Genomic DNA, 267,387 nt, shown 5'->3' on the forward strand with positions numbered 1-267,387 from the left:
ATATATATATATATATATATATATATATATATATACACACACACACACACACACAGTGGAATATTACTCAGCCATAAAAAGGAACGAAATTGAGTCATTTGTAGAGATGTGGATGCATCTAGAGACCGTCATACGGAGTGAAGTAAGTCAGAAAGAGAAAAACAAATACCGCACATTAACACATATATGTGGAATCTAGAAAAATGCTACTGATGAACCGGTTTGCAGGGCAGAAATTGAGACACAGATGTAGAGAATAAACGTTTGGACACCTGCGGGGGGGAAACGGCGGGGGGTGGGGGTGGGGGTGGGATGAATTGGGCGCTTGGGATTGACATGTATACACTGATGTGTATAAAACTGATGACTAATAAGAACCTGCTGTATAGAAAAAATAAATAAAATTAAAAAGAAAAAAGAATACCAGACGGTGATGAAGTACCAGAGAGCAGGGAGGTGACACGATCTGATTTTCATTTCAGAAAAAGCACTCAAAAGCTGGGTGGAGGTGGTGTGGTGGTTGTTGATGCAATTAGAAGTGGAAGGACCAGTGTGGCTGCCGTTAGAGTAACCCAAGTGAGAAGGTCTTGGTGAAAAAGTCATTATGGCTATTATAGTAGTAGTAGTAGTAGTAAGTACATCATCCTTCTAAAACAGTGGGTTTTGCCTCTATAAAGCCCAACACCTTCATTAATATTAAGTATTTTGTAAAACCCATTTTAAGACAAAACTTAACAATGATATAACCTACCTACACCTTCAGGAGAAAAGAAATTTGAAAGTAAACTTTGAGTAAGATCACATGTCTTTCAAAATGCCACTGCTCAGACACAGCTAGATTAGAAGACGTAATGTAGTCAGCACCAGAACCAGAACTGACAGCTCTCAATGCTGACTGATATAAATGCGCTAAGTTAGCAACTTAAATTCCTCTACGACCTTTGCCACTGTAATGTGAGTTTCCCAAAACACTGAACCAGTCAAATTCCAAAGCAAGACAAAATGCAGTCTTTTGTCCATTTTCCCAGCAGTTATATTCCTGAAAAAGTCAGTGTCTATTAAAACCATACAGAAGTATTTGGTGTTCACAAGCATAATGAAGTTAAGTTCCAAGTTCTGGTCACTATAATCAGATTTTTCATCTATGTGAATGACTGGTGTGGCATCTTGAAAGACTCCTAGGTTGGGAACCAACTTACTGAGATGCTTCACTGCCCCATGCATTGCTGGATGTCTGACCTCTCTGGACCTAGTCCATTTTCATTGTGAAGTCCAAAAATATTCCCCAATAAAGTCATGAAATACTGTATTAGACAATACCATTTTTGTCGACAATCATTAGTGTAAAGTAGGCAGAATCTAAAAAAAAAAAAAAAGTAATGCTTCAGATGAAGGAAAGACTATGAAACCATAAAAGAGACAAAGTCTCTGGGTGTCACAGGAGATTTGAAATAACGCAAATGCCAACTAAAAAAATTCAGACTAATATTTGAATTAATGAAGCCAGGACACAGCTATGTATTTTGTGGCAATCTTTGCAATACTTCTTTTCCACTAACTGAAAGCAAGGATCAAAATCTTGAGTACAGATTTCCAGGAAAACTATGTGTAGAGTAAATCTATAGCCTCATTCAACATGGCTAATTTCAAAAATTAAATCTGGCTGAGCATACATACGAATCATCAAGGTTTATATGTTTTTCTAGATGAATCTCAAATTATGTCAATATAACATTTCTACATTATGAATTTAAAAATAATTCATAACAGTTCTACAGACCATATGCAAGTTTATTTAAATAATTTAACACTGCACAGAGAGCTAATTTATAAGTATAAAAATAGGTGGTTTAGCAACCAAATACAAGCACCACACAGAAGCAGATTACACATACACCATTAGCCCTTTAGAAGACTAAGGCAACCTTAGTATCTCAAGTAATTTTATGAGAATACTTTACTCATATGATAGTCAGACGTCATTAAAACATCTCAAAATATGCAGAACCCACAAATATTTTTCAGTATGAAGTCTTCTCTTCCAGTTTTCTTATCAATATATTAATGATTCTTCTTAAATACTGTATAACAGTTAGTCTAGATTGACAAATGGGCTATCAAAGCCACTATCTTGTTGGTTAGACAGAGGAGCAATTAATTTTCTTGAAGACTGTGGACACACTGCAGATGGTACTGTACTGCTCAGCTTTTTGAAATCTGACTTTAATATATCAGCCTTATGATGAGGTGGGTGTCCAAGAGTCATGCTGATCTTCCCTGGCGGGGAATACGTGGTTTCTTCTGACAGGTCTGGAGCATGACCACTTTGACATTTCATAGGTTGATGAATCATACTGTTTTTCTCTGAATCTAAAGGAAAACTCGCTGCTGAAAACTGTTTGAAATTAACAGATTCGTCCAGCATATCCAGAGTTTCTTGTGGCCTATCATGCAAAAATGACACTTCATAATTGTTGCAGGGTAGAGCGGCACTGTTGGAATGCCAGCTTACAGAGTCACTGAGGTCCCCTCCATCCTTTACCGGAGTTTCCTTAACACCCAAACTTTGACTTTTCTCAGATGCAGCATTTTCACTTGCCATCAGTGGATTACACTTGTATACTTTTAAACCAAGTCTTTCATTAGGACTTCGAAAAGTTATATGCGTGGACTCGGATTCAGAAAGACTAGGGGTATATCTAGGTGAGGGTTTATTTCCGAAGGATCCGAGAAAGGGGTGTGCAGTTGAGTGCTGGAGTGATTCAGAGACAGTATCACCGAGGAGGTCTATCTTCTTGTGCAAACCAAAGCCTCTTTCACCTTTGCAAGGAACAAACTCAGGAGAAACATTCCTTGGCAAAGTGTCTAGGTGTTTGTGACTGTTATCCCCGAACTGAAAGCGTGGATGTGACTCTTTGGAATGCTCATGCTTTCTGTCCCCGTGCTCTGCGTCCTCTAATCGCCTTTGTAAGTTACAGGCAGCCCTCCTCTTAGGAGCTTGGTCACACATACTTCTAGGGATAGTTTTTATACTGTTTGATTTGCTTTCACTGTGACACGATATATTCTGATTCACATCATTTCTTTTTGATTTTTCAACTCCAGTCAGCATCTCTGAAGTCAGAGGCAATACTATTGTATACAAGGGAACACAAAATTAGGGGAAAACAAAATTAGGAGAAAATTAACACTGAAAGAGGAGAAAAAATATATGTTTTTATGTATTTCCAAGGGATGCATATATATTTTAATCATTCTCAAAGAAAATACATCAATGCTGGACATTTAAAAATATTCTTTTACGTATATCTATTAGATAAAGCTGAGTAATTCTGTTAATGAAATCTGTTATTATTGCTATCCACCTGCTGTATTATTTTCTGTAATAGTTGGTACAGCATTTCAAGAGCCAACTGCAACATTTCCAGTCTTGCTGCTCTGATGTCAAATATGGAGTTTCTGATGGAGAAAGTTTGGTGGAAGAACCCACCCAACCCAAGACAGACAGACACAGACACACAGACACACAGACACACACACACACACACACACACACACACACATCCCTCTCACACACTTTCTCTCTTTTTCTCAAAGCTAAAGTAGTTTCTGATTTAATTAGCTAAGACACTAAATCTGATCAGAAGCAGAACAGCCACACAGCATAGAATCAGAGGCATCATATCTCAAAGTAGGGTACCCTGGTCCTTAAAGTCTCTGAAAAGGGTTTGTTTCTGCTGGGGACATTATTCATTATTTGCAGTTGCCCCAAATCTAGAAAACTCTTTTCTTGTTATATGCCAGTGCCCTTCTATAGCCAAGGTTCACATCGCCATTCCAAAATTTACACAAATAATCTCTGTGCTTTTATTTGAAGAACGTTTACCAACATCAATCTTGGGAATTCCTGAACAGTCTTTGCTTCAAGCTTTCCAGAAGTGCAAAAACCCCATTTCCTCACAGATATGTTCAAATCCTCCCAGTGTGACTGGGAATTTACTAATTTTTTTCATGTTTTTCCATCAGCTTTTGATTCATATATTCTTAAGTTATTTTATTTTGAACAGAAAGAATTCATTTATAGCTTCTTGGGAGGTTGCTCCTTTATCATTATGAACTATCATTTTGGTCAGTTTAATGCTAACTCTAATTTACCTAATATTGTATTTAACTCTATAATTTATCTAATATCAACATTGCATTGCTTGGTATATCACTTTCCAGCCCTTTATTTTGAATTTTTGACAATGTTCTTATCTGGAATAACATATGTCTAGAATATTTAAAACTGTTTGAAAATTGTGGTCTTTTAATAAGTGAGTTTAACCAATTCACATTTAGTGTGACTGCTGATGTTTCAACCTACTATTATTTTCTATTTACCCATGCTTTCTACATGTATTTTTCCTCTTTCTAGATTATTAGATTGAAACGTTTTCTTCCAAGTTTTACCCCTAGTACTTTGAAAATTATGTATTCTATTTCTCTATTAGTTAGCCTTAAATTTTTATACACATACTTAAACTTGTATTTTTCTAGCAATCTCTAGAGTTATCAGTATCTACATCTTCTCCTTGAAAATAGGTATAAATCTTAGCATATTGTTAGTTTCCTCTATAATATCCTCCTACATCTTTCTGAGAATACTGTATTTTTCTAACATTCTCAGGTCCTGTTGTTTGTTCTATTAATTCTATCTTTTTAGGTATAAGTTCTGTTGTGGATTTTTTTTTTTTTTTTTTTTTGCTTTGTCTTATTTTGAGTTTGGTATCTTTCTTCATGGTGCTGGCTTTCTATAAATATGTGGTAATTCTTGGTTGAATGCTTATCTTTCAGATGTCCTGAGCACAGTATCTGCTGCTTGTTTAAAGGAGTTGGAAGTGGAGTGGGAAGGAATGAGCAGCAGGGTAGAAAGACCTGATACCTGGTACTCTGGGATTTGGGCTCTCAGTTCCTCCTTGGTGTGGCTAGCCACCCAGAGCACTGCCCAGTTCCCAGACGCTTTGTTCCTGTTGCTCTTACCTAGCCCAATCTGAGGTTCAGGAAGAAAGGTAAGTCGAAATAAAGAGGGCAATCCCACCTGGTTTCAGCTGCTCTGGAACACCAGCTAATTACCGCATTGGTATCCCCTAGGCTTACTACTTCTCCTGGAACATACCACCTTCACACATAGAACAGTTTCAATATTGCTCCCACTTGTAACTATCATCTTCTGGGAGTTTTGAACTGAGGTTTCCATCTTCAGTTTTTTGCCTTCTTTCAGGGATTTCTCACAGCCTCTGATTTATCAGTTGTAACTTTTAAAAGCTCAGTTATAATTTCTTCTTTTTCTCCTTCTATACTGTCGTTTAAAATCTTTTCTATCATTTCTAGGGATGGAAGCAGCAGGAGGAAGCTGGTGGGTAAGCTCAGTCTGCCTACTTGAACTGGAAACTCTACACTGTTTTTTGGTAAGTTTCTAGTTCAAGTAAAACATGCACACAATAGGATAACTCAGTTCTCACTCCTTACATTCCCTACTCTCATACTAAAGATATTACATATCTAAAAAAGAGGGAGAGAAAAATCCTTCAAGTAACTCATTTTGACATACCTGACTGTGTCGTTTTGCTCTGGGATCTATTAGAAATAGGTGTTTCCAGCAATTTTGCCATCGTAACAAGTTTGCTAGCAGCATTCATAATCTTTTTCTCAGCCCTGTGGGGAATTCCAGAATATGAAATTAATACAGTTTAAAGGAAAAAAGAAGTTTCCTTAGCCCCAGGATTTCTGTTTTCCTATATGCTCTGCCACCACTTAGGGCAGCACAGACATTAAGCCTCTCTTAATCCCTAATGGCTCATCATGTAGACACAGTTAATTCTGTGGCTAAGGAAAATGCTTAGAAAATGACAACATGCTGTCCTGGTACTCTCAGGACACACTGTTCAGACAGAACTTACCCTTCCTCTTTTCCATCATCCTGCAAAATCTGCTGGAGGCAAATCAAATAATATTTGCGCATCTTTCGGGAGGTTTCTTGACGTTCTCGCAATACCTCTGCTTTTACCATTTCTGCAGCTCTTTCCTTACTCTCCTGAATATAACGAAGCATATCACCTGGGGGCGGGGGGAATCCCCACAAAATGCACGTTTATTAGCAGTTTTTCCAAAACAGGAGAGGCAGACTTCAGACCAATTTTCTGGGAGATGAAGTGACTGGATGCATAGTTTAAACATTATAGTTTTCTACAATCATTAAAATGGAATATTTCCGGTCACCATTTTGGTAGACTCAAAGCAGGAGTAATCCAGAAGTCCTTTTACAATGATGACAGACATATATGGTAACATGGCATATCCCCCAGGGAAACTGTCATATTTTGAAACACTGAAGCAAGCAGTTATCATTAATATGAGGCACAGATATTTATACATTCCAATTACATATTACGTCTAGTTAAGACAAGAGAAAAAAGAAATATACAGAAAGGGTAAGGCAGAAAGGAAGAGAGAAGCAGACAAAGAAAGAGAGAAATGAGGTAATATGAGCTGGATTCATATTCTTCTGTTTACTTGTGCTCTGAAAATCCATGTTTCATTATTTATTCAATTTTCTGGCAGCACTTTTGAGTATCCAACTAAATATAATACTACAATCCATGAGAGATACGTACAAAATGCTATTGCAGGGAGAGAGATGAGACTTATGATGCCTCCTGAAATTTGCATTTAAAAATAGTTCACAGCTTTCAAGTCTTCCTTTTATGTTTAACTCAGTGTGCTTTGATTGGAACTTCCACTATTTAAGGTTAACATTTTGTCCTAAATCCAGGACTACATCCTACCTCTAGAATATTATCAACCCTATTATATTAAGGATTCCAACTCATAATGGAATCTCCCTCAATATCAGTAAGCTCTTCCTGAAAATTACACATTCTATGCAAAAATGCTAAGTGGAAGACTATTTTTCATTACTTCAAGTGGGAAAAATTTTGATGGAGTACATGTCAAAACAAAACTTCCAACCAACTTCTAAAATGTAAAACAATACACATAAATACACAACAAGTTATCATGTTAGGATGAAAAAGAAAAGCTTAAAATTTCACTTTCCAATCACTATAATTGTTAACAAAAAGTAAATTTCTTTCTAGTAATATGTACTCTGTTAGTACTGGCAACAGCTAAGAAGCACATTCTCTATACTGATACTGAGTGGGCTTTTCAAAACATCCCCACCATGATTCTGATGATCTACCAATTATATTTGGAACTTGAGACCTTTCCCACTCATTCTGTTTAAAATGAATGCAATTTTAGTAGGTAAATATACATTTCTTGTACATAAACACTGGTATTGTTCTGGGACATACATACCAACTATGCAATATTGCAATTAAAAACCAGGAGGTATTCTACTGGGAAAACATAAACCACAGAAATGTTCTGCAGGATATGCGGCACCACCCAGTACTACAGGACTTGATAAATTTACATCTATGACATAATCCATTATGAAAATAATAGAGACAACAGAACAATTCCTAATTACATCCATTTTTCATGGTCCTTAAAAGTTTATGGAAGAAAGTAGTAATTGCTCATTTAAACTCATATGACATTTTCTTTGGTAGTAGTTATTTAAGTTGTAAGATTATGAAATTTTTAGTTTAATGTTAGTGTCCAAGAAGAAAAATCTTGGAAGCAGTTCAAGACAGCGGTACAGGAAATCCTGAACTCACATCCTCCCACGGACACACCAAATCTACAGCTACATATGGAACAACTGTCTCTGAAAAAGACCTGAGAACTAGCCCAAGAGCCACCCCACACAAAGGACAAAGGGGACACATCAAGGTGAGTAGGAGATGCAGAGACACAATCTTGCCAAAACCTTCACCCTTGGCATGACATCCCACAATCAGGAGGAATATCACAAAAACAAAGCTTCTCCCTGAGGAGCAAGGGGTTTGAGCCCCACATCAGGTGCCCCAACCCTTAGGACCTGCTCCAGAGAGAGGAGCCCCCAAAACACCTGGCTTTGAAAACTAATGGGGCTTACGTCCAGAAGACACAAAGTGCTGTAGGAACCTGAGATTCCACTCCTACAGGACTCACGCACAGACTCACTCAACTCAGGAACCCAGTGCAAAAAGAGCAGCATTAAAAATGCCTAGACCTTATGTTAAGGGAGATGTACTTGCTGATCTTAAAGCATCTGCCAGAAGGGCAGGATCTGTTAGAACTCTCCCAGGGAACAGAGGTGCTGGCGGGAACCATTTTTGTACTCTTCTACCTTACTAGTATTGGCCCTGGCAGGCACCATTTTTACACTCTCCCTCTACCTTGCTAGAGCCACTTGCCCCACCCTTGGACTCCATGGTGGCCCCACCATGCCAAACCCAGCCTGGTGTTCCACTGAAGCCCCACCACACCAAACCCAGCAGGTGTGCACAGTTCACACAGGGGACACCCCTTGAACACCTGGCTCTGGTGGCTAGAGGGCTTGCATTTCTGGACCCCACAGGACTGAAACAACTGGAGAGATAATTCTTGGCAAGCTACAACCCCCAGGACACTGCACAGACAGCAGCCTGAAACACACCCCAGTCTTCCTGTGGCCACTCCTTCAAGACTGGGAGAGGTAGCTGTTACATAGAAATAAACACATAGAGAGTCAAGCATAATGAAGAAACAGAGAAATATGTTCCAAATGAAAGAACCAGACAAAACCCCAGAAAAAACCCTTAATGAAAGGGATGTAACTTACCTGATAAAGAGTTCAAAGTAATGGTCATAAAGACGCTCACCAATAAGAATGAACACAGAGAGAACTTCAACAGAAAAATAGGAAATACAAGAAATTTTAAAGAGACTCACTTCAGATGTAAGGACATATACAGGCTAAAAGGGAAGGGATGGAAAAATGTTTCATGCAAATGGAAACCAAAAGAAAGCTGGAGTAGCTTAGCAAATTCCTAAAATTTGTGTGGAACCACAAAAGATCCCAAATAGCCAAAACAATCAAAAAGAACAACAAAGGCTGGAGGCATCATGCTTCCTGGTTTCAAACTACAATACAAACCTATAGTAATTAAAACAGTTTGGTATTGACATCACAGACAAACAGATCAATGAAACAATATACGGAGCCCAGAAATAAACCCCCTCACACATGGTCAATTAATTTACAACAAAGGAGGCAAGAATATACAATGGGGAAAGGACAATCTCTTCAAAAAATTGTGATGGGAAAACTGGGTAGCCACATGCAAAAGAATCAGACTGGACTACTTTCTTTATACCATAAACAAAATCAACTCAAAATGGATTAAGGACTTGATTGTAAGACCAGAAACTATAAAACTCCTAGAAGAAAACACTGGCAGTAAGCTCACTGACATTGGTCTTAGTGATATTTTTTTGGATCTAACTCCAAAAGCAGTGGCAATATATACAAAAATAAACAAGTGGGACTACACCAAACTGAAATGCTCTGCAGAGCAAAGGAAACCATCAACAAAATAAAAAAGGCAACCTATTGAATGGGAGAAGATATTTGCAAATTATATATCCAATAAGGATTAATTTCCAAAATATACAAAGAACTCATACAACTCAATAACAACAAAAAACAATCAATCTGATTAAAAATGGGCAGAAGATCTGAATAGACAGGTTTCCAAAGAAAACACAGATATGGACAACAAATATATGAAAAGATGCTCAACATCACTAATCATCAGGGAAATGCAAATCAAAATCACAATAAGATATCACCTCATACCTGTTAGAATGGCTACCATCAAAAAGACCAAGAAGTGTTAGTGAGCATGTGGAGAAAAGGGAAACCCTATGCATTGTTGATGGGAATGCAAACTGGTACAGCCACTATGGGAAACAATATGGAGATTCCTCAAAAAAAGAAAAATAGTACTACTATATGATCCAGCAATTTCACTTCTGGGTATTTACCAAAAGAAAATGAAAACACTAATTCGAAAAGATACACGTGTGCCTATGTTCATTGCAGCATCATTTACAATAGCCAAGATAGCCAAACAACTTAAGCGTCCATCAATGGATGAATGGATAAAGAAGATGTGGTACATACATACAATGATACTACTTGGCCATAAAATAGAATGAAATTGCTTGCTTGTGACAACCTGGATGGATCTTGAGGGCATTATGCTAAGTGAACTGTCAGACAGAGAAAGACAAATATTGTATGATTTCACTTATATGTGGAATCTAAAAAAACAAAGCAAATACAGAATAGACTGGTGGTTGCCAGAGGGGAGAGGGTTGGAGGGTGGGAAAAATGGGAGAAGAGGGTCAATAGGTACAAATTTCCAATCATAAATAAGTCATGGGGATGTAATGTACAGCACGGTGACTATAGTGAATAATATTGTACAGTAGTCCCCCCTTTTCCACAGGAGATACATTCCAAGACCCCTAATGGATGCCTGAAACCAAGTACTGAACCCTAAATACACTACATTTTTTCCTATACATACATACATGTCATAACATTTATTTTATAAATTAAGCACAGTACGAGATTAACAATAATTAATAATAAAATAGAGCAATTTTAACAATATATTTTATTTTATTTATTTATTTATTTATTTTTTGTGGTATGCGGCCCTCTCACTGTTGTGGCCTCTCCTGTTGCGGAGCACAGGCTCCGGACGCACAGGCTCAGCGGCCATGACTCACGGGCCCAGCCGCTCTGCGGCATGTGGGATCTTCCCGTACCGGGGCACAAACCCGTGTCCCCTGCATCGGCAGGCGAACTCTCAACGACTGCGCCACCAGGGAAGCCCTTAACAATATATTTTAACTAAGTTATTTGAATGTGATCGCTCTCAAAATATCTTATTGTACATATTTAATGTCTTTTCCATTTTAACTAAGCACTAATCATTCACTGTGCCCATAACTTTTGCAGTTTGACGTGTGACAGCAAAACTAGCATACACTTTTATTTTCTTTCTTCACAATTTCTCAGATAGAAGATTTGTTCTTACTGTAGATCAGCAACCTCACCATATGATTCTTTTTTTCTTTCCTTATTAAGTCAAGAACTTTCACCTTTTCACTTAAAGGAAGCACTTTACGGCTTCTTTTTGGCATAGATGAACTGTCAGCATCACTACTCTTGTACTTTGAGGGCTTTATTAAGTAAAAGGAGGGTGACGAACACAAGCACTGTGATACAGTGGATCTGGTAATCAAGGTGGCTATCCTGACTAACAGGCAGGATATGCTGGGCAAAGAGATGATTCATATCTGGAGGCAGATGTAGCAGGATGGCATGAGATTTCATCATGCTACTCAGAATGGCCCACAGTTTAACACTTATTAACTATTTATTTCTGGAATTTTCCACTTAATGTTTTCTGACTGCAGTTGACCACAGATAACCGAAACCACAAAAGCAAATCCTCAGATAAGGGGGAACTACTACTGTGTTGTATAGTTTGTAACTTTGTATGGTGATGGGGAAACTAGACATTGTGGTGATCACATACAAATATCAAACCATTATGTTATACACCTGAAACTAATATAGTGGTATATGTCAATTATACTTTAAAAATATATATATTAGTGTCCAAAAAAAAACCCCAGGATAATTAATATAAAAATAGCTCTATCCTTGTGCCACTTCCAAAATTTGGGGGGCAAACTCCAAATTTACTTGGGTAAAATCATCTACATAACTTAGAAAAGCTGTCAGTGATCTCTTCTAAAAGCAGGTAAGAACAAGGTAGTTCAGAAAATTCCCCAAAATTACTACTGCTAGTTACAAAAAAGACCCAAACCACCTTAAAATCTTGGGAATCTCTTTAGGGACTTACGCTTAATTTTTTTTACAGCTTTAATGTACTGCCCACGAAGTTCTTCCAAGGCCACTGCATTGCATGGCAGGCAAGAATGTTCAATGGTCCCTTCTGACAGTGACCTAAAAACAAACCAAAGATTGCAAAAACAGAGATTTTAAGTGAAAAATGTAACTTGAAAAAAATATACATATATATATATTCCAATAAAATAAGCTAAGATGTGCTAAAAAATTCACATACGAGGATCTTTATTATAATTATTTAGGAGAAAAATGCCAACAACTTGTGTTACAGTTACTTAAATAAATCATGATAAATCCCCATGATGAAAATCTATGCAGCTATTGAAAAGCACATTATAGGAGTATATCCAATGACACGGAGGAAGTGTTTATCTTATAATACTAACAAAAGGTTACAAAATAGCTTATATGATAATCTCAATTTTTAAAACATGTGCACATGTTGTGTGTGTATAAAAGGGCTTAAATAAAGGGTAAAGTGCTCGCTTTGGCAGCACATATACTAAATAAAGGATATCTTCTGGGGACAGGGTTTTAGAAGATTTTCTTCTTTTTTATACTTTTTGCTATGTAACAATAAAAGTAACTGATATTCTTGGTATGATATTATTGGTACGACTGATATTTTTTAAAAAAAGCAAAGATACTCAGAAATAAACGATTTCTTTGTAATAGTAAAAGCCTACCTTGGTGGTAGTGTTTTACAAAGTGTTCTCAGTTCTTCCAATTTATTCTTCACGTCACTGTTTTCTTCTAATAATTCTTCAACAACTTTACTGTTCTCTTCTAAAAAAGAAAGTTTATAGTATATTGGTCAATTAATCTCTTTTTCTCTCAGTCTTTCCCTTAAATTACCAGCGCAAATTTCTATAAAGGAGACTGAAAAATTTCCATTTGCTCCCTGTGTCATTCATTCCCTGATAAACCCTAATCTGACCACTCCCTGTTCTATTTTCTCAGCACTTTAAATCTATATTCCATTTTCATCTTGTTCTGGGTTACACACTGTCCTGGAATAAATTTCCAATTGTTTTATATGCACGTGTTTTGTTTTCCGGTTAGACTAAAGGCTTTATTTAGAAACACAGTAGGTTTCCTAATTCCATGTCCCTCATGGACCCTGGTATACAGTCTATGCTCATATAAATGATCACTGAACAAGTATCTCAATACAAAATTAAAAAAATATTAAGCTTAAGTAGGTGCCATTTTCAGAAATAATGTAAGATGTTCAATTCTTTGAACTTTTAAAAGAAGATGAGGAGATTGATGGAGTCCATGTGGTACAGAGAACAAAGCATGAATTTCAGAGCCAGAGAGACACGGGTTTAAATCCTAGCTTTTCTTCTAACCAGCTGGATGAGCTTAGGCAAATTACTTAATCTTTCTGAACCTGAGTTTTTTCATACGTAAAGTGGGGATAGTATCACCTACCTTGAAGATTATAATGGAAATAATATAGTAAGTGAACAGCACCTTATACAAGGCCTGGCAATATCAACATTTAATACCTATGAACATGGCACCCCATATTTCCTGCTACGCCACCCTTTCAACACACCCTATAAGTTGGGGAATGAATCAATCTGTTCCCCCAGTGATGGATATAGCTTGTATATTTCTAAACCACTCACTCTTACTCCATCACTTTTCAATAAATGCTCCCATGACAGTGGAAAATGGAATTTAAGAAACAAAAAACAACCACAATAACAAAAATATTATCAACTAATAGATTTCCATTAAGACAAACACTGAACTCAAACTATCAAATGACTTAAATTCTGACCCTGACTCCTTTTATCAGCCTGCTGTTTTGAGCTAACTATCAACTTTGTTGGATTATTTCTAAGTCCACGAATTATAGAAGTTATCAGCCTCAAAAAGCACTATGTAGAATAACTACTGTATGATCACAATGTATGGTGCTAAATATTATTATTTATAAAGATAATCACATCCAACTGCCCTTGTCATTTTATTATGTAAAACAGATTTTCATCCAATTTACAGTAGCCACACATCCACAGTTGGACAAATTTACTCTCTGGCCTCTATTAAAGACCTAAGCAATCACCACGGGAACTGTGTTGTTTTTTATCTCAAAATTCCTAAAACCCTTTCTTTCCTTAAAGTAATTATCACCTATGTCTAGCAGACTTAGCAAGCGGTAGGTGGGAGTAGGTGGCTGCTCTTGGGCAACAGGATTTACCGAGTGTGCTATGATGCCAGGTACTGTGCTAAGTGCTAGGACAGGATTTCATCCTTGTCACCATCACACTCGGAAGGAGAATAGAGACAATAAATAATGGCAAGCTCATGAATGTTACAAAACTCACAGGAGCTGTGGGGAATGTCTAACGGAGGAACCTGACCAAGTCTGGGGTAGTTAGGAAAGCCTCTCTGAGGAAGGCATGAGCCAGGGCTTTGATAAGTAGGGTTAGCCAGGCAATGTGACCCGATGGGAAGACAGATGGTGGGGTAAAGGAAGAGATGCAAAGAGGCTCGGAGAAAAGAGACAATGAAACCCCTGTCACGGCTCTGTTAGAGCAGGGGCAGTGGTAGGGAACAAGGCTGAGGGGTGGCAGATGTGGGATCATGAAGGGCTTCTTAAACTCTATGTTAAAGTGTTTGTATTTCATACCGAGAGCCAGACAAGTCACTGAAGGCTTGAAACAAGACAGTGTGACGATCCAATTTACTTTTTAAAAGGTCACTCTATTCCTTTAGACATTCTCCAACTGGTAGAATCTTTATGTATTACTTATGCACCTAGAATGTCTTTGGGGATTTTAAACTGTTGTCTTCAGTTTTGTTTTTTGAATAGAAAATATCCTAATAATTGTAATAATAATATCTCAAAAAGGTTGATTCAGGAGGTATGTCATTAACAGAGCCTGTATCTAAACTGCGTGTCAAATAGTAAACCAGAAACTGAAATAAAGCAACACTAACTGTGCACTCAGAATAAATCAGACACCAGAAGACAAAAAAAAAAAAAAGTCACTCTATCTGCCTGATGGAGAATGGATTGGAGGGGCGAGACTGGAAGCAGAAAGAGATGACTGGTGTTCAGGCAAGCGACAGAGGTGAATGCAGAAAAAAAGAGTGAACCTATCTGTCTGGTCTTTCCTGGATGACACATTATTTGAGACCCTTGCATTCAGTCCTTCATTCATTCAAACATTTATTACTGTCTGGTATGTAATGGGCACCATGACTATAAGGAAGAAGAAAGATAATTCCTTATTCTCAAGAAATTTATAGGTTAAAAAAGATAGTGGGCAAATAACCAAAAAGTGAAATGCAGAATGTTAATTGAGGAAGAGCCAAGTGCTCTGGGGCCTCATAGGACCGGCCCGTCTAACCCAGACTGGGGAAAATCAAGGCTCTGCAAATAAGGTATCTTCTCAGTTGAATCCTAAAGGATGAGGAAGAGTTAGACCAAAACGAGAATGAGAGGGGAAAGTGTAGGACAGAATGATAATATTGTATTCAAGCTCCAGCAGTAGAAGAAAATCCCTGACCAGCTCAAGCATCTGAAATATTTCAAATGTAAAGAATATAAAGCACAGGATACAAGTCAACAGTGAAAGGTAAGAGGGAGCAGCCTCATGAGCCCAATAGCCTCCCTTCTTCAAAAGGGCAATAGGGGGCTTCCCTGGTGGCGCAGTGGTTGAGAGTCCGCCTGCCGACGCAGGGGACGCAGGTTCGTGCCCCGGTACGGGAAGATCCCACATGCCGCAGAGCAGCTGGGCCTGTGAGCCATGGCCGCTGAGCCTGCGCGTCTGGAGCCTGTGCTCCGCAACGGGAAAGGCCACAGCAGTGAGAAGCCCGCATACCGCAAAAACAAAAAAAAAACAAAAAAAGGGCAATAGGAAATGGCAGAAGATATCCCTCTTAGATAATTTCCTGACACTGTTGTGAAGAATGGACGGAAAGGAGGCCAGATCAGACCCATATGCCTTGGGTCATGTCTTCTCCCGCTGCCTAGAATGCTGTTCTCTTTGGCAAACACCATCTTTCAAGGCTTAGTCAAGTCTTCCTTAACTTCAATAGGAGGAAGAGTTAATTAACATCTTTTCTTCCAGGTTTACACGAACATACGGCCAGATACTCAGAGCTGAAATTATTTATTAATCTATTTTCAGTTCTCCTCACTTAATGGTAAGCTTCTTGAAGGCAGAGAACAGAGTCCTGTGCATCTGCATCAAAAGTGGAATTTTGTCTGATGTCTTCAATGGTGTATCCCCAGTGCCTACAATGCTGCTTGACACATATTGAGCACTCAGAAGCTATTCAATCAAAAAAAGAAGGAATGTGACCTTTTAATCAGAGCTCCAATTTTCCTCCAAAGTTCAATAATAATAATGTGGTTAGTAAAAATAAGGTCCAAATTAGTTTATAATTATCCCCAAAGAGAATCAGCGCCTACATTAACTACAACGTCACATTTGAACATTTCAAAAGGATCAAAGAGATTTATACTGGTAGCAGTGCTACTTTAAATGCTAACCTCCGATTTTTTCCACTACAGCTTTGTGCTTCCTTTCTAAATGCTGAAGATGCCTATAGCATTTCTCCAGTTTTCTTTTCAGATCTTGACATTCCTGCTTTGCCTTTCCAAGTTCTTGGAAGCAGTGTCCACCGCATGAATCTTTAATTTCAAGGATCTTTTTCTTATCTGCAAAAATTAAATGATAGCAAACTTTTGTATCAATTTAGACTAAAAAAAGGAAGGAAGGAAGGCGGCAGGAAGAAAGGAAGGAAGGAAGGAAGGAAGGAAGGAAGGAAAGGAAACCAGATGACATGACTAAAGGCTACAGTGTAACTGAAAAGAGCATGATGCTTAAGAGAGAGACCTGAATTTAAATCCTGTTTCCACTATTTACCAGCTGTTGTATTACTTAACCTCTCTTGAGACTTAGTTCTCTAATATGTAAAATTGAATAATACCATCTGTTTTAAAAATTGCCATGAAACCCAATGCTCAGATCGTAGTATTGAATACAATTCCCCACTAAAAGGAACCAGGGATCTTCAAGAAACGGCTGACTCCAGTGCTTAGGGTATATACAAGATGAGACTAGAATATTTTGCTATGCCAGAAATTAAGAAATTACTCAAAAACACAGGCATGTCACAAGGACACAGGAGCCAGTTTGAAGGGGCTCCATTAGCTGAATCTGGGACAATTTGAACACTAATTAAGTATAGTAATGAACTATAAAATATTGAAAAAATAGGAATTTGAGTCACACCAATAATCCTACGATAATGGGATAAATGGATGGATAGGTAGGTAAGTTGGTAGATAGGTAGACAGACAGATAAATAGAAAAATAAACAAACAGGTAGTAACTACACAGGCAAACTAGAGAGGAGGATTCTCAATGATAACAACATACCAAGTGCCAAATGGTAAAAGTAGAAGGAGGTCTGGAGGTGAAAAAATTAAAATTTTTGCAACTGCCAGAGTAAAGACTGGATCAGGTAAGATTCAGCAATGACTGCTAAACATAACGGAAAGTTTTAATGAGGAGAAGGACATTTTTATGGTCTTGAAAGTGTCTCCCCACAGATTGCTTATTAGTTGTGATGGAGTAAAAACACAGTAATTAATACAGTGAAGAAACTGGACAACACCTTGACCAGGTGCTCAAATGAACCTCACCAATAAAAGACAAACAGACATTGAGTACCTCTAGATATGATAGCATGTCACCTATGCAGTGTTCCAGCTAAGAAAACAACTCGAATCAAAATCATGAAGAAATATCAGATAAACTCAAAACAAGGAAACGGTTCTATTAAAAGCCAGGGGTTGATGGGTATTGGGGAGAGCGAAGAATGTCTCTCGAAAACATCAATGTCATAAAAAGCAAAGAGAAGAATATCCTAGATTAAAAGAGGTTAAAGAGACATGACATCTAAACATTAACACTTGTATATGTATAGCTGATTCACTTTTATAAAGCAGAAACTAACACACCATTGTAAAGCAATTATACTCCAATAAAGATGTTAATAAATAAACATAACACCTGACCCCAGACAGATTGCTGTACTGTGGGAAAAAAATGCTGTAAAGACGTTATTGGGTCAATTGACAAAATTAGAATACAAACAGTAGACTGATATAATTGTATAACACATTTTCATCTAATGTTAAATTTACTGTACTAAGGTATACAAGAAAAATCCTTATTTTGGGAAAATATACACTGAAGTACTGGGGGGTAAAAAGGAATAATGTATATAACTTATCCTCAAGTGGTTCAGGAAAAAATGAAATGTTCAGAGACACATACACACAGAGGAGCACAAATGGAATAAAATGTTACCAATAGGTGTATCTAGGTAAAGGGAATATGAGTGTTCTTTGCAACTATTTTTATTTTTGCAACTTTTTTGTAAGCTTGAAATTATCTCCAAATGAAAAAAAGATTCAAAACTGTCAGGAGGTATAAATGTATAAAATTTGTTTGGCACAGTACCTGGCATGGAGCAACTATACAATAAGGAATAGCTATTGCTATTAGTAACACATAGAGTTTATAACATTTAAGTAATATTCAAAAATGATACAGAAATAGATTATTACTATTAATATAATTGATATAATAAAGTAGGAATACAAATTGGCACAGGCTCAGAGGCCAATATCCAAAATGCTGATGTAAAAACATTAGCCCAGAAAAATTATTCTTAGCTCTCTTCTGGTTTTTTTTGTTTTTTTCTTTTTTTTACGGTACGTGGGCCTCTCACTGTTGTGGCCCCTCTCACATTGCGGAGCACAGGCTCTGGACGTGCAGGCTCAGCGGCCATGGCTCACGGGCCCAGTCGCTCTGCGGCATGTGGGATCTTCCCGGACTGGGGCACGAACCCGTGTCCCCTGCATCGGCAGGCAGACTCTCAACCACTGCGCCACCAGGGAAGCCCTCTTAGCTCTCTTCTGACTTTTTAGTTTCATTTAAATGGTGCCATTTAAGTTTACGAGCATCAAAGGATTAATGAAGCATCACCATACGTGGCATTTATATATTTCATTTAAGATATGGTTTTGTAAACCTAGAAACCAGGCAAATGCCCATTGATAAGAGAATAAATTATAGTATATTCACGCAATGGAATACTATACAGCAATGAAAATGAATGAACCAGAGCTATATGCATTAAAAAGACAAATCTTACAAGCTTGATATTAAGTGGAAAAAAAACAAATTACAAAGACTAAAACAAGTATTAAACCATTTTTATAATGTTAAAAGGCAAACAAAATACAGCAAAAGCTTTCTGAGGATACCTATATTTGGTCAAAACAAAGAAAAGCAAGAAGATTTTTTTAAATCAGAATATTTATTACCTCAGATTGTGGGGAAGTTACAGGGATGGAATTGTGGTGAAACTCACAGGGGTCTTCAACAGTACTGGTGATGTTCTACTTCCTAAGTCAAATAGTGGGTTCCTGGTTGTTAGGTTCATAACTTACATGTGTATTACATATATTCTTTGCATGTATCAAGTATTTCATAATTAATATTTAAATTAGTTTTAAAAATGATAAGATATTAGGAGAATATAACCACACAACGAACAGTGGTACTCTCTGGTGGTAGGATTATGAAGGACTTTATATGTTTGAGATTATTTAACCCTTTCCAACTTATGAATTTGTTAATGTGTTTGTTTTTAGGGAAAAAAGATTAAAGAAAGAAAAGTAAATCCTTTTATAGTTTGATTTGTCCTAAGTCAAACCTAATTTCTTTCATATTGATTGGACCTCCCACATAATATTTAAAACTCACTTCTATGCACTTCACAAACTAGAAAGTAATTCTCAGGTTATTCCAAACATAACGACAGACATAAAATGACATTGAAACGTAGGAAGCAAGATACAAATTACGATAGTATTACCCTACTAATTGGTAAATTAGCATTTAACTAGTTGGCAAAAAGATATTCTCAACTATCTAGAACCTAGAGATAAGGAAAAAGGGTTTCTGGATGGGCAATGAGAAAAATAACTGTCAACTGACTTCTTAGGAAAGGCAGAGATTCTCTAAGACTCTGTTAATACGTCTACTGAATTAGAAACATGTGGAAGCTAAGGTTATTGACTTTGTACATATGATTTGTTCTGGCAATTCTTAGTTCTTTTCCAGGTTACAATGGAGACAGCAGACAAGAAACAAAAACAACTTATGGTTTGTACATGGAGGGAAGGAGCAGGCTGCAAGGGGTCAATGTCCTAAAAGGACTGCAGCTTATAAAGAATATGGCAGTTCCTAGCTCAAAATCCCAGTAAAGAGACAGTATAAGCCCATATTCCTCAGCGAGCTCTGAACACCTCAAGGGGCTGTAGCACAGTGCAATTCTTTTTGAACTGACAACTCTAAGTCACAAAGTAAAAGTTAAATTATTAATTCATCAAATATTCAAGGAACACAAACTATGTGCCATTCACTTTGACAGTTGGTGGAGAGGAAGAGATAAAAACACTGCCCCTCAACCTTAAGAAGCCCACAAATACATCAGAAAACACTTAATACACTTCAGAAAGATTTCTATTAAAAATAGTTGAAATAAGTTTCAATAAATTGAATGGAAAGTGATTTGGCAATTCTCTTATGTGTAACCCTTTCTCATCAAAGCCAGGAAATAAAAACATGACTTCTCTACTAAAATTCTCATTATTCTCCTCATAATAAGAGTCACTTATGAATGGAGGGAAGACCATGAAAAGATAGGAAGTAAGAGGGCCTAAAGCAACCCTGCCTTCTAATACAAAATGAAACCTGGGGAGAGGACACACATTACTTAGGAGTAATATCACACATTTGTTCATTCATGAAAACTGTGCACGTCTTTGATTTCCTTTTAGCCTCAAAACAACCCTCTGGAACTGGGATTATGGATAATGCAAAGAATAGTAGGAACAAAATCCCATTACCAGCTTCTGCTTCTGCTTCTTTCATGGCCAAGGGCTGAGCGTGGTGTCCAGATGTAAGTGCAGGAAGGAGCGCCAGGACCCTAGGGTCTCCTCTGCCAGTGATCCTTGTGGCAGGATCCTTATAGATCTTGGTCATATTTCTCTGAAACAGATTATCTTCATAGTTAATGCTTATTAAAAATCTTTCTCTACTCAAAATACTAATATTAAAAATATAAAAAGAAAACACAGCCTGAAAAAAATCTTGCCTAAACTATCACCTATATTTTTCTTAGGGTTTTCTGTGAATACTGTCATTACTATGAGCTAGACTCCTATAACCATATTTTCCCAATTAGAACATTATCCAACAGGGGACTGGTGGGCCAGCTACGGGACAGACAGAGGAGATATAGTTTCCACTTCTAAGATATTTTAATAGTTTCTGTGATCAAACCACAGGACAGACTATGTGAAATCAGAATTGTTTCTGAAAATCCAGAACATTTTCGCTTCAGCAGGGAGAAAATTCATTAGAAACTATAGTAGCAGACTTTTGCCTCCCATGAATTGAAAGTAACAACAGTAAAAACAATTTTTGAAACATATAGTATGTTATGTTTCTAAATACTTTAATACATATTGTCATTTGTTCACAAGGAAAGACAGTCGAATGCCAATGTGAAGGAGAGAAACTGAGGCTCATCTAAGTGAAACATCTTGCACAAGACCATTTCCTCACTAATATTTATTGAACACTTTCTGCATTCTAGTTTCTGTTTTGGCAGCACAGCTACTAAATTCATTAATGGTGGGACATTCTTTTAAGGCAATATATTTTCAGATTTTGGACAACTACTAAATCTCAAACAGAACAGGTAATCTTGAGAAAGCTGCCTTGTTTAATTACTTAAAATACATTATATATGCTTAATTCTAGAAGCCTTGATTTTGAGAAACTCATTTCATTGTCAGGACACCTACCCATGCCGCCCAACAGAGGCAGAGGTCAGTAGGTACAGAGACAATGCAAACTCCAGTCAGTCAAGAGGGTATGAGGTTGAGGCCAAAAGGAATAATAAAAACTGATCCCAAAGGGAGCCAATATTTCCAGTTTCTACTCAAAACTGGAGAAAAGCCAAGATGGCAAAAAAGGCAGGAGCAGCAACCTTTTGTCTTAGTTTTAACTTGACATGGGTGGTAAGAAAACACAAAACACACATCCTTAAATTTGTTTAAAAATGTTGTTCCAGTTGATATTTCTGTTTTCTTTTATCTATTATGAACTGCTGTATTAATATACTTAGTATATGAATATAAATTATATATTTGATAAGGCATTCATTTTATTGGAAACCATATTTTTAATTCATTGCATTCTTGCCATTTAAAATCTGGATCATCTAAACTTAAATGTTCTCACCAACAAAAAATAAGGTAAATATGTGCGGTGATGGATGTGTTAATTTAGATGGTGGGGAGCCTTTCACAATGTATATGTATATCAAATCATCATGATGACACTGTAAATATCTTACTATTTTATTTGTCAATTGTAGCTCAGTAAAGCTGAAAAAAATTGATTAAAAATAAATTAAATTAAATTAAATCTTGATCACCTATTTTAATGAGGACTTGTTTTATATATACCGATCGTTTTTTCCAGTTTTAATTTTCATGAACAGTTCTAAAAACCACAAATTTAATCAATTATAAATCATAATTCTTCACATTTATGGCACCTATATTGCAAATTTATAATCACTGCTTTATAATTATTGCTTTATCTCAAGGTCCTGAGCTGAGTTAGCACTAAGACAGCAGAAGGTTGAGTATTATTCTTCTGTGACAAATGCCAGATTAGGCATTTCAGAGGCACGTTTTTCTCAGGAACAGAATCAGATCCCACTCAGTGAAAGCTGCAAAAGTCTAAACTCTTAGCCAAATTATGTGATTCTGTCTCCATATACGTGTGAGACACATAAAGTCTTACAGAGGATCTTACACTGCTTGCACAATTTTAAGCCCTATAAAAAGACCCCAGGGTTGATTATATATATTAACAGTAGGAGAAAGGTGTTGTAGTTTCTTGACTTTTATAGCAAAGTTTCCTTTTGCTTCAGGAAAGCAAACTTGAAAGCATATAACATGATTTTCCCATCACTTCTTACCCTTAAAGTCTGCTATAAATAATTATCTACTTTTTCCAAAAATTCCCAATCATGCAGTATTCATGGGAAGTGGTCTTGCTGAGTTAATTTTACATTAAAATCAACTATTAAGAGTAACATCTTTGTGAGATCAAGAATAAAAATATCAACAGGGTTGAATTGGGATGGGATAGATTGATCTTTCAGGTTCCTTTGGCTCTAAAATTCTGTAGTGTTTCAAATGCAAGATGCAGAAAGATCAAACTATGTCATTTGTATCCTACCAAAATCCAAGGAATTAGACCAGGGATTTGTATTTTATTTTTCAGATGAGCAACTATGACTACCCAAGGTAAATAAGCTATTTATCGCTAAGTATGAAGCTGGAACTCAGATTTTTTTTGTAGCTTATAACTCTTTCCAGTAGGAATTAATACCAAATGCTCAATCCGGGCCTTGAAAATCTTTAATCACAATATTTTAATGAACTGTAGTTCTTATGTCTCAACTCTTCTATCAGACAAACCTTATAATATTGGCATTTTTTTTCTACCTCGAATTCCGAATGTTGAAATTGGCTGGTCGCAATGCCTAGAATATCATTCCGGATTTTTCATGCATATCTAATGTTTTTAATCATAAGGCGGCAAGACTTTGGTTTTATCAGATCTTCCACACAAACTACAAGTCAGAGAATACTTACACAACAAAAAGAATACAACTAATTCATTCTACATGCACATATATAGTACACTAACAAAACTGGGCTTTTTGTGTGAGTGAGCCGTACCTCTACTTGCTTGTTTCTATATCAATATTCTTTGTACCCAGTTGGCATTTTTTGCCTACATGAGATATAAATTCCTTGAGGGCAAGAAATAGGCTTCCAAACTCTTTAGAAGATCTTAAGAAACCCTAGTTTAATACAATGCATATTTCTTGAAGTAGTCATGCCCAGAAAACAAAAATAGGAATGAAAGTTATTCAGTTTCTGAAATCTCAGGCCCTTACAAAGAACAGCATATATTTTTTTTAGGAAAAAGATGTCTAGTGGCTAAAAGCTCTGCTCATATTTGTGGCACTATGAAGAAGCAAATTTGGGGGGGGGAGCAAAAAAAAATTGCAATCCTTTGAATTTGCTAAAAGTTTTTTAAACCACTAGTAAAAACACAAGTCTTACACCTATTAAACTGGAGAATGAAGAAAGGAAAAAGTACCAAATGCAGCTTCTACAATCATCTTTCACATTTAATCATAGCTTTTTTCACTTATTAGGAACATACCTTTCCCCAGTCTGAGTTGACAGTTTCTATAAGTAGGGAGAGTATATCTTGAAATGCTTTCTGTATGCAGGTCTTTAGTTTTTCAAAATATTGCACAGACACCCATTTCGAAGAACAAGTCGACATGAGTTCCAAAAGGTACTTGTTCTCTGAATCACTGGCTTGCTCCTTCTGGATGTCCTTTAAGAGAAACTCAAGGACAGTTAGGATGTCTTCCTCATACTGATGGATTTCCAGTTGGATCCGCCTAGCTTCCTGCACAGTCCATTCTCTGCGACTCTGGTCTAAACACGTTTGTAATTCTGTCTCCTTCTGAAGAAGTAGTTCAGTTTTTTGTTTCATAAAGTCTTCTTTAGCTGCTGCAAGCACCTCATTAATTTTATTTCGATGATCATCTAAAAATTGCCGGTAATCTTGCTCATTTTGTTCTTGAATTCTGTGGATTTCTTCTTGCTTTTCTTTGTTCCATTCACTCTGGGCCTTTGCCAACTCAGCCCTGACAACCATGGGGACTTCCTCATTCTTTAACTCAAGTTCTCTCTGCAGAGAATGAATCTTCTCTTCCAATTGCTTTCCAGGTATGACATTTTTCTCCAGATTTGCAATCTCGCTTTTCCATTGCTCTTTAGCTTCAGAAATAGCAAACAATATCTAAAGGACATAATAATGTACAATGAAAACTCTTTATGATTCTCCTCATTAATAAAAAAAATTAAAGTAACCATTTGGGTTAATCTTTGAACTTATTAATAAGAGATTTAAAATCAAAATTAAAGGGAAAAAGTAAATTTAGATAAGACATTGGCTGGTCCTAAAATATACTTACACTAAACTTAAGGATCTTTTCCCTCATTTTAAATCACCTAATACTTTGTCTTACGTTATTTAAAATAAAACATCCATTTCTATATGAATAACTAGAAATTTAAACTGACCAAAAATATATAATTACATAACTATCTAAAACTAATTTTAGAAAAAAATTCATATTTGTTTTTTTAATACAGATGCTGTCTCAAATCTAAGCCCCCAACAAATGAATTATCTTTTATATGAAGCAAAAGCAGGCTCTAAGGAAATCTTACTAATATTTTTAGGAATGTAACACATAACCTGCACAATAACTTGCTGACAAACATACTGTATTTTAATGTAATTTTAGTGGTTAAAACAGTTCATTAAATGACAATATCAAACAGAAAAATTCATTTTTTCATTAATCCAATTTTTGTTTATAACAGAATAGCAAGACTAGCAGATCACAGACACCAGTAGTACCTAACCAAAAAGTAATAGGGAATCAAAAAGCCTGAGCTGTAGCTCAAATCCTGACTTGGATTGCAGAGGCAGCCTAGCACAGTGCTTAACAGAACAGGCTCTGGAGACAAACTGCTGGAATTAACTTCCCATTCCTCAATTTCTTTGAGCCTCAGTTTCCTCATCTATAAAATGGAGATAATTACAATGCCCACCTAATAGGTTTTTTTTTTCTTTTTTTTGGATTAAATGACAAAAGTAAATAATCTATTTAAAGCACTTAGGGGACTTCCCTGGTGGTCCAGCAGTTAACAATCTGCCTTACAATGCAGGGGACGCAGGTTCAATCCCTGGTCGGGGAACTAAGATCTCACATGCCGCGGGGGAAACTAAGCCCGCGCGCTGCAACTACTGAGCCTGTGTGCTCTAGAGCCCGCACACCACAACTAGAGAGCTTGCGCACCGCAACGAAGACCCGACGCAGCCAAATAAATAAGTAAATAAATATTTTTTAAAAATAAAATAAGGGCTTCCCTGGTGGCGCAGTCGTTGAGAGTCCGCCTGCCGATGCAGGGGACACGGGTTCGTGCCCCGGTCCGGGAAGATCCCATGTGCCACGGAGCGGCTGGGCCTGTAAGCCATGGCCGCTGAGCCTGCGCGTCCGCAGCCTGTGCTCCGTAACGGGAGAGGCCACAAGTGAGAGGCCCGCGTACCGCAAATAAATAAATAAATAAATAAAATAAAAAATAAAATAAAAAAATAAAGCACTTAGAGCCTGGCAAACAGTAAGACTCAAAAAATGTTGTATAGTTACTGTTACTGTTGGCTGCATGGGCTTAGAAAAATTCTTAATCTCTTTTGCACTTAGTGTCCTCTATATAACAAGCAGATTGGATGATGATGTCAAGTCCCTTTTACTTCTAATATTCCCTGGATTGAATTCAAAGAAGTCACAAGGATACAAATGTAAAAGAAGAACTGGCCATCTCCAAAGGCTTGGCCTAGACCATGGTGACTGTTATGAATCAATACCATATATACTGACTATACTGCTGAACTGAATGAATAAGCATTTTCAGAATTCTAATGGAAAACTGATGAATTCATAAAAGTGCTAACAGAAGATCAAGATGAAAAAAATTAATTACATGGGACTGAGTGAACTGATGAGGATGATTATAATTTTTGTGACCTTCTGTTTGAATTTAAAAAAAAAAAATCCCAAAAGGACTCAGAGGCAAAAAATATAAAAGTCAATTTTCACTGTAAAGTAAAAGAGCTGTTACAGTAGAGGATTACTGGACTAAAGGTCAATATTATGACATAGAAAAAATATATATATATATGTCAAAAGAAATGCCATATATACGCTCTGGCTGTTGAGACAGGGGGTCTGCATCCTTAATTCTCAGCTATTATATAATTATAGCGAACATCTTCAACTATATGGATACCTAGACACATGTTACATACCTTTATTCAATAAAATGTGTTCCTGAATAGTTGGATATAAATCAAAAATTTTGAATCATACTTTAAGTTTACTAAAGGAACCCACCATCTAAGATGAGCTTTACAAAGGAATTCACAGAAAAATTCTTTTGCTACCAGCAGAATAATTCAGTAATGATGTGAAACATGTTTGAAACATGTTTCCTTTCCCAAAAAGGAAATCAGGTCGTGTCACAATGGATGCCTGGAAATTATTAACAGGTAACCTGGGTGGAGGTGTCAGATCCCAGGGAATTTGCATGACCCGCCCAAAGCTCACCAAAAGTGTACAACCTCTCACATAAAATTTTACAAGGAGAATTTGACAGCATTAATTGATTTAGTGTTTCCTGATGTTGCTACACATTAGAATCACCTGAGGAGCTTTTAAAATCCCTAAGCCCAGGGCTTCCCTGGTGGTGCAGTGGTTGAGAGTCCGCCTGCCGATGCAGGGGACACGGGTTCGTGCCCCGGTCCGGGAGGATCCCACACGCCGCGGAGCGGCTAGGCCCGTGAGCCATGGCCGCTGAGCCTGCGCGTCCGCGTCCGGAGCCTGTGCCCCGCAACGGGAGAGGCCACAACAGTGAGAGGCCCGCGTACCGCAAACAAAACAAAACAAAAATCCCCAAGCCCAGGTCACACCCTGTACCAATTGAAACATAAAGCCTTGGGGTGGGAGCCAGGCAAAAGTATTTTTTTAAAGGTCCTCACATTTTTCCAATGTGCAGCAAAGTTTGGGAACCACTGAACCAACTTGCCGACTTCTGGACTCTGGAAACTGGCTTTAAATTTCCACAGATCTTGATGGATCACTCTAATCTTATAAGAACTCTCCAGCAAATGCTTTGAAACTGGCTCCTGCTCATCTCATTTGGCTTGGAGGAAGCATTTGCACAAAACACTAAGTTTTGTGGCTGAATAATTATCTAGAACACTGCTACTCACACCCAAGTGTGGTCCAAAGACCAGCAGTTACCACATCACCCAGGAGTCAGTTACAAAGTCTAATTCTCGGGACTTACTCCAGACCCAACAAATCAGCATCTCCAGGAGCAAAGCCCAGGAATGTGCTGTAACAAACCCTCCAGGTGATTCTCATGCCTGCTAAAGTTTGAGAAGCAACACACCGTCCTCTCGTTTCTGTATTTCTGCATTCACATATATTCAGACCTTCTGTGTTCTTAAGGAAAAATCAACTTTATTATTCTTAACTTCTGAGCTCTAAGACACATATGCATACCATCATATTATTTCCTTTCTCTCTCCCTCTTAAATTTCCTTTTGAAATATTTCAACGTACTAAAAGTACAGAGAATATTGTAATGAACCATTACATGAACTACCCATGAACTACCACATAAGTTGAGAAAAATATTAGCTTTTTACTTATGCTGAATTTATTTCCTTAAGTAACTTGTGGAATAAGATTATGAATGCAACATATGACTCATTTACAATGTCTGTTACGCACATTATTTTCTAAAATGGTTGTGACAACAGAAGAGTAGCATATGCTTGATACTGCAATCTATTTTGTGCATTACAATTAAGAAGAGAAGATATAAACATATGGCATAAAATATCACCCTAAGTTTGCTATTTGGACTCTCATGAAGACTATCTGTTCATATCTTTGGTGTACTCACCCACAGATTCTCTTATAAATTTGTATTGTTTTTTTAATCATATATTAGTATTAACGTTTCTGTTTGATTCATTTACTTTCCTTATTTTTATTATCCCCTTCACTTGTTTTTTATTACAAAAACAAATGTTTTAAATGTTTGTACATATTTTATCCCATTTACCTATCTTGGCTGCTGTGCCTTGCCTGTTGCCTCACAACTGAGTTATTATGATGCAAATCTGAAATAGTCCATTTCTTTTAATTTTTCTATACTCTCATTTAAAAATGTTTGTACCTGAATCAACCTAGAGTTTGTTGTGGATTAGGGGGTGGGAAAACAATTTTTCTAAAATGCTATCATAAGATGATTTATTATGGAAAATTCCTCATTTCCTTGTTTGAAACAATTTATTAAGCTTTTAGTCATAGTTGGGCCTATCTCAAGTCTGTATAGTACTGAATGAAAAAGAATTCTATTTTTGTGACTCAACACTGTCTGAACTGCTGCTTTCCAACATATTCTATTAAGTGTTAGGGCTGGACTACTATTTCTTTTCCAGAACATTTAGAAAAATTTCTAGTCCTTTCAGTTTTCCAAATAAATTTTAGAATTATTGTGCCAAACTTCAAAACTATGTTCAGTTTATTGGCATTTTGATTAGAACCGGTTTACACTAATAAATTAAGTTGTGAGGATCCAAATGGTTAAAATATCTGATGTTTCCAGTCAAGGGACATGACATCTCTGGAAAGGAGAGCTTGTTATTTATCAAGGGGAGTATATTCTAAGACTACTGACACAGCACAGAAAACAGTAGTCATGCATGTGAAAGGATACTGTATAGCTAATTGCTCTCTCAGTTTCTCCTAAAGATACCACAAGATAAATAGGGATTTCATTCCATGGGTAAGGTTATGCTCCAGATTATGAGAGTTTCACAACCCTGAAACACATTCTCTCCCCCTCCACAACTTGATGATGATGAGAACAGATCCCACTAATCAGGCCCTACGCTTAGTATGCATTATCACATTTAATCCTCCCACAGTGCTGTGAGCAGGTAGGAGTTCCCGGGACTGAGATGAGGCCCTCCTGAAGCTTCTTTCCAGGAGAGCTCTTACCCGTTTGGCCACAGACTGCTCTTGTAGCTCCTCCCACTTTTTCTGTTCTGCCCTTAGAAGGGCTTTATACTCTGCAAGCTCCGGCAGCTCTTCCAGCCACCGATGACGAGCATTTTGCACAGCTGTTTCTACCTGCAGGAGAGCAATTGCAGAAGAGAGGTAAAGGAACGTATAACATTTCAGAAAGATCCCATGTGCAGGTAACCACTATGATTTCATGTGCATTTACATCGTATTGCATTACAGTAGTTAAACTGACTTCAAGCACCCCACCTTACCCCAAACAGTAGGGGTTCTAGATGTTCTAAATGTTCCATACTATCCACTGCAAAAGGCAAAGCAGGAATTAGAAATCTATACATGTTTGATGGCCGCTACTATTATTAGAAAGCTTTATACAAAGTACCAATTGCCATTTCCAACAAAATCCTATTTATCCTGGGGAAAAAGAAGAAGACATGCAGGAAGGCTGCTTGGTGTCAGCCGCTGTCCAGTCAGTATACCCACCACCTCCTCAGACCTCGTGCCCGACATATAAACACACGCACACAGGCAAGCATGCACCAACATATTGTAGTTTAGAGCCCTACACTTGGCAAATTTTCTTCTGTCAAGAATGAATTTGTGACTATCAAGTGAGGTTGATAGTTCAGTTCTGGCAAAAATGTAAGACTTGATGAATTCTGAGGGTGATCTGGTTGTACATCTGTTACAGGGTGACCACAGATCATTTATTAAATAAACTTTCCTTATTTCCTTGTTTGAAATATCCAGATACACAACGTACATATAGCCCTACACACACACAAAAGCAGAGTTGATATAAGGGGCTGAATTTCTCACTAAAATACTACATACATTTATAGGTAAATTCCAGGAAGTTAAAAATATGGGGAAAAGATAAAGCTCCTATAGAAATTTACATTCCTTTAGAAGTTATTATGAACATTTCCTTTCGACTATATCATGCTATTTGTTTTTCTTCACAAGATCTGTGATTGTATAAATACCTAAGCAGCACCCCTAAGAACATGTCTCTTTGCCTATAGAACATTTTCTTAACTCTGTTGAGAAAATTATTTTTTAACTGACTGAAAATGTCCTTGATACAATTACTATATTTGCCTATGCTTCCAAACTTTAAGGATTCCTTGTAAAACCATGTATAACAATTTAACAAATAGGTAGAATTTCAAGTACTTATCAAAAGCAGAGTATGTTTTTTTTAAAACTGTACTTCAGGCATTATCTTAAGACTTTATAATAAGTAAAAGATCTAAAATTAAAAGTATACAATAAATAATATTATATTAAGGTCCAGGGACCTCTGAGGGCTAGAAACCCTGTCAGATGGTCTGTGAGGTCAAAACTATTTTCAAAAATTTGGACCTTATTTGTCTTTTTTTTATTCCCATTCTTTCATGTGTAAATAGTGCACTTCTCCAGAGGCTACATGCTGTATGATATGTCTCTTCTCTGATAGCCAATGGCAAGTATGAGCGAGGATTCTTTTTTAAATTTCTTAGATATTTTTCCAATACAGTAAATAGACATACTACCAACACAGAAAAAGCTCTTTCGAGTCTTCAATTTTTAAAAGCGTAAAGACATCCTGAGAACAAAAAATGCAAGAATCACTGTAATAGATAATATTGATAAATCAAATAACTCATCGTTATCAGAGCTATACTTTTCTCTGGATGACCTTTCTTGGAACCAAGTAACGTATTATAGTTTAGAGCCTTACACCTGGCAAATTTTCTTGCTGTCAAGAATGAACTTGTGACCATAAAGGGAGGTTGATACTTCAGTTCTGGCAAAAATGTAGGACTTGATGAATTCTGAGGGTGATCTGGTTGTACAGGGGTTGGGATTTATAGACAAAGTCCCATTTGCAGGGGAATGCCTGCAGATTCAACTCTCAAGTCTCAACACAAGATACTGTTATATACCTTATTCACTTTAAGCTTACTTATCTATAACTACCTTAGTGGAATATTTACTATAAAGTCAGATAAGAAAGATTCATAATTAAACTGTGCTTCATTCAGACGTAAAACCATCATCGTTAACCTCAGGCATCTTAATGTTTAGACGGACCTCAGAGGAGCAAACATTTTGTAAACTGAAAGAACATACAGAAAAACTGAGAGGCGAGAGCTTTGTGACAGAAATATAATGACAAATTTGGCAACAACATAAGATTGTTATCCTACCCTGGGGTATACAAAATGTTTAAGTATAAAGTTATGAACAAGTTCAATGGTAGCACTTTACGGGTTTTCATCCATAGGCAGGCAGTTCCAATAATTTTACTATAGGAAACCTGCCTTTTACCTGTTTGGCAATATTTTCACAATATTTGAGTTCCGATTCAACCTCAAGTTGCTTCAAGCCCCCCTTGATGGCTATTTCCTTCTCCTGCTCTAAATTTTGCTGGATCTTTCGCTTCTGCTCTTCTATCGTGATTGCCATCTCTTTCTTGGAAATAACGTCAATGGCAGTTTCTTGGTCAGTTTGGCTGCAACAATCTGAGGTCTTCTTTTTCATAGCCTTTATAGTTTGATCCAGCTTACACTGCCACTCCTTTTCAAGCTGCTGAATAAGTTCTTGTTTGATCTGTTTTCAGAAGAAAAATCATATGAAAAGAAAAATATTCAAATAAGCAAAAACTAGAATAGCTAGCCAAAAAAGCAACCACAGCAGTGTTTGAAAACCATCTAGACATTGTTGTAGTTATTATGTGAGGTTTAGAAATTTAGTCAATGAGAATATACTCAAGGAAATCCTGAAAGTTACTCTTTGACCTTATCTATGGGACATAAATCACATGGAAGAGTTAAGTATATTGTGTAAGGTCAGGCTATCTTGCTCTCAAGATACGACCTTCTGGAAGCTTTGACATGGCCACTACAATGATCGCATGATAAAAAAAACAACAACAAAGAAAACTTCTACTATTAATATGTGATTTTCCATCAATACCAGGCTTTCCACAAAGCAGGCACTGGGTAAGCAAAATTAATGAAACTAAAATTGAACAATCTAAAAGACATTTTTACTTATTTGGACACATTAGAATCTTGTTTCTTATGATATGAAATTGTACTCAGTCAACTGCGTTCAAGGGGAGGGCATGGGCTTCCCTGGTGGCCCAGTGGTTGAGAGTCCACTTGCCGATGCAGGGGACACGGGTTCGTGCCCCGGTCCGGGAGGATCCCACATGCCGCGGAGCGGCTGGGCCCGTGAGCCATGGCCGCTGAGCCTGCGCGTCTGGAGCCTGTGCTCCGCAACGGGAGAGGCCACAGCAGTGAGGGGCCCGCGTACCAGAAAGAAAAAAAAAAAAGAGGAGGGCATTATTGGAAGGATGCCTTAGTGATTCTACTTTCAACAGTGTAGTGGGATGGACCCAAACATAATTAGTACTGGGCAAAACTGTGAAATAGCAAAATTTGCTTTTCCCTTTTCCTGTTTCCCACCTCCTGGGTATCCAGAGTTCTCAGACAGCTTCCCTGGCTACCACAGCCCCTGGCTATATTGCTTCTCTCAAAAAGGTCATCTTGTGTGGCCTTTTTTGCTCTATGCTTTATGCTTTCCTGACAAAACACAAAAACATTAGCTGTCTCTCTCACTCCCCTGGTAAATAACTGGTTAGCAAATCCAACTAAAAAACAATTTGCAGCAATGTAAAAATAGGGGATTTGTTTTGCGTCATCCATATTTTTTAAAAATAAGTTTATTTATTTATTTTTGGCTGCGTTGGGTCTTCGTTGCTGCACACAGGCTTTCTCTAGTTGTGGTGGGTGGGGGCTACTCTTCGTTGCGGTGCACGGGCTTCTCATTGCGGTGGCTTCTCTTGTTGCGGAGCATGGGCTCTAGGTGTGTGGGCTTCAGTAGTTGTGGCACACGGGCTCAGTAGTTGTGGCTCGCAGGCTCAGTAGTTGTGGCTCACAGGCTCTAGAGCACAGATTCAGTAGTTGTGGCACATAGGCTTAGTTGCTCCACAGCATGTGGGATCTTCCCGGACCAGGGCTCAAACCTGTGTCCCCTGCATTGGCAGGCAGATTCTTAACCACTGCACCACCAGGGAAGCCCCATTCATATTTTTTTATAGATATTTGGCTAGATATATTCCATAATATATACTTTTATGTTAAAAAATGACTAGTAAAAGAATTTCAGGTGCCAGCACTAGATTGATGAGATTTGGGGGAGAGGAGAGGAGATGAGTAGTAGGGAGGTCAAAAGACAGGACAATGGTGTATGATTCCATCTTGAGATAGCTCCAACCCCGATTAATAGCAATCTTGGGGTCAGAAGAACCTAGTTTGAGAAGTTATTGCACTTTCAACTAGGTTTTTAAGATCGTAATTTGGTTCTTAATTTTCTTGGAAACTCTGAGCATTTTCTAATCTCACTTGCTACTTAGGAAATAGAAGTAAAGTTTTGTGCTTCTAAGCCTACCCAGTCATTACTTCTTTCTTCCGATCCACAGTGTACGTTAATTATTTGTTAATTATATTGGTCTAGAGTCATCAGAATCATTTCACAATATGAAATTTGATCACGGTTTCATTTTTGAGGAATCAGAAAAAGTCCTCCTCAAAACCCATTATAGGGACTACCCTGGTGGCCCAGTGGTTAAGAATCCGCCTGCTCCACAACAAGAGAACCCACCGCAATGAGAAGCCCACGCACCGTAATGAAGAGTAGCCCCCATTCGACATAACTAGAGAAAGCCAGCATGCAGCAACGAAGGCTCAACGCAACCAAAAATAAAATAAATAAAAATATTTTTTAATTCTTAAAAAAAACAACATTATATCCTGAATTGGGCTGAAGAGTCAAGAGGTAGGAAGTTTTAAAAAATAAAACGGGTGTGAGTAAGCTGCTAATAGCCCAATTCTGAGAAGTAAAATGAGTGATTATGTATGTACCTGGCAATTAAAAATAATGTCAGTTCAAGAAGAGCTGTCTCTCAACAGTTAATACTACATTTTTTTAAACATGATGACTAGAAAGAAATTTTTTTTTTTTTTTTTTTTTTTTGCGGTACACGGGCCTCTCACTGTTGTGGCCTCTCCTATTGTGGAGCACAGGCTCCGGATGCGCAGGCTCAGCGGCCATGGCTCACGGGCCCAGCTGCTCCACGGCATGTGGGATCCTCCCAGACCGGGGCACGAACCCGTGTCCCCTGCATCGGCAGGCGGACTCTCAACCACTGTGCCACCAGGGAAGCCCTAGAAAGAAATTTTAACCCACACCTCTTTCTGTTCCTTAACCCAGTGTGCTTTGGCTAACATCACTTCATTTTCAAACTGCTGTTTAATATCATTTTCTTGTTCTTTCAGCCACTTGTCCTTTTCCATCATAAGGGTATCTTGGTACTTTTCTTCAAGTTCCACCTGCAGTTTCCTTACATACTCTTCTCTTTCCTCCAATAGCTGTCTCTTTAAACAAAATTCAAATAAATATCTCATATGACACTAATATTCTCCAAGTCAAACTTATGAAATAATAGTTATATGCATGTAATAGACAACAGCAACAGAGACAAGTGATCTTCCTATATGCTAACTCAATCAGTTGAATAAACTGTCTTGTAAAAACCTGCCTACATCTCAAATATTTGGACAAAAAATTTACAGATGGTTGTATTAAATGAAAAGGCATCTAATACAATAAATACATTCCCACAGGACCAAATACTATTTTTAAAGGTGAAACTGACATTTATGTTTACACCCCACCCATAATGAGACGCATAATGTATCACAGCCCAGAAAAATTTATATTTCTGAAAAACCTGTATTCAGAGATAGGCCAAAAATTACTGTTCTATTCTAAAAGCTATGCATCCTTCAATAAAACCCAGACTGGAATAAAATTTTTTTTATCAAAACTAGCTGAAGCATTATCAAATAAGAACATTCAAGTGTCAGTTAAAATTTAACAATTTGAACTACTCATATAATATTCCCTATTTATTCTAGGAACCCAGTTGATCTTAAAACTCTAATAAACCTCTACTCAGGGATCAACATTATCTATGAGAGTTTCTGTTTGAAAAATTTTTGAAATGGTTTTCTGGAGGTCCTACCAAGATGCTATGAGAAGAAACACAGTGAAGCCCACAAACTACAATACCAAGGAAGTATACCTCACATAACTAATGCTACATGGCAACCGAGCTTTTGCTCTGTGTCTCTTTGGCATTATTTCTGATTCCTGACTATCTGGTTGTCTGGATTTTTTTCCAGTTCATAGCTGACCTGGATTATTTCTGTCTTAATTGCTCTCTGAGTCTTCTCCACCACTGGCACATGCCAAGAAGATAAAATCCGTGTTTGTTCAGTGTTGCATGATTTTGGAAAACCTCCGGTGACTGAGGGACCCATTTCTTCAGTCAGGTCATGTGGACTGCAGTTGTACTAAGATTATAGGACAGGCTCATCCACATAGCTGAGAAAGTTGTCCACTGTCACATCAAACATCATATATCACTATTATTATTTTTGTTTGACTGTAGAAGTAATCCCCAAACTGTCTTACCTGTGTATGTCTATCCTTTAGGAGTTGTTTCCATATGTATCTGCATTTCCTTTTGACCCGAAGAAGAAAACTGCTACCAATTTTCCGTGTGTTTGTATGTTTGTGAGTATATTAGTTAGCTTAACTAGATAGTAAACCAGACCATACAGAGACTCAGAACAACGAACACCTATTATTTCTCATGATTCTGTGGATCAGCTGGGCAGTGGTTCTGGTCTGAGTCCACTCAGCTGATTTCTGCAGACAACTGAGGCTACAATGGTCTAAGATGGTGACACTCATATGTCTGGTGGTTAGTTCAATGTCTGCCAGGATGATGCAGTGACTTGGTCACACGTGTCATCATCTAGCAGGTTATCCCTGATCCTTCACATAGTGCTTGGTCAAAGGGTTCCTAAGAGTATCACGCTTACAAGGACCAATGTGTAAAAGCTTTCTAAGTGTCTTTTTACATAATGTTAACTAATATCCCATTAGTCAAAGTCAGTCATTTGGCCAAGGTCAGATTCAACGGATGAGAAACAGACTATCTGTAACTGAGAATAGCTACAAAGCCACATCGCAAGGAGACACACATTCAGGGATAGGAAGAATATGTGGCCATTTTTGCAATCCACCACAGTGAGGAAAACTTTGCTTCCCGCTCTTTACAGAAGAAAAGCAATAAATTTATTGGTCATAGGAATCCACCATTTGAACATACTACAGGAATATCTAATTCAAAAAGTTTTTATCACACGAGGGAAGGAAATATTTGGATAGTTTTAAAATGTTTAAACTTGTTTTGCATGCCTCAGTCAAAAAACTCTAACTTCTAAGGACTGACTTACCGTGATGACAATTGTATAAATGAGCCTTAGTGTGTGTAGGAATGGCATTATGAATAGGAATATCGATCATCTTTGCTTTGTCTACAGATTCACAGCCTCTACTGATTACTACCCAGTTTGAAGGGTCCTGTGTTTATGACTTTATTCCCCCTTCTCCGAACAAGCCAGGTTAACATGTGAGGAAAGTCTCTGTGTTAAAATCTTTACAACTTGGAATTGAACTTGTACTTAACCTGCAGCCTGTCTCAACAAGTGTTTCAGAAAAGAGCACATATGAAACAGGAAAATACAACCAGGGACTCTCGGCATTGCCTGTCTTATACAGTCTGTATCCAAAGCTCCGGACCTGAAGATCAACTGCAGGGAAAATGGCTTATGTCTTGCAGAGAAGGACTACCCTAACAGTTCCCTAGCTTGCTCGAGTTGAATGGGCTTATGAAGACTATTAAGCTATATAAAGAGCTTGTATAAATCTAAATAAAAAACTAAAGAATTCCCAGAGAAGGAAGAAATTAAATTTTTAACGCTTTAAGTACACTGGCCCTTTAAGTGGGGGGATGGGTATAACTACAAGGGGATGGCACAAGGGAGTTTTTTAGGGTGATGAAACTATTCTGTTTCAATCCATACATGGGTTAAAAATTTATAAAACTGGACACCAAATGAAAAAGAGTCAATTTTACTGTATGGCAATTTAAAAATTAAAAAAAATTTAACCAGTAAGTGTTTTTGGAAGAGGGCCAAATAGCAGTTTTAACTTTCCTTCTTGCCCCAGTGCACAAGCATTCATGAGCCAAAGTATCAGTCAGTAGCAGCTATTAACTGCAACTGACCAATTACGTGAGATTCAATTTTACAGCCAAATTGATTCTTTTAAAAGTACCAGGAAATATATTCCTGAAAAGAATGACCTCTTTGAGAGAACTGCTCTTATGTTCTTGCCAATTTATATATTTAAAGAAAGAAAGAAAAGAATCACATTAGATCTTCTCCCTATTTTAATTTTTTTAAACATTACTGAGCTAAGTCTTTAATTTCTAGGTAATTTAAGATCCCTTCTAACTTTCATACTGCCGGCACTAACTAAAACAGCTCCCCTTAGCTCTTTTTCCACTAGATGGTATGTATACATGGCATGTTTTTCTACCATATTAATCTATTCAAAAATAATCAAAATGTTAAGTGACCTGGATTCCTCACTGCTCTTTAAGTCTGTGGTAGCAACAGTCAGCTTCACTATAACTTACTCAGAAACCTCTGTATATAGAACATTTACTAGAGCCTTTAAAAATGTTGTCTAATCTTGATGCAGGTGGCTTTCAAATTGTGGTCTGCAGGCTGGTCCCAAGGGGAAGGGAGAGGCAGACGTGTGTCTGGATGAGGCTTGAGCCAGGACAAGGAAGAAGACAGGAGGGGCAACTGTTTACGTGTGATTTCACTCCTGGACACTCACCAAGGGCAACCTGGAAGATTCAGGCAGGAGTAGAGAGGATACTGCAGCCCCTCCAGCTTCCCGGGACGATGAGAACTCTCTGGAAAGAGGTCACACTCACACCGACCTTCCTCTCCACAGCTCCACAACCCCACCTTCCCTATCATGAGACCCAAGTTCAAACTCCTGCCCTTTTCCCCAGAATAAAAGGACGCTTAAGTCCTGACAGAAATGGGTCAGAGGAAAACGTCCATGCAGCGCACACAGGACTGTATAGAATCACTTGGGCAGCAAACAAACATGCAAAACGAGGATCCCTGGGTTTCAGACTCAAAGTACTCGGGTCCACCTTGTTGTTGTTGTTTTGTTTTGTTTTGTTTTTTTGCGGTACGCGGGCCTCTCACTGCTGTGGCCTCTCCCGTTGCGGAGCACGGGCTCCGGACGCGCAGGCTCAGCGGCCACGGCTCATGGGCCCAGCCGCTCCGCGGCATGTGGGATCTTCCCGGACCGGGGCACGAACCCGCGTCCCCTGCATGAGCAGGCGGACTCTCAACCACTGCGCCACCAGGGAAGTCCCACCTTGCTTATTTTTAGAACGCTCTTTTGCCTCTTAGAATAAATCTACAAGGACGAATCACTTTCTCCTATGGGTATGCCATTTTCTGCTAGGGCTTTAATAATCATTTCAATATTTACTGTACTTTGTGAGCTGAATTAGTGTGAAACAGCCAAACGTAAAGACTTCTACAGAAGGCTTCCCTGTTTCACAGGAGAGTGAGTGTACTGGTTTCAGTGAGAAATGAAATGAAGTGAACACAGCACAGACTTGTCCTGTACCTTCTTCTCTTGAGCCTGTTGCTCCTTTTCCATGGTCTTCCTGAGAGTTGCTTCCAGATTATCTTTCTCTCTGCACACTTCCAGGTAACATTCCTGCACGGCCGCCATCTCCTTATTCACCTTATCTAAGTCAGACCTTGGACACACAAAACCAGCAACTAAATATAAGGCTGCAGAACAGACAATTTTCCTCTAAACAATGGAATAAGAGAATGTTGTCTCTACAGCTTCAGGGGCAGCTAAACTCTTTCATTCTCACCTTAGTTGCAAGCGAGCTCCCTCATAAACCTCAAAGAGCTGCCGCTTCTCCAAAGCATGCTTTGCTAACAGGCTTTCACGTATTTGGGCTTTCATGGCTTCATGGTGTTGCTGGTAAGTCCTCTCACACCTAGAAACAGACAGCAGACAGCGGAATCTAAGGCAGGGCCAGCACTACCAGAAACACCGAGACAACTGGTTTCCCTCCCTTCCTTCCCACGTCCTCCTTCTAGTGCAAAGTACAGTTAAGATCAGATTGGTCTTCCCCAACCCGAAGTGGTAATAATTAGCTTTCAATAGATGATCTTATGAGAATCTTCAAAATTTTCTTTCTTCAAATGTTTCTATAGAAAAATTAGAAACCTGGATGTGAGAAATGCCCCAGTCCTTCAAACAGAGTATAATAGTCTGTGTTCAGAACTTCTGTTTATAAAAAACTAATTGAAATAATAGAGGGTGTGGTTCCAAAATTCCAAGTTATCTATATTAAACACAAATACTAAAGTAACCAACTCACACGTAAGTTATGTTCCAAAAGTTTGTTTCAAAGTTCATGATTTCCTATTTAGAAGACATATTTCCTCCCACAGGTTTCTTCCTTATAAAAAATAGTTAAGCCATTAAGCTCTACGATTTCAATGAACTACAGTTTGGATGTGTTCTGTAGAACACAACTTACTACATAACATTATTTCTATGGAAAATGTGTTCCAAATTCTAATTTGAGAAGCCAGGTATTCATCTTCTCCAATTTATGATCTCAATAGGGAGGGTTCACACCATCATTTCTCTCGAATCTTTTCTTGGGGGGCGTTATCAGGAGAGAGGAGGGAAGGAGAGCCCAGAAGACAGACATCAGGCCTCTGTCTAGACCTCACCTATCCACAGCTTCTTGTTTATCACGGTCAAAATCTTGTACCATTTGTCTCATTTGATTGCATAAGTCTTGATTCATATTTCTCAGATTTTCTTCAGTTTCTTTAAGCTCCTAAATACAAAAGAATAAAGTATTTAGAGGAAATACCCATCATCTTTATTGACTAGTCTAATCTCATTTTCTGATATCCTCTGTGCTTTATCTCTTTCCCTATAACATTATTTGACATAATATCATTTTCATAATTCTATAAAAGTCTCTTCATGCCTTGTAAGAGTGTAGATTCATTTATTTGTCAAGTAGCTTTCTGATAGGAGTAAAGGTTAAAATTCTGTATTTATTTTGAAATGTATGAAAACATTCAACCAGAGAAGTATTGGTTAACTGATGCTTTATGATAAATCTTAGAATATGATAATCTTCCCAACCATATAAATAAGCACGGTTTTACTTTCCGGTCAAGGGCTGCCTAAGGAGGAAAGAATACCTCTATTAGCCATGCTATTAGAGAAATACTGAATTCCTAGACAATTAGAGGAATTCCAGAAAACTGAAATTATACTAACTTACCTTCCGATGAAAATACTACCCCATGACCAGCAGTAAAAGGAAATAACTGGAATCCTTAATCACCTGCTAATATACTTGTCTACTAACTCATACTGACTCTGTATTTTTGAAAAGTCCTTTGAATGAGGTCATGAGAATTCTCACAAAATAGAGGAAAGTTTTTTAATCACCTGATTTTGTTGCTGTAAAACCTGAATTTCACTTTTAAGTCGCAGAATATCATCTTTGACAATCATATCGGAAGAGTCAGGCCACACTTGATTAGTTGGTTTTTCTGAGGTATCTGTTTTAGTCTAAATGTTGAAAAGAAGTCAGAAGTTTTTCAGGTTGATAAAAAATTGTGAGCACTAGTTTTGTAATAATTTCATACTTACAAAGAAATTACAAAAACAGTATAAATAATTTCCATATACCTTTTATTACTGTCCCCCAATATAACCACGGTACAATTATCAAAACCAGGAAATTAACTAGGATGCAATACTATTACCCAATCCATAGACCTTATACAAAATTTTCCAGTTTTCCTCTAACATCATTTTCCTGGTTCAGGATGCAGTCTACAATTTCACGCTGCCTGCAGTTGTCACGTCTCATTAGTCTCCTCCGATCTAGGACAGTTCTTCAGTCTTTGCCTTTCGAAACCATAACATTTTTGAAGCGTACCTATGCTAATCATTTAGTTTTACGGATGTTACTTTGTTATTAAATTCACGTTATGCATTTTGGGCATGAATGCCACAGAAGTGATGTGTGTGTGTTTTTAGGAGACATATGACATCAATATGTCTCATCACTGGTGATGATCAGCTGATGAAGGTCGAAGGTTCTGTCTGCAGGCATCTCCATTGTAAAGTTACTGTTTTGCAATTAATAGTAAGTATTAATATCTTATGGGGAGACATTTGAGACTATGCAAACATTCTATTTCTCATCATATTCTCACCCACTAGGTTTAGCATCTATTCTATTTCTGTATTTAATCAGTGTTAACTCATACATTTTATTCAATAGGTACACAATGATGATAGACTTTGGTAAATTGTTTCCAGAAAGTTCATACAAATGTATCCTGTCAGGTGGTGCAAGAGTCTGTCCAGCTCTCTTTACCTCCAATGGCTGTGACTGTCTTTGAATGATTATTGTGTTTGATGGGGAAAAGGGTCTCCAACAATTTTTTCATTTGCATTTGTGGAACCTCTTACATGCCTTCATTGTTCATTTGTTTTTCATCTTTCCATATATATAACTTTGCATTTTCCTCTTACCATCTAATTGTTTTATCCATTTTTATAAGTTCCTTGTTCATTGAAGAGGTCAAAGATTTTTTTTTTTAATATCTACTCTATTTGACCTGTTGGTTTTATATTTACCTGAACTCTGAGCTCTCTCCTTCAATGTTTAAAAAATATTCTGTACCAAGGTTCATTCTACTCATTGGGGGAAAGGGAGGTATGTGTATCTCATTCCTACATGGGGTGACAGAAGGCTTTGGCTCAGTCTTCCAATTCAGTCTTCACTTCCTTCAGAGAAGGAAGTTGCACTTTCCCCGGTTCACCTGCCATCATTTCCTAGAAGCCACTGCTCCTGCCCCAGTCAGAAGAGAGAGGAGCTAAGAATACCTACCCTGTTAGCTTTGCTCCAGACTTGGGGGTATTAATGAGACTTTAAAGGCTTTTACTGACTCATTAGAATGCCTTTCATTTTTTTTTTTTAACTTAGCCTCTACTTTTTGAAGTTTACAATATTCATTTGTGCTTCCTTCCCCACTGGTGAGTTTCTATTACTAAGAATGAAAGTAACATCATCCTGATACACTGAAAAAACAATCTTCATGGCTAGCTATTACACTCAATTTTGACATTTTTTCACACTGCAGGCACACAGGGACTTGGTACTTGCAGTACTTGTTAGCACAAAACTCTCACGAAGATCTTTCAAAAGAGAAGGACAATTTGAACGCAGCAATAAAACCTCTCTCCAAAGCTGTTATACTGAAGACATTATCTTCAAGAAAACAAGAAATGTAATATACCAGCTCTCATACTATCTTCCTAATTTCTATGTCTCAAAAAATTCTAGCCAGGACCCTTCTGAGTTGGGTACTGAACACTGCCTATCAAGTCCCTTGGAATTAGAGTATGGCTTTAACCACAGCTTGTGGTAAGGTAACGGATCTCTATTAAGTATCAGACACAGAAAAGCCTCTGTGTTTTATTTCTTAAGCTTACAAAAAATTCAGTGTAGATGTGGTCCCTGACTGATAGTAAGCCAGTCTGGTTTTCCTAAGGCCTTTGCCACATTCTGCCTTAACGGCCCAGTTGTTCAACTGGAATGAACAGCATAGTATTTGATCCACCCCCAATCACTGTTATAGTGCTATATATGGGCAGACTCCTCACTTTCACCACATATTATCCTGGAAATGTCATAAAACAGCACTACTATGAATAGTCACGTGACATGAAAGCAAAAAAACGGACTCTGTAATAACTTTAAATTGTTTTATATAAGATGGATAGAAACAGATATAAAATGTACTATAAGGTATGTATAAAGCAATAAATACATCAATACCTTTAAAACATTTATGAAAGAATCATGCCAAATAAGATTACATGGTAAATATTTTTGCTGCCCTTCTTAACACCATAGAAAGGCTTTAGGATTTTGATGGCCTAGTTCTCTTTAAAAAGGCATCCAGGGAAGTTTAAATTAATGTGTTTTTTCTCTTAACATCCCTGTAGCAAGCAGAGAAGTTCAACATCATTTCATTAAGCTCGGGACTTGATGCTAGCCATGATCATTCTTCTAAAAATCGATATTGAGACACTGAATGATTTTCACCTCATTAAAGATTTCAGAAAGACTGAGTTTATAAAATATAAACTTCTAGCTTATTTGCTCCATCTTTTTACATACTTCTGCTCAAGGCCGAAATATCCCTTTCCACCTTCCCGCCTGGATTTATCCTTCAGGACAGAGGTCAAATGTTCCCTCCTTCACAGACTTCACCTCAGCCCCACGCCCAAGCCCGGTTAGTTATTCCTTCTCAACAGCACTTTGTAATTAGCATAATTCTTATTACACAAAGTTATAACATGTCCATCTCCTTACAGATCTGTAGTACTGACTGTGGTAGCCATTAAGCACACATGGTTGTTGGGTACTTGAAATGTGACTTGTCCAAATAGAAATGTGCGATAAGGAGAAAATATGTGCCAAATTTCAAGGACTTAGCACACGCATAAAATACATAAACCATCTCATTAATAATTTTATACTGATCACATACTGAGAAGATAATATTTTGTATATACTAGGTTAAATAAAATATATTATTAAAATCAATTTCACCTATTTTAATGGGACTACCAGATATTTTAAGTTACATATGTGGCATCATTATATTTCCATTGGATAGTGACGTTCTAGATTCTAAGTTCCTTCATGGAATGGCCATTGTTTCTTTCATCACTGAATCCCACAAGACCTTGCACAGAGTAGCTTAAAAAAAAAAAAAAAAAAAAAAAGCTTAAACTGAAGGATTTGCTTTTCCTCCACATACACCCCCAACCCTGCTTTCCGACTTTACAGACTAAATAGAAAGCTCCATTAGAAAAGATGTGGGAAACAGGAGGCAAAGGCCAAGTTTGATGGTGGCCATTTGCTAATTAGATGACTGTGAACTTGAGTGCTTATTTCAAGACCACCTGTTGATTAAATTACCACTTCCTCTCCCTCTTCCCCATCTAGGAAGTGGGTCAATATGTGTAGTAATTCAGCAAATATCTACTGAGAAAACACGTAGAGAATTATCAAGACAATACTCCCAAGAGGTTCCTATATAGTAAGGTGACGCAGAACCACCGTAACCAGCAAGTGCTGAAGGCACCCTTTAAGAAAAACCAAATGCAGACTGCTGAGAAATCACTATGGCAAAAGGCTAGCTGGGCAAAAAGAGTATTCAAAGATGAGACAGTTCCCTTCGCTCCACTGATGAAACAACCTATAGAGTATGGAGGCAAAGGGAAAGGCTAAAAACAACACAAGGAATAGCCACCAGCAATTGCCACACATGTGAAAGTGTATCTGTACAGCAAACGCCACTAGTGATTTCAATATAGAACAAAGAAAGCACCAAGATGCCTAAGCTAAGGTTCAGACTCAAAATCAGGTTCCTACTCTTAGCACACTCTCACCAAAATGCTTATTAAACTGATCAACTCTAATCTAATGCAAGTTTTCATTCCCATCCTTTATAAGAAACATATGGAAAAAGCTAAAACAGCTTGATTTCAAGATGTTAAATGTGCTGGGGGAAAGCACATTCTCCCATTTCTCATTTGGTTATTAACAATGAAATCAATGTGCTCATCAAACGTAGTTACTCAGAAGAAAGAACCGAACCGGGCAGGGCTTTCACAGTGAAAACACACTATTATTTCTGGAAAGCAAACTAGCACAATTAAAATTCCATAATAATAAACACCACAGAATATCTTGCACACTTTGCTTTAATAGGACTGTTTTAATGAATACAACTCCTAGTTTAAGGATCAGGAGATAAAACAGTACCAAAGTAGGAAGTAAGATATCATTTCCATCCAGGAGAAAAAGGAATATACTACCTACATTCATTTTTCACCTTCCCTTTCCTCCTTGTTTCTAGGTCTTTCATGTATTACTTTCTACTGAGAATAGAAATGATTTGGGATTTAGAAATAGGGAAGGATGAAAAAGGCAGCTGTTGAAGGAGGGCAACCCTAAAGATCTCTGACAGCACGATCTTGGAGAAATAACCTAGACCTATTAATTAGTCCAGTATTTTAGTTTCAATTTACCCAAAGACTGACTCTCACCTCAGAAGGGTCACAAATTCCTCCAGTTTCATTTTCCTCATCTGTAAAACAAGGATGCTAACTGAAGGATATAAAGGTGGATTTCAAGGACTCTGACATACCTGATTCCATACCTTTCCCACCTGTAACACCACCTCCATAGAATTAATTTTTTTTTTAATATAGAATGACTATTATTTTAAGAAAAGGGGCCAGAGAAATCTCAGACAAAATGCTAGAGGATTTCACTGTGGAGAATTTAACTAGATTTTAAAGCACTGTTGGCACAAGCCAATCTTGAGGAAATGCAGACACCTTGGTTATGTAGAATGCTTCCTTGGATTTGTGGTTAAGGAATTTTACCTAATTGGCATCTCATTTACTAGGTGCCAAGAGTAACCAGAAAGTATATTCCTTTAAGTGGCATTTCTTTCTTTAAACTTTACTTATAAAAAAAGTCAAACGGGGAATCCCCTGGCGGTCCGGTGGTTAGGACTCCGAGCTACCACTGCAGGGGTCGCAGATTCGATCCCCGGTAGGGGAACTCAGATCCCACAGGCTGCGTGGTGCAACCAAAAATAAAATAAAAGTCATTTGTAAAATAAAGAAAGAAAGAAAACCTTCTGCCTTAAAAAAAAAAAGTCAAATGAATCCCTGAAAGACAAGTTTAATTTAAATGTGAAAACTGTAAGCGTTTTCTTTATTAAGTCTTGAAAAATGGCATTTTATAAACTTTATAAATTTTATAAACTCTACCTCAATGCTTTTTTCATCCTTCTCCACTTGGAGATCTTCGATTTTCTTATGACAGTCTTTGAGATCGTTTTGTAACTGAGACACCAGATGACGCTTCACGGAGTTGCTACCCAGCAAACGCTGCACCTCTGCTTTCAGATTCAGAATGACCTCATCTTTGGAAAGCTCTTCAGCTGGGTCTTCCTGCTGTACAACACTAACAGAAAAATTGTCATATCTGAGGTTAAATCAAGTAACAAATCAAGCACGGCTATTCCTTAAAAGCAACTAGCTGCAGTGGTAACCATGTTTTGTAACCCATACAACTATATACTGGTATTTCAAAAACAATTTTAAGTTTTGTCATACACAGGATATTGCCTTTGACACATCCCCATATACAGAAATAAGTTCATTCACAGGAAGACCCTTCTTAAGCTTAGTCCTGCTGCCTCACTGAAAGTTCAACCATACGAACTTCAGTATGGCATGCATTTTTATCTTTGGTAAATTGCATGCTATATATACATGTCCTTCATTACTCCAAGAGAAACAAAGTGAAAATAAAGGATGAAATGAAGAGTAAAACACTAGTCATCCTAACCAACAATTCCTGTATCTCTTCTACTAAAACACAAGTCTAGGTGGATATCTGAGCAACTGAAAAGAAAAAATAACAAAAATAAATGCCATGCTAATTTAATCCCCACTTTAGTTTGTCAATACATTCAAAAATTGGAAGGAGTATTTCTGTTCCTCGCCATAATGGATTAAAAGGAACGGATTTATCTTCCTGTCTTAAAAAGACTAGAAAACCAAATAAAATATATGAAATGGTGCAAACATTAGACAACATGCAGCACATCAGAGTGATCCCTGAAAAAAGGAAAACAAACAAGGTAAGCCCTATAATTGCTACAGCTTTCTGCCTGGAGAATTTCCAGCCTGTAGCACAGAAAGAAGAAACCCAGAGTCCAGCAATCTCACCGAGTTGCAGAATTCAGTATGGGGAAACCAAAATGGCTAGAATCTGAGGAGAGAAATACTGTGGGAGAGGTAGCTACACAGAAAGAGAGCTCTGGAGATCTGTGGATACAAGTGAGAAAGTTACCTCAAGACCAGGGGAAAAAACCACAGGAAAATGAACCATAGTGGAAAGACTTCCTAATTCACAGAGCATCAAATAGTGCCTTAGTAATAAGGGCAAATTAGCCCCAGATTAAAGGCTGCTCTAAATCTGATCTAACAAAGCCTACAAAGAAGTCTTGAAAGGATCGAATGAATTCCAGATAACTTAAGTGTGTCACAGAAAAAGGATAACAATATTTTTTTAAATAAAGTCCAAAATCTAAAGCATAAAATTCAAAATGTCCAGCATCCAATCAAAATTTACCAAGCATGCAAATAAAGAAGGAAAGGAAATACGAACCATAACCAGGAAAACTGACCCGAATGACACAGGTAGTACAATTAAGTATATTCCATACGTTCAAGAAGGTAGAGAAAAAAACATGAAAACAATGAGGAGAGAAATAGTAGACTTTATGCCCCAGATTGGACTTAGAGACAACAAATTAAAACTTCTGAAAGAATATACATACTGAATGAGATTAACAGCATATTTAATATGGCAGAAGTAAAGATCCACAGACATAAAGACACAGCAAATTTAAACACAGAGAGAAAGAAGACCAGAAGTACACAGAGCATATTAAGTTTTCTAACCTAACTATAGTTAAGTCCCAGAAGAAAAGTGGGGAGGAGACAGAAAAAATATCTGAAAAAATAACAACTAAAATTTTCCTACTACCTGAAAATTAAAACCCCGTAAAGCCTAGAAGCTCAATAAACCTCAAGCACAAAAAACATGAAGAAAACCACCATAAACTACATCAACATCACATTGCTAAAACCAATGATAAAGAGAGAGTGCAGGAAGATTCCTGGGGAGGGGAGGACCAGAGAAAGGAATAGTGGATTCTGTGTATAAACAGCCTCAGTGTAAGCCCTAAACTATGCATGCATAGAACAGACCCTCAAACCAGCAAAGATTTGGAAATTTAACTGAAATCTGAACCACACACACAAGTCTCACACTGACTAACCCTTGAGAGGTGCATACACAGAACAGATTCAAACCAATGTGGCAAAGGCTTGGAAAAATGAACTAAGGTTTGAAACACCTATGCAAATTTCTATACAACATAAAAATCACAATGTCTACTATACAATCTAAAATTACTCAACATAAAACTAACATGGAAAGCCCAAATGCTGGAACTATCACAAAGAGTTTTAAAAATTTAAAGCAGCTAATAGCTATGCTTTACGAGTAAAGGAAACATATTTGAAATGAACGAAAAGATAGGAATTCTCAACAGAGAAATAAAAACTTTAGAAGAACCAAATGGAAATTTTATCATTGAAAAATACAGTACCTAAAAGTTAAAAAAAAAACAAAAAACCTCACTGGACAGGCTCAATAGAGTAGAAATGACAGGGGAAAGAATGAGTGGACTTGAAAATAGTTCAACAGCAATCATCTAACGTGAAAACATAAAAAAAAATGAACAGTGTCTCAGGGAACCGTGGGACAATATAAAAAGATTTAACATTATGTATAATTGGAGAACGAGAAGGAGAGGAGAAAGAGGAGGCAGAAAAAATATTTGAAGAAATAATGGTCAACATTTTCACAAATTTGGTAAAAGACATAAATTTACATTTTCAAGAAGCTCAGTGAACCCCAAATGAAATAAACTAAAAGAAAAACACACTTAGACACATTGTAATCAAACTGCTTAAAACTGAAAAAAAAAAAAGAAAAAAAATCTTTTTTGAAAACAGCAGGAGAAAAACTACTTATTACATACAGAAACAATGACTCAAATAACAATAGATTTCTCTTCAGAAACCAATGAGGCCAGAGACAGTGGAAGAGCATATCTTTAAAGCGCTGAAATAAAAGAACAGTTGATCCGGAATTCTATAATCAGCAAATATAAGGGCATTTTCATATAAGGAAACTAAGAATTTGTTGCCAACAGACATGCTCTGGAAGAAATGCCAGAGGAGGTTCTTCAGCTAAAGGGAAATGATATCCACCGAAGGGATCTCTACACTGAAAACTACTAAACATTACTGAGAGAAACTGAAGAAGGCCTAAATAGAGAAGTATAGCATGCATGTTCAGAAATTGGAAAACTCAATTTCTTTAATTCCCCCAGCTTTTTCAAGATATAATTGACAAATAGCAATATCTTAAGATGTCAATTCTCCCAAAATTGATCTATAGATTCAACACACTTCAAATTAAAATTCTAGAGGACATTTTTTGTAGAAGTTGACCAGCTAACCATAAAATTTATTTTGAAATGCAAAGAACTTAGAATAGTTTCAATTTTGAAAACAACGAAGTTGAAGGATGTGTTCAACCCATTTCAAAACTATAAAGCTACAGTATCAAGACTGTTATCACCAAAAAGATCACTGGAACAGAATGGAGAATACAGAAATAGACCCACAAACATAGGGTCAACTGATTATCAACAAAGATACCAAGGCAACTCAATTGGGAAAGAAAAGCTTTTCTGACAGATGGGATTAGATCAATTGGATACTGGAATGAAAAAAATAAACATCAATCCTTCCCTCACACCATACTAAAAAATTAACTCATAATGGATCATAAATGGAAATATAAGAGCTAAAACTATGGAATTTCTAAAATCATAACAGAAAATTTTTGTAACATTGAGTTACAATACACAAAAACCATGAACTATAAATGAGACAATTGATAAATCTGAATTCATAAAAACTTAAATTTTTGCTCTTCAAAAGATACCATTAAGAAAATGATAAGATAAACCAGAGAGTGGAGGAAAATATTCACAACACATATCAGACAAAGGGATTGTATCCTGAAATATATGAAGACCAAACAACATATACAAATAATAATTAAGCACAACAAGAAAAAAGGAAAGCAAGGCATATCAAACGATGTTTAACTTTATTAGCCATTAGGGAAATACAAGTTAAAACCACAGTGAGATACCACTACACACAAACTAGAAGTGCTCAAATTTTAAAAGATTGGCTATCAAGATTTAACAATGGCACAGAACAACTGAAACTCTCAGACTTTGCTTCTGGGAATGCAAAATGGTACGGCCACTTTGGAAAAGAACATTTATACTATTGCTATTGCTATTTAAATAAAATAAATTGTAGGAACTCTGATGTAACCATAAAAAGAAAAGCAATTTGGAGCATAAGTGGAAAGGAAGAGGTAAAATTATCTCCATTAGCAGATGATATAATTATATCTAAAAAACTTATAATCTAATGGAAAAACTATTACAAACAATAAGAGAATTAGAAGGCAACAGGTTATAACACACAATATAGAAATAATATATACAAACAATACTCAGAAGAAATAATGGAAAAGAACATGCCATTCACTATTGCAAAATAAAATACCGAGGCATCAATTTAACAAGAATTGTGCAAAACCTAAATGTGAAAAACTTCAAAACACACTTGAAAGACAAAAACAGATTTAAGCAAATGAAAAGACATGTTATATTCTTAAGTAAATTCAACATCATAAAGATATCAATTCTCCCTGGGTTTATATACTTAAGATGATCTTAGTAAAAATATTATCAGGATTTTTTTCCTAGAACAGAACAAGTAAAATATAAAGTTCATTTGGAAGTGTAAACGAGCAAGAATAATCAGAAAAACCCTAATAAGAACAGCAATTCCAGATAGATGGTAAAACTAAAGTATAAGGCAAAGCAATAAAGCTTTTAGAAGGCAGCATAAGAGAATAGCTTCATGATCCTGAAGTTAAGGAAAGGTTTCTTAAAGGGACTATAAAAGCACTAACCATGAAGATGGATAAATTTGACTAAAGTTTAAAAACTTCCATTCATCAAGGGACACATTAAAAGGTTAAAAAGGCAAGCCAGAGGGAAGAAAGAGAAGAAGTGAGTGAGAGGAGATATCTGCAACACACATAACATCAAAGAGTTCTTATCTAGAACAGTTTTCAACAAAAACGCCTATAAATCAACAGAACACATGCACACACAAAAAATCATGTAAAAACTGAGGAGGGACATGAACAAGTCCTTCTTCACACACACACACACACACACACACACACACCACATGCAAGCCACCAATAAACAAAATAGGCATATTTTTTAATGGAGTGCAATCTCATTCATAATCTGGGAGAATGCAAATAAAGACCACAATAAAATATCACTACACATTAAGTGGCTAAAACTAAAAGACTGACAATAACAAGTAACAGCAAGAAGACAGAGCAATTAAAACTTTCATACACTTCTGGTGGGGATGTAAACTGGCACAACTACTTTATTATTATTATTTATTATTTTTTTTGCGGTACGCAGGCCTCTTACTGTTGTGGCCTCTCCCGTTGCAGAGCACAGGCTCCGGACGCGCAGGCTCAGCGGCCATGGCTCATGGGCCCAGCCGCTCCGCGGCATGTGGGATCTTCCCAGACCAGGGCACGAACCCGTGTCCCCTGCATTGGCAGGCAGACTCTCAACCACTGCGCCACCAGGGAAGCCCGGCACAACTACTTTAGAAAACAGCTTGGCATTACCTATTAAAGTTGAAACACAAGTACTACAAGCAATTTCACTTCATATTATATACCCAACAGACATGTATGCACATTGTACCAGGAAATAACATTAAGACTCTATGGACAGTAGGATGGAAAATAAACTGTGGAATATTCATACAAATAAAGTTACACACACACACACACACACACACATATTTACATATATAAATGAATGAGCTACAGCTACATGCTACAACATAAGTTTCACAAACAAAATTTTGATGAAAAAAATCTAAAGAACCTATATCTATGAAAAACTAACAGCCAGAATTCATGCTTAATGGAGAATGACTGAATACTTCCTTGTAAAATCAGGAGCAAGACAAGGATGTCTGCTCTTGCCACTTCTATTCAACATTGTACTAGAGATTCTAGCTAGAGCAATTAGTCAAGAAAAAGAAGTGAAAGGCATCCAGATTGGAAAGAAAGAAGTAAAACTATCTCTATTTTCAGATGACATGATCTTGAATATAAAAGATCCTAAGGAATCCACTAAAAAACTATTTGAACTAATTAACAAGTTCAGCAATGTGGCAGGATACAAGATCAATATACAAAATCAATTGTATTTCTACACACTAGCAGTGAACCTCCTGAAAATAAAATTAAGAAAACAATCCAGCAAAAAGAATAGGCAAGAGAATAAAATACTTTGGAGTAATTTAACAAAGACATATGACTAGTACACTGAAAGCCACAAAATTATAAAAGTAGATGACTGGTACACTGAAAGAAATAAAAGACGACCTAAATAAATGGAAAAACATCCCGTGTTCAGGGATCAGAACACAATATTGTTCTATAGATTCCCTGCAACCCCTATCAAAAGTTCAGCTGGTTTCTTTGCAGAAATTGACAAATTGATCCTAAAATTCATAGGGAAAGGCAAGAGACCCAGATTAGCCAAAGAAATCTTGAAAAAGAAAAACAAAGTTGGAAGACCCACACTTTCCAATTTCAAAAGTTACTACAAAGGTATAGCAATCTATAGGCAGTGTGGTATTAGCCTAAGGACATATAGATCACTGGAATAAAACTGAGAGTCCAGAAATAAACCCTCACATTCACAGTCAATAGATTTTCAACAAGGGTGCCAAAACAATTTAATGGAGAAGAGTCTTTTCAACAAATGGTATGAAACAACTGGCTATCCACATACAAAAGAATGAAGTTAGAACCCTATCTCATATCATATGCAAAAAATTAATTCAAAATGGATCTCAAGACTTAATGTAAGAGATAAAACTCTTATAAGATAACATAGGTATAAATCTTCAGAACCCTGGATTAGAAAATGGTTTCTTAGATACCAAAAGCACAAGCAACCAAAGAAAATATACATAAGTTGGACTTTATAAAATTAAAGACTTTTGTGCTTCAAAGGATGCTATCAAGAAAGTGAAAAGACAACCCACTGAACAGGAGAAAATATATCCAAACCATATATCTGACAAGGAACTTAAATTTGGAATATATAAAGAGCTCTTAAAATTAAACAATAAAAAGACAACCCAATTTTAAAATGGGCAAAAGATGTGAATAGACATTTCCCCCCAAAAAATATACAATGGCCAACAAACACATGAAAAGATGTTCAACATAATTAGCCATTAAGTAAAAACCACATCATTAGCAAATCACCATGATGAGAAACCATTCAATACCCCCAAAGAAACTATAATTTTTTAAATGGAAAATACCAAGTGCTGATGAGGATATGAAAAAATTGAAACCTTCATTCATTGCCAGTGACAATGTAAAATGCTGCAGCCACTTTGAACTGTTTGACTATTTTTCAAAATTCTAAACATACAGTTTGAAAACATATGTCCACTCAAGAATTTGCAGCATTATTCGTAATAGCCAAAAAGTAGAAACAGAAACAATCCAAATAAATGTCCATCAGCTGATGAATAAACAAGCAAAATGTGGTAAATTCATACAATGGAGTATTATTTGGCTATAAAATGGGTTAAAGTACTGATACATGCTACAACATGGATGAACCTTGAAAGCATTATGAGCTAAGTGAAAGAAGCCAATCACAAAAGACCACATATTATATGAATCTATTTAAGTGAAATGTAAAGAACAGGCAAATCCATAGAGGTAGAAAGTAGATTAGTGTTTGCCTGAGCTGTGAGGACAGGATAATGGGGAATGACTGGTAAAAAGTACTGGGTTTCTTGTGAGGGATATTGAAATGTTTTAAAATTAGGTTGTGGTGATAGATGGACAACTCTGGGTATACTTAAACTCATTGAACTGTGTACACTTCAAATGGGTGAATTTTATGGTATTTGAAATACAGTTGACCCTTGAACAATGTGGAGGGTTGGGGGCACCGATTCCCCCCCACCACCTGTAAAATAAAAATACACGTTCCATATTTATTGAAAAAATCCACGTATAAGTGGACCCCTGCAGTTCAAACCCATGTTGCTCAAGGGTCAACTGTGTATCTCAATAAAGCTGCAGAAAAAAAGGAAAAAGAAAAACCACCTAATGTATGAGTTCTCTAAATAAAGGCAAACCTAATCTATAGTGTTTAGGCATGAATAATTAGGTCTTAAAAGAACAAAAAGCCAGAAAATAATTACCGTAACAGTTAAGATAGTAGTAACCTCAAGGTTATGACTGGAAAGAGGAATATGGGCAGCTACTGACAATGTTTATTTCTTGGCCTCTGTGGTAGTTCCATGGGAATTCACTTTAAAATCATGCATTAAGCTATACACTCATGTTTCATACACTCTTCTTTATGTGTTATATTTCACAATTTTAAAAGTTTTAAAAGGTAAAATAAAACTATAAAAAGTACTAGAGAAATACCATCAAGAAATTATAAGGGAAAAAAAGTGATGGATCCAACTTTATAAAATTTTTAAACAGGAAAAGTGATAACCCTCAGAAATGGATAGGGTACAAAGAAATAGGTACTATCACAGATATGGGTAATAATGCAAACTACGGGGTTGCTTGACAACACTTGTATCAAAAGCCTCAAACATGCATACTCTTTAACAAGAATATTCACCCACATCTTAAGGAAATAACCAAAGACATGAATAAAGACACAACAAGTATGTTTATAATACTGCATTACTTAACCGTTTAAAAAATTTTAAACAGTGTATTACTAACTAAAATATAGTTCATTCATCCACATATCCGCTAGTATTTACAACATTTACTGACATCTAAAGATTTCAGAATGTACTAAGTTAAAAGTTACATTATAAAGTAGTATATTCAAAGTAGTTTATCTTTAGAAACGTACAAAACAGGTAATGTGGAACTTAATACCAAAATGCTAATAGTGGTTTTCTTCATGGGGGTTGAAGTAAGATTATGGGTGCTTTTAATCCGTATTTTCTTATTTTTCCATAATAAAGGAGAAAGTTACTTTTGAAAAGAAATAAATAGCTGATAGTATGTACCCTTAAAGTGATGTGATGAAAATGGAACCTCATATGGTTCCAGCCATGAGAAAAACATTCAAATTTCAAGAGGATCTTCCTTCCCACAAAATGCTTGACCAGTATTTCTCAGACTGTCAAGGTCATCAAAAACAAGGAAAGTCAGGAGGAACCTAAGGAAAAATGACTCCAAAATGTAAGGAGGTATTCTGGTGCAACCCCAGAACAGAAAAAGGACATGATGTAAAAACTAAGGACGTCTAAATAAACTATGGACGTTAGTTAATAATAATCCATCAATATTAGTTCATTAGTTGTAGCAAAGATACCATGCTGTTGTAAGATGTTAACAGGGAAAAATGGGTGCACAGTATAGGGGAATTCTTTGTACTATATTAATTTTTCTGTAAATCTAAAAATGTTCTAAAAAACATTTTTTTAAAGTCTTTCCACGAAATTGAGTTATTTGTAGTGAGGTGGATGGACCTAGAGTCTGTCATACAGCGTGAAGTAAGTCAGAAAGAGAAAAACAAATACTGTATGCTAACACATATATAGGGAATCTAAAAATTTTAAAAAAAAAAGGTCTGAAGAACCTAGGTGCAAGACAGGAATAAAGACGCAGACGTAGAGAATGGACTTGAGCACACGGGGAGGGGGAATGGTAAGCTGGGACGAAGTGGGAGAGTGGCATGGACATATATACACTCCCAAATGTAAAATAGCTAGCTAGTGGGAAGCAGCCGCATAGCACAGGGAGATCAGCTCGGTGCTTTGTGACCACCTAGAGGGGTGGGACAGGGAGGGTGGGAGGGAGACGCAAGAGGGAGGAGATATGGGGATATATGTGTATGTATAGCTGATTCACTTTGTTATAGAGCAGAAACTAGCACACCACTGTGAAGCAACTATACTCCAGTAAAGATGTTTAAAAAAAAAATCTGAACTAGAAACCACAGACCTAAAGTGCTATATATATTTTTAACACTTCTGGCACATTATTAAATAAAGTCAGTTTGCTAAAGAAAGAGAGAAAACTAAAGTCTTTCTAAAAAAAGAAAGAACAGTACCTGAATTAACATATTTTTTCCTGTTTTTCAGTTTCATATGATTTCCAATGAAATGTTAAAAAAATATATATATATACACACATACATACATATGTATATTGTGTGTATTATACACACCTGTATACAGAGAGAAAGGATGAACAAAATATTAGGCTTTTTTTAATATTACAAAAAGAGATCCTGGCGATATACTACATATTTATCAATATACACAACTTTTGTATGTGTAATATAGTGTAAATATGTCTGTATGTGTAGATCGCCAACTTAAACCACTTCTCTTTATATAGAAATGTAAGACATAAATATAATTATATAAGAAATATAAAACATATTGCAATGCATCTTCCTGTGCTGTAAGACATGAACTAACTTTCAGCAGTTAACAAATTATGCATCCCTAACTTCTTTTCTTACTGAACCTTGACCACTGAAATAGCACATCATGTACTCCTAGAGGGAGCCAAGTCAGAGCAGAGAGAGTGCTTGCTAAAATAATTTTCTCTTCTTTCCCAAAAGGGAAAAGTCAGCAGTGGTGACCAGCCCTGTATTAGGCTCACTAGTGAGCCCTGTGAAGGTTGGTTCCCCTCAATCCAAATAAACTGTAGTCCCTTATGAAGCCTGCTGAGAAGACCTAGGGAAAAGGCATTCCACTTGTTAAATGTTTATTAGTTGAGCTTCGCAGCCAACTACAATAAGGGAGAGGGGAAGCTGTCTGCAGGCTGCATGAAGATTTAGCTACTCAAATTCCATGAACGTGAAATAGAACACTGAGGCTAAACCCTTAAAGTTTACTAGGCAGTAGCTTGAGGGAGGTGGTAGTCGGGAGTGAAAGCTTGGAGCCGCTAATATTTGGGTCAGTGATTTGAAAGCAGCTCAAGTCAACAAAGAACTAAAATTCTCAACACTGGGAAAGTGCTGCTTCCTTTTGTTCTAAGAACCACAATCCAGCAGAGGAAAGGTACACATCTAATCTCTCCTATATCTCCTCTCACTTTGAACTAAGAATAAATATTTTTACTTTTTCCTCAAAGCTGAATTCTTATCCATTAAAGTGCTGGTGGGAGGGATGAGTACAAGCTAATCTTTCTCACTTATCCTGCACTTCATTGAACATCTCCTTACTGAGCCTCAGTGACTACCCACTTGCTTTCGTTATTCCCCACTTGCTTGGTTGAATGCAGCTGGCATTCCTTTTGGTACGACAGCAATGTGATATCTCAAGTTTATTATCTATAGGAATGTGCTTTAAATTACTGTAGGATTTGGGTTATAAGTGCTAATTAAATAGAGAGGGCAAAGAAGTAAATACATTTTAGTAAACATCATGATGGAGTAAGTCTACTTGGAAAGACAAACCTATACACATATACATGTATTATCTACCCAATTCCCAGGCTAATTATGGCACAAGTTAAAGTAATAAGTTGGAGAGAAATCTTTTTTGGCAGGAATTAAATCTTTAATACTCTAAAACAACAACAACAACAACAAAATATATATATAAAAGAATGAAGTTTAAGGCAAAAAGGTTTGACTGTCATGCAAATAAGAACCAACAGATTTACATGACAATCAAGTTTGGGGTTTAAGTACTGGTACTGCTGCTAAGGGTCTGTCTTCTTGGGCTAAGGCATTCAGCTCTTTGAGCTCCGGTTTTCCCAACTCTAAAATGATAATGTGGATCCCACGTTTTCCCCAAGATTTAAATGAGGATCAAGGACTTTTTATAAAATATGTGTCCAATCAAAAGTTGATTAATATAAAATCTGATCAATGGTATATTTTAACCAAGCATCTCTTAAATAAAATAGTAACAGCTACCACTGATTAAGTGCCTAATATGTGCCCGAACTTATTACATGAGGTCCTTTATATTCATTATCTATTTTAATCCTTGTTTTATCCCCCAAGGGATACGCTATAATCTACCTGACAGAAAAAGCCTGATAAGAAAACAGGCTCAGAAAAGTCCAGAAACGTGCCCAAGGTCATAAAGTTAGTAATAAATGGCAAAACTATGATTCAAAACAAATCTGGATCTAAAGACCGTGCTCTTTCCACTAGCCCCTTAGAATTAATCTGGCATTAACAGGAAATGCATTCACAGCAGTAAATTTTCCAGATGACTACATTTTAACTTTAAATTTTTACGTAAATCTGTTTAAAGCACATTCATCCACTTTTTGCTTTAATTAACTAACCAAAGCTGAAGGCTTTCTTCGACAACTCAGGATCATGACTGTGGACATTCTGATGTGGATCAGAACAGGCCTAGATGTATAAAGCTGCTTACCCCGGTGCTCAGCAGCTCTGGCACCATGCGTTCCTGTAGTTCTCTCCTTGCTGAGGCATAGCCGTCTGGCTGAAGCCCTGGCAGCACCTCTCCCAACTCCCTGACCCAGTTACTCTGTGGTCAGTTAGGAAATCAGGTAACTCATGGGGTACCAACAAATCTAAGTGAATATGGCCCTGGGATAAGAGCCCCAAGGTGGCTCCTAACAAATACATCACATAATCTTGGTCTGCTATTTGCTTCTTGGCTTCTTTCTAGATTGTAGTTGGGATCTGTTGAGGTGAGAGTCCCTAAAGACTGACCTCCAGATAAATGGAAACTTACTCAACTAATGTTAACATCATGTTCCACAGCATCACCTGATTGAGATTTTAATTTACTGAATCTCATTTTACTGTTTAGAAAATGGAATCACAGCATAAGTTCTAAAACTTATTGTGGAACAAACCTTGCAGGAGATTTATACATTTGTATTTAGTTGCATGATACCTGAAACACAACAGGTAGTAAATACTTTCAAGAAACACTAACGATGGCAAACTCAGTCTTAATCTATAAACAAGATGGTGGTGGTTTCATTCAAGAATGCATTCAAGGGGGACTTCCCTGGTGGTCCAGCAGTTGGGACCCCGCACTTCCACTGCAGGGGGCACGGGTTCGATGCCTGGTCAGGGAACTAAGATCCCACATTCCATGCAGTGTGGCCAAAAGATTAAAAAAATAAAATAAATTTAAAAATAAATTTAAAAAAAAAGAATGCATTCAAGAAAGGCTTTCCTTAGCCTGAATACAATCTCTTTCATCTTTCATCTTTATCCCAGACCAGTAGAACAAATGGATAAATGCCCCTTTGTACATCAAGCATTACATTTAGCACACAGTACTTAGTCGCGTACAACTGTGTCTCCTTTTCCCCATCAGACAAAATATAAACTCCCTGTGGGAAAGGAGAATGTCTATTTCATCTTTTGTACTCTACTCCCAGAGTCTTGCACAACCCCTTAGCAAGTGCTTCAAAATATACATCCTTTCCTTCGTTCATCTTTTACGTGCTTAATGGTATCTAAATGTGCTCCATCTTCTACCATGACCACTCCCCGCCCTACCCCCGCTGGTCCCTAGAAGGGATGATGAAGCACTCCCTTCCGTGACAGTGCTAAAAATATCTGTGTTAAGCAGTGTTAAAATATCTGCGTTAAGTGTAAAAGACAGAATCCGTATTTTAAAACTAAGGTCACAGTAAGGTTCCTAGGGAAAATTAACGCTTATTTTCTCATATACCATTGATAAATGCCTACTTCCAACACACAGTGTTAATATCATAAAAATAATATGCCCCCACCTTAAGTAATAAAACATACATAATTTAAGTTGTAGAATTTAACTTACATATTTTAACTATATCATTTTTACCTTATTGAAACTGCGGTGCCCTACTGCTATTGGGACAGTACAATATTAATACTTGAGGTTTTTGTTAATTTTGATTTCTGACATTGCAACTTCATTAGAAATTACTAAAATATATTGTTCTGCACTCAAGAACCCCTTTTATTATGCACCATCAATATTATTAATGTGAATTCTTCTATAGTAAAGTATTTTCTAGATACCTCTTAACTTTGGATTTTTTCCGGTTGACTTTTTTAATACCCAAATCCACATACGATTCAGTGAGTTCTATATTTAATTCTCCTTCTGAGTCACTTGGAAATATTCCTAGTTTTGCAGCAGATTCATAGAGAGAAATTTCTTCTTTTAGTTCTTTTATTTCCTCCTAAAACACAAAATTATTGCAAGTTATATTCATTATTTTTTATAGAAGGAATCATTTTATTCTTCAAAATTCATTTTAATGATTAATAGAAGGCAGAAACGTTTCTTCAAATGCATTTTGGGCACACATTAAAAATATAAAGGTAGCACATGTCAGGTTTTCAAGTAAGCTGAATGAACAAATGAATAAATGAATGAGAAAACAGATGTAAACAGCTTCTCTCACTCCTCCCTCCCTTACATTTTGTCCTCCACAAAAAGCCTCCCTTGAGCTGAGAAGCTGGTGGCAGCACACATCGGCTTACTAGAGTAGAGGACAGAGGAGACTGGTTTGCCAAGAAAGTGTTGCACTTTAGTCTGCCAGTGGTGAAAAGGCAAAAAATGCCTCCTTCCAGTGGAGGTAATACTGGAACTCTTCCTCCCATGGAAAACGTTAAGTGGTGCTGGAGGAGGATGTGAGAGAATGGCAGGTAACTTGTAGGTTTCCCACACCTGTAGATAAACTCATCTCTGGGACACCTCCAGAGATGAAAGGATATGCCATGCGAAGGAAGGGGCTGGGCCCTGGCTCTGCAGTTGGACAGACCTGGGCCTGACTATCTAGATGTGTGGGTGAGGTTGTGAACAACTCCCATGGGCTGGACTGGAGACAGTCCAGCCACCTCTTTTATATAGAGAAAGCCCAGGCTCCGAAAGGTGATGTAACCAACGCCTAATTCAGTTACCCATGGAGTCTCTTTCCAGGGGCAACACTCACTTGCAAAGCCTTATTCATGTTTTCACTCATAGCATGTGCCTTTTGTGCTTGCTGCATCTGGAGCTGGAGCTGAGCGACCTCCTGTACTGAGCCTGTGGGAGAAAGAATCATAGAATACACCAGATGTAAAGGGACAAAGTGCCTGTGATGTACAGAAGAACCTGAATCCACTGAGGCTACAGAAGGTGGAGCTCTGCTTTATTACCTTTTAACTACCTTTTTAGGAGCACAAAGGTACAGCTCGTAGGACCCAGAAGGCATAGGTCTGGTGCAGACATTTCCCAGATTTAGTATGGCTCCCCATAGGTCCTTGGGAAGTTGAAGACACAGGCTACTGTGACTTTGCCATGAATCAAATCAGCCACGTCTACAGACCTTAACACTCCACAAGTCCTTTAATAGGAGCAGAACATTCCAGCTCACAGAAAGCCAGAGCAAAAATTCTTTGGAAACCATTTCTACCGTCTAATAAGAAGACTACATCTTACTGCCTTTCGCTTCTCTCTGAGTTCTTTTATTTCCACCACCCCACCTCTGCATGTACAAGAAGCATATTGGTATTGTACTTTTGAAGCTCTAGTAACCTAATATTCTAAATGGTTAAAAGGTTCCCATTTTAAAAGGACTTTATTGGATTTCCTCAAAAGAAAATAAGCATCTGGAAAGTGGTTAAGCAAAGTAATGATGGCATATAATGCAACAAAAGAAAATCATATTTTCAAAGTCTTTAATGGCAAAGGAAAAGGCTAAGTAATGCCATGTGAAACAAAAGGATACAAAACTGAACACAGAGGTGGGACCTAAATGGAGTATGATGAAAATTTTGCCTCCACCAAAACACACACACACACACATTTAGACAGTCTTTTCAACTTCTGAATAACCCACTCTTACATACATTGTATCAACAGTCTGATTGACATCATATGCCAAGGTCTGACTTTCATATATCAGTTGATGAATGATCACTGAGCTATCTTCAGTGTGAGCTATTCACCAGCAAACCAGGCAGTTTTGTCTGTACAGTAGTGTTTATATAAACATTTGATTATTTTATTGCATTTTACTATCATATCATTTTATTAAATAAGAAATAAAAGTACTACTGAAAGTGATAGGAAGCATATGTCTCAAACTTAATACCACGAAGACCATACGAGAAATCTTAAGTGTGACAAAAAACGTAACTTATGGGCTTCAACTGACCAGGTAAGTGGCTACTCCACTTAGAAGAAAAGAAAAATTAAAGAAGTTATATAAAAGGATAGAACTATATGATCAAAGATCAAGTCTAAAAGCAAAATATAGTGGGATTTCATGACCATTTTTAGCTTTCAGGTATAGAACCTATCTTAACATATATTTTATTGTTCAATTTTTTCACATTCAGCTTTGATTTATTTTAAAATATACTGTGTACAGAAGCAGGGAATTGTCTGTATGTGTGTGTTCATTTCACTCGAAGGAAATACATTTAAACATTAACAACGGTTATCTCTGGGTAGTAGGATTATTGGCTATTTTTATTTTCTACCTTATACTTGTCTGGGTTTTCCAAATTATCTAATGAAAACACACCACACCTCCATACATATATACCAGTAATGATGTTAAAACAAATTTTGCCACCAATGATCTTTTCTGTCTTTTCTGGATTTAACTCACGGATCCTACTGTGTGCTCTCCAGATATTTCTACTAGCCTTCTGGGGAGCCACCGCTCACGCAGACACCGACCTGAGTGCAACAAGTTGGCACACTGCTTCTGGCTCTCCTCCAGGCTTCTCGTCAATCTGTTAATGATTTCAGTCTTTTCTAATTTGGTTGCTTCTTGATTCCTTTCCAGTTGTTTAACCTGATCTTTCAAATGACAGCAAATATCTTCCTAAATAGAAAAAGTGTCCAAGAAGTCATTTTCATGATCAGTTAGTTATTAAATATTAAACTAACAGTTATGATCTTACATACTTGGATTTTAAGTCAAATATAAAATCATCACGTGGCAGGATCACCTCTTTTACAAGGTCAAGTGCACAGGACCGGGAGTCAGAAGAACACACTTATACGATCAAGTCATCAACTTCTCAGTCTGTTTTTTCTTTTGTAATTATGAAAATAAACGTTGAATCTGAATTTGATGGCTTCTAAAGTCCCTCTCTGCTCTATATGCACAAGGCACTGTTGTTCTAAAACTAGATTCTATTCAAGCCAAAGGAAATGTATTACATGCTTATTTGCATTTTACAGTCTCAGTATAACTGTATGTATACATATTGAGGCAGACCACTTTGAACCATGAAGTTTGTAGCCCAAGTCAGCAAGGATACAGACAAACACATGGAAACTCACTCTATGCTGAACAGCCAAAAGCTCATTCTATTCTGAACAGCCAAAAATTATCTCTCCCTCTTCTGAACTTCTTTTAAACTTGATCTGTTTCTCTCATGTTTTTCTTTCTACCTTTTACATGTCTTATTTCTCTTAATAGTCTCTTTGAAGGTGCCTGTGCAGTGTCTTATACATAGGGAGTGCTACCAAAAAACACTTGAAAAATGTCAAAGAAAAACAGACAGGATAAATGTGTGAGTGTATGGAAATACATGGAAATATATAGAAAATCCAGAGCATGTATATAATATATTCAAATGTCTACAAAAAGAAACTGTGTTTGGAAGTAATGAGCCATGGGAATCCCATTCCCAGGTAGAAGAAATCATCACCCCTCATTCAAAAAGGGCTACACAGGCTGAATTCCAAGCCAACAGCAGAACATGTGAGAGGCAGAGGAGTAAATTAAGGTAATTGGCTGACGTTACCTGAAAAAGCCTGAGGAAAATTAGTAGTAAGAGGAATATCAAGAAAGGACTTTGAAGCAGAGAGAAGGCATGTGGGGCCTGATTTATAGCATAATCTAAAGCCCAGTAATGCCTTATGGATACAAATAGAAAATACATCTCATAAGGATACTACTAACAGTCTCCTTAAGCAGAGGAAAGGGACGCTGAAGTCTCCTCTTTTAGCTTAAAAATTCATGTGAATTTTGTATTCTATTTCATAATGTAGTCATGTTTGCTTTAAAGTTTTTCTACCAAATTTTTGAGCAAAATGAAGCTTCTGGAAATTGGTCCATGTTTATTCAACCGTGCAAACCTCTTGGCACACTGCTGCTGACTCCGAGGCCAGCTTGAAAAGCTTGGTTCTAAAGCACCAAAGTAACATGGCAAACACAACGAATGAGCTAATATTCATGACAGTGTGAATGTGTGCAAGAGGTGGGGGACAACTAACATTTATGTGCCAGGGAGGCCACAATAGCTTTTACAAGAGACTGAGAACTGGCCAAAAATAGTTCAACAAAAGGTAGTTATGAAAACCATTACAAAGAAGAGGCAGACCATGGCAATAATTTGACTATATGCAACAATCAATTAAGAGTTCCCTGGTGGCCTAGTGGTTAGGATTCTGGGCTTTCACTGCCACGGCCCGGGTTCAATCCATGGTCAAGGAACTAAGATCCCCACAAGCTACATGGACAGGGACAGGGAAAGAAAGTGTCTTAGGCAACAATCAATTAAGCCACTCTGTTTCCTGTTGACAAGTTCAGGGAAACAGATTATACTCATAAAACTATGCAATTTAGGGCTTCCCTGGTGGCGCAGTGGTTGAGAGTCCGCCTGCTGATGCAGGGGACACGGGTTCGTGCCCCGGTCCGGGAGGATCCCACATGCCGTGGAGCGGCTGGGCCTGTGAGCCATGGCCGCTGAGCCTGCGCGTCCAGAGCCTGTGCTCCACAACGGGAGAGGCCACAGCAGTGAGAGGCCCGCATACCGCAAAAAAAAAAAAAAAAAAAATATAAATGCTGAGCCAACTGATAGCAAATTGACAGCACAAAAGGGATACCAGAGGAAACATTCCCAGAAAGGAAAAACCCTAGGCACTTTGGAATCACCACTTTGCAAAGCAGTTATACAACTATAAGCAGAAGCTAACATCAGTGCTATGCTATGCTCCATTTAAAAAAAAAAAAAGAAAAGAAAAATCACTCACAGAATGCAACAGTGGAAAAGGCCTTAATCAGTAACTTCAGCGTATGGTTCAGGGGTCTGAAGCCCAGTCAGCACAGAATTAAAACTTTGTTCTGTCTAGGGTTCTAGTCTAGGGTTCTTCTATTGAGGGGATGGGGGAGGTGAGAAAAGAGAATGGAGCAGGCACAGGGGTTGAACACACTAGGAATTGCTCCCAGCCTGTCCCTGTGTAATTGTGCCCACGTCAGCAGAGAATGGAGAGATCCTCAACCCAGCATGGAAAAGCCACCAGACTCCACTCCTCTCGTCATGCAAGGAGGCACCACTCTCCCCGTCCAACTTTCATGCTGCTACCCAAACACAGACAAGCTTAATAAAACCATATCTCAAATTCCATTTGTTTAAAATATTATATAAAGTAGACTTAATAATTTGTCACAGGCTTTGTCTTTCCCCACCCGTATATATCCTTCATACTGATCAAATTCACAATATTTTTCTACATAAAAAGAATAAAAAACCTTATGTAGGAAAATAAGTCTAATAAAAACATAAACACATATGAAAGTAAAATAAAATGAAATGGTATACAATTATTATTGCCACTAACACAATCTTATATAGCTCTAACTAAATCATGGAAAAATTTAGAGTCAGCTGTATAAATAAGAAAGAACAACCCAAATCAGTGTGAATTTTAAGTGTGGTGGGATTTTCCAGACCCTCACATCTTATTATTCTTCTCTTCTTTCCTTGGGTTAAATTAATTCTGAAATTACATTGAGAAAAATGATCTCTGAAATGTTATTCATTCAACTGATTCCCTGGGGTTTTGGAGCACAAGCAAACCCACTATCTGACTCACCCTCAGCTTACAACATTTTATTCTCTTTGGGGCAAAGGTAAAATAAAAACTGTGAAATATGCTCAAGTTTCATATCTAAATGATTTTAGATCAGAATCTCTTCCCTATTGATTACACTATTCTCCAAATTAACTCTTCTCCCAAGATCTAGACAATCTTTATTGACAGGTTAATAACCAAAACACTGGGAGACCCAAGAAAAGCCTTCTCCTCGTGGTTAGCTCCCAGGACAACCTCTCAAGTCCAGGTCAGCTCCCAGACACTCCTTCCTTTCAGTCCGGATTTTTCTAGGTCATATGAACAATATGCACAAATACTCGACAAACGAAGAACTAGTAATGTGAGAACTGAGAAAGTACTAACCAATCCTATAAGAGGAAGGATTTCCAATAGTATGTCTTGAAGGCATATTCATAGATAAAACTCTTTGGACTTTTAAATTATACTCATACACCTACTGCAAACAACCAGCATTTCTATATGATGCATTGCAAAATGTCAGTTATAAAAAATAACCAGCTTTACTTGTTTATAACAGTTGCTCATTTGAAATCATCCCAACCTGTTCTTTAAGTGCAGTAACCGTAGCATCCAATTTCCTTTGCAAGGACAGCACCTGCTCTTCATACTTCCTTGTGAGGCCCATAACGATGCTCTCATGCTGCTCCCTCGCACGCTGAAGTGATTCCGAATGACGCAGGTCCAGCAGCTGCTGCTTCAGGCTGTCCAGAGCCATTTCAGTTGTTCTGGACTTCTTAATCATCTAGTAAATACACACAGGACACCTATGCTTACGGTATTTTGACTCTGTGCTCTCTTTATGAATTTTAACTCTAAAAATCAACCACGCTTAATTAAAATGAAAGTAGAGAAGAAAGGGTCTCCCCATGGTGGCTCTAGTTCCTTAAGACTTCCCTAGCTGGGACCCACCAGGCCCATGGTTGCTGGAAACATTACTCACGGAGAAAAAAAAATCTGTAGTTGTTCGAGGACAGTGAAAGAGGATTTTGCGCAAATGATGGCAACATAGGTACCAGGCAAGGAATCTGCTGCTTCTATACCAGTCCCAGTGCTGTTTGCATCCCTCTTTGCTCCAAGTGTAGGGGGAAATCCAATTGTTAGGTCATAGATAAATGACAACTGTTTCCTGAGAGACTGATGACACCTGTCAATGGTCACTTACTAAAACGGAAGTTTTGAAAACTGTAACTGTACAGCTGTTATGAAATAATTGTGTAGCAGGTTAAATAATGGCTCCCAAAAGATGCCCATGTCCTAACCCCTGAAACCTGTGAATATGTTATGTTACATGGCAAGGGGAAATTAAGGTTGTGACTGAATTAAAGTTGCTAATCAGATGACCTTAAAATAAGGAGACTGTCCTGGATTACTAGGGTGGACCCAATGTACACAGAAGGGTCCTTAAATGAGGAAAACTGAGGCAGAAAAGTCAGAACCAGTAACTTCTGTCTCTGAAGATGGAAATGAGCCATACACCAAGGAATGCAGGTGGCCTCTAGAAGCTGGAAAAGGCAAAAAAAAAAAAGTATTCTCCCCTAGAGCCTCCAGATAGCAACACAGCACTACTGACACCTTGATTTTAGCCCAATGAGATCCACGTCAGACTTCTGACCTTCTGCCTGTAAGGTAATAAATTTGGGCTGTTTTAAGCCACTAAGTTTGTGGTGATCTGTTACAGCAGCAATAGAAAACTAATATACTTGGTGATTCTGTTGCTTTTTTAATTTATGCTACTTTTTATTTTATAAATGTAATTTCTAACTTATAAAAAGATTACCAAAAGATTATGTAGGTTATGACATAAAAGCAATTCAACTCTTTAATAACTACCATTTTTCAAAAAGTTTAAAATGATGATAATCTATATTACACACAAAAATTAAAATTTCAAATGAGGCCTCTTCTTCATTCTGTTCCAGAGATTGCCTATTTATCCAAATACCACTTTAACTGCTTAAGACATTCATTCATTTGTTCAGTAAATAAGGTGGACACTTTGTGCCAGGCAGGGTTCCAAGCACTTAAGGACATGATGACAAAACAGCCAAGGTCTAAAGTCCTACTACTTTCTGGTGAGAAAAGACAGAAAAGAGCTTCCCTGGTGGCGCAGTGATTGAGAGTCCGCCTGCCGATGCAGGGGACACGGGTTCGTGCCCCGGTCCGGGAAGATCTCACATGCCGCGGAGCGGCTGGGCCCGTGAGCCATGGCCGCTGAGCCTGCGCATCCGGAGCCTGTGCTCCGCAACGGGAGAGGCCACAACAGTGAGAGGCCCGCGTACCGCAAAAAAAAAAAAAAAAAAAAAAAGACAATAACAAGTAAACAAAAGAGATAATTTCAGATATTTTTTAAATAGAGTGATAAGATATGACACAGTGAAGGGGAGTAAGAATGTGAAGCAATAGGCTACTTTAGATGTAAGGTGGATGGGAAGTCCTCTCTGTTTTTAGCTGAGAGCTTAAGGACGAGAAGAAACCAGACATGAGACAACATTCTTTAACCTTTTCCACTTAACCATCCAGAACTAGCCACAAATCTCATCTAAAACCAAGTCACTTTCATTTTTAACCACCAAAATGGTATTACTCTCATGAATCACCCACCACCAGGCTTGGTTACCAATGACTTGCGACTATTTCCCACCGTCAAATGGCCACCCATCTCATTAATCAAAGAATGTGCCACCACTTTCGAGGCAAGTCTGTTGGGGTTAGAAAATTTAGGTTCTGATGCTTTGTCAGTAACTGGCTTTGTAATCCTGGAAAAGTAATTTGACCTCTCCAAGACTTGGTTACCATCCATAAAATGGTAAATACAATGCCTCACTAATCAAAATCCCAACAAGATTTTTTATAAAGCATGAGAAGTTGATTTGCAAGATCTAGGAGAAAAAAATGTGAAAAAGAGCTACTAAATATTTTAAGAATAGTACGGGTAGCCCTTGTTTACCAAATTCCAGAACACAACATAAAGCTACACTCATGATAGTACCAGGGCAAGAACAGAGAAACATAAGGAAAAAGAAATACACAGGTTAGGTCAGTTTTGAACACTGTACTGACCACCTATTATGTGCCAGGCAGTGGGCTTATGGTGGGGCTACTAAGATGAGGGCCACCCGTTCTTGCCTTCAAGATGTTCTAGATCTGTTATAACAGATGTGATCATGTGGCTTGGGGAAGAAAACAGGAAAGACTTAGGAAAAGAAAACACTTGAGCATGGGCTTGTTCATGAAATAGCAGTGTGTTGAGGAAAGGGCATTCCAGAGACAGGAGACAGTACATATGAGTATATAAAAACAACAGACAGACTGTTGAGTTTGAGGAAAGTTTGAGAAGAGTAAGAGAAGAAAAAGGGAAGGATCAGACAGTCATCTCAACACCATACTTCACCCCACAAGTAAAGCAGGGTCATTGAAAGGCTTTAAGCAAGGGAAAGATATAACTACAACTGTACTTTAGAAAGATTACTCAGATGGCCAGATGAAAGAGTTAGGAGAAGGGGTAAAACATTACAGGCTAGTTAAGAGACTTTTGCAAAAATGGTAAAATCCTGAGTTAGGGACATGTAGACAGAAACGAAGAGACCCAACAGAACACAGTGGCTGATTGGATGAAGGGGAGCAGAGGAGCTGAGGTCTCACCACCCCCCGATTTCTGGTGTATAGATGACTAGGTGGATGGGAGACCCATTCCTCCAAGGAAAGGGAAAGGAATGTAGGCTTATGGTAGAAGAAGGTGTAAACTTCAAAGTTCTAAATTCAGTCCCACAATACCAAACGTTAAGTAACTAACATTTCATTGTAAGAAACAACTGTTTACCATAAGTGATGAAGATCAAATATTTACCTGTTCTTCATTGAGTTTTAATGCTTGTATTTGGGTCTCCAGTGCTTTTATTTGTGCTTCAAGCTGAATTTCTCTTTCTTTTCCATTCTGAAAGAGTTTCTGTGATTCTCGAAGGCTGAGGGCCAAACCATCCTTTTCATCTAGAGTATTTAAAATTTTTATATAAATAATATGTTACTGTAGAGGGACCCTATACTGTAGAGGGACCCTAACTGTCACAATCTCTATCAAATATCAGATCTATATCACATAAATGTTGTAGTATTTAATTCAATTCAGATAATGAAATTCACTTGATTTCGAGAAAACTTCTTAGAAAGGTTTCAAAAACGAATGTGAGTGACACCAAAATTTTTTTTTTTTTTTTTTTTTTTGCAGAACAGGAACCACTCTCTTCAAAAGTCTTAATGTATCCCCTTGAGGACCAAAAGGTCCCCTAACAATCATCTCAGCATTTGTTACTTGAGAAGCTACATAGATATGACAAACACCTGCTAATCGAAGAAGGAATCTGAGGACAAATTACTTTCTATACATACTTGCAATGAACGCTTAAATTCACCTAATCTTATATTCTTACCACATACGTTATTGTAACAGTTCACAAGTTCTCACAAAATAAATTTCATGAGCATTACAGAAAGAGATCTTTTCACTATCAAGTCTGAAATGAGCTGGAGTTCAGTCACAAAATTATTCTACAAAGCAAAGTTCAACACTGACCAAAACTACATAGAGCATGAAGAGTAAGCAATTATAATTTGAAATCTGTGTTTACACTATGTGCTTCTCCCAGAGATGACTGCATTTTCTCCTTGGCACTCCCAAAGCAGTTCAGGATCACAAACTCTTACTTGGATTAAAACATTAGGCTAATTTGTAGGCTCAGAAAATGTACTGCAAACTAAACACAAGTCTCTTTGGGAATTGGAGGTAAACCATGTAAGGATACAACAACTTTTTAGGATGGAATGCTATCAGCATATTTAAATAATGTTCACTGATCCTAACAGAATAGAAAGAAGGGAAATAATGAGGACCTCAAATCTGGAGAGAAATCCAAGGCAATGGGTCAAAAGTCCTAGATTTTTGTTTCGTGCTGACTAATTCACTCTGAGCCGCTGACCAAGTACGTCAACCTCTCTAAGCTTCTTATTTGAAATGAGATTATTGGAAACAATCTATCTAGCTCAACTGACCTCATACATGACAGCACCCAACAGTTGTCATCTTACCTTTTATTATCAGAAGCTGGTGATTCAGATATCTAATTTGATGTTCGCTTGCATCTAACTTTTCAACTAAATTGTCTAGTTGTCTCTCCTTTGCTTTGTTAAGAACCTGTAGTTGAATAATCTGCATATTTTCTACAGAGTCTGCTTTGGAATTAAAGACAATTTATTAGATAAAAGCATAGCAAAATATAAATTTGTGGTCATTTAGGACAATGTTTAGGACAATGTTTTTCAAACTGCAAATACAACTCATCAGAGTATCATGAAATCAATTCAGCAGATTGTGACTAGCATTTTTAATAAAAAATGTTACCAAACCAAAACTTGGGTCTGCTCACCCAAGTGTAGTAAAGCCAATCTACTGACGCCAGGTTCTGGTGAAGGAAAGTGCAGCGTTTATTGTGAGGTGCCGTACAAGAAGTCCGGGACAGCTGATGCTCAGAAAGCCCGAACTCCTTGAATGGCACCTTACAATAATGCTGCACTTTCCCTCACCACAACCCGGTGTCAGTAGATTGGCTTTACTACACTTGGGCGAGCAGACCCAAGTTTTGGTTTGGTAACAAGATTAAATAGAATATATCAGAGTATATCATGTAGTAGAAATCAGTATTATTATGTGAAACTTCTGTTTCATTTACATAATATTTATATAGATGAATATTATAGACCACATCACAATGTAAAAATTGTACTTCTTACTATGGTCACTTCCAGAAAAGTTTGAAAAGTCACTAGTTTGGTGTATAACTCTGAATCGCTACCATTTTGGCTAATGAAAAATAAGTATAGGGAATTCTCTGGTGGTCCAGTGGTTATGAGCCCGCGCCTTCACCTCCGAGGGCATGGGTTCAATCCCTGGTTGGGGAACTAAGATCCCACAAGCTGTGCGGCATGGCCAGGAAAAAAAAAAAAAAAAAGAAAGAAAAAGAAAAGGAAGTATATATCAATTGCAAAGGAATAGAGTTCCATGCTTTCATAAAATTGAAAAAATAAAAGTACATCAACTTCTATAAAACCATTTTCAAAGAAAATTTCTAGACATCCTTCTTAAACTATTTTATTTTAAGCAGGAATGAATGCATATTTATAATGGCACAGAACTGCTGAATTAATAAATTAAAGAATAGATTAATAAAGAATTTTGAGGTCTTCTTTCAGAAACAAAGTCATTTTAAGGACCACTTAAAAATCATTGGGGGAAAAAAAGAAAAACGTGATTTGTAGGAGAAGGATAATCCTTCAACTACACAATGACAAATATTTTTCATTTCCTAAAAGAACAATGCTTCTACATGCTAACAAATAAAACAGTCTTCTGTTTAAAAAAACACATGGTTAAACCCCCAAAAATTGAAGACTGAAAACTCTGTTACAAGTCAAACTCCTCTTGGGCCTTAGAACAGGGCTAGCCCAGGAATAAACACAGTCTACAAGCCACTTCTCTCTTCAAACTCAATTTTTTAAACTGTTACTAAGAAGCTATAATCACTAAATTAGGCACTACCATTAAGTTATTTAATTAACTTCCAAATGTCAAATTTAGGCAAATGTGTAACTGACTTAAACAAAAAATAAATCAATGTGATAAAATGCAGACTGTTAAGGAAGTGATGAAAGGTGATATACGCATAACAACCAGGAGCTATAAATGTAACTGAACACAGCAGAACTGAAAGAGTAACGCCAAGATATCAGGCCACTGTTGGGATACTTACTTATTTACTCAACTCCAAAACAGTTATGCCATACACACTATCCACTTCCACAAAAACTCAGGAGGAAGAGAGGCTACCCCCGCACATTTGCTGATGACTCCCTGGGGGAAAGGGCATTCTGGCCGCCTCCCCCGTAACTATCCTGTAGTCTAAGCATGAGATGGAAGCAGCACCATGAAGTTAGGGCCACTAAGTCCAGTTTTCTCATTGGCACAGTGCCAGAACCCCAGAATATCCAGTATGACTTTCCCCTGCTTCTTAAATGTAAAACAAAGAAAAAACCTGCTGTCACACTCTAGAATCACAGTGGCTCTTCCACACGCACAATAACTGGAAGTCATTTCACATGCCAGAGTATGATAACAAAAGTTGGACATATGAAAACACTGATTCAGGTTAGTCAGGTACAAGTTTGGTTTTGAATGTTTAGATCTCCTCAAAATTTTCTAGTAGCACTTTTCTCATTCATATTGATACATACACTATGTAAAAGAAATTATTTTGGCAAGTGTCACATGACTAAACCTGAGATGTAAGTCTAGTTTTAATTTTGAGTATAAAGTAATTTATATAAGAGTTACCTAATACAGTAAAACTCTAAAAACCAAAAAAAAAATTAAGATAGTGGTTGACTTACATTTCTATATAACGAAAAATCTAAGATTGAAAGGAAAACTAATTTCACTTTCCAAATTAGATTTCAGTTAAAAAAATATATGAAGTTAATGAAGTCTTAACCAAGTAAAATGACTAAAATATAATACAGCTGAGAAAATTTATTTTAATTTTTCATTAAGGAAAATTTCAAATATATAAGAAGGTAGAGAGGAGAATACAATGAATCCCATGAACCTGTCTCCTAGATTCAACGATTGTGAATTCATGGCCAGTCTTGCTTTACCTATATCCCCACCCAAACTTACCCCCCAACAACATGATATTTGAAGTCAGTTCTAGACTTCATTATCAGTTTATTCATTAATACTTCAGAATATATCTCTTAAAATAGGACTGTTTAAAAAAATTCCATTATCATACTTAAAAATAATAATAATTCTTGAACATGCTCAAAGTGCTCAAAGCTCTCCAATTATGTGATTAAGAAATAAATATAAACTTGATACCTACTTTCACTAGCTCCTAAAAATTGCTGTTGCAGGCCTTCAAATGTGTCACTTCCTGCGACGTCCTGGGCTGGTGAGCCATTATTCTGGGCAGAAGACCGATAAGGTTTATATGTCACTTTATATGATTCCAAAGCTTGACAACTGGGACCTTGTGACATACCAAATTGCTATTACAAGATGATAAACGAAATTGACAATTAGGATTTGGTCTTTGCTTCAAAAATTATCTGAATTAGACAACTTAGTTTTGCTATAGAGCTTAATTGTGGTACAATTACAAACTTTATACATACATCTTTGCTTAAAAATAGCACTTATTGTTATTTAACACTGTTCGTTGAAAGCCTGCAATTGTACTTTTGAGCATATAATGGGGCCAATTCCATAAATAACACTCAAGAATTCCAGTAAGACTGCAATAACAAGATACATATGCAATATGCATATGCAATAACAAGAACGTGATACAATGCTTCATATGTAATAAATACTCAATAACTTTTCTGGAATGAATAACATTTTATAGAGATGGAAGAGAAAATGACCACCTTAAAAGGACCAGAAAATTATCCTGTCATCAGGTGACACAGAATATCTATTGGCAAAATGAGGCATTCACTGTCATTGAGAAAGTCTAAGAAGAAGCTAACTGCATCCTAAGGCTTTGCTTCATCAAACTCTCCCAGGGAGGAAAAATAAGTGTTTCTTTCCTCAACATTCATCCTGTCTACTGCTATATCATCACAAAACAGATATCAGCTTTGAAGCATTTGACCCAAAATCTGTGATAAGGGTGATGAGGTAGACAATCAAGGTAACTGACTGGTGTCATCTAGGATTAACCGCTTTCAAACTATATCAGGATACCTGAACGTAGCTTTTCACTGGAGCATAGTAAATGGTAGAAGCCAGAAGCAGCAATAAATGGAGATGGCTATTCTTTGACAAACTTAACTTTTAATGTTTAATTGTTTCCACAAAGTCTCTATTTTAAAATTCTCATTTAAGATTACTTAGATTGTAAACAGAAAACAGCATGACTAATTCAGCATGAGCCTGAATAAATGCACTCTCAGCAATATTTGTACTTAAGTCTTACTGTTGCACTTACGAATATTTCTTAATGACACACACACAGCAAATGCGTGTACACACATACACAAATTCTTGAAAGTAAAGTCAAGTTCTTACAATACCTGAAAATGATTCCTTTGAGGATCAGAAAATGTGATTACATTGGTTGGTTGGCTGTTAAATTCCTGCCTCTGACCGCTGGCATATGGCCTAAAGTTTTCAGGAAGGTCATATAAATCAGTCTGTTCATATTCACTCGGAGGGCTATAACCACTACCGCCTTCATCTCCACCTCCTTCAGGATGATACCCAGGATGCTGGTCTTCAGTTCTACTTTGATTCTCTTCCCAGCCGTTGCCCCTTTTCTCTCCAATATACACATCCCGAATCTCATTGTAGTCCTATTAGGTAACAAGAGTAAAAGAAAAGCACTAAGATCTGTTCCCACCCTCATCAAAGTCATTATCACACCAGATACTTACATTTACACTTGGAGATTTAGGCAGCACTTGATGCTCATTCCAGTTCATCGCCAATTGCTCAGAATGATGTGGTCTTGAGAAAAAATCAATACTTTAGATTAGAGCCTATCATTTATTTGGACATACACATCACAAAGAACCCCAAGATTTTAACGTGTTTTCCCTCCAAACTTCTTCTGAAAGTTTAAGAATTAGTCTACAATTTTACAATCATATCCATTATTATTGCCTGCAAGAGAATCTAAAGAAAAAGACATAGAATTGTGATATACAAGGGAAAGGGATTTGGGGTCCTTACTCTTCCTCTCTGCCATCCTCACTGCAGTCCGAATAGTGGAGTTCAGAGGAGGACAGGTCATCATCATCCAGCATATCGTGAGGAAGGTCTGTGAGTAACTGCTGCAACTGAGACAGGAAGGTCAGCGTCGATATCACATTGGCTTAAACACAAGATGCCAAACCAAAGCTGCCTTGCAACAAGTGATTTTGACTGTAGAAGTCAAAGAAGTTCCTAATTTCTCTATGTAATCAATGTCTTAAATTCCACAGGAATTACGTTCATCATTTCACTTGGGGAACGGGAAACACATAAACATCAGGATTTATATTAGAAGGCTTTACCTTCTTTTACAAAGGTCTTAGATTCAAGTACACATACAACAGGATTTTCAAATTTCTTTAGGCAAACACAGCAAGTCATAATAATGGTACGATCACTGTATCATGTTGTATCATGTTATGGATTCTACCAGTAATCAGACCTGGAGAACTTGACAATCAGACACCCCCTGAGGGAATCTGAGTAGCCAGATGTGCTTTGCCCAGGTGATAAGGGTAGCAGCAGCAGCAGGTGGCCTAGAAGCCCTTAAAAGCTCAATAATGTGATAGAAACCTCTTGGGGAGTGACTAATTGGTAGACAGCCGTCCAGTTCCAATGATGAAAAGATATACAATGGCTGGCTCTTATAAACAGTTGAGTAAAAAGAAGCTGTAAGATTCAGGGGGTTACAGATAAAGCACTGTCAAAAGCATGACTCTAAAACCGACGTACAAGCACATGACTCTGCTCTCCATTTTCCTAGAAAAATTACACCTTTAGTATTCTCTCTTATAACAACTAGATAAATTCACTCAAGTTTCAAGATAAACCGTGATAAAGAGACAAATGAATTGTCTAATTTGTTGAACTTCAATATCTATAAATGTCTTTCTTCAAATCTCAATATAATGGCTTAAAATTTGTAATAATAAGATTCAAATATTATGTCACTAAAGAGTCAACAGACTGCTTGTAATGACTTCTCTTTAAAAGTTAAGCACCAGTTAGATTAGTAAGCTGACCGAGTCCCTCCACAGTGTGTAAATCAATCCTGTAAAATTATGCGATGAGTGAGTTTAAAGATATTAAATACTCTATAAAGCCCTGGAGGAAAAAAAAAAATGAGCTGCTTCTTAGTCTATGGAAGGTCCCCTCCCCAATTTCTCTGCCACTAGAATAAAAGAAATGAAATGTAGCTATATAACATATCTGGGTATTAAATTTATAATCAACAAATGTTCTTAAATAAAATGCATATGGTGAAAGTTAAATAAAAATATTCTAAGAAAGGTCTGAAAGGAAGGCCCCAACTGTTAACTGAGTTTTGGTGAAGTCAAATTTGGGAATGGAAGTGGGGTCCATGAGGCGGGGAAGGGGGACGCTTCCTCACCCACATAACATATTTCTAACATTCACTGGATTGTTTGTTTACAGGTATTCTCAGTCCATTTGGTTCTTTAAAGATGCAACAAGAGAAAAATATTCTAGTCCAATGAAAAGTTATCATGATACTGATATTAACCAAGACCTTGACTTATTGATCACTTGCTCACAAAGGTAATTGAAAAATCATTTTGAGAATTAGCTGTATTAGAGTTGATCCAAAGATATAAAGAATAAGAAACACTAAAAACAAAACAGAACACATCAACATATCAGTATACCACATGTGACTAAAGAGAAAGGTAACAAAATGATTTCACAAAGAAACAAAATTCACTAAGAAAAAAAAAATCTATGAGATATTTACGGGAAAAAAAGAGTATAACCACATATAACACAGGGAAAAAAACCAAAATGAATGTTTTGTACTTACATCACGTAAGGACTCCTGTACAGAAAGAATATTTTCTTCTAAACCTTCAGTGAGGTTAAGTACATAGCCTTATAGTTTAGAGGAACCTTGACAGGCACATCTAGACAGTATATTTTTCCCCCCTCACAGAGACAGAAAAAGCTACACGATAATTAAGCAGTTCTTGTAGCTTTCTTTGTGACACCACAAAATTAATCAAACTGGCATCAACGGAGGAAGATTAATTTGAGCATAAGCAGTAAGTTCATCAAAATGGTTCTGGATCCACAGGTAAACTTATCAAGTAGCAAAATAATCCCTACTGTATTTAGTGTTTTATAGAATAGTTTACACCTGTACTAACATTTTTAAATCATTTCATTCACCTTCAAAAAATTTCTCCATCAAGTTCTTTGGCATAGCTGGGCCATATTCCTTGGTTTCCATAACTTTGAGGGCAGAGAGAGGCCATTCAGGAACAAAATCCCAGCCCCCCCAGGCTTCCACTCCTGGGATCAAAGTGTACCCTCCTCATATACACTGTCAAATAGATTTTTCTTTGGGTCATTGAACCTTGTGCCATGAAACACAAAATTACAATATCAACTTACACATGTTACAAAACAGAGAATTTTAGAAACTAAATTTTCCTCATTAAAGATCCACCAGACTACCAAATATGGATTCAAAGACAATGATAGCAATCCTTATAAATGGCAAGATTTAATTCCACTCATCACATTTGGAAGAAATACTGCTTTTTGGTTGCAAATGCAATCTTCTTGGTGGGATATTATTGAATATCAGCTGAGTTTAATAATTAAAGAGATACCTTCCCTAGAAAAAAGATAATTTACCATTGCTAAGGCACCTACTGAAATGCATTCTAAACTATTCTATAAACTCCTCTCCCTTTACTACTTCATGTGTTCCCGAAAAATAAAGAAAAAAATGAGGGCATTTTACTCAAAGAATTTCAGCAACAAAACACTTTACAATAACCCACATAGAACATCCAAAAAGCCTAGTTTAAGGGGAATGTCAAACGGAGAACATGTAAACTTTTCGTTGGGATTCTTCGGCTTTAATTAACTAAACAGACTGTCTTCAGAGTCTATAATCCTTGATATTCATGAAAGCAAGAGTTCTCCGATTACAAACCATACAATACATCTTCTCCCCAGAGAAGAGCAGCAAATGGAGTGGTCAACATTCATCTGTGTTTTGAACAGGTTACCCAACAAGTACACTGATGAAAAGATCCTGATATTTTAAAATATGAATTATTAAATAATGCTTTCATGGATAGACACCAAGTAGAATCTTCATTTTAGCCTCACAGCCAAGTTAAAAACATCCTTGAAAAGGCCCAACGTGGGACTGACAAAGGGCCAAAAACCTTGACAGCTAGAGCTTTAGTCTATGAATTATACTATGCATGGAATTTTTTTTTAACCCATTCCATTAGTTATAAAAAATTTTACAATGTTAGTGGGGAAGACTTTGCCTAGATTGCCACACATCTGAAAAAGAAACATGGCGACATTTACTAGACAAATACCTGCTACACTGCAGGTGACACATAATAGAACTTTAGGCCTGGAATGAACACTGGAGCTCCTCCAAGCCAAACCTCTCCTTCTAAATGTGAGCACACCAAGGCCCAGAGAAGGTCAGGGGCATGCCCATGAAAGTGAGAGTTCCAGTCCCACGGCCAGCACCGGAACCTGAATCTCTCCATTCGCACTCCTATCTTCTTCCACATGACATTCAGTCAGTCACTGGAAGACAAGCTTCTACCTGTCTGTATACGAGCAAGCGTCAGTCTGGCAGAGAGTTCAGTGTTTTTGTCCCCACTGGGACAGTCCCTGAAAAATACCTATATATTATGGGAAACAGTTCAAAGGCACAATCGAGATAAAGTATAAGAAATTGCTAAAAGAAAACAGAATATGACAGGAACAAAAAAATACAATATGAACACTCAACCATTTGTTTCTTTGCTTTTCTTACGTGACGACGAGAAAATTCCACTAAATAAGTCAAATAATATTGTATAAAATGTAAACAAATGCTAGCCTTACAACTCCCCCTAGTGGGGACAAAATATCAAAAATGTTTCCAGAAGTAACATCAAACAAGGCAGTTAAAAGTGGAAGAAAGGCTATGCAATAGAAAGCCTAACCTCTAAAATACACAATTCCAAGCTCAATTGAGCTTATTAGTCTACTAGAGAAGTACTGATATAAAAACTAAGAGAGACTCAAATCAGTATTCCCAGGTGCAAGTGTCTGTCTGCCATCTGCTACTCAAACCACTTACCTTTCTACTCAAGATCATTTTGCAGGCTTCAAATAATATCGTCACTCAATGAAGGATCATCAGCAAGTATTATCTTGATAAGCACAGATTACTAAGTACTTCTGCCCCAAACCACCAGCTCCAAAATACATACTTACATACATAATTTTACCATCTAGAACCAAGCAATAATCCCAGAGCTACTTCTGGTGACACTGCAGAAAGTACAGGTACGCGCCAGCAAACTATGAGATCCCAAGTGATACTCAGCCTTAAACTGTGGCTTTATCAGTAACTTTGAAGCTTACAGCAACTGCAGTGACAACAACAACTATATGTCTGTAATATTCAATGATGAAATTGCAAAGTATAGTAACTTTAGGTGAAAAATATTTTGCAAAATCATATTGTTACATTATGAATGAGTTAATGAAAAAACTTTTGAAGTCCTCTTCTCTGGGCCAGCTTTACAAGTAGAAGTTTGCCTAGAGTACTTTGGATGAGGTCTACTTAGTAGGTGTCCTTCTTGTTACATCAGCAGTTCTCAAAGTAACGTGCTCCAAGAAGTTGTGAGGAAAATGAGTGATATGAATATTAATTACTATGATACTATATCTCCATGGTATTCTCACCCTTCCTCACCTGCACCCTAATTTGCTCTGTTTACTGTGGAGGAGATGGAGTTTCCGGTGAAACACTGGGTGAGGCTGTGGGTTATGCATTTCCTTGCTATGCCTTGGAACACAGTGGTCAAGTTTTTACCAATAGACCATTTAGAACTGTAGCAACTTAGAAATGATTATAGTGCCTTACTTTTCTGCAAAATTCTTGGAGGTTGTCTCAAAATATGGGTCTATCTGTAGTGGTCTGTGGCTTGAGATTCCACTGGTCTAAATGTCCTCTGAATACTGAATCACTTTACTAAATCCTTTCCCTTTCCGAAGATTAAATGCATTCTCCATTTACTCTTCAATGCAAACAATGGAGGGAATAGAAACGCACAAGTCCAGATCATCACTGCAGAGCTGCTAATGAGGATGGCATGGAGGCTGGAATTTGACTATGGCTTATTCACTGACTTATGGGCAAGTGTGGACAACACCCCAGCTGATCCCAAAGCACCCAAATCGAACAGTGTGGTAAAGCATATTGTATTAGCAACTGGCCATTCACACTAGACGGTCAAAATCAGGATTATTCTGCCATTTACAGAGGGGGGATCTCACAAATCCTTAGCAGGGTAGCCTATAAGTCAGAAACGGCCTGCTTGGCGAGCTCTACAGCCCATCCTTGTGATGCAAGCATTCCACCTACATAAATGAATTAAATACAAAGCGATTCATTAAGTAGAGAAAGCATTGTGTATTAGCCTACTACTAACACTAAATCCACCTGGCAATCCCAAAGCTACCAACCAGGCAGGCATGAAAAGACCATTCTTTTCTTTAACCACTTAAGGCTGTAAACTATTCTGTTATCGTAGGGTCAGGGAGACTGAGGAAGTGGAAAAGGCTTCTGGATATGAAAACGAACTTAGGTGTGATCGGCCAATTTATTATATTAACTTGCTTTGACAAAATATACATACAGCTGAATTTTTATGAATAGTTCTGAATTTTACTGCTGAAACTCTCTAACCTCTGATCTCACTTCTTCTCTTGTAGCAATTTTTTTTAAAAAAAAGGTAAAAATACTTTTTACTAACATGAAACAATTTTTATTAATATGACCCATAATCATCACATTAGAGTCAAGTTAGCTAAATATTCTTTTCTTCCACTCTGCTAGAAACACTCATTCTTAGATACTTCACCTCTTAAGAGCACCTTTTACTCTGGCAATTCCCTACCCTACCCCAGCACATAATCTACCAAGAAGTGATCCCACTGGCTATTGTCCATAGCAGCGGGCCCCAGCCCGCTTTGGCACCAGGGACTGGTTTTATGGAAGACAATTTTTCCATGGAGCAGGTGGTGGCGGGGAGTGGTCCAGGCGGTAATGTGGGTGATGGGGGATGATGGGGAGTGGCAGATGAAGCTTCGTCTGCTGACCCACTGCTCACCTGCTGCTGTGCGGCCCGGTTCCTAACAGGCCATGGACCAGTACCAGTCCACAGCCTGGGGAATGAGGACCCCTGTTCCATATCATCTAGAATTCACTGCCTCCTTAACTAATACCCCCTTTAAAACTTTCACCACACAACACCCCTGGCAGTACGTTCTCTCTAATACCCTACCCATCTTTTCCAATGAAAAAAATCACCTGTCAGATTATGTTTTCTCCTTCTTTAAAATCTACTATAGTAACAACTTAAACTGATCCTCTCAAAAATCCCAGTAGCTAAATTACAGTGAACTACCCAAAAGCCATCAAGGTAGTGAAAACCTCATGCTGTGAGTTCACAAAGTAACAGAAAAACCTCACGCCCCACCCTTGCCACCAACAATTGTTGGTGAAGGCCCCTGTCAAAATCCAGAAACCCTGGAAAGGGTCACAAACTCCAGTGCCCTCAGTGACTTGGCAGAGAATTTACAAGAATGAAGCTGGCAGGTCCAAGTGCACAAGCCCATGTCAGGAGGGGGTGGGGGGCAGGAGGGACTGTGGCCAGCTCGGACGGGAGAGCCACTGCCCAGCTCCAGCCCACTTGCTGCCATGTGCAGACACATGCCACATGTGGCCCAGGCTTAGGATGTTTCAAGACAGGTCAGAAATTCTGGATTACGACATGAAATTTTCTATTCTTTAAACACAGATTCAATTTTTTAAAAACACTGTGCAACGAAACAATACATGTCTATGGACAAAATCCACTCAGAGACAGATGCCAGCTTTCTGTCTCTACCCTAACTCTATTGCCAGCCACGTGGGCAATGGACCCTACTCTTTGCTTCCTATTAATACAAATGGTCCACGGGGACCCTTAAAAAGAATTACTTTACATATTAGAAAATGGGTCATATGATGGAAGCAAACTAAGTGTGCATCGACAGATGAATGGATAAAGATGGGATGTATGTACACAATGGAATATTCCTAAGCCATAAAAAAGAATGAAATAATGCCATTTGCAACAACATGGATGGACCTAGAGATTATCATACTACGTGAAGTAAGTCAGAGAAAGACAAATATCATATGACATCACTTATATGTGGAATCTAGAAAAATGATACAAAGGAACTTATTTACAAAACAGAAACAGACTCACGGACATAGAAAACAAACTTATGGAAGGAGGAACCAAGATGGCAGAGTAGAAGGACGTGCTCTCACTCCCCCTTGCGAGAACACCAGAATCACAACTAGCTGCTGTACAATCATCGACAGGAAGACACTGGAACTCACCAAAAAAAGATACCCCACATCCAAAGACAAAGGAGAAACCACACTGAGATGGTAGGAGGGGCGCAATCACAGTAAAATCAAATCCCATAACTGGTTGGTGGGTGACTCACAGACTAGCGAACACTTATACCACAGAAGTCCACCCACTGGAGAGAAGGTTCTGAGCCCCACGTCAGGCTTCCCAACCTGGGGGTCTGGCAACGGGAGGAGGAATTCCTAGAGAATCAGACTTTGAAGGCTAGTGGGAACTGACTGCAGGACTTCGACAGGACAGGGGGAAACAGAGACTCCACTCTTGGAGGGAACACACAAAGTAGTGTGCACATCGGGACCCAGGGGAAGGAGTAGTGACCCCAGGGGAGACTGAACCAGACCTACCTGCTAGTGTTGGAGGGTCTCCTGCAGAGGCAGGGGGTGGCTCTTTTTCACCATGGGGACAAGGACACTGGCAGCAGAAGTTCTGGGAAGTACTCCTTGGTGTGAGCCCTCCCAGAGTCTGTCATTTGCCCCACCAAAGAGCCCAAGTAGGCTCCAGTGTTGGGTAGCCTCAGGCAAAACAACCAAGAGGGAGGGAACCGAGCACCACCCATCAACAGTCAAGTGGATTAATGTCTTACTGAGCTCTGCCCACCAGAGCAACAGTCAGCTCTACCCACCACCAGTCCCTCCCATCAAGCCCCTTAGATAGCCTTATCCACCAGAGGGCAGACAGCAGAAGCAAGAAGAACTACAATCCTGCAGCCTGTAGAATAAAAACCACATTCACAGAAAGACAGACAAGATGAAAAGGCAGAGGGCTATATACCAGATGAAGGAACAAGATAAAACCCCAGAAAAACAACTAAATGAAGTGGAGATAGGCAACCTTCCAGAAAAAGAATTCAGAATAATGATAGTGAAGATGATCCAGGACCTCGGAAAAAGAAAGGAGGCAAAGATCGAGAAGATGCAAGAAATATTTAACAAAGACCTAGAAGAATTAAAGAACAAACAAATACAGACGAACAATACAATAACTGAAATGAAAACTACACTAGAAGGAATCAACAGTAGAATAACTGAGGCAGAAGAATGGATAAGTGACCTGGAAGACAGAATGGTGGAATTCACTGCTGCGGAACAGAATAAAGAAAAAAGAATGAAAAGAAATGAAGACAGCCTAAGAGACCTCTGGGACAACATTAAATGCAACAACATTCGCATTATAGGGGTCCCAGAAGGAGAAGAGAGAGACGAACAGAGAAACTACTTGAAGAGATTATAGTCGAAAACTTCCCTAACATGGGAAAGGAAATAGCCACCCAAGTCCAGGAAGCGCAGGGAGTCCCATACAGGATAAAACCAAGGTGAAACACGCCGAGACACAGACTAATCAAATTGGCAAAAATTAAAGACAAATTATTGAAAGCAGCAAGGGAAAAATGACAAATAACATACAAGGGAACTCCCATAAGGTTAACAGCTGATTTCTCAGCAGAAACTCTACAAGCCAGAAGGGAGTGGCATGATATACTTAAAGTGATGAAAGGGAAGAACCTACAACCAAGATTACTCTACCCAGCAAGGATCTCATTCAGATTCAATGGAGAAATCAAAAGCTTTACAGACAAGCAAAAGCTAAGAGAATTCAGCACCACCAAACCAGCTCTACAACAAATGCTAAAAGGAACTTCTCTAAGTGGGAAACAGAAGAGAAGAAAAGGACCTACAAAAACAAACCCAAAACAACTAAGAAAATGGTCACAGGAACATACATATCAATAATTACCTTAAAGGTGAATGGATTAAATGCTCCAACCAAAAGACACAGGCTTGCTGAATGGATACAAAAACAAGTCCCATACATATGCTGTCTACAAGAAACCCACTTCAGACCTAGGGACACATACAGACTGAAAGTGAGGGGATGGAAAAAGATATTCCATGAAAATGGAAATCAAAACAAAGCTGGAGTAGCTATATTCATATCAGATAAAATAGACTTTAAAATAAAGAATGTTACAAGAGACAAGGAAGGACACTACATAATGATCAACGGATCAATCCAAGAATAAGATATAACAATTATAAATATATATGCACCCAACAGAGGAGCACCTCAATACACAAGGCAACTGCTAACAGCTATAAAAGAGGAAATCGGCAGTAACACAATAATAGTGGGGGACTTTAACATGTCACTTACAGCAATGGACAGATCATCCAAAATGAAAACACATAAGGAAACAGAAGCTTTAAATGACACAATAGACCAGATAGATTTAATTGATATTTATAGGACATTCCATCCAAAAACAGCAGATTACACTTTCTTCTCAAGTGTGCATTGAACATTGTCCAGGATAGACCACATCTTGGGTCACAAATCAACCCTCAGTAAATTTAAGAAAATTGAAATCATATCAAACACCTTTTCTGACCACAATGCTATGAGATTAGAAATCAATTACAGGGCAAAAAACGTAAAAAACACAAACACATGGAGGCTAAGCAATACATTACTAAATAACCAAGAGATCACTGAAGAAATCAAAGAAGAAATCAAAAACTACCTAGAGACAAATGACAATGAAAACACGACGACCCAAAACCTATGGGACGCAGCAAAAGCAGTTTAAGAGAGAAGTTTATAGCTATACAAGCCTACCTCAAGAAACAAGAAAAATCTCAAGTAAACAATCTAACCTTACACCTAAGGGAACTAGAGAAAGAAGAACAAACAAAACACAAAGTTAGCAGAATGAAATCATAAAGATCAGATCAGAAATAAATGAAATAGAAACAAAGAAAACAATAGCAAAGATCAATAAAACTAAAAGCTGGTTGTTTGAGAAGATAAACAAAATTGATAAACCATTAGCCAAACTCATCAAGAAAAAGAGGAAGAGGACTCAAATCAATAAAATTAGAAATGAAAAAGGAGAAGTTACAACAGACACCACAGAAATACAAAGCATCCTAAGAGACTACTACAAGCAACGCTATGCCAATAAAATGGACAACCTGGAAGAAATGGACAAATTCTTAGAAAGGTATAACCTTCCAAGACTGAACAACGAGGAAAGAGAAAATATGAACAGACCAATCACAAGTAATGAAATTGAAACTGTGATTAAAAATCTTCCAACAAACAAAAGTCCAGGACCAGATGGCTTCACAGGTGAACTCTATCAAACATCTAGAGAAGAGCTAACACCCATCCTTCTCAAACTCTCCCAAAAAATTGCACAGGAAGGAAAACTCCCAAACTCATTCTGAGGCCACCATCACCCTGATACCAAAAACAGACAAAGACACTATAAAAAAAGAAAATTACAGACCAATATCACTGATGAATATAGATGCAAATATCCTCAACAAAATACTAGCAAACAGAATCCAGCAACACCTTAAAAGGATCATACACCACGATCAAGTGGGATTTATCCCAGGGATGCAAGGATTCTTCAGTATACGCAAATCAATCAATGTGATACACCATATTAACAAATAGAAGAATAAAAACCATATGATCATCTCAATAGATGCAGAAAAAGCTTTTGACAAAATTCAACACCCATTTATGATAAAAAGTCTCCAGAAAGTGGGCATAGAGGGAACCTACCTCAACATAATAAAGGCCATATATGACAAACCCACAGCACACATCATTCTAAATGGTGAAAAACTGAAAGCATTTCCTCTAAGATCAGGAACGAGACAAGGATGTCCACTCTCACCACTATTATTCAACATAGTTTTGGAAGTCCTAGCCACGGCAATCAGAGAAGAAATAAAAGGAATACAAATTGGAAAAGAAGAAGTAAAACTGTCACTGTTTGCAGATGACATGATACTATACATAGAAAATCCTAAAAATGCCACCAGAAAACTACTAGAGCAAATCAATGAATTTGGTAAAGTTACAGGATACAAAATTAATGCACAGAAATCTCTTGTATTCCTATACAGTAATGATGAAAAATCTGAAAGAGAAATTATGGAAACACTCCCATTTACCGTTGCAACAAAAAGAATAAAATATCTAGGAATAAACCTAGGAGACAAAAGACCTGTATGCAGAAAACTATAAGACACTGATGAAAGAAATTAAAGATGATACCAACAGATGGAGAGATATACCATGTTCTTGGATTGGAAGAATCAATATTGTGAAAATGACTATACTACCCAAAGCAATCTACAGATTCAATGCAATCTCTATCAAATTACCATTGGCATTTTTTATGGAACTAGAACAAATCATCTTAAAATTTGTATGGAGACACAAAGACTCTGAATAGCAAAAGCAGTCTTGAGGGAAAAAAACAGAGCTGGAGGAATCAGACTCCCTGACTTCAGACTATACTACAAAGCTACAGTAATCAAGACAATATGGTACTGGGACAAAAACAGAAACACAGCTCAATGGAACAAGATAAAAAGCCCAGAGATAAACCCACACACCTATGGTCAACTAATCTATGACAAAGGAGGCAAGGACATACAATAGAGAAAAGACAGTCTCTTCAATAAGTGGTGCTGGGAAAACTGGACAGCTACGTGTAAAAGAATGAAAATAGAACACTCCCTAACACCATACACAAAAATAAACTCAAAATATATTAAAGACCTAAATGTAAGACCGGACACTATAAAACTCTTAGAGGAAAACATACGAAGAACACTCTTTGACATAAATCACAGCAAGATCTTTTTTGATCCACCTCCTAGAGTAATTGAAATAAAAACAAAAATAAACAAATGGGACCTAATGAAACTTCAAAGCTTTTACACAGCTAAGGAAACCATAAACAAGGCAAAAAGACAACCCTCAGAATGGGAAAAAATATTTGCAAACGAATCAACAAAGGATTAATCTCCAAAATGTATAAACAGCTCATGCAGCTCAATATTAAAGAAACAAACAACCCAATCCAAGAATGGGCAGAAGACCTAGATAGACATTTCTCCAAAGAAGACATACACATGGCCAAGAAGCACACGGAAAGCTGCTCAACATCACTAATTATTAGAGAAGTGCAATCAAAACTACAATGAGGTATCACCTCACACCTGTTAGAATGGACATCATCAGAAAATCTACAAACAATTGCTGGAGAGGGTGCGGAGAAAAGGGAACCCTCTTGCACTGTTGGTAGGAATGTAAATTGATACAGCCACTATGGAAAACAGTATGGAGGTTCCTTAAAAAACTAAAAATAGAATTACCATATGATCCAGCAATCCCACTACTGGGCATATACCCAGAGAAAACCATAATTCAAAAAGACATATGCACCCCAATGTTCACTGCAGCACTATTTACAATAGCCAGGTCATGGAAGCAACCTAAATGCCCATCAACAGAGGAATGGATAAAGAAGTTGAGGTACATATATACAATGGAATATTACTCAGCCATAAAAAGGAACGAAATTGAGTCATTTGTTGAGATGTGGACGGATCTAGAAACTGTCATACAGAGTGAAGTTAGTCAGAAAGAGAAAAACAAATATCATATATTAACGCACGTATGTGGAACCTAGAAAAGTGGTACAGATGAACCGGTTTGCAGGGCAGGAGTTGAGACCGAGATATAGAGAACAAATGTATGGACACCAAGGGGTGAAAACCGTGGTGGGGTGGGAATGGTGGTGTGATGAATTGGGTGATTGGGATTGACATGTATACACTGATGTGTATAAAATTGATGACTAATAAGAACCTGCAGTATAAAAAAACAAACAAACCAAAAAAACAACTAATACTAAACTTTCTTTGGGTTATTTGTATGGAAATATGTTAATATAAATGTTTCAGACATTACATAAAACTTCTAAAAATCTTAAATGTTCTGGCATAATGTTATAAGTCATAATTCTAGTTATTACTTCAAAATGTATATCTCAGAAATAACTAAATTTCTTTGTCAATTGCATTATTATGAACTTTCATCAAATCTTTAACTGTGGTCATTTTTTAGTCGTTTGTCATTTATAGACAGTTCTGGGTGTACTCTGATGCTTTTGCAAATATGTTCCTATAAAAGGGTTTCATCTTCAAGGAATTCATGGAAAAGACTCTGACAATTACAGGTTTCTGGTAACTGACTATACTGCTGAACTGAATGAATAAGCATTTTCAGAACTGTAATGGAAAACTGATGAACTCATAAAGTGCTAACAAAAGATCAAGATAAAAAAAATTAATTACATGGGACTGAGTGAACTGATGAGGATGATAACTTTTGTGACTTTCTGTTTGAATAAAAAAAATATATCCCACAAGGACTCAGAGGCAAAAAATATACAAATCAATTTTCACTGCAAAGTAAAGGAGCTGTTACAGTGGAGGATTCCTGGACTGAATATCAATATTATGACATAGTATGAGTGTGTTTCGTGTTTGGTATTTGCAATCGTTGCTTTTGTTGTGGTCGTTCATTTACAAGGCTTGGTGTCAGTCTATTTATCTCTTGTAAAAATAAAATACAGTGTGTGTGTGTGAGAGAGAGAAAAAAAAAAGAAGCCACGCAGAATTGGCCTAAAAATAAAGAAAGAAAGAAAGAGAACTTATGGTTACCAATGGGGAAAGGGGGGAGGGATAAATTAGGAGTTTGGGATTAACACATATACACTACTATATAAAATCGATAACCAACAAGGACCTACTGTGTAACACATGGAACTATACTCAATATCTTGTAATAACCTATAATGGAAAAGAACCTAAAAAAGAATATATATATATATATATATATATATATAACTGAATCTCTTTGCTGTACAACTGAAATGAACACAACATTGTAAGTCAACTATATTTCAATAAAAAATTTTAAAAACACCTGAAAAAACAAATGGGTCACAGCAACATTCAGTGCAAAAGCAGCCTGTTATCGCAGTCAATCAAGAAATCTGACTCAAACTAAAAACAATCATAACAAGCAAGTTGATTCCCACCAGCTGCTACTATTACTACTGGGCCAAGGATTTCGTTACACACACACACACACACACACACACACACACACACACACACACACACACACACACACACACACACACACACACACACACACACACACACACACACACACACACACACACACACACACACACACACACGATCTCCTCCTCTTACTCCTTTTCTCCTGTAATCTCGTCGCACAACACAGCATTCAGGAAGATCTTTCAAATACACGGTCAGATAGCACTTCCCTGCTTAAAATCCTCCACTGGCTTCCCACTGCCCCTAGGATAAAATACAAACACCCTCCCTTGACGCGCCGTGACCGGGCTCAGGCCACCTCTTCCCCGCCTCCATCACTCACCCCTTGCTCACACAGTCCCGATACCACAGCCTTCTGGCTGCTTCACAGATATGCAGGGTCTGCTGCCTACTTCCAGGCTTTACACTGGTTGTGTCCGAGCCTAGGGCATCCTTCCCGGGCTTCTGTGAGGCTGCTCCCTCTCATGAGTCAAGGCTCAGCTCAAACATTTCCTCCTCTGAGAGGTCTTCCCTCACCAGTTCCTGGCTGGTTGCCTTAATACCACCTTACCCTGTCTCCCTGTTATCTGTCAGTGCTAAATCAGCCCTCACACAGATTGCTCTACTCGCCTGTTATTTTGTTCACCGGCGGCCCCCACGTGGATGCAGGCTACCCGAAGCAAGGGAACCTGCTGGGCTCGCCCATGCGAGTAGGCCTCTGCCCCAAGACTGACCGCTGCCTCCTAAATGAAAAGCGCTTCAGCAATCTAACCATCTATCTAGGGCATCGTACACAGTTATGTTTCATTCTTGTCCAAAAGAAGGAAGCATTCCACTCATCTACCTTTCAAACGTCCAGATGCTGATCAAGTTTTGGGGCTTTGGGAATAAAAAGAACCATAAATCCTTCAAAATGACACAAAATGATGTAATTTTGGTCAGGATATAAAATTGTTTAAGATTGGGTTTAGAATTCTTTTTCTGAATAACTTACCTCTTTCTCCCTTTCATAGTCTTCTTTGTCATATTCTTCGTCTTCATTTTGCGTCTGCAGTGCCACACTGCCGAAGTCTAGTGACATGGTCCTCCTGCGGGAACAGAAAGATGTTTGGTTTCTAAATAGCCCAGAAAATCTCCCCAGACCAAACTACATAAGAGATGCCATACACAAAAAGACAGGAGCAGCTGGGGAGAAGATAGATGTAACTAATGTATGACAAATGGTTAGTATTCCAACTATAAAGAAAGTTCTTACAAATTAATCATGATTCACAGAAAATAGCTGTTATGACAGAAATTCATGAAAATGAGAAAATGCCCAAAGCTAATAAACCTATAACTAGACCTTTCTAGTGGTCTGGAAAGAATAACTCAAACAGTAAGATTTTTGTCCACACACAAAAATAATAATAATGAACCAGGAATATGCCAAAACATACAAATTTTAAGAATACGCTCAAAGTTTCTAATTTGATGTATTAAAGATGGCACAGGTAGCATCCTCCACAACTTGCTTCATCTTCTGAATATCACAAATCCAAATGTCATGTTTTTCAGAAAGAGAGCCACTAAATCCTGAGTTAATGATTGCTCCCCAAAAAACATTTACAATCCAGTAAACTCCACAGAGCACACAACAAAAATATGTGTTAGGACGTTCCTGGTGGTGCAGTGGTTAAGAATCCGCCTGCCAATGCAGGGGACACAAGTTCAAGCCCTGGTCCAGGAATATCCCACATGCTGCTAAACAACTAAGCCCATGCGCCACAGCTACTGAGCCTGTGCTCTAGAGCCCACAAGCCACAACTACTGGGCCTGCATGCCACAACTACTGAAGCCCGTGCGCCTAGAGCCCGTGCTCTGCAACAAGAGAAGCCATCACAATGAGAAGCCTGCGCACCACAACGAAGAGTAGCTCCCGCTCGCTGCAACTAGAGAAAGCCCTCACACCGCAACGAAGATCCAACACAGCCAAAAATAAATTAAAAAAAAAATATATATATATATATATATATGTATATGTGTTAAATGTCCTGCTCTTAAGCTTGATAAAATCAAGTTCTAGCAAAAAAATACTCAGGAAAAACAGAAGTGAAGGATGTGAAGCTATGACACTGTCCCAAAGCAGCAGCAAGACTTCCCTGGAGAATGGTCACTGCTGTGGCAGAAGCAGCAGCAGGAAATGGGTTTTCAAGTACTGACGGTCAAAAGACTGCTGATGATTTGAATTATACTTAGGGATCCTGACACTACACAGAAACTACCCAGAATTTCAAAACTCTGAACAATCCTGACAAAAAAGTAGGCAAGCATCATCAATTACACAGCCTAATGCTGTCCTCTATTCAGTCCACTCTTGTGCATGCCAATGAAATGCACTTTGATGTGAGGCTGGGCCACAGATCATACACTCACTTTTCAGGCTCTAAAATGTCATTAAACTGGAAGTGGAATGAGAAGCATACACCGGGCAATCCGAACATATTTTACCATAAAGAACTTACCTCCCTCGTGTTGACAGTAGAGAACTAACATCACAAACTTTTATGTAAGCCAATAGCTCTATATCAAAAGATATTCCTCTTCATCAGCTCTAAGGCGCCCTTGATGGTATGACACAGTTCTGGTCTGTACCACTAAGAAAAAGATGTGGCCAATTAAATCATGACATATCATTAACTTTAAAATGCAGCCTCTTTGTAGATGTTAAAATGTGAAAAGAAGGGAGCTCCCAGGCGGTCCAGTGGTTAGAACTTGGCACTTTCACTGCCGTGACCTGGGTTCAATCCCTGGTCGGGGAATTAAGATCCTGCAAGCCACACGGAGCGGCAAAAAACAAAAGTGAAAAGAAAATGTGCACATTATAATAGATGAAATATGGTATTACAGATTAACACAAATATGAATTTCAATGCTGAAAATCCCCGTAAGTTTTAGTTTGTTTTACAAGGACTGTTTCTCGGCCAAACTCTAATTTGCAGTCCACCTTCTTTATCCCTCCCCTCTCTGATCGCTCCCTACACCCAACCCATCCCTTTTGATTCTATGAATTCAGACTCCTCACATCAACGAAACCCTTCCAGCCTCTGCTTCTTAGACCAGACCTGCTCCTTTCTGTTCTTGTGCCAGGGCTACATGGAGGAAGGGACACACGCACTCCTTCACTGAGAGGTGAAATAGAGAGGCTTGGGGACTCTAAACCTTGTCTCCACCCAGCAGCTACAAGAAACCTCTTGTATACCAGCATAAGATGGATACCTGAATATGGTAAAGAGCCTACAATATAGCTGAAATGGTGAGGGAAAAACAGTAACACAAGCTCATGTCTCTAGGCTTTTTTCACTACTTCAAGTGAACATCAAGTCTATAGAATCTATAGATTATGAAAATACAAGCCCATGTAAATGCTTACTCCTTAAAAGAAAGGCAATTAAGCTGGACCTTAAAGATATCCCTGAATTCTCCAGGCAGAAATAATCTTTCCTGCTTCTAATTCTTATGGTATTTTCCACCTTTCCCTGAATTTTATAGTTAAAGCCAGAATAGGGAATTTGGGTTAATTTCCCTTTTATTAAGTAAAAGGAGGGAGGGTTGTTTTTTTTTTTTTTCCAACACTTCACCAATCTGCCATCCATCAATTCCTGTTGAATACTGAAAAAGAACATTAAGATTTATAAGAGCTTATTGCTAAATACAGTTATTTTAAATAAAGAACTACTTTTTCTCAGATAGAGAATAATGAATTCTACAAGGTGTTTTCATTTTTTTTTAATAAAGTCTAGTTTTCTCTTTTTTTGGCTGCACAGCATGCAGGATCTTAGTTCCCAAATCAGGGATTGAAGCCAGGCCCTTAGCAGTGAAAGTGCGGAGTCTTAACCACTGGACCGCCAGGGAATTCCCTATTTTCATTTTTATGTGAAGAAAATGTAAAAGACAAAACTATCTTTTTTTTGAATGGCATTTTAAATCCAAACCATGTCATTAAAGAAGAAATCTGAAAATATCTGAAAGAACAAACTCTCTCCACTGGGAGGAAAGGGTACACATTAGCTTTCCTTCTGAAAAGTGCAAATTACCAGAGACCATAAGAAATTATTTTAGGCATTAAGGGAAATTTGATAAACTTACTGTGGCTTAAAAAACAAAGAGGGAGACTAAAAAGGTAATTAGTATTTAACTAAAATTTAAAATAAAAGCTAATGCTTTTCTTCTGCTTATTAATCGCTACTGATTACTGCTATCAGAGACTTTACTATAATATTCAGAACAATAAAACAGGCTGCTTAAATTTAAAAGAAAAAACTAGCAAGATAATAAACCCAGAAGCCATAAAGGAAAAACTTGACGGAAACTTATACACACATACAAAAAGAAACTGTATATGGCCAAAACAATCATTAGCAAGTCAAATATTATGTATAAAAAAAAACATCATCAAAGGGTAAAATAATAATGAGAAAGAGACTTGCAAAACACAAGAGAAAGTCCCAATATACAATTCTCACAAAGAAATGAGAAAAAGACAACTCAATTTAAAATGGGCAACTGATACATTTCATTAAAAAAAAAAGAAATGCAAATGCTCAACGAAATTGAAAAGATGCTTAATCTCACAAAGAATTCAAAGCACCATTTAAACAATGAAATATGATTTTCAACCACTAAATTAAAAAAAAACACATGATAACAGCTAGTGGTGGCTATTTTTTTTTAATTATTTTATTTATTTCTGGCTGCATTGGGTCTTTGTTGCTGCATGCGGGCTTTTCTCTAGTTGCGGGCTACTCTTCGTTGTGGTGCGCGGGCTTACTGCTGTGGCTTCTCTTGTTGCGGAGCTCCGGCTCTAGGCACACGGGCTTCAGTAGTTGTGGCATGCAAGCTCAGTAGTTGTGGCTCGTAGGCTCTAGAGCGCAGGCTCAGTAGTTGTGGCACAGGGGCTTAGTTGCTCCACGGCATGTGGGATCTTCCCGGACCAGGGCTCGAACCCGTGTCTCCTGCATTGGCAGCCGGATTCTTAACCACTGGGCCACCAGGGAAGCCCTAGTGGTGGCTATTTTATAGGAAACAGGCATCCTCATGAATTGCTGATGAAAGTATGAATTGGGAAAACCATCTTGAGAACTATCAATATTAATATATTGAAAAAGAACATTTTCCCTAGTAAAAGTACTTTTGAATAAATTGGCAATACTGTGTCACTAATAAAAATAATGAACTATCTCTATATATATTGACTATTTAAAAAATCAAGATGCAGAATAAGTGTACACTATGCTTTTTTTTTAATAGCAAGATGGTTAATACTTTCTTCCTAGATAGATAACTTTTTCTGAACCTATTTACAAGGCTATGTTCTGTCATATGTCCCACTCATTACTCATTTTGTTGTCGCTGGTTATGTTTTCTTTGCCCTCCTTGCAATGAGAAAGACCAATGTGTGTTTAATTGGACAAAACATTAGAAAGCAAAAGTAGAATTGTTTTTGCCTCATCTAATAGCCTATAAGCACTCTGGGGGCAGAATTTAAATGTATCTCCCCCACCCTTTGCACACACCAATATTTGTTGAATAAATATAATACATTCATGTTGCTCTCTACAGATTTATTATTTCAATAAAAATTTTACTGAGCACCTACTGTGGGCCAGGTTATAGCCTATATGTATCTAAGACATGCTACCAGCCATGAGAAACTTACAGTCCCTTAGGGAAACAATGATATGAATTAATAGTTAAATGATACCTTGTAATACATTCTGTAATAGAGGAAAGTACAAAGTACAAATTAACTATGCTAAGAAGAAAATAAGGCTGAAAGAAATTTCACAGAAAGACTTTAGAAATAGATCTTAAAGGACACAATATGGCTGTTAAGTGGTTAAGAATGAGGGCACTCATTCAGACAACCTGGGCTCAGTTCTGGCTCTCCTGCTTAACAGCTGTGTAAACTTGCACAACTGTTTCCATTTCTTCATTAATAAAATGGGGGTAAAAAACAGTACCTGCACCAAAGATTGGTTACGAGGATTCACAAGACTAATGTACATGAAGCGCTTAGCACTGTGTACCAATCAATACATCTTAGTTTTGTTTTTATCATGACATGTTACTCATGAATAGAAGTCTGCCGGCTACCAAAGAGGTTAAAGGAATAAACAGCATTCAGTATATCTGAGAAAAGGTGAATATGCAGTGTGTGGGAAACTTTCCTTCAAATACTGCAATCTTTTCTAGGATGAAAATGCCACTTTCTTCAAGATGCCCTCCCCCCATGAAATTAGTCATTCTTTGGTACTTTCAGGCTATATTTCTTATACTTTTCTTATAGTTTCAATTTCAGCCTCTCATTTAGTTGAGTGCATTCACATCTAGGAGGTGCATATAAATTGTCATGCATTGTGAAGGATAAGGTGAAATTCAGCTTAAATCACACTCAAGTTTATGACTGTAAGATAGAAAAGGCTAAGTGCCACAAAAGCGTCTTTAAGTGCCCTGAGAGTTAGGAAATTCTACTTACTTGCTTACATGCTAGCTTCCTTTCTAGAATGGAAATAGCCAGAGCACACTAGCCTGTTTCAGACTTGCAATACCAGGCTTAGGAAGCCTATTTATTCATTTAACAATTACTTGCCAAGCACTGTTCAAGATTACAAAGTTCATCAGGATTTGGTGAAGGGAAAGAAACACACATAAAAACAAAGGATGACAATAATCTGTGATCAGTGCTAATGACAGCAGCTTGGACAAATACATTCAGGGTGCCCAGAGGATGCAGCAAGCAGGCAACCACAGGTTGAACGAAGATAAACCCAGGGCCCTACCAAGGAACTCCGTTTGGCGTCAACTATGGCACAGCAAACAGGTACCGCGAGACCCAAGCTGCACGGAGCCCAGGAGGCCTGGGGCTGCTGGCTTGGGCTGCCAGCGTTACATGCACTCGGTCAACACACGTGTACAGAGCACCCACTGTGAGCCTGGCACGGCGCCAGGGTGACCACGGCGGGGGTCCCCAGGGTCGGGTCTCAGCGTTACCCTAGCGGCCTGGAGGAGGCGAGGAGGGCTTCCCAGACATCACTTCTAAGTAGGATCTTGGGGTCTGCATGACACTTCAAAATCAAAGGCGGAGCCCCGCCACCCGCAAGCAGTCCCCCACCGCGGGATTTGGGGAGGGGACGGGTCAGTCCTCCGGGAAGCCTCAGCCAGAATCCCAAGGACCCCGCACCTCCTCCTATCCCAGCCCCAAGCCCAGCCAAGAAGCGAAACTCACCGGAGGCCACGGATACTGTCACCGCGGAGACACCCTAGCTCCCGCCGAAAGCCAACTTCTAGCAAACCCCTCACCCAGGCTCCAACCCGCTAGCTCCGTCCTAGTCACAACTGAACCCACGGAACCCCGAGGCCATTGAGGAGCAGCCGACTCCCTCAATCGCTGGTTAGAAGCGGGCCTGGTGGGCGGGGCCATGCCGGCTTGGGGCAGGGCGTAGAGGCGGAAGTCTCCGCCTTTCTCAAGCTAGGTTGAGAAGTCCTCCTGCAGTTGCAAATACTATACGGCTGTTTAAAAGCGGGCGCCAGAGGTGGCGGGAAGTTCCTCCTGTGTGCCCATTGGTGAATCCGTGAGCCAATTACGGAAGGGTTGACTCTAGAGGGGGAGGGCCTATCGATTGCATACAGACGCCCAAGCACCTGGCCTCCTGCCCTTTCCTAGGATGAACCGGTTTTGCCCGAACTCCTTGCCCCTCCCCTCACCACCTAGTGCTGTGACTCGTGCCCCCTGCGCTCTCCACTCCTAAATCCCAGTTCTCAGCTGCAGCACATTGAATCCCTCACTTTCCCCAACGAACCCACCTTGGAGGTTTTTGTATTTTCCCTTCTGATTTTCTAAGGTGCCTGCTTCCCCATCACCTTAACAGCCTTAGAGGTCGTTTCACTTTGTCTTCTTGCTTACTAGGTCCCGCCTTCTTTGAATGTGTTTCTTTAATTACTGATGAGATGACACATTCTCTACATGTTTATTCACTACTTGAATTTCCTCGAGTGCGAATGTTCCTGTCACTCTGGTATATGTTAACCTGTCCTTTAGGACAGAACTGCTCAGTCTGCGGTAAAGTCAATTATTGTATCTACCTTCCTGGGGTAAAAGGGTTCCAGTGAATATCAAGGAGTTGGTAGTACATCCTCTTAACCCTTTCCCATATATATTACTATGGAGTAAAAGGGTTGTTAAAGGTTGTTCACAATCTGGCTAGCTTTCATTTGCTACCTCACCATCCCACCCCTACACTGACCCCTATAACCCCATCCACTAAACATAAGGGTGTGGCACACATTAGGTACTCAACCCAGAGCAACAGATGAGTGAAATCTCTGACCCAGCTGCCCGTGGTTCCCAGAGTGCTTTTGTTTTGCTCAAGCTATTTCTTTCACCTGTATTAATTGCCCCACTTAACTTCCCCAGCTACTCAGTCTTCAAGATAGATGAGCACCTCCTCTGAAGCCTTTCATGACACACACCTCCCTCCCTTGGTAGAAATGATCTTTCCCCCCTTTGGACACAGTGTACATGTCTTATTATAATCCTTCTTATCTACTATATAACCAGTTGCTATGTGAATGTTTCACTCAGTCCAACGTCAATATCTTAAGGCACTTACTTTGCTTTGTGGCCCCTGGTAGGCACTCAAAACAAACTTGATAAATGAGTAAATGAATGAACCAACAAATAAAATGAAAGCTCTTTGTGCCAGGAAAAGCAAATAAAAGGCATTCAGGTAAACGGCAGTTGTTGAAATCTGAGCCAAGGTGTCTGTTAGTGAGAACTAGGCTTATGGGCTTTCCACGTCTCACGGCAGCCCATCAGCAAGCTGCGTGTAGCGTCCTGTGCTAAGGGTTAAGATGAAATGCTGCAGCAAGAATGCTAAATGATCCCTGCCCACAAACGACTGTTTATTAGAGAGATGAAAGAAAAAAGAAAAGATGTTAAGGCAGGAAAGCACATGAGGAGACAGTGTTTATAATCCCTTACATAGTGCTTTAGACGTGGGTAAGTTTTTTCACAGACACTAGCTCACTTTTCCTCACAACAACCCTGTGAGGGGCTAGTACGGTTATTAGGATCCCATTTTACAGTGTAAGAAACTGATGAATAAATAATAATAATAAAAGTGTCCAAGGGTACACAGTTAATGTGAGAGAGACAGAATTTTGAACCCAGCTCTTTTATCTCTAAATCCAGAGCTCATCACTATATATAAAATATAAGTGAGACTTAAGCACCTAAGTCACAGAAAAATAGAATAAATCAAAATAAAAAATAAATCAGAGCCCCTTGCCTTTTTAAAAAATGGATTTGAGTGGAGTTATGGACATATTATAATCAATGAAAATTTCTTGACTGCCTATCGTGTTTAATTCCTGGTCTAGGTGCTTGATATATAAAGTGAGAGGCAGGACCCCTGCCAGCGAGGCACCCACATTGTGAGGTGCAAGATGCTTACATAAAAAGAGAAATGATAACACACAAAAAAGTAGTTTACTACATGCAATATGAGTAGATAGTAATAATTCTGGGGAAAAGTGAACATGTAAGGAAGGATCTCTCAGGGAAAGTTCCTGGAAAAAGAGGAACAGTCAACAGGCAGGTTGATTAGCAAGAGTGATTGCAATATGAAGGGCAGATCAGCAAAAGTAAAGGATTCTTGTATTTAGAGATAAGATTGGAGAAGTAGGCTGGGACAAGATAGCCAATAGAAGAGCTTGAAGCCTGGAGGGATGGGAAAGGCATGCTACACGGGTATGGTATGGAAACGCACAAGGAATGAACTTACATCCAGAGAAACACAAGCACACAGAGGCATCCTGGGGTAATAAAGACAAATGCGGAAAAAGAGAGAAAAACTGCCAAAGACGTTGAATGCTGGAAAGATTATTTGTAGAATGTTGGGTCAATGTTTATCCTGCATTTTTGACACATCTGTGAGCTGGGAGGGGCTATCTCTACCAGACTCATTTACATTTCAAGGGGAAATGCCTGTTGTTGAGATGTGGTCCCTCCCATTCAGATCATTTATAAAGGTGCAACTAAGCCCTCATTCCTTCCTTTTCCTACCTTCTCTTTGGTGTCAGAGCTATCAGGTCAAAGCAATGCCATCCTGTAATAAGGAGTGCTATCCTGAAAAAGGCACTGAACTTAAAGAAGATCTGAGTTCAAGTTCCAGCTCTCCTACCTACTAGCTTTTGTCCACAATTTATTTAATCCTTCTGTGGAGCAAAGTCTTATTTGAAAATAGGAGTGATAATAACTGCTTTGCAGGATTGTAAAAAGGATGAAATAAGATGGTGTGAAAGAGCTTTAAAAATGTAGAAACACTATTTAACAGTGTTATTTGAGGAATATCAAACCATTATTTGTTGTATATTCAATAGTATTTTTTGAGCATCTACTTTGTACCAAGCACTGTTCTAGGGGCTTAATAATGACATAAAGTGTCAAAATGCCTTCCCTGATTAAGCTACTTATCACAGAATCTACACCTGCCCTCAGCCACTATGACCTCACCACCATCACCTCCCCACCACTCAAAGACCTGGCCATACCTGATTGGGTCAAAAGTGAGCACCAGACCCAAGCTGCGCCAATCATATTCCCTTCCCAGATAACAGAAATGACTCCATGAAACTGGGTCAAGTGGTAACCCTACAGAAGCAGATTTTTATTACATTTTCTGTATTTTATGGGAAATATGCTTCTTCCATAGCTGTGTCATGTATATGGTGGAACACAGATGACGATCATGAACTTCTGCCACTCAGAGCCATGGATCTGCCCGGTTCCTGTGCTTTATGAAGCCTGACAGTTCATCTTTTCCTTGGTTCTGTGATGATCTGAACTTTAAAACATCTTTTTACTTGAATAAGCTTGTAAGGGGTGGAATAGCGTTCCCCCAAATTTCATGTCCACCCAGAACTCAGAATGTGACTTTATTTGGAAATAGAGTCTTTGCAAATGTAATTAGTTAATATGAGGTCATATTGGATGAGGATGGGCTCTAAATCTAATGACTGGTGTCCTTAAAAGAAGAGGAAAGGACACAGAAAGACACGCAAGGAGAAGACAGCCACGTGGAGACAAAGGAACAAACTGGAGTTACATTGCTACAAGCCAAGGAACATCCAGGGCCACCAGAAACTGGCAAGGGATTCTTTCCCAGAGCATTCTGAGGAAGCATGGTCCTATCAACTCGTTATTTTCAGACTTCTAGCCTCCAGAACTGTGAGAGAATAAAATTCTGCTGTTTTAAGCTAGTTTGTGGTACTTTGTTGAGGCAGCCCTAGGAAATTAATACAGGTGGGTTTCCGTTCTTCACAACCAAATGTTTATGACTAAGATGCATATTTGAAAAGTCTAGACCAGTGATTCTCCAAACATGATCCATGGCCCACTGATGGACCTTAAGGATATTCCTGATGGGTCATTACATGACACAAACACACAAGTCGTTTCTCCAGTTATCATGGGAAAATAACTTGCAATTTTATAGGTTTTTATTTTTACATACAGCTAAGGTTTACCTAATAGGAATCTACCAAGTAAGATGTTAGGGGCTACTAATGTTTGGAATTTGTAAATTAAAGTTAGCATGTTATTTAAGTTTACCAAGAAGGATTATTCATCGTTTCTATGTGCAACATTGTAAAGTTCCTGCTCATGCACACTTGAAGATAACTGAAATTCCCACTTTTGGGAGAGGGATGTTAATAGCACCATTCCCAGGAAGTCATGGTTTCTAAGAGCTGTTATTCCTGCTTCTTAATTATAAACCAGCTTTGCTTGGCACCATTGATACCAATTAAGTTTGTTGTGAGTTTGGTTAACCTAACTGCACATAGTGTTAACTGCTTTAATATATTAATTTACACTTTTCCTATAACGACTTTAATATCCAAGTTGAGGTTCAATTTTTGTCACTAGTAATCTATTACTAAAGTCAATTTATAATTCCTCTGAACTTTGCTTATGCTTTATTGAAATGTGTTGGCTATTAATTTATTCTATTTAAGTAACTAACAATGTATTATCAAGGCAAGTGATAAAATTACTCATTTTTTGAAAAATGTATAGGGCAGTATTTTGGAATATAAAATCATAGGAACAGTATCATATTCCTCCCCTAAAAGTGAGTAAACAATTCTTGTTGTTCCTCTCTAGTTCTTTATCGTCACTGCGTCATATTTTTCACGACAAGAAAAAGAAGGAGTTGGGGGATGAAAGGTATGTGGGACAATAGTCTTTTTGCCTCTTCAATGCTCTCCGGCCAAAAGCATGAGAGCCAATTGCCTGGATTTAATGCTTACGAGTTTCCATAGCATCAAGGTTTTTAATCAGAAAACCAGTAAAAGCTATTAGAAAAGTGATGATGACCGTTTGATAAAGATCCAAACTGCAAAAATTATATTTGAACGTGGAATGCAGACCCTCCCAGATGCCACACTCTGCTTCTGCTTCTTGAAACAGTAGATTAAAAAGGAAAGAAAGAAGTACCAAGACAAGATTATAAAACTGGCGTGTACTTTATATGCTTACATAACATGTTCAATGGATATTAACAAAATACAACATAATGATACCATTTATAAGAAATTATAGGATTTATGTAAAATGTTAATGTATTTGAACACTTAGATATTATTGTCCAGTAATGGGATACATGTTTAAAGTTATTTGATTCTATCTTTGGTCAGGTTCCCAGAAGTGAACTTTGGGATGAAAATGAGTGCAAATGATTTACTAAGGAAGGGCTTCCCTGAGCAAGCTGTTAGGGAGTGAGGAAGCTGGACAGGGAAGGGGAAGAAGCCAGGCAGGGATATGTTTTCAGGAGAAGTGCGGGCCCCAACCTGACCCTACAGGGAGCTCTGGGGCGTAATCAGGATGGGGCAATTGGCTGAGCCTTCCTGTTCCTGCACCAGGGAAGGGGAAGAGGAAGTCCATGGGCACTTCTGGCTCTTGGTAACCCAAAGCATCTCCCCTAGCCTGAGGTTGTCTTAGAATCAACAGTCACCTGTGCAGGGAGTTAGGAGCAAAACACACAGAATTGGCTCAGCGGATCTGAGGGGGGTCTGGACAGAGCTGACCGTCTATGTTTGCCACCCTTTGATCTTATCAATGTACCTTTGGAGATGCCATCAAACATTTACATTTGAGTAGGTAATGAAGGTGTTCTCATGCAGCTCAGCCACATGGCCCCTCCTAGTGCTAGAAGGATGGGACCTGGGACTACGAAGATGAGCCAACCACCATGTTCGGTGGATTTAGTAGATCGGTGATTCTGCCAAGGGTTAAAGTGGCAATCTTCTTAAAATCTCTTGCCATATCTAACTTTTACCTCCCAACTTGTTTGAACTTAAACTTTTTATTTTGAGAAAATTGTAGATTCACATGTGATTGCAAGAAATAACACAGGGACATCTGCTGTAAGCTTTACCCAGCTTCCACCAATGATAACACCTCACAAAACTGTAGTACAGTAACACGACCAAGATATCCACATTGATACAGTCAAGATTCAAAACAATTCAATCACACAAGGATCCCTCATGTTGCTCTTCTACAACTGTACTCACGTCCCTCTCTCCTACCGACTCCTTCCTTAATCTGTTCTCCATTTCGATAATTTTATAGAAACATTTCAAGAATGTTATATAACTGTAGTTTTATGGTATATAACCTTTTGGGATTAGCTTGTTTTTGCTCTGCATATTCTCTGAAGATCATCTAAGTGGTTGTAGCAGCATCTCATCATCCCATTCTTTTTTACTGCTGAGTAGTATTCCATGGTACGGATGTACCACAGTTTGTATAACATTCACACACCGAAGGAACATTGAAGACTTTTCCAGTTTTAGGTCATTACAAACAGCGCTACTATAAACACTCCTGTACAAGTTTTTGTGTGAACGTAAGTTTTAATTTCTCTGTGATCAATGCACGGGAATACAATTGTTGTGTTGAATGTTTACAGTTGCATGTTTACTTTTTTAATAAACTACCAACTGCTTTTCGGACTGGCTGCACTATTTTACAGTCTCTCCAGGAATGTATGTGTGATCTACTTTCTTTTCATCCTAGCCAACATTTAGTGTTGTCATTATTTTTCATTTACTCGTTCTGTTATGTGTGTAGTGATAGCTCATTGTGGTTTTAATTTGCAGTTCCCTACTGGCTAATGATGTTGAATATATTTTCACCTGCTTTTTACCGTCTGTATACCTTCAGTGAAATGTCTATACATGTTTTTTGCCCATTTTCTAAGTAGAATTTTTATGTTGAGTTTTAAGAGCTTTTTATTTATTCTAGACATTTGGTTTGCAGATATTTCCTCCCAGTCCACAGCTTGTCCTTCATCCTCTTATCAGAGCTTTCACAGATCAAAAATTTGTATTTTTTTCTCTCTCTCTCTTTTTTTTTGGCTTGTTCCCCAACCAGGGATTGAACCCAGGCCCTCAGCAGTGAGAGTGCAAAGTCCTAACCACTGGACCACCAGGAATTCCCCAAAATGTGTACGTTTGATGAAGTACAACATACCAGTTTTTCCTTTAACAGATCATGTCTAAGGACTCTTTGCCTTGCCTTATATCCTAAAGACTTTCCTCTATGTTGTTCTTTCCTAAAAGTTATCACAGTTTTACATTTCACACTTAAGTCCATAATCCATTTGAGCTAATGTTTACATAAAGTGTGAGGTTCCTTCTTTTGCCTACAGATGTATCGCTGCTCCAGCATCATTTGCTGAAAGGCTATCCTTCGTCCACTGAGCATAATGCCCCTTAGCCTCCTCCCAGTGGAGTCCCCAGGGCTGGTTAAGTGCCTCCTCTGTAGGCCACAGCTCCTAAAAGGCAGCCCTCGTGGGCAGCTCTCCCACCAGATTCTGTTACTGCTCCCTCCCCTACTCCTTCACTGGTTGAAGACCACTGCATCCTCCCTTGTGGCTTCTCCATACTTCGCCCACACCTTTGTCAATAGTCCCTTTATCAAACTCTCCTCTAGTCACCTAATTTAAGTGAGCCAGCTGTTTCCTGTCAGGACCCTGATACATCCTACAGACGATAAATTTTCCAAATCCCAAACAACAGACATATACTGTCAGTCATCACAAAGCAATAACCATTTATTTTTTTTAAGTTGTTTACAGGTATTTATATGCAAATGGATTTCCACCTTAAGACAGATGAAGATAAGGATGTGACATTAAAAGAGCATGCAGGCAAACACTTCTTTTGTTGTTTCCCTTTAACTGTGCCCGTTGTTACAAGTGTGGTGTTTGCTCATCCAACTACCACACCGTTACAGTCAAACACTGACCATCTATGTGTCCTGCTCACGCCAGCTATACTCTTTGCATCATCTTCTATCAAGAACTTCTTCTGGCCACCCAGTTATCACTCTGCTCAACCAGAATGAGACCACAGCCCTGCTCTGTCTCTGTTAAGATAATAAGATCACCCATAAACTTCGCGGATTTACACCCATGCTCATCCCCTTTACGAGGACAAATAATCAAGAACTACAGTGTATGCAAAATTGAGGAAACATACGTTATTTCCTAGTTGTATAAAAGGAAACAAACCTATCTAAGAAGCCAATGGCAGTAAAAGTAAATTAAAAGCATAAACCTTCACATAAAAATACTAGAGTTCAGTGTGCTTGGTTTCTGATGATTTCTCTGCGAAAGAAGTTTCTCTCGTTTTACTTAAAACTTAGCAAACGTTTCACAATTACAAAGATTAAGTTGTATCTACACAGCCAAAGTGAAGTGGAATTAAGGCAATTGTCCAGATAACTCAAGATAAAAAAAATAAACACAAAAAACTCTAAAATAATGGCCATATCTCTATATGCAAAGGCAGGTAGAGGGCTGAGACCGAAGCCGTTTTCTGCCACTCAAAATAATCAAATCTACTTCTACTACCATCACTTATATTTTTCCAAAGTTTCAGTGTTTTTGACTGAAAGGCTCCAGATCTCTGCTATCTGAATGATGATCTCAATGAGCACAGACACAGACTAAAGGAAAAAGCTGCAGTTTCAAGCTTAATTATACAGACTGGTTATCAACACTAACCCCTAATAAATGAAAAATTTGCCTTTTATAAATTCATATTATGTTAGGGCTGAAATGGACCTATGAATTCACCTAGCCCAGCTCCCTCATTTTATAGACAAGGAAACTGGAGTCCAGACAGGTTCAGCAAGTTGCTCAAGGTCACAATGAGGCCCAGTCCAGTGCTTTTGCTTACACAACGCTTCATTACATCGTTGGTTTACCAAGTGTGCCTGCATGTGTCAAACCTTTCCAATTGTTTCATTCAGTGTTTTCTCCCTGGTACATTCTGCCTGGTCATATCTAGAAAAGGTGCTAAGCATACATGTAGATGAGGGCCTATGATTCAGTCACCACCAATCAAGGGGATATTTCCCCATACTTTAAATTCGGTGCTTTAAATAAGAATGGAACCAATTTGGAGACTGAATATGAAGAACACTGGTTTGTTTGCCATCTTTTAAATCCATGCACTCATGAGCTCTTTTTTGGGGGGAAGGGTGAGGGGGAGAGGCAAGGAGGGAGAAATAGGATGAAATCAGAAATGACATCGATTTGGCTTCTTTAGTTTGTCATATGGTGCATACAAACAGTCCAAATAGCAAAGATTGAGAAATACTAGGACAAAACATTTGGGCTCCAGCCCTTTAAACAACAAATGGGACAGGCCAATGAAACTGACCAATGCTTTCAGTGGCCCTTAATTTGATTCCACTGGTATAGACACAGTCCAAATTCAATGTCAAATTTATTTTAACACTGAGGTGAAAGTGTTACCAAACAGAAAATGTAATAAAGTCAATAACTATTAAGCAAATGGCTTCTTATTTTTATAACAAGGAAAAACTTTTTTGGCAAATGTTTTTATAGTTATAGAATATGAAGACATTTAGAACTAATCTCCCCAATATGAAAATGTCCCCAAATTATCAAGTTGAAAGGCACATACCACTGCCCCAGCAGTTCATTCAAGTTGTCTTCAGCACGTGAAATTTTAATTGTGCTTTTTTTAGCTTGTTATCAATGCAATATGGCCTTAAAAAGTGACATCCGTGCATATGTATACTTTCTTTTCAAAGGGACCCATCCTCTTCCCCTTTTCTGATTTTCACTTTCTGAAGATCAATTTTTGTTAGTTCTTTGTTTTATAAAGGACCTAGTCCATGATGGTCTCAGAAAGATACACTTCGCAGTTTGTGCTCTAATTTATCTAGAAACCAAGTGTGAATTACTTTTGTGTCCTAATACAAAATGGACTTTCCTGAAGTATCAGTGTGATGGTACTTCCATACTGTCATTTGTTGGAATGCAAAAGTACTGGATTATTATCTTTTCTCACTGGTTGTTTAAGGCTTACTTCACTTCCAGAAGAGATGATTGGCAAACTATTATCCATGTGGTATCTGATAAGGTGGCCAACATTATCAAACACATGATCCTTGGTCCTCACCTTGAAAAGGAAATACAAATGTATTTAGGTTAAATGATAATGGTTCTCCTGAAAGGCATAAACAATCATAGAGTAAAAACAGACATATCCTTGAATGAGGTAACTGCTGAATAAAGAAAAATAAAGATACTTTTCAGTTCTGGATCCCTTAGTAAACAATTTTCTCATTCCCAATTGCATTTTCTTTTAATTTATTTTTTTAAGATTTTTTTTCGTTTGATGTGGACCATTTTTAAAGTCTTTATTGAATTTGTTACAATATTGCTTCTGTTTTATATTTCCTTTTTTTTTTTGGCCCCGAGGCATGTGGAATCTTAGCTCTCTGACCAGGGATCGAACCCACACCTGCCTGCATTGGAAGGCAAGGTCTAAACCACTGGACCACCAGGAAAGTCCCCCCAATTACATTTTATTGGAGTATAATTGCTTTACAATGGTGTGTTAGTTTCTGCTGTATAACAAAGTGAATCAGTTATATATATACATGTATCCCCATATCTCCCTCTTGTGTCTCCCTCACACCCTCCCTATCCCACCCCTCTAGGTGGTCACAGAGCACCGATCTGATCTCCCTGTGCTATGCGGCTGCTTTCCACTAGCTATTTTACATTTGGTAGTGTATATATATCCATGCCACTCTCTCACTTCGTCCCAGCTTACCCTTCCCCCTCCCCATGTCCTCAAGTCCATTCTCTGTGTCTGCATCTTTATTCTTGTCCGAGGTTCTTCAGAACCATTTTTTTTTTTAGATTCCATATATATGTGCTATCATCTGGTATTTGTTTTTCTCTTTCTGACTTACTTCACTCTATATGACAGTCTTTAGGTCCATCTACCTCACTACAAATAACTCAATTTCGTTTCTTTTTTATGGCAGAGTAATATTCCACTGTATATATCTGCCACATCTTCTGTATCTTATCCATTCATCTGTCAATGGACACTTAGGTTGCTTCCATGTCCTGGCTATTGTAAATAGAGCTCCAATGAACATTGTGGTACATGACTCTTTTTAAATTATGGTTTTCTCAGGATATATGCCCAGTAGTGGAATTGCTGGGTCATATGGTAGTTCTAGTTTCAGTCTTTTAAGGCCTCCATACTGTTCTGCATAGTGACTGTATCAATTTACATTCCCACCAATAGTGCAAGATGGTTCCCTTTTCTCCACACCCTCTCCAGCATTTATTGTTTGTAGATCTTTTGATAATGGCCATTCTGACCGGTGTGAGATGATATCTCATTGTAGTTTTGATTTGCATTTCTCTAATGATTAGTGATGTTGAACATCCTTACGTGTGTTTGTTGGCAATCTGTATATCTTCTTCGGAGAATGTCTATTTAGGTCTTCTGCCCATTTTTGGAGTGGGTTGTTTGTTTTTTTTGATATTGAGCTGCATGAGCTGCTTGTAAATTTTGGAGATTATCCTTTGTCAATTGCTTCATTTGCAAATATTTTCTCCCATTCTGAGGGTTGTCTTTTCATGTTGTTTATGGTTTCCTTTGCTATGCAAAAGCTTTTAAATTTCTTAGGTCCCATTTGTTTATTTCTGTTTTTATTTCCATTTATCTAGGAGGTGGGTCAGAAATGATCTTGCTGTGTTTTATGTCATAGAGTGTTATAGAGTGTTCATAGAGAGTCATAGAGTGTTCTGCCTATGTGTTCCTCTAAGAGTTTTATAAGTGTCCAGCCATTTAAGTCTTTAATCCATTTTGAGTTTATTTTTGTGTATGGTGTTAGGGAGTGTTCTAATTTCATTATTTTGCATGTAGCTGTCCAGTTTTCCCAGCACCACTTATTGAAGAGGTTGTCTTTTCTCCTTTGTATATTCTTGCCTCTTTTATCAAAGATAAGGTGACCATATGTGCATGGGTTTATCTCTGGGCTTTCTATCCTGTTCCATTGATCTATATTTCTTTTTTTGTGCCAGTACCATACTGTCTTGATTACTGTAACTCTGTAGTATAGTCTGAAGTCAAGAAGCCTGATTCCTCCAGCTCCGTTTTTCTTTCTTAAGATTGCTTTGGCTATTGGGGGTCTTTTGTGTTTCCATACAAATTGTGAAATTTTTTGTTCTAGTTCTGTGAAAAATGCCATTGGTAGATTGAGAAAGACTGCCGTGAATCCATAGATTGCTTTCAGTAGTATAGTCATTTTCACAATGTTGATTCTTCCAATCCAAGAACATGGTATACCTCTCCATCTGTTTGTATCATCTTTAATTTCTTTCATCAGTGTCTTATAGTTTTCTGCATACAGGTCTTTTGTCTCCTTTCATAGGTTTATTCCTAGGTATTTTATTCTTTTTGCTGCAATGGTACATGGGAGTGTTTCCTTAATTTCTCTTCCTGATTTTTCATCATTAGTGTATAGGGATGCAAGAAATTTCTGTGCATTAATTTTGTATCCTGCTACTCTACTGAATTCATTGATTAGATCTAGTGGTTTTCTGGTAGAATCTTTAGGACTCTCTATGCATAGTGTCATGTCATCTGCAAACAGTGACAGTTTTACTTCTTCTTTTCTGATTTGGATTCCTTTCATTTCTTTTTCTTTGATTGCTGTGGCTAAACCTTCCAAAACTATGTTGAATAATAGTGGTGAGAGTGGACAAACTTGTCTTGTTCCTGATCTTAGAGGAAATGGTTTGTTTTTCACCATTGAGAATGATGTTGGCTGTGGGTTTATCATGTCTGCTTTCATTATGTTGAGGTAAGTTCCCCCTAAGCCTACTCTCTAGAAGGTTTTTATCATAAATAGGAGTTGAATTTTGTCAAAAGCTTTTTCTGCATCTGAGATGATCATATGGTTTTTATCCTTCAATTTGTTAATATGGTTTATAACATTGATTGATTTGTGTATATTGAAGAATCCTTGCATCTCTGGGATAAATCCCACTTGATCGTGGTGTATGATCCTTTTAATGTGCTATTGGATTCTGTTTGCTAGTATTTTGTTGAGGATTTTTGCATCTATGTTCATCAGTGATATTGGTCTGTAGTTTTCTTTTTCTGTGACATCTTTGTCTGATTTTGGTATCAGGGTGATGGTGGCCTCGTAGAATGAGTTTGGGAGTGTTCCTCCCTCTGCAACTTTTTGGAAGAGTTCGAGAAGGATAGGTGCTAGCTCTTCTCTAAATGTTTGATAGAATTCACCTGTGAAGCCCTCTGGTCCTGGGCTTTTGTTTGTTGGAAGATTTTTAATCACAGTCTCAATTTCAGTGCTTGTGATTGGTCTGTTTATATTTTCTATTTCTTCCTGGTTCAGTCTCAGAAGGTTGTGCTTTTCTAAGAATTTGTTCATTTCTTCCAGGTTGTCCATTTTATTGGCATAGAGTTGCTTGTAGTAATCTCTCATGATCCTTTGTATTTCTGCAGTGTCAGTTGTTACTTCTCCTTTTTATTTCTAATTCTATTGATTTGAGTGTTCTTCCTTTTTTTCTTGATGAGTCTGGCTAATGCTTTATCAATTCTGTTTATATTCTCAAAGAACCAGCTTTTAGTTTTATTGATCTTTGCTATCGTTTCCTTAATTTCTTTTTCATTTATTTCTGATCTGATCTTTATGATTTCTTTCCTTCTGCTAACTTTGGAGGTTTTTTTGTTCTTCTTTCTTTAATTACTTTAGGTGTAAGAGTAGGTTGTTTATTTGAGATGTTTCTTTTTCCTTGAGGTAGGTTGTATTGCTATAAAATTCCCTCTTAGAACTGCTTTTGCTGCATCGCATAGGTTTTGGGTCATTGCGTTTTCACTGTCATTTGTTTCTAGGTATTTTTTTATTTCCTCTTTGATTTCTTCAGTGATCTCTTGGTTATTTAGTAGTGTATTGTTTAGCCTCCACGTGTTTGCATTTTTTACAGATTTTTTTCCTGTAATTGATATCTAGTCTCATAGCGGTGTGGTCACAGAAGATACCTGATACGGTTTCAATTTTCTTAAATGTACTGTGGCTTGATTTGTGACCCAAGATATGATCTATCCTGGAGAATGTTCCATGAGCACTTGAGAAGAAAGTGTATTCTGTTGTTTTTGGATGGAATGACCTATAAATATCAATTAAGTCCATCTTGTTTAAAATATCATTTAAAACTTATGTTTCCTTATTTATATTCATTTTGTATGAACTGCCCATTGGTGAAAGTGGGGTGTTAAAGTCCCCTACTATGACTATGTTACTGTCGATTTCCCCTTTTATGGCTGTTAGCATTTGCCTTATGTATTGAGGTGCTCCTATGTTGGGTGCATAAGTATTTACAATTGTTGTATCTTCATCTTGGATTGATCCCTTGATCATTATGTAGTGTCCTTCTTTGTCTCTTGTAATAGTCTTTATTTTAAAGTCTATTTTGTTTGATAGGAGAAATGCTACTCCAGCTTTCTTATGATTTACATTTGCATGGAATATCTTTTTCTATCCCCTCACTTTCAATCTGTATGTGTCCCTAGGTCTGAAGTGGGTCTCTTGTAGACAGCAAATATTGTTTTTTTATCCATTCAGCCAGTCTATGTCTTTTGGTTGGAGCATTTAATCCATTTACATTTAAGGTAATTATCAATATGTATGTTCCTATTATCATTTTCTTCATTGTTTTGGGTTTGTTATTGTAGCTCTTTTCCTTCTCTTGTGTCTCCTGCCTAGAGAAGTTCCTTTAGCATCTGTTGTAAAGCTGGTTTGGTGGTGCTGAACTATCTTAGCTTTCACTTGTCTGTGAAGGTTTTAATTTCTCCATTGAATCTGAATGAGATCCTTGCTGGGTAGAGTAACCTTGGTTGTAGGTTTTTCCCTTTCATCACTTTAAATATGTCCTGCCACTCCCTTCTGGTTTGCAGAATGTCTGCTGAAAGATCAGCTGTTAACGTTATGGGGATTCCCTTTTATGTTATTTGTTGCTTTTCCCTTTCTTTCAATATTTTTTCTTTGTATTTAATTTTTGATAGTTTGATTAATATGTGTCTTGGCATGTTTCTCCTTGGATTTATCCTGTATGGGACTCTCTGTGCTTCCTGGACTTGATTGACTATTTCCTTTCCCATATTAGGGAAGTTTTCAACTGTAATCTCTTCAAATATTTTCTTAGTCCCTTTCTTTTCTTTTCTTCTGGGACCCCTATAATTCGAATATTGGTGCAGTTAATGTTGTCCCAGAGGTCTCTGAGACTGTACTCAATTCGTTTCATTCTTTTTTCTTTATTCTGCTCTGCGGTAGTTGTTTGCATTATTTTATCTTCCAGGTCATTTATCCATTCATCTGCCTCAGTTATTCTGCTATTGATTCCTCCTAGAGAATCGTTAATTTCATTTATTGTGTTGTTCATCATTGTTTGTTTGCTCTTTAGTTCTTCTAAGTCCTTATTTAACCATTCTTATAGTTTCTCAATTCTATTTCCAAGATTTTGGATCATCTTTACTTTTACTATCATTACTCTGAATTCTTTTACAGGTAGACTGCCTATTTCCTCTTCATTTGTTAGGTCTGGTGGTTTTTACCCTGCTCCTTCATCTGTTGTGTGTTTCCCTGTCTTCTCATTTTGCTTAACTTACTGTGTTTGCAGTCTCCTTTTCACAGGCTGCAGGTTCATAGTTCCCATTTTTGGTGTCTGCCCCCAGTGCGTAAAGCTGGTTCAGTGGGTTGTGTAGGCTTCCTGGTGGACAAGACTGCTGCCTGTGTTCTGGTGGATGAGGCTGGATCTTGTCTTTCTGGTGGGCAGGACCGCGTCCGGTGGTGTGTTTTGGGGTGTCTGAGAACGTAGTATGATTTTAGGCAGTCTCTCTGCTAATGGGTGGAGTTGTGCTCCTGTCTTGCTAGTTGTTTGGCATGTGGTGTCCAGCACCGGAGCTTGCTGGTCGTTAAGTGGAGCTGGGTCTTAGCTTTGAGACGGAGAGCCGTGGGAGAGCTCCACCGATTGATATTACGTGGGGCCAGGAGGTCTCTGGTGGACCAATGTCCTGAACTTGGCTCCCCCACCTCAGAGGCTCAGGCCTGATACCTGGCCAGAGCACCAAGACCCTGTCAGCCACAAGGCTCAGAAGAAAAGAGAGAAAAAAGAAAGAAAGAAAAAAAATAAATAAATAAAAAATTTAAAATAAAAAATAAATTTTATTAAAATAAAAAAACTAAAAAGTAATTAAAAAAATAAAAATAAATTTAAAAAAAAGAAAGAAGAGAGCAACCAAACTAACAAACAAATCCACCAATGATAACAAGTGTTAAAAACTATACTAAAAAAAAAAAAAATGGACAGACAGAACCCTAGGAGAAATGGTAAAAGCAAACCTATACAGACAAAATCACACAAAGAAGAATAAACATTCACACTCACAAAAAGAGAATAAGGAAAAAATATATATACATATATACACATATATATATATATACATATATCTATATTTAAAAAAAAAGGAAGAGAGCCACCAAATCAATAAACAAATCTACCAATGATAATAAGCTCTAAATACTAAACTAAGATAAACATAAAACCAGAAACAAATTCGGTGCAGAAAGCAAACCCCAAGTCTACAGTTGCTCCCAAAGTCCACCGCCTCAATTTTGGGATGGTTCGTTGTCTATTCAGGTATTCCACAGATGCAGGGTACATGAAGCTGATTGTGGAGATTTAATCTGCTGCTCCTGAGGCTGCTGGGAGAGATTTCCCTTTCTCTTCTTTGTTCGCACAGCTCCTGGGTTCAGCTGTGGATTTCGCCTCACATCTTCATGTAGGTCGCCCTCTGGTTTCTGCTCTTCACCCAGACAGGAGGCAGTTAAAGGAGTGGCTAATTAGGGGCCTCTGGCTCAGTCAGGCCAGGTGGAGGGAGGGGTGCAGAATGCGGGGCGATCCTGTGGAGGCAGAGGCCAGCGTGACGTTGCAACAGCCTGAGGTGCACCACGTGTTCTCCCGGGGAAGTTGTCTGTGGATCATGGGACCCTGGTAGTGGTGGGCTGCAGAGGCTCCCAGGAGGGGAGGTGTGGACAGTGACCTGTGCTTGCACACAGGCTTCTTGGCGGCTGCAGCAGCAGTCTTAGCATTTCATGGCCGTCTCTGGTGTCCCTGCTGATAGCCGTGTCTCCTGCCTGTCTCCAGAGCTCGTTTAGGCGGTGCTCTGAATCCCCTCTCCTTGTGCACCCCGAAACAATGGTCTCTTGCCTCTTAGGCGTTCCAGACTTTTTCGTGGACTCCCTCCTGGCTAGCTGTGGCGCACTAGCCCCCTTCAGGTTGTGTTCACTCAGCCAACCCCAGTCCTCTCCCTGGGATCTGACTTCCGAAGCCCGAGCCTCAGCTCCCAGCCCCCACCCACCCTGGCGGGTGAGCAGACAATCCTCTCAGGCTGGTGAGTGCCGGTCAGCACGGATCCTCTGTGCAGGAATCTCTCCGCTTTTCCCTCTACACCACTGTTGGTACGCTCTCCTCCATGGCTCCGAAGCTTCCCCCCCGATCCACCCCCCGTCTCCTCCAGTGAAGGGGCTTCCTAGTGTGTGGAAACTTTTCCTCCTTCACAGCTCCCTCCCAGAGGTACAGGTCCCGTCCCTATTCTTTTGTCTCTGATTTTTATTTTTTCTTTTGCCCTACCCAGGTACATGGGGAGTTTCTTGCTTTTGGGAAGTCTGAGGTCTTCTGCCAGCATTCAGGAGGTGTTCTGTAGGAGCTGTTCCACATGTAGATGTATTTTTGATGTATTTGTGGGAAGGAAGGTGATGTCCAAGTCTTACTCCTCTGCCATCTTTAAGGTCCCCCCCATTACCTTTTTAAAGCAACTGTCATTCCCAGTTAGGAAAATGGTAAACACTGTCACCCAATCCAAATTTGCAAGCAACCTTTTTGCCATGTTACTTTTTGATACATTCTATCATATATATTCCTACAAATATTTTGCCTCATAAAAGTATGACCACCTCTGCTCTCTTTTGGTTATTATTTGCATGTAATATCTTTTTCCATCCTTTCACTTTCAGCCTATGTGTGTCCTTAAATCTAAAGTGAGCCTCCTATAAATAGCATACATATAGTTGGATCCTGTCCATTTAGCTCTCCATCCAGTTATTCTGCATCTTTTGTTTGGGAAGTTTAATCCACTTACATTTAAAGTAATTATTTATAGAGAAGAACTTACTATTACTATTTTGATAATTGTTTTTTGTCCAGGATCATTTCTGTCTACAGGTATCCTCCGCTCTAGCCATACCTCTTTTATTTAATACCATTCTACCGCTCTGTTTGCTCCTGTGATTCCTTCCTTATGCTCCAAATGTCTCCCTTTAAAACTTTTGCCCTCTTTCAAGGTTCCTCTTACATGTCAGACCCTGCAAGAAGCCTTTTCAGTTTGCCTCAATCAGAGCACCCCCTTCTATCCTGAGAAACACCATAATGCTTTGGTTGAACCATTCTTATGTTATTCATCCATAATTATTTAAGCATCGTCTTATGAAATTATAAGCACCCTGAGAGCAAGGACTCTGTATGTGATACTGATCAATAGTTAACTATGAATCCCCGTACTTCCATGTAGGAGGTATTCATTTAACTCACTGAACTGCACTGAGAAGGGCAGAAAGAGGCTGTCCTCTAAGTGATCCTCTAGGGTGGCTCCCACTCAAACACCTCCACTAGCCTCTATTTACCACTTCCTGCTCTAGCTGGAGGGTTCAAGAAAAAGTAAACCCTTAATCTTAAACACTCTTCAGTATCAGGCTTTAGACCTATCACTCAGAGCAACCTGAATCACAAGATCCTGTGAAACTCTAATGGGGGTCAATAATACCTTGCCTTCGGGATCCACCAGGAGAAGATGTTTTGCCTGGCCTCCCTGTAGCCCACTCAGCACATACTGGCCAGGAGATGTTGCACTCTCTCGAACCAAAAAGTCCCCATCCTTTACCAAGAGGCTCTCTGCTGCTTTCCTGCTCAGCTTGCCGTGGTAGCAGTCTTCATTCCGCAGCTGCTGCTTAATGTGTGGCAAAGAATGTGAGCTGGCAGGCTGGGCCGTGGCACCTGGCTGAACAGTTTCTGGTGCCTCTGAAGTCAAAATACAAAGAGAGACACCACCAAGTTACCTCCTCATCCATCCTTTTGTTCATTCATTCATTCACTCACCAGATATAATTTGAGGACCTACTGTGTGCCAGGCACTCTTTAAATAGTGCTATTTCTGGAACAAATGGGGTTTTTGTTTCTAGAATTTCCAACAGTCTCTAATTTAATGGTAGATCCAAACATTGCCTTTGGCTTCTGTTACCAGGAAAGCCTTGCCCAGGTGCAGTTTTCCTTTCAAATGAGAAATGGAACTGACCCATAAGAACTGCTTTCATAAGTGCAGAGAGAGTCTCTTTATGTCCCATGGGCTGTATGTTAAAGAGAAAGAGGTTTGTGCTGTACCTGGACTATAGATAACTTGTAAAACATTCTCAAATGCTTTGAAAATGCCTACAGTAACTTTGGGCTATGCCCACTTTTTAATATTCAGCTTTTTCTTTTAAATCAAATTACTAATGTGCTTCAGAGATGCTTCTGTCCATCAACTTTAAAGCCGTGCTGAAGCTTACAGCATTCCTAGTAAATGACCACTTTGCTGTTTGTGTAATTCCCCTGCTTGGACAAAGCAGAACTGATCAAGTAGAAGAAGGTAATCATCAGGGAGGCATGGCCTGAGGCAAGTTCCCATGGCTCTACAGAATGTTATCCAGAGTTGAGAGCACTGGGGATGAGAAGGTCAGCCAGGTAGCCCTTTATAGTATTATTGGTACTCACAGTAATAACAATTATTATGTAGCTCACATTTATTGAGTATGATAGGCACTGCTCAATGCTTTACATGTATTATCCTGTTTGGCTCTCAAAATTAAATCGGAAGGAAATGGATCTTTTAAAAGGTTAAATGACTTACCCAAAGTCACACTGCTAATACGTTGTAGATCTGCGATTTGAAATGAGATCTATCATCAGAGCCCAGGTTCTTAATCACCACACTCTAAAATTTGGCTTGGATGAGAAAATCTTTTAATTTTCAAAACTGGTCTAGCCACTCTACTTCTGTATAACCCACAAAGGTCCCTAAACAGACAGCAAAGCTATCAGGATGATATACAGCATCTCTAGAAGGAATAACACAAAATTCTCAGGTCTGAATCCAGTTAAAAGTTGTATGTTTGCTTATTTATGTATTTTTTTTGGCTGTGCTGCACAGCATGCGTGATCTTAGTTCCCCAGTGAGGGACTGAACCTGTGCCCCCTGCAGTGGAAGCATGGAGTCCTAACCACTGGACCACCAAGGAATTCCCAAAAGTTGTATGTTTAATATGGCAAATTTACTAGAAAAATAACCATAGAAATCAGACTTTGTCTTTTTAAATTCAAAGGATCTTTTGCATAGAAACCAGCTTTCTCTTTATAAATGCAAAGGAATGTTTACATGTCCTTACACAAGGGTCTCACAAATGAGAAATCCTCTTGACTTTAAGTTTTATAACTTACACAAAACAAGTGCCCTGTAGACATAATCCAGTCTCCTATTAATATGTTATAGTTTTGGCACTATTTAAGAACTTCTCTCTGCATATCACAATTTCAATGCAGCATTCATGAATATAACTTTTTCAAAATATCTTCAGTCTGTATCTAGTGGCTAAACATATTCTCCTCTACAATCAGGTTCTATCTATGGTTACCAGAAAAAGCCTGAAGAAATGTGTCCAGATTTGATGAATAATATTTGTAGCTGGCCTTAGTGCTGCCTGCTTTCAGGCATAATAGAGAACTTCTGATGAGTAGTTGTGTGTGTGTTTGTGTACGTGAGAGAGAAAGTGTGTGAGTGTGAGGGAGATGCATGCATGTGTATGTAGGTGCACACATCTTAGTGCATGATGGTTTTTGGTTTATTCTGAGATTGTGGAGCACTCTTGGACAAGAACAAAACAAAAGAAAAACAGACATTATATCATCTTGAAAAGAGGCAATAGATCATGGGCCAGCCTGAGGATATGGACATTATTTTCCTAACATAGTTTCCCAAATTAGCACAATTTCAATCATCCAAACATTTGCTGAAAATATAACTTTTCTAAAAGCTGGGAGATTTTCAATCATCCAAACATTTGCTGAAAATATAATTTTTCTAAAAGCAGAATATCTAACATATTTTTTAAACTTTTGCTTTAAGTTTAAAAGTTACACATTTTTTTTAAAAATCTGGTAAACACAGAGAAACAAAGAAAATTAATCACTTTTCATCCTATCACCAAATACAACCACTCTTTAACATTGTGGTGCATTGTCTAGTATGGACTCCTTTTCATACATAAAGTTGACTTTGAAAAATATAATCATAATTTAAATACAGTTAATTATATATAATTTCCATATACTATTTAATGAATTATTAACTTGATATAATTATATTTTCTCAGAAGTACTGACAGTTAAGGAAGCAACAAGGAAGGTTGCTTAAATCACTCTGGATTGAACTGCGATCAAAAAAGAAAAAAGTGACAGGAATCATGGAAGAAAATAATCATGTCATCTTGGAGTTCCCATTAGCAACTAAAGACACAGTGTCACAACCAGAAATTCAGGAAAACATAAGATATATATGAATATCCACACCCATATGTATCTGGTGAGTAAAACTTTTGAAATGGGGGAATATGGTTTAAGGAAGAGAAAAAAATCTAACATCTAAAATCTGGATTAAACAATTGCAAGTAATTCCAATGAGAAAGAAAGAATAAGACATTTAAAGAAACCAATGTGAACTGTGAAGACAGCATATTGATGCATTCAATTTTTTTTAAAGCACATGTAAATGGATTTTTTTGACAGTATTGATCATTATACTAGCAAAGGACAGGGAAAAATTAGATGTCCATCAATAAAGGATTGGTTATACAAATTATGATTCACTCATACAATAGAATACTATAAAACAATTGAAAATAAAAAAGGTTTATGCAACCAACATAGGAGCACCTAAATATATAAAGCAAATATTAACAGACCTGAAGGGAGAAATCAACAGCAATACAATTAGAGTATGGGACTTTAATACCCCACTTTCAAAAATAGATAGATCATTCACACAGAAAATCATAAGGAACACTGGACTTAAATTACACATTAGATCAGATTGACTTAACAGACATTTACAGAACATTCCAAGCAAAAGAATACACATTCTTCTCAAGCACACATGGGACACTCCCCAGGACAGATCACATGTTAGGCCACAAAACAAGTCTTAATAAATTTAAGGATATGGAAATCATATCAAGCATCTTTTCCAACCAAAGTGGTATGAAACTAGAAATCAATTACAAGAAGAAAATTGGAAAATTCACAAATACATGGAGATTAAAAAACATGCCACTGAACAACCAATGGATCAAAGAAGAAATCAAAGGAGAAGTCAGAATATAACTTGAGGCAAGTAATTTAATTGAAAATTAAAATATTTTGAGACAAATGAAAACTATGTACCAAAACTTATGGGATGCAGCAAAGACAGTTCTAAGAGTCAAGTTTTTAGCAATTAACACCTCCATCCATAAGAAAAATGAAAGATTGCAAATAAACAACCTAACTTTACACCTCAAGGAACTATAAAATGAAAAACAAACTAAGCCCAAATTTAATAGAAGGAAAGAAAAATACAAAGATCAGAACAGGAATAAATGAAATAGAGAGTAAAAATACAATAGAAAAGAAACTAAGCTGGTTTTTTAAACGATAAACAAAATAAGCAAACCTTCAGCTAGACTGACCAAGAACAAAGAGAGAGGACTCAAATAAATAAAATCAGAAAAGAAAAAGGAGACATTACAAATGATACCACACAAATACAAAGGATCATAAGAGACTACTCTGAACAATTTTATGCCAACAAATTGGATAACTTAGAAAAAATGTATAGATTTAAATCCCTAAAAACATACAACCCACTAAGACAATCATGAAGAAATAGAAAATCTGAACAGAAGGATTACTAGTAAGAAGATTGAACAACTAATCAAAAACCTTCCAACAAAAAAAAAAGGTCCACAACCAGATGGCTTCATTAGGGAATTCTACCAAACATTTAAAGAGTAATTAATATCAATTCTTCTCAATCCCATCCAAAAAATAGGAGGGAACATTTCCAAACACATTTTACAAGCCCAGTGTTACACTACTACCAAAACCAAACAAGGATACCACAAGAACAGAAAATTACAGGCCAGTATCACATGTGAACATAGATGCAAGAATCCTCAACAAAATATTAACAAACCAAATTCAACAATACATTAAAAGCATCAAGTGGCATTTATTCCAGGTATAAAAGATCAGGAACAAGACAAGGATGTCCATTCTCACCACTTTTATTCAACATAGTATTGGAAGTCCTAGCCAGAGCAATTAGGCAAGAAAAATAAATAAAAGACATCCAAATCAGAAAGGAAGAAGTAAAACTAAAACTGTCCTATTTGCAGGTGACATTATATATAGAAAACCTTAAAACTCCACCAAAAAAAGAGAAACTGTTAGAATAAACAAAGTCAGTAAAGTTGCAGGATACAAAATTAATACACAAAAATTACTTGCATTTCTATACACTAATAAACTATCAGAGAAATTAGGAAAACAATCCCATTTATGATACCTTCAAAAAGAAAAAGATACTTAAGAATAAACTTAACCAAGGAAGTGAAAGATCTATACACTGAAAACTATAAGACATTGATGAAAGAAACTGAAGAAGATACAAACAAATGGAAAGAAATTTTGTGTTCATGGATTAGAATAATTAACATTTTTTAAATGCCCATACTACCCAAAGCAATCTATAGATTCAATACAATCCCTATCAAAATTTCAATGGGGGCTTCCCTGGTGGCGCAGTGGTTGAGAGTCCACCTGCCGATGCAGGGGACACGGGTTCGTGCCCCGGTCCGGGAAGATCCCACATGCCGCGGAGTGGCTGGGCCCGTGAGCCATGGCCGCTGAGCCTGCGTGTCCGGAGCCTGTGTTCCGCAACGGGAGAGGCCACAACAGTGAGAGGCCCGCATACCATAAAAAAAAAAAAATTTTTCACAGAAAAAGAATAAACAATCCTAAAACTTGTATGGAACCACAAAAAAATCTCAACTAGCCAAAGCAATCCTGAGAAAGATGGATAAAGCTGAAGGCATGGTGTGTCCTGATTTCAAACTATATTACAAAGCTATAGTAATCAAAACAGTATGGTATAGGCATAAAAACAGACACATAGATCAACAGAACAAAACAGAGAACCAAGAAATAAATCCATACATATAGGGTCAATTAATTTACAACAAAGGAGCCAAGAACAGACAATGGGGACAGGATAGTCTCTTCAATAAATGGTGCTGGGAAAACTGGACAGCCACATGTAAAAGAATGAAACTGGATGCCTATCTTGCACCATACACAAAAATCAACTCAAAATGGACTAAAGACTTGAACATAAGACCTGAAATCATAACACTCCTAGAAGAAAACAAGGGGTAAGCTCCTTGACATCAGTCTTGGCGATGTTTTTTTGGATTTGACACCAAAAGCAAAGGCAAAGAAAGCAAAAACAAGCAAGTTGGGACTACATCAAACCAAAAGTTTGCACAGCCAAGGAAACCATCAACAAAAGGAAAAGGCAACCTACAGAATGGGAAAAAATATTTGCAAATCATTTATCTGATAAGGGGTTAATATCCAAAATATATAAAGAACACATACAACTCAATAGCAAAAAAAAAAAATCCAATTAAAAAATGGGCAGAGGAACTGAATAGACATCTTTCCAAAGAAGACACACAAATGGCCAACAGGTATATGAAAAGATGCTCAATATCACTAATCATCAAGAAAATGTAAATCAAACCACATGAAATATCATCTCACACCTGTTGGAATGGCTATCATCAAAAAGACAAGAGGTTAAGTGTTGGTGAGAAAAGAGAACGCTTGTGCACTATTGGTGAGAATGTAAATTGGTGCAGCCATATGGAAAACAGAATGAAGGTTCTTCAAACATTCTTTAAAAAAACTGCCATATGGTCCAGCAATTCCAATTCTGGGTATATATCTGAAGGGAATGAAATCACTATCTCGAAAAGATATCCACACCCCCATGTGCACTGAAGCATCATTTCTGACAGCCAAGACATGGAAACAATCTAAGTATCTACTGGCAGATGAATAGATGATATAAATACACAGTGGAATATGATTAAGCCATAAAAAAGAAGGAAGTCCTGCCAACTGCAACAAGGATAGACCTTGAAGGCATTATGCTAAATAAAGTAAGTCAGACAGAGAAAGACACTGTGTGATCTCACTTATATGTGGAATCCAAAAAGCAGAACTCATAGAAACAGAAAACAGATGGGTGATTGCCAGAGACAGAGAGTGAGGGATGGGGGAAATGCTAAAAAGGTGCAATCTTCTAGTTATAAGATAAATAAGTTCTGGGGATGTAATGTACAACATGGCAACTATAGTTAACAATTCTGTATTGCATATTTGAAAGTTGCTGAGGGTAGATCTTAAAAGTTCTCATCACAAAGAAAAAAAAACTAACTATGTGAGGTGATGGATGTTAACTAAACTTAGCGTGGTAATCGTTTTGCAATATATATGTATATATGTCAAATCAGTATGTTGCATACCTTAAACCAATACAATGCTATATGTCAAATTTTATCTCAATAAAACTGGAAAAAAGAAAACTACAAAATATTATGTGCTACTTTGGACAAATCTCTAAAATAGAGGAGTGAAAAAGAACAAGTACAGAAGGGGATACTCCATTTAGTTTTAAAGAAGAATGATTAGAAAGATTGATCATTAGATCTATCTGTAGACAGACAGAGGTACTTAAGTAGATAGCTAAATACTTAACCATGCATTAACATTTTGGAAGTAGTCAGAAGGAACTCCTAATATCTTAGGGAACTGTATATGGTGTTAAGCCTTGGGAAGGTACATATTTTAAAATAGCATTATTTATTATTTTGATTTCTTCTATGAGTATTTGTATTACTTTTTAATTAAAAACACTGTTTATAGAATTAAAAATGTATACAAGAGTCAAGATAGCCACCTAACTAAAGGGAAAATCAGAAGAGGGACATACTTTTGTGAGAAAAGTGTCAGGGTTGGGGGATAATCCTCAGTTTTCTGTTGTGGGAAGAAAAGCCTACCCTTTTCTCCCCACGTGTTATAAGACTCCATCTCTGATACTGGAGGACCATAAGCAGTCTCTTTATGCAAGTAGCTATATTTTATAAAATTGCCAGAACACTGATTTAGTGAAAACGGAACCACTGCCCCTAGGACAAATGCAGGGTTAGGTTCTACCAAGCTTCAGGTCACAATATTTTCATCAATCAATCAATCATTACATAAACATGTTTTATGTGTGTTTGGGTTTAGACACCTTATTTAGTATATATTGTTGATTTAATAACACTAAACTCATGGCCAACAGCACTGTAACTCATGCCTGAACTCAGCTTATCTAAGACACATATTTTCTCTGTAAGGCACATCACAGCCTTCTTGCACTTAGGAACACTAGACAGATCTTCAGCACTACACTTGGGGGTCATTTTAAACAGCAAGGTCATCAAGAGGTAGCACAAAAATGTGGGAAATGTGGCACTAAGTAGACCACAAAAGTTCACTTGTTTACAGTATGAGCTGAAACAAGAAAGCAGAGTGTCGCCTTGTTTGACGTCAGCTAGGAATGTGCACATTGGGTGACACAAAATTTTTGTTGCTTTGCACATATCCACAAATGACCACAAATGTGCCACGAGTACTGATTCTGGGATTACAAATAAATCTTAGCAAGTAAGCAAATTCTCAAATATGGAACCCACAAATTATGAGAATCAACTGTATATTATTTATCAGTATGGATTACTGAGTACGTGAAAACTATAAAATAGAAATTTATCGTGTTACTGAGGGGAAAAATACATTCACCTCTATAAAGTGTCTAAAAAGTTGGTAAAATAAGATGTTAACATAAAATGTTAAGCCTAAGTGAAAGATCGAGGTGGTACTAAGAAAAAAATTAATCTGTAATACAAAGGAAAAATTACATGTCTATTAAGATATATTAAAAAGCCACAGTAATTCATATATAGTAATTAATATATATAGTATATATATATAGTATATATATATAGTATATATAGTATAGTATATATATATATAGTATATATAGTATAGTATATATATATATATACACATATATATAGTAATTAATATACTGGTATACAACAAGCAAGTGGGCCAATATAAAAAGCAGAATAAAGGCCCAGAAACAGATTCACACATGTAGAAGGAATCTAGTAAAATGGAGAGTGGCACTAGAGAAAGAGAACATTATTTAGTCCATGTTGTTTGGAAAATTAGATCACTTTCATAGATAAAATTAAGTTAGACCCCCTACCTCATAGAAAATATAAAGTTCAAGTGAAATAAATATTTTATTTGGAAATAAAACTATAAAGGCAATAGAAGAAAATGTAGTACAAGCTAGATAAAGAGGAGGAAATTTAATCCAAAGAGAGTAGAAGGAAGACATAATAAAGATAAAAAATGGAAGTCAATGAAACAGAAAACAAAAAAAATAGAAAAGAATTAAAACAAAACCTGGGTCCTTTGGAAACAACAGTTAAATTAATAAATCTCAAAGATCAGTGATCAAGGAAAAAACAACACAGAAACTACAAATAACAGGAAGAGAGAAAGCATTCTTCATGCAATAAAAGGACAGTGAAGGAATATTATGGGAAATTTCACGTAGAACTGACTCTAAATGGACAGAGTGAAATCCTACTAAGTTTTTAAGGAAGATACATTGCCAAAGAAATGACAATCCCTTCTTGTCTATGGCTTTTTGGCCTCTACAGCAAACTCCAATCTCTCAAACCCACATCAACAGGAAATAAGCTGCACAAGTGGTGAAGCCCCAAGAAAGGCACTTTCTCCAACATCTACTTTAGATGGACACACGAAGGATAACAGCAGGAACAACCCAGATAACAATGGACAAGGAGATTCCTCCCATAACACTGAACCACAGGCCAAGCAAATCACTTTCTCCACTTCCGGCTCAGGGAGTCTTCACAATTACTGCCTGGCAGGATTTGGTAATCACTATGGACCAATGACCACTGTGTGTTTTGCCTGCTTCCATTTTGTGAATGTGGGTTTTTATTGAGGCTATCTTATTCCTCTTCCACCACTAATTTTGGGTGTGGAAGAGGGCAGACAACTTGGCAAATAGTAAGGATTCCCATCCAATCTTGATTGAGAGGACTTCATATCACCCAGATGTCACAGACTTTAGGCTGGATGCTGTAACTGTTTGGGCTATCTGCAAGGTCTCCCTTTGGAAGAAGGCATATGTTCTAAGTGAAAAGAAGAGCTCATGCATATTTGAGTGGCAGAATGGTATGCAGTGGCAGGGACAGTTAATTGTGTGCCAATATCTATTCTCCCTTTCATTACATTATGGAATTCCTAATTATTTTTAGCTGGGCACATGGCCACCCAGCTAGAGTAACGTGAAGCTAGGTATGGCCCCATGTCTAAGTTCTGCCAATGGCAGGTAAGAACAAATGATGTCTGCCACTTCTGGGTCATGTCCTTTCAAGAAACATGTGTGCACTCCACGTGCCTTTCTTACTTCCCACTGGCTGAATACAGATGGGATGGTGAGAGCTCAAGCTTTTAGACTAAAGATAGAAGACCTTAGACCAAATTGAAGCTCTTAGACCAGAGATGGAAGCCAAGTGTCACAATGGCAAAGCTGTCCCACCAGTCCTATACCATCCATCATTGGGCTATTAGCTAAAATAAATAAACTTCAGTCCTTTTTACACTATGGGATTTAGGGGGGTTTCTTTGTTATGGAAGCTAAGACTGAAACTAATAATAAATCAATACAAAAATTAGTTTCAGTACTAATGGTTTCCTTCTGCCATGTTTGATCAGACTAAAGATTGTGTTAGAGCTTTGCCTATGTTGGCAGTGTGACAGGATGAAGTGAGGAGCCCTGAAGGCATACTTGAGATATATTAGGTTCATGTCTCTGGATTTGTTTTTGTTTTGTTTTACTGAACTAATTAGTAACTAATCTGGGTAAGGGAGGCTAAGTATGCTTAAAGAAGGTAAAGAGGATTTTTGCAGGAGGAAGGAAAGAAACAGGAGGAAACATTAGGGGGGAAACGTGAAGAGGTGTATTTAAGACATTCTGCAGAACGTTATATATAAAGTTATCCCTACTCCATCTTACTAGATTTTCTTAAATCAACATTATTTATACTTTTGGAGTTGGAGTTAATTTTTTTTGGAGGGAGCAGTGATACACTGAAATTAACCTCAAAGGGGTAGCAAGAAGTCCAGGAGGGCTATGGTACATTAAATCCCAAATGGAAATAAAGAGTGAGAGAGAACCAGAGGCCTAAATTATTAAACATATTGCCACCAGGGCAGGGAGAGGGAAAAAGGATGAAAAAAGAAAGAGGCTAGAATCAATGAAAACGCATTTTGACATTATAGTTTTAGACAGAACAAGCCTTATTTACTTTCAACTAATGACAGGAATGTTATTATGGATTAATTTTGCCTTTCATATTATTGAATTGTCTATGACAAGAGGCAAAGTTTCTTTGCTTGAGTTATAACGATTTTTTAAAATTTATTTATTTAATTTATTTATTTTTGGCTGCATTGGGTCTTCATTGCTGCACGTGGGCTTTCTCTAGTTGCGGCGACCGGGGGCCACTCTTTGTTGCGGTACACAGCCTTCTCAGTGCGGTGGCTTCTCTTGCTGTGGAGCATGGGCTCTAGGAGCGCAGCTTCAGTAGTTGTGGCTCGCAGGCTCAACAGTTGTGGTGCATGGGCTTAGTTGCTCCGCAGCACGTGGGATCTTCCCAGACCAGGGCACAAACCCACGTCCCCTGCATTGGCAGGCAGATTCTCAACCACTGTGCCACCAGGGAAGTTCCATAACGATTTTTAACATTGAAGATTTGCTTATAAAGGAACTGGAGTTGTAAATCAAGGAATATCCCAGATTACATAATTTGGGCCACCCACTAAATGTATTTTCTAATAAAATATTGTTGCTTTGGGGCTCCCCTGGTGGCGCAGTGGTTGAGACTCTGCCTGCTAATGCAGGGGACACAGGTTCGAGCCCTGGTCTGGGAGGATCCCACATGCCGCGGAGTGACTAGGCCCATGAGCCACAACTACTGAGCCTGCGCGTCTGGAGCCTGTGCTCCACAACAAGAGAGGCTGTGGCAGTGAGAGGCCCGCGCACCGTGATGAAGAGTGGCCCCCGCTTGCCCCAACTAGAGAAAGCCCTCGCACAGAAACGAAGACCCAACACAGCAAAAATAAATAAAAAATAAATTAATAAACTCCTACCCCCAGCATCTTAAAAAAAAAATTGTTGCTTTGAAAAGCCCATGAAATGGAAGCTATTGAGTGTATGCTCTTATAAAGTTATTTCCAAAACCTGAGGTCCAAGGCAGGCGGGGTGGAAGGGACTAAATTGGGAGACTGGGACTGACATATACACACTACTATATATAAAATAGATAACTAATAAGGACCTACTGTACAGCACAGGGAACTCTACTCAATTCTCTGCAATGGCCTATATGGTAAAAGAATCTAAAAAGAGTGGATATATGTATATGTATAACTGATTCACTTTGCTGTACACCTGAAACCAACACAACACTATAAATCAACTATACCCCAATAAAAATAAAACTATATTTGAATAAATACAATTTTTTTTATTATCTTTTTTTTTTTGCTGTACACGGGCCTCTCACTGTTGTGGCCTCTCCCGTTGCGGAGCACAGGCTCCGGACGCGCAGGCTCAGCGGCCATGGCTCACGGGCCCAGCTGCTCCGTGGCATGTGGAATCTTCCCGGATCGGGGCACGAACCCGTGTCCCCTGCATTGGCAGGTGGACTCTCAACCACTGCACCACCAGGGAAGCCCGAATAAATACAACTATTTATCCTAAAAAACAAACAAACAAAAAAACCCCCTGGGGTCCAGAAGCTTTTTTTCAAAACACTGTCCCTCTAACATATATTACCTTATCCACACAGGCTACTCTACATTAAACCGTTAAATTCACTGCAGAAATCTGAATTCATTGCATATCCCATCATCCATGGCACAAGATGCTCTCTGTGGTGGACATGGAGATGCACTACCCAGATCCCACTTCAAGGAAGGACCAAGTACCCCAGGTGCTTTACTGGGGCTGGTCTCCAGCTGACCACACCTTCAGGGTCTGCCTCAGCTGCAGAGAGCTGCTTGCCCAATGGCTTGCCCTCCTTCATGGCCCACATCCAAAGACTGAGATAAGTGGGGCTAAAAGGCCCTGCCCTTGGGCCCAATGTGGGGCAACTCTGACGGGCCCCCACATGCTCTCTGTAGGGTTGGCTGAGGCTCTGTCAGGCCTGCATGGTTGCTCCACCTCTCCCTCTGCCCAAGCCTGCTTTCTTCCCCTCCCTTCCTGGTACTGATCCCAATAAAGACCCTGCATGCCCAGCTCCAACTCAGAGTCTGCTTCTGGAGAACCCAACTGGGTTGCTTGGTCGCCAAGAGTGATCTTCGAAAGCTTGCAAGAAGATGGCCTACTTGCCACCTGGCTGGTAATGAAAACCTTTGTCTCAGTCTAGAGAGTTAAGGTGGTCAATTGAAGCTCAGCCTCAGCAAAATCTCCTTCCAAACTTTACTGTCACTGCAGCCACACTAGCTGGAAAGTCACCCTTGGCAGTCTACAGTGACCTCCTGGGCTAATGAAAGGACTTTCTCAGCGACTGATTCTCTATCTTTGGAGTGAGCCAAATTTGACACCAATCTCTGAACCCAACAAGCTTCAGTACTTTATGAAAAGCAGTTTTTAATTTATTTTTTAGTTGATTGTAGGCTTTTGGCTTGTTTTACTTTTATTTATTTATGTTCCTGCTTATGGACTTACCCCTGGAAGCAATCTGGCAGGAAAATGATGTTTGTCTTACTGTATTTTACTCACAGTACCTAGTTGAAGAAAGAAGTCACCTTATTTTAGTGCTATATAGATGACTTACTAAGGGGTTTTGAAATGAATAAAATTAACACCATCACTAAACAGAGTTGGAACAGTGGCCATTGTTCCCCATGCAAACAAACAAATTCAAAATTATCTCCTGGCTTTGACAGCCCTTCCTTCAGCAAAAGCACACAGCAGAAAGCAAAAGTTGGAGTCAATTTAAAGTGTTTGAAAAGATTATTCAAAATCAAAGTTCCAAAACCTTGAAATCCGTAACATCGCCACAAAGTTCTAACTTTTATTAACTGTGGTGAGGGATTGAGGTAAGAAAGAATACTTTTAACTCTCTGAAAAATGAGGCCAAGGAAATAGTATTCTTTAAAATGAGAGACAGTATAGTGAGTTGAACAGTGGCCCCCAAAAGATATGCTCAAGTCCTGATCCCTGGTACCTGCATATGTGACCTAATTTGGAAAAAGGGTCTTTGCACATGTAATTAAGTTAAGGATCACGAGATGAGATCTTCCTGGATTTTGGGCCTACCTATAAGAGAAAGCTGTTGTCCTATAAGAGAAAGAAGAGGGAGATTTGAGACACAGGGGTAAGGCCATGTGAAGACGAGGGCAGAGATTGGAGTGACATGTCTACAAGCTAAGGAACACCAAGAATTGCTGGCAGCCACCAGAAGCTAGGAGAGCAACATGAAACCAGTACTCCTCCAGAGCCTCCAAAAGGAGTCAACCCTGCTGCCCTCTTGATTTAGGACTTCTGGCCTCCATAACTGTGAGAGAATGCATTTCTCTTGTTTTAAGACACCCAGTTTGTGGTAACTTGTTACAGCAGCACAGGAAACTAATACAGGCAATGAGAAGCCACTTACTTTCACGGTACCATGGGGTCCCCAGTGGGTGAGCTGGACTTTGATTTCCGGCAGAGCCCAGCGTGCTTTGAAGAGTCTGCGTATTGATGTAGCAGGGGTCGTCAAAGAGATCCACTCGGCACGCAGGCTTCATCAATGACGTGTCTCTTTGGGACTGTACCCCTCTCTCGTGTGCATTACCTGTAGTGAGTAAAGATCAATGTACGGTGTTTTTGCTTTGGAAACAAGAAATAAAATCACGTTTGAGTCCAGAATTGACAGGAAGGGAAAAGCCATGCCCATCCCATGCAAGGATTGAATACTGACTTTGAGATTTGACCTGTTAAAACAAAATATGCACCAGTCTTTGAGGGAAAGCACCCTCTTTTGGCCTCCCTGCACCTCCCTGCCCGTCCCTCAGCTGACCCTTTGCTTCAACAGCAGACAGCAGACAAACCAGAAAGATGTGAAAGAGGAACAGCAAGCGGAGGAAGGACGCTGACCGGCCAGCAAAGAGCACAAACCCGTACACGACACCGCTCAGAGCTGCAGCCCAGGAACCAAGAAAACCACACATGCCATGTGGAACTTGAATATCTACTAGTTATTGAAACCGCTTTTCAAAAAACTCGTTACTTAATTTTATATTAGTAAGAGTGGGAAGTCTGTCTTCCCTTTATTGCCAAAGTTTCGTTTCACCAAGCACAGCCCTGCACCAGCTGCTGATGTTCATTCTGTCATCTAATGGAAAGAACTCACCCCTCAGGTTACGTCCTCTGTCCCCTTAATCTGCCTTCTCCTCTCCATTCTATTCCATACATGTGGCCAAAATGATCTTTTTACAACTGAAAATCCGATCCTACTTCTCAGAGGTTTAAAAACATTCACTGCTTCCCACTGCTCTTGGGATACAACTCAAACTCTTCAACAAGCCCCAGGCCCTGCTCCCGGGCACCCAGCTTCCACTGCAACCCTGTCCTCCCCAGTCTGCCCCTGCTCACATCGGCCTTCTTGCACTAGAATCCCCACTGTAAGGCCATCTTCTCTGGTTGACATGCCCCCTTCCCTCCCCTTCTCCAGCACCCTCATCCTTCGGTGAGGTCAGTTTAAACATCTCTTTCTCAAGAGAGCCCTCCCTGACTTTCTCAGACTAGACTATGTCTCTCTGCTTCCCTCTGAAGCCCATACCACAAGAGTACTTAATTCTATTATGTTATGATGTTTCTTAATATCTGTACTGCATCTAGACTGCATGTTCTACGAAGACACAGATCCTGTCTTGCTGACAGCTGCAGCCCCTGCCTCTAGCATATGCCTGGAACATATTATCACATCAACAAATAGTTACTGCCTGAATGGATTACAGCACCATATTTCACTACCTGATGGCATGAGGTACTTTGTACCATTCAACTGGTCCTGTCCTGAGAATGCCAGGACAGAATGTTTTTGTCTTTCTGTTTACACAAGTACCTTTATAGTTTTGGCCATACATATACAAGATCCCCGTGAGGCTGCACCTGAAGCAGTGACATTGTTATTTCATTGTCTTACCGCAAAACATCACTCCTTCCAGTCAACTAAACCCCTTCAAAGGACCAACTGCCCACTGGATTTCACACCATGGTGAAGAGTGCTGTGATTCTTATAACACAAGTATGGAAACCTAAGAATACACCAGATAGGGGGAGCCCAGTCAAGACTACAGTCCTACCATCTGCTCCTCCTTTGCTCCTCTCTGTTCGATCCTGCCTGTCACCCTGTCCCATGTCATAATCTGTACGTGGAATATTCTGAGGGAAGAGTGGGATTTGACAGAGGAAGGGGCAATAGGGCCCCTCGTTTCTTTGTTGCTTTTGGCAACATACAACAGTTTCCATTTACTTGGTTAAGTGGATTTATGAAATATGTTATCCAGTTTAAACTAAACTTACTTTCACAAATGGACAAGTGGCTAAAGGATTACTGCAAAAAAATCAAGGATTGAAGATCATTCTTTTACTGAGTACAAGCTCCTCCTTAGCTACACTCTGAGCTTACGAACAAGCATAATCTAATTAGATCAGAATGTCGGCCTCCTAACAGTTAAAATTATCAAGATTGAAATGTGGGTTTATGTCTGTTTTCTTTATCAATAATGCCCTAAATGTATACCAGACCTTGAGATATTACCTAATGATAGTATTCAGCCACTATAACTAGCAAGACAATTTTTAAAAATGTCTATCATTAACTTTAACTGAAATTTTCTATTTCTGTGTGTGTTTTATAATACATGCACAATATATTAGCACAGTGTAGAGAACTGATGCATGATTGAATTAATATTTATTTAGGAGTGCCTGCTCATAAAAAGTTACTGAGGGCTTCCCTGGTGGCGCAGTGGTTGAGAGTCCGCCTGCCAATGCAGGGGACACGGGTTCGTGCCCCGGTTTGGGAAGATCCCACATGCCGCGGAGCGGCTGGGCCCGTGAGCCATAGCCGCTGAGCTTGTGCATCCAGAGCCTGTGCTCCGCAACGGGAGAGGCCACAACAGTGAGAGGCCCGCGTACCGCAAAAAAAAAAAAAAAAAAAAATTACTGAAAGTGGAATATGATGAACAGTATTTGTAAGAAGTCTGCTTCTAAATTAACATGGACCTGGGTTCCACAGATCCCTGTGGTATCTCTTACTATTTGTGTGGCCAGGGGCAAGTTACTTAACCTCTCTGTCAGTTTTCATACTTGTAAAATGGGGATGCCGAGCTTAAAATACATTGTGAGGATTAAGTGAAAGAATGTGGGTAAGCCCCTCACTGAGCATCGTGTCTGCCTTGCAGCAGGCGTTCTTCTCACTGTTCAGTTGTGTGTCTGTTGGGCCTCTGCACATGACACTTATCTCTTGCTGTAATATCCTTCCCATCCATTTCTTGACCTAACTCCTATTTGTCCTTTAAGATTCTGCTCTGAATCCCCCTCCTTCAGGAAGCTTTCCACTGAGTCCTCCCTCCTCCCCCGCCCCCCACCCCAGGCTGGGTAAGGTGCCACTCCATAATAAACTGTAGGTCTCTGTTTACTTCCCTGTCTTCCCCTTGAGACCGAAAATTCCTTGAGTCCTGAGGAGAGACTAGAACCCATTTTTCTGAGTATCTTCTTCATCTTCAATGCCTGGTATGAAGCAGATGCTCAAAAGAAAAATGTCAGCTGAATGAACAGATGACTGAATGTCTACCAGTTTTCCTTTCTTAGCAAATGTGACCCCACCACACTCTCAAGACCCGAAGTCAACCCTTAGCGCAGGGCGCTGACTCATCTGCCCCTCACACAGCGCTGGCATGAGCTGATTACATCAAGTTCACCATCCCACAGGGTTACACAAAAGCATCAATGTCTATACAGTCTCTCTTAAAAACTACCATTCCTTTTTCTCAAATGCACCATTATATCTAAGTCAGCAAAGTTGTCTTAAATTTAAAAAAACAAACAAACAAACTCACCCCATGCTGAAATTTAAAATCTTTCTAGGATAAAGTGTGTGGTTATTCAGAGCTTAACTACACATGCCAGCCATCATGCATTCCAAAAGTTCTTTGTGCAAAGTGTTACTCTGAGAAACTATCCAACCTGCCTAAGAGAAGATTTGTGGCAGAAAATAAATACATACACAGTGTATATACTGGAGGTACCAAAGTTTTTAAGTGCTAGCCCTTAGGGTCTGTGGGAATTTAACATCTTTTTGATTAAAAATATCAACATTTTCATTTTCACTTGAAGGTTGGGGAAACAGTATGCTATTTTGCTAATTATTTTTTTCCACAAGGGAATTTATTATTAAGGACAGAGATCTTTTACACATCTGGCAATAAATATAATTAACTCCTTCAACAGGAAGCCTACTGCAGTACTTATTATACACCAGAATTCAAATTTTAAGTCAATATTTGAATAAATAAATGTCTTTGAGTTAAAAAGCCAAGACTTGTTGAGAATGTTTGTATAGGTGTCTCTCAAATGCTTATGTGTGAATCTCTGGGAAAAGCCATAAAAACTGTCTATTTGCTATTTTGGCAACTGCTATTAATTTGGTGACTGGTCATAAATTTCTGATCTTATTTATTTATTTATTTATTTGGCTTCATCGGGTCTTAGTTGTGGCACGCAGGACCTTTGTTGCAGCATGCAGGATCTTGTGGCACGTGGGCTTCTCTAGTTGCAGCACGCAGGCTTCTCTAGTTGCGGCACGCAGGCTTTTCTCTAGTTGTGGTGTGCGGGCTCAGTAGTTGTGGCATGTGGGCTCAGTAGTTGCAGCACGCAGGCTTAGTTGCCCCATGGCATGTGGGATCTTAGTTCCCCAACCAGGGATCAAGCCCATCTCCCCTGCATTGGGAGGTGGATTCTTAACCACTGGGCCACCAGGGAAGCCCTCAGATCACTTTTAAACACATACCCAAGTAGTCATAGGCAGGCCCCAAGATAGGAACCCCTGACTTCTGGGTGTCTGTGGATTAAAAGACACTGAGTTAGGAAAGTCCTTCCTGCCACAGCAGGAGGGACTTATACTTGTCACAGCCCCTGGAGCAGGGGTTGAGTCCTTCGATCCCTCTATGTGCTGAGTGGCTGAGGTCTGGGGAAATGGCTTCCTAGCACTCTGGTTCCCACTGGAAGTTAGAACCTGCTTTTCTAAGAAAACAATGCTGTAGCTCAGTGATTTTCAGGGGAAGAGGATATCCAGCTGGAGGGTTTTTTCCAAACTATAAACACCATCTCTCACCTCCCCGAGATTCTGAAAGGTTCCCAGCCATGAATTGTTACCTTATTGCCACCAAAAAGGAAGACAGTGTGCTGAAGCTCAGTATTGGTCCCAGACTCTTCCACAATTAGAGTATAACTAAAGAACAGATGCTTACAATAGAATATCCTATTGTTGTATTTGTCATTACAACATATACACTTAAGCTCCAGTATAGGAAACCAAATAGTAGAATATGGTCACTTGTCTAGGAGATAGCCAACGTGGCTAAAATTAATTCTACGGAAAAATAGATTCCAGGCTCCAAATAAGTGTTTACTACAAAAGTCTGTTCTTGAGTTTGGATCTGATAGTGGCTTAGGGCATGTGTAAAGCATGAAAGAATAAGGGGTTACACTGTTTGTTAGTTTAAAGGAGAAATAAAACCAAGATAAACAGAAAGAACAAATTGGATTCTATGACAAGGTTATGCTTACAAAAAGAAAAATCTTGAATAAAGTTGAAATAGTGTTGCTTTGAGGGGAAGGACACTTTAAAAATGTAAAATAAAAATCAAGGTGAAAGCTTCTGAGGAAAAAAAAAAGAAAGGAGACCTTGCCCCTTTTCTCTGACGGTAGTGTCGTGATTTCGAACATTCAACATCATTCTAGAAATGTCGAGGATTCCTGTTCAGTGAGTTCCCTTCAGAAGCTAGGTGGCTGAGGCCGGCGGGGCGTGCCATGACGACTGCTTAATGGGGAGGAGGGATGAGCTGTGGGAAAAGAGGTATTGGGGCAGGGCGAAACATTTTGGAGTTCCACAGGACTCTCTCCTAGATCCAAAACTCTCTCTCCCCCTCCATGTACCCTCTCAATGCAGTGATCTGGGAGCTGGTCCTGGCACACTTAGGAATACCAGTACTCATTTATACCCTTTCTCTCCCTTCCCCTCCCACTTCCCTCTCTGTGCCTGGATAATTCCCACTCATCCTTCAGGTCTTACTTTGGTTGTTACTTCTTTCGGGAGACCCTCTCTAGCCTCCCAGATTAAGTTAGGTTTCCCTGTTATTTGTTCCCATAACATCCTGGGCTTTGAAACGCTCATCACATTTGTAAGCACTGGTTTAAGGTATGCCCTCTGGCTAAACTGCAAAAGACACGAATGCCAATTGTGTCTCCATCCCTAGCACCCAGCTCAGGGCCCCATCCCACAGGACGACCTGATGATCACTGAGTGCATTGTTGGATAAATGAAGAACATAGAATGAGAAAAAACAGGATGTGGAGACAGTTCAAAGTGAGCTTCAGCACAGGCAGAAAATGGATACAAGACTACAAAGCACATGTGGTATGTTCCTGACTATTAAATCCTAGGTTAGAAATCTCTAGGGTAAAGGAAAAGAGGAACGAAGGAAGGAACTGCAGCTCCTAGAGGACACAGTTTTCAAAAGACATTTACACTTGACACTAATTTGTTTTAGTCATATTATTAAGAATTCATTTGGAATTTTAAATACCTTTAAAGAGTGGCATCGAATTTTAATTTCCTTCAAAAAGAACCATGTTTTTAAAGAATTTAAAATACTGCCTCTGCTCACTACTCTGATTATCTTTGCAGGGTGGAGGAAAGTGGTAATCACAGCCGTACCAAGACCCTCATGTACCCCCACTGTATAAGAAAAAATAAAATTCATGGGTTACACTGGCAAAATTCCATAAGAAATATGAAGATATCCTTGGAAGTGAGAAACTACCTTCTAGTTGGCAAGCGTCTGCTAATTTAATTTGAGTTCCGAAGTGTGGTTCTCCAACTCTATCCTCCACTGCACTATTTACAATGTCCAGTTATCTCCCCCTCTAAAGCTGCAAAACTGTCCTTCCCAAAGAAATACTTTCAACAATTTATAAGAGTAAAATGACTAACTAGCAGTAGAATTCTTTTATGAAAATATATTTCCAACTTGATAGTCTATGCCCTACATTTGTGTTGTGGAAAAGTTGTGCCTGATGTCAATTATCACATGCAGTAATAAGATATTTAATACCCCGGCAAGTATGGGGTGTATGAACCTCTAATTGGGACTCTCACATTTCAGATTTCTTTTTGTTCCCTTTGCCAAGCAGAAATAAAGGTTTTCTCTTAATCCTAATGGAGTTGACAAGCATCAATTTTCATATTAGCTTATTGTCTGATATTCTTTGAAATGGAACTGCCTTGAGTTTTGAGTAGAGAAATCACCTTTCCAGTAAGAGAGCTTTCATGATATCCAAGCAGTGAGGGACTTCCCTGGTGGCGCAGTGGTTGAGAGTCCGCCTGCCGATGCACGGGTTCGTGCCCTGGTCCGGGAAGATCCCACGTGCCGCGAAGCGGCTGGGCCCGTGAGCCATGGCTGCTGAGCCTGCGCGTCCGGAGCCTGTGCTCCGCAACAGGAGAGGCCATGACAGTGAGAGGCCCGCGTACCGCAAAAAAAAAAAAAAAAAAAAAGCAGTGAAAGATTCCATAAAGCAGAATTGTAGTGTGGAAGAGTACACAGGAGCAGGGAAGAACCATAGCTTTTCAACTGACACACATGTGGCATTCTGCGCTTCTCAGAATGTGGGAAGCCTGCAACTGAAGCATTACATGTTTGGTTATATACACCTGACTTTCCCATGAACTATTTAAGAGCAAGGGCCACACACGACCATAACGTAGAAGAAATAAGGAGAGTGGCAGATGGAGAAGGGCAATTGTACCTACCTATTGCCCTGCTTTGTTCTACACAGTTCTCATACACACTGCTGCACTTGGAGTTTCCCGGCTGTATAAACAACAAATTGTGAAACATTTACAAACATAGTAAACGTTCATAAACTTTCAAAAAACACACAAAACACTAATAATGCTCCCAGCAGAATTTAGCCGACAACTCCATTTTCTGACACAGGAAGTGTCTGACAGGTGAGAAAAAGAAACTGAGATTTTGGACAGGGAGTATAGCCTCCTTTCCCAGTGCACTGTTTTGGAACTGCAGAGGTGGGTCTGATTAGGGTGGGGGAGGTCATAAATGTAAGGTCTATATCCTGAGGGTTATAGACCTCGGCTTGGGAGGTCACATTCCAGGATTCAATCCAAGCTCAGCCAGAAAGTGTGATTTCCAGGACACTTATATAAACACTGGCCATTTAGCAAACCTCTATCTAACCGTGAGCTGGCAGATTGGAGCCGCACTCTACTAAGGTTTGTGCCCGACCCACTTTTCATCCCTGAAAAATCTCATGCTATCAAAGGCTTCGATTATCCCATATACACACAACTCTCTTCAGTAAGGGTATGGGATCTACTGATGCCTTTGAGAAGGGCAATGTCTTTGCTTTAGAAAGATTAATCCAGCAATACCATGCAAGAGGGTTTAAAGGAATGAAACTTGAGACAAGGAAGGGGCTTTCAGAATCATCTGGGCAAGTGAGGACCAGAACTTAGAAAGATGCAACAGGAATGAAAAAGGTTGGGTAGATTTAAGATACTTTCATGGTAGGATCCTAAGTCTTGAAGACTGAGTTGATAAGTGTGAGAAAACAAAAGACTGTAGATCAGTGAAAGAACAGGAGTGCCATTAATAAACATGAGTACGTCAGGAGAGGGATCTAGCTTGGAGTCAAGGTAAAATGCTGAGTCTAATCTTGGTATAAACAAGCAATGAAATGCTTGTGGCATCACAGCTGGAGAGGTAGGTAATGGCTGAAGACAGAGAAGCTGGTGGAGTGTGTGTGCACAGGTGGCATGTCAGAGGAGAAACCAGGGCCAAGGGCAGAGCACTGGACAGGGATTCCATGGTGGTAAGGCTTGGGTTTGCAGGGGAGGGCATGCAAGAAAACAAGATATAAAAAGGAAAGATGTGGGCTTCCCTGGTGGCGCAGTGGTTGAGAATCCGCCTGCCGATGCAGGGGACACGGGATCGTGCCCCGGTCTGGGAAGATCCCACATGTCACAAAGCGGCTGGGCCTGTGAGCCATGGCCGCTAAGCCTGCGCGTCCAGAGCCTGTGCTCCGCAACGGGAGTGGACACAGCAGTGAGAGGCCCGCATACCACAAAAAAAAAAAAAAAAAAAAGGAAAGATGCCACTTACTTTGAAACACATCAAAAATCAGATGGATTGATGGGTGATAGCTAACAACATAGGATGACAGGGCAAATAGAGTAGAATTATAATTGTAGAATCTAGGTGGTGAGTATATGAGTGTTCATGTGTAATTCTTTCAACTTTTTTGTAAGTTTGAATATACTCAATAAAATGTTAGAAAACATGAAAAAAGAAAGAAAAGCAGCAACTAGAGATGCAGAATGAGAATGACATGACAAAAATGTTTAGAAGCTAACAGAAGAGGTCTAAAAAAAAAAGAGGCAGCCAACAGATATCACAGGCTATAGACAGATTCAGAATATTGAAGAAGGAAATAGATTTAACAATTAAACTGTTGGTGACCAAAAAAAAAGTTGGTGACCACTGTAAAAGAAATTTCTATCAAGTTGTCAAGCAGAGTTCAGATTTTGGAAGTGTAGTGTGGATGTGAATGCAGAAATACAGGCAGGGTTTTCTAGAAGTTTGTGGGTGAAAGGAAGGTGAGAGAGAGGTAGGACATTATTAGATGAGTTGGAGGAGTCCGAGTTTATTTGCAGACAGAAGCGAAAGAACAAGTAGACAGACAGAGAATAAAGACTGAGACAGAGGTTGATGGACAGAACAAGGGCACAGAGTTGGTAGGAGGGGATGGGATCAGGAGCTCAGGGAGAAGATTAGCCATGGAGACAGTAGCTAAGGAAGAGAACCAAGGAGAACACAGAAGACTTGGAGATGCGGAAGGGTGAAGTTGAAAATAACATGTTGGACCGTCCTTGTCTTCCCAATGAAGTAAGATGTGAGGTCACTTGCTGAGGATGAGGTTGGGGGATTGGGAGTAAAAATTATTGAGTACAGGTTCCGACAATGATTCACTCTCTGGTTCTGTACTGAGGAAGATGATACCTTCTCTAAACTAGCATTTGGTAATCCTCAAATTAAGCTCTCAGTGGTAAGGACAGAAATGCATTGTTAGTTCTAATAGCATTAAAATGTTACTTACCAAATAGCACAACTTTTCACACCGTATGGGGCAGTAAGCCATTTGTTCTGTGGTTTGAACTTTGATCCGTACATCTGAAACACCACCTGCAGGTGGCTGCTTGCCCGGGATTTCATTGTAATACTCATGATCTTCTCTCTCCTCAGTATGGTCATCAACGTGCACCTCCTCACTGTAAGGGAAAAAAGAATCCCCAAGAGGCTGGGTGGGAATTCAAATGCTGTAGGGGATGTAGAGTGATCAGAACCATGCAAATCATCCTGAAAACATCTGGATGGAAGCAACCAGATGGCTGAATTGTTAGGTTTCTGTAGACAATTAAAGTGGGGTAAGCCAACAAAAAGTGCCAAGGGTGATGCTTTTGTGTCTCCTCTCAGTGATAAAATATATGCATACACATATATATATGAACTCCCTGAATGTCAGTTGTTTTTGTCAATCGGATAAAAACACAAAGTTTTCCTGGATTTTTCCAGCACTCTTTCATTGTACCATTTTGGAAATGTTTTGCTCAAAGGAAATTTAAATATTGGGCAGTGGGCCTGGCCCAGTTTACTAAACCAAGATGAAAAAACTAGAAGGCTATGGCCAGCTAACTTGTCTGCACAAATCTGGAGTATATGAGATTCATAAAGAAATATTAGAACCATATGTGGCAAGTGGGGAGATTTGTGTAAACATGCATTGTTTTTAAAATTGAAACAGGGAAAAAAAAAAAAAACAGATTTTTCTTCCAAATCGGAATTAGTAAAAGTTTCTTACGAGAAAGAATAAATCAAGTCCATTTGAATTGAGCTGATTCCACTGACAACCCACACAGTTTTGTTGGGTTCATTACATGTCAACAAAACAACAGCACTAAGAGGTAAGTGCTACCCTAGGAAAAATTCAACAACAAGGCCTGCTGGAAGCCCCTCCCCTTTGCTACCCTAGACCACCTCATACAGGGAGATCTCCAAACCCGGTGTCTGTTGATACACAAAATGCCAAATTAGGGGGGTTCCAGAAATGCATTTAAAAGTGTCCAAATAGTTTATTTCTTGGGCGTGAATTCTGCAAGTCAGGGGCCTCACTGCATTCCACACATGGTGGAGTCTGACAGGCCTGAAAAGGGTTCAGCTTTCATTGTGGACTAGACAGAACAACCAGATCCCTGGGTCATGTCATGTTCTACCCCTGCCACAGTCCGGCTGGAGCTGATCTATTTGCACTGCAAATGAACAAACTAATAGGAATTCCTGCCACAGACACTTGATTCTTATTATTTTGCTCTTCTTTCTTAATTTTTTTAACTGATCTGCCAGGGATCTGGGGTTGAAACAAACCTAAGGAATTTGTTCATGCTCATTGTATGACATTACCTAATTAATTCATAGCTCTGTATACCATCAGAGAAACAGGGTCGACCCCTCCTCACTTTTCGTGTTTCCTCTAATTCTATTACAAAGCAAAAGGAAATACCTGAACAAATATGAATGGAAGAAAACTAGAAATGTCACTATTAGTTTGTACTGAAACTGTACCTATTTGTAAAAAAAAATTACTAAGTTCATTAGTCAATTTAAAATGCCATATTAATTTTAAAACGAAACAAAATATGATAAGTCAAATAATTATAGAACTCCTGGCTGACCTTTCAGAAGAAGTATTCAAAGAAGGATTTTTCAAATATTGTTTAAACCGGAGTTCAAAAGCCTGCCCTATGGTACTTATGACGTCTTGGGCCATTCCATTGCTGCATTCCAATATGTGGCAGGCTGCAAGAGGACATACAAAAAAATTACAATAAATTTTCAGTAAGAGAAGATTAGATAAGTTCAAAATACTTCCAGAACATGAACTGGTAATTGAGTAAAAGTAGGTTTACAAGCTCTCTTCAGCTCTGAAATGGCATACTTCATATTTCATATGCATCAAAGAGAAGAAACATTCATATTTGACAACTAAGTATCTCAAAACACTTATAAATTTTGGCCTGGAGGCAGGTATTTGGGGCCCACATTTTAATAAAGGCAGACTGATCGTGACTAATAATGTGACCCATGTTCAGTGTTCGCTCTAGAATTCAATACAGAAGATGCTTAGGGCAGCAACCTGACGGGAAGATGAGGTTTACAGCCTTGTCTTTGCATGGTACACTACAGATGACTGAGAAAGGGTAACTCTCTAAACTTCCCCCCACAAAACGGGGGATGAGCTACTGGTGAAGAGAGGGGCTTTAGAATACCCCCTCCTCTAGCCATCCCTTTTCCCTGTCATTGCTACCAGAAAGCGGTGATGGTATGGTAATCCCTGTCTTTGAAATCCTATTAAAGAACTATCTCCAGTAAACATCCAGACCAAGAGTCCATGAAGCTGACATTACTAGAAGATATTAAAAATTTTATTAGACACTTTCTTTGAAAAACAGTTACTGGAAAGGGCTAGTTATCACTAGCAAATTAAAGAAATAAATTGTGGAGGGGGCAGCTGACGGAACATCACAAACGAATTGGCACATCCGCTGCTGCTGCTTCTGTGTAAAAACCAGAGCTTGTGTTCAGGGACTATAAATTAATCTCCCCATCATATGGAATATCAGTTGCCTTCGTTAGAGTATGGTGTTGTGCTTAGGGCCTTACAATACAAAACCTGAATTGAATTTGAAGTTTCCTCAGGATGGCTTAGAAAAGAGTCATAAGGATGACTTAAAGATATAGGCAATAAAGTCTCATGAGAAATTTTTAAAACATATATTGGTTTGTATAGCCTGAAGAATTGAGGGATGAGGAAAAGCTTGATAATGGTTCAATATATACAAGAATGTTGTAAAAAATGTCAGCTATTCTCTGAGAATAGGAAAGGCTTAAGTGAGTACATAGCAAAATAGCTTCGATACCAGGGAAGCTGTGAAACGGTGGAACTGTGGAACCAACACTGGAACATTTTACTAAAAGGGATACCTGAGGAGAGGAGGATACCTGTCGTGATGGAATGATTTAACTGTGTTGACTTGGAAGCGTGATTTTAGGCTCTGCATTGTCTTGAAAAGGATTTTGTATTATTTAAAGTAAAAGAAAATTCATTCACTTCTAACTGAATTTGCAGAGCCTATAACAGTGGGTTAAGGTAGAACTTACAATGGTGTTTCCTAGCTTTATGCTGATATCATCTCAAGAAATCTCAGATAATTCTCATTTCAGAATTAGCTGAACATTTACTTAAAGAATTGATGTCTCTGAACTTTGGGAAGGGGTGTGTGTGTGTGTGTGTGTGTGCGCGCGTGTGTGTACGTGCGTGCAGGGGGTGGCATCAGTAAGTCAAACCATGCTAAGGTGTCAAATCTCCAAAAAGGTTGATTATCATTTCTTACAAGGCTGTCCCTTTAAAGAAGCAATTTGGATCTTGAAGTAGACTTAGGAGCCAATTACTGTTTTGAAAACTCAATTAAGAATATCTATAAGTTAATATCCTTTTTACCAAAGGAAAATGTTTGGTCTGTCTTTAGACTGCCATTGTATATTGCCCCTTCTTTTTCTCTACACTAGCTTCACACAGTGACCAACACATAGAATGTGTTCTAAAAATATGTGATGAATGAATAATTCTGATTTTTCTAATCACACCCATAATTCTACTGTGAGAAACTGTCTTCAATGTTACCATTATGGGGCAGCATCTCACAACCAGTGAGTGGTACAGATGATTGCTTGGGACATTTGTGAAAATGGTCTCCTCTTTCTTGGTCAGGCCTCATATCCTTAAACCTACAAAGCGCCCTTGGAGATGTGTCCTCTGGTGGAGCTAAAACAGTTGTGTTACTTTCTGAGAAGAAAAGGTAATTCACTTGAATTCTTTTCTTTTCATCCATAAATTCCTGGTCCAATTAAAAATGAAGTCAAGACCAGGAATCATATCAAAATGGAAACAATTTTTGTAATTTTATTTTCTCTTAGGATCAAGGAGATGTCTTGAGATAAAGATGGAAAAGATAACGAGAGAGGCAGGAAAAGGAAAGGAGGGAGGAAGACCAAAGTGTACCTCCCATGAGAGGGATGTGAGAACAAAGATGGCTGAAAAAACACTGAAAAGATTCAGATCCCAGTTCAAGTTCTAATTATGCCACAATCTGTGTGAATAAGGTACTCTATAGCAAGGTCCTCACCTGCCAAGACAGGGCCCTGTGTGATCTCTGAATCCCTTCTTGCTTTATAGAAATCCTATCCTCCCTCAGTCGCAGTAGCTTAAACCCTCTGAGGTACAGGGCAAGGCACATGGGCACAGGAATGAATGAATCAACCCACCCACTAACTGTCCTCTACCACTTCTCATGTACTTCTAAAATGTTTATTTCTCTCAACTTTGCTGACTCTGATACTTGAGGTTTTTGTCCTGTTCCTGGGCTGATGCTACCAACACACTTTCTGCTTTGCTCTGGATGACCTTATTGCTGTCATATTACTTTTTTTTGGATTAAACAGAAAAAAAAAGAAAACACAGTGGTGCCTATCTCCATGAAAGAAACAACTGGACAAAAAGTCTGACCCTGTGCAGGTGTCCTGTGCAGCCTCACCAACTTCAGGGAACACACACATTTTGATGGTGCTCTCATTGCCCCTCACATGCTGCTCTGTGAAAATGCTCTTTGTTCTTTTCGAGGTTGGTCATGAGCCAGAATAGGAACGGGTTTGCCCCCTTTCCCAGTGCTAGACCCATCTCCAAAAATTCAGATAAGCACCACCTTAGCCAGGAATTTCCCAATCTTTAGCTAATGGGAAGGAAGAAAGACAGCATATAAAAAGTCCCAATTCCCCAAGAAAGGATTTGACTTTCCAGCGATGTGATAATTTTGCATGGAGGCCTGAGCCTTGATCTCCATATCTGGAATCAGAAACACACCTGGGTTCTTTTCATCCTGCCTTGTAGCCAGATAGACCTACAATTCTATTCTTAGTATCAGGTACTGTACTATATTAAGTAAGATTTAAAAGAATCTTGGATTTTTATTCTTCTGTCGTTTTCACGTGGTTTCCTAATTGGATAGTCATGGACAAGAGGCTGAAAACAATTCTTCAAGAATAACAGGCCCTTCTTTATTGTTTTATATTTAAATGGACCAGTTTTATTGTTTTCGTTGCTCTTTGCTTGCTGCTTTTGGTTTTTATCAGAAAATTAGAAATTCAAGAGTGCAGCTTCTCAGATCAACCACCAGATGGTGCTGTGGGACTGAAGCGCGGAGCCTACCACCCCTTACGAAGAAACCAGCCTGAAGAAGCTAGCCTGCAGTCCAGTCCATAGTTTCAGAATGTCACTAGGACCGTAACGCATGTATTTTATAACCATAAATATACATAATTGGGTTAATTTAAATTGGTTTTACAGTGTTCTTTTGTTTTGTTTTGGTTTTTTTTTTTTTGCTTTCTTTTGGTTTTGGGTTTTTTTTTGCTTTCTTCAGAGACTCAGGACCATGGCCTTCCTATATCCAGGTAGTTCAGGTAAACTGGGACCTCTTCACAGACTAGATTCAGAGAAAATATTTAAGCCTTTCTGGACTGTACACATTTGGAGTAAGAAGTGAAGAGATTTCCTCATTTACAGCAATTACAGGGGCAGGCTGTATTAGTCACTAGGTAAACTCAAAACACTCTTACTGGAACTTACCTTTTCTACAGAAAAGGCCTTTTATAGAATAAGGGGTTCACTAAAGAGTCCTAGCCAAGATGGAAAAAGTGGCAGCTTCCCTGCCTTGAACGCACTAATGCTATAAGTGAATCAAGCAGATGGGAGACAGTGGGAGCATTCAGGATTATTAGCATGAAGCCTGGCTCCGCCCGGCTCTCCTCATCCCTGAGGTCTGGCTCCTGCCTTGACCCATGCACTGACACACTGTGCTTCCCATGGTGACCAGTGGCCTGTCAACTGCTGGACTGAATGGCATTTTCTACCTCCATTGCCCTTAACTCTTCTTCAGTCTGAGACATTCCCAGGTTCTTCTCCCAGAGAAACTGCTCTTCGTGCATCTTAGCGGATACTCATCTCTTGGTCTTCTCCCACTCCCTGAGACCCTCAGCCTTCTTCTTTCTGGGTTCTTCCTTCAGTGATCTAGCTCACCCTTAGGGCTAAGAAGCTGCAGCTTTTCCAAACCTGCCCCAGAAGGCCTGTCTCTCCTCAGGCCCCACAAACCTCTGGGCGTCTCCTTTCTACTGAACATTTTCCCCTGGATGAACCAAACTCACCAGCGAAGTTTATAACATTGTCTTTCTGATTTCACTGTTTTTTTGTATTTATTCAAGGATTCAGAACATTCTTTTCTTTTTACTAATGTAATAAATATTCATTATAGTAGTTTTAGAAAACAGAAAGACTCTAGGAAATAAAAATTACATAAGTCTCACTATCCAGGAATAACTACATACTATTAACATTTTGGCATGTGTCTTTCCAGTCTTTTTCTCTTTTACATCTTTATTGGAGTATAATTGCTTTACAGTGTTCTGTTAGTTTCTGCTGTATAATAAAGCGAATCGGCTCTACGTATACACATATCCCCATATCCCCTCCCACCCTCCCACCCTCCCTATCCCACCCCTCTAGGTGGTCACGAAGCACCGAGCTGATCTCCCTCTGCTATGCAGCTGCTTCTCACTAGCGATCTGTTTTACATTTGGTAGTGTACATATGTCCATGCCACTCTCTCACTTCATCCCAGCTTCCCCTTCCCCTTCCCCCACCTCTGTCCTCAAGTCTGTTTCTCTACGTCTGTGTCTTTATTCCTGTTCTGCCCCTAGGTTCAACAGAACCATTTTTTTTTTTAGATTCCATATATATGTGTTAGCATACGGTATTTGTTTTTCTCTTTCTGACTTACTTCACTCTGTATGACAGACTCTAGGTCCGTCCACCTCACTACAAATAACTCAATTTTGTTTCTTTTTATGGCTAAGTAATATTCCATTGTATATATGTGCCACATCTTGTCTTTCCTATCTTTTTTCCAAAAAACTACCTGGAATCATACCATACACATTGTTTCATAATCTGCTTTTTGTACTCAATAACATTAATTGCTGCATGGTAGTACAGTCTGTGGATTCATTTAAATAACTTGCTATTTATGAATACTGAATTTTCTTTTTCCTATTGTATCAATAACATATGACAGTGATCTTTACTGCTTAATCTTTGTGCATGGCTTATTTCCTTAGAAGTGAAGTTGCTGGTTCAAAAGTGTTTACCTTTTTTAAAGTTTGATGCAAATTGTCAGTTTGCTCTCTGAAACATTTGGATCTGCAGTGTTCAAGAGTTACTACTACTCTAAATCACGTTTTACCTTTTATCAAAGACAAAGTATGATATCTAATTATAATTTGTGTTTCTTTGATTACTAGTAAGGTTAAAGTTGCTTTTTGTTTTTTTTTTTTATGTTTCTTGGTGCCTTGTAATCTTCTTTTGTAAATGTGTGCTCCAGACCTGGAGTCGGTCCAGGTACTTACTGGCTGGGTGAGCTTAGTAAAACCATCTTTTCTCAATTCCAGAGTTTGCTTCTACAAAAAATGAGTAACATTAATACCTACCTCATAGGATTGTTGTGAGGTTGAAATGAGACCATGCAGACTAAATACTCTTGATAATGCCTGGCATGTGGTGAGCACGCAGTAAGTAACTTTCTTGTTCTTATTTCTCTATTGAATTGCTTTTCCTATTTGTAAAAATCCCTGTTTCTTTAGTGCACACCACTTCAAATCGCTCAGGACAATAATAATAATGGCTATCATTTATAGCATACTTATAATGAGCCAGGCACTGAGAGATTTGCATTGCATATAATATCTCATTAAATCCTCAGGATCATCTGATTTCTATTTTTTTTTATCAATGCTCGTAGCTAAATAGCTCCCAAGTACTATTAGTTCACAATTTTGTCCATACCGTCCCTTCTTCCCCCAATGCAGTTTAAAGCATCATCACCCCTGCCCAGGACCAATGAGAGGTCCTCCAAATTGGACTCTACAATTCCAGACTGCTTTCCTGCCCTCCAATATCACCTTTACAGATATAAAGGCCAGAAAAATTATCATTTTTTAAATTCAGTAGAATGGCAGAAGCCAGGATAATTTTTTATAAAGCTCAAAATCTTCAACAGCTCCCAGTGACCTTTTGGCTGGCATTCAAAGCCTCCACAATCTCCCTACCTTTACAGCCATGGCTCCCCTACTTCTACTCTTTGCTTTCCCTGCAATCCCACCTTTACCCACCATCCAAACCCACAGCCCCAAGCTCTCACTGCACAGCTCTTCCACCTGCGCCTTTATTCACTTACTGCACAAAGCCTACCTGGGCACCTGCCAGGCTCCAGGCACTATTCCTTATGCTCCCCTACTTCTCCTGCACACCCTACAGCTTCTGTTTCTCTCCCCCGTGATGATGAGCCCATGGTGGCCAGGAATTATTTTTCTCCCACAACAATTACCTCAGCCTGTTGTAAATTAGTATGTAATTAATAATTATTTGTGGACTCAAGAGCTGTGTTGGTACTTTTGTACAGAAATTAAAGTCCAGAGGCTCAGGTGAGGGGGAAGGATTTAACACTAGAGGGATGTGCAAGCAGTGGGTATGTCGTGAACAGAGTGGCTTCTCGCAGAAGGCTTCCCAACCAAGATAAACAAGAGAAGGGGTGAGGGGACAAGAAAAGGAGTGATGAGGTGATACTAACTTTTTTGCCCAAGAAAATCACCGTAGATTTCTAAGTCATCTAGCTACTCAACAGAACTGTTTCCCTAAAGAAGAAAGATGAGAAGAGACTGTAAAGGAAATGATGCTTTCCCCGTATTACCTCAGTTACTCCTCCCAATAACACCAGCAAGTAGATATTACTTCTCCCACTTAAAGAAACTGAGGTTCAGGACGTGAAACAGCTTGGCTGAGGCCTATGGTGAGATGAGGGAAGAATTATGATTCCCACCCAGACTGTCTGACTCCAGCACCTTTCCTACTTCCTATACACGGGCTGGGGACTAAAAAAAGAAAACAATGAAACCTCTATTTGAACCATTTCTGAATCTATTCTCAACTCTCAAATCCCCTCCATGAGCTCAGTCAATAGTTCTCATAAATGCCTTTGCAGAATCCCCAGGCCGGGATCCCCGTGGATCCCCTTCTAGCAACTCAGCTCTGATGAACTACTCGGACACCAGAACAGGAGATTTCGAAGTGAACAAGTTATGGAATTTAAGAAAAAAAAAATGTCATGAAGAACCTAGGGGTAAGACAGGAATAAAGACACAGACCTACTAGAGAATGGACTTGAGGATATGGGGAAGGGGAAGGGGAAGCTGTGACAAAGCGAGAGAGGCATGGACATATATACACTACCAAACGTAAGGTAGATAGCTAGTGGGAAGCAGCTGCATAGCACAAGGAGATCAGCTCGGTGCTTTGTGACCGCCTGGAGGGGTGGGATAGGGAGGGTGGGAGGGAGGGAGAGGATATGGGAACATATGTATATGTATAACTGATTCACTTTGTTATAAAGCAGAAAGTAACACACCATTGTAAAGCAATTATACTCCAATAAAGATGTCAAAAAAAAAAAAGTGAACAAGTTGCATCGTATTTGCTCTGCCTCTCGTATTTCACTTAAGCAAGCAGGGAGATTTGCAAGCATGTGGATCCTGCTCACCGTTAGCCTCAGCAAGGAGCAGAATCTTTGAACGCCTCCTGCTGTTTACTGAAGAGCAATGACATGCCTGAGATATTCAGTGACTGATGGAAAAGTTACTAAACGTCTGGATTTCCTGATCTATTTGCTCTTCCTTTCACCCTGCCCTTTTCAGGTTGAGAGAAAGGGCTTTGTTGTTCAGAGACCTTCCCAAAAATAGCATACTTTTATTCTTTAGGGAAGCTCAGGCCTGATTAAAAGAGGTTGCTCTTCTGGTATCCTTTGTTGTGTTCTGTTCCTACTCCCCCCCCCCCCGCCGTTTCCCCTTCACTAGTTCCTGTCTCTTCTATCTACTCTTTGAGCAATATCCGTTCTTTATTATGTAGTTTAGAGTCTATTTTAATGCAGTATTGCACAGTATTTATCACCTGTTCCTTCTTTCCATCTCATCGAGCCATGTTCTCTTGGCCTGCATTTACTGAGAATCTACTCTGTGCCAGGTCCTATGCCAGCAGCTGGTCCTCATAATTTCATTTCTGACAATCACGATAGCTTCCAGATTGACCTCCCTCCCTCCCTGAATCCATCTACTGCATCCTGCTGCCAAACCAACCTTCCTAAATCTCTGTTTTATAAACAGCCTTCTCCACCCTTTGGCCCATAGGAATAAGTTCCTACTTATTAGCTCTCTCCTATCTGCCCTCTAGATGCCCTTTTGACTTTTTTCTCCTCCAAACACAATCTGCATTCTAGTGTTTTATTCACCTGTCCCCAGTATGCCACGCACATTTCCGCCTCTGTGTCTTTAGAGCTCTTTGAATTTCCAAATTCCACTCCATGTGTACTTAATAAATGTTTGGGGGGCAAACTCCACCCCTGCGGTGACAGGGGATGCTGCTCAATTCATAGGCTCTAATTAAGGAGGAGAAGCAACCTAACACTCATCCCTATGAGGAGTCTGAATGTCCCAGAGTTAGGAATGAGAAGCAACACTCTGCATGTCTGTCTGCAGAGGCTCAAAGGCCTAACTTCAGGCCCCTGATCCAAAGTGTGGCTGGAAGGTGAGTTTCTTAGGTAACCTTGCCAAATCCTGGGATAAGACAACTAATCAACTCACTCTTCCATTCGCTCAGTCATTCAACAAAAATAGTTACGGAACATCACCTATGTGCAAGGCATTGTGATGAGTGCTTGGGAAACAACGGTGAGTAAGATAAACAGGTTCCTGCCCTCCAGGAGCTTTCAGTAGAAAGGAAAGACACTAAACACATAAACAAGTGAGTAAATAAAATAACAAAAGTGTGGGATGACGGTCAACAGAAGAGAAATAAAGTATTATGACACAGCAGAGTGGCATATACTACTGCAGATGGTAGTATATGAGTCAAAGAAGGTCTCTCTGAAGAAGAGACATTTAAACTGGATCCAAAAGATGAGAAAATGCCAGACAGAGTGACATGCCAGGCTCCTGAACAGCAAGTGCACAGGCTCAATGCATATAAACACACACACACACACACACACACACACACACACACACACACACACACTCCCCAAGGCCACTGCAGGCCAATGACGTCACTGGTTTCTGTCTCAAGGGTAACTCATTTGTCTGCTGGGGATGTGGCAGCCAGCCCCGTCTATTATAACCAAAACAGCTTCTCTTTCGCTTATACAAATAGATGATAAGCCTTTTGGTTTATGGGATGTAAATGGCTCAAATGACTGGTGGGATTTAAATCCCACCTATATATTTTTTCTACTTTGCTCTGGTAGCAGGGCTATTTATTTCAAACTCAGAGTTACTTAATATTTCTAGACCCCAGTATAGCATTCTAGTGACTCTCATCACTTTGCATATTGAAAATAATTGCTTGTTACTTTTTAAAGTTGGTATATACCAGCTCTTAAGAAAATCTAGAAGTTGCTTTCCATACCTCGTTGATTAACTGGATCTTTAGCTACGTAGGCAACATAGTCTGTAGTATCCTATAAAAAAGGGAAAATGATTGCATTTAAAATGAATGCATTGTTACTGTTGAATGATAAGAGTACATTTAGGATACGATACTCAGGCAAGGACTGATACTAAGGTTTCTGTTCAAAGAGCAAAGGAAAGCCATCCTAGGAGGGAACATAAACAAATATACACTATATATTTAGCAACTGTGTGTGGAGTCCACATTCTCTGCCCCTTGGGGAGAGAATTTGAAGATTAAAAATTTAGAGGCAGACCATGCCACTAAGAACAAAAGAGAATGCAGTAGGAAATATGTTAGGACAAACATTCACAAAAACATGGTTAGGAACTATAACTCTCCTGTGTTGAAAGTTGAAATACCAGGGGTTACGCAGTCACAAAGGTGTCACAGACTAGGATGTGGCACCATGATTTCCCTGCTGTCCAAACAGATACCACATACATCAGAAAATAAGTTGATTAAAGAGACATGGGTTTTATGGTTGTTAGCTTGCCTGTGTGCAGTGCAACTTAGGGAATAAGAGGGCAAAAATACAAGGCACTTATTTGATCAATATATAGAAAGGAGAGATCATTTTTGAGAAAGAGAACCCATGAAAAACCTAAGGAGTTCAAAAAGAGATGTGTTGCAAACTAGTGCTTACTAGTGGAGGAGGGGCAGGTGGGCAATACAGGGGTCAGATACAGGGGGAATACAGGGGGAATAGAGCCAATATTTTGTAGTAAGTGTAAATGGACTTTACCTTTAAAAATTGTATAAAAAACTTTAAAAGAAAGATAATAGCACCATTTAAACTTATGTTAAAAAAAGAGATGTTGCTGGCTTTGGAAGAACAAATAAACAAAAAGCTACTTGGTAATTCTGACTTATATTGAAAACAGTATGCTGATGAATGAGATTTTAATAATTAAAGATGCTTTTTGTTATCTCAGTTCTCAGGGAAAAAAAATACACACAATGCCATTTGCAGATTGGAAGTATGACTCTCTAGAGGAAAGATGCAGTCAACTGGCAGGAAATAAAAGTCCATGTTTTTAATACCCTCAAGGACAATCACTTAATAACCCACAATGAATCATACAGGAAACGGATCTCAGGGCCAGCATAACTTGCCTTCAGTTATTTTAAAAAATAACACACACCTAAGTAAATCTCTCTTATGCAAAAAGACAAAAGATTTGAAATATCTTATAAATAAATAAGGTCATATCTATGAGCTTTACATTATATAATTTAGAAGCAAAGCCACAATTGCCAGGGGCTTGGCTGCTCATTTTAAAGTTGACGAGGTGGCATGATGCTAGCAATGTTGTCTGCTACATTAGTTGATGGGAAAGAGGTCATGGGGCCTCTCCAGACCTCAGTTTCCTCATCTTCAAAAGAGTCTCCAACATTCTCACAGTCCTAAAATTCTATAACTGTAAATATCTAGGAGAATTTAAAGGATGTTAAAAGTAAAGCACAAATAGTGGGGGGGGAATCTAAGAAATATATTTAATTTTGACATACTCATAATGCATTCTTGAGATGAAAAAAGCATATACAGACACAGAAGCATTACCAAGAACTGCCTTCAGGGCTGAAAGAAGGAAGACAAGTAAACTGTTTATGAGACGAGAGTAAAAGTGAGGGTGAGCAGCGTGGAGAGGTGAGAGGAACACCCAGTATTTTTGAAACTTTGGAGGGACAATGGTAGAAAGAATGGGTACTACATTGGGCCACGGAGACCTCTGGTTGCCTACCCCTTGGACCGTTATCTGATGTGAAGCTGTAAATTATCTCAGTGAGTGTCCTAAGAAAATACAGACATGTGTTAGCAACAGTGGTGACAGTTATCATTCCGTGCCAGGCACTGCGCTAGCAGTTTACCTGCACCATTCCACTTAATTCTCACAGCACTTGAGGCAAGGGTGATCATTCCCCATTTTACAGATGGGGACCCTGAAGCTTAGAGTCTAAATAAGTCAAGTCTTACTTGACTCCAGAGCCTGGCACTCCACCATTCTGCCTCCCTGACCTGAGGGTAGAACTTCACTCGGGGGACCTCTAATGCCAAGGCTTCTGGTCACTCCAGTTTTCTATTTAAAACCAGCAGGATTTCTCTCCAGCTGCAGAGAGCACAAGGGTGCCACTCAATTCAGTAGGTACAAACTCTCCCACAGTGGCTACAATTCTTTCCTGTTTGTCTTTGTAGGGGCAGTACTTTGGTTGGTCAAAAGAAATAAAGAACTGAAGGCACAAAAAGACAGTCTAAAAAGAATCAGGATTCTGGAGAACTATGGTAGACACCATGCAGGGCATGCCTAGGGTAAAATAAAGATTTTCATACCAATTCTAAAATGACAGCAACCATTGAAACTTGAAAAGGAAAATTTAGGGCAAACAGCAACAATTATTTTTCACACTACTCTTATAGAACTCATTACTTTAAATTGCTTAAGGAAAGTATTCGAGTTCCTTCATGGATGGCTGAGTTATAATGGGTTAGGAAGAGAAGTAACAGACAATGTGGGCCTTTTCGGACTGGCAGTCAACCCTCTCTGCTACCAAACACGTCCTTGGAGTCGCTGTTGAAGCCAGATTACAAGGCCGGATGGAGGGCGGATATAGAGGACCTGGGGATATGGAGGGCCCACAGTAAGTCATATGAAGATTTTTGACTTGGTGGAAGATTGGGGCCTCTAATCCCTGCATTGTTCAAGGGTCAACTCTATATTTCAAGATACAAGAAAAATGTCACAACGTCACAGAGGAGCAAAACCCTCCTCCTCCTCCCTCAGTTTAAACAGATTTGTTTCTTGGTCAGTCACAGGCTTCCTAGCTTCAATGACCCTCTCCTTTTGCTCTGGTCCACAGTGGATGCAGTTGGAGGTCAGGGAATGACCCTCCACTCTGCAAAGAAGGCTTGGAGGGACAGCACTGACTCAGTCCCGCACAATTCATGGGAAATGAGCATCACATGGCCTCTTGGTAGGGAGGAACTGCAAGTTTTCTCTCCCCAGCTCAGCGTTCCCTCCATGAGTTTCTGCAAACCTAGTTGCTCGTTTCGGATTAGATTTAGTTGCCTTGGTTGACGGCCAGAATGGCAAATAGGCTTCCCCTCGTCTACCAAATCCAGTTGATTAGGAGGATCTGCCTGGAACTCTGCGTTGCAAAGAATTCTGAGGGAGGACCGGCAAAACACATATGACATGCTTGTTTTTTATGAACTGGATATTATCTACAAGAAGCTTCTCAGATAATAACACAATGGAGTATTATAAATTCATCTACTAATCCAAATACTTAAAAAAAAAGTCAGTGACAGGCAATACTCTGTCAAAACCAAATTTTTGATTACCAGCTACAGGTGGCTATTCACAAACTGTAATAAGATATTTGGAAACGACAGGTAGTGGCTAATATGCTTTATATGCAAGTTCTTTTAACTCTTATAAAAAGAATTTTTTTTTTTTTTTTTGCGGTACGCGGGCCTCCCACAGCTGAGGCCCCTCCCGCCGCGGAGCACAGGCTCCAGACGCGCAGGCCCAGCAGCCAACGGCCCACGGGCCCAGCCGCTCCGCGGCACAAAAGAACTTTTATGAATTCATACTTACCGGATCCCCTCCAGAAGCAAATGAAATAGACTGCATATGATGATTTGCAATAATCTGGAAAACATAAACAAATTAAACATGTATAATGCTAGAAACTAATTATACCTAGTTACTACATACCATCTAACAGTAACGTACATACGTTGGCTTGTTTTGCTTCTACCTGCTCGGCATGCCTTGGGAAACCACTCCACCCACTTTCTATAATAATCTCACTTACACCATGAGGTTCAGGTGGGTTTGAGACGCCCATCTCACTACCCCTCTCCTTGCATCTGGATACATGATCCAGGCCTAGCCAATCACAAAACACCATCCCGCTGGATACAGCAAAGTCAATCAACATCTTTGGGGAGGAACTGAGATGAATAATAGAATGCATCTCTCCCTGCCATTTAAGACCTTAGTATAAGCCCAAAGCTTCTAGGAGCCATCTTTTGCTGCCATGTGGGAAAAGCCTGCTGGAAAATGAAGCTTTCCCTCTGGAGAAAAGTCAGAGCTGAGAGTTAAAAACAGTCAAAAGTCAGGGGATAATGTGTGTTTCATCAGTTCAACCAATACATTCCCCCCATCCCTTTATGTTTTTATGTATTTTTTCTATTTTATTTATTTAATTTTATATAAGTTAGTTTGAATTGAGTTTCAGTCATCTGCCAACCGAAAGTATTCTTACTAAGGCACTAATATTAAGACTTTCGATATGAAGTAAGACTATTCAAGTGAACTGCGTTAGTTAGCCAAGAAGATGGTCTCTTTTACTTGAGATTCTAGGCTTGCTTATTTGGAAACCACAGTGTAATGACCAACTTGCAGAGATGTATTTGTCATACTGTTTCGAGGGTTCATTAAAACAACGATGCACCAATTGGCTAATCCTGTCTTCAGATTTGCTTAACAGAATCTACTGAAGCCGCTTACATATGATGACCAAGAAATCCTACTCTTAGATGTATATCCAAAAGAACTGTGTAAATACGTACACCAAAAGATCTTCTCAATAAGGATAATCACTGCCCTGTTCACAATAGCCCCAAACTGGAAACAATCCCAATAATGATCATTGTGGTATTCAAACAAGGGGCTACTACATAGCAACAATATATTTCTTGGGCAAAAAGAAGCCTGTCACAAAGACTGTATACTGCACAGTTGAATTTATATCAAGTTCAAAAGCAGGCAAAAGTATTTTATTCTGTTTGCGGTCAGCATAGTGGTGACTTTTGGTGCAAAGGAAGAGAAAGCAAGTGGTTTTCTAGAATCTTGCAAATGGTGTTCCTTGATCTGGGTAGTGGTTATACAAACATGTTCATTTTGTGATAATCAAGCTATACACTTATGATTTGTGCACTACTCTATATTTATGTTTTCTATATTTATGTTTCAGTTTAAAATGATTACTAAAAACAAAATCAATACACAGATTTCAATGTCATTCCCATGTATCAGCAATAGCCACTTTGACACTGCATGGGGGAGAGGGGGAAGGTACACTTTACAAGAGAACCTAAGTATAAAACTAATAAGAATCACATAAGACTTTTTGGAAAACTTCATTGAAGGGTACAAATAAGATCTGAACAAGTAGAAAGCCATATATCACCTTTATGTATGAGAAGACAATACCGTAAAGATGTCAATTCTCCCCCAACTTAATCTATAAATTCCATGCAATTCCAATAAAAATTCCATCAATGCCATTCAGGGAACTTTTCAAACTACTTCTAAAATTCACATTGGAAGAATAAATGTGCAAGAAGAGCTAAGGCAATTTTTTTAAAGGACAAAGAGACAAGATTTTCCTTATTATTAAGACATATTATAAAACTATAGAAATTCATTAGACTACAAAGTCTAAAAACAGATTGACACTTTTGTGGTCTTTTAGTCTATGATAGATGCGGCACCAAATAGCAGACAAAAGGACAAGTGATTAAATTAGCGGAGGTACCTGAATTAGCTACATATATGAAAAAATATATAAATAAATCCTGTCCTCATGCTATTTATAAATAAATGTTTGATCCATAAAAGATCTATACAAACATTAGAAGACAGATAAAAGATTATGCTTATGATTTCTGAGGTAGGTAAATCCATCTTAATAGAAAGAAAAAGACAGGAAAGAAACCCTTAGATTTGATTGCATGAAAACCCATTTTTAAACTTTTGTATAAGACCCCCAAAACAAGAAACAAGAGGGAGAATATATTTGTAACATGTGAAACAAAGTATTCATATACAGAGTTTATAAGAAATTCCTATATCAATAAGAAAAAGAAATAAACCCAAAGTAAGATCATTTAATTTTCAGAGGTAATACTGATAGAAATGTTCAATAAACATATTGAAAGATAATCTCCAATAAATTAAGGCTATAAAAAATAAAACAAGACGGCATTAAATGGATAAAATTGTTAAAGTTCAACAAAATCATGTCTGGTAACGGTGTGGATATTCTCAGACACCGCTGGCTAGAGCTTAAATTTGTACAGCAACTTTGAGAGCAATTTGACATTCACTAAAAACCAAAGTATGCATACCCCAAAATTCCACCTTTGCACTTCTAGGTTTTTATTCTAGAAAAATACTGGCACATGTGGATGTTCAATTACGCATAGTTTATAATATCAAAATATAGAAAGTTATTTGTGCAGTTAGGTCAACTACAGTATAGCTATACAAATAGAATAGTATGAAAAAATATATGTCTATGTATACTAACAGGTATAGACATTGATGAGGGTTTTTTGTTTGTTTGCTTATTTTGTCAGTTGAAGACAATTATGTAAGACACGTAAAAAAAATAAGATTTTTTTTCCACGAGGACATAAAGATTCATGTAAACGTAAAGAAAAAGGGTTTAAAGAATACACACCAAAATGGTAACAGTGTACCTTTATCTCCTGCGAAAGGCAATGGGACTATGTATTTCTTGTCTGTTTTTTTAAAGAACACCGATAATATGCTTATTTGTGAATTTAACTTTTTTTAAAATGAGAAAAACAGGAGAGATGAATGGATAAATTCTAAATTTGTTGATCTGCGGTTGAGAACTTCGTGTGGTTTGGAACTGCGGATTTAGCGGTCATTACCGCACAGATAAAAGACAGGTAAAACCGTGGAAGAGACGCGACTGCCTGGGGATGGGGGATAGAATAGGCGCAGAAAGAGGGAGAGAAAGGAGGGGGGTGATGACGGAGGAGGAGTACGGGGTCTTACAGGTCCATGTATTTTCAAGCTTATCGCATCATAAGCAGCAGAACGGTTAAGTAAGGCAGTGGCCAAGCAATGCTCTTGCACGTACAGCATCTAGGTCTGAAGTTCGAACGCACGGAAGGCCGACCAGCGAGCCCCGGGGAACATTCCCGGGGTGGAACTGCGAGCTGCCGGCCCCTAAACAGCGCTCCGAGGGGTAGGCGGTGTCTGGGGGTCGCGCACACGCACAAGGTCACGCAAGCGCACGGTGCTTGCGCAAGCGCACAACCGCACGGCCGCGTAGCTCCGATCTTGCCGAAAACGCCTTGCGGGGAGGTTGAGCCGCTTGCACAATGTCTGAAATGAACGAGCTGTCCGAGCTCTATGAGGAAAGCAATGACCTGCAGATGGATGTGATGCCTGGCGAGAGTGACCTTCCGCAGATGGAGGTAGGCGGCGGGAGCCGGGAGCCATCCCTGAACCCCTCCCGCGCCGGGGCCCAGCCACAGCTGGAGGAGGAAGGCCCGATGGAGGAGGAGGCCGCCCAGCCAATGGCGGAGCCGCTGGGGCAGCGAGGCCTCGCTAGCCGGCCCGGCCCTGGGGAGCAGCCAGGCCAGATCGCGGGCCCTGATTTCGAGAGCGAGGACGAGGGCGAGGAATTCGATGACTGGGAGGACGACTACGACTATCCGGAAGAGGAGCAGCTGAGTGGTGCAGGCTACAGAGTATCAGCGGCCCTTGAAGAAGCCAACAAGATGTTTTTGAGAACCTCCAGAGCAAGAGAAGCAGCTCTGGATGGCGGGTTTCAGATGCATTATGAGAAGACCCCGTTTGATCAGTTGGCTTTTATCGAAGAGCTTTTTTCACTCATGGTTGTCAATCGTCTGACCGAAGAGCTCGGCTGTGATGAGATTATTGATAGAGAGTAGTTAAACGCTGTGAAGAGAGGAGGAAACTACTTGAGGAGAGACCTGGCATTCCACTGTCTCTTGGGTTCATTCCAAATAGTTCCGTGCCAATGAAAAACTTGGTCTTCAAAAAAAAAAAATTTTTTTTTTTGTAGAATAAAGTAGCGACTGCACAGTTATGAAAAAGGAAATTGTTAAAGAAAAAGGATCTAAATACTGTCGAAACCTGTTTTCAAGAATGTCCTGAAACATTTATGGCTTTGACTTTGTTATTGATCCAGATTAATTTCCTTGCATTGAGGAAAATATATGTTCCTGTAAGGGATGGCTTTGCAAGAGTAAGTCATGACCAAGACAGACTGCCAGTACAAGAGCCCACTGATACTAATTATATGCGAAAAAGTAACTAATTTATCCAGCTTAGGACATGAGATGTTTTTTGAGTTATTTGGACTGAAAGCATATCGAGAAAACTGTCAGGTTCCATTTTGTGATCTATCCAAGCCGTGGTTATCAAAAGCTAAATTTTTAGTGTAAAATAAATCGAGTATTCTTCAGTATCCCGAAAGGATAATCAAACCCCAAAAGAAATATGTATCATGTGTGCTATATCTTAAAATGTGTTTCCAAGAGCATCTGAGATTTTGTTTGTACATGTATCTTGATCATTTTTAAAGCTACTGTAACCTTTAATTCAAGAAAATTCATTTTCTTGGACATTTTTAAAAGTCAAAAATTAAGATGTCCTTAATAAGTTTCAAATGTAGACATTAATGTGTATGTGAAAGTACAAAGAAAACACACTATTTCTAACATCCGTATATACTAGAGAAATACTGTGTTTTACTTGCTCTCTGTTTTTCATTTTTTACAGGCAAAAGACTCTGGTTGAACTTCATAATGTAAGAACTGTTAAGTGAAAATTGTCCAGTAAAAGGAAAGCCCTACACCTAAAAAAGACTTCATGAACAACCCTTAAAGGTTTTAAACCTGCCCAGAAATCCACCTCGGTATCTGAAGTTTCCCTCTGTCTCCTCCTCTAATTAAGCTTGTTAGTGGTTATGCACCAGCATTGGGGATAATAAAAATTTCTTGTTCTGTGTATTTTGTTTGGCTAATGGTATTGCATACATACTTTCTCTAATACTACTTTTTATTGTGTTATATTGGTTTTATTGTATGATTGCAATCACCTTATGATTTAAACTTAATGACTATAAGGGAACGTGCTCCAGCTTCAAATACCGGATTACAAATTAATTGGTGGAAATTAAACTTAGTAAATTCCTATAAGAGAATTTGCCAACCTGGGAAAAACTGCCAAATCAATAAGGATGTTACTGTGGTTCTTAAGATGTTGATGTTCTCTGTGAATAATAATTAGTCAGGAGGCTGTGCCCAGTAAAACTGAATATACCAACAGGTCTTAGGATCAGCAAAAAGGTACCAGATGTTTTTGCTCCATTATGGCAGTAAAGGACACATCCAATACAGCAGGACAACTTGGAGCCTTATTTATGTTAACAGTCATCCTGTCTTTTAGCGAGGGGGGGTTCTTTTCTGTAAAATATAGGACTGACAGGCTTCCCTGGTGGCGCAGTGGTTGAGAGTCCGCCTGCCGATGCATGGGACACGGGTTCGTGCCCCGGTCCGGGAAGATCCCACATGCCGTGGAGCGGCTGGGCCCGTGAGCCATGGCCGCTGAGCCTGCACGTCTGGAGCCTGTACTCCGCAATGGGAAAGGCCACAACAGTGAGAGGCCCGCGTACCGCAAAAAAAAAAAAAAAAATACGACTGACAAGTAAGGATGATTATAATTCAGACATGAGCTTGGCGGGGAGAGGAGTGATAGATGGGCAAACACTAGATAGAAGATTAAGTGTTGGCACTTAAAACATCTTAATCCTGCTTCCTCTCACACGGCTCACTTCTTTGCATTTTCAAACAGCTTGTAGATGCAGTTATGAGTCTGGATACATAACTGCTTGTGTGATGTGAATTAACAGGACTCTGGACAAAGAATTAAAAGGGTGCCAGTATACATGAACTGACTAGTTGCACTTACCTCCAGATAAAGATGATGGGAAATAGGTTCAGAAAAAAACAGATCTATAAACCAGGAAGTGTAATTCTCTTTCTCTTAGGGAGCAAGTAGGGAGCAAGAGGAGGGGGAAAGAAAACCACTCCCTGTTGGGTTTGAAGGCTCATTTTGGGGAGAAAGACCCGGACTCTCTCACTCCTCTGATGGTTGGTTTGTTGGTCTTAAAAGTAGGCAGGGGGCTTCCCTGGTGGTGCAGTGGTTGAGAGTCCACCTGCCGATGCAGGGGACACGGGTTCGTGCCCCGGTCTGGGAAGATCCCACATGCCGCGGAGCGGCTGGGCCCGTGAGCCATGGCCGCTGAGCCTGCGCGTCCGGAGCCTGTGCTCCGCAATGGGAGAGGCCACAACAGTGAGAGGCCCGCGTACCGCAAAAAAAACAAACTAGGCAATAACCTGAGAGACCACTGAAATTAATACTTGTTAATATTTACTAAAGGTAGGAAATGGTAACATTTTAAAATGTTACAGTTAAATCACAGACTGGAACCAGCCTACCTGATTCAAATCTGGGCTCCACTGCTTATAGCTCTGTAACTGAGTAGATTAATCTCTCTGCCTCAGGATCCTGAACTGAAAATAAGGATAATTGGATGAACCTTATATATGGTGAGGATTAACTGAAGATATACACACATCTATATAAACAGATAAACTAAAGAAAGGAGTTCTGGGGACCTTGTAATCCTGATTCTCTGATGGGGGGAGAGGATGGGGATGTGGAATGGGGAGAGTTAACTTAAACTTATGAGTGTGTAGTGTGATTTGTGCAGAGCTTTCTAGGTCTATCCATAGTTACTTTAAATGTTTGCTTAGATCAGATGTCCCACATTGGCTCATCTCAAGAACGCCTCTATTTTGTTTGGCTCATGCTTATAATTTTAATTTCTTAATTAAAGACCAACATCTCATAATCCAGAGAGAGCAGCAAAACTCCCAGATTTCCATCTTCTTTTTTTTTTTCCCCCAAAGTGGAAGACCTGGCAGCCCTTGACCTATAGTCCCATTGGAAGCATCTGATTGGCCTTTACACAGGGAAAGTATTCTGTTTGCAATGTTCCCCAGTGTTGTCTCCCCAACGTGGAGACCAAGTAGCACTCGTCATTTATCACTGTGCTCGCACCACTGTGTGTTCATGAACCTGGACAGTTTGCATTACCTGCCTGGCCTCTGTAGGTGTTTGAATTGCCTCTCGGAGACTAAAGGATGTCTCCATTTTCTGCCCGTTTTACCTTATCTCTTTAGTACCCGTCTCAATTTCAGTAGCTGTTAGAGTCGATGACAGGAGTGTAGAAACGAGTAGAGAAATAGTGGGAGTAGGAGCTACTCAGACTGACATTTTTGCTTAACGCCTTATTAAAGTATGTCAAGGAAGTCTGTTGCTTGAATTTTTTTTTTTTTTTTTTTTTTTTTTTGTGGTACGCGGGCCTCTCACTGTTGTGGCCTCTCCCATTGTGGAGCACAGGCTCCGGACGCACAGGTTCAGCGGCCATGGCTCACGGGCCGGATCTTCCTGGATGGGGTCACGAACCCGTGTCCCCTGCATCGGCAGGTGGACTCTCAACCACTGCGCCCTGTTGCTTGAATTTTTAAAACAAGGACTATATAAAAACCCCTATAACTTGCTTTTGCAAAATATATTTTCCCATCCCCAAATATGGTAAGTTTTAAAAATTGCAAGCATTGCATGTTTGCGTGTTTAATATCTTATTTTCTGCCCCTGAGGTTCTGTGAGACATTTTCTGGGAGTGAATGGTTACATTCTTGATGTTCTCAGTGACAAGATAAATGTGAACCATCTGACCCATAAATGCTCTGTCATCTATGAATGTATCTATAAACTTGAAGCTATTTATGTTTTCAGTCCAAAGTATATCTTTGAAGTTAAGGGTGGGGGGAGGATATTTGTATTTATCTTAGAACTTCAGAGGCTAGTTTTCTTTAAGGAAAATTTAATTGATAAAGCATTTTCTCATGCTATGTCCACACGGTCACTTCTCTGCTGCCTTTATCCCGTGGACATTTTAGCTGTCCTTTTGAAGGAACGTATAAAGCTTCTTGAGTTTAAGCATCTAGAGCGGCACATCTTTTTTACACCCCAGACCCCATCCCCGTAGCCATTCTCCCCAGGTCTGCAGAATAGTTCAAAGTTATTTTTAAAAATCAGCCCCTGGGTCTAATATCAATGAGATCCTAACTTTGGTCCCCACTCCAGCGGTGGGCTGAGCACAGCCCATTCAATGCCACCAGTGCAGAAAAGATGTGAGCCACTCCCCAAAGCAGCTCTTTGCTGTAACTATTGGTCGTGGAAGCCACCCATGCCCACTGTCCCTCCTTTTATTCACCTGAAAGACTATGGACGTGTGGCAATACCAGCTCTAACTGCAGTGGCCTGGAAAAGGGTAGCAGAGGGGAAAGAGATTTTGAGAATAACGTGCCCTCCACCATACACACCACAACCCTCTTCTTCCTAAATTCCCAATTCACTTCAGTCACCCATGGAAAGAGCCATTTTTAAAAATGCTCATTCAATTCTACACAGCTGTCACCGTGATGGCTCTCGCTTTGCCTACTCTTCCTCCCCTACAAAACTCAGATAATTCAAGGGTTCCTATACTCAATGAAATCCTATAACTAAAAGAGTTGAGCATCCCTGGTACCATCCACATGGGTGAAAACTAAAAATAAATTTTACATCCACAAATGTCTTGAGGGCAAAGCATCCGAAGGACAATTAATGTTTCACCTTCCACCCAGATTGGCTGCATCTTCCAAGTACAGCCCCATATGTTCTGCTGTCAGATATCAATGGTATCACCTCTCTTGGATAACCAATCTTGATTCAACCAGACAGGAATCTATTTAAAATTGTTTCATATTAAACATTTTCCTCTATGGTGCTTTATACTACTGTGTAAGCAATGTATTTTATTCTGCTTTTGAATTTAGAAAATAAAGCAAACCTCAAAACCACAAGTGAAACAGAGTCACAGATGTAGAAAACAAACATGGTTACCAGGGGTGGGGGGAAGCCGGGTTGGGGAGGGATAAACTGGGAGATTGGGATTGACATATACACACTACTATATATAAAACAGATAACTAATAAGGACCTACTATACAAAACAGGGGGGCTTCCCTGGTGGCACAGTGGTTAAGAATCCACCTGCCAATGCAGGGGACACGGGTTCGAGCCCTGGTCAGGGAAGATCCCACATGCCGTGGAGCAACTAAGCCCGTGAGCCAGAACTATGAGCCCATGTTGCTAGAGCCTGTGCTCCGCAACAAGAGAAGCCACCACAATGAGAAGCCCACACACCGCAAGGAAGAGCAGTCCCGCTCGCCGCAACTAGAGAAAGCCTGCGTGCAGCAACGAAGACCCAACGCAGCCAAAAATAAATGAATGAATAAATAAATAAATAAATTATATAGCACTCTTCTCAATATTCTGTATATGACCTATATGGGAATAGAATCTAAAAAAGAGTGGCTATATGTATATGCATAACTGATTCACTTTGCTATACAGCAGAAAGTAACACAACATTGTAAATCAACTATACTCCAAGAAAAATTTTTAAAAAAAACTGCAAGTGAATTTTTTGGTAAAAACTGGAAATCAAAATGTTTATAACTGTACTTATATGTTACTGACAATTTTATAATTTTACATATTACAATATGCTTTCCCTGCTAAGTACTGAGTATATGAAAAGGCCTCAAGGAAAAACACACCATGCAACGGGCACTGTGCTGAGTGATTTACATCCAGTGATTTACATGATCTTACTTAATCCTCTAAATAACCCAATAAGACACATACTGTTGCTAAGACCATCTTCTCAGAAACTCTATGTTTAAGACTATAATCCTCATTTCACTGATGATGAAAATTGAGTGGTAGGGTAACTTGCTTGTTAGTGGCAAAGCCAGGCTTTCAACCTACATGTGACCTCAAAGCCTCTTACTGTTTTATCACTGACAAGTACACGTTAAACCTTGCGTGGGTCCCTGATCAATAGCACTCCATACAGTAAAAACTTAAATACTAAGAACCTCAAATCACTACATATTAGACAAAGAAAAATTAGACTCTAACATACATAAATAACCTGATATAAGGAATTTAGTTTAAAAAATAAGTCAAAAAAGAGTGTCCTAGTTTAAAGTACATATTTAGCGCAATACCTGTATATCTTTTATATTTGCTTCAACAATGCTGTTCTTTGAGAAATAATGTTTACAGTGAGAACTCAGGCACACCATAGAATCATAAATCATCAAAGATGAAAAAGTTGTTTACACATTAACATTTGAGAAGGCTTTTCAATCTTAAGGGTTGGAAGAAAATGTTTTCTGCTTAAATTTCGGTTAGCTGGAACACTGACCCTAACATCACCCTTCCCCTCTGTCCTTCATGTGCATCCCCAGTCCAACATGCAGTCTGTTAGTTCTGATGATGGAATTTCTTTCGCTTTGGAGAGGGGTAGCGGAGAGTAAATGACTGACTCAAGTATATTCCAAATGGTACTTAATATGTTCTTTGCACCTTAGTTTTTATTACAAAGCCGATAGGTAGGGGCAAGTATGTAGGCAGTTAAATGCCCCAGTGATGGGTTAGTAATACTGTTGTCCTGATTATTGCTACACATAAATCCTTGGCAGATTTTTTTCCCTCATGTCTTATTAAGTTTTAAGCACACTGTCTGAAACTTTATTCTCTTCATTATGCCCAGACTGTTCTAGAAAAATAGATGATATGTTAAACTATAAGTGACATTCATGATCTTACCTGTTGGTTGTCAAGATTCATCAATGTGAGGCTGCATGTTGAGATGGTCAGTTTTATATTCATTCCCGAAAACTGAAGATTACTTTTGCCAAGAACTGTTGATAGGAACTTAGCTGGAGGCTTTAAAAATAACATAACAACACTCTGTAAGTTATGGACTTTGTTACAGAATGAATATTTATGTTTTTTAAATGTTAAAAATGAAACCAAAAGTTGGTTCTTCAAAAAGATCAACAAAATTGACAAACCTTTAGCTAGATAAACTAAGAAAAAAAGAGAGAAGACTCAAATTAGTAAGATGAGAAATGAGAGTGGGGTCATTACTACCAATTCAACAGAAGTAAAAGGATTATGAGAATACTATGAACAGTTGTATGTCAACACACTGGATTACCTAGATGAAATGGACAAATTCCTAGAAACATAAAAGCTACCAAGACTAAATCATGAAGAAATAGAAAATCTGTGTAGACCTATAACTAGTCAGAAGGAAGGAAGGGAGGGAGGGAGGGAGGGAGGGAGGAAGGAAGGAAGGGAAAATAACAAGTGTTAGCAAGGATGTGGAGAAACTGAAACCCTTGTACACTATTTGTAGGAATGTACAATGGTACAACAGCTATGGAAAACAGTACAGCAGCTCCTCAAAAAATTAAAACTAGAATTACCATATGATCCAGCAATTTCTACTTTTTGTTATATACCCAAAAGAACTGAAGGCAAGGACTTGAAGAGATATTTGTACATCCATGTTCATAGCAGCATTATTTACAATCGTTAAAACATGGAAGTAACCCAAGTGTCCATCAACAGATAAATGGAAAGCAAAATGTGATATATACATACAATGAAATATTTATTCAGTCTTAGTAAGGAAGGAAATTTTGACATGTGCTACAGCATGGATGAACCTTGAGGACATTATGTGAAGTAATGTGAAATAAGCCAGTCATAATAAGACAAATACTGTATGATTCCACTTACATGAGATACTTAGAGTAGTCAAAATCATAGAGACAGAAAGTAGAATGGTGGTTGTCAGGGGCTGGAGACGGGGGGGAAATGGGAAGTTGTTTTTTAATGAGTATAAACTTTCTGTTTTACAAGATAAAAAAAGAGTTACGGGACTATTCCTAATAAATTGTTTAACTAGATTGTGTAAAATAACTTCATTGCTTAATATGAAATTTCAAAGTTAAGGCTTGGGGGAAATGGGCTTTATAGAAGCAAACAATTCTAAGTATATTCTGTTCTTCAAGTAAATGACTTTATTTCTTAAAAAAAAAAAGAGTTATGGGGATAGATGGGGGTGACGATTGAACAACAGTATGAATGTACTTAATATCCCTGAACTATACCCTTAGAAATGGTTCCAATGGTAGATTTTATGTTATGTGTATTTTATCACAATTTTTCAAATTGGGAGGAAAAAGAATATAAAAAATATAAAGTGCGTGGAAGAGTCCCTGGCATGTATTAAGTACTCAATAAAAAAGCTAGCTATCAAAGGGAATTAGCTCAAAAATTTCTTTTTTTTTTTTTTTTTTTTTACTTCTTTACATGTGTACTTTCTGGAAAGATGACAGCCCGGTTTGCTTTTGTTTTATTTTGTTTTGGAGTGTGGATCCCACTACTCCTGAAATGAGAAAGTCTTAAGTGAATAAGCCTGTTTGTTGGGATCTTCCAGTCGGAACCTCCTATTCACAGAGGTTATGAGAGGCAGGAGGAGGCTAGAGGCTACAGACAGACCATCGGTTCTGTCAGAGAAACTAGTAATGGGAGTTCTAGTAGAATTCAAGAGCCATTCTTCAGAGTTTTCCAGATCATGTGGCTCATCTGAGTCACCCTGGGTGACAGTGGGTTCAGTCCTATGCAAAATAATGAGTAATGATAAAAAATTAGGCAGGGTGGTATGGAAATAGAGCAGTAAAGCCGGGACTCTGAAGACCTGGCGTCTACAGCTGGTGCTGACCTTGATCTTCCTAGTGACTCAAGGCAAGTCTCTTCTCTGAGCCACGGTTTAGCAGCTGGCAAAGTGAGAGGGTTCAACTGCGAGATCTCTAAAAATTCCTCCCCTCTTAAACAGTCTATACTTCTATAATTTATATAGTTATCTTAAGCGCCATTGCACCTCCCCTTTGGACTTTTCAAAGCAACTAAGTATTCTAGGGATAATACTAACTAGCATTAGCGTTGAAAGCCTAATGTAAGCAAGACACTTAACACATCACTTCATTTAATTCTTACATAATTCTATAAACTAAGGGCTATTTTCTCCTACTTTACAAATGAGGAAACCAAGGATTCGAAAGGTGAAATGACTTGATCAAGATCACACAGTTAGTAGGTGGCAGAGACAGGATTTAAGTGCAAGTCTAACATCAAATCTCATGATTTCTTTCAACATGAAAAGCTCCTTCTACCCATTTATTACCCTTACCTCTACCAGCACTCTTGTTTCCATCTGAAAATAGGCCATGGAGTCCTAAAAGTCTAAAATGTTAAAATGCAGAATACATACATTATAAAATATTGAAATTGGAAGGTACCAAAATTGGTCATCTGGTTCAACAGCTTAACTTTACAGGAACAAGAATGGAGTTTTGGAGAGATGAGATACCATGCTCAAAGGTAAGTAAATACCTAGCTCTGCAACCAGATTTTCTGACTTGAAAAGACCCAGGTGCTTTCTCTACTCTGACCCTCAGGCATCACCATTTCAGTCAGTGTCTGGCAAGTCAGAAAAATTTGAGGGACAAGAACAACTTTGAGTGCATCTCAGATAGCATGTCAAATAATCAAGGCCGTTCTAGACCTTGGGTCATGTGGTGGAATGAACTAACAACTATTTTGATACTATCTTTCCCATAGTTAGGGAAACTAAAAAAAAAAAAAAAAAAACACCAATATTTACCTTTCGCTTTTTAATGGCTCCATTTGCCCCGGGGACAGCTTCACACAGGCGACTTATTGCTTCCCTACAGAACAGAAACCATATAAAGACTCAGCATACTATCAAGCACACAGTAAATGTTCAATAAACATTAGCAAGTATTATGACCAAAATGTACACTCACATAATGGTGAGCCTGACATAAATGACCTTCCCCACTCCCACTGGAGAAAACACTGAGCTTAGTCTCTCTGCAGCTCAAACCCAAGAAAATCCAGCAACACCTTAATATTGAAAAATTGCTTTACAGTAAGGAGTCCTACTATTCACCTTCTTCGTCTTTTTTCCTTGGCTTTTAAGGATTGGTTTTCAGTGCTATTGATTTCTAACCAAAAAGGACTGATGGAACTTTACTGTCTGGGAATACTTCACAGTTTTACCTTTAGCAAAATCCTCTGTGGTGTGATGAATAAAAAAGCTTCATAGTATCTCAGCACCAAAGATAATTAAATACAAAAGAATCCAACACTAGAGGAAGTTTAAAAGGATTGAGAGAGAACTGAACTTCAAGGTGGTCTCAAATGGAGCCTTATTGACTAAGTTACTGCTCCAAGCCATTGAGCTTTCATGTAATTTCACAGAAGAAAAGAAAATCAATAACAGATTTCCTCCTTTGCTTATTTTTCTGCCCTTACTATATATTGCACTTCCTGAGAGAAGAGCACCGCTAAAAGAAGTAGTTGTTCCTTAATGGAAGTGGTGAACGAACTGGCGCCCTCCTCTCCAGAAATGCAGTTATAACTAAGAGCTTTTGTCTCTGGGACTCAGCATTCAGAACCACCCAAGCTTTCACGTGGCGTAATCTGAACCTTCGCTTCATGGCTTTCAACACACATATCAAACTTTTCACAAAGCAAATGGAAATCTCTAAACTCCTTCCGGATCCACTGGACATCATCGTTTAAATTAGTACACTATATTCACACACACACACACACACACACACACACACACACACACACACAATACAGTTTTTATATATATTAGATTTCATGAAAATATTTTCTATGAGATGTTTTTGATTCCCAAAGGAAGGGGATGCAGAGAGAGGAATGCAGACCCATTAAAAATATATATACGTTATAGATAGATAGATATAAAGATATATAAATAAATATAGATAGATAGGTAGATCTATATACATAGTAGTGCAGAGCTATGTTCTCAACATAATTACCCGCAACCAATGGATAGAAAGGCTTTTTGCCTTAGCATATCTTCTCAGAATTTTATGTTTATTCCTCCTCTAGGATTCCAAACTTGTTCTGTGGAGTCAAGCAGGACAACACAGAGAGTTGGTCTTTTTGGTTTGGTTGGTTGATTGATGTTTTGAGTCATCTTAATGATTAGTCAATAATTGCTGACACATCTAATTAATCTGAATTGGTCTCTGGTGTTGCCAAAATAACTAGTCCAGGCACCCAAATATGTTGTTGGTATTTAACAAAGAAAGATTATGGGAAAGGTGTTCTTAGATCCTTTACTCCATGAGAGCCAACAGGGGTGCTTTGGTCTAAAAAGCTCCCTGTAAATGGTTTGAAATAAAAGTAGAAACAAAGGCGGGCACTGATGCTGCCAAGTATAATAATAGTTATTATTAGAAGTTGTTACTTTTATATAGCATCTATAGTTTTATAAATTGCTTTTCCAGGCATTGTTTTCTTGATTCTCATTCCAGCTGTCAATATCTTCTAACAAAAAGTAAAGTTATGAATTTGAATTAAAGGGAATGCTTTATAGGATGAGCACCCCTCAAGGAGGGTTTGGAAGGCTGAACCTTCCTGGAAGAGTGGAGTTGGGAAATTCCAGACAGAGGGAAGAGCATGTGTAAAGACACTAAAACATAAATTATCACAACATGTGAGGAACTACAGTACTTTGACATTGATATTGCAGGAGCATAAATTGTGGTAGAACAAGAGTGAGTAAGAGCTAAGAGATGGGATTAGAGTCTGAAAACTTTTTCTAAAAAGAGCCAGATAGTAAATATTTTAGACTTTGCTCTGTTGCAACTACTGAACTCTGCCACTGTAGCTCAACCACAGCAGTAGACAACATGTAAACAGATGAGCACAGCTGTGTTCCAGTAACTTTATTTCTAAAAGCAGGCAACTGGCCATATTTAGCCCAAGGGCTGTCATTTGCCAATTCCTGGATTAGGTAATTCATACAAACGGAGTTAGAAATAGTTCAGTTTTAAGAAACAAGAAAATGTTCACATTCATTATACTTTTAGAATTAAAAAGTAAAGCAACTATAGATACTTGCTCCACTCTTATTACATTCACAGAAAAGAAAATTACAAAGCCAGTATTGGGGGAAATGGGAATAATTCCACTTCAGCAATTCCACCAAAAAGAAAATTACAAAGCCAGTATTGGGGGAAATGGGAATAATTCCACTTCGGGTATATTTATCCATTGCTGGTGGCCTTGATTAGTATTAATACAATCTTTCTAGAGATAAAGTTCATAAAAGATGACAAATGTCATAATATTTAACAGAGCTTTTGACAAGGGAGGAGGAATTTGTATTGAAATAGCATTGAGTAGTTATGTAAAAGAAACATTTATTTTAGAGTAAAAAACCAACCCCAAAGCTTGTGATATAGATATAAAACAAATCAATATTAATATTGCCACTTGAAATGTTAAGTATGAGAACTACAGAAATATGGGGGGAATCTATACAAATTAGTGGGGAAAAGTAGAACTTGGAATGGCATAGACACACTGGTAGCAGCTATATAAAATTAATTCTGTATAAATAGTGACATAGAAAGAGCCTATAAACAGTGACTTGGTTTAGGTGTCTTCTGTGTGTGATTTGCTGTTTCCTGTTTTTGATTCTATTGATGTTTAGATGTAAACAGTGTTATGTTTTCCTTCATTGTACAGTTGATTGCATAAAAAATCTTTTAAAATATTCAAAAGAATGCAAAGTTAGTTCCTCAGCAGGAGTTTTGCTCATGTACTGTGGAGATGTGAGGGCACGTCAAGGATGTCCCGATGGAGTGACACAGCCTGCCTCTCTTTTGCCAACAATTGCAGAGATGGGGCAATGCTCACGTTATAGGTAATAACAGATCTTTATTTCTCCCTCTGCTCCCATCCCCGCTTAGCCTTTAACGCCTCCATCTTTATAGCCACTAAGTCCAGATTTATCTTTTCAGTTTGCTTGGTAGACTTGCTGGTTTCCACTCCACAAAGTTTCACAAACAAAAAAACCCTTGACCAGATTTAGCAATGCTTTCACATTAGAAATCCCTACCTTTAGATTTGTAGCAGAGAGCCTGGGTTTTAATGAAGAAGCTGCTCCTATGTATATGGTCGGGCTCAGCACTCATCACCTTATGTACGTCTTCTCAGTCTTAATAATGTCATTTCACGGTAGGTATTTTATCCCCATTTTACAAATGAAGAAACTAAAGTTCAAAGAACTTTAATAACTGCCTCCAAATAACGCAGCGGATAGTGGGAGAGACAGAATGCAAATCCAAGTCTGACTTCAAAATCCACACTCACCCAGGGAGGGACCATAATGCCAAGTGCATGAAGAGGAGGGAGTCCCAGACTTTGGGAACTAGGGAGGAGAAACACATTGGTCACTCCCTTGCTCACTCCCCAGCACAGAAAGAGGCTCCTTTTTGGCCAATCCTTCTGCATTGTGGCTGGAGTAACCTGCCAAGGGAAGAAGGCAAAGTGGTAGGGGTCAGCTCTGGAGAAGGCCCATGAGGATGCCCCAGCCCTTTGCTTTCTATACAGCAGCTGTTATCTCCTTAGGGACGAGAAGAACTTCCAGAGCCCGGCCACATGCCCTCAGGGGAAGAACACACATGTGTGCAAGGCACACTCACTCAGAACTTTAAAGTAAGTTGAGGCACCAGAAGCTTCACAGATTCAGAAAGTCTCTTAATATACAACTCAAAAGAAACAAGGGGAAACTTGTGCTTATGAACTTGCTTTTAGAAAGTAGTTATACTGTACACCCACGTTCACAGCAGCATTATTCACAATAGCTAGGGACTTCCCTGGTGGTCCAGTGGTAAAGCATATGCCTTCCAATGCAGGAGACACAGGTTCGATCCCTGGTCAAGATCCCACATGCCGCGGGGCAACTAAGCCCGAGCACCGCAACTATCGAGCTCACATGCCTCAATGAGAGAGCCCACGTGCAGCAAACTAAAGAGCCCACACGCTCTGGACCCCACATGCCATAACTACTGAGCTCACGCGCCCTGGAGCCCGCACACCACAGCTAGGGAGAGAAAACCCGCACACCACAACTAGAGAGAAGCCCAAGCACCGCAACTAGAGAGAAACCCGAGCCCCACGACAAAGAGATCACGTGCCATAATGAAAAGGTCCCGCATGCCTCAACAAAAGATCCTGTGTGCTGCAACTAAGATCTGACGCAGCCAAAACAACTAAGAAAAATAAATAAATAAATAAATAAAATATTCACAACAGCCAAAGCATGGAAGGAACCCATGTGTCCTCAATGGGTGAATGGATAAGCAAAATGTGGTATATACATACACTGGAATATTATTCAGCCTTAAAAAGGAAGGAAATTCTGCAATGTGCTACAACATAATGAATCTTGAGGACATTATGCAAAGTGAAATAAACCAGTCACAAAAAGACAGATACTGCATGATTCCACTTACATAAGGTACTTAGAGTAGGTCAAAGATCATAGAAAGTAGAATGATGGTTGCCAGGGTCTGGGGGAGAATGGGGAGTTACTGTTTAATAGGAACAGAGTTTCAGTTTCACAAGATGAAAAGAATTATGGGGCTGGACAGTGGTGATGGTCGCACAGCAACGTGAAAGTATTTAATGACCCTGAACTATATAGTGGGCTGGCCAAAAAGTTCGTTCAGGTTTTTGTAAGATGTTCTAGAAAAACCCAAACGAACTTTTTGGCCAACCCAATACTTTAAAGTGGTAATTAAGATGGTAAATTTTATTTTATGTGTCTTTTGCCATAACAGAGGAAAAGAGCTACCAAAAATAAAGTAGTTATTACTTTTTTTTACTTGAGACTCTAAGGAGAATCATAGGTCTCTCTTCAATAAAAGGCCTATTTGTACCAATGTTTCTATTCAATTTTAGAGGGCCCATCCCCCCCCTACCCACCGGCCCTGGGCACCATCCCTGGAAAACCATCTGTGGGCCTCTTGGGAATCCACACATCCCAGGTTAAGAACCACCGCTTTAAAATAACCTCTCCAAACTCGCCTTTCTTTGCTGTTATCAGCGTTAGCAAATCTGAAACCCTAGTCAGGGAAGACACATACATGCTTGCGATTCGTTGCCTTTCTTCACAAAGATCTTTTCTTCCCCTCAGACTCCGACCAAGAGATTAACTGTAACATTTTCAAGAACAAATAGTACTTTCAATGCTTTCCTGGAGTTCCAGACACACCCTCCGACCTAAAGCACTGACTTTACAAATACTGAGAAAAAAGAAAACAGAGATCCTGCATCAGGGATTCCTCACAGGACGGGGGTGCCCCCCACCATCCCAGCTGCTCAAGCAGCCTGCATTTCTGCAGAGCGTCTTGGAAGCTGACGACCATGGGACATTCTCCAGCGAGCAAACATTCAGCAATCGTCCTCTCTTAGAGGAGCAAGACTTTTCAGAGTTTAAACGGCTAAAGATTTCCATCCTGGGAGCCTGTACCAGAAAGAGAGAGAGAGAGAGAGAGACCCACGACACCAACAGTGGTCACTTTGTTTATTGTTTTGCCACATGAGAGGGAAGGGGAGAAGCGGGCTGATGTAAGAGAATGAGAATGCAGTTGAAGATTTGCTTTTAAGCATATAAAACCCTGCCTACGCCATAAGACCAAAAAAAGATATTTTTGTCTGTTTTAACAGAGTCCAAACTAATCACCCAAACAAAGGCACCTTTCTTCATCAACCCCTGGCCACTACAGTACTTAAGAAGTTATAATTTTTCTGTGTCTTTAACTCTTAAACAGTTAAGCTCCTCTGGGAGCAATATTGCCCAATCTTTGTTTTTTAAAATTTGGAAGGCAATATCCTAATCCAAGACAAAGGGGAGCATTTAAGGGAGGATGGGGGCCTGTGGGACAGAATGTTTCCAATGAATGTCAAAATACAGTTCTTCAGGAAATTAGGAAAGCCAGAAACTGTGTCACATGAGACCAGGCAAATGGCCCAGCAGAGCAGTTAAAAGCAACTATCCCCATCTCCCAACACACACACACACACACACACACACACACACACACACACAAACACACACACACACACACACACACAAACACACACAAACACGAGTGGTTCTGTTTTGTCCAAGAAAACAGAAATGAGAATACATTTTAATCCCAGCAAGAGCCTTTCCAAACTAAAACTCAAAAAACACGTAGGCAGAACAAAGGCACAGGGATTTTCCCTTACTTTTCGTCTCCAACATGAACCCTTAAAGAAATCAGTTAACAATGTCGCAGGGACAAGTTGTCACCTGAATGTCTCAAACTGCTTTCCTATTGATGAATGAGAGGACTCGTAAGTAATTCAGACTCCACATCAGTGTGGTATTACGGTGTTCCAATTGTTCTAGGGAAACTAGTACCTGCTTTTTTGAAATCGTTGCCTTCAGAACATCAAGCCTCAGTGATCTATGTGTTCAATTTTGTTCAGCCTGGTGAAATTAAAGACATCCAAGAATGTGTGCAAGCCCCAGACAGGACACTTTAGAACATGAGCCTGCCTCCATGGCGATAAGCACACAATGAGTGCAGTCAATGCCCCTAGACCAGCGGAAAATGGAAAACTTCAAACTCCCTTTGTGCTATTATCAAGGGGCATCGCCCATGCACTCTGGGAGGGTCGACACAGCCCGTAAAATATATCCTTTCATTTTAGAAATAGGCACTTCAGGTCCCAGATGGTCAAATCAAACCTTTCAGGACTGCCCACAGCATTTACTCTCACATGGACTTATCTCACCACTCCATTCAACCTGGATTCTATTTAAAATCTGATTATAAAGTACATTTGCAATTCTACCCAACACAAGCCACCATAGAACACAGGTTGTTCTGTCTACTCTGTGATTCTGCCCTTTGGCTCTGATGCAAAGGTTGACCCATCAACTGCACTTTAATGAAGTGAAAGACCATCCCGTCCCCAGGATCGCACCTCCCCTGCAAGTATCTCCCCAGTAAACAGAAATGAAGGGCTGATTTCCTCCTATCCCCACAATGGTTTCCTGTAACAGAATCACATATTTCAGAATGCAAACACACCCCCATACTGATGGCTTATACACCCTCAAATATGAAGTGACAACAGAGGAACGGGGTTGATTTCACACAAAACACACTGGAATTGGTAAATCCAAAAGACTGTTCTCCTTTACTTTGGAATAAACTAAAACACCTCTGTTTTAGACAAAATACACTAAAATATTATGAAGGCATGTCTTTTGGGGTTAAAGAGTGTACTGATCATACAGTGTGGTCACTTAAGAACCAAAATTCATTTTTTAAAAAACCAAAACAGATCCAACATAATCACCCACTTTATTCGTCACATTTCACTCCAAATGATGTTTATCTACTTCCAAAAATTAGGCCTATCTTCAAAAAAGGAAGATTTGGTGCCATTTAAGATACTTAAAACAGTTTACCAGAGGTATCTATAGTGTTGAGCAAGACAGTAATGGGTAGAACGAGTGTATGACTTCCACCACTGTTTAAAAAAAAATAACTCCTTTTTTTTTTTTTTTTTTGCGGTACGTGGGCCTCTCACTGTTGTGGCCTCTCCCATTGCGGAGCACAGGCTCCGGACACACAGGCTCAGCGGCCATGGCTCACGGGCCCAGCCGCTCCGCGGCACGTGGGATCTTCCCGGACCAGGGCACGAACCTGGTGTCCCCTGCATCGGCAGGCAGACTCTCAACCACTGCGCCACCAGGGAAGCCCCATAACTCCTTCTTTTATGGGCCATTTGGTGTATATACTATAGATTTTATCTGGTAAGTCCATTTTTTTAAAATGTGTGTGTGTGCCTCTGGAAGGAATTAGTAACTGGCTTAGCCAATTGAATCCACTGGTCGGACAACTTTGGCATGCACATCTGCTAAGAATTCACTGAGATAACCATTTAGGTACATGGCGATCAAACTTCAAAGTTCTTAAGAATTAACTGGGATGCTGGTTCAAAATGCAGATTCCTGGGACTGTTCTTGAGATTTTGATTCTATAGGTCTGCAGTTTAACAGCCTCCCAGGTGATTCTGAAGCAGATCAGTTCAAGGACCACACAGCGGATTAGAACTTCTACTTGAACTCACTGCACAGTATGACTGGTTCTGGGCTCTACAGCTTCAACCAGATGGTCGTATTAGTGGATGCTAAGGAATTAGGTCACCTGCTCCTAGCAGCTACGGTTGGGAAGGCTACACTACCTGCACATTTGATGATGTTCCATTCGGCGAGAAATTTGTATTCAACTTAGTCAATATGCTGGGAAAGATATTTGGTATAATCCTCTCCTGTCCACTCTGTCCCCTTTATCCTGGCTATCTCCTCACGGGAAGGGCTTTCACCAGAGGGCATCTGGAGGTCCTGAACATCTTTGCTCACATGACCCCCTGCACACATGGGTGGTGATAAGTGACCTGCGTTCTCTCCCATTTGGCCGCCTGTATGCTGGGAAGCCTAGTCATCTGCCCCTTGAAATGTATTCATGCTCTAGGCAGTGGTTCTCAACCTGGGCTGCACATTGGGGAAACACAGGGGAGCTTTAACAAATCCTGATGACTGGGTCTCATCTCCAGACATTCTGATTTAATGGGTGAGGGTGGGACTACTGGGAGTTTTAAAAGCTCCCTCAAGTGCTTCCAACAGAGCTAAGTCAGGTTGAGAATCTCTTCATAGCAGTAGTCAGCATGCCTTTTTATACAGGACCAGAGAGTGAAAATGTCAGGCTTTTAGAGCCATACAGACTGTCGCAACAACTCAACTCTGCAGTTGTAGCCTGAACGGCAGCCACAGACAATACATAAACGAATGGGCATGCTTATGTGTCAGAAACACTTATGGACACAAATGTGAATGCCATGTAATTTCCACATGTCACAGAATATTCTTCTTTGATATTTTCCCCCCAGACATTTAAAAAAGTCAAAAACCATCCTTGGCTCAAAAGGTGGCAGAATCAAAATCAGGTAGCAGGTGGTTTGCTCACCCTTCCTCTGGAGCAAACCAGAAAGGAATGTAAGAGGCCTTGGGGTCACAGTCAGCCATTAGCTTGTACATGGAAGAAAAAACATTAGAACACAACCTTTTAATCGTCACAGACAAAGATTATTTATACGTATTTTTGGACTTGGTCTTGCTAAGTATCTTGGTACAGGAAGCTGGGTTTTATGAGAGATGGGTCTTCTACTGTATACATATAAGGCTTATGGAACTTCTTCTACATACTGTTACTTATCATCTTCCATTCTTTGTTTCTGCTACCAGCATTCAGTGAAGGGAGAGGGGAACTGACATTCTTCTTCTTTTTTTTTTTATATCAACTAAGCTTCATTAAGTGACATGATATCATGTACATGATACAGTACAAAGTGCTTGCAGGAATACAGAAATAAAAGTGTAAAATTACTATAAATAATTGTTAAAAGGGAAAAAAGTGGAGCACTTTAATTTATCTATAAGTCTTCTATGATAATAGAATGAAGAAAGGCTCATTGAGTGGCCTCTGCAATCAGACAGCCAGAATTCAAAATCTAGCAGTCTCCTATAAGCTCTATCATGTTGAGCAAGTTTTTTGGGGTTTTTTGTTTTTGTTTTTTTTGCGGTATGCGGGCCTCCCACTGTTGTGGCCTCTCCCGTTGCGGAGCACAGGCTCTGGACGCGCAGGCTCAGCGGCCATGGCTCACGGGCCTAGCTGCTCCGCGGCATGTGGGATCTTCCCGGACCAGGGCACGAACCCGTGTCCCCTGCATTGGCAGGCGGACTCTCAACCACTGCGCCACCAGGGGAGCCCTTGAGCAAGTTTTTAAAGCTTTCTATGTCTCAGTTTCTTAAATTTATAAAGTGGGAATAATAACAGTGCTTTGAACAATGCTTCAGTAAATGTTAGCCATTATTATTGCTTTATCCTTAAAATGTCTGTCTGCTTTGAGAACTGGGTCTAACCTGCTTTTTACAATACCTAGTACCCAGCAGCGTACTCTATGGTTATAACTGGAATGTTATAAATAATATGTTGTAGAAGAGGTCCAATTATGTCTATTATGCAAGTAGCAATGGATAGTTCACATTTCTATAAAGGCAGAATGCTTATCTGATTTTCTTTAGATACCCCATGGCACCTGCCTTGGATATACTGAATGTTCAATATGTAAATGTTTAGACAGCTCTATGGCACTGAAACAAAGTACGATCTTTGTCCCCCTGCATAACCCAGATCCCCCTTCAGAACAAAGGTAGTCATTGCCCCTGTTGCTGGATTGTTCACTGCTAATGGCTCACAGCTGAGTTCCTTCCCCAGCACTTGTCCTCTCCTTAAGGCAGTTACCTAGCCCACAGATACGTCCCTCCCCGGAGGCAGTAGGCACCAATGACAAGTCAATACGGGGTTTGAAGGCCCGATCTCTTTACCCACGAGATCTGCTGAAGCCTTTGTTGAGACAGCATCACTATTCAAGCCTCCCCCGCTGCCCCACCAGGTCTAGTCCTGTATCCCTCACTCCCTCAAGTGTTGATTTTGAGACTCTTCCCAGCAAACCTTTTGCATTTGACTCTCCATCTCAGAGTCTGTTTCTAGATCCAGCCTAAGTCCTGCTCATGAGCTGCTGCCAGAATTATACTACTTTACTTTGTCATAAACACTTAACTAGAGGATGCCTTTCCTTTTTAAGAATCTGCGTTGTCACAGCTGACAGCGAAAAAAAAAAATCAGAGAAAATCCTCGTAAGTGGCTCAGATGATCCAGATCAAAAAGATCCACCCTCGGACTTCCCTGGTGGCGCAGTGGTTGCGAGTCCGCCTGCTGATGCAGGGGACACGGGTTCGTGCCCCGGTCCGGGAAGATCCCACATGCCGCGGAGCGGCTGAGCCTGCGCGTCCGGAGCCTGTGCTCCGCGGTGGGAGGGGCCCCAGCAGTAAGAGGCCCGCGTACTGCAAAAAAAAAAAAAAAAAAAAAAAAGATCCACCCTCTTATTAATCGAACATACGTGAAAATGCACATTTTCCTAGAGTAGGTGCAGCTCTCACAAGCTCCAACTCATGTTTAAGAAAAGGGGTCAGAGCTGCATTTATTCCATTAGGCATTTCACAGTTTTCCTAAGGAGAATCCTGACGGGAAACGGAACAAATCTGCCTGGCAGGTGGAGAGACATGCCAACTGTCCTGTATTTCCTTTGGCCACAAAGCTCTCTTTTTATCAAAGAAAAGTCTTTCAGGCTGAGATTAGTTTTTAATGAATTTTGAGTGCTTCCCATTTAGTTCACTCTTCCTAAAAGGAACTGTAACATTGATTTTTCTGGAGATATGTATATATATACATACATACATATATCAGAATTAAAACTCGCTGCTCTGGTATTCCCTAGGCTTTGCCCTTTTCCTTTCTTAAAAGCAAAAATAACCTCCAGATGCTTTTTGGGATTTTCTAGGGATCCACCTTTTCAAAAATAAGGGATTTCCATATGATCCGTGGTCCAACTAAGGGAACTCATTTTGAAACCACTGATAGGGTTCCCTTACACCTGTGGTTCTCAAAGTGTGGTCCCCAGACCAGTGGCATAAGCGACACCAGGAACCTTGTCAGACATGCAAATTCTTGAATTCAAAACTCTGGGAGTGGGGCCCAACCCTCTGTGTTTTAACAAGCCCTCCAGGTGATTGATTCTCTCGTGTGCTGAAGTTTGAGAACCACTGTCTGACACAATTTTTTTTCCTTAGTAGAGATCAGAAAAGGATGCTAAAAGTATCCTCAGCTACATATTTTGAGCATCTTTATGAAGGCCCTTCCAGAGAGAACTCACAAACGAGGGATCTGGTATCTTGAACCTAGGACAAATTCTAACCTGAGGTTTGGATGTTTCCTTATTCTGTCACTTCTGGCTTTCAGCATTGCCCTGAGTTTTGTTCCTTAGAATTCTCTCGTTTTGACTGAGGCATAGTACACGAGAGTCAGGCAGACCTGATTACTGGTTCCACCACTTATTAACTTACTAGGGGAGTTCCATAATTTCTCTAAGTCTCAGTATTCTCATGCGCAAAATAGGATTACTAGTAATATCTTTTATAAATGTTAACTTTTATGATGCTGACTGTAGCTATTCATTAATAAGAAACTGCTCTGTAGACTGCTTCCTAAAAGTTGAAAACCATGTTTGAATCCCTGAACTAGAAAGAGGTTGAAGTACAGCCAGTTCCCTGGGATCAAGAAATCCTTCTCTTCATCTGAATCAACTCCTTGGACCCCAAGGCTCTCTGAATTAAACTGAGTATCTTCAGCGAATTTATTTTCATTCCTTTGTTCAACAATGTATACGAATGGGGTCCATGTGCCAGACGCTCTACCATGGAGCCAGGGACCTGACTCAATTGTCTAAGAGCTCCTCGTTCTGGAATTTGGTCTAGTTCAGGATGCCAGATTCCATGTTTGTAGAATGTCTAGGTCTTTTCTGCTTTTCTCTACTAGCAGTGACCTTCAAGACCTCCAGAATCATCTAAAGAAATGTGATCTAGGCCTGAAAAGCCCTGAAACCTCTCGGTTAACCAATAAATATTTATTGATCCAACTATGCCCCAGTCACTGTGGCTCTGCAACCTATCAGGCCCATGGAATAGGCTTCCAGGGAGAACCTTAAGGCCCAAAGATGATGGATGATGAAGCCCTTGCGATTGACTGCCCCACTGAAAAAGGACCATAGGGACCCAAGGCCTTCTAGGCCAGACACACTCTGGGGCCCACTCTGGACTGTTTTCAGGAAGCGCCTGTACAACCACAGCATTGGTGTTTCCAGGAGCAATGGTTCAAAAGGCCTATTCTATTGCATTGTTAAATTATTCATAGCAGGAGCTGACCACTATGTCCATTAAAATCAAAATTAGAAACCCCGTTTCTTGGTCCTGGAGACATTTACACAGAGTCTAGTTGAAAATGCTTGGGGTGTTACAAACATTCAGTACTGACTTCTAAAGGAAACCGAAGAGGGCCACAAAAGGGAGATACCAGAAAGTATTCTCAACTGAACTCTGCATGGTAGAGAAGGTCTGGGGGAAAAATTACTAAAGCTAAAAATACTGGGGTCACCCCCAAATGCATACGCTTTAACATTCATGCATTTTAAGCTCTGAATTAATTAGCTTCTCCTCAAACTCTTGAGGCCATCCACTATAATCCATACTTAGACATGGACAGATAGCTAACTCTTCTCACTTAGGTCAGTGACTGTGTGTATATTGCCTGTTAGAGAGAGAGAGAGTGTACGTGTGTGTGTGTTCATACAATAATGTCTGCACATCTGTAAGTTTCTATAGATTCATATGGATAAATTAGCAGGCCCTGATTTCAGCTGCAACATATTTTTAGATACCATTTCATAAAGTGGATCACATTTGCCATGGAAAAAATACTGTAATTGGGAGTTTCATTCCTGACCAAGGATTTCTCGGCAAATCAAATATAGATGCTGTAAACAGCCTGTTGTAGAACAAAACTAATGACCATTTTATAAACCTCTATAAATATGTCAAAAACACTAAAACAATGCCCTACATCCTATAAAAAAGGCATAAACATATACAATACCTATACGTGTAGTTTCAAAGTTTCTTGAAATATCCAAACACCACTTAAACATACAGCTCAATTGAATTATGTTCAAAAATTAATGCACTAACTATAATAACATCAAACATTTGACTAACAATTTTGCAACCCTTAGATTTTAGTGAAGCATTTGGGGGATGATTTATACATTCCCAATCTTTTTTTTTTAAGGTGTTCGAAGAAATCGATCTAGTGTGTTCTTTTCCCTTTGAGGTAGGAATCCATTTTTTACTGCATTTACTACTGCTGTTTTTACAAGCTGTTTTTTCCTCCTCCCAGCAAATGCCCTTCTCGATATATGAGTGTTACAGAACTACCATATTGCCCCAATGCAACTCTGCCCTGGCCAAAGATGAGTGGCTCAGGATTAGGCCCCAGTCACCATCCTACCTAGGAATTTGATATTTGGAACTGAGAAAACCAGAGATGGGGAGTCCCTGCACTCCTGCTGCTGAGGCTTCGGCAGCCCTGACCATATTCTTCTATTGGTTTGATTGTTCACTGATCCTCAGCTTCCAAGAGCTGCCCCAATATCCTTTCAAGAATCCCCTTTTTGGCTTAAGCTAGGCAGAGTCATTTTCTGCTACTTAAAGCCAAAAGACTCTTAATAAATATACCCATGGCAAGTAGATGCACTTACAATTATTTCTGCCACCTTAAAGCTCAGATCAAAGCAAGTACTGGTGATGCTTAATGACCTAGAAAATGTGCATAATAAATGATAAAAACACATCACAAATTAATAAGCACCATATAATCTCACTTTAGTTTCCAAACATATGACTGGAAAAACCTTATACCAAATTGTTACTCTTGATTACCTCCAGTGATTTGTCTGTTTTTTCTTTTCTTTTACCCTACTTCCCAATTCCCATAATAAGCCACATTTAATTTTTATAATCAGAAAGAAATAGTGAAAAAGTGTTAAGAATTAGATGTTCCACAGAGACCTGACATCAGCGATGGTAATGATCATAGCCGCGCTGTTCTCTCCGTTAGAAGTGATTTTTAAACACAACTCAGGGGAATTCTCTGGCGGTCCAGTGGTTAGGACTCTGTGCTTCCACTGCAGGGGGCCTGGGTTCAATCCCTGGTCAGGGAACTAAGATCCCACAAGCCGAGAAGCACAGCCAAAAAAAAAAAAAAAAAAAAAATGTGGATAAAGATGACTCAGGCTTGCCTTTACTGCCTGAATTGTCTCCCAGCATCTTAGTCTATTCACAGCTATAAGAGCAGTTACTTCGCTTCAAACCAAAGCAATGTCACTAGGAAACATTAAGTGCCGTAGGGATAGGATTTGGTTTAAGAGTACCTGGGTTTGAGCCCAGCAAAAGAGCTGTGTGGTCTTGGGATAGTCACTTATCTTCTCTGAGCCTCAGCTTCCCCCTGCTCAAAATGGGGAATTACAGTGCCTTCTCTCAGGGTGATTGTGTGGTTCATAAGAAAACATGAATGTAAAAGCCCCGGGCAAGTGAAACAAATGTCAGCTGTTGTTAACTACCCTCGCCTCTTGTCCTGCAGCAGCCCTCTCCGCCAGTGTGGTTTCTGGTTGGGTTTCCCAGTCAAGAAGTTAGAAGAGGCCACTAGGCACTCCTTCCCTAATACTCTCAGCTGTGGCACCTGCTAGACAATAGGCCCTGATGCTTCAGTTATCCTTCTCTTACTGGCTTTGCACCTTTTCAGCAAAATAAACAGACAACATTGAATACTTCAAAAATATAACTCATCTAGTAACTGATACTTTTCAAAAATCGTGGTAAAACATACATACATAAAATTTACCATTTTAACCATTTTTATGTGTACAGTTCAGTGGCATTAAGTATTGATACATTCATATTGTTGTGCAATCAGTACCACCATCCATCTCCAGAACTTTTTCACCTTCCCAAACTGAAACTCTGTACCCATTAAGCACTAACTCCCTCCCCTTATAACCCCTGGCAACCACCATTCTGCTTTCTATCTCTGGATCTGACTACTCTAGGCACTTCATATAAATGAAGTCATACAGTATTGGTCTTTTTGTGACTGACTTATTTTCTTAGCACAATGTCCTCAAGGCCTGCAGTGTGCTGAATGTTTGTGTCTCCCCAAAATTTGTGTGTTGAAGTCCTAACCCTCCAAAGGTGATGGTACTAGTAAGTGGGGCTTTGGGGAGGTAATTAGGTCATGAGGATGGGGCCCTCATGAAGGAGATTAGTGCTCTTATAAAAGAGGTACCACAGAGCTATCTAGCCCCTTCTGCAACGTGAGGATACAATAAGTCTGTGATCCAGAAAAGGACCCTCACCTGACGATGATGGCACCTTGATCTCAGATATCCCAACTCCAGAGCAGTAAGAAATAAATATCTGTTGTTTATAAGCTACCTAATCTATGGTATTTCGTTATAGCAGCCCAAACGCATAAGACAAGGTTAATCCATGTTGTAGCATGTGTCAGAATTTCCTTTTTCTCAGCTTTACTGAGGTATAATTGACAAATAAAGTCATAATATATTTAAAGTGTACAACATGATAGTTTGATAGATGTGTTCATTGTGAAAGAATTCCCAAAATCAAGTTAACTAGCACATGCATCAGCTCACACATTTGCCTTTTTGTGTGTGTGTGAGAATACTTAAAATCTACTCTCTTAGCAAATTTCAATACAGTATTATCAACTATAGTCACTATGTTATACATTAGATCATCAAACCTTAATCATCTTATAACTGAAAGTTTGTTCCCTTTAACCAATATCTCTCCATTTCCCCACCTGCCCTCCAGCCCTTGGCAACCACCATTCTACTCTCTGTTGCTATGAGCTGGACTTTTGCAAAAAAGATTCCACGTATTAGTGATATTATGTAGTATTTATTTTTCTCTGTCTGGCTTATTTCACTTAGCATAATGCCCTCAAGGTTCATCTGTGTTGTCACAACTGGCAGGATTTCTTTCTTTTTTAAGGTTAATATTCCATTGTATGTGTATACCATGTTTTATTTATCCATTCATCGATCAGTGGATACTTGGGTTGCTTCCACCTTTTGAGTTTGTGAATAATGCCGCTATGAACATGTGTGTACAAATATCTGTCTGAATACATGCTTTCAATTCTTTTAGATACATACACAGAAGTGGAATTGTTCGATCATATGGTAATACTATTGTTAACTTTTTAGGAACTGCCATATTGTTTTCCACAGCAACTGCACCATTTTACATCACCACCAGCAATGCACAAGAGTTCCAATTTCTCCACAACCTTGCCAACATTTATTTTCTAGTTTTTTGTTGTTTTTGGTTTCTTTTTTAATAATAGCCATTCTAATGAGTGTGAAGTACTATCTCGTGGTGGTTTTTATTTGCATTTCCCTAATGATTATTGGTATTAAGCATCTTTTCATGTGCTTATTGTCCATTTGTGTGTCTTCTTTGGAGAAATGTCTATTCAAGTCCTTTGCCCAGTTTTTAATAGGGTTGTTTGGTTTCCTGTTGTTGAGTTGCAGGAGTTCTTTACATATTTTGAATATTAATTCCTTATCAGATATATGACTTAAAAGAATATTTTTTCCATTCTGTGGGTTGCCTTAGTAACTGTACTTCTTGGCCTCACCTGTGCTCATTCAAATAGTAACTGTACCTGCATGTGAGAGACATTGTGCTAATGACTCTAAGGAAAAGGTGCCCTTGACTTTCACACCCTCTCTCTGTGGGTTTGACTCTGTCACGCTATCAGAATCCTTCCCAACTGCTTGGGAACTTCTTTTTTTAATAAATTTATTCATTTATTTATTTATTTTTGGCTGCATTGGGTCTTCATTGCTGCACGTGGGCCTTCTCTAGTTGTGGCGTGCGGGAGCTACTCTTCGTTGCAGTGCACAGGCTTCTCATTGCGGTGGCTTCTCTTGTTCTGCAGCACAGGCTCTAGGTGCGCAGGCTCAGTAGTTGTGGTGCACGGGCTTAGCTGCTCCGCGGCATGTGGGATCTTCCCGGACCAGGGCTCAAACCGTTGTCCCCTGCATTGGCAGGCGCATTCTTAACCACTGCGCCACCAGGGAAGTCCCAGCTTGGGAATTTTTTTTTAATTACTGTATCTTTGAAGACTTCTAAAAGGAATTTAATTGGCTATTTCATCTCAGATACCTGAGAAGCGAGATCTCAGTCCTAACGAGGCTGTGAGGAACTGGGAGTAGCGTAGCTTGAAGCTAGCAGAGGTGGTGACCGTCCACACATTCAGACACACGCCACACAAAACCTCCATGAGGGCTCCCTGACGTCCCCACGTGTGTGGGAGGAAGTACGTCCACTCACACCGGTGCCTGCCGAGGAGGATTTGACTGTTATGTGTTGTAACTGTTCTCACCAGCTGATAAAGGTCGTAAGCCTTGGCCCTGGGACCCCAGACCCTTCTTGGGGTCTTTACATTCCTTCCTGACCAATCAAACTTGTTTTATCCAACCACGTACATTCTGCCTCAGCAAGTGCTCGTTTTCAATTTTTAGCATGACCACTATGAACTAGAACTGTAACATTCTTGATTTTTTTTTTTCCTTGCCACTCTTCTCAGTAAATGTCTTCGCTGGGGGATGTTCCCTTGCCTGGCAAGTTAATAAACTCGGCCCTTTATCCCCGCTGTCGTGTCTTTACTTTGCTTGCCATGTGAGCTGCAATCCCACACTTCACTGCATGGTCTCCTCACAGGTCAACACAGAACCCACACACCAGATGCCGGACAGTTACTCCAAGTTTTACACTGATACACTCATCCATGCAGAGCTCCAATCAATCTCATTCATACATTCCTCAGGAACTTTACATAAATGCCAGCCTATTTTCAGACAAATTGATATCTTAATTTAGCCACCTAGCATGCAGATATTTGACCTCTACAGAATACTTAAAACTTTCCCTCCTGAGGTTCACATTTCTTATAAAGCTCATCCATGGGACTTTAGGTAAATGTTCAGCTGCATCTTGGATCTGCTTTGCATCTAATAGTTGCTAACACCAAAGACACACACACACACACACACACACACACACACACACACACACACAGAAGTATGCATTTGCCTCTGAAGAGCTGCCTTTAATGTCCTGTTGAAGCCAAAGAATCAAAATTTCAAGACAGTGAATTAAATTTGCAGAATCAGGGCTCAGGAGCAGTAACATTCCAAACAGGAAACTACTCCAATTACAACATCCTCTGAATTATGATCTCTGCTTCCTTGCTGCTTTACCTACTACCGGTCTCCCCAACAGCCTGCTTACTGTCTACAGCAGCAGTTCCAAAAAACACTACTCAGGGTTTTCTTCCCGCATGGAATGAAATGGGGGCAGATCCCTTATGATCAGCTAGAGAAAATGAATCTGAAACCAGGACCCCAAAAGGAAGCGCTCACCACTCGTTCTCTAACCACTCCCCACTTCCTTCACAGACCCCCACCCCCAAAGGGGTGGCCATCACAGGAATGAGGCTTATCACTCACCAGGAATTGCTGCTTCCCAGCTGTCCTGGAGCCTGGCATGGACAGATCCTGTGCTGGGGGCTTTGCGCTTAGCCTGGCTGATTTTATTACCATGTATGAGTTACAAATGTAAGGCAATAAATACAGGAAGAGGACAGTGTAGTAAGACAATGATCTGGAGGTTCCTCCCACCAGCAGTGTGCCCTGCCCTTGGGGTAAATTATGTCCTGTGGTGATGAACTAAATGTTCCCTCCACGTTTCCTATGAAGTTCTGTTCTTCAGGGTTGAAAACCAAGCCCTGTCCCACCAGCTCCACTTATTGCATTTACCCTGACGTATAATTTATTCTTCCTTGAGTATCAGAGGCAGTTTCCCACCAAGACACAAAGAGGCGTCCTTAGTGGGAAAGGGAAGATTTTTTCTTCTTTGCGTGATGTGGGTGCTTATGCAAGGGAGGGAGTGGGCTTTAGGTTTTCGTGACGTGATTTCTTGTGTGCGTGTGTGTGTGTGTGTGTGTGTGTGTGTGTTTCAGATCAAATGAGGTTTTTGTTTTCTTTATCTTTGTTTTAAAAATCACAATGAATGGTAATTAGATTTATCATGGTGATCAATTTGAAATGTACAGAAATATCAAATCACTATGTTGTATACCATAAATTAACATAATGTTATAGGTCAATTACACGGCAAAAACAAACAAACTCATTAAAAAGGTCAGATTTGTGTAGAACTACCATGTGACCCAGCAATCCCACTACTGGGCATATACCCTGAGAAAACCGTAATTCAAAAAGAGTCACGTACCAAAATGTTCATTGTAGCTCTATTTACAATAGCCTGGAGATGGAAACAACCTAAGTGTCCATCATCAGATGAATGGATAAAGAAGGTGTGGCACATATATACAATGGAATATTACTCAGCCATAAAAAGAAACGAAATTGAGCTATTTGTAATGAGTGGATAGACCTAGAGTCTGTCATACAGAGTGAAGTAAGTCAGAAAGAGAAAGACAAATACCATATGCTAACACATATATATGGAATTTAAGAAAAAACAATGTCATGAAGAAACTAGGGGTAAGACAGGAATAAAGACACAGACCTACTGGAGAATGGACTTGAGGATATGGGGAGGGGGAAGGGTGAGCTGTGACAAAGCGAGAGAGTGGCATGGACATATATACACTACCAAACGTAAAATAGCTAGCTAGTGGGAAGCAGCCGCATAGCACAGGGAGATTAGCTCGGTGCTTTGTGACCACGTAGAGGGGTGGGATAGGGAGGGTGGGAGGGAGGGAGACGCAGGAGGGAAGAGATATGGGAACATATGTATATGTATAACTGATTCACTTTGTTATAAAGCAGAAACTAGCACACCTTTGTAAAGCAATTATACTCCAATAAAGATGTAAAAAAAAAAAAAGGTCAGATTTGTCGATACGAGAGGCTGAAGGTGGAGGGAGGGGAATTAGAGGAAGGGAGTCAAAGGTACAAACTTCCAGTTATAAGCTAAGTAAGTACTAGGATGTGATGTACAACATGATAAATATAATTAACACTGCTGAGTGTTATATATGGAAGTTGTTAAGAGATCAAATCCTGAGTTCTCATCATAAGAAAAACATTTTTTATATTTCTTTAATTTTGTATCTATATGAGATGATGAATGCCCAGTAAATTTACTGTGGTGATCATTTCATGATATATGTAAGTCAGATCATTATGCTGTACACCTTAAACTTATACAGTGCTGTATATCAATTACATCTCAATAAAACTGGAAGACAAAAATAAAAATAAATTATGAAAGAATAATCTTAAGAAATTAAAGAAAGAACAGCATAAAATAAACTTAAAAAGGAGGAAAGATATACTGAAGATAAAGAAATAAATGAATTAGAAAATCAAAGACCAAGTAGATTTGAATAATAAAAACGAAACCTGGTTCTTTCAAAAGAGCAATAAAATAAACAAACCTCTGGCAAATCTGATTTTAAAAGATCACACAAACAAATCAGAAATGTTGAAGAGAGCATAATCACATATACAGAGGCTATGTGAAAATTAGATGAGAATACTATGGCTAACATTATGTGACAAATTTGAAAGATCAAGATAAAATGCCCAACTTTGGGGGTAAAATCACCCCAAAATTATCTTACCAAGGATAAAAAAAAAGTTGAAAAGACTAATAAAAAAGAAGATTTGACAATGGAGGTAAAAATCTAACAAGCTCAGAGAGTTGTTTGGGCTAGTTCCAAAGACTTTTATAGTAGCAGATAATTCCAACATTGTTTAAATTGTGGCAGAGCATAGAAAATATAGAAAGGTTCTGCAATCATTCTTATGAGGCTAACATATTCCTGAAACCAAAATTTCGTAAGTATACTTCAAAAAAGAAAACTCACTTAAAATAAGGATGCAAACATTTGAAATAAAATTTTAACAAGTTGTATGTAACTGCTACCTACGATGACATGATAATTAAGAAGGGTTTACAGCAGGAATTCAATGATTGTTCCATATTATAAAACTTATTAATGCAGTTCTCTACAATAATAAATTAAAGGGAAAAGTATAATTTAACCATCATGACATATTAAAATAGTGCCAAAGAGCAAAATTTCCTAATCCTGGAGCCTTAACCTGAAGTTCCATCTTCACATCTATTAGCTGTGTGACTTTGGGCAAGTTACTAAATCTAAATTTCATCTCCTCGTTAGTAGAATGAGAGTTTCTAATAGAGATAATCTTAGGAAGAGTTTTGAGTTCCCACTCTCCCCAAAAAACTAAAAAATAAAAATCATGTTGAGAACATTTTTATAGGAGAGAGGAATGACTATGTCATCCTTTGTATGATTTTCATTTTCCCCTTCTCCTATTTCCTTTTGATATTGTTTTCCAGACATTCTAAAGACAACCATCACTGTGAGCCTTTGTCTTCCTAATCATCTTGTTTCTCTTTTCTATCAGGAAAAACCTCCTCCTTTGCCCTTTCGCATGAACACTAGGTTACTAAAAATGAAGATGTGGTCCTAAATCAGTCAAGTGGATAAATGCCTGGGTGAGAATTAGTGGATAAATCTGGAGTCAAAGAAGTGTGATGAAAGCTTTGGAAAGGATGTAATCCAGGGAACTGCCAACAAAGTACATGACCTCCTTGTCCTTTTCTTTTTCTCTGCTCTGAGTATTCTCTGTGCTCTAGAGGTCCTATGGATTCAGCCCTCAAACAATTGGCAGAAAGGTTCCTCATAATGAGAAGAATTTGACTCCATCTTTGTCCTCTGTTTCAAACACTGACCGAACTGCTGTATCTTAACCATGGCTCCTCCTTTATTATCAGGAACTTCATGTTGCCGTCTGTCTATTAACTGGAACAATGTACTAACTAGTAGAGACATGGTAAGATCAATTAACATAGGTAGGACATCAGCCTGAATACACCTGTTTCTATGCGTAGTGGCAATTAGCTACACTAGTTTATCAGCAGTCACACCTGATTAATCTTCTGCTTGATGGTAAATGTCAGGAGATACCTGTGGTCACACAAAATAGAGATCTTTCTTATAGAATTCTAACTGGTCCATTGAATTTTTTTCTTGGGTTAAGTAGGATTATGAGTTAAATGAAACTTTGTGAATATGTGAAATTCAAATTGTAAACTATTTGAAACCTGATTCAACAGTTATATATTAATAATATCTTAGGCAATTGGGAATAGAGCAACTTGAATAGTGGCTGAATGTGAATATATATGTAAGTTGAGAAAAGAAAGGAGAAGGAGATAAAGAAGGAAAAACTAAGAGAAGGAAGAAGAGTAAATATTTGCAAAGTAGGGTGGGAATTAGAGGTTTATGGAAAGTGAACCACCTCAAGCTTCCACAAATCTGCCCAGAGCACAATTTGCCATGCCTGAATCTCATACAGACACATCTACAAGGAATAATTTCCAGGTACTATGCCAGACACCTTCCCTTAGATCTGTACATTAGTCATGAACCGAATCTTCATGGCAGAGAAAGAAATAGTCTTTTACCATTTACTAAACAGTAGGAAAATACAGACTGACAAATTCATAAAGATGTTTTAAAAATAGAAATCAGGAAGTTAGGATTAACATATACACACTACTATATATAAAATAAATAATCAACAAGGACCTACCGTATAGCACAGGGAACTCTACTCAATACTCTGTAATAACCTATATGGGAAAAGAATCTGAAAAAGAATAGATACAGGTATATGTATAACTAGATCACTTTGCTGTACACCTGAAACTAACACAACATTGTAAATCAACTATACTCCAATATAAAATAGAAATTAAAAAAATAAAATAAAAACAGATAGTAACAAAAAATAGATACATGGATGGGAGGGAGGATATCAACTAGTATATGGTTCTTCTGCAGAACAATCTAGCAATACAGATCTAAAGCCTTCAAAATATTTATATTATTTGACCTAGTGATAAACCTTGAAGACATTATGCTAAATGAAATAAATTAGTCACAAAAAAAACAAACACTATATAACCCTACTTATATGAGGTACCTACAGTAGTCATATTCATAGAGACAGAAAGTGGAATGGTGGTTGCCAGGGGCTGGGGGAGAAGGGAATAAGAAGTTATTATTTAATATACAAAGTTTCAGTTTGAAAAGATGAAAAAGTTCTGGAGAGGGTTGGTGGTGGTGTTTGCACAACAAGATGAAACGCACTTAATGCCACTGAATCGGACACTTAAAAATGGTTAAAACGGCAAAGTTTCTGTTATACGTATTTTACCACAATTAAAAATTCTTCTGAATATTTAGCAACAGGAAAATGGCCAACATGGGAGAAACAGTAGCAAATATTTTCCAGATTTTCTACAAAAATCACTGTAAGCACATGTAAGGAAGAGAAGATCAGAAGGTTATTCCAAAGCACAAAATGTTAGTAGACATTATTTCCAGGTGAGATTATGAGTGATTTCCTTTTTCATATTTATCTGTATTTTCTAAATGTTCTAAGTAAATATACAGTATATTTATAACTAGATAATAAAATAAAATTTAAAAGCCTACCTACTACATCTCTATCCTCTTACCCTGCTTCATTATTATAGTAATGGCACTTATTACTACCTGAAAGTATATTGTCTCTTTATTTGTTTCCTTGCCATACTCTGTTTCCCCAGGTAGAATGTAAGTTCTCTGAGGTCAGAGGCATCTGCATCCTTTATTCTTGAAGAGTTTCAGGCACTTAATGAGCACTCCATAAATACTCAAGTGAAGGAGAATAATTCAAAATGAATGGATGAGGGAATGAACAGAAAATCAGTCATCCTCAAGTATGGACAGTGGCATTCCTTTCTCCTGTATCCCCACTCCAGTCACCTGGGGTAGCGACCCTCTTCCTCCCACCTATAACCAGCTCAGGATTGGAGGAAGGGTTTTCTCCAGATTAAGCATCATCAGAATGAAATAAAACCTGAAATGTGTCCAAATTAGGGCTAAGAGAGTAGGAAGTAATCTAGAAACCCTCTCGCTTAAAGGATAGTTGAAGGGCCTGAGAATGTGAAAGAGAAGGCTTAAAAGGGAGGGAAGATGTAGCCATTTCCAAACCCTGGAAAGCAGTCAGGTGGAGTCATGCATTTACTCCATAAATATCCATTGAGCCCCTTCCGGGTGCCAAGGACTGAAATAGGCACCAAGAATACAGAAAAAAAAAAAAAAGAAAAATAGAATTAGATTTCATCTGTTTAACTCCTGAGGGAATACCAAGGATTGGTGAGAAATTTGGAAAGACAGATTTGAATGCATTGTAAACAAAAGAGTCCACCATAGCATTTCTGAAAGATCATTTCATGGAACCCCAGAGATACATGGAATGTTCATTTATGTTACATTAAAAAAAAGAACTCTGGGGCCAGACAAATTTAGAAAATCTCAAGATGAAGTTAGTGCTTTTTCAACTATAGCACAGGACTTCTCAGGGTCTTTAATACCGTACAGCATTGTAAACTGTGACTCTCCTAAAGAGCGTATGATTCCTTTCCCCAAACCTTTTGGTCAAGAGGACAATTTTTCAAAGCCTCGGACTTCCATAAGATGAGCATTAAGAAAACTTATCCTCTCTTCATAATGAGAACATTCACCTGTGGAAACGGTGGCCTGTGACCACGGATGCAGACAGGCACTGCAGCTTGCCCCTGAGACACATACCGGTACCACACACTGCAGATGCCCAAGTCTTCATCCTGAATCACTCCTATAAATCCAGTCCTCTCACCTCACAACTTTCCCAGTTACCAGTCTCAGCACTCAATTATTCCCCTTTCCATCCTTGCTTTGAACCTGGCCTTAAAGAACCACGCCTTGTGTTTCTGCTTCTGACTTGTGCTCTGTGTAATAATGATTCTGGTTCTTTCCCTAAGCTGCCGGGGGCCACCCTGGGTAAGGGTCCCCGGGTTCAACTCTTTCATCCAGCTCACCTTACATGGAGGAGGGAGACCCAGACAAGGAGTAAGAGTTTCTTGTGTCAGGGATGCCATAAATGGGGAGAGCTTGGGCTTGCTGATGTGGAAAGTTTTTCCCTGTTCTTATTTTCGGCTACTTCTTCGACAGGTCTGAGATTCTGTAATGTCCTATTTCTAGACATTATTTTAAATACATTTAGTATCTGGGAAACCAGCTATCTCTCTGACTACATCATCTTGTCAGTTCTCATATGAAATGCAGATGCTCCGCCACACAACTGAGAAATCTTTCACGTGATGAGGCAAAGCTACTCATCGAAGGTCACTGGGCTTTGGTGTACCTCCCAGCCTTATGTATAAAAACCCACGATGCCTTTGAAACCTTGCATGAAATTCCTGTGGGGAGAAACTCTTGTGACTTTAGACTATAGTCCTCAAAGTCTGTCCCAGTTTTGTTCTCTTACCTTGTAACTTGGGTTCTCATTCCAAAATCCAGTGACCTCATTGATTGCAGCACCTCAATACAGCCCATGTACTGGAATAAGAAAAGAAAAAAAAGAACAAGTAGGAAAAAATAGCACAAAGATAGCTCTTAGCTTCAGAGTGATTTCCTGGGAAACACCGTAAATCAGCCCCTGATATCAAATTACATTTGCACACTCAGCCTACCATTGATATTTCTGAGCATTAATGGACACAGGCCTTCAACCGCAGTTCAGTTATAACACATCAGCTGAATCCAAAATATGATATCAGGAATACAGCTGTCATCCCTGACCAACGTGAGCTCAGAGGTTAAGAGCTTGGGCTCTGGGGCCAGACCATGTGAATCTGTATCCTGGCTCTGCCAGTTGTTAGTTATGGAACCCCAGCAAGTTACTCAACTTCTCTGCATCTCAGGTTTGTCACAGTAACGTGGGGATACAATCAGAATTGTTGTGAGAGTAAAATTATTTCCTACAGGTGTTCTAAGAGCAGTGCCTGATACATTCATGCGCTCAGAGATCAGAGGAAGCAAAACTAAAGGTAACACAGGAATATCAAATCTTCTAGGGAGATAAAATAAGCATATAAGTGCAGATAATACAGGACAGTAATATAGGAAGGTCTTATTTTTTTTTGCAAGATCATTTATTTATTCAGAGGGTTCAAGGGAAAAAAAGGTCATGTCCTACACCAGGAATAAGTACATTTAGCTTGAACATGGAGTGTTGGAAAAGGCATTGAGACTTATACAGCTAAAAGATGGTTTATATTTAATGTGGCAGCAGCGGGAGCCATCAGGCTGCTGGAAAGACAGTGATGGGATCGTCTGCGTTTGAGGAGCTTTAATGTCAGCAGCAGCATGAAGGTGGGTTCATGGCGAAGAAAAAGTGAGGATGCTCCTGTAGAGAGGGAAGTAATGACAGCTCACACTGAGGAGGGATGGTGGCAGTAGGAAGGAGGGGACAGATTCAAGTCACATCATAGAAGTAGAGACTACACCATGCGGCAGTTGATTTGATCTAGAGAATAAGAGAGAAGGATGAGTCAAGAATGACTCAGATGTTTCCAGCCAGGGTAACAGAGGGAACAGTGATTCCATTAACAGAAAAAGGAAAGCCAGGAGAGGGGAAGATGAGTTGGTTTAGGACCCACTGACTGAAAGACACTGGTGGGGTATCCAGGAAATTACGAGCTGATAGTTGAAAATTGGATTATGGAATCATGCAGAGGCATTAAGTGTAGGGACTTAGTAGTCTTCTGTGTAGCTTTGCCAGGTGAGGCAGTGGGAGTAATCCTCTTAGCAGGGCCTCAGTTGACGAGGGAGAGTGTTTCTCTGAGAATGAGCTCGGAAATGTTATGAGAGCCAAGTGGTCTGATTGAAAGTGATCTGTAGGCTCCTTGGAAAAGATCTGCTTCCTGTTTAGCTTTCCTCTGGAAGCCTTGCAGCCTCCCTCTGCTTGTGGAAAGATGGCAGGAGCTGGGGGTGCCTCCCCAGATACTTCTTGCAGTATTTCTCAGCGAATTCTACAGATTTCACATCCTAAGAGGAGGTCAGTGCACCAAGTGTTGCCTAGAGCCTCGTGCAGGGTAGAGCGTGCTGGCCAGGACAATTACCTGGCCATTCTCAGCCAGATTCCTGTTCATCACATCCCTCCTGCGGGATCTAGTATTGAGAAAATTTTTTTTTAATATTTTATTCTGTCCCAATCACATTTAACAGCCCAAGGCTTGAGTACCTCAAGGAAGTAAGCGATGTCTAGAGATTTCTGTTCAATAAACCATTAGACGTAATAGGAAAGGAAAGCTAGATGTAGCACGGTATTAAGCCCATCTCAAAACTGTCATGAGGGCTTCCCTGGTGGCACAGTGGTTGGGAGTCCGCCTGCCGATGCGGGGGACACGGGTTCGTGCCCCGGTCCGGGAGGATCCCACATGCCACGGAGCGGCTGGGCCCGTGAGCCATGGCCACTGAGCCTGCGCGTCCGGAGCCTGTGCTTCACAACGGGAGAGGCCACAACAGTGAGAGGCCCGCGGACCGCAAAAAAAAAAAAAAAAAAAAACTGTCATGCAAGGAGATTGCAAGGGTCCAAGCTCCATGTTGAGAGTGGACTGAAAAGAAAGTTTTCCTATCCTCACTGGCTGCTCTGGCTTTTCCTGCCTTTCCGTGTCTCCTTCCATTCCAGAACTTAGCACCTGCTCCCCTATTTCCTGCATCCCTCAACCTGGAAAGAATGGGCTCCCCACACAGGTCGGGGAACAGGTCTAGACTATCCTCCAATCCCCCCAGGAAGCCTTGTTGGTGCAGAGGTGGGTGTCATCTTTCTCTTCAGCTGTAAATTTTCAATTTAAGACCAGGTGATACAGCCTATCCAGGTACAGTTTTTGAAAACGTGACGAAGCACCTCCAGTTTTCACACTCAGCCAGAGTGATTTTTTAAAAATGAATATCAGGGCTTCCCTGGTGGCGCAGTGGTTGAGAGTCCGCCTGCCGATGCAGGGGACGCGGGTTCGTGCCCCGGTCCAGGAAGATCCCACATGCCGCGGAGCGGCTGCGCCCGTGAGCCAGGGCCGCTGAGCCTGCGCGTCCGGAGCCTGTTGCTTCGCAACGGGAGGGGCCGCGGCGTTGAGAGGCCCGCGTACAGCAAAAGAAAAAAAAAATGAATATCAGGCCATGTCCCTCCATTGCTTAAAACCTCTGGCATTTATTATCAGAACAAACTTGTTGCCATAAACACTTAAACGCTGTGTTTTCTGACCCCTGTTTACCCCTCCAACTCCATCTGTGTCACTCTGCCCCTGTGCACTTTGCTGCCACATTGGCTTTCCTTCTATTCCTCAAATACACCCAACACTTTCCAAATACAAGGCCTTTGCACTTGCTGTTCCATTGCCAGCTCTGCCTAGCTCTTCCCCCACTGCACTGCAGGACTAACTCCTTTTTGTCCTTCAGGTTTTAATTCAAATGTCACTGCCTCAGAGGCCCCCTCCTGTCACCCTTCATCACAGTCCCTCATTTGTCATTTCATGCCACTATCAGGTTTACTTGTCAATGTGCTTGTTTATTACCTGTCTTCATTCCCTTTGCCATAAGCACCGTAAGAGTAAGGACCATGATCGCCATGGTATTTCCAACACCCGGGACAACGCCTGGGCCACAGCGAATGCTATAGAGTTTGCATCCAACAAATACTGGATGAAAGAGTGGAGAAAGCTTCTACTGTTCAGCTCCAACATGAGCTTTAAAATGAGCAGAGAGAGGTGAAGGTCTGACTGTTCTCCCCATCCTGGGGGATGAGTGAGGAGGATAGAACTGAGGACTCAGAAAGAGACTCAAGAGGAAGGTGGGGAGAATGGGCCCAACTCCCCAGGTGTTCCAGGCCTGGGGGGTGTGGTCACGGGGAGCGCCCTGAGCGATAAAGTTGATGGTGGGGACTCCAACTGGGAGGAGAGTAGGCTGCGGATCTGAACAGGATGCGGAGAAAGAGGCAAAAGAATGTCAGCTGGGACAGAAATGCTCCAAGGCTGATGAAGCTCAACGGCCACGTGAGGGAGGGTGTCAAATGGTGCTGTCCTTAGCCCAGTGAAGTGAAGCACCCATGGTGGGATTCTGGTTAACGATGCGGAGAGGGGTTTCTCGTAGAGAGTGGGAGAGCAAGTCAGGGAGGAGGGGAATCTTCCAAGGTTTTGTTCTTAATCACCTCATGCCCTTCCTTCTAAGGCAGCCCCAGGCATTGCTTCCGATCCCCGCCCCTTCCTCGAAACCTGTTTTGCTTCACACGCTTGTCTGTCATCAATGGCACACCTGCTGCCAACCTCCCTGTGATAAACGTGAATCCTAGCCTGAGGTGATCGTGACAATAAGCACATTCCCCGCCGACCCTGGGCACATGAGGAAGAAGCCACTCTGGGCAACGTGAAGGGAGAAAAGCAATGCCTGATTTTTTCCACAATGACCCTGAAGCCCAGATGCAGCTGGTCTTCTCTTTGACTCATTCAGTCCATTCCACTCCGAAACCATCGCTGTGTGGAAGCAGAGAGAGGGCAGTGCGTGAAAAGAATCTGTCTGCATCTCCATTCAGGTACCTGATGACTGCCCAAGTGGAAAGCGGCTGAATGTCCAGGCCCGAGGGATGAGGAGTTCAGTTTGTTGATTTCAGTATAAACTAGAGATGATAGTACCTCCCATTCATTTATTAAATGTAGATCTGCATAAGACATGCTCTCTGTTCTTAAGAAACCCATTCATTTATTAAATTCACTTATTTATTCATTTATTAAATGTAGATCTGCATAAGACGTGCTCTCTGTTCTTAAGAGACCCAGCCCCGTGAGGATAGGCTAACCATGAAAGAGATGATTTATCTTTTCTTTCTATGAGGTTAGTCATTGTTAATTCCATTAAATAGATGAAGAAATTAAGGCCTATTAAAGGGAAGTGCCTGGCTCGGTTTCATGTATTCAGTGAGACTGAATCAGGGCTTATTCTGGAGGCCACAGCCCATTTCTGGGAACCTTTGTGTGAGCCTTGCGGAACAGGAAAAGCAAAAAGAAAAAGAGTCATCCAGCTGCTCCCACTGACTCTTCCTTTGGTCTTCCCAGGTGTGTAAGAAGGTAACGAGCCTGGGGGCCCCACGGTAAGAGCAGGCATGAATCCAAGCTCTCCAGGGGCCTGCAGGAGGTGGCACATGAGGCAGAAGACACTCCCTAGTTCCTGACCCTGTGATGAGAAGAGGACACTGAAGAGCTTTATTAGAGGCACCCAGGAGCGGCGAGAACGCGGCGACACTCAGACAACCTTCCCATTCAGCACCCGACAGACGGCTCACCTAGCTCCCGGCTCACGCGCTCCCTTCGTGCCCCAAGGCACTCATAATATTTTGTACTGTCTGAGCTTCAGCCGCTTGCTTCCAGGGAGAGATGAACAGCCTATTCATGGCCTGCGTATCTTGGGTTTCGCATTCCAGAGAAGAAATTACTGCAGTTTTCAGAGAAAAGGAATGAGAGCTAACTTATGGGAAATTTTCACCTGACTCTTACAGAAGGATGACTTCAAAAGACCTAAAGAAAAAGGATATATATTCTTATATCCTCAGAAAAAAATGTCTGCAGGATACATAAGACACGGTTAACAGTGGTTACCTCTGGGAATGGGACAGAGGCAGCCTTTTACTTTACATTTTTGTATTGCTTATGTTTGAAAATAAGTAGATGGTATTATTTTAGAGTTTAAAAATTAAATAAGGCCTACCACTTAACCTCTTGGGATCACAATTTATAAATTACTAAGTAGGGTTAAATCCCTTTTTTTCAATGGCATATTCCCTTCCTTAGAATGTGCCTGTCCCTGTGCTAGGAGAATGGAGAAATATTGTTCAAAAGAAGGTTAAAGGCATTGGCCCTGCACTTAATAAGATGGGAAGGAATGACACTTTGAAACAACCAGAACACTGAAGAACAGTATATCAAATACGATAAGACAAGGGTCTGACCTTCATGCAATAAATGTTCAACAATGGTAGAGGCCACTAATGTGGTCTGAAGACACTGCAGGATTTTTCTGTCACCTCTAAATAACATCTAGTCTTTCCCATTTAGAAAAAAATGTTGGGGGGAATGGGGAGAGCTCATTCTCTTCATAACCTTGAGACATTGTCTCCACTTCTTTACTTTCCATTCATGCTTCAACCCACTACAGTAGTTTCTGGTCTCAAGACTCTATTGAAATTCCCTGAGCAAACCAATGATCTCCTCGTCCACTGTGACCTGTTCTGGTCTCCAATTCACCTACCCAGAGCAACTGCCATTGCTGACCTCTAGCCACCTCCTTCTCTTTCCTTGGAGCGTCTCTCCTTGGTTTTCTTGAGAGTATTCTCTGGTTCCCCATCTTTATCCTCTGACTCTTCCTTCTCTGCCTCCTTTGCTGCTTCCTTTTCCCGCCCTGTCTTTTCTTTAAACAATGTCCCTTCTCCCGTCACTCTATACCATTGGTTCTTAACTCTGACTGCATATTAAAACGCCAGGGAAGCTTAGAAATTCTGGTTCCCGAGTTTTACTCCAATCCAATAAAATCAATCCCTACCATGTATACTCCTTTGCCTTCACTTATTGCCTGGATGTTGACGGCACACAGATTTTCAACCCAAGCTCTCTCCCAGGTTCCAGATCTGTATAATCACAGGAATATTCCACTTGCATCTCAAAGTCAACAACTCCAAATTATTCCTCTACTTTCATTTCTGATCTCAACCAATGGTATCACCATCTACCTCTTTATACAAACCAGAAAACGCACCTCTTCCCTTTCTTTCAAACCCCTCATCCAACCAGGGGCCAAGTTCCATCAATTCAATCATCTCTCACATCTGCCCTCTCTTCTCCCCTCAGCTCCACACTCTGCCCCAAATTGTACCACCCTAGTTTAGGCACACTCTGTCTCTCAACTGCAATAGAGTGGATTCACATCCATTCAATGCACTTAATTCAACTACTATATCCATTTGGCCGGCAGAACATAAGAGATCAGTCCCTTCGTTCAGCCCTTCAGCCCCCAACCCTACTCCTCAAAGACTTTGACCTCAACTGCCCCAGGAAAAGAGGACCTCTGCAAATTCAAACAGAAATACGAGTGAATGACTCTGAGCCTGGATGGTCCAGGTACACAAGTGTTAGAGATTTCAGGGATTACCCAGTGCATTCTTTACTCTACCTGAGCTTCACCCTGGTTTTGAATTTAGAACACAATCCCCCGAAGGAGTGTCCTACCCTCTGAATCTGCCTTTCCCAGTGCAGCCAGCACCTTACTGAAATGCAAGTCTAGCAGGATATCACTCCATCCTATCACATCTCATTCCCACTTAAAACCCTTCAGACCCCCCACCTTCTTAAAGCAGAGCTTCTCAAACTTTAGAGAACTTCAGAGTCAACAGAGAAACTTCAATGGCAGATTTAAAAAAACAGATTCCTAGGGTTCTGACAGATTCTGCTTCAGTCGGTCCAGGAGATTGCATTTTAATAAGCATTCATGGGTTCCGCTACAGCTAGTCCAAGAATTAACACTTTGGAGAAAACATCAGTCTTCAGGAAGAGATCCTACTTTCTTAGTTTAATGGACAAGGTCTCCAGCTATTATCATTCAAAAGTCACTTACATGAAACCTCTCCTCTTTTCCTCCTTTCTTACCTTCAGGCTTGACCACTACCTTCTCTGGACCCTCCTCCACACACTGTATGGATGTCCAGAAGACCTTTCATAAAACATTAATTGTCCATATGGCTCTTATCGGTCAATGTGTGTGTATCTCTTTTAGGACAGGAATAGTGTCTGTTTGTATCCTCAGTGCTGAGCCTAGCTCACCAATGTTCCTGAGATGAATGAGTAAAATAGGGCTTGAATAACTTTTAAGAAAAGATAGGATGTGTGTATAAAAATAATTATATTAAGGATTTAGATCATATTAATCCTTTTTTTCAAACTGAATCTCATCTAACTTAGATTTTCCAAAAGAATAATCATAAAGGTCAAAACCTCAATGCTTAATAATTAAGGCATTGGGCTTCCCTGGTTGCACAGTGGTTGGGAGTCCCCCTGCCGATGCAGGGGACGCGGCTTTGTGCCCCGGTCCGGGAAGATCTTGCATGCCGCGGAGAGGCTGGGCCCGTGAGCCATGGCCGCTGAGCCTGCGCGTCCGGAGCCTGTGCTCCGCAGCGGGAGAGAGGCCACAGTGGTGAGACGCCCGCGTACCGCAAAAAAAAAAAAAATAATAATAATAATTAAGGCATTAATGAGTGAGTGGATCCAGGTAGAAGAAAGTAGCCAGATACAGGCAAATCTGGAACTATACGGCATACAAGAAAGACAAAACCCAAAGTACTCACTCTAGCTCCTTCTTGTCATTTGGGAAACCAGGTCTGATTTTTCAAGAGAAGTCAGAAATAAGACTTTATTTATGAATTTTCCTAAATTTTAAAACTAACAGGTCACAATGAACAATCCAAAATTTAAATTAAAAAAAATCTATTTATAATAGAATCCAAGGCAATAAAATATTTATGAATAAATTTAACAAAATAAATACAAAATTTATGCTTTGAAACTATAAAATATTGTTGAAAGAAACTCAAGAAGACCAAAACAATTGGAAAGACATTCCAAGTTCAGAGATGGGAAGACTTAAGGTAGCAGTACTCCTCAAATTGATCAACTAACTCAACTAATTGCATAAGGAAAGACATATAGATCAGTGAAATAGACTTGAGAATCCAAAAATAAACCCTCACATTTACTGTCAGTAGACTTCTGCCAAGGGCACCAAAACAATTTAAGTGGGGGAACAACAATGTTTTCAACAAATGGTGCTGGAGCAATTGGATATTAACAGAATGAAATAACATACAAAAGAATGAAATCAGATCTCTATTTGATACCATATGCAAAAATAAACTTAAAATGGATCTAAGACCTACATATAAGAGTTAAAATGATAAAACTCTTAAAAGAAAATAGGCAAAAATCATCAGGACCTTGGATATGATACCAAAAGTACAAGCAAACAAAGAAAAAAACAGATAAATTGAATTTCATAAAAATTACTTTTGTGCTTCAAGGGACACTATCAAGAAAATGAAAAGACCATGCACAGAACGGGAGAAAATGTTTGCAAATGATTTACCTGATAAGGGACTTGCATCTAGAATACATAAAGAACACAACTCAATAATAAAAAGACAAATAACCCAATTTTTAAATGGACAAATGATCTGAACAGACATTTCTCCAAATAAGATATACAAATGGCGAGTAAGCACATGAAAACCTGCTCAGCGTCATTTATCACTAAGGAACTGCACATCAAAACTACAGTGAGATACCACTTCACACCCTTTGGAATGGCTATAATTAAAAAAAAAAAAAACTGAAAATGGAAAGTGTTGGCAAAGGTGTAGAGAAACTGGAACCCTCATATGTTGGTAATGGGAATGTAAAATGGTGAAGCCATGAGGGAAAACAGCTTGGCAGTTCCTCAAAAAGTTAAACTAAGAATTACCATATGGCTCAACAATTCCACGCCTAGATATACACCCATGAAAAGTGAAAACACATGTTCACACACACACTTGCAGTCAAATGTTCATAGTAGCATTAGTCATAATGGCCAAAAAGTAGAAACACCTGAGTATCCATCAACTGATGAATGGATCAGTAAAAAGTGGTATATCATGCAATGACATAGTGTTTGACAATAAAAAGGAATGAACTACTGATAAATGGTACAACATGGATGAACCCTGAAAATATTTTTCTAAGTGAAAGAAGACAGTCACAAAAGACCACATATTGTGTGATTCCATTTATATGAAATGTCTGGAATAAACAAATCTATAGAACTAGAAAGGAGGGTTGGAAGGTTTGGGGGGATGCGGTATGAGTGCTACGGGTTACAGGGTTGCTTTGGTGGTTGATAAAGATGTTCTAATATTGGTGATGGTTGCACAACTCTGTGCATATACTAAAAGTCATTGGATTGTACACTTGATATGGGTGAATTGTATGGAATGTAATTATATATCAATAGAACTATTATCAAGCAACAATAACAACAACAATAATAGGCCAACAAATAATATCTTCAGGCAGTGTGGGATCCTGATATAAATTATTTAGAAAATACGTGTAAATGGATGAATAATCAATCTATGGACGAGGCTTCAGAAATGATTATAGTTGTTTGAAATCTTCAGCACTCTTGAGGCAGAGGTCATTGCTCTTCCTCTGGGCTCCTAGAACATCTTGGTCACACCACAAGGTTGTACTCACCCAGTGGTGCTGCAATTTATCTGTTTAAATGTCTATGCCTGCTCGCTGCTGGACTGTGGGCTTCTCAAGGGCAGGCAGTGAGTCTTAGTCATCATTAACCCCAGTACCTCTTACAGGGCAATAAACAATTTGAATGAAGTAGCCAAGAAATAATGTTCAGGAAGTCTCAAAATAACCTGCATCCTAACTGGTCCATCTGTAATGTGTTCCTTCTTAAAGAGGTATATTTCCAGTTAAAATAATCCTGAAGTGAAGCTGGTCAAAGCCCTCCTTGTGCCAGGTGTGAGTCGGAAGTTGCATGTGTGAGAAGGGAGTGGAAAGTCCTTCCCTGTTTAGTGCAGCACCAATCTATGCAAACCTGGGCAGATGGACACTGGGGAGGGGGACTCTGCCTCTGGAATGGGAGCAACACCGGGGAGCGAGTTCAGGGGGGAGATCAGTGAGACAGGCCTCAAGGGAAGAGGCACAAGGGGTTTTAGCAAACACTGCCTTTTCTTCCTCTTTTTTTTTTTTTAAATTGAACTGTAGTTGATTTACAGTATTGTGTTAGTTTCAGGTGTGCAGCTTCAGATTCCTTTCCATTACAGGTTATTGCAACATACTGAATATAGTTCCCTATGCTAAACAGTAAATCCTTATTGTTTATCTACTTTATATATAGTGGTGTGTATCTATTACTCCCACACTCCCAATTTATCCCTACCCCTACCCTTTCCCCTTTGGGAATCATAAGTTTATTTTCTATGTCTGAGAGTCTATGAACACTGCCTTTTCTTAGATGATCTTACAGCACCTTTGAAACTTCCCCTCCAAGAGCACAGGGCTGCTGACACTTTCCTGCTCTCCACCATTCTTTGTCTTCTTGTATTTGCTTTTCTTCAGAGCACTTATTGCTGACAACAGTCAGTATTTGTTCATAGTCTGTCTCCCCCACTAGAAGGTTAGTAGCGGGAAGCAGGACTGCTTTCTCTCCAACACCTAGAGTACTGTCTGGTACACAGTAGTCCCTCAAAATAAATTTTGGTTGATTAAATTGAACAGGTTTTTTAAATCCAAACATCTACCCTGATGAAAACTCCTTCTGCTCCAGGTTCAAAAGCCTGAAAATTTGGATTTGGTCATTCATTCCCACTTGGGGTCTTTGCAACCAAGGAATTTCAATCCTCCGAGTCCTTAATGTTTACAAAGATGGAATCTCCTAAAGTAAGTTGTGTGTTCTGCTTCTCCTTCCAAAAACAAGATCTCTCTCTCCAGGTTTCCTGTCCAAGCCAAAACAGGGCTGTGAAGGGAGCAAACCCTATCACTCTGCCCCAGATCCTCACCTTCTATGCTCCTTCCCCACTAAGTAGACTTCTTCGCCTGCAGCAGATGGAGAGAGCACCTATATTTTAAAAGTCCATTCCTAGGGGGCTTCCCTGGTGGAGCAGGGGTTAAGAATCCGCCTGCCAATGCAGGGGACACAGGTTTGAGCCCTGGTCCAGGAAGATCCCACATGCCACGGAGCAACCAAGCCCATGCGCCACAACTACTGAACCTGCGCTCTAGAGCCCATGAGCCACAACTACTGAGCCTGTGTGCCACAACTACTGAAGCCTGCATGCCTAGAGCCTATGCTCCGCAACAAGAGAAGCCACCGCAATGAGAAGACCATGCACCGCAACAAAGAGTAGCCCCCGCTCACTGCAACTAGAGAAAGCCCGCGTGCAGCCACCAAGACCCAACACAGCCAAAAAAGAAAAAAGTCCATTCCTAGTTACCCTAAGGCAAGCAGAACTGAAAACATCTTAAATATAATAATCTCCTGGGGAATTTTAAAATTAAATATGGGCATTTCTAAGTTGATTCAGAAGAGAAGTTTCTCTTTAACAGTGGGCAACCAGGATCCTGCAAATAGAGTGTCTTGAGGGCCAGAAGCCCAGGTAAGCAATAAAGATCTTGGTCTGGTTGGCGTTTTGTTGACACTCTAATATGCTACGATATAAGCTGCCTACCAGCAACCAAAAAAAACTTTCAATTCATCTGAAAAAGAGTACTGGTTGTCTGTGGGCAAGGAAAGTATGACAACCATCTGCGTTACACGGGGCGGCTGTGCAGCATCTCATACCAACAGTCCTACTTGCATGGAAAATCCCTTACACTCAGGAATTTTTTTGAACTGAGAGAGGTTTCATCTCTGCCTACAGACCTGAGCACAGAACAGTCAGTCAGCTTGAGGGTCATCCCTGCAGCAAAATCCACACTGAGACCGTTTGGAGGGCTCTGACCTCTCCTAGGAATAACTTTACACCCACGTCTTGGGAGACACGAATGGCTCTTTCTGCTGCTGGGCACAGCCAGAAAAGTCATCGTACGTGATCATGAGCTTTTGTAGGAACAGCGATTTACGTTGTCTGTTCTCACAAGTGTTATCTCATTTGATCCTCACGGTGGAACTGTGACAGAACGTGAACAGGTGTATGATACCACTTTTACAGATGGGAAACTGATTCTCAGGGGTTCAGTGCTCTGCTCAAGGGCCACAGGACTGGTTCATGGAGAACCCAGATCTTTTGATGCTTAAAGCTATGTTATTCCATGTCATCTCCCTGACCTGGAGAAGTTGACCATCTAGGGGAGTCTCCAAGCCCTACATCTATAAAAAATACAAGCTAATGCACAGTGATGTTGAACACCAATGTAAGAGACTCAGGTGTGCAATTTCCCCACAGTACCTGGGTCAGGTGAGAGAAGATTCCCCGTGATGCTTACCTCCTTGCAGTGCCCTATGTTCCATGATGGGTAGAGTCCAAGGAGACATGTAAAATGAAAATGAATTCAGGGAACTGAAAACTTACGGATTGAAGACATTGCATTGTATCTCTCCTCCACTCACCTACCCAAACAGTCATTTTATATATATATATATATATATATATTTCTCTTTTTAATATATATATATATATTCATTATAGCATGAAGAGAAAGAGTGGGAAAGCCAGGCATCCTCTATAGGTGGCAGATGTTTTTATATTCTATAATAACTTATAGGAACTTGAGGATTGATTGCTGCAACCATCACCTAAAACAGTAAGTTCCCCACGGTGTTGATCACCCTTTGTGTTCTGGAGAAATAAACATTGCATCGTACAAAGGTGAATTCTCCATGAAAAAAATATTCTCAGTGTGCTCTTTGCAGAAACTCCTTGGGGCCTTATATCTTACATTCAATTTTAATATTGTTGAGATTCAAAAGCTGCAACCAATAGCTCAAGCTAAGTCCTTTGTGGAGAAGAGCAAGTGTTGGCCCTGTGACCCAGTCTCCTAAGAAACTTTTAAGAAGAGTTTTATCACTGTGTAGGTATAATCCTAGGGAATCAAGAATGCTATTTCCTGTTGTTCTTGGAGAAGGCCTCTAACCTGGAGGACTGGCCCCCATAATAAAAATGAGATTTGGAATATTAGCCCTATTCAGATTACGTTGCCCTTGAAATAGCAATTGACTACTCTCTCCTGGTGGATACAGTGAAATCCTAAGTTGTGTCAAAGCATTAACATGTTCAGAAGAGAAGAAGCCTTAGCAGTGCTGCTTACAGGAAGAACAACTGAATAACTGATCCCGACAGCCATTTAACTAGAGACCTGTGGTTAAAAAGGCAATCTTTCTCTTATTCCCTGGAAGGTCCTCATGCTTCTGGACACTATCGTCTATGCCGCTGAGACACTGGGATTGCTTATTAACACAGAATGACCTAGTCTATCCTGACCCATATGGCAACCATGAAGGGGGAGAAGGAACAGACCATAGAGTCTAGGAGCATGGGCTCTGGGAGGCAGGCAGGCGGGGTCTGAAACTCGGCTTTGCATGTGTACTAGCTGTGACACCTTGGGCAGATAACTTACATCTCAAGGACTCAGTTTCCTCATCTGCAAAACAGGCACAATGACTTATCTGTTTCATAAGTTTCTTATGAGGCTCAAATAAGGTAGTGCAGGTGGTGCGCTGAGCACAGTGATGGAAGGGCTCAGAAAAAGTCAGTGACTCTCCTGGGATGCCTCCTAGTTTGGGGAGCTGATGAATAAGCGTCAACTACTGTGAAGGGACCTCAATCGAGAGCACTCTTTACAGGAGTGTGATAAACACTGGGATGCAAGGTGCTATGGGAGTATGTAGGAGGGGCTCCAACCCAGCCTCAGGGAGTCAGGGAAGATGTTTCAGAAGAAGGCATGCTGGTGTGAGTCACGATGGGCAACTAAGGAGAGGATGGGGGAGGGTGTGAGGCAGTGGGCACAGCATGTGCAAGAGGTAAAGGGCAAGAATAAGTGGTGCTCCAAAAGCCCTCGATATTCAATATGACTAAAGTCCAGAGATATGGCTGGAGGTATAGGCAGGGGCTACAGTATATTAGTTACCTAGGTCACTGTCTGTCCACATAATTCAATGGGCTCTTGGTGGCCAGCATCTGGGTCCCATTTACCTTGCATCCTTAGAGTCCCGCACAGTACATGGCACACAGTAGGCTCTCAATAAATGGTCACAGAATGTCTGATTATTATAACCAAATTTCAGGCCACCTAAGATTAAGTGTGATGCCAATTTCTCCTCATTCTTCCGTAAGTTTCCAAACAACACTTCCACCCGGCCCACTTCACAGACCCAAATAAATACAAGCTAAAAATATAGCCCAGGTCATGAATCATAAATGAGATGGAAAAGCAGTGACTCACCGAAGTTAATCTGCTTCCCAGGAGAGTGCTGCTGGATGTCCTTTGCTCCGAAGGTGAGGCAAAACGCCAGCACCATCACTGCGCAGATACAGCTAATGTAATTCCCAGGTCTGCCACTGGGTGCTCATCTGGTATTCTAAGGCTCCCATTCAGAGGTGCCAAGGGGCAGCGGTGCATCCCATCCCATACAGGGCAGCAGAGGGATGGGCCCTGGCACAGAGGCGGAGAGGGTACTCTGGGTGTGTGCTCAAGAAATGGTGTAGGGCCCTGTCTACTGTATCAATGGTCCAACACGTCCACCATCTTGCTGGCAATGGCCTTAATTTGGTTATTGCCACAGCCAAGGCAACACCTTCACAGAATGGCTCAGTGGATGACTTACTGATATATGTGTATCCTTGTCTAATTAAGAACTTAATATAATCTAATAATGATGGCGTGTGTATGGTCTCTCCTGTAAACCTATAAATCCCCTTAAAATGCTACAGCTTTGAGCTCTTATGTCCTTATTTCTCAGTTCTGAGCATCTCAAAAAAATTAAAGTATAGCCCACACCCCCAAATCCCACAAATCTGACTCAGCCTTGAGTACTCAGGACATAGAGTTTTTGTAAAATTAAACACTTATTGAAGGAACACTACACACTCGCAAATGAGAGCATCTGCAAGTACTACCACAAGGTAGACAAACTTTAGCAGCCCCATCAAGGTTTCTCTTCTTTTCACTTTTCTCCACCGAGCAGTGTCTGCACCCATCCCAGGAAAGACTCAAAGACCCCTAAACTTTTGCTCCTGCCCCTGCCTGTCAAATTGAATCTTACCCTCGATAAATAATCTGAAATCTCGGACAGCAGTACATCTAACTAAACTACTATGAAAAACTGGGTACCATTTAATTAAGTATTACTGGAAAAGGCCAATTGAAAAAGGCCAACATTTTGGTCATCAGTTGCCATGTTTAGTCAAACATGATGTCCACAGTAGAAGCATCCACGTGACAGTGGTTTCCAGCTCTCTAGGACTGTAACCATGCCCAGTGTGTGGTCATGTCTGGAGGCCACGGTGGCCAGAGAACCTCATTCACGCCACCTTCCTTCCCAGTCACGGCACTGAAGTCCTATATGAATGGTCAGTTGTTCAGTTATGCTGAAACCACAAACCACATTTGTCAGTCTCCCACTTGGTGATAAACTGCTGAATGATGCCATACTAGTTTTCAGCTTTTATGATTTCTCTGAAAAAGAAGCAGCCAACAATGTGCCTTTGCAGAACGGCAGCCCAAATGTTAATAATCTCTCATTACACTTCTTTGTACATGAAACACAAGAGTTTTCTGTAGCTCAAGGCAGTGAATTCTGACTCCAGATAATATGACTAAAAGGATACGAGGGCTTGAAAGGAACTTAGAGATTATCCATTTCAACCCCTCTACTTTTCATGGATAAAAATATTAAGTGGTTTATCTGATGTCACTCAGCATTTAAAGCACAGGCAGAGGGAAGTCCACTAAAGACACAAAACGAAAGTCAGAAATGTACAAGGAGAACCAGAAGAGTATGATACAGTAGACATCGAGGGCACAGCGAGTTTTACAGAGGAAGAGATTGTTAACTGGATTCAGGGCGGCTGAGAAAACCAATAGGCTAGAGGCTGGAAAAACGTCCACTGGAATTTGGCGACCACTGGTTTTAACTGTGGGTTTTAGTGGACCAATATCAACAAAGCAGAACAGTAGAAGTCAGAGAGCAGGACACTTAGAGGGTGGTCTAGAGGTGAGGGAGTAAACCAACGAGCAGAGCGCTTTTGTTGTTATTTTTGTTTTGAGAACTTTCTATTTTAACAGAAGAGTAAAGATAAGCTAAGGGAGGAGGTCACTTTAAGGATGGAACAGACTTGAGCGTGTTCATGCTCATATGACAGAAAGGTTGACAGTAACAGAAGAAGGTGAGATCATGGTCCCCGGGAGGCAGAAGTGTAGACTACCCAGGAAATATGTAAGGCCTGATTCAAATAATTTCTTTAAACGAGTCAAAGTCTCCCAAGTACCCAAATTAAACAGCTTTCAAAGTTGGAAGAAACATTCGCCCTTTTCGTATGTCTGGATGTTATTTGGAGATTCTTAAATATTCTTTTAAATAGTCAAGACTAAGCCTAAATTCGCCTAAGTGGAAACGCCGTTAATGTTGGACAGCAGCAAGATCTTACCACTTCAGCAACCACAGGGTTGCTTCAGAATTAAATCACAGGAGCATTGTGATTGGATCGAGTCAGTGTTTGAAAGAAAAAAACAAAATAAAACAAAACCCTAGACTCATAAAACTTTTGCTTTGGAAAAGACTGTTTTTCCCCAACCCCTTATTTAAGTGACTTGAACAAGGTCACAAAGCTCTAAACAAGTATAGACATTTGCTGATCTGTTCGCGATCATAGACATCAAGTTCCCAATGAATTCTAATGTAAATTTGTGAATCAAACTCAAATAATGCCTTTAGACTTCTTAAAGTGACACCTTCAGAAAGCAACTCAAATAGACGCTCAGATTCAGTTTGCTTATTTTATAGCTTGTACTTAAAAAAAATATATCTCGGGCCTTCCCTGGTGGCGCAGTGATTGAGAATCTGCCTGCTAATGCAGGGGACACGGGTTCGAGCCCTGGTCTGGGAGGATCCCACATGCCGCGGAGCAACTAGGCCCGTGAGCCACAACTACTGAGCCTGTGCGTCTGGAGCCTGTGCTCTGCAACAGGAGAGGCCGTGACAGTGAGAGGCCCGCGCACCGCGATGAAGAGTGGCCCCCGCTCACCACAACTAGAGAAAGCCCTCGCACGGAAACGAAGACCCAACACAGCAAAAATAAATTAATTAATTAATAAACTCCTACTCCCAACATCCAAAAAAAAAAAAAGCCTTTAAAAAAAAAATCTCAGAATTTTTAGCTGAGGAGAAAGAAAAGAGAGCAGGAAGATCTATACTTTCCTTTAAAGTCCATTACCATGAGGCGGCTCATTAGTACCATCGGTTATTAAATTAAGTAATGACTTTCTACAAGAATATATAGTTCATTGTAACGAATCAAAGAAAGGGAACAGAAAGTAAGATTCTAGAGGCAGGGAGAGGTCAATCAATAATAGCTAACTGGGCTTCCCTGGTGGCGCAGTGGTTGAGAGTCCGCCTGCCGATGCAGGGGACACGGGTTCGTGCCCCGGTCTGGGAAGATCCCACATGCTGTGAAGCGGCTGGGCCCGTGAGCCATGGCCACTGAGCCTGCGCATCTGGAGCCTGTGCTCCGCAACGGGAGAGGCCACAACAGTGAGAGGCCCGCGTACCGCAAAAATAATAATAATAATAATTATTATTATTATTAATAATAGCTAATAATGTGAGTTTAGTTCAGGTTTGAGATTCTCACAGAAATCAAGAAGCTTCTTTCCTTCCCCAGCAGCTAACTATACTCCAAACCTCCAACCATTGTCCTGAACACCTCATCAAATAGCACCCACTGAGGACACAAATAGAAATCAAGAAGAGTAGGTAATACCACACAGATGGCTCTAGACCAGCCATTCCCAAAACACCTGAAAAGGATCTCTGTTCATACCATCGTTTCCTTTAACATCCTTCTGAAATCCCATATCCTCCAGAAAGTCCTCTGGTCCTCCCACTGAAGAACTGAGATGGACGATTCATTACCAAAAAACATCCTTCTCAACAATCTACACCTACACACTTTGAAGTGATCCAGGGACGGGCAGCTGTAAAGTTCTGCACAGCTCTGTGTGTTAACACTATGTGATGACCTGCCTTGGTCTTGTCCATCCTAAACCATGAGTTCCTAGGAGGCCAGGGCAGACTCTGGGTTGCCTGCTTATATCTTCCTCCCCCCTTTTTTTCCTTTCTTTCTTTCTTCCATACTAACAGAACCCTCAATGTATCTAGCTTAAAAACTACCATTTCTCATATTCCCTTGAAGCCAGGAGGCCAATGAGATGTAAGAGAATGTCATCGGGTAGGACTTCAGGAAAACTACTTAAAAGGGGCCAACTCAGCCAGGGGTCGCACCAGTTTTGTCCTTGCCCTTCCTTCTTCCTGCTTCCTGGAAAACGGACATGATGGGGGCTGCTCCCATGGCCATATTGCAATGAGTGAGTCTGACGATGGAAGCCACGTGTTAAAGATAGACAAGCAGGGACTTCCCTGGTGGCACAGTGGTTAAGAATCGGCCTGCCAATGCAGGGGACACGGGTTCGATCCCTGGTCCAGGAAGATCCCACATGCCACACAGCAACTAAGCCCTTGAGCCACAACTACTGAGACTGCTCTCTAGAGCCCGCGAGCCACAAGTACTGAAGCCCACGTGCCTAGAGCCCGTGCTCCGCAACAAGAGAAGACACCACGATGAGTAGGCCATGCTCGCCACAACTAGAGAAAGCCTGCTGCGCAGCAACGAAGACCCAACGCAGCCAAAAATTAATTAATTAATTAAGTTTTTAAAAAAAAGATGGACAAAGATGGAAGGAGCCTGGGTTACTAATGACTATAGAACCACTATGTAGCCCTGGTCCTACCTACTTATGGATTTTTTTCTCATGAGCAAAACAGTAAATCTCTGTTTTGTTTAAACTTCAGTTATTTGAGCCTTTGTGATAACCTAATCCAAAGTGATACAGAGGCCTGTTAACCTGTGCTTTGCAGATGGCAGCTGAGGACTCAGGGCTCCTCTGTGGCTCCCTTCCTACCGAATGAGAGCTCTGTGAAAAGGTCCAGGACTAGAATCAGTTCAGTAGTTCCTACATAGATTTTCCTATATACCAGCAAAAGTAACATCTTAATCCCTATCACCCAAAAGCAGAGCCTTTACAATAACACCTTAAATGGAAGTCTCATCCTTGACAACTTTAAATGTCCTGAACGTGGCTGAGAATACAGAAGTAAATGCCCCAAGCGATTTTTTTAAGTTAACACTAAAGCTTATGCTTGTGTTTTTCCCTTAGGAAAGCACCTCAGTCCTTCACTCGGAACCTATTTACTCTTTTTCTTGAATATGGGGAAATTTATTTATTCAACTTTTTATTTAGCCAATATTAATTGAGCTCCTATTTCACAGCAGAAAATAAAAAAGCTAAAATTGAGCATAATTATACCAACCAGAAATGGTCATTATTGACGTGTTGGTATGCTTTATTTTATTCCTTTGGGCAATGTATATATAAAAAATATACTTTAATGTCATTTTCAAAGTAACTTTCTATCCTGAGTTTTCCAGTTAACATTATCTCATAAATTTAATTATATAATAATTTCATAATTATACCATAATTTCAATTTAGCATTATAATATAATCTTTGTCTCAAATTATCAAAAAAAACTTCAAAAATATGATTTTTAATGACTTCACAGTAGCTATATTTGTCAGCTACTGCCTCATTAATGTTGTTAACAAGCCACTCCAAAACATAGTGGCTTACAACAAACAACATTTAAATCTTATAATCACAGGTCTGTGGATAGGTTTGGGTGGCTGTCCTCCAAGCTGGACAGAGAAATGGCTGGACAGAGCTGCAGGGTTTTTTTTTTTTTTAATTTTTTTTTTTTTTTTTGCGGTACGCGGGCCTCTCACTGTTGTGGCCTCTCCCATTGCGGAGCACAGGCTCCGGTCACAGGCTCAGCGACCATGGCTCACGGGCCCAGCCGCTCCGCGGCATGTGGGATCTTCCCGGATCGGGGCACGAACCCGTGTCCCCTGCATCGGCAGGCAGACTCTCAACCACTGTGCCACCAGGGAAGCCCAGAGCTGCAGGTTTTGAAATTAGATCTGAATCTGCTCCATGGTCCCTACATTCTCAGAGCCCATTTATTCTTGATTTAGATACAGTCATAAAAGGTGGCCCTCTTGGGAGCTCAGAAACCCACATTGAAGTTTTGGGTTCCTCTGGAGGCAGGCTCACTGTCAAAAGCAAAGAGTGATAGGTGACTGAGTAAAGAAATCTGAAAAATTGTAAAAAATAGACATATAAACTTAAAAAGCTCAGCCATCTGGGGACTTGCAGTTCAGGACAACTAATCCACCACATTCATTAGCTTCTGAGGCCCTGGGTCCCAGCACAGCACCACGCTTATTAGAATGAAGACTCCATTTCCACCAGAAGAATAGTGAGGTTACATTCCAATCTGTGTCCACTCAGTGATATAGACCGAAGAAAGTTGAAAACACATGTCTACACAAAAATTTATACATGAATGCTCACCGCAGCATTAGTCATAAAAACCAAAAAGTGGAAAGAGCCCAAATGTCTGTCAACTAATGAATGGATCAACAAAATGTGGTATATCCATACAATGGAATACATTCAGGCATAAAAAAAGGAATGAAGTACTGATACATGCTACAACATGGATGAACCCTGAAGATATCATGCTAAGCGAAAGAAGCCAGACACAAAGGGACACATGTTATATGGTGCCATTTATATGAAATTTCCAGAACAGGCAAATACATAGAGACAGAAAGTAGACCAGCGGCTACCAGCGGCTGGAAGATGTGATGGGGAGTGACTCCTAATGGGTACGTGGATTCTTTCTGGAGTGATAAAAATGTTCTAAAACCAGATAGTGGTTACGGTTGCATAGCTCTGAGAATATATGAAAAACCATTGAATTGTACACTTAAAGGGTAAATGTTACGGTATGTGAATTATATCTCAATAAAACTGTTATAAAAAAATAAAACTTAGATCTAGAGAAAAAAGTCTGGCATTTCCCTCTCAAGAATTTTTTTTCAATCAGCTATCAAGCATCTCTGAAGAGAAAAAAGCATACAATCTTCACTAGACAGAGGTTTCCATATAAAATATTTTAAGTTCTAGAAGACTGACTTCTAAAGGGAGAAACATCAGTTATCTGAAAAGTTCAATGATTTCCTGGTGAGGCCAACTAAATGAGCCTGACTTATCAGGATTCCTACCAGTGGTGCTGACAGCATCTGTGGGCACCTCATTCAGAAAAACAGCCCCACTCTTAGGTCACTTAGACAGTTGGGTGATGACTCACAGAGTTTCTGCCCTCTCATTTTTCAGGGTTGCTCAGTGTGTGTAGGAAGCATTAGCTCACTAGCAGGTGAGCCACGTCAAAACCTTTCTGGAAGTCAGCAGGGTATAAATCAGAAATAAATATATCACCCGTGAGTATGCACATTACTCTTCCTGGAGGCCTCCAGGATCAATACTCACTCCTTGCCAGGACCCAGGGGCCTCCCACAGCAATGTTCACGTCCCACCTCATCCTTCCGCTTCCTCCTCCTCTCCCTTTCCTCTCCTCCTTCTCTTCATAGCTGATAGCCTAGTTGGCAAATCCGATTCTTACATTTTCTGAAGGGAGATTTGCAAATTCACCACACACCGCAGGCCAGAATCTCTTACTTGTGTCACGCTGGGGTTTGCTGCATGGCTCTCTCCCCTCTTTTTTGCCCTCTCTCTGTGCTGTGCATTCTGAATATTCCCTCCACAAAGCATTCCTATCACTGGACCAGGCACAGTGATGCGGCACTTGAAGTCTTAGCCTTTTATTTTCACAGAACTTTGCGACCTATTACTGTTTGTCATAGAAGATAAAGAATTTAAGATCTGGTGCTGCAGACCTACTAGAGAATGGACTTGAGGGTATGGGGAGGGGGAAGGGTGAGCTGTGACAAAGCGCGAGAGTGGCATGGACATATATACACTACCAAACGTAAGGTAGATAGCTAGTGGGAAGCAGCCGCATAGCACAGGGAGATCAGCTCGGTCGGTGCTTTGTGACCACCTAGAGGGGTGGGATAGGGAGGGTGGGAGGGAGGGAGATGCAAGAGGGAAGAGATATGGGAACATATGTATATGTATAACTGATTCACTTTGTTATAAAGCAGAAACTAATACACCATTGTAAAGCAATTATACTCCAATAAAGATGTTAAAAAAAAAACTGGAAAAAAAAAAGATCTGGTGTTGAAGAAGGGTTTCTTTGTTTTTGAGTGAACAGCTTAGAGCTACTCCACATAGGTTAACATATTTTTAAAACTCATCTCTGTATTTGAAGGGATTGAGAAGAGATACTTGAAATAACTCAGACAGGTCCGGAGAGTCCAGCATTATGCAGCCAGGCATGTGTGAGCTCCCATGAACTGTCTACCTGTGATGTGCATGACGGGGAATTGGAGATAGGGGTGGATGTACAGTTAGAGCTACTCTGAAAGTTTTAAGCATTTATTTCAAACTTTCAGTACTTCCAAGACATTTTATTTTCAAATCAAAAACTTTTTCCAAGTATCTCTTCATTTAGCCTGAATAGCATCTTTAACACCCTTTCAGAAAACCAAAAGAAAACCAGCATAAAAATACTTGAGCCTCTGGTCCAGGGTTCTCCTCCATCTCACCCCACAGGTTCTGTTCCCGGCTGAAGTACCAGGCCTCGCGGCAGTCCCCAGCAAAGCCACTCGGGTCAGTGGGCAGGAGGGAGAGGATCCTGCCTGCCCAGGGATATCGCCCCCAAGTCCACACCTTCTCTCATCAGTTCAAAGGTAATCACATATGACCAGTTTTGACTCCTAGAAGCTAAGTTGGAGCTGAATGATGAAAGAGAGACCAAGAGCCTAAAATGAGGTCATCCTTTCTAGCCCTAAATAAGTTAGTCTGTATACTAGAATGAACCAATTGCCAGCCAAAAAAGGCACACCTGAATTTATTTAATTCTGGTGCTATTCTCTAATAGAAATACATCAGACAAAACCACAGGTTTTGCTTTCCAAAATAACATACACACTCACATCGACAGACGTGCTCCCACACGCCGGGGTGAGTTGTTGCAAGGTGGCTAATCTTAGTTAAGTTTCTCTCACTTTCCTTGGGGAAATGGTCTGTCTTGATGGATCTCAGCGTCCTCAGCTACAGAATAAGTGGAAGAGCATGTCCCTATGCTGAGGACCAGGACCCCCTTGGGCTGGGAGCACCCACCTCCTGGGGAACCAGGCTTGGGCAAGCAGCTATGCAGGTGAGGAGAGCAGCTGAGGGACAGAAGACATCAAGCTGAACGGGGCAGGAAAGGAGAGGTCTCCCTCTCAGGGCCAGGAATTGTCTCTCAATAGAGTAATGACCAGAAGCACGGCCCCTCCTCTGGGACACTACATTGCCACTGAGGGTCAGCACGTACTGACACAGGAGGGTGCCCCGATCTACCAGTCAGAGACAAAAAAAACCCAGCATGATGCAGAACAGGATGCCCGGTATAATCTTCATCTGTGTCAACAAGTATGTGTTGACACAGTCTGCCTGTGTGTATATATAAATATGCAATGCTTAGGGGAAGAGTCTGACAGAATACAAAACAAACTTAATAGTGGCAATTACCCTACAGAAGGGGTGTTCACCTTTAACCTTCTGCATTGAATTTTTCCCAATTGCACAAAATACAGTAAAGAACAAAATTAGATTAAACAAAAAGAACTCAGAAAAGTTAGTCCTCATAGCTCTTTTTTCCTTATTATAGTCGTGACTTTTCCATTTTTAAAAAATACAGATGAGGGGCTTCCCTGGTGGCACAGTGGTTGCAAGTCCGCCTGCCGATGCAGGGGACACGGGTTCGTGCCCCGGTCCGGGAAGATCCCACGTGCCGCGGAGCGGCTGGGCCCGTGAGCAATGCACACTAAGCCTGCGCATCCGAAGCCTGTGTTCCGCAACGGGAGAGGCCACAACAGTGAGAGGCCCGCGTACCGGAAAAAAAAAAAAAAAAAATACAGATGAGAGAACAACCTCATTTACCACAATCCGGGAAGTCTTTGCACCCGTAGGAGCACCAGGCAAATAAGAGTTAAAATATATCCATTTTGTTGAGTATGACAAATAGCTATGTAAAGCCAAATTGGTTTTTGGTAGAGCACATTTCTAATACTTAATATTGTTGCACCTGAGAAAGATACATATTTTTTCCAAGTGACAAACAAAAGCTACTGAGAATAAATTACATCTGCCCTTGTAACAAACTTATTCTATTTGCTTAATGTTTACAAAATTACATGGAGATGCAAAGCTCACCCTATAAAATGCAGAACGTTATTAAGAGAGAAAAAAAGAGGGCCTTCTTAGTCTCAAGCTGGTAAAAATGTTGATAACAGTGAGGGGAACTCAAACCCCAAGTGGTTTCTGGTTTTCTTTATAAAGGGAAAGGCTTAGGGCCATAGATGAGTTTCTAAATTTAAACTTCCATCCCCAGAGATACCTTACAGTTGCTGATTCAGTTTCATCTCTTAAAAACAGGGTCTTGAATGGGATTCTGCATGGGTAGTCAGGATATCTGCCGTATTCCTAGCTGTGGTTTTTATTTCCTAGTTTGCCTTCGGACACTCTCTGTACATCATTTTCCCTGAACAGAAACCATTTGGAGACTAAGTACAACAGAATTCATTAAATGCTGTTTGCTCTTCGAGGGCAAGATGTTGTTGTCAAGTTTAGTAGGAAAAAAAGTAGAATGGACAATATGCTCACTGATTACAACCATGCAACAAAGCGTTTCTATGTGATGACAAAAATTGGAAATGCATTGTGAGACATATCAACAAACCAAGTTGCTGTACTGTTAACACACAATACTACAATAAAACTCTGCTAACTGGTTGCCACTTAACTAACTTGCTGCAGCCAGCAGGGTACTGGAATGTCCACATCTTCTGCTGCCACCATTTGAATTGTGGACTGACCAAGAACCCCGTTGTATTTGTGCCATACCTGCATATGCAAGTTGTAACTGCTATTGAAATCACATCATCTAAGTAGATATTAAACAAAATGATAAAATATGATTTTTAAAGGTTATAAGTTATCTGAAAATTAAGTCAAAAGCTTTAGAAAGACTTTATGAAGACAAGATTCTTTTAAAAATAATGTTGGGCTTCCCCGGTGGCGCAGTAGTTAAGAATCCACCTGCTAATGTGGGTGACGTGGGTTCAATCCCTGGTCCGGGAAGATCCCACATGCCGCGGAGCAACTAAGCCCATGCACCAGAACTACTGAAGCCTACGTGTCTAGAGCCTGTGCTCCGCAACAAGAGAAGCCACTGCAATGAGAAGCCCGCGCACCGCAACAAAGGGTGGCCCCTGCTCACCACAACTAGAGAAAGCCCGCGCACAGCAACGAAGACCCAACACAGCCAAAATATAAATAAATTAATTTAAAAAAAATAATAATGTTAAATTAGATGTGGATAAGACAACTCTAAAAGATTTTTTAAATAAAACTGATTCTGTACTCAGATTGATTTGAAGATGTCTCTGAGAACTCACCTCACTTTAAAAAAAACTGAAAGGAGGAATGTAGATGAGAAACTATATAAATTCTATGAGTAGAATTTATGCAAGAACGATGAAAAGGGATATTAATCGTTGTACGTATAAAACTGAGAGAAAAGTCCTTGACTCTACAACACAAAAGCACATTTATATAATTTTAACTTGAGTCAAAAGTATATATGAAACATTTCATCACAGAAGGGACATTCTACTATATAACATTAAGAAACCCTCCATTCTTTACCACTCTCAAAAATCACCTAAACTCTCTCTGCCTCACTGGGACAATTGTCAGATAAGAACGCCCAATTGCTTGGCTTGACTCACAGAGCGCACACCAGGCCTGATGCTCTCCCCAGCTCTGCCCACCTGCAGGACACCTCCCTCTCGTCTAGATAACTCTCAGCAACTTCAAGCTTCACGTGTCGGCAATTGAACCTCTTACCTTCCCTCTCAACTCTGCTTCTCCTCCTGTCATCCTCCGTGTCTTTTACTGGCATGTCCTCCCATTCCACCCTAAGCCTTTTACCTCAAAGCCTCAGGCAGGTTGGATTGGAATCTGCCCTCCTTCTCTGCCCTCTTCAAACTTTTCTTCTACAATGTCTCTACCAGTGTTTCTTTATTTCACTCCCTCTAACAAGACCCTAATATAGACACTTCTCACCTTGATTATTGCTGTAATAAACTTTGAAAGGGCTTCCCCACCTCCAGGCACTCCCTTCTCTAGCACAAATGAATCCTCATGCCTCTGCTTCAACCTCTAGACTCCTTAGCCTGATATTCAAGTCCTGCTCAAATAATAATAATCTGGCTCAAATCTCAGTTTACTACCTACTGGTTTTTCCCAAGCAGCCTCTACTCTAGCCAACCTGAAATCAGTGCTCTTTCTTATATATAACCTATATTTCCTTATCTACATCCCCTCATCTGGAGTACCTTTTTTAAAAATAGCCCCTGTGGTTAGACTTCTATCCAACCTTAGGGACATCTCAAATGGCATCTCCCCTGGGAGCCTTCCCTGACCACCCAGCTAGAAGTTGTCTCTGCCTCTAAGAGTTCAGTACACTGATGTGTCTATTTTCTATGGGTGTATATCATTTCCCACCTTATATTACGATTGTTCATCTCCTAGTTTCAAGCTACAACAGTAGAGTTTCGCAAAGTGTGTCTCATAAAACAGTTCCATCAGAAGCTGATCATTGCGTCTGAAAATGCTGCCTACTGTAGTCTCCACCTTAGAAACTGCAGTGGAGGTGGAGAAAAACGGATGTGCATGAGAAGCGTCCTAAAGGTGGAGTTGACCGGACTTGATAATTGCAGGCTGTGTGGAGTATGACAGAGTGAGTAGCTCTGACTTGGACAAGTGGGAGATGCCACTCACTGAGAGGGCAAGGGGAGAGAGTGCGAGTGTGGGGCATCCAACGCTGTGCTTGGCTGGCAACACTTGAATCTGAATACCTTAGTGGAGAGGGCGAGTAAGAAGATGAAAGGACCCACCATGGCTCTTTCTCAGTTCTTATCTTCCTTGAATCCTTCATGGGCTTGACACTCTTTCATTCAACCTCTCTCTCCTCGGAACTCTGTCCTGCTTCTCCCTAGGTGACCCTAACCCCTCTCCACCCTGGTCCTCATGCTGCTAGTTCCGTCATCAAGGCCTGTTCTTCCTCCCCCTCCACAGAATACTTCAATGTGGCATCCCCGAAACCCTCTTCTCCCCCTGCTCTACACTCTCCCTTTGGTAGCCTTGTCCATTCCCTGGGCCTTGATGCCAACAGCAACAAAGATAATTTCTCCTCAGTCCTAACCGTTCTATTTTCTTCGGGAGATTTCCACCTGGAGGCTTTGAGGTCACCTTGAAAGCAGCACGTGTGAAATGGAATTCACCCCTGACGCCCAAACCCTTCCGGCCTCCGCCCTCCCTCACCAAGTGGCTCTCACATCTTTCCTTGTTTCTATCGCCACTGCCTTTGTTCCCAACCCGCTTCTCACCTGGGCTTCCTTTCTTCAGCCTCCCTCCTTTTGGGTCCTCTCTGAGCACTGCAGCCCATACAATCTTTCTAAAACATACCTCCGAGTTTGTCTTTCCCCTATTCAAAAAACTTTCAATAGTTTCCTGTTGGAAAACCCAACTTTTCAGATACTATACAAATTTGTTATAGCACCAGCCCATGCTCTGATCTCCAGCATATACCTAACATACTGTCCAACCGAATCCAATTACTCTCTATTCCCCAAACACATCCTCCACTTTCCTGCCTCGATGCCTTCACCCCTGTCATGTTCTTTGCCTATAATGCTCTTCCTCCATCTCTGTCTATGGAAACTCCACCCATTTCTCAAGACTCAGTTAAGATGTCTCGTCCTTCAAGAAACCTTCTATAATCACCTCAAAGGAGTCCCCTTTCCTCCCTGCACTCCCACACATTTTACTCGTGTCACTTTGGTGTCATCTATTATGCCCTACCTTATATTACAGGAACTTGTATGGACACCTTTGCTCTTCTTTCATACTGTAACCTCCTCATGCAAGGTTACATCTTATTCACAAAAGGTAGTGAAAAGAGCCCTGACCTGGGAGTCGGGAGACCTGAATTGTAGTCCTTGCTCGGCCGCTCATGAGCCCTGTGAACTTGGATCACTTAACTCACTGTGAAACAGAACTTGGTAGTCAGTGAATCAGTCTGAGTCCTGAGTCCAGGGTTAAAAGAGCCATGCTGTAGCACAGGGAGATCAGCTCGGTGCTTTGTGTCCACCTAGTGGGGTGGAATAAGGAGGGTGGGAGGGAGACGCAAGAGGGAGGAGATATGGGGATGTATGTATATGTATAGCTGATTCACTTTGTTATAAAGCAAAAACTAACACACCATTGTAAAGCAATTATACGCCAATAAAGATGTTAAAAAAAAAAAAGCCATACTGAGAAGAGAGGACAGGGAGGGACAATGTCTTTCAAGGACCTGGAGTTGGCACTAGGTAAAAAAAAAAATTGAATTATACATTTCACCATTTCCCAGTGAATGACTCATATAAATTATTCTCTGATGACACTGAGGGGAAAAATCTAATTTCTGGGCTTACACTTACAGCATATACAGAATTTTTGCTCAAGTTGCTTGCTTTCTGGCACTTCCTTCCCTCTAACTAGAGGAAGTTTCCAATCCCAGACAGGCTCGGTTCTTAAAATCTACTTGTAAGTTAGCTGTTAAAACCCTGAAGGCATTTCCCTATAGAAATGAAGGTACAAGTAATGGTAGGATACCCTGGTTAGGATACCAACTTAGCCTATAAATGCCACTTAGCCCAGAGCACATCTGAGTGTCGAATCTGCTGCCAATGTGGACATACCTGATGTACAGCTGAGTCATAACAACGTAGCCACCCCCCCCCCCGCCCCGACTCTCATTCCCACCATCTGAGATCCTGATATGGAAGCCAAAGGAGTATTGCCTGGGTGGAGGTAAGAGAGTGAACTGTAATTTTAGAGACTCTGTGGATTTAAGAGAGGGTAAAGGAGAAAGCCTGAGAAAATTAGAACTACGTTAGGTTAGATTTTTACAAGTCAAATGCTGAATCAGGTGTTGATTCTTTTGGTCATAATTACCTCCTAATGCACATCCCAGGTGTACGTGCTTCATCCCTCTGACTCATAGTTTCTCAGCCTCAGTGCTGTTAACATGTCGGGCCTGAGAATTCTGTGTTGGGGGGGGATCTCCTGTGCACTGTAGGGTGTTTAGCCCCCATCCCTGGCCTCTAGTCTCTAAAGACCAGTAGTGCCTCCTCCCCCTCCCCCGTTATGACAGCTAAAAATGTCTCCAGGAGTTGCCAAATGTCCCCTGAGTGGCAAAATCATCCCTGGCTGAGAACTACTGCACTAACTGGACTCAGCAGAGGTTCCCAAATTTTCTGTGCGTCAGAACATTTGTGCGTAGGAAGCTTGTTTAATATGCAGGTTTCAGGGCCCCAGCCTCAGATTCTGACCCAGCAAGTTCAGAATGGGGACTGGGGGGCAGAGAATCTGCACTTTTAGCAAGTTTTTTTTTTTTTTTTGCGGTACGCGGGCCTCTCACTGCTGTGGTCTCTCCCGTTGCAGAGCACAGGCTCCAGACGCGCAGGCTCAGCGGCCGTGGCTCACGGGCCCAGCCACTCCGCGGCATGTGGGATCCTCCCGGACCGGGGCACGAACCCATGTCCCCCTGCATCGGCAGGCCGACTCTCAACCACTGCGCCACCAGGGAAGCCCTAGCAAGTATTTTTGACTGATATAGTTGGCTCTTGGCAAACTTTGGGAAATACTACAATGAAGATGCGATGAAGTAATAAATATTTTCCAAAAGCAAATGCTTTTCCCTCTGCTGCACTGAGGGAAGAGGAAGGCTGACTAGTAAAGGAATACTAGGCAACTTTAGAGAAGAGGGCAGGCCTGTCCTGGTGAGCACCGTAGGAAAGGCTTAGGGAAGAAAGTTCCATGGAGGTGGCACTGCTGGCCGGGAGAAAAGATGCCAAAGGGACGTGGTAAAACGCCAAAGTTAGTCTATTTCAAATTTCTTTTGCCCAGAGGCACACCTAGACCTTTGAAAGTGCATTCTCCTCCCTCCACCTGGGACTTACCACGTGACAAGCTCTGCGCTAAGCTTTGTACATATATACCTTCATCTCATCCTCTCCCTAGCCAGATGAGAAAACTTTATCAACCTTTAACATTATTTCTCTGGGAAAATTCATTGTAACAAAGAACTGATATACAAACCAACCTTGCCTGACACATCTTCACAAAACAGGGACAGCCTGTACTAGTCCTGGAGCTCCACCGCTCTTGAAAACCCTGCAACTTCGTTAGGATGGGAAGAGGCTCTCTGAGTTGAGAAGGCCAGATCCCGGCCTCCTGGGTCTCACCCATTCCCAGTACTCTGTCCCATGCCCTGCATAAAAGAAAGAAGCCCTGCTATTTTGCCCATGAAGAAGCCATTCTCGGCTTCTCTCCCAGGTATTCTGAATTGGAAAATGAAAGATAACGTTACAGGTGGGTATGCAAACTCAGCCACCTTCGCGGGGGGTGGGGGGGGCAGACAGGTGATGTAAGTGAGTGAAACTGGGTGGGACCGTGGCTCAGCCCCCAGCTCTGGTCATCTGTTGACATGTGGTCAGCCTGGTGCTGCCAGCTCTTCTAACAAGCCAGAAATCCAGAGTTTTATATGGAATGTCTTCGTTTTTAAACGTTGGCACTAATCCAAAGAGAATTTTTTTTTCTAATTTGGCCAAACAAAATACATCGCTAAAATGTTGCTTTATGACCTCTGTGTTCCAGATTCTTTTCTGGGTAGGCACTGCCTGTACTCTGCATTCTTTTCCCTCTCTCCCTCCCTCTCTCAATCTCATGAACCTCCCACGGGCAACAAGATTTCCAATTCCTCCCAAGAACTGCCTTCGGCCTCATTTGACAACTGCCGGTGTCTAACCCTGACAAATGCGAGCAGCTCCTTCACCTTCATTCCATCCTTCCTTAGCCTTAAATGTCTGCCCTCTCCTTCCTGCCCTTGTGCTGTGTCCTCCCACAATCACATCCCTTTGGTTGCTGGTTGCTTCTGGGTTTCCCATGAACTTGCTTTAGCCATCTGTCATCCCTGTTCTTCGGGGGCATAAATGGGAAGGTGATGGGTGGTAGATATTGGTGGGCGTTCTAAGCGTTACAGACCCCCAACCTGCATCCTGGCCAGGCGCCAGGGAAATACAAGGCCTCTGGAGGGGAACGGCTGGAGGCGCAGCTAGAGAGGCTGGATTCTCAGAAGGGGCTCCCAGAATGAGTAGAGATCCTAGTGGACAAATGGAGGTCTAGATGCAGGGGTGCTCCTGCCTTTAGGGGACCATCGATAAACAATGAACTGAAGCTCAGAGACCTTTCCCCCATTTAAGGGTGCAAAATAAGCCCCTTGATTCATTACGTGATCCTGAGATTGGGGGACAAATAGTGATCAAAATTGACAGTATTGTCAAACAAACAAGAGAGGGCTTGGTGTTGGATTTCATGTGATTTTAAATATATATATATATATATATATATATATATATTTTAATGACATCCCTTGTACGCCCGAGCTAATGGTTGCAAATTTATACTTCTTTATCATCATTGCTATGCTATCGATACATTTTCATATGATGCTCCCAACAAATGTTTTCAAAAATCCAGCTTGTTGAGCCCTCTTGACTTTTCCAAATACCCCTTCACAAAACTCTCCTGTTTCAGATGCAATCTTTTCATGTAGCAGCTATTTGCATGCAGCATTGAGGCCTGCATCTTTTGGTCACCATGATCTTAATACTTCATTGCAAATCTGACCAGACCTCCCTGAGATCCAAAGCTTGTATCTCTTAGGAGAGGGTAAGAGACCCCAGCTACCTCATACTCCTGCTCTGGGGAAGAAATTGTGAAATGGCCTTGCCCTGTGAGCTGTGTGTATCATTTAGATCACTCTCCTCATGATGGGACTGTCACGTTGGGAAACAGGGTTGGTTCAATCCAACCCATGTGATGACATGGTATTGGCTTTAAAGTAATATGAAAATGGAAGTGAGAGGAAAAGCCGCATTAGGGAAATGACCCCAAAGGGTTTCGGAAGATGAATGAAACGGGGCCAGTCCATGCATGTTGTACAAGTCCTGGTCCAACGTGGACACGTTGCCACCCACAGGGACCTCCATAAACAAAAGGGTAAAACTGGCAAAGCCACTGAACTTTGGCCTCCTTGCCACTCTTCCTTGCTCTCTTTTTCCTTCTCACTGCTTTTTAAAAACAGTTTTCCTATTAGAAAAAAGTTTTTATTCTGGTGTTTAAAAAAACACATACGCTCAACATTTCAATCAAGTAGACATGTTTGACATAGCACATTTACTCTGGGGAGTGAGGGAAGGTGAAGCAAGATAGGGGCAGAAAATAGAGTGTTGGACATACACACTGCAATATATAAAAGAGATAACCAACAAGGACTTACTGTATAGCACAGAGAACTATATTCAATATTTTGTAATAACCTATAAGGGAAAAGAATTTGAAAAAGAATATATATCAGTTATAAACACACACACACATACACACACACACACACACACACACGTATGTATAACTGAATTACTGTGCTGTACACCTGAAACTAACACGACATTATAAATCAACTATACTTCAATAGAAAACAAAAAGACTGTTGTAGACAGAACTGGGAGCTCTTGTCTGGGCTCCACCAGTAAGCTGCTGTTGGCTTGGGGCAAGTCACTTCACATCTCTGAGCCTCTTTCCTCAACTGCAAAATGAAGGTTTTGGACCTGGTGATCTCTGAAACTCTGTATTCCAATTAATGCTCTAGTGGTCAGGGGTGGTCAAGGACTGGTCAGATCAAGGGATGTGTGAGAGTTTAAAGAGAATAGGAACAACAGATCAAACCTACCAGGATTTTCCTAAGTTCTAGAAGAATCTACCTCTTCATCTACTTCAAGAAAGAAACAGGAAGGAAATATAATACCCTCCATGCCAAATTGTCAGTTTTAGCTGGAATTATTTCCTCCCACCCATATTACGTCTCTTTTAACCACTAATAACTTTGAAAAAGGGGAAATTAGTGGAGGCAGAAAGCACCTCCATTAGCTGTGGGCACCTGATCCACACCACCAAGGTCTGCCTTTATTTTGCATAAACCATGGGACAGTCTCTTCAAGGGTTTCCCAGGGTTAGGAATCTTCCTCTTTCAAGGTTAGAGTTACCAGACTGTCTATGTGTGCGGCAGAGCCTTTTTCTCTTATCACTTTTGTCCAGAGACGACAGAGAAGGGTTAACTCCTGCTGCTCCTATAGACCTCAGATTGGACACCAAGCCCCAGCACGACCCGGCCAGCAAGACCACGTGAGCTAGGCCACCGCCCCAGAATGCCAGCCACCATCATGCCCCCTGGCCTGCCCCCTGGACCTGTCCGCCCTCCGCTCCTCTCTGGAATCCCACACTTGGATACTGTTCCATGTGACGCCTATCTCACCGTCTCTGTAAAATTTTGACCACCTGCACCCATGCCACTGCAATGTTTCTGCTTTCCTGGTGAAGCCAGCTCAGTGTTAGTAAGAGGGTGCTAAGGACATTCCATCTCTTCTCTACTAAGACAAAGATGTGAAAAGTTATTTCCTTCAGAAAAGAGATCCTGATAGAAAGAGATTTCAGACCAGTGGGAAAGGAGACCTGGGGTCTCAGGATCTTAGGCAGCATTCTATTCAAACTCTTGTTTTAAATATGAGAAAATGAGAAGATGAAATGACTCATCCCAGGTCACACAGCTGGCTAGTGTCAGAGCCATTACTTTAACCCAGATCTCATAATTCCTAGACCAGTGCTCTCCTGCAGAAAAGACACTTGGGGCAGACAGAACATTGTAGTACCGTCGACCACATCTATTGTAGACAGTAGACAATACTAGTCTACAGCTTCAGGATGGTGAGACTCTACCGTGAGACTTACAAAGGAAGTAAAAAAGATCATATTTGCACACAAAGCTGATGAGCCCAATACCCAAGAAAGTCTCTGTGGACAAACACATTGCAGTAAATGTTCTGGGGGACTGTTAAGGGTTGAATTGCGTTGCTCGAAAAGATAAGGTGAAGTCTTAACCCCCAGAACCTATGAATGTGGCCTTATTTGAAAGTTGAGCCTTTGCAGATATAATCAAGTTAAGATGAAGTCATAATGGAGTAGTCTGAGCCCTAATCGAATGACTGGTGTCCTTGGACACACAGGAGAGAAAGCCATGTGAAGATGACGGCGGAGACTGCAGCCATGCATGTCGAAGCCAAAGAATGCCAAGGATTGCTAGCAGCCCCCAGAAGCTAGAAGAGGCAATGAAGGATCCTCTCTGAGAGCCTTCGGAGAGATCATGTCCTGCCGATAGCTTGATTTCAGACTTCTAGCCTCCAGAACTGAGAGAGAATAAATGCTTCTGGTTATAAGTCACTCAGTTTGTGATACTTGTTACAACAGCCCTAGGACACTAATACAGTCTGGGGAAACGGCTGGGCTGGGTGAGGCTGAAGTGAGGAGACTGAAATCATGCAAATGAATGCAAGAGGACAAATTCTATGGGTTCGTCCTATAATAAAGTTCTCCTGCCCAGCGTGGTCCTTCATCTGTGCTCCTCCATTTACCAACCTGCAGGACTGCCTGACTTGCTCAGAGGTGAGGGGAGACGGTGGGAAGGAGACAAGCACTGGAGTGAGACAAACCTGGCTTTGAATTCTCAGTCTGCTACTTACGTAAGGTGTAAAGTGTAGGGTAGACGACAAACTCTTGGGGTCTTTGTGCCCTCACCTGGAGAAAACAGCCTTCCTCAGAGGGTTATTGTGAGAAATACTGTGCTTACCTGTGGCAGTTCTATCCAGGTTAGTTTCTTTGCCTCTACTTTACTTAGTCTTTGAATTAATTTGTAGGCAATCTATGGACTGGGTGTGGGAAAGGAAACGAACATTTAAATACCTCCCATGTGGAGAAAGGAGCCTTAGTGCCTTTAAATGCTGGTGATGGTACATTAGGTATGAAAGTGGTTAAGAGAGTAAATCCTACGACTTCTCATCACAAGGAGAAAGTATTTCTTTCTTTTTCTTTTATTTTGTATCTATGTGAGGTGATGGATGTTCACTAAACTTACTGTGGTGATCATTTCATGATGTATGTAAGTCAGATCACGATACTGTACACCTTAAACTTATACAGTGCTATATGTCAATTATATCTCAATAAAACTGGAAGAAGAAGAAAAATGCTGGTGATGGGGACACCTTAAAGGCCACAGAGACCAGTCCTCTCATTTTAGACACGCGAGCACTGGTCACGTTGAATATTTTCCACGCTCACCATGCACAGACCACGTTGGGCACCTGGGAGACCTCCACATGAATGTTTGTTGCTAGATGAAGGGACTTGGGAAGACCTCATAAAGAAATGAAACTTAATCTTATGGTGGGAACAAATGTCACCATTTGGCCACATTTAACAGATTTCACCCACCTCACTACTTTGCCCAGACCCAGTCTGGCTGTCCATTTCTAACTTGATATCTCTCAAAGAATGGTTTGCTAGCCCACCTTCCTTGAGAGACCTTCAGGGGGTTCAAGTTCTGAGCTTAAAAGAAAGTTACTCAGAAATAGGTGCTCAGGATTCATCAAGTATTCTCAGCTGTAAAATTGATTCTACGTCATCAGACCAAAAGAAGAGTCCTTTTTAAAAGGATACTTAATCCAAAGTCAACTCTAACTTAGAGTAGATGGCAAATTAAGTCCCTAATATGAAGATAAAAGATGCAAGACAAACTTAAAAGTAGCTCTAACTGTGCCATTTTTACCCAGAAAGAATACAGTATCCTCCATCTCTACCCAATAACTGCCTTGCTTACTTCCCCTGCTTTATTGCTCCCTAGCACTTATTACATGTGACATTGTTATATTTGCTTGTTTATTCAATCATGGCTCAACTTCCCTCACTGGAATGTAAGTTCCATGAGGGCTCAGACCTCGTCTCTTAATTCACTGATGTATGCCCAAGGCCTGGAACAGTTCCTGTCACATAATTGGTTCACAGTACATATTTTCTCAATAGATGAGACAATGAATAAAATAAATTTGGGCAAAGAGAGGAGCAGTCACATGATGTAGAATATGTGGCTGCCTTTTGCCTAAAAGAGTTGCCCCTATGTCCACTAGCCATCAAGAATATCTCTATCACCTCACACCAGTCAGAAGGGCCGTCATCAAAAAATCTACAAACAATAAATGCTGGAGAGGGTGTGGAGAAAAGGGAACCCCCAAACAATCTTGGTGGGAATGTAAATTGATACAGCCACTATGGAGAACAGTATGGAGGTTCCTAAAAAATTTAAAAACAGAACTACTATACAATCTAGAAACGTCACTTCTGGGTATTTATCCAAAGAATTCAAAACACTAACTCAAAAAGATATATGCACCACGATGTTCATCACAGCATTGTTTATATTAGCCAAGGTATGGAAGCAGCCTCAGTGCCCACCAATGCATGAGTGGATAAAGAAGATGTGGCGCATATATATATATATATATATATATATATATATACACATATACACACACAGACACACACACTGGAATATTAGCCATAAAAAAGAATGAAATCTTGCCATTTGCAACAATGTGGATGGACCTTAAGAGTATTATGCTAAGTGATCTAATAAGAGAAGGCAAATACCACATGATTTGATTCATATGTGGCATATAAAAAAACAAACAAACAAAAATAAACAAAGCAAAACATGTAGATACAGAGAACAGAGTATAGGTATCAGAGGGGGAGGGGCAGGCGGCGAAATGGGTAAAGGAGTCAACTGTATGGTGATGGATGGAAACTAAACTTTTGGTGGTGAGCACCCTGTAGTGTATATAGAAGTAGAAATATAATGTTGTACACATGAAACATATCATGTTATAAACAAGTGTTACCTTTATAAAGTAAATTTTTTTAAAAAGAATGTCTCTCTTGCTTCTCTGCTCTGATTCCATCATCACCAAGAAACCTTTGATTTAAATCTTTCTGTGTGCATTTTCCTACAGATGGGATCACAATTTTGGTTTACTTGGCGCAATATTTTTCACTGTAAATTAATATGTTGGCATTTTGTCTTTTAAAATTGGTTCACATCACACCTAAAAGAATTCTGAGGAGGATCTCAACCAGGATGAAAAGCTGTGGTGAAAAGAGCAAAGACTGGCACACAGGGCAGTTGGGTTCTGGTGCTAACTCTCTTTTTGACTCACCTGTGTGGCCTTAAAAAATTTCACTTTTCTTGGGCTTCCCTGGTGGCGCAGTGGTTGAGAGTCCGCCTGCCGATGCAGGGGACGCGGCTTCGTGCCCCGGTCTGGGAAGATCCCACGTGCCGCGGAGCGGCGGCGCCCGTGAGCCATGGCCGCTGAGTCTGCGCGTCCGGAGCCTGTGCTCCGCAACGGGAGAGGCCACGACAGTGAGAGGCCCGCGTACCGCAAAAAAAAAAAAAACAAAAACAAAAATTCACTTATCTGGACTTCAGTTTCCCCATAGAGGCATTGAACTTGATAACTTCTGAGTTCCTTCCATCTTTCAAAGTAGGGTTTTATAAAAATTAATACAGTAGGCTTTTCCATGTGTTTTGACTTCCTAAAAGGGGTGTTAACTGGTGTCACGTCACTGTCTATTGGCAGCATAGTATGATTCACATGGATCATGGGGTCAGCACTTTTCCTGGGGTCAGTCATCATTGCCAGGAAGAGGCAGTCAGAATCCTTGTTAAAAATCTAAAATGCCAGTGGTGACACTCCCTAAGGAAAATGGAGATCACACAGCAATTCGTTCACATTTAAAATTGTACAGGTGTGTGGGTGTGGGGAGGTGGAAGGAAGTACGAGAGGGAAGGAAAGGCAAGGCAGACGGCAGAGGATGTCTAGGTGATGGGAAGGCAGGTGCCAAGTATGGGTTTGGAGAGTCACATTTTTCCATTAGAGCCTGGCAGATGCTTAAGCTTGACCAATGAGAATTGCCCACGAACTTTTAGTAGATACATGTAACTATTTCCATTTTGAGCTGTGTCACTGTGAGGGAGGATAAGAGCTGAGTGTCCCATAAATGTATCTTCCTTGGAGACTTTTGTTATCAATTCACCTAGGCTGCCCTAGCCTGCTCTCACTGGAACCCTTCCAGTGTTCATTATTTGGCCTTCTTTGAGATCTTAACTGCCTGTGTGTGATACAGTTATTGGGCTATCTCTTAAATGTCTACTTTCAGATCAGACTTCTCACCTGAATGCTAGTCTTATACGATTGCTACCTACAAATTAGTACCACTTAGATATCATCCCTTTAAACATAACATGTCGAAAGCAAACTTAGTGTGACCCCCTTCCCAACTCATTCTGTTTCTATCACTGACATCTCCAATCCCATTCTGAGGCTTACATTTGAAGTTATTTTCCATTCCTCACAACTCCTTTATCAATAATCATCCACAACTTCTATAAATAGCAATAACACACTCAGCAATCTACCCACTGCTTAATAAATGTTCACCATTCTGTTATGTGTATTATGATCTGAAGTGATCTGCTCAGTCACCCAAGACTGTTGAGGCTTCTCACAGAGGCTCTTACATTCGTCTCCTTTCTCTCACCTTCATAGTAATCCATGTTCCCATCCCCTGGTGCCTAAACTCCCAGAGTATCTTTCTTATCGGCCTCCAAATCTCTGATTTTTCCCTGCTTCAGTCCATCTAAAATAAATGCACAGACTGATCTTTTTGAAACCACTTTCATCACGTTATAGTTGGCCTACAAACCTATGATGGTTTCTGTTTGTGAATCAGAGTGTTTACAAACTCCCTGTACAGCATTAAGAGCTTTGGGCAGCTGCTCCCTCTTCCCCAAGCTACCCGAGATCTGTATGTCTTTATTTGACTCAAATTTGTTTGAGCATCAACTATGTGCCAGCCATACTCTCTATCACCCACTACCCTCCAGCATCCCCTCTCTTCTCCAGTTAAGCCCAGTGTGATGCTCCCCTGCCGCCACCACAGTGATACCTGCCATTTGGACTTTGCTCCCATTCTTGCCCTGCCAGGAGTCTCCCCCTTTCTGCCAATAAAAATCTGATAGCTCTTCCAAGATGCACCTTCTCCTGAAGGTTTCCCATATGAATGAATCCCAGACCACAACAACATTTCCCTTTTTCTGAATTCCCTCAGCATTCTCACACCAGATATCTATTGCTAAATATTGTCCTCTTATTATTTCACATGCATTTGTTGGTCTCCCCGATTGAAATTTGAGCTCTAGAAGGGCAGAGGCCAAATCTTCTATTCTTCGTTTACCCAGATCTGGAATGGAAAAGGGCAGATGCAAGGCCAGTAAAGACCTTGATTTTGCACATAGCTCATGGGCAAGGACCAGTGGGCACAGCGTAGGCAATAAAGACAAAAAATGTGCACTGAAGACCTAAGACTAGTTCCTGGCACAAGGTTAGAAGCTCAGCCATGTTCTGAGAAGTGTTTGTTAAATGCTGAATTAGATTTTCAGAGATAATACAAGTCCCTTACACACCATGTATTCCTCTAGCACAAAAATCTCTACTGAAGCACAGTGGCCAGTAAAATTTATGGGGTCTCAATCACTAATTAGATTTGAAATTCTTGAGTCTTCTTGGCCAGAATGATCAGTCCAGTGGGGACATCTCAGCTGTCTCTATGAGAAGTTGCCCCTACACCTGACAACTACCTGAGTTAGCACCAGTTCATGCCCCTGAGCCAAAAGTTGTGTGACTCCAATACAAGCCAGATATCTGTAAGGAAACCTGTAAGCTCAGCCTCCCTCCTCCCCTCCCTCCAGCTACACGATGTCTTATCCAAACCTAGAACCCGGCCAGGTGATGTGCAGCCCCTTTCAGAAAGCAGAGAAGGTGCCCTTTGTAGAAGGGGTGCCGACAGGAAAATGGACTTACCCTCACATAGTAGTTCATGCCCATCCCCAACAGGTGCTGCAGAAAGTGCTTGTCCTGCCTGCTCCCGGGGGTTGGCTCCCCAGGGCCGGGAAGGGGGCAGGCATCAGGAGTTAAAGAGGTCGCCCTGTACCCCAGGGCATCCCGCTGAGGCGGAGGTGCTGGCATGGCCCTATTCAGACTGGTTTCAGGGGAAGCCGGGCTGCTGGGAGCCGGGTCTTGGCTTTCCTGGAGCTTGAGTCGAGGTACCTCTTTGGTACCCAAGCAAAAGTTTTTCAGACTCAGCAAGGTGGCTGGGTTGGCCAGCTTTACGCTGGCCATGCGAGGGATCAAGGTGCACAGTGGGGTGGGGCTCTCCTGGGACGCCAAGGTGGCATCTTCAGCCGGCAGGTGAGGTGCCAGGGCGGGGTAGGGAGGCTGTGGCGAGCCCTTGTTCCCCCCCGAGCCTCCGGGGCTGCCTTCGTCCAAGGACGTGATGGACTCGTTCCGAAAGCGGCTATACTTGGCCCTGTGCAGCATCCCGGGGTGCCTGAAGAGTCCTACATACAGCACGAGTCCTGCCAGGCTGTCCGGACCGCGTTCTCGCATAGCCTTGGCAGTGCTGAAACAGGATACTGTTGCATAAATCGCCTCGTCGTCTGCTAGATAAACAGTGCGGAAAGCAAATGCCTCAACGCCCCGTGCAACTTGGCGGCTGCCACCTCTCCAACTCCGTTCTCGCCCTCGCCCTCGCCCGCTTCGGCTCCGGGTCCTCGAGGGTAACAGCCCAGGGGAAAACGCCTTCCCTGCTGATATTAGTCCCTCCCTGGCCCAGCGGCGGCACCCGGTGTTCTCGCGTCGGATTCCTTGCTGGGAAAGCCTGGACCCAGGCTCGCGGCGGCGCCGGCAACCGCTCACGGCCAACTCTTAGGCACGGAACGGGGCCGCGCGCCCGGCCAGCCGGTCCCGCCGCATCGCTGGCGGCGCGGGAGCCTTGCAGAAATATTTAACGCCCCCTACCCCCCAGCCTCCCCTTCTGCACACAGGAACTTTCAAACCTGCTCCCTCCGGTTCCCACAGGGCGGGGCAATGTCTGGCTCATTAACCCTTTACTTGTTCCAGTGATTGCTCATTTTTTAAAAAAGGAGCAAAGAAAATGTATATGTGGGCCAAAGGCCCTTGTGCCTGGGTTCGTTTCTTCTGATGGCTGCCCTCTCTTGGAAGATCTTGTCATGCATCCCTTCTGGGCCACAAGCCAGGAGTGCTAGTGACAGGCGCTGCTCCGCATTATTTCAGGGACTTGTGATCCCTCCGTGTTCTTCAGATCCCCTCCCAGCCTGCCCACCCTGGCTCCGAGCTTCCCTCCCTCCCCGACTCCCCTCAGAGCTTCTTTCAGGAGCCTATCTGCAACAGAAGGCTGAGATGTGCAGGATGATACGCAGAGTGTTGAAATTTTTATGAATGAACTTTGCTGAATGAATTTCTCTCTGTGTGTGCAAGCTAATAAATCAGTGAATGAAGCTGAGAATAGCTGTAATTGACTGATGGTCTCAGGGGTGCTTGGTTTTTATCCAATCAGGCGGCAGCTTGATGACTCATGCACCATAAATATACTAAACTAGTAGCCAGGAGAAATAAAGCTGGAGGGAGAGAAAGGAGAGATTTTATTTTGTGATATCTGAGGAAAGGGTTAAAGGGAAAGGCCATCTTTAGTGTAAGTCATCTGCAAGCTGGGCAGCAGGTTAAAAGGTCCATTTTCTTTTTTGTTGAGATGACCGGGAAAGCCAAGCAGAAGAGCTAAAAATTAGACCCATTGTTCCACGGATATTAGGACATATGGTACACAACTCCTGGGGGAAGACATGATGCATTTTTCTTAGAAACATAGTTCTTTTTTTATTGATTGCTGGTTCCATCTCCCGTCTGGTGCAACTTCCTGTACCTATCAAATGCATTCTGAAGACATGATGACAACTGCAAGAGGCTTAGCACACAGGAAGCCAGGAAGGGAGCTGAGAAAGGGAAATGCAGGTTCTTTTAGGAATGGAGAAGAGGAAACTGCTGAAGCACTGAGAGGATGTGAAATCACATATCAGAAGAGACAAGAAAATCTCGGCTGAAGGTTACATTTCTTGGTGGGCCAAGGCTCTTGCATCTGAAACTGAACGTTAATCCAAAAATCAAAACAAACCGGCAGCCACGGGAATCAGGGATGCCACCTTCACTGTCTTATTGCCCACAAGGCTGCATTAAGCTCATGTGTTTTTATGACTTTGGTGGCCTGAGTTCCCTTGAGATCCAAACACAGGTTCTGAATTAAATGGTTACTTGTAAGCAGCTGAAAAGGCATCCTGGCTGGCTTCCTCCTCCCCCACAGAAATTCTGCACCTTTTCACATCCCACCTACCAAAACTGTTAGGATGGTTTTTCCCTGGGAAGGCCTTTTTTGCATCTTCATAAATCTTCCCGTCAATGCTCACTGACCTTCCCTCTCTGCCCTCACACCTCCTCCTGGCAAAACTGAAGAGTGGCTAAGCCAGCTGGACTCCACATCCCTGGGGCTGAGGAGACAGGCTCTGGGCAGGACTGTGAAGTAACCTTCCTCATTTTCTTTCCTCCCCACCTCACTCCTTCTCTCACAAGGGTCCCTTCCTTGGTGTCACAGACCCCATGCTATGCTGCCTTGAGAAAGATCGTTTACCTCTCTGTGCCTGAACGCCCTCACCTGTTAGGAGCAGCCGTCTAATGGAGACGTTCTAAGGGCTCATGAGCTAATTCTAATCCCCGTAAGGCACTTGGCACCGTGCCCCACACATGGGGCATGCCTCACCAAGCACATGACTGGCAGTGTAAAGAAAGGCCATTGGAACTCGGGCTGCCTGCCCCTGAAGCTGGCACTCTTACCCCCTACAGAGTAGAGCCTACACCATCCAAGGCAGCTAAAAAGAAAAATTAGCACAAAGTAGGAGAAGCTGAGAAAGCCAACACTGTTCAGAGAAACAATTTCCTAACACTCGTGTGGGCCTGGAGAAGGAAGGATAAACAGGAGCCCGCCTGGCTTGTGTGAGTCCTGGCTGAGGTCTTCATGCCTGGAGGACGGGGTGCCCAGGGGGCCTGCTCACCCAGGCAGGCACTGTGCCGGCCACACTCCAGGGGCTCAGACCAGCCCCCGTCCCTCAGGAGGAATGACTCCTACAAGGGCTGGGGAGGAGAGGGAGGGAAACCAAGTGGGACCAGGTAAGATAAGAAAGCAGCCATGGCCACCGTGGGCTGCTTCTCTGTCCCTAGGGACCCTGGAGATCTTGGCTCTGGTAGGCATCTCTGCCGGGGCCTTTTATGAGGGTGAGAGAAACCAGATCTGCAACTGGGGAGTGGGGAACAGCCTCAGAGGCCCAGCCAGGCCGGCTGGGCAGCTCTCAGCCCAAAGACGGAAGCTGAAAAAACTATCCCAACAGCCCCAGAGCAGGCTCGTTAACTGAGTAAGATTTCCATTCCAGGTGGGTGGGTGGGTGGGCAAGGCCGATGGCTTCCTTTCTCCCAGGATGTCAGAACGTCCTCTTCAGTTAGTAATGATGAGAATACTATTAACAAGAGCTACTAATGATGGAACAAAAGACAGTTTACCTGCACTCACATTCAATCATTATAACAGATGTCGGAGGCCGGCACAATTTTCATCACCGCCTTACTGATGTGGAATATGGGCTCAGAGCAAGGTCAGTGACTTGGGCAAGGTCCCCTGGCTGTTGAACATGAGGCCAGGAGCCCTCCAGCAGCTCCGCCTGGCTGCAGAGCCTGTGCTGGTAGCCACTGTCCTCTGCTGCCACCCAGGACACCAGAGAGCTCAAGTCTAGATCCCAGGCCTGTCATCGCCACACTACAGGAGACACAGTCAAGGTGCCGAGTTTATAGTAAGCCACTCCAGCTTCCTGGCTTGTGCGAGCCCCACGGTGGGTCTCGTGTAGAACTGAGTGCTGGCTCACCTCAGGCACGTACCCTTCCCTGCTGGGAAGGGTGACAGCCAGTGTGCGCAAGAACCTAACTACTCATACTTGGTGCTCACTAAATGTCAGCTTTTGCTCCCCTCTCCTCTTTGGAGATCATACCTATAAAATTTGCCTGAAATACCTCACAGGACTGTTAGGAATAAAAATATGAATAATACATAAGAAAAACCATTATTGTCATTAAACCATCAGAGTACATTAACCCCTCTCATCACTGCCCTTGGAAAGCAGGGTTCTGCTTAGACCGCTGTGTATGTCTCCTCCGCTTTGAGACACACTGCCCCCCTCCAAGGGAACCTGTTGTGAATCAAAGCGTCAGTTTAAGGGACAGCCTGCCCTGGCTGGGCTACTTGGGTGGAACAGGCAGTTTCAAGAAAGTGCTGGGTCAGGCTGGGCCATGATAGAATTAGCCAGGTCCTGCTAGGATTTCTTAGAGGAGTGGAGGAGAAGGGGACCTGGGCAAAGATGCCTGCCCAGCTTTGGAAGAGAACCCAGTGTGGGATTTGGGATGGAGGAAGGGTGTGCTAGAGAGTATGGGGGGGTGGAGATAGAATAAGACAAAAATAACTCTGGGAGGTGGTGGACCAATTGCTACTTTGGAACAAAGCGGAGCAGGTGGCACCAGAGGCTAGGACTCCTACTCCAGCCACGGATACCATGTCCATCACAAAGCAGACCCACTCCTGAAGAACAGTCATTGGGCAATACCTACTCCTGAAGAATTTCCACTGAGGATGAGAGTCCAACAGCCTATCAGTGAGGAGTGAAAACACTGCTGAAGCTCTGTTTCAGGAAGAATTTTCCACAAGACAATATTCATAAAAAGCTCTTGGCAGAGACCAAATACCCTTTTTTTAAAAAATTTATTTTTGGCTGCCTTGGGTCTTCATTACTGCGCACGGGCTTTCTCTAGTTGCAGCAAGTGGGGGCTACTCTTTGTTGCAGTGCGTGGGCTTCTCATTGCAATGGCTTCTCATTGTGGTGGCTTCTCTTGTTGTGGAGCACAGGCTCTAGGCATGCAGGCTTCAGTAGTTGCAGCATGAGGGCTCAGTTGTTGTGGTGCACGGGCTTAGTTGCTCCGTGGCATGTGGGGTCTTCCCATGTGCCCATGTGCCCTGCATTGGCAGGATCTTCCCATGTGCCCTGAATTGGCAGGTAGATTCTTAACCACTGCACCACCAGGGAAGCCCCAGACCAATACCCTTTTAAACATGGGGTAGTGAGATAGCGAACAAGGGTTGAGTCTCCGAGAGTCACGGCCTAGCTTTGAAAAACGGAGGCAGAGTTTTCCCCAGAGTTGTCATTAACTCTGAAAGCAACATCTTCTTTTTGCCTCCTGAACCAAATGTTTCCAGTTTTCCCACAGTCTTCAACTTTGGTAGGTAAATAGCTCTCTGATGGTTGCTGTTGGCCCTCACTGGCTCTCATGGAACCAGGGCCAGCTAGAAACAGCACAGGAAAATGGATATTTTCCCATCTGTTGAAAATGAGATAATGTACCTGAAAGTGCTACGTAGAGTTAGACATCATGCAGACGAAAAATAGATGAGTTACTTAGGGTCAGGTTCAGTTGAAAATAACACAAAAATTCTAAAGAAGAGTGGCCTGAACAAAAAATTTATTTCCCTGGAGGTGGGAAGTCCAAGGAGAGTGTCAGCTCTTGGCCAACCTTAAAGTATATCTCTTTTCCTCATAGTCCAAAATGGCAGATAGAGCTCCAGCTACTTCATCTCTACTCCAGGCAGCAAAATGGATGAAAGGACAAAGAAGGACATGCCCACTCTCTTTAAAGAAACCTCCTAGAAGCCCAACACAATGTTCCACTTACATCACATTAGCCAGAGTTTAGTCACATGGCTGCAACTAGCTGTAAGAGAAAATGCAGTCTTCCTTATCTGAGAATGAAGAAGTCTTTTGTCTGGGTGCATGGCTGCTGCACATAAAATCATAGTCTGTTACTGAGGAAGGAGAGGAGAATGGATATTGTGATACAAAATAGTATCTCTGCCATAGTAATATTTTCAGAAGACCTTCTACCTAAATAGAATTTAAAGCTAGCATAGAATAAAAACGTCTTTGGTCAACGTGGCCTATTTCCCCTTTTTTCTGTATGCACATGCACCATGTTGCACACACACACACACAAAGCTTTAAAATGACCCATTTAAAAACAGGTGCTGTCAGAACAGAAGCTTATTTGTACATAGCCAAAGGGACTGGTGGAGTCTCTAGGCCTCTGAAAGGTGGCCAGGTGCTTCCAGGGCCAGCAGCAGACAGTGACAGGAAGTGCATCCAGATCCCTGCAGATGGCATTCTAAGTGGTTAACTGGGGTTAGGGATATCTTACAAAGAGTGTGTGGGTGTTGGACAGGTGGTCAGAGCACAGTCATCACGAGGTGTCTGACCCAGGAGCAGGATTCCAATTCTAACTGTGGATTGGCAAGAGAAGAAGGCAAAGACAGGGTCCTGGACCCATTGAAACTCTGGCATGATGAGTTGGCTAATCCAAACTTCATTTCCAATCCTCTTTTCCTTTGCCCACCTCTACTGGGAAAAGCTGAATACCCACTTTCTCAGGCTTCCTTGCAACTGCAGGGTGTCAGGGCATGTGACACAGTACTGGTCTATGAGATGTAATGAAAGTTTCATGGGGGCTTCTGAGAAAACACCTCCTTTCCTGACAAAAGGGGAAGAGAAAACTGGAGCCTCCCCTCCCTTTTCCCTCGTCTTCCTATCCTGAATGTGGATGTGCTATCTGGAGCTGTGGCAGTCATACTGCAATCATGAAAGAAAGACCAACCAAGTTATCAAGCCAATGGCCTTGAAATTCTTGAATCACTGCAACGAGACCAGCAATCATCCCTAGATACATTGTTATATGAGAAAAATAAACCTTTACTGGTTTAAGCAGCTCAAGCAGCTCTTGGTTATCTGGTACCTGTTACTTATGGCCCAAAGCATTATTATCTGATACAAACACAGTGGCAAGAACAGGGGTACAAGATGAGCAGAGCCTCTGGGCAATTAGGAAATAACTATGGAGTCTGGTGAAAAAAGTCCAAACATAGTCAGACTAACCTGGGTTCAGATATGGGTGCTGACAGTATGGTAGGCAGACTAAAGACTCCCAAAGACATCCACGTCCTAATATCAGAAACATGGTAAAAGAAACTTTGCAAATGTAAAAGGCGGTCTAATCACCAGATTCCAATGTGTGCGGGGGGGGGTGTTTCCCCCACACCACTAGGTGTCCTACAATTCAACTCAGTTCTGGCACTTTCTATCCAGAGATAACATCAGATTCCACATGTTATGGGCTCAGTTCCACAAGACTGCCCTCCACTTCGGATGCCAAGCCCAGGTTGTTACTTGTGCTTCTGACCGACAGGCTATAGATTGGAGGTCTCAACAACCCCCTCCTTGGGTTCGATTAATTTGCTACAGCAGCTCACATAACTCAGAGAAAACATTTTACTTATTAGATAACTGGTTTATTATGAAAGGATATAGCTCAGGAACAGCCAGCTCAAAGAGATGCATAGGGCAAGGTGTGCGGAAAGGGCACGGAGCTTCCATGCTCTCTCTGAGTGTACAACGCTCTCTGAATCTCCAGGTGTTCACCAATCTGGAAGCTCTCAGAACACCGTACTTTTGGGTTCTTATGGAGGCTTCATTACATAGGCATGATTGATTAAATTGCTGGCCACTGGCAGTCTATTCAACCACCAACCCTCTCCCCTCCCCAGAGGCTGAGGGCTAGAACTAAAACTTCCAACCCTGTAATGACATGCTCGGCTCCCTTGGCAACCAGCTCCCATTCTTACGTGCTTTCCAAAACTCATTTCGTCAATATGACAAGAGACAACTTTGATGCTCTCATCACTTGGGAAATTTTATAGGTTTTAGACCAAATATATATTTCTTACTATAAATCACAATATCACAGAATGTGATTAAGATTACAGATCTTGAGATGGGGGAATTATCTGGGTGGGCCCAATCTAATCACATGACGCTTTCAAAGCAAAGAACCCTTCCCAGATGTGGAAAGAGCTGGGAGATTTAAGACAGAAAAAGGAGGAGAGATTTGAAACCTGAGAAGGACTCAACCTGCCGTTATTGGCTTTTAAGAAGGAGAAGGCTGACCATGAGTCAAGGAAGCTAGGAAGGGCCCTCAGTTGACAACCAACAAAGAAACAGGGATATTAGACTTACAGCTGCAAAGAACTGAATTCTAACAACCCAAATGAGCAAAAACAAAAAACAAATAAACAAAACTCTCGATGAGAGTTTTGTTGAGAGAGGAATGCAGCTGTGCCAACACTTTTTTTTTAATTTATTTATTTTTTATATAGCAGGTTCTTATTAATTATCTATTTTATACATAATAGTGTATATATGTCATTCCCAACACTTTGATTTTAGCCTGGTAAGACCCATGGCAGATCTCTAACGTGCAGAGTAGTAAGTTAGTAAATTTACGTTGTTGAAGATAAGTTGGTGGTAATTTGTTGTGGCAGCAATAGAAAACTAATACAGATTTTGATACCAGGTGTGGAGTGCCACTGTAGCAAATACAAAAAATGGAGTGGCTTTCAGACTGGGCAACAGGCAATGGCTGGAAGAATGAGTCTAGATTTCTTTTGAGTGGATTACTATTAGAAATATGGACTTTAAAGGTACTGCCTATGAGGTCTCAGAAGAAACTAAAAAACAAGCCCTTAGAAACTGAAGGAAAGAGAATCCTTGTTATACAGTGGCAGGAAGTTTAGTGGTGGACTTCCCTGGTGGCCCAGTGGTTAAGAATCTGCCTGCCAATGCAGGGGAGATGGGTTCAAGCCCTGGTCCGGGAAGATTCCATATGCCACAGAGCAAATAAGCCTGTGAGCCACAACTACTGAGTCCATGTGCCACAACTACTGAAGCCCACGTGCCTAGAGCCCGTGCTCCACAACAAGAGAAGCCACCACAATGAGAAGCCCGCACACCACAATGAACAGTAGCCCCCGCTCGCCACAACTAGAGAAAGCCCGCGCACAGCAACGAAGACCCAACACAGCCATAAATAAATAAAATTTTTTAAAAAAGAAAAGTTTAGTGGAATTGTGTCTTGCAGTTGTGTGGAAAGCAGGATTTGTAAAAACTGAAATTGGACATTTAGCAGAGGAGATTTCCAAGCAAAGTGTTGAAAGTGAGTTCTAGTTTCTTCTTGCTGGTTTAGTAAAATGTAAGAGGAAAGAGATAAATTGAGGGAAGAACTGTTAAACAAAGAAGAACCAGGATTTTTATCATTTTGAAAACTCTCAGAGTATCTGGATGGCAAGGTGCTAAAATTAAAAGATTCACTGTTGGAAATGTGCACTCTACAGAAAAGGTGTGACATATTGGAAAGATCAAAAGGTCAGAGAATAAAGTCACAAAAGGCCCTTGGATTAAGGATGTGCCTCATAAATACCCTCAATCAAACTAGAGAGTTTAAGGTCTGTTCTCTCAGCCATGTAAACAAAAGCCAAAAATAGAAATGGGATTACCTAGGAAAGGTGAGTGAGTGAGCCTCTTGTCTAAGGGAGTAAATCCCCATTACATACATGGGAGACCCACAAGGTTCTTGAGAATGTCATGCCAGCAGAAACCCTTCCAGCTTGAACTGAAATGGACAGAGACAGTCCAAAATTAAAGAAGGTTGTCAAACCTTCTAGTTGAAGGATGTCAAACTCCAAAAACTGATAAAACTACTCCCAGCTGCAAACCCATGCTACCCTTCATGAAAAAGGAAAGATGACAGAAGGCAGAGCCATGAGTCCAGGGGACAGAGCCACAGGCCACAAAGGATTATTCTCAGACCTTGAAACCTAATGGAATTTGTTTAGCTGGATTTAGAAATACTTGAGACAAATGACTCTTTTTTGCTTTCCACTTTCTCCCTTTTTGAACTGAAATACCTATAACTGTTATCCTATGCCTGTCCCACCATTATATTTTGAAAGCAGGTAACTTGTTTCTTTAATTTCACAGGTCCACAGGTAGAAAGAAATTGTGCCCCAGAATGGATCACTCTGAGAGCTTCACCCATACCTGAGTTGATGATGAGATTTAAACCTTTTGAGCTGATGAGATTTTGGACTTTTAGTTGATGCTGTAATAAGTTGGGACTCTGGGGGAATTGGGGATGAGGTGAGTGTATTTTGCACGTGGGACAGATGTGGACGTTGGTGGCCAGAAATACACTTACCTGTGGGAAGTTAAAATAATACATTTGTGTCATTTAAGCTGCTAAATCTGTGGCAATTTTTTTATGGCAACAATAGAAACAAATACAGACACTTAGTACTAAGAATCAGGGGGGAAGAAGCATTTTGCACACAGAGATTAAAAAATCAACAACAACAATAACCTGAATAAATAAGTAAATAAATAAATGGTAAAAAAAAGTTTGCCCCATCTAATTCTGATATCAGAATTAGATGATATCGTGACCCTTTCCTGTAACTTACACACTCCCTACCCAAACTGCTTTTGCAATACTGATGAGTGAAGATATGTGATGGCTTCTGCAGATGTGATAATCACAAGAGAAAATCGGTGTTCTTCCACCATGAGTGGACTAAGTGCAAACCTGGTAACCTTGGTAATTTTGTGTTATTCTCTTTAAATATCGATTTAAATTTCCCCTTAAATACCTGTTCGGCCTTGGTAGGGTTCAGTTCTTCTCCTCCCTCTGGCCTCTGTTCTAATAATAATGGCTAGCTCATAATGATGGCCTACTCTGTGTCACACACCCACTTAGTCCTTACAGTAATGCTGCATAGTAGACATTTATCTATCTATCTATTTATTCATTTTTGGCTGCCTTGAGTCTTCATTGCTGCACGTGGGCTTTCTCTAGTTGCAGAGAGCGGGGGCTACTCTTCATTACCATACACAGGCTTTTCATTGTGGTGGCTTCTCTCGTTGCGGAGCATGGGCCCTAGAGCACGTGGGCTTCAGTAGTTGTGGCATGTAGGCTCAGTAGTTGTGGCTCGTGGGCTCTAGAGTGCAGGCTCAGTAGTTGTGGCCCACGGGCTGAGTTGCTCCACGGCATGTGGGATCTTCCCGGACCAGGGCTCGAACCTCTATCCCCTGCACTGGCAGGTGGATTCTTAACCACTGCGCCACCAGGGAAGTCCCAACATTATTTTTCTTATACATAAAGAGAAACTGGGGCTGAAACTGAACAGAAACTTTTTGTGTGTGTGTGAGCTAAGCTTTCAAAAGCCTGGGCTCCCTTACAGAACCTCCTTAACAAGGTAAACAAGTTTTTCTTTTGACCAAAAAATGCTTTGGTCTCTAGTCTTCCCTTTATACCATCTATGTCATTTTGGCAAGTTACTTCACCTCTCTGAGCCCCAGTTTCTCTTCATCTGTATAAAAAAGATAATGTCTGTCATATACGTAGCATTACTGTAAGGGCTAAATGGGTGTGTGTGACATATAGCAGGCCATTGTTATGAAGTAGCCATTATTATCAGAGCAAAGGTCCAAGGGAGAAGCAGAGCTGAACAACAGCAAGGCTGAATGGATACTGAGCCTATATACTCTAATCTAGAACATCTTAAAATTTTCCCTAAATTATGTCCCCTTCAAAAGTCCTTATCTTTTAGAGATACATATGAAAGTATTTAGTGATGCAGTGATGTGATCATTGAAATTTACGTTAAAATAATCTAGCAGGGGAGAAAAGTAGGGGGAATGGGGCACAAATGAAGCAAAATGGTTGTGTGCTGATAATTATTAAAGCTGGATGATGGATACATGGGAATTAATTACACTTTGCTCTCTACTTTTGCAGCCTGGGATCATGTTGATCCTACAGGTGGGGCATGGAGGTCAAGAGAAAGCACTGCAGAAAGCAGAGCTGGGGAGGGACAAAAATAAGGTAGACAAATTGTCCCATACTCAGCTCTGCTCTTATCAGGCTTGTCAATAGACAGGAAGGCATGAGGGGTGTAAAGTTTGGGTCAGATCACCTGTGCTTGCCAGGACTGCAGCATTACCCCTAGGAAGTGTTTCTAGTCTAATCTTCCATTCCTGCAACACACATTTAAGAAATGTGCTTTGTCTTCCTAAGCCTCCAATTCCACAAAGTAAAATGGCTGTGGGAAATGCATATTTTTTGCCAAGGTGGTGGACAGTGAACTCTTCATGGCTCTGAAAAGCCATGGACTATTCACTGTTCATTGCGCAGCTCTGTTCATGGCAGTAGCGTACTGTAATTGAAGAGGATGCCCTCTGGTGAACGATGCAATTGTTCCCTAGCCAGTGAAGTAGTGGAGAGGTTTCCCAATGATATGTTTTTCTTCAACACTCATATGCATGTCCATGGCTTCGATTCATAACCAGTGAACTGCTAAACTTCGTTTTCTTTCTAGTCCAAACTCTTAAGTTCAAATTTCTGGCAATCTTCAAACTCAGCAGGTCAAAGATACAGACTTTGATCAACATCACCATCCTCCCATCCATCCAACTGTCATCTCAGACTCTCTCCTCTCTTCATTTTCTACATCTCATCACTCACCAAATCTGTCTGTTCTGCCTTGGAACTGCCATTTGATTTTATACTCAACTTTCCATTCATATATGTTCACATACAAGTCAAACCCTGGTCATCTCTCACTGAGATTCTCCCTCCACCCATCCAATATACTCTTATCAAAATTATCTTTCTTTCTAATTCAAAACTACGATCCTATCAGTTCTTGGATTAAAACCTTTAATAATTCCTATGATTTACAGGGTACAACTCCAATCTCTCACCATGGCTAACCCCAACTAGCTTTTCAACCTCTTCTCCAGTCATTATTCTTTGTAAATCCTGTTTCTCGCAAGGCATGCTTACTGGCCACTGCTCAAGGACAAAGGAACTATGTGAAAAAAGGAACTGTGTGAAGGTATTCTCGTACAACTGTCCTGAGAAGTTTAGCTAATCTCCCCTCCCCCCAATGCACCCTCTCCCTCATCTTCCTCACATCCCAAATACTGTATCTTTCAACTTCTCAAAATGTGTTCTCAGATTCTTCATTCACAGAGGCAAATAACTGATAATATTTTAAAGTGGTATAGGTGGTAACTGCCTTTAAATAGATTTTATTCAGCTCATCAAAGAGGGATGAAACCAGCAGTATGGTAAAGCTGTTTCAAATAGGAATTAGAGGAACAGGGATTTATACAGTCTACCAGGAAAGGTGTAATGAAATAAGTCTGCCAACCTAGGGACAAAACTGGTTAATGTTCTACAGGGCCATAAAACCATAACCTTTGGGGTTATCTTTTCTACTGGACAAAAATAATTTGCCTCTATTCTAGACAAAGTCTACAAGTTAACATGTAACTTCAGAGCCTGAGCCCTTAATTAATAGTAAAAAGCAAAGTGAGACACAACTACATTCCCTGGATAATTAAAGAATTCTTGGTTGAGTCTGTTAAACAATGCTTCACCATAACATTGAAAGGATATACTATTCACTTTTTTTTTTTTTACTTTATTCCCAAGTTTTTAATGATATTCTTTTCCAAATACATCAATGGAGATGATTGAACTGGAGGAACTTCAGGCATCAGTCAGCAGATGTATACGGGTAGATTAGAATTCTAATATGTGTTCCTGCCCTTGAAACCAACTGTAAGGATAGTTTTGCTGGTAAAGCAAATAATGAAATTAGGGAGGAACTTCTCAAAGGCTAATACCATCTGATGAGCTCAGTGATTTTTGGATCAAAGACAAAATTTGATCCACTGGGCTTACTCTGGTGACCCAAGTCTAGCCAAGACTTTGAAAAGCAAATCAGGCCTGTTTTCTGTCAACTATTTCCTGGAAGAACCACAAAGCAGCCTGGTTACACAGACACAATCTAGAACAGGAGAAAATCACTTGTTCTGGAGCAGACAGACTTGAATTTGAATCCTAGTGCAACCACTTATGAGCTGATGATCTCTGAAACTCAGTTTTCTCACTTGCAAGTGGGTGATTGTACGTATCAAAAACGATGGAGAAATGGTTCCCAAATGTTGGTTCCCAAACCAGTGCTTGTCTTTAAAAAAGTTTTTGCCAATTTATAGAGAAATAGTAATAATATTAAAAGTACATAGACGTGAGAAGATAAACAAAATAGATAAACCATTAGCCAGACTCATCAAGAAAAAAAGGGAGAAGACTCAAATCGATAGAATTAGAAATGAAAAAGGAGAAGTAACAACTGACACTGCAGAAATACAAAGGATCATGAGAGATTACAACAAGCAACTCTATGCCAATAAAATGGACAAGCTGGAAGAAATGGACAAATTCTTAGAAATGCACAACCTGCCAAGACTGAATCAGGAAGAAACAGAAAATATGAACAGAGCAATCACAAGCACTGAAATTGAAACTGTGATTAAAAATCTTCCAACAAACAAAAGCCCAGGACCAGATGGCTTCATAGGCGAATTCTATCAAACATTTAGAGAAGAGCTAACACCTATCCTTCGCAAACTCTTCCAAAATACAGCAGATGGAGGAACACTCCCAAATTCATTCTACGAGGCCACCATCACCTTGATACCAAAACCAGACAAGGATGTCACAAAGAAAGAAAATTACAGGCCAATATCACTGATGAACAGAGATGCAAAAATCCTCAACAAAATACTAGCAAACAGAATCCAACAGCACATTAAAAGGATCATACACCATGATCAAGTGGGGTTTATTCCAGGAATGCAAGGATTCTTCAATATACACAAATCAATCAATGTGATAAACCATATTAACAAATTGAAGGAGAAAAACCATATGATCATCTCAACAGATGCAGAGAAAGCTTTCGACAAAATTCAACACCCATTTATGATAAAAACCCTGCAGAAAGTAGGCACAGAGGGAACTTTCCTCAACATAATAAAGGTCATATATGACAAACACACAGCCAACATCATCCTCAATGGTGAAAAACTGAAAGCATTTCCACTAAGATCAGGAACAAGACAAGGTTGCCCACTCTCACCACTCTTATTCAACATAGTTTTGGAAGTTTTAGCCACAGCAATCAGAGAAGAAAAGGAAATAAAAGGAATCCAAATCGGAAAGAAGAAGTAAAGCTGTCAATGGTTTGCAGATGACATGATACTATACATAGAGAATCCTAAAGATGCTACCAGAAAACTACTAGAGCTAATCAATGAATTTGGTAAAGTAGCATGATACAAAATTAATGCGCAGAAATCTCTGGCATTCCTATACACTAATGATGAAAAATCTGAAAGTGAAATCAAGAAAACACTCCCATTTACCATTGCAACAAAAAGAATAAAATATCTAGGAATAAACCTACCTAAGGAGACAAAAGACCTGTATGGAAAAAAATTATAAGACACTGATGAAAGAAATTAAAGATGATACAAATAGATGGAGAGATATACCATGTTCTTGGATTGGAAGAATCAACATTCTGAAAATGACTCTACTACCCAAAGCAATCTACAGATTCAATGCAATCCCTACCAAACTACCACTGGCATTTTTCACAGACCTAGGACAAAAAATTTCACAATTTGTATGGAAACACAAAAGACCCCGAAGAGCCAAAGCAATCTTGAGAACGAAAAATGGAGCTGGAGGAATCAGGCTCTGACTTAAGACTACACTACAAAGCTACAGTAATCAAGACAGTATGGTACTGGCACAAAAACAGAAAGATAGATCAATGGAACAGGACAGAAAGCCCAGAGATAAATCCACGCACATATGGTCACCTTATCTTTGATGATAAAGGAGGCAGGAATGTACAGTGGAGAAAGGACAGCCTCTTCAATAAGTGGTGCTGGGAAAACTGGACAGGTACATGTAAAAGTATGAGATCAGATCACTCCCTAAATCCATACACAAAAATAAGCTCAAAATGGATTAAAGACCTAAATGTAAGGCCAGAAACTATCAAACTCTTAGAGGAAAACATAGGCAGAACACTCTATGACATAAATCACAGCAAGATCCTTTTTGACCCACCTCCTAGAGAAATGGAAATAAAAACAAAAATAAACAAATGGGACCTAATGAAACTTCAAAGCTTTTGCACAGCAAAGGAAACCATAAACAAGACGAAAAGACAACCCTCAGAATGGGAGAAAATATTTGCAAATGAAGCAACTGACAAAGGATTAATTTCCAAAATTTACAAGCAGCTCATGCAGCTTAATAACAAAAAACAAACAACCAATCCAAAAATGGGCAGAAGACCTAAATAGACATTTCTCCAAAGAAGATATACAGACTGCCAACAAACACATGAAAGAATGCTCAACATCATTAATCATTAGAGAAATGCAAATCAAAACTACAATGAGATATCATCTCACACCAGGCAGAATGGCCATCATCAAAAAATCTAGAAACAATAAATGCTGGAGAGGGTGTGGAGAAAAGGGAACACTCTTGCACTGCTGGTGGGAATGTGAATTGGTACAGCCACTATGGAGAACAGTATGGAGGTTCCTTAAAAAACTACAAATAGAACTACCATATGACACAGCAATCCCACCTGGGCATATACCCTGAGAAGACCATAATTCAAAAAGAGTCATGTACCAAAATGTTCATTGCAGCTCTATTTACAATAGCCCAGAGATGGAAACAACCTAAGTGCCCATCATCGGATGAATGGATAAAGAAGGTGTGGCACATATATACAATGGAATATTACTCAGCCATAAAAAGAAACGAAATTGAGCTATTTGGAATGAGGTGGATAGACCTAGAGTCTGTCATACAGAGTGAAGTAAGTCAGAAAGAGAAAGACAAATACCGTATGCTAACACATATATATGGAATTTAAGAAAAAACAATGTCATGAAGAACCTAGGGGTAAGACAGGAATAAAGACACAGACCTACTAGAGAACGGACTTGAGGATATGGGGAGGGGGAAGGGTGAGCTGTGACAAAGCGAGAGAGAGGCATGGACATATATACACTACCAAACGTAAGGTAGATAGCTAGTGGGAAGCAGCCGCATAGCACAGGGAGATCAGCTCGGTGCTTTGTGACCGCCCGGAGGGGTGGGATGGGGAGGGTGGGAGGGAGGGAGATGCAAGAGGGAAGAGATATGGGAACATATGTATATGTATAATTGATTCACTTTGTTATAAAGGAGAAAATAACACACCATTGTAAAGCAATTATACCCCAATAAAGATGTTAAAAAAAAAAAGTACATAGACGGAGAGGTATACTTTATATAGTTAGAATTTTATAAAGTTAAATTTAAATGCTGGGGTTTTTTGTTTTTTCGAGATTATTCTTTTTATTTTGTATATGTGGTAAAATGTCTTTTCTGTTATGAAGTAATTGTAATCATAAATAGTAGATTTTAAATGATTTTACATGGCAAAATAAACTTGGCAACCCTATGTCCATTTCCAAATGACTTTTGATACACTCTGGGAACCACTGTAAGAGACTGTATGAATTTACTTTGTGAGCTAAAAATATGTGTATAGAGTGACTCTTATTGCTGTTGTCTCTGAAACTGCCATTTTTTGTATGGTGATGAAAATATTATCCAGCTGGTCCTAAAGTTTCCTGAGGAACCCAAACTAAAGCAGAGCTTCTCCTGGGAGTCTAACTGGGGCCAGGCTTCTCACAGAGAAAGAACTCAGGGGCCCACAGGCAGCATACAGCCCCTGGGTTAGGCCCTGGCCTTCTCCTGAAGAAGAGGAATTTCATCACCCAGGACTTTTACTTCCAGGGGGCCAAGTGAATAGCATGATAGGACTCTCACTCTCTAGTGGCTAAGAACCTCTCTGCCTACAAGTCAGTGATGAGAGGGATAAATCCAGTTTGCTGCAGGAGAGCAGGGACAATGAAGGAAAGGAGAGCCTGGTGCTCATACTTGGCAACCTGTGTCAGGCTGGTGGAGCTCTAAATGGCCAGGACCAGCGATGCAGTAATGTTTGCACAGGAGACGGAACAGCCCAGGACTCCTGTCACAGTAAATGGTGCTGGAAAATCCCAGAGAGCCATGTCGGCCTCTTGTTTTAAATCCATTTTTCCATACATGTTTTAAATCCATGTTTTCACCTTACAAAGAAATACTTCATTGAAAGAAATAAAAACAAGCCAGAGATGAAAATCAAATTCACTAATATGCTAATTTAGACACAATCCTGTTAATATTATAATATATAACCTCAGGGTGGTTTTTTTTTCCTTAGTCATGAACATTTTTTCAAACAAAAATAGCATAATATTGTGCATACAGTTTTCTACCTTTTTTTTTTCTGTTAGCAGAAAACCCACATTTTTCCACGTCACTAAATGTACCATGTTATTTTAATTGCTATGCGGTACACTGTGCAAATGTGCCATAATTTAACAAACGGGGTGGGAGGGGGTATTTGGATTTCTACACACACACACACACACACACACACACACACCCCATAGGGCAGTGCTAGCTCTTATAGCTAACCCTTCCATACAAAAAATGCTAATTGCAGACTCTAGATAATGGGTATATGAGTATCCACTTTATCATTCTTTCAACTTTTCTGCATGTTTGAAACTTCTAATAATAGGATTATGGTGGAAAAAATTTAATATCCTCGTATACAGAATGAGTTGGGTCAACGAGGATGCCTGTTCACAAGTTCTGGAATGAGAGCTGGACGACCAGCTTCCCGGATGATCTCTGGCACGGGTGGGCTCGTCCCGCGCTGCCGGAGGCCGGGGGCTGAGCACCAGTCCCGGGAAACCCGGGGCCGCAAGAGCGCCCTGTGCGCGCTTTCGCACGGCCTCCCTGAAAAAGAGCAGCTGAGCGCCAGGCTGCCAGGCGCTCCGCATCTAAGCTGCAGGCGCCCGGAGAAGAAAAGGGCCAGTGTGCGCTCGGGAAACTCAAAAGCCCTTCTCCAGGCCCAGAGACTCACGGGGGAGGGGGGGAGGGATACGAAACTGCGCTTTAACAGTGTGGGCAGTCAGGCCGTGGGTGCCCCGCAGGACAAAAGGGCCTCAGTGCTGGAGAGAAGGCAGCCCCCGGGGCCTGGCGGCAGCATAAAGGGAAGCTGTGTCCCCAACAGCACTCAAGTTCACCTTTGTCTTCTGAGTCCAAGTCGAAGGAAGGGTACAGAAGGAGCCCGCAGGCTCACCTCCCTCCTCAGGGATCCGATGATAAGAATGGTCAAGCTCTTTCTCCAAGATGCTGGGAATTCAGATGAAAATAGCAATGAGCTTGCCTGCTAGCTGGGACAGGGGTCAGTGTTTATGTCAATAGCTGCATCCTCTGGCCAGGGCCAATGAGGAGGAGGGAAGCCAGTACAAATTACTTGAACCAGTGGCCCTGGAGGGGCCCAGGCAAACATGTTACAGAGCAATAAGAATTTGCCCTTGTTGGGGTGTTGAGGACAGGAGTGGGAGATGAGCAGATTCCTTTCCAACAGACCCTAACCAGCTATTGGCAATACAGATGCTGCCACTGCCTCTTCCCAAAAGAGAGAGGCCACCCCTGTATCCTGGCCTGACAGTTGCCGCCCATTGATCAGCAGGGGAAGGTCAATGGTGGAAGGTTAAAGGCTACCTGCTCTTACACCTGACCTTTGCTGAGTTTTCACCTGGAGTTGGCACAAGATCAGCCATCGTGGGCCAGGTCTTTGTTGGCACTTAAGGAGGAAAAAAGGCTCTTAGCTGAATTCCTAAATAATTTCAGTGGCTTGAAGCAGAGTGAGGAGTGGGTGTAATGAAGAGCAATTCATAAGCCACTCCCAATGCCATCCCCCCGCCACACACACACACACACACACACACACACACACACACACACACACTCTAGTTGTACCTAAATTTTGTAATTTTACTTTTTGCTCTAGAGAGGTGAGATACTTAAAACAACAACAAACAAACAAACGAGCTGACACACAAACTGTGAATCTCAGACTGAGTTTCATTCCTAGCCTTGCCACTTACTGTCTAAGACTTTGGACAACTAACTTAACCTCATTCAACTGCCTCATCTATAAAGTGGGCATATGATATCTACCTTATAGAGTTGCTGTTGGAATTAAAAGAGAAAGTATATGCAAATGTACCTAGCATGGTAGTAAGCTTTCAAATAAAGTTTTTTCTTCATTTGTTTTTTAAAACCTGATTATTCCTAATATTGTTCCAGATGAAATTGAGGCTGCTTACACAAATATAGACAGTACCACACCATAAATAATAAATGAATACTTTCAAGTCGTGCTCTGTATAATTCTGAGTTTATCTTTACAACAAGAATGTATTCCTCCATTAACTTGTGAAATAAACACACTGAAGAACCAAGTGAAGATAACAAACAAGGAAATTAAGGTGACAGCAGTGGTGATAGTATATAAAGTGTTTGACAGAAGGGCAAGTACACTTGCTAGAAATAGGCTGTCAATTTAATTCCTGGCTCCCAAGCAGCTAAGACAAAGAGGGAAACATGATCATTTCCACGATTCCTGGTGTTCACTAACGAAAACAAACCTGCGTCTCAGGATCACAAGCTATTTCTCTACAAATTTCCCTTGAAAGTTTTTGTTTAAATAAACACAGCCCTTTTGTGAACATCAGCAATCTTCTTTAAGAGTTTCACAGGGATGTTTTTCATAATGCTCCTCAGTGATGGCCTAATGTCCACGCACAAATCAGTGAGGGCGCTCTTCCAAGCAGCTCACTTAAACCACCTTCGCCTACACCACCCACTACGATAGCACTGTGCAACTGACTAGCACTTCACAACTGGCGCACCCCATTCGAGTACACTAATCCATTTACTCCAGCAATCCTGAGGCTTGATCAAGGCCCTCTGCTAGAAGATGGTAGAGCCGAGACTCCAAACCATATGTTTCCACATCTGTACCTATGGTTCCACCAACACGGAATAAGTCATGGGCAACTGTAAGAGAATCAAAGAAGAAAAGAGACCTAGTGTCTTACAAGGATAATATCTAGCGGGCCAGAGAAAAGCTGATAAGAATCAGAATAACAGAGGGCAGCTAAGTTAGTCCAACTAACTTGAAGGTGAAGGATTTGAGCTTAGAAGGTGAGAAAAAAGAGACAAAAGAGTTTACACAGTAATGGGGAAAATGCTAGGCGATCACTTGTGTAAATCACAGGGACTCCAAGCCTTATGGTGAAGATGGAGGGTGGAGATTTGGTCACGGGAGCTATATTAGTGTGCTCAGGCTGCCATAACAAAATATCACAGACCGGTGGCTTACACACCAGACTTTATTTTCTTACTGTTCTGGAGACTAGAAGCCCAAAATCAAGGTGCTGGCAGGGGTGGTTTCTGGTGAGACCTCTCTTCCTGGCTTTCAGATAGCTGCCTTCTCACTGTGTCCTCACGTGGCCTCTCTTTTGTGCATGCACGGAGAGACAGCATGCTGGTGTCTCTTCCTCTTCTTATAAGGACACCTATCCTATCCGATTAGGGCCCCGCCCTTATGTCCTCGTTAAACCTTTATTGCCTCTTTAAAGGCCCATCTCCAAATATAGTCACACTGAGGGTTAGGGCTGTACTATGTGAATTTTGGGGGGAACACAATTCAGTCCACAACAGGAGCCAAAGGTTGGGTGAGGGAAGTGTCCCTAGAACATGGAAAGGAGAAAATTCCAGATCTGCCAATGAGAACCTTATTCCTTCAGGCTGTGGGACACAGGCTAGTCCCAGCTGGTAAAGAACGTAGAACCGAGAGGCCCTTTGGTACGGGGCGGAAGCTGTGCAGGGTCTCACAAGGGATCAACATGTAGCATCACAGCATGTTAGCACGAGAACCCTGCCGATCAAACCCCTGGCTTGGCCACATATAAGCTCTGTGACCTCGGGCAAGACACTTAAGTGTTCACATTCTGAGTGTCCTTATTGCTAAAATGGGGCTAATAATACCTACTTAATCTACTGCAGAAGGTAGAACATTGGAGACCCATTCCCAGTCTCCCCACACCAACACATCCCAACTGTACATACACCTTGTAATCAATTATGAAATAAAGTGAAATGGTGGGAATAAAAGTGCTGGGGAAACTAGAAGGTACCATATAAACGATGCAAACGGTAACATCGACAGCAGTGATGACAGCAGCAGAAGCTACCCTCTGGCATTTTGCCAACTCAACAAGGGCCTGGGCTGCCTCTGTGTGAGCCCTGCCGGTGCCGCTTGAGGCCGGCGCTCATCACAGCAGTGGCACCAGGAGCCCCTCGAGAGGACCCCCCGAGATTGCCAGGCCAAGAGGGCCCATCCTCCCCCTCCTTCAATAACGTGCCCAATTACTCCCTCCCCTACTCCTTGTCTCTGCCTCACTTCCCTCCAGTCTCCCCCCGGAACTTAGATGTTGGTAAGGCGAGAGCAGGTACAGATAGAACCCCAATCCTCCTGAACCGCGTGGGTCCGGGGTCCGGCATGTCTTCATTGTCTATCACAACTGTGAGTGGCCATGGGTGCACGCTGAGGGTCCCCAGAGGTTGCTGGAGCGGCCACCTTGTTCCTGCGCTGGCCCAGGCCCAGAGCCACAGCAGGACTTGGTACACACTGGAGAGCAACGAGAGATGCACCCAGGAAGCACCCTGGGTCCCCGACGTCCTGGTCTTAGTGACTCTCTTCTGTGGGGAGCCAGGTGGCAAGAGGAGGATGAAAAGGAAGTTGCCACTTCTGCCTCTGCCTTGGCAGAAGTTCTCGAAGCCTTGGTTTCCTTCTGTGAAAAGGGAGTAATGCCATCCTCACAGCGAGGCTGCGAGCATTAAGTGAGAGGACCCAGGTGAAATGCCGGCAACAGGGCCCGGCAGGCGGGAATCCCAATGGAAGGGCTACAGCCATGTTTCTCGTGTCATTGTAATGCTCCCCTTCTCCCCCTGCTACCTTGACACCTGGTACGTATTCCTACTGTGGCATTTATTCATATGTGGAATTAGATACTATAACTATTAAAATCACTCTTTATTGAATGTCTATCACATGCCAGGCACTGTTTTAAGTGCTGTGCGTTATTTCACTTAATCCTCACAACTCCTGTTTTGTAGACAAAAAAGCTCAGAGTGAGGTAACTTGTCCAAGATGGGATTTGAACCCCAGAATGTCTGAATCCAGAGTCTGTACTCTTATCCTCTAATCGATTGAGTGCTTCTGGTCATTCTGCTGTACTATAATTTGTTTGTTTATTAGATCTCCTTCCCCTATTTTAAATGATAAACATTTTAAGGGCCAACACCTCGTTTTATTAATCTCCTTTCTCCTGTACCAGCACAGGGTCTGCCACACAGTAGGCACATAGGAAACAGCCAACATTTACTGAGCACATGTATTATGTTCTGAACACATTACAGATGCTGCCTCACTTATGTGTTAGGAGTTTGTTTTGGTTTCAATATTCATTTATTTATTTGGCCACGCCAGGTCTTAGGTGCGGCACGCGGGACCTTCATTGCCACGTGAGAGATCTTCGTTGCAGCATGTGGGATCTAGTTCCCCAACCAGGGATCGAACCCAGGCCCCCTGGATTGAGAGCTTGGAGTCTTAACCACTGGACCACCAGGGAAGTCCCTGTGTTAGGAGTTATTACATCCATTTGTCAGATGAGAAAGCTTATGTTACATGAACGTGATCAGTGTCAGCTCTGCCCTAGATCTGCCTGATTCCAGAGGGCATGTATTTAACTCCCCCCAACCACAGGAGCGATACTGATCCTTAGGGAAGGCAGCTTCACATGCAGAAGTGGAAAATACATTTGTTTAAGTGAATAAAAGCAGTCCCTCCTTTATGTTTGTACACACAAATATATGTGTTTATTAACATGTAGCCATATATATTGCTGGTATGTGTCTAGTTTAGCTCTGGAAGCTGTGTCTCTAGGAAGTTGCATTTTGGGGGTAGGAAGAGCTGATAAGCAGGGAGAAGACTTACTTTTCACTGTACACCTTTTTGTACCTTCCGAATTTTGAATGATGTGTAAGTATTTTCTAGTTAAAAACAATTAAAATATCTTAAAAGACTGCTCTATTTTTGATGGAAAAGATACTGAATCCAGGAGACCCTGGTTCTAACCTCATCTCTGCCACTGGATAAATCTGAATAATAATCAGATTTATTTTCAGTTTCTTCATCCATTAAATGGGTACAGGAATAACTGCCCTACCTTCCTCACAGGGTCAAACAAGATCACCTGCCCAAAAGCATTTTGTAAGGCGCGAACCACCCTGCATATCCCACACATTACTAACATCATAGTTGAACATCCAGAGCACGTCCACCCACTCTGGACACCTGAGGCCCTTGCAAAAAGCAGCATGGCCTTGAGGGGGATAAATGGCATTTCCAGGTTAGAAAAGAGATTTGAAGAGTCCAGCAGACATCTGCGGCTAGAGCAGCATGAAACACCAGAATGAAATCTCTCAGCAAAGCGCTTATATTTCCCCTTCTAACACCATCGCACACCCACAGGAAGTGGTCTCACTGCTCTTGGGGCTTAAGGACATATACAGAGGTAAGAAAATGGCCAGGAGAAAGGCAGCCCCTCTGCAACTGGTGGAGGTAAATACAGTGATGATGGTAGAAGCTGTTGGTGGTTGGTGGTGCTGCCCTGTTGCTATTTTCTGCTTGGCTAGAGAAGATTCCAGGTGCAGGGAAGCTGTAAGGTCTGCAATGTCATGGGATAGTAAAGTTTGGCAACCTCTTCCTCAGGAGTTCTATCACCCCCAGCTCAACAAGCACAACTATTTTGGCCAGAAAACAAAGCTTTCCTTAGAGAATTTATTTTCAAAAGTAGAACTGGGGGCTTCCCTGGTGGCACAGTAGTTAAGAATCCGCCTGCCAATGCAAGGGACATGGGTTTGATCCCTGGTCCGGGAAGATCCCACATGCCGCGAAGCAACGAAGCCTGTGTGCCACAGCTACTGAGCCTGCACTCTAGAACCCGTGAGCCACAACTACTGAGCTCACGTGCCACAGCTACTGAAGCCCTCGCACCTACAGTCCGTGCATCACAACGAAGAGTAGCCCCCGCTCGCCACAGGTAGAGAAAGCCCGCGTGCAGCAATGAAGACCCAAGGCAGCCCAAAATAAATAAACTAGGGGATTTCCTAGTTTCTGAGGCAAAGGGTAGAGTGGCAAGAGCCTGGGGATTTGGAAATCTGGGTTCTTTTAATATGCCTCCAAAAGTCTGTGACCTTGGGCAGGTCCCTTCACTTCCCTGGGCCTCAGTTTCCCCATCTGTATATGAGGGACTTGAACTGAATCATCTCTTTGGTTCTCTCCATACCAAAGATCCTATGTCCTGGAAACTCTGCCTTGGGCTCTGCTCGCGATGTCCTCACCCACATGCTGCCAGCCCTGTGTCTCTCTCTGACAGTCTCTAGGGCGTCTGCTGGGTTTCCCCATCCCAGTCATCAGCATCTGGAGGCCACAGATAGGCCTCCCTGAGACGTGAACACCCCAGCAGAGGAAAGTGCCACTGGCTTGACATCACACCAGGAAATCTTGATTCTCACACTGTCACACTGGGGTGGGAGTTTGGGTAAGAAACAGACCACATACATGATCCAGCAATCCCACTCCTGGGGGCATATATCTGGACAAAACTATAATAAAAAAGACACATGCACCCCTACGCTCATAGCAGCACTGTTCACAATAGCCAAGACATGGAAACAATCTAAATGTCCACTGACAGATGAATGAATAAAGAAGATGTGGTACATATATACAATGGAATACTACTCAGCCATAAAAAAGAACAAAATAATCCCATCTGTAGCAACATGGATGAAACTAGAGATTATCATACTAAGTGAAATAAGTCAGAAAGAGAAAGACAAATACCATATGATATCACTTATATGTGGAATCTAAAATATAGCACAATTGAACCTATCTACAAAACAGAAACAGACTCACAGACACAGAGAAGAGACTTGTGGTTGCCAGGGCGGGTGGTTGTGGGGAAAGGGGAGGGATGGACTAGAAGTTTGGGGTTAGTACATGCAAGCTACTGTATCACAGTTAGAATGGATCAACAACAAGGTGCTACTGTATAGCACAAGGAACTATATCCAATCTCCTGGGATAAACCATAATGGAAAAGAACACAAAAAAGAATGTATATATGTGTATAACTGATGTACAGCAGAAATTAACATAAACATTGTAAATATTTTTAAGCATTCAACTCTACTTCAAAAAATTAATTAAATTAATTAACTAATAAAGTTACTGACCATTATCTTTACTGAAAATTTTGTAATCTATTATTGCTCAAAATATTTTTAAAGGAATGGGTAGAGTACTGATGTTCACACAACTGACAATCTTCTCCTGTAATAAAAGCTCATTAATTTAGGTTTCACTAAAAAAGAATAAGAGAAACAGAGCTCGTACATACTTGTGTATGTGTACACACACATGTGTATTCACTTGCATGTGTTAGGAGGAGGGGCCAGGAAATTGTGACTGTGCACCTATCATCCTGAGTGATAGGCACTTTCTCCTAGAAACAAGGGGAAATCACAGCAGCAATTTCAACCCAGGTAGCTGAAACACTGCATTTCCAACCGCTTTGCTTCCTGTAGTTGTGGTGGTGGTGGAAGGGGGTGAGGTTCCTATCATTTCAACTCTGAGTTATATTTTAGGGCTTCTGGGGTTTAGCTTGGAAGTATAACCAGCACTTTAGTGTGGTTTCTTTGAGAAGATGTTCTGAGTTCCAAGCAAACTGTCTACACACTCTCAGCACACAACCATGTGTGGGTCAGGACTACTGTGCTCCTCTCGACTCCACCAAGGCACCTAACCCAATCACGGGCACATAATCATCAATACTCCACTAATCCAATTAAAATATCAATATAATAAAGGGTCCTCTTTTCGTGACTTAATAAGTCTCCCTATGTCTAGGAACAGTAGGGTGACCAACTCTCCCTAGATTAGCCAGGACGGTCTCGGTTTTAAAATTAAGTCCCACATCCGGGGATCTCCTCACTCCAGGGAAAACCAAAATATGACTTAAAGAAGAGAGCGAGGGGCTTCCCTGGTGGCGCAGTGGTTGAGAGTCCGCCTGCCGATGCAGGAGACACGGGTTCGTGCCCTGGTCTGGGAAGATCCCACATACCGCGGAGGGGCTGGGCCCGAGAGCCATGGCCGCTGAGCCTGCGTGTCCGGAGCCTGTGCTCCGCAACGGGAGAGGCCACAACAGTGAGAGGCCCACGTACAACAACAACAACAACAACAAAAAGAGCGAGTCTTCTGTAGGCAGGGGTTTTGCGCTCTATTCTCCTCTCCGGGAATATGGAGGCTGCTCACGCATTTCCAAGCCCCTGTCCAGGGATCCTCCTGAGGGGCGTGGCCTGGGCAGCCGTTCCCTGAGAAGGAGTTTAGAGTAACAAGCAGAGGCTTTAAGGCCTCTGCCCCAGGGACACTGCTCACCAGGGCAGGTGACTGGATTCCACTTTGCGGTGTTGTCCTCACCACTCGTGCTTGAGTCCATTGTGTGGTCAGGGCCAGACCAGCTCATACCCTAGGCCTTCCGTGAGCATCTGACTCATGCTTTTCTTGGAGCATTCACTGAGCAGCCCTTACCAGACGTGCCTTCCTGCCCTTTCGCTCCTCACATGCCTCCCCATGTGATGGGAGAAAATAAATAGGAGGCGTGGGAGGGGGCACTGGCATGTGATCAGAAGCTCTGGGTGAACTCTCCTCATCCTCTTCCCCAGGGTACGTGGGAGAGAAGGGCCTGTTTTATCCAGAGGATCTGGATGTGTCTGGTTAAGTTCACTCTGGAACATTAGAGAATGTCTAAACATGTGCCAGAAACACAAGTCAAGAGCACGGATTGCACAGTGTGAGTCTACTGGGGGCCCTGAACCCACTCAGGACGAATCAAGCATCCTGACATTGTTAGTTCAGTTTTTCAACCTCTGTATTGTTGACATTTGGGGGGCGCTGTCCGGTACATTGTAAGATACTTAGCAGCTTTTCTGGTCTTAACCCACTAGATGCCAGTAGCACTCTCTCCAGTTGTGATAATAAAAAATATTCCAGACATTGCCAAATGTCCCCTGGGGAGATAATCACCCCTGGTTGAGAACCTCTGAGTTAGAGCAGTCCAGGAGTCCCTGTGTGTCCCATCTTCCTGGACCTTCATAGCTTAAGCAACATGGTTTTATGCACATTACATGAAAAGCTAGTTCCCCAGGAAATCTGAAAACTATGAACTCTGAAGCAGATCTCACCAATGCTTGCTCTGAGCCAGCCAACCAGATGGTGAAATGTGACCCTTGCCATAGTAAATACATGGCTGGCTTGCTGCCTGTTGTACCATGGCGACATGGTTTCCGAAGATGTCAATGCTGCCACTGCCACCATCAAGACCAAGCACAGCATCCAGTTTGTGGACTGATGCCCCACTGGCCTCAAAGTTAGCATTAATTACCAGCCTCCAGGATGTTCATAGTTTTTCCACAGAGAAAGCTCTCTATGGCCAAGTGAATAATCACATGTTCCATGGTCCAACATGTTGAGGAACTGCTGCCTGACATATAATAAATCTTTCCCCTCATGGAGAGTCAAAATGCATTAGGATATTAGAGGCTATAAAAAGTCTGATAGTAAGGAAACCTGTTCAACTCTGTTTGACAAGACAGTAGATGCTTGGCCACAGTCCTTTAATAGCAATTTCCTTTAAAAGTTCTTTTCTTTTTTCCTTTGTGCTTTTCCTAAATGTTTGGGCAGCTTCATCATCTTGATTCTTGCTCAGATTTCATGGAAACTGGTGGCAGCCTACCTAAATTGCTGCAGAAGTTGCGAGGACATGGAAAAATTTTCTTCAATTCTTGAATTAAAAAGAGAATTTGGTCAATATTTCCAGGGATTGTAGATGGGGGCCACTATAACTGGCAAGGGTGAGTTGGCTATGGACACAGGTCCAGAGTGTTTGCTATGATTATACTCTAGGTGGTTGTCCCTTTAGAGTTTTGCTACCTGAACAGGTGTGAAAGAGTCTTTGAAGAGGTAAAGCAGCCCTGAGCAGACCCAGGGCACCAGGATCAGGCTTACTTAATCTCTATTCTGAGCAAGGGAAGCCATCACTTTAAATACTGTGTTCTCGTTGCTAAGGAAACCAGATAAGTGGGTTGCCAACACAGTCTTCAATCTTTCCATGAAGATTAAAGCACCTTGTTCCAGCTGGAGAGCAGATGGGAAAGTCACAGGTGTGAGCCATATTTCTCCTTACCTGGGGGAGGGTTAGGCCAGGTGATGGATGAAGTGAGACAGTTTCTGGTTCATGGGGAAGAAGATAAAATTTGTAGCTATTGGCTCTTAACAAATTGTAACTATTCGCTAAATCAATCAAGATAGGGATTTAATCCTGACTTCTAGTTCCATTTCTACCACTAATCTTCTTTGTCAATGTACTGAAGGCAGACTCAGTACAAAGTGTGGGAAGTCAGTTACAGAATAGAAAGTGGTTGCATTTTAGTTGGCCTGTTCCTTTTGTTTATTCTAATTAAATATCTCAAGCATGTAACAAGTATATAAAGAATAATATACCACACTCTTATGTACTGATCATACAGCTTAAAAATGAAACATTACAGATACACTGGAAGTTGCTTGTGCATTCTTGCCCCCTCCCCATTTAACCTCATAGAAATGTCTCACATATGTGTCACCTCTGCGTATACAGGAATCATTAGGCACTAAACCTACCGTATGTTTTGAGTTACAAGCAACACAGGACCATTAAATACAGAGTAACTCTAGGAGCCCCCCTATTCTAGGGTAAGGCTTTTTCCCTTTGAGATTTAGGTTAGTTTTTCTTCCAATCCCAGACCATGAACAAAAGGGGAAGTAGGGGTTGTCAGGAAGTCAGAGAGTAGGAGTGGCTGCACAGAGCACGGCTGCACTGCAAATGCTGATTTCCTTGCTTTAGTCTTCTTTCATTCATTAATTCGAAAGATTTATTGAGTGCCTATTTTGTGCCAGGCATTGTACTAGGCACTGAGGGTAAGCAGAAACAAAACAGTTCTAAGTCATTGCCTGCACAGGGTTTAGTAGGGGAGGAGAGACAAGATGAATAAAATCTAGAGGAAGTTAGAGCTTGGTAAGTACAGATGGGTGGCGGAGGGGAAGAGCAGGTTTGGGCAATAAAATGACAAAGGAGTGTTCCATTTCAAATAGGGTAGCCCCTGACTCCCCTGAGGCCTCACTGTAAAGGTGCACTTGAGCAAAGACCCAAAGAAGGTGCGGGATGAATGGACTTTCCAGCAGAGGGAACAGAGAGTGCAAAGGCCTTGAGGCAGTGGTATGCTTGCCATGTTCCAGACCTAGCAAGGAGGCCAGTAGAGTGAGCGAGGGTGGGCGGAAAGGTGTGGCAGAAGAGGAGGTCAGAAGAGGTCTCTGTGTGAGTGCACAGGCATGTGGACCACTGTAGATAAGGAAGAAGTCGTCTTCTTCTCCGGGTGAGATGGAGCCATGGGAAGGCTTAGAACAGAGGAGTGACATGATCTCTTAGGTTTGTAATAGGATTGTTATGGCTGCTGTGTTGAGAACAGACCACAGGAGCACAAGAGTGAAAACAGTATGACCAGGGGAGAGATGGT

The 267,387-nt window shown here is 40.4% G+C and overlaps 3 protein-coding genes across 4 annotated transcripts; 1 reads left to right on the plus strand and 2 right to left on the minus strand.

Annotated features, from left to right (window-relative positions):
• Nucleotides 1–1,791: 1,791 nt before the first annotated feature.
• Nucleotides 1,792–98,118, minus strand: CEP152 (centrosomal protein 152). Its single transcript, XM_060169054.1, has 27 exons — nt 98,048–98,118; nt 91,775–91,868; nt 76,347–76,453; nt 76,049–76,121; nt 75,689–75,967; nt 74,494–74,659; nt 71,648–71,791; nt 70,413–70,552; nt 67,107–67,307; nt 63,392–63,539; nt 61,656–61,747; nt 60,736–60,899; nt 46,685–46,880; nt 41,258–41,380; nt 40,519–40,628; nt 39,642–39,770; nt 39,383–39,518; nt 32,069–32,350; nt 29,732–29,863; nt 24,235–24,885; nt 20,823–20,964; nt 16,383–16,550; nt 12,553–12,652; nt 11,859–11,962; nt 5,943–6,099; nt 5,594–5,697; nt 1,792–3,132 (listed from the first exon to the last, which is right to left on the minus strand). The coding sequence occupies exons 2-27, from the start codon at nt 91,859–91,861 to the stop codon at nt 2,093–2,095; spliced, it is 5,175 nt and encodes a 1,724-aa protein (XP_060025037.1). The 5' UTR covers nt 91,862–91,868; nt 98,048–98,118; the 3' UTR covers nt 1,792–2,092.
• Nucleotides 98,119–105,923: 7,805 nt separating this feature from the next.
• On the minus strand, nt 105,924–237,690 carry SHC4 (SHC adaptor protein 4). Of its 2 annotated transcripts, XM_060149490.1 has the most exons (13): nt 236,791–237,690; nt 196,428–196,498; nt 193,662–193,718; nt 170,170–170,233; nt 167,259–167,378; nt 156,267–156,320; nt 152,626–152,677; nt 142,685–142,808; nt 141,052–141,223; nt 138,689–138,749; nt 131,264–131,443; nt 117,079–117,332; nt 105,924–108,324 (listed from the first exon to the last, which is right to left on the minus strand). In XM_060149490.1, the coding sequence occupies exons 1-13, from the start codon at nt 237,373–237,375 to the stop codon at nt 108,169–108,171; spliced, it is 1,950 nt and encodes a 649-aa protein (XP_060005473.1). In that variant the 5' UTR covers nt 237,376–237,690; the 3' UTR covers nt 105,924–108,168. The 2 variants fall into 2 exon arrangements, with proteins under 2 accessions (XP_060005473.1, XP_060005476.1); XM_060149493.1 differs by lacking the exon at nt 193,662–193,718 and having other exon boundaries at nt 236,791–237,688.
• On the plus strand, nt 159,742–161,473 carry EID1 (EP300 interacting inhibitor of differentiation 1). Its single transcript, XM_060149495.1, has 2 exons — nt 159,742–160,707; nt 161,244–161,473. Exon 1 carries the CDS (start codon nt 159,815–159,817, stop codon nt 160,388–160,390), a length of 576 nt encoding a protein of 191 aa, XP_060005478.1. The 5' UTR covers nt 159,742–159,814; the 3' UTR covers nt 160,391–160,707; nt 161,244–161,473.
• Nucleotides 237,691–267,387: the final 29,697 nt, after the last annotated feature.

The sequence above is a fragment of the Lagenorhynchus albirostris genome, chromosome 1, assembly GCF_949774975.1.
Source record: "Lagenorhynchus albirostris chromosome 1, mLagAlb1.1, whole genome shotgun sequence".
Taxonomy (NCBI): Eukaryota; Metazoa; Chordata; class Mammalia; order Artiodactyla; family Delphinidae; genus Lagenorhynchus; species Lagenorhynchus albirostris.

Bases quoted from the DNA above. Each gene is read 5' to 3' on its own strand.
- EID1 (XM_060149495.1), top strand. From the start codon at position 159,815: ATGTCTGAAATGAACGAGCTGTCCGAGCTCTATGAGGAAAGCAATGAC.
- CEP152 (XM_060169054.1), bottom strand. From the start codon at position 91,861: ATGTCACTAGACTTCGGCAGTGTGGCACTGCAGACGCAAAATGAAGAC. The intron at 75,968-76,048 runs GTAAGTATCTGG...GTTACCTAATAG, and splicing joins CTAAATCTCCAAGTGTAAAT to GACTACAATGAGATTCGGGA. The intron at 29,864-32,068 runs GTAAAAGGCAGG...GCTCTCCTGCAG, and splicing joins GTGAAAATATTGCCAAACAG to GTAGAAACAGCTGTGCAAAA.
- SHC4 (XM_060149490.1), bottom strand. From the start codon at position 237,375: ATGCGAGAACGCGGTCCGGACAGCCTGGCAGGACTCGTGCTGTATGTA. The intron at 167,379-170,169 runs GTAAATATTGGT...TTATTTTTAAAG, and splicing joins GAGCCATTAAAAAGCGAAAG to CCTCCAGCTAAGTTCCTATC. The intron at 108,325-117,078 runs GTATTATTGACC...TTCCTTTTCAAG, and splicing joins TGGTGGATCCCGAAGGCAAG to GTGAGGACCAAGGATCATGT.